Below are 288,358 nucleotides of genomic sequence, written 5' to 3'. Positions count from 1 at the left end.
AGACTTCTGCGCCCATGTAATTCTATATTAAACATACATTTCTTTTTCATTTGTTAAGGTCTGGCTTTTTTACTACATTAGTTCTTGTATTGCTGTTATTAATTAGTAGCACCACAGGTGCTCATGGGGCTCAGCATAACTCAAGTATGGTTGGTGCCACTTCGGGGTGCGCTGTGGACTTCAGTCCAATGAGGCAGCTGTGTGGGGATGCAAAGGGAATCTCCAGCCTGAAGGAATGGACCCACTTGCACTTTCTTTTCACAGCACTTAAGGTCAATCTCATTCCAATTGGACTTTCTTCCTCTTTTTCTTTCTTTGTTTTTTTTTTTTTTTTCTTCTTCTTTCTTTCCTTCTCTCTCTGTGTCACTTTTTTTTTTTTTCCCATCCTCCCAATTTGCACCTTCTTTCTTTTATAAATGTATATTGTATAATTCTTTCTATCTCTTTCCCATGTTTATCTCTGCTTTTCCTCCTATCTCTATAACTGTATGCCTTTCTTTCCTCCCTCCTTCAACAAACTAGGTATGCATGCCAGAGATAAAAAATGAAAAAGAGCCCATACTAAGTTGCATAAGCACCTTGTTTCCAAAGCAGAGTTACCTGTCAGGGGATTGAATAGGCTGAAAGAAAAGCCAGGGATTCTTTCTTTCATCTTGAGGTAAGATATTAAAAAAGGTTTGTGTCAAATTCAAGACTTGGTTTTGGATATGCTCTGAATGTGAGGCTGCTAATTTCCAGCTTGGAGTCCTGACATTCGTGATATAGCAAATATTCTCAACCATATAAAATCTCAGTCCTGTAACAATTTATGAAGTTCTGCACTTTATGTGCTGCAGATAGTCCTACTGATTCCACAGGACACTTTCCAGCATAAAAAGACAAGGACAGGAACAGAATAATTTGTCCTTAACTAAACTGAAGTACAAAACTGGTTGCTTTGCCATTGCCCTCCCTTGATGATATGGATCCAACAAGCTGCCTGCACAAGTGAGTGTCAAGAAGACAAAACATACTCTTGTGATAAAGACTGTTTTGTAAGTAGTTGAATTAGGGCTGCGCCTGTGTATCATCAGTGCTACTTGCTGTCTTATCAGGAAAGCTCCCTAAATAATCCACCCTTTTATCTATCAACATGAGAAGGAAAAGACAAGTATATTATATTTCAGTCCTGCAACCTTAATAACAGGGTCACAATAAAATGGCACAAAAAAGAACAAACATGGAGAGGAAAAAAACAAATGGAACAAAAAATTGAAAAGACAGCCACCTTCCTGCTTTGTAGGATTTATGCTACAAGTCCCTGAAGCAGATGGAGAGATAGAAAACACTCTAACCTTAAAACCACAAATACACATCTGTGTTAGTAGAAGAAGCAATGATTTTACAACAATAAAAAACAATAATTTTAACAGACGTTACTCCGCTTTGTACAGTACTTTAGTAATATGTTCTCAGCTAGCACCTTCAATTCAAAAACTTCTAAGCAGTTTGTCAATGCAAGGTACCCACCAACACTGTGTACAAGGTGGAGAGTTAATCTCTCAGGTTGTGTATAGGCTCCCCCTGTAGTCAATGGAGCATGACAAGTATGTTCAGAAGGTGATTCCAAGTGGTAGGCTAATTTAACAAATCTGAAAGATGTCATGAAGAGCCTCCCTCTATGCTAGCTTTGGAAGGAGCTTAGGGAAATTAAGGATATTAAGCTGATCTGAGGTTTACCTGTAGTTTTCCCTTCCATTAAGACAGCAAGCTGCAACACTCAAGGCCAGCACTACAAACAAATTTAGGAATTTTAAAAAGAAGAGGTGTTAACTATGGTAACAGAGGCCAAAAAGTGTAAGGCAAATGAACTAAAATCTTGTATTGTGGCAGTAAATGTCCCAGTGTGATTCTTTCTTGTCACAGATTGCGGAGGTAGGACTGCCCAGGTAACACAACTCTGAATGGGGCTGGAATGCAGGAAAGAGGTAAAACAGGAGATCTCAGCACCTCTTTCTTGGCCCTGGTGATGGCAGTGAGGCAGAGAGAAAGCCTCAGCTTTTGTTCAGTGGTTTGGCTCAGGAGCAGGGTGGAGGCTGGGTGAAGGCTCTGCCTCCTGTGGAGCTGGGGGAGCTGAGCCCTTGCTGTGCTCTGTGGCCTTTGTGAGACACAGCAGGTGTGATGGGAAGCTTCTCTCCCCAGATGAATGCACATGAGTATGCTGATGCCCCCACTTCTTTCATGGCTGTTCTGGGAACCAGAGCAAAGCCACATTTCTCAACAGCAGGCCAATAATTCCTGGAAACAAGCATGAAGGAACAGGCTGTGGAGTGAGAAGTGGATGGCTGGGGAACAGGTCTGCGGAATGACTGCTTATCTAGAATCACCCACTGAGGGATTTAAGGCTTCATCCCACAACACGTTCAGCATCTCCTGAGAGACCTAAAACTGGTATCCTAACAACTTTTTTTTTTTTGTGTGTGTGTGTGTGAAAGATTGATCTGGACCAAAAATCTCTCTAAATACTTCAGCTGAATTGGACTACGTAAGATTTTTATGAAATTATCACAGTGTACACAGGCCCCTCTTATTGACATCCACATCGCAGTTGCTTGCTTGTTCTCTGTTCAGCACAGGCGAATTCTTGTCAGCCAGGCATTCTTCCCCATATACCCATATCAGCTGCTGACATGATAGGAGCTCCAAGCCAAATGCCTGGCATGTGGGAGCTTCTGCCAGGACAAAACCATGTATTTATATCTATGCTTTTAGTGACAGGTGGGAGGTGTGAGCATTAAGAGGATGGAAGCTGAAGGCTGTGACTGGCAGGCTGTGCTGTTGCTCTGGGGCAGCAGACACTGTCAGAGGGGCTTCAGAAAATCAGAACTGAGCACAGGAGTCAGAGCTGATGGGTAGGGGTGATAAATTTGACACATTTTTCTTGACATGTCTCAATTTGGCAATGTTTTTGTCTCAAAGCCAAATCATGTCTTTTCTGAAAGGAAAGGCTAAGTTTGTTTTAAATTACTATTATTATTTTTAATAATAGTCTGTAGTAGCCTAAGAATATTAAAAAAAATCAAAACCAAAACCAATCTCCTCCTCTTTTCTGCAATAGGCGCAGTATACTGGCTAGGATAACTACTGCCGCTAGGGACCGAACTGCCTACTAGTGGAACTGAAGCATGTGCTGAATTAAGGGACTTACTTCCCAGTTCTGTTGAAGAAGCCATGACTGAATCCATACAACCTTAGCATTCCCAGTTTCCCTGAGAATATTCCCTGCTGGCTGGGCACTTCTGAGGTTTTAGAGCAAGTGAATTAGAAATATCAGACTCTGAACTTTAAGCTAGAGCTAGAGTAGGTGAGCTGTACCCTCAATACAAAACCCTGAGAAACTTTCAGCTTCAGATCAGGAGGCAATTTAGAATCACATTATGTATGCCCCCAGATAACTTAGAAAATCTAAATCGAAACCTGAAAATCTGTACAGACTTGTGGTTTTTGCGAATCAGATGCCAGTGAAAATAGCAAGCTCTGCCTTCCACTACAAACGAGGTAAAGAAACTTATTCTCCAGCCTTTTGCTTTTTAGATATCTATCTCAGCTTTTTAGAGATCTGAGACAGAATTTGACCTATTTATTTGTTTGTTTGTTTGTTATTATTTTTTTATTTTCTGCCAGGATCTTTGTCAATTAGTGCTGAAAGTTCTTGGAAATGGTGAAATGTGGCCAAGAAGCAGAATAGCAGTAATCTTTTCAGTTGCACAGATCTAAACCTCTGTAGTCAGTTGATTGGTATGGTATTTGATGTGGGAATCAGAGCTGGTAGCATCTGGTGTGGGCTTCATCAATCAGTAGTTTTCAAGAGATGTGACTTGTTTGAAGAAGTGGGGAGGCCTAGGCAGTTGGCAAACTTCTAATCATGTCATTCATTTCTCTTCCTTTCTTTAGAAGCGACTCACTGTGGAATAGAGTAATTTAAAAATGTTTCAGTTTTCGTGTGTGAATTGCAAATTCCCATGAACTATAATTTCTGCTGGTGCAGCTTTTGCTTTTTTGATACAACACTTTCACCTGTGGAGAGGTTTTATGAGTAAAATTGGTTGAATCTTTCTAGAAACTGTGAAATGGAGATTCTCTGAGCAAACAGCTCATTGAAATATAAAGCACAAGAGGTGAGACAGAGAGGTTAAGCCAAAAGGAAATGAGAAATCATAAAGCAAACAAATGTTCCATCACTGTAATGTGTTTTGGAAAAAGCACCTGGTTTTCAGCATTTGGTCTGGCTCAGTCAGTGATGGAAGAACTCTTTTACTGAATGTATTTGAAGCTTTCAATCTGTGGTGGGAGAAAACCAAGGAAAACAGAAGAACATACTTTATCCTTAAAGATAATAGCAGGAATTGTAGATTATTTTGTGCGCAAGTGAGCAGGAAACTGGAAACGTAATTACATAAATTTATTCAAGCAATTTTGTCATCATAATCCAAAGAGTACCATGCACCTGAAAAATGATCATAATGTGGTTACAGACTTGCAGTGCCGCTTTCCTCAGGGATGGCAAGCCTGATCTCTAGCACAGCATGTAATGGTACCTTTGTAAGCTAACTGTTGCCTCAGTGAGGGACTTGCATACAGAAATCAAGCAACAGGAACAAATTAAGGCTGCTAATTGTCTTCTTATCAAGATCTCATACAAAAGACTGCATTCTTGAGTGATGCTAAGTCTCTGTGGAAATACTTTTTTGTATATAGTTCAAAAAAAGCATAGCTTATGATTCCTGTGAGATGTCTGAATTTCAACCTCTGTCTTCACAAGTGTGAAAAAGTGGCTTGGCTTCTATCCTATGAAATCAGCAGGTCTCCCCAGCTCTCTGACAGGAGTAGGCAGTTCAGATTTTCAGAACTCCAGGAGAATGACTTTTCTCTGTGACCTTTCCTGCTTCCTCTTACATTGTCAGATGGCAGAAAGAAGAGACACTTGAAACCAATGGTAGAAGCATATGGAGATCGAGAAAGTGATAGGAAAAAGACATCATATGCAGATTTCTACCAGCAATAGATAGTGCAGAATATAAAGCTGCCTTTAAACCTGAAAGCACACTTCACACCATATCTGTGGAAAGAGAAACAATTCTATGTGTAAGAATCTGGATTTCTATAGTGTCAACCAGCTTGTCATTTGGGAAGTACCAAAGTGACGTTCCTAGAAATCACAGCTATCTGTTCACAGAAAAGAGCCTTGAACCCCAGCCATGTGGTAGTAATGGAGTTGGGCAGTCTGTGGATATGGTTGGTGTAGTCATTCCACTGCAGTGACAAAAGCGATAACCCGCGGCTGAGTAATGGAGAAAGCTGAGAACTTCTGAATGAACATTACGTGAGAGAAATGACAAATTCACAGCAATACATGCAATGAAAATGAAGCAAAAGAAAACTAAGCTTTCAGGCTTAGTCCACAGTTTCAAAGACATTTCTCCAGGCAAGCTGTATAGATACAGGATATGTATTCTTCCTATACTTATATAGTTCTTGTAATGCACTGCCAGTGAAAGCAAATTTTTCTGAGAAGTTTGTTTTTTATATAGTCTGCCAGGTAGTCTCACTAAATAGAACTCATAAAATTAGACAGGCTACTGCTCAAAACAGTTAATAGCTCTGCATCCAGAGACTTTAATGGGCAAGAAAATGAATTGCAGATACCTTTTGGCTTGGAACACAGAGCTGAAATAAACTCTGCTTCTTTAGTACCATTTGTATGTGTAAACATCCAGGGAAGGCTTGAACGTGTCAGGCTCACACTGTACCGAGAGCTTAGGGAATTTAACTCACTGTTCTTTGGTGGGATAACTCTGCTCCAATGCTCTGCTCTCTGTCATAACATATCACGCTTCCTCAAGCTACTTGCAGTCTATTTCACCTCACCAGGAGAGGCTGCTCCATGAAACATATTCAGTAGTCGCAGGATGGAGCTAGAAGCTCTTCTTCATTCTCTTCATCTGTATGAACTCTAAATTAAAAATTTCCGTACTCCCCTTTAACTGCTTGTGTTGAAATATTTTAGAAGGAAAACTATTATTATTATTATTATCATTATCATTATCATTATCATTATTATTATTTTCCATTTGACTGAAAGAAAACATGACTCACAAAGAACTGATGTTAATTGTCTTTCTGGGAAGTTGGTATGGAAGAGCCCTAAGCAATGCTTCAGACAGCTTGATGCATAATGCTCTCTGGAAAATGCTTGGATTTGACCTAATCAGGGATATTCCTTTACCCAACTACAGCATCCCATGGGAAGGCTTCTCTGTAAGTGACATAGTGTTTACAAGCATCATTTGGCACAGCTTTTTTCTCCATTTAAAGAGCAGACTGTTATGAGATGAAGTAGTGTGGTGAAGAGAAATACAGCTAATATTTTCAGTCTGCAATCTCTATTCTTTCTCTATTCTGATTTAGAGGTCTTTTCACTGCCAGTAGGAGACTGTGGGGATGTGGTATAAGATCCCAAAGATATACCTGTGGAAATGCTTAATTTCTTTATCAGATATTTGTGATAATGATATCTCAGAAAGTCCATTCACTAACTGGCACAAGTGGAGACTGTGCTGGAGACGTCTGTTTTACATACAGCATATGCAAGCAATATTTTTTCATATATTCAGTGTACAAAGTGTAGGATACTGTTATTGACTTTGCTCCGTATGTATAACTACCACCTAGACAAAGAAGCCAGCTGGAAACCTATCCCAGTTGGAAACCTGTTCCAGAGGAAACCTAACCTAGTAGCTCCAGTGCAAGAGCTGTCAGATGCACATAAAGGGTAAATCTAAAACAAAGTGGAGAAATGCAGCAGGAGCCATCAGCACAGCTTTTGTGTACATAGAAGCAGGAGAAAAATATATTGGAGAGAAGGTAACAGTGAGAAGTGTCTTTACAGAGTTGGGGTTTGTGAATGAGTGGCAGGAGATCCGCAGGAAACTCAGGGCTTCTGTTCCACAAACTGGTCAACATGCTAAGCACTGTGCTATATGAGACATGCTGAAATGATCTAAAGTGAGCTACTCATGCACATTTAAAGCTGCTATTATTTGTGACTTAGGAAGTCTGCAAGGTGTAGTTGATGAGTTCACGTTAGATGCAATCTAGGGATGGACACTGCCTTATGTGCCCTGTTCTAATTCTTTCACTAGGTTCTGTTGGTCACTGCCTCACTGACATCTTTTTAGCTGGTTAATGCTCGATTTCTAACAGTAATAAACAGTCCTGTTGTCTTCAGGACAGAAAAAGGCAAAATGTATTAGCTATAGCAGGGGGACTAACAGGCAAAGACCTAACAGAAAGCAAGGAGAGCACAAATAGTTTTGGCTAGATGGAAGCAGCATGACGAGCTAGCTGGACTCCAGCTCTTTCATGGTTATTTGTTATCAGGTTTTTTGTAATATTTCTGGTGTTAATAATAAACCCATTGAATCTCTTATCTTTTTAAAATGCATTGTCATTCACTTTCCCTCCAACAACAATCTAATGTCAGGGAGAAAGTGCTCAAGGGGAGCCAATAAAACAGACAGCCCAGACCTGTGCCTGGAGACATACATAGGGAACCAAGCAGTGTGCCCTGCTGCTGCAAAGCATAAAGGTGAGGACTGCTCCAACCTCTCAGCATCTTCCTCTTACCCTGCTCTCTTCTAAGCCTGAGGGAGAACCTTGCCACTGGCATGGTGAAACATCACGTATCAGCCTTACACCAGTTTTCAAGCTGTTATATTTATAGCTACTTGACAAAGATTTTTTGAGGCAGATAATCCTCATATAATATTTTTTGTTGTTGTTCTACTCTTCTGTATCTCTGTTATTCTTAAATGACTCCTACACACTATTCTGCATGGGAGGGATTCCTCAATAAAGTTGATTACAAGCACCTTCCCGTGGGGATTTAAGTGAAATCTTGTCCTGCACAGCCTGTTTTTCAGCTGGATGCCTGCAGTTTGGCATGAGCTGTGTCTCTATCCCTAAATGATTCTGTAAAACTATTAGAATTGCCTAAATGGCAGGAATTACAACATTTTCAGATTCCAAATTTGACATAAATGAGCTATTTATTTTGATTTCCTTGCCAGCAAGCCACACTGTTTCCAGAAAGGAAACAGAAAAAGGGCATCTGTGCATTCAGAGTGATTCTATTTATAATCTGAATTTGTATCAGTGGAAGGCATTTCACACTTGATTTACTGAGAGTTCTCCCTCTCTCTCTCTCTTTTTTTTCCCCCCTCTGAGTCTCCCTGACTTTTTCATATGGCTGAATTTCCACAGAGCTACATGGAAATCTGAGCTACACAGGAGGCTGACAACCAGAAGAATTGAGCTATCATGCCCTCAGGTATTTTGATCATTTATGGAATGCTTTATTTCAGTTCTAGTAAGCTGGGAAGTTTCAGAAACAATTGAACACCCCCTGCACAGTGAACTGCTTTGCCTACTCTGAAATATAATACAGAGAACTGCCTTTCTGCCCAAGGAATGTGCTTTTCTTATTTCTTTTTTAAAAATTTTATATAGTGTGTTTAAAATTTGAACTTGTGTTGATTTTATAAAGTGAAAGCGAGTACTGTGAGAGCAGACCAATGACTGCTGAAAGGGTCTGGCATGTACTGTGAACACATGAGCAAACAATAAAATTTTACTACTGTGTCTATATATTGCTGAAGAGAACATGAGCTTTCTGAGAAAGTGGAAAAATTCAGGTGCTTTTGTTAGACTTGTAGTAAACTGTAGCATTCAAATTTGGTCACTGCTAAAAAAATACAGTTGTCCTTCCATACATATGGATAAGATCAAAGAACATATTTATATCTGATTGTGAAATGATTTGTCTCTGTGTATTTCATGGAAAATCATAGCATCGTAGAATTGCTAGAGTTGGAAGTGACCCTTAAAAGCCAACTGGTCCAACCCCCTGCAATGAACAGGGACACCCACAGCTTGATCAGGGTGCTCAGAGCCCCTCCAGCCTGACCTTTAGTGCCTCCATGGATGGGGCATCCACCATCTCTCTGGGCAACCTGTTCCCCTCTCAGTCTCATAGCCATGCTTTCCCCAGCTTTCAGCAGTAAGCACAAGGCTGGCTGTGTCTCCCAGTCACAAGAAAATGTTTAGATGCCACCTAGGCACAATACAGTTTCTATTTTTATTTTTTTTCCAAAGAGAATCTGACACACTGCACAATGCTTTGCAGGTCCTTGCTCAGGGCCGTCTCTGGCTGAGGCACCTTCTTGCTCTGTTTTATCCCTTCCGGTACTCTCTGATCCTGAGCTCTCCCTCCCAGAATTCCATGTTTCACTTGCCATCAGGTTTCTTCTAGCCTATTTTTGCCTTTGGCACTGTCCTTTCCCTTTCTGAAAAATCAAGTGAGGACTGAGACAATGTTCAGGAAAAAATATCACTGCCAGTCATTATATTGTGCTTATAAAGCCTTAGGTGAGTTGGCAAATTTACATTATTTTCTAAGTAAAGCAAATACATAACCATTCTAGGCTCTTTATTTTATTCAACATCCTTTTCCCATTTCAGTGTAATTTAATTCTGATACTCATACCATGGAATAACCAAAAAGCTTTCTCTGTGTATATACCTCCATAAACTGACATCCAGTATGGGCAGTTAAGTAGAAAAGCATTCAGATTGCCTTGGAATCCTAATTAATACGTAGCATTTACTGACACTACATCACATCAGAGCCAATTACATTTATATTGTGCTCAGCCACTTTACCCATTTCTGTGTATGTGTCTGTTGAATCCTGTCCATATTTAATTTAGGAATGGATTAGCTAATGAGATGGTAGCAACAGTGACTAGCCTGGCAGTAAGACAATGAAAGCTATCCAGAAAACACATTCTGATTTTAAAGTTTTCAGTGAAGGGCAGTAAAGAAAAAATACACTCCAGCAGAACTTCCCTATAAATCCAACTTCCCTTAGGACTGATCTGACCAGAGTTCTGTCTTGCTGTGAATGATTTTCTTCTCTCCTGTGATAGTGTGAGTGATTGACAATAATGGTTACTGAAAAAATAACCCAAACTTTTGTGCAATAACTATTCCAGAGTGAAGGACAATCTTAAATCTGCATGAACTGACTCCAGACGAGTGCAGTTTGCTGAAATAATAAGTATCCAAGGATAAATGTGATGCTCCAGAAATATGTTAGCAGTGGAATTATTCCAGAATCCTAACACACTGTCTTATTTTGCAACTTTTTCTCTGCAAAGTTTTTCTTTGATGGTGCAGGTGAAGGAGAACTGAAGCATGAAAATACTTCAGCAAAACCTCTTCAGGCTCTCTTTCTCTGCTGAGCTCCAGGTTCACAAACCATTTTGTGCAGTGCTCCAGGAGCCAGCTGCTTCACTTCAATTGAACACAGCACAGTTTCAGGGTAACTAAAACAAAATAAAGAAAAGGAAATGCCTCTCCTCCAAAGTAGCTTACATAAAAACATTGGAAAAAAGGCCTAATTCTTCCATCAGGTAAATATTTGTCATTTAGACCTGAAAATAATGCACTTTTCTGCTGAGAAAACTGTTTAGTGAGATGTGTAGAGTGCTCTCAGATCCATCTGGCCAAGTTTCACATGGCAGTGCCTCTGTTTTTCATTGCTGTTCGTGTCATTTTTACATGGGGCAGAAGTAAAGCTTCCAGTGCTTGTAGCCAAGCAGTGCTAAGTGGCATCAAGCAGACTCATGTCCAACTTTATGGAAAAGTGCATGGGAATTAAAAATGGAGCTCTGAGGATCAAGCAGGGAGATGAACTGGGAATCTGTTAGGGTATAAAAGATAATCTATGCTATCAGAGAGAGTCCAGCTGATACAAAGAGTAGAAGAGGTGCTCCCATCACAGCAGATCAGCTCTGAAGGCCACATGGTGCCTTGGGTACATGGTTTGAAGAGAACAAGAGCAGTTGAGTGTACATCTCAAACGATGTCAATGCTGTCTCTCCATGAGTAGGGCCAACAGTGGGCAGGCTCAGGAGGGCATGTGGGTTTGTAGCAGGTGAAAGTAGCAGTGCTGTGGAAAGCTGCAGTGTGGACCAGTTTCATAGAGTCATAGAATAGAATCACAATTTTTTTTTTGGAAAGGACATTTAAAGATCACCTAAGCCAGCTCCCCTGCAATGAACAGAGGTACCTACAGCTACATCAAGTGCTCAGAGTCCCCTCCAGCCTGACCTTGAAAGTTTCCAGGGACAGACGGTGTAAGTTTGGACTGGCGTTGCTTCATGAATCAATGAAACCAAGCACACTTGAAAAAAGTTGGCTGTATATAAGCCAACAAGTACTGTAGGGCTTTTCTGTCATAAATCTGTGTGTAGTTAAGAAGATACTTGAAAATACTTGAATGTAGTGAATTTAGAGAATCTGAGTTTTGACAGCAATGATAGAAATTCCTTGGATAGAGAGGGGGAAGAAAGACAAAAGTGCTTGTTCTGTTACTTCAGCATTTTGTTGGCTGCTTGGTGTAACTTTTAGACAGTTCTTGTGCCAGGTGTTGGTGCCAGGTGTTTTGAACAGCAACAACTGTTAGGTACAGCTGTATCCACCATGCAAAGTAAAGAAATGAGATAGTGCTCTGCTTTTTCAAAAAGGACAACAGATGTTAATATCTTGTAACTTTTGATTGTGAAGGGAAGAGTAAACAAAACCTTTTCTACTAACAATGTTTAAACAAGTTCTAAGGCAGGCTGCTTTATCCTTCCTACAGTCAAGATAAAATAAACCAGACCAGACTGACCAAAGAAGGGAAGAATGAGAAAGATTTTTTTTTTCCAACCCAGCTTCTTCCCTCCCCTTCTCCACCCCTATTCTCTGCAACAAAAAAAAAGTGGATCGAATCATGAAAGTTGGGAAATTTAGCATTGTAGACTACAAGAAATGCAGCTTGTCTTTCTTCATTGGGAGACAGAGATTTCTCTTAGTCACTGCTTCAGCCAGTCCTTTTTAGAGCCCTGTTAACAGCAATCTGGCTGAGCATGGCAGTTTGACAGGACTGGGATGATTCTTATTGTTTTGCTATTGCCTTTCAGTCAAGCTGCTGCCATTCTGCTGTTTGGCTACTTTGATTGATAGTGTGCAAGGGCTGTGTTTCTGACTTGGGGACCTTTCTGTGGTCAAGTTGCGTGCAACTTTGCAGATGAGAATTTAAATGAGTAGAAGTCACAAAATTAAGACATTGAAATTACAGCCCCCACACCAGTGTGCAGTCAACCACAAATTCAAAGCATGGTGTAGAATGCTGGGAAGAGCAATGTGAGAATCACTTCAGCACAGAGTTTGGCTCCATATGTTTTTCATGCAGTGAAATCTGTATTTTGCTTTATACATTGGACAAAACTTGCTGAGGGGTGACTATCTTCTGTTTTATATTTTGAGTCCTTTAACTGTGCAGAATTTTTGTTTTATTTCAGAATAAGGTGCATGGGAAGGAGTGTGTATGTGTATACGTGTGCTGCCTCTCAGTAAACTACTGTTATTTTTACTTTGCACGTTGCAGGTATCACATAGATGCCTGAAACTGTTTAATCACAGTATCTCATGATCTGGTCATAGAATCATGAAGCTCTTCAGTTACTCTCCCGCACAGACTAGTCTCAGTTTATAATTGTAGAATCATGTAGTTGCTTGAGTTGGAAGGGATCCTCAAAACCCCTCCAGCCTGACTGTCTCCAAGTGGCTTCCACCACCTCTCTGGGCTACCTGTTCCAGTGCCTCGCCATCCTGACTGTAAAATGTTTTTGTTTTTTTTTCTTATATCTGGTCTAAATCTCCCCTCTTTTAATTAGAAACCATTTTCCCTTCTCCTATCAGAACAGATCCTACTAAAGAATTTGTCCCCTTCTTTCTTATGGACCACCTTTAGTTTCTGACAGGAATAATAATGAGACTGTTTCCAGTATCTGGACTATATATTTAAGAGATTATCTGAGCTAGGTTAAAGTCCATGCTGGTGTAGACATGCACTAAATGGTAAATGACTGAATTACATTATGGTAATATTAGCCAACAAAAGCAGTGATAAAAGGATTTGGCTATAGGAGCAAAAAAAGATGATGATGTGAGTTTTGGATACTGCAAAGGTTTCTAAGATGCTGGTGAAATGGCAGTCATGTCTACTAGCAGCAATCTAAATACAAAACTGTAGGAGTGAGAAAAGAGGAGACAACACAAAAGCTTCTGCTATTATTAGTCACTATGTAGAAGGTTTGCTGTTCAGAACAGAGAAGACAAGGAATCTGGGATCTGACTTGTTAGACTTGAGTGCATGGAGGAACTTGGAGCTGTGACAATCTCTGAGGACACCCTGCCACAGAGAGTGCCTTACACTTTGCCCTTCCAAGGTCATATTTAAAGCTCTAGTGAATGCATATATTTACCAGAAAGCCAATGAGATTTAAAGACAGTCTAAAAACATTTGGGTTACCCTCAGCCCTGTGTCAGAATAGCTGCTGTGCTCAGCACATCACCAAGCAACTCAGAGGGGTACACAGGGGTTTTTAATGCCTGACACTTTAACACAGTCCAAAGACTCTCTCATGACACATGCCAGTAGTGATTCACTGCCTCTCAGCTGCCACGTGATTAACCCGTCTCTCATTCATTCTCTATAATTATTACTTAAAAATAATAATAATAAAAAATCTTCATGTTCTCATCTTTTTCCACATAAAAATGTCAACTTGTCAAGAAAGAGAGGAGCTGGAAAAAATTCCTCTCCTTTTCACCTTGTCTGGCTTCTTTAAAACCAAGCTATGCAAAGCTCTAGTGCAGCCTGACAAGACCTAACTGCTGAGATTTCACAGGCACCGGGGGAATGGAGGTGGGAGGGAATGGGGGAATTGTTCCTGTAAGGGCTCTGCCACAAGCTACTGCATCTGCAGGGTCTCTCACAGACACCTCAGGGTTGAAAGAGGGCATCTGAAATGGAGCAGAGGGAACCACATTCAACAGGAAAGTAAGAGGCATAGGAATAGAAAAATATGATGATAAATCTGTTTCAGTGTAAGAAAAGCTGCTGAGTTAAACAGCTAGGAAAAGTGGAAACTTGTTTCTGTGATAGAACATGCCCCTGGAAAGGAAGCAGAGCATCCTGAGTCATTATTTGGTACATTTTATTTTGACACAGAGAACTTTACAGCCTGAAAATGGGTTGAAGGATTTCTGTGCTATAAGCAGGCCATCTGTTCACGACTGTATTAGACGTGATAATGTTCTTTTCTTAACAACTATTAATATCATGGCTCCATTTGTCCTGCTCTTCTGCCTGGATCTGGCTGGCAAACAGGTGGTGTAAGACACTGCTATATTCCTAAAACAAAAATACTGTTTTGAAGAAAAAATGTGCACTATGGAGTTAGTGAAATGAAGGGAGCTTCTCTTTTTCTTGATGCACATTTCTGGTAATCAGAAAGTGTGGTAAGTCAGTGCTCAGTGGCAGATCTGGATCTCTTCACAGTGGTGGAGTCGCTTTGACATTCACCACAGGACCATGGCATTAGACCAGGACAGAGCCTTGTTCTTACTTTATCCTTTCATATCATTCAGATGATTCTTGGTGGGAAAAGGCTCTTGCACAATCACTCCTGATTTGTTACTTTCTCCCATAGGTTTCTAGTCCCCTGCCAGAAGCAGTTATAAATTTTGGAATATTTAGGGAGAAAGATAATATTTTACACATTACAGTAGTAGGGTATGGGGGGTGCTAGGCATGATAATATCTGAAGGAAACAACCAACTTGTTTGCAGCTTTGATTGCAGTTTGTTTGTTTGTTTGTTGTTTTGTTTTTTGTTTTAAACAGGAGGAAATGAGTTGTAAGTAGCAGATAAGCATCTCAGTATACACAGGGATGCAAATACTCTGTGATCCTACTGTGACTTTCTTCTGCCACCATCTGGAACAGCAATTGAGTTTACAGATGGAAAAATCTCTCTCTCCAAGTCTTTTCTTTCTCCTCAGTTGTTACTTTACCAGAAGGCCAAGTTTCTCTTCAACAGTCTTCAAACCCTATTTCTTATTCAGATGCTGCTGTGGGGGCTGCTTGTGTCAGACTCACTGTCCTTTAGGAGGTAGCAGTTCATTCAGGAGCTACTCTTTTCAGATCTTTTGCAGTTTTCTTATAGTCATGTACCTAATTCCTAGTTATTGGATGAGTAGCCACCAGATGCATTGATTATAGCTCTTCACCATGTAGAGTTCACTCCTCTGGGTTTGGTTCCCCAGATGAAAGCCAGATTCCCTTCTTTTGTACATTCAGTATGTTCCTTCCCTAGTGGCAGGGACAGGCTAGTGGAAGAAAATTCTTACATCAGCATCTCAGAACAAGGGGTGTTTCTCCTGGCAGCCATTCACCTCCTGCAAGCTGAAAATACCAGAATGGTCACAGGCTTAGGCTCTTTCTTCTGTTTCCATTTGAATCATAAAGCTTAATTAAGAGCTCTGAGCAGGAAGAAGTGATCACAGTAATCAGGACACTGGGATCCCTTTTCAGACTGCCAGGAAGCATGAGAGGCTTTGAGTACTCTGACATGCAGAGGAAGGTATGGAAAAGGTTCATAGGGCACCATGGAATTGCCTATGCTTCCTCTATTGACTCCACAGTGAGCTTTCTCATTTCCACATACCCAAAGTCTAAACAGTTGTTCACTTTTCAAGAGATTGAATCTGTCAGCTCTGCAGTATATTCTTCAGTGCTAGTACTTCATTTCATACAGTCCTTGGTAGTCTCAGCTCAGGAATATGCTCATAGTCTATGTTAATATCAGAGGTGTGCAGAAAAGCAAACCTATGTGTGGGAAAGACAGACCTAACTCTTGTGCTGAGCTACGGCTGAGTAGATCCATACTCCTCGCAGCCCCCATGAAAGCACAGAATGGAGGCAGGAGCTGAGACTGGCTGACCAGAAAAGTTGTACAAGAAGGACTGGGACTTGACTTGGTGGGAGCAGTGGCTAAACCAACCTTCTGGGAGAAATTCCAAGGGTAGGGAGAGCAACTGATACCTTGAGGAGGCATTTGGAGGCAGGCATCATGGGGATGAAAAACAAAGTAAAAAAGAGAACACCAGAGCCTGTAACTCAAGCCTTGTGTGGTTTGTGCCTTCTTGCTCCCTTCTGCTGGGCCATTGTATTCAGTGAAGAGATTCACACTCCTCTAGCTCATAAATTGTGAGACACCCCACAGTGCAGGTTGTCTCAATCCAGAGGAAGTGCAGTTACACAATTACAGAGGGTGCAGCGTAGTCATAAAAATTTTGAAAGAATGTTCTTTGGACATAATGGCAGCATTTTGCCAATATTCTGTAACTCAATAAACAAGCAGTAGAGCATTGATTCAGTGCTAGTGGAAAAAAGAATCACAATTCCCACTAATAACATTTCTCATTTCTTATTTGACAATAGCTGATGGCAGCTTTTATAGACCAACCTCTGCTGAGCACACAGCTGCAAGGAAATGAACCCATGCGTTAATGTGCAACACTGTACTGCATAGACTTAGCTGAGAAATAATTTGTACAAATTACAGATGGAAACCAAATCTAAAGAAAGAAGCCTGCTACGATTGTTGCTTGGGAGGGACAAATCTAGAGGGGTAAGTGCACTTTGGGCACAAGGTGCCCTGATTTTCCAGCTGAGACTGGATCCAAATTCAAATGTAACCCCATCCTTTGCTCTGGGTAGTGAGTTCTCCCTAACATGTGTGATGTGCATGTGTAATTTGCATCTGAATGAATGTTCCTTAACTGCAAGGAAGAAGTGAACAGTTTAGTTTTAGGTTAAGAAAGAAGATGGAGAAAAATGAGTGAAAACACTGGGAAATCAAGGGAACGTGTAATCCTGGAGCCAAAAGAGAATTTCTTAGATTCTCCTTGACTCAGGATTTCAGGTCAAATCATCACTTTGATGAGAGCTACTTTTTGCTGGAGCTGCTCTTCATGGTAAAATGTTTTGCAGTTTGGTTTCTGATGAGGAATGAGTGATGCTGATGCTGTAGGCTTGTCAGGGCTTTTTATGTAAAGCCAAAGTTTACAGTGAAGGGCTAAGTTGCTTTTATAGCTCAGTATACATTTAAATTCAGGTGAAAAGCATCCTTAATCACTTTGTACCTCTTGTCCCTCCAGGTGCTCACTGGATCTTTTGGCACTGTCTGAGAGGAGATGCTTCACAAAATGTATCTTCACAAAATATATCACAAGGTTTATCTCCAGTTATCAAACAAAAACAGTTCCAGGTGATTTTTAACACTAGTGTATGCAAGTCCTATGTTATCTCACTTGAGAGCAGAGACTGAGCATATTATTTGTAGAGAATTAGTCTTGAGAAGACTGTCTGTAACTGTGCAGTTTATGTGGATTTACAATATAATAGTGCAAGGAGGGCTGACTATACCACTGCATTGAGCTCATACGTGTAGTACGATTGGCCTATGCTGAAAGCTCCATGAAAACAGCAAAATGTGGGAAAAGATTCAGTGCTGTGCCATTGGAAGAACAGAATGTCCTTCCTCAGTGGTTCTTTAGAGAACTGAGTAATGCAGTGTGAAGCAGACTGATTTTCATGTCATAGGATTTTTTAAGGAACGCATGGGAGCCTCTTAGTGGAAAAACTGTGTATTTTCTGGCAGAATTTCCCACAATTTCAGGAATGGTGGTCAGGATCAAAATACTCCTTGGTAAAATTGATCACCAAACTAGTCCTTATTTAGGCTTGATGAACTTACTTCATAGGTGCTTTTATTTCTCTTTCAGGAGAAAAAAAAAGCACGAGTTCTGGTTTTGGAAATATGTAAATTCTCAGTCATATCATAATAACATAGAAACTGTCCTCCTTTGGAGTTCAGATGTTCTTTCCCTTGCCATGGCCAACTTACAGTGAAGAGGCGTTATAATATGAACACTGAAGTTTTCCTTTCCTGAGAATTGATTGTATGTAGAAGGAAAGGTCAACAAAAAAGGACATCTGTTCTAACTCAGTGAGGTGCAATACCTTGTGCTCAAGTGAAAATAGCCTACTTGATACCTTCCTTTCCTGCCCATTTTTAATTTTTTTTTTTTTTTTAAAGGAGAAAGTTACTCTACAAAAACATTAGTCAGTTCATGGACAGAAATGGTAGCTTGTTTTTCTTTCTTTCTTTCTTTCTTTCTTTCTTTCTTTCTTTCTTTCTTTCTTTCTTTCTTTCTTTCTTTCTTTCTTTCTTTCTTTCTTTCTTTCTTTCTTTCTTTCTTCCTTTCTTCCTTTCTTCCTTTCTTCCTTTCTTCCTTTCTTCCTTTCTTCCTTTCTTCCTTTCTTCCTTTCTTCCTTCCTTTCTTCCTTCCTTTCTTCCTTCCTTTCTTTCTTCCTTTCTTTCTTCCTTTCTTTCTTCCTTTCTTTCTTCCTTTCTTTCTTCCTTTCTTTCTTCCTTTCTTTCTTCCTTTCTTTCTTCCTTTCTTTCTTCCTTTCTTTCTTCCTTTCTTTCTTCCTTTCTTTCTTCCTTTCTTTCTTCCTTTCTTTCTTCCTTTCTTCCTTTCTTCCTTTCTTTCTTTCTTCCTTTCTTCCTTTCTTCCTTTCTTTCTTTCTTCCTTTCTTTCTTTCTTTCTTTCTTTCTTTCTTTCTTTCTTTCTTTCTTTCTTTCTTTCTTTCTTTCTTTCTTTCTTTCTTTCTTTCTTTCTTTCTTTCTTTCTTTCTTTCTTTCTTTCTTTCTTTCTTTCTTTCTTTCTTTCTTTCTTTCTTTCTTTCTTTCTTTCTTTCTTTCTTTCTTTCTTTCTTTCTTTCTTTCTTTCTTTCTTTCTTTCTTTCTTTCCTTCCTTTTGTGAAATTTGAGCTTGACTCCTAGAAAGCTACATTTTATCCCACAAGATATTTTCAGTTCTGACTCACCTAGAAAAATATTCTCCAGGCACAGAAAAAATGATTCTTTAACTGTAAGGAGGAACCCGTGGTGAAAAGAACTGAGACTGTGAAGCCCTGTTTTGAGTTTCTACTTTCGAGGTATCTCCAAGGAATATTAGTCACTGGAGAGGGTAAATTCACAGTGAAGAATTCAAATGTTTGCATATAAAACCCATACAGACTCATAGTCTGCTAGAATACAAATGCTGTAGACCAGATAAAAATGTTAAATATTATTCACCTTGCCACTTCTTATCCACATTTTATTAGCCAGTGTCTATGTTCTACTCTTATTAATTCTTCTAGAGTATGTTTTTTTATCCCTTTTTTTCCCGCACTTATCTTGAGCATTCTGTGCTACAAGCAAGAACTTTTCAGCAGATGTTTCTGCCTTGTGGACTCTGACACTCCATACTTATTCTTTCCTGACAACTAGAAATCCTGACTGAGATGTTTCATTCTTCTCACTTGAGTTTTGGGAGCACTATGGAATAACAACTAATCAGTACTAATTCCTGTAGCTTGCATTAATATTAATTACTCAACACTAGAGACAGAATGTACCCTTAGCAAATTTGCAGATGATGCTAAACTAAGGGAATACCTAACATGCTGAACAGCTGAGCTATGTTCCAATAAATCTTGAGCCAAGAGACAGCTCATGAAGTGCAGAAAGAGGAATCCAAATCTGAGGAGGAGCAGGAGCAGGGGCCAACAGGTTGAGGACAGAATGTCCAAACAGCTGCCAGTTGAACAAGAGCTGGGGTCACAGTGGATGCTGAGTGTAAGAGCTAGTAGCTGTTTTCCTTGCAAATACCACCAAAAGCATGGCAGAAATCTTAGCGGTGGTTGATAGAGATGGTCAAGTTGAGGACTTGATGATCAGGGTCTACTCTACTGGACTACTTAGCCTTCTGAGACTAAGTAAAAGCATCAAGCTTCTTGGACAGGAGTTACAGAAGAGCCTCAGATAAATTCTTAGCAGTAGTAGCAGATGTATAGCAAAGGTCAGTAGTCACACTTTGCAGCTGTGTGGTTCAGGCTAAACATCAGGGCAAAAAATTCCTCACTGGGAGGATGTTGCAGTATTGGAACATGTTACCCAGACAGGTCAGAGACTCTTCATCCCTGGAGGCTTTAAGAACTCAGAAGCAACATCTGATCTAATCTTAAGCTGGCCATAGTCCTGATTCTTAAGTGATATGGGCCCAGATGTACCAGCGATCACTTCCAGCCAGCACACCCATGGCTTTGAATCTGGAGGATATGGTAAGCCAATCAAAAGAATCCTATTGCAGTCAGATTTTTATTGAACAGCCTGTAGTTATGAAGTGTTACTGAAAAGTGAAATAAGTGTACGTTGTGGAAACTATTCTCCTGAATCGTGTTTTACATGTTATAAAGTTGCTGCAGAATACATGACTCCCAAATGAGCTGAACACAAGACAACATTTCCTACTAGCCCAAATCCCCTTTCTGGAAGACTTTTGACACCTGTCAATGTTTAAGCAAGTATGAACTTTGTTTTAAACCTTTGCATCTATATATTTTTGGATTAGTCCAGGAGTATGTGAATAGTTATTTGATGGATCAAAGCATTTGAGAAGCCTGAGCTGGCCTCTGGTCATTGTTCTATTCCTGAGTTACCTTGGCTGTGGTTCTCTTTGAAGAACTGATTCAGACAACTTGAATATATGTTTTACATCTGTGTCCCATATTCAAGTTACCAGTACCCAAAATAGGTAATATGTCTTCCAAGTTAAACTTCCATGAAAATACAAGCTGCTCCCATGTCTTTATGAGTGCAGTTCTTTCCAGAAGAAAACCTCCTCAACATTTGCAGACGAAATTGCAGTGAAAGTGTGTCCATGCAAAACAGTGTAGGAGCAGTTTTTAAAGTAAAGTAGAACTTGCAAGAAGTCCACGCCATTCTTTATTACTTCATCAGGTTCTTTGTTTGCCACACGAAAGACAGGAATGTTATCACTGTGGTCAGATCATTATTCACAGAACTGACAAATTTTCTTTCACATAGCCAAATATATTTTTTCAAAGTACCTAGTGTCAGTACGAGTGAAAACTGTAGGGCTTGCATTCAAAACCTGTGGAAACCTTTGCTAAGGCTCTATTTTGAGAGTCTCTGTAGAAAGCCATGGAAAATACTGTATGGTGAGACATTCTTGTTTGACAACAGCATTTGGATAATGTACATACCAATAAAATGTATAGTCATGTGAATTTAGGGCTCTTCAAACCCCAGATGCCCTCAGGGAATTCCAAGGTACTTTTCAGAACTGTTTTGTGTTTCTCTGCTTGTTTTCATAATTATTTTTTCGTGTTCTTTTTGATATGCTTGCAACATGGAGGTAATTATACCTAGCATAAAGTTACCTGTTGCTGTATTCAGTCCATTATAATGCCAATATTTATTCTGTCTGATAGTCTTGAAAGAGTCACAGGACATCAATTCCAACTAAATGCCATTAGATTAGTGAATCTCCCATTTATCAGAAGCCTTTATCGAAGACTTTACATGCATGTAACATGAAGTGAAGTTACAGGGCCCTGCCAGCAGCACTTGTCTGTTGACTTTTTTTAGAAATTATATTAGCTGGGGGTTAAAAGTTTCATGCTTTGGAAGTCATCTTCAGAAAAATATAACTGCATACGTTTTATTAATGAAAAAATCTTCTGCAAATCATTTGGCTAGCATCTTGTTGCCCAGTATTGTTTTTAGTATCTGAAATTGATATTTGCTTAGTGTTAACAGAGTTTGCATTACTGTAATACAAATTATTTGGTTCAGGAAAGGAAGAACAACATAGTTCAAGCACCGTGACTTTCAGTTTGATTTTCACTCATGCTTTAATTTTCATATTAATTATGTTTTATAGGAAGCCAGAAACAGAATTAGTGTCAAGAAAACCCAGAAAGAAAATATTGCCTGAACATGCAAGGTTCTCCAGAGTCAGCTCATTCTGCTATTATACTAAATGCATTTGTACAAGATTCTCATTGTCTCAACATTTTATCCTGAAGCTGTGATTTAGTCAAATAAAATAATGGAAAAGTACCACTATAAAGATGTAAATGTCATTATGGACATGTGTAAATGCCATTATGGACATGTGTACAAAGCACTCATTAGCATCTTCTCTGAAACTATTATATTGTTCTGTTCTCAGCCCACTGGACCAGTTATGGGGCCTGGAGACTGTTCTGCACCTCTGCATTGTGACAGTGTTCTTTCTCACCTTTTCTGCTCATAGAATACAAATGTCCCATCTGCAAGAGAAGTGACATGAAAACGAGCAACATCTGCAACGGTTGTATGTATTCATATCTAACTCTTGAGAGGACTCATGGCTGGACTCTTTAGAAAGGTCCTGATGTTTTGTGAAACAGCAAGAAATTAAGAAAAAAATATGTTTGACTATAGGCTCCCATTGAGTATTGCTTTTAATATCTGTCAAGTTGGTGTTCTTAAAAGACAGTCACTGAATTATTATCAAGTTGTATGCAGATATAATTAAGAGACTGCTGTATGAAATGCATCTTTTTAAAATGGTCCCTTATTACTAACATGAATATTTGATTCTAAAGATTCTGTTTAGTGGAGGCTAAGCAAAAAAAAAACAAACTCATAAGCAAATCTCCATGTGAGTTGAGTGCATAAACACTCATTCTGGTCAAAGAAGTATCAGTGTGTGCAGGTGTTGTTGGGTTTTTGTTTCTTTGGTTTTCTTTTTAATTAGCTGGTTCTAACTGTTATTGATAGTGATCCAAAATCTGAGTTCGTTATCTGTGTTAACAGTTGTACAACTGTAGCTCTTCCGAGCACTGACAGAGCTCAAGGCACACATTCATGAAAGATCTCGGCTTTTCTTCACACTGAAGAGTGACTTCTTGCAGGAACTGTCATTTTGGTGACTAACTAGGCTAGTCTGGGATATATAAGAATGATCGTAAGTATTTCTCAGGTTTCGTTAGTTAGGGTAGGACCTTTTGTTTGACCACTTAGATAAATGCCCTGAGTGTAGACCCCATGCAGATACGTGATCTCCTGAGAAACAGTTATGTCCTACACTGATGTGGACGCACAAGGTTCTCCAGTTCTTTGCTATTTGCAAAGAGCACAATGCCTGTACTCTGCTCAAAAGTTGTTTTTCCCAGGAATTCTAAATGTTAAAAGATTCTTACATGCTAAAAAAAAAAAAAAAAAAAATTCTCTCCAACTGTGCAAAAGACTCACGGACCTAGAGAAAACAATGAAACATCTGAGCTTCTACCCTAGCACTGTGTTCTTTGGAGTTATGCCAGATGGTTTAGGTTCCTTATAATTTCTCATACGCAAAAGTCTTTTGTGCAGCCTGGTGTTAATGCAGCATCCTGGTATTTGCACTGCTTATTTAAATGCTAAATGCATTCCAAGAGTTACTGAAGAAGACAACATCTTCATGCTGAGAAAGGGTACATGTGAGGCACCCAGTACAGTTCAGCCTGTTAGGTAATAATAGGTAATAGTCTCGTGTGGGTTGGAAGGGACCTTAGAGATCATTGAGTCCAACCCCCCGGATTCGAGACTCCTGTGCTGCAGAGCGGCACTTCTACCACTTGCGCCACAGGGGGGATTCGAACCCGGGCCCTGGTGTTGCAAGGCAGCATTCCTACCACTCCGCCACTGGGGCACACTGTTCCCAGTCCTCCCCTTGAAGAACACTGTGTTAAATTTCCTGTTTAGAGAAGCTTTCAGAATTACACTAATTTCATCAAAGTGATAATGATATATAGTTACTGCAAGCCTGGCTATGATCAGATAGTTTAAAATAGCCCATTAGACAGGACTAACAAATGTAAAGAATTATCAAGCAAACCCTATTTTGGCCCTCCCATTTCAATACTGGTATTTTCATCCTACCTGCTGTGCTGTGAGTTTGTTTTGTTCTTCTTCCTTTTTTTCCCCAGAAAATTACCTTGCAGCAGATGACCATATTATTTGGGGTGAAAAAGTGAGTGGGCAGAAACTGCAATCTGGACATTTTTAAAGGGAGATTGAATTACACAGCTTGCTGTAAGAAGTACAAGCAAATTTTAGTCTGGACAGTGCTTATCTATTTTTGCAAGTACATCACTTTGGAAAGTGTTTTGCTCAGCTAATCTATATAGCTGTCATAGAAATGTAATTTTTCCCTCCTTCAAACCAACAGCGGACACCTGGCAAGCTTACTTGCGCACCCATGCATTCAAGTCTGCCGGTTTCCATGGGAACCCATCAAACTGTCGCATCAGTTTTCTAACATGCTGCCACTTCACAAAGACAGGACAAGCTGTTTTGCACAGTATTCCTGTATAATGCTGTTTTGCTTTCTCTCTGAAGACAATTCAGTAAGATTCAGTGCTTGCAGACTGCAAGAATTGCTTTTTATTTTCTTTAAATCAGCACATATATACAAAAAAATATAGGATGGAGCTTTTACAAACTTACTGAAAAAGAAATTTTAAGCTATGAAACTCCCTATCTTGAGATGAGAGGCATGAATAATTCCTTTAAGTAAATAAATTCATGTTATTATTTCATTAATACACTACATCTGTCTTTTGTTCCCTCCTGGGAAGATTCTTCAGTTCCAAACTCAAGATGTGACACATAGGTGCTTCTTTTGAGAGTCTCACATGGTAACTTTTATGTTAAAATTTGAGCAATTTGTTCAGTGAGTTAAAGACATGGTCTCTGGGGAAGCAGGAGATTCAGTGATCCAGGAGTTCTTGTTGACTGTATGGCTTAAAGTTAATCTGGTGACAGTGAAACCAAGGCTTCTTTCATTACAAATAAATGAGATTTCAAGCTTTATCCTCTCATACCCAAAAACAAGGCTTTGGAGGAACTTCAGATTATCAAGCAGACAGAGGAGTGTGATAATTTTTCATTAAGACTATCCAAATATTTAGCTTTCAGATATGGTCCCCCACAAATAGTTTTTTTCCTGTAAGCTTTCAGTTGAGTAAAATTCATGGCATGAACCCCACTCAGCATGCAATTGAACTGCTATCTGTCATTCAGCTAGTGACAAGGATTTCCAGTAAAGATAAATCTTTTGATATGAGCACTTTTTGCTTCATTTAAAGCTCACTGCTAAGAAGTTTCTGGAATCTTAGAAGCTGCTAGTTCTTATAACTTAGAAATGTGCTCTGGCACTGCATGTCTTTTTAAAATATAAAACCCTTTTCTACATTTGTTTCTTCCCAATACAGCACAATTTTATTGATATCAGCAGTTGGTCCTCATTTAAATTGGGGAAGTATCAAACCCCATGAATTCATCTTATGGAATAGCAAAAAATAACTAATGATATGTGCATGAGATGAAGCTCAAAGAAAAGGCTCAAGGAAAAGGACAGTTAGTTGGCAGGATGCATAGAATAAATGCACAGTAAAATTTACAAGAATGTCTTATCCACTGAATATTTATAATAGGAATCACATGGAACTGAAAGTTAAAGAGGCATAAACAAGATAAACGCCTATTTATTGAGAAGCATCTTCCATCTGAGGGAACCTAAGACTGAATGCCCCATGCTGTAAAAAACTGACTACACTTAATATTGGCTTGCTTAATGGAAAGGTTTGTTTATGTCATTTAGCACTAATTTAATGCTAATGTGCACATTTAATAATAACTGATAGTAAACAGTTTCCCATTTAATGTTAATTCAAAATCACTGGTGTCCTATTCCAGATTGTACTTAGTGTCACTTATTTCAATTAGTGAGGAAAAAAAAATGCTGTTTTATTTTTATATAAAACTTTACCGGAAATCTGAGATACAGGAAGCACAATTTAGCCACTAGCATCTAATTTTATCATGTTAATTGTTAAAATAGTGATCATGAAAGCCATGGAAAAATAATTAGATCTTGCTAAACACAAAGAATGCATCCAGATGACACATGAATGTCTGTTAACATATAAATGTAAATTATGTATATATATATTTCTGTTTGAGCATGGGCAAAAAGAGATTGTACTGAAGAGAGGGGTTCTGGTTTGATCATCTCCATTTCCAGAGTAAAGCCGTAGTACTCATCTTCTGGTTTTCCAGGGCAGCTGTCCCTGGGATAACAACAAAAACTGGTGACATAATTCCCCACCAAAGAAGTTCAGCAAAGCTGTGAATGATCTGGAGCAAAAATCCTGTGGGAGCAGCTGAGAGAACTTGAATTGTTCATTCTGGAAAAGAGGAGGCTCAGGGGAGACCTTATCACTCTCTACAACGATCTGAAAGGAGGTTGTGCCAAGGTGCAGATTTGGCCTCTTCTCCTGGGTGACATTGATAGGATGAGGGGTAATGGCCTCATGTAGCACCAGGGGAGGTTCAGACTGGATACTAGAAAAAGTTTGTCTCTGAAAGAGTGGTGATACATTCGAACAGGCTGCCCAGATCTCATTACTTGTATCATGTGGACTATGTGTGTAGTCATTTAATAAATCAGCTTTTTCTCTTCCCTTATGTACGTACATGTGCAGACTAAAGAGTGTGTGTAATTCCTGAATGTAGGTTCATAAAGTGAAATAATATTATATGCAATGTTAAATGCAGCTGCATCATTATTTACATGTGGTCTGCCAGTCTAGCTATCTAATCTGTCAGTTATGTCAGTGTCTTGTTAGTCTTGACCTGAGTCTTGATATATTACTTAGCTACTCTTTCATTCTCTGGGATTTGTGACTCCAGTATCATAATTATGTTTTCTGTACATTGTCTGAATGGTTTATTTCAAACAGTGCAATGAGTCAATTATACTATTGCCTGTATTCTGAGTGCTGGAAAAAAACACTGATTGCTTTCTGTCAGTTGAATCAGGCATGGCTATTCCCTGAGTATTTTCTCTTTGCCAGTAGGATAACGTCCCACTGAGAATATTGCCTCCTTATTGTGAAAACTTTTGCATTTTGGTGGCTCACAATTAATAACAGTGATGTTATTAATTTCCAATGCATTTTATAACTTTGAAAGCAACAAAAAGACTAACTTATAATGTTAAAGAATAAAATTATGGCCTACTCCTTCCCTAATGGGAAATAGGTTTCCTGCACAATTTGCATTTCTTTCCTGCAGTGAATATAACCTGTAGCATGCTCTTAGAAGGAAAGCTAATTGTAGAGAAGTGGGAGGCATTACAGATAGGTTTACTGATTGTTCTTGAATAGAAAAAAAACTAAGATGCAGTTGAGAGTAAGCTTATGGTAATGGGTCCTTTTTGAACAGGAGCTAGAGGTCCATTCTGAGCACAACTGACATATCATCCTTGTTTCTGATTCTGTTGATACGAAAATGTCTATGTATCCAAAACTCAGGCACTGTACACATCAAACTGTTGCTCTTCCAGTGTTTGCATTGATAATCCATCTTCTGCACTAAAAATATGACAAGCATAAAACTTTGAAAAGGCCAAGTTTGGCATCTCTTGAGATTATTTTTGACCTCAACTTTGACAGCAAATCACGGAAATCATGAGCTGTATGCATTTTCCAAGTCCATTAAGCAACTGAGTTCTGGCAAGTTGCTATTATTAGTAGAAGTGTTAGCAACATTTCTATAGTTAACGAAAGCCTTGATATTAGGGGCTTGGCAATCATGGAAAGGCTTGTGTCTGCTGGGGCAGAGTACATACATGCATGTGATCCACTGTGGCACTCTGTGAACAAGTAGGTTCTTTCAAAAAATGAAAATAAAGTTACTTAGAAAGCATATGACCATATTCTGGTTGAGTCCTCTATCTGTCTTCAGAAGGAGACACTGAATATTTGATAAAGATTGTTGTACATACTTCTTAGTGGTGACTTAACATCTCTGAAATCCAAATTGCTGTTGTATTCTACTAGAACAGAAAAGCAATCCCCATCTGAACATCACTTGGCATCGTCAGATTCAAAGATATGGTGTGGTATTCCTAACCAACTTTTGCCTGAAGAGCCTCATGTCCAAAGATAGTAGTAGGAAGGAAATACTCCTACAGAGGGGAAATTTAACAGTGGGCTCACTCCCTCAATTTACTCCTAAGTTTGCAGAAGCGCTGTAATTTAACACCTTTTTAAAGCAACATTTACCTGTGCAAAATGCTGTCTTTTTTCTTTACAAGCCTCATTTGTCTGTCACTACATCTTCATTCCAAAAGTTTTTCTTTGCAATGAGGATGAGGCAGTGCCAGTGATGGAACTTCTTAAACGGCATAGATATCACAGTCTACTTTGATAATGTGTACCACAGCAATAAATTTCAGTTATTAAAAGTTCAGAAAAATAATGGAGCTGTATAGTAGGAAATGATAATACCAGGTAAAGCAACCACTCAGAAATTAACAATATAAATGTGGGTAGTATTCATCTTTCTAAAATTTACCTCTTTGACATTAGACTTCATGCAATAATAGAAAGAAGATTGAGGAATGACTCTAGTAGCAATATTGTTAATTTAGCATTCATGAAAGAGCTCTGAGCTCTCCCCTTGTTTTGAGGGCAACAGAAAAGAAAAAAAGACAGCAAAAATAAGAGAGGCATTTTAACAGATGCATATTCCAGTTTAGCAGAGAATAGAAGACACAGAGGTGAAAGCTGGCTGAGAAAATATATATACTGCAAAACAACTTTGAAATGTGTAGTTCCATTGCATCTTGTTTATTATCTTTTCTCTTTGATTACAGCCATATTTTAAAATAATTATTTTGTTATTCTTCAAGTGAAGTGATAAAATTGTCTCTGAGTAATTGGATTTGTCACTGGGCATTTCATTCCTAAAAGTGTGGTGGCCATGAAACCCCTTTGGCATATCAAGAATATTTAAATTCCTTTGCTGTCTTTCACTGCTCCTATAATAACAGTATCCTCTTCTACCTGATTTGCACACACTGAGTGAACAAAGATGCCTGTCAGTTCCACCTTTTGCCTTATGCTTATGTTTCCAAATAACAAAAGCATTAGACCTGATAGGCAAAATTGCCAAAGCTAGCTCAACAAAAATTTATATAATGCTTCCTCCAACAAACTACAGAAACTGTTGTAGACTTTATCTAAACTGTTCCATTTTATTAAGTCTTACTTTCATGGAACAGAGCAGGTTTCACTTTCTTCAAGATCATTTATTTCTCTTTTGTTTTACTGTATTTAGAAGGAGTAAATAATTTGGAATGTAAAGACAATATAAAAAGGGAAAAATAATTGGAGCTGGTGAAGGTATACAGCCTAACTGACATCTTGGTGCAAATTTGACTTTGCAGCCCAATATCAATGCAAGTCCACTCTGTTGCAACTGGAGAAAGGCAAGGAGAGTGGATAAGGAACTTCATTTCTGAGTCACAGAAAACCAACTCAAATTTCATTTCCTAAAGAAACAAAACAAAGTGATTTAGTGTCTGTTAGGAAAAAAAGCAACTTCAGGGGAATTCGGAAAGATGCTTCTGGTTCTGCTGGCAGCGTGTTCCCATTTTGTTCTCTACTCAATTTTCTGTTTTGGCTGTACAATATGTCAGTTTATTTTTTATTTATAATTGTTTTTAAACACTTGAACAGCACAACCAGCTGAGCCAAATGAGTTCATATTTTGAAACAAGCTGTAATTCATTATGGATTACTGTGTATTATGTAAAATACTGCAGTCTTATGCATGTGTGCCTTTTTCATGCCCTATGGCATGCAGAGTGCAGTGGTAGACCTTTCATACCTTTAAGGTAATGGTCTTCTGTACTATCCCAAAATTCTCCAAACTTAACCAGCAGTGAATTTGGCTTGTGGTTTGAAGAAATGAATGAAAACAAGCAGGAAAGGACAGGGATTAGAAGACAAGATGCAGAGAAAATATTTGGTGATGATGAAGTAGCTATATTTAGGGAGAAAAAAAGATGAAACCAATTCTTTTTTAGAGGTGAAATAATCCAGCCTTAGAATATATTGTGAGCATATCATCCTTTGGAGGACCCATCATCTATGAATAACTGTCTGATGACAGGAAATTTGCCTTAATATTACAGAACAATATGAAAGGGCAGTTTAGAAAAGAGCCATGACTTGGATAACCCAGTTGATGTCTCAAGATCTGTTTGCTAAGATCCATTTCTTAAGACATCAGGTAGATTCTCTTGGAAATTATCTTGAGTGTATGCTGTATTTTTACTTTAGCACAGGCTTGATCCCTGGTAAAGCCTTCTAGTGAATACATTTTGTTGATCTAAGGTGATTTACGGTCACGATCAGTGTGCAAACATTTTATGCTCACTTTAGGTAGAGTAGGACTGTTGGTAAACAGAACTGTTACCTCCTGTCTGTCCTCTCTGCACATGGAGAAATGCTGGTTCAACTGAGAGGGTCCTTCTCTGTCCAGGAAAAGTGATGTGAATGATGGAAGCAATGTGAAAATGCTACAAGTACCTGACATGACATTCCAGATCTGAGGCTTTAAGGCAATACATCAGCTACAATTTATGATTTTATTGTTGTTAGTAAGAACCGTCAGTGACAGTGGGAGGTGGCAAAAGAAAACCTTCGGACTGATTTACACTAAATTTACTTTACTGGCAAAAATTTCTGCTGGTATCTTGGAGTGTATTACAAAGAACATGGCCTGCAGGTTGAGGGAGGAGATCCTTCTCTCTGCCCTGCTAAGGCCACATCTGGAGTCCTGTGTCCAGTTCTGGGCTCCTCAGTTCTAGAAATACAGGGAATTTCTAGAGAGAGCTAATCAAAGACCTCTGAGGAGGAGTAGCCTGGAGCATCTCCCTTATGAGGAATGGCAGAGAGTCCTGTGACTGTTCAGCTTGGGGAAGAAATGGATGAGGTGTTTTGTTGTTGTTTTCTTTTTAAGAACACATATGAATATCTGAACTGTGGTTGTCAAGTGGATGAGACCACACTTTTTTTTCAGTTGTGACCAGTGACAGGACAAGGGACAGTGCTCACAAACTGGAACACAGGTGGTTCCATGTGAGCGTGAGAAAGAACTTTACTTTGAGGGTAACAAAGCACTAGAATTGGCTGCTCAGAAAGGTGGTTGAGTCTGCTTCTTTGAAGATACTCAAGAATTGCCTGGATGTTTTCCTGTGGAACTCACTGTAGGGAACATGCTTTAACAGGTGGTTGGATTAGATGAATGTCGAAGATCTCCAACCACTATGATTCTGTGAATCTGATTCTTTGATTTCATATTTAAAATATTTATGAAATATTCACTTTCCACATTTTTTCCATATTGAAAAAAGTATATTTCTCCGTAATTGGTGAAGAAGCATGAATAACATCCCACTTTTAAGAGCATAAATAGACTTTAAGAAAAGCATCTTTCAGTGGGAAAGTGTGTGGTTTTCTTCTTAATTTGGAAAGTAAAATACTAAAAAATTGTCTTTTTTTATTTTTATTTTTTTTCCTTTTTATTTTTGTCTGAAATATTTACATATAGTAGCGGTTCTTTCATGTTTTTCAGTGACAAAAAAAATCAAACGTAATTGATTAAATTTAGTATATATTTTACATAGTATATGAATATAAGCCATGTAAATATACAAATTCCTTCTAAAATAGATGGACAGAGCTGATATTGTGTAGTTTCATTAATTTAGCACATATATAAGAGGTGCAAAAATGTATGTGCCAGACAGTAGGACCAAGGGCCGCACTAGAAACTGAAATGTTTGCTCTTTTTTAAATTCATAAGTCATAAACAGTTTTTTCTTATTAATTGTATAGATATTTGCAATTAAATTGGATCTTGTCTCCTCTGAGACCATCTCCTCCTTTGACTGTGTAAACAGCTTCTAGTGAAGGAAAATTACGCTGAGCTTGTGACATCCATAGCAATGTATTATCTTGACATCAAATGCAGGGTCAAACCAGGGTAGATGCCTTATTGCAAGACTAAGCTTTTCCAGGAAGCCTGCCCAGTGAAGTAAACATTCCCATCACTCCAGGTTCCTTCAGGGGAGTGTTAGCCGGCATACATTTGTTGTTATCAGTCCCAAATGGTGCAAAAGCCTCCAGTAGAGATAAAGCAAATACACTATGTGCTTCTGCAACACACTGCAAATAGATAGAAGGTCAAGAGGAGTTACTTTTTTCATATTTTTTAATAAATAACATCATAAAGAAAAGGTATTTGGGGAAAACAGCATGCTCTGTCTTACAGAAAGATTACTTGGATTTTTTTTCCCTGAACTTGAAGCCATCTATTACTCTACATATGTCAAGTAACATTCCTGAGAGACAGTTCCTTAAAACACAAAGCGTATTTTACTCAGTACAGATAGTTGATCCTGGAAGATTTTCTTCTGAATTGTGATATGTTCTCCATTCACTAAAACTGTTAAATTAAAAGTTGTTATTCTTCTATATAGGATACACTTATCCAAAGAGAAAAAATCCTTCTTGAAAGCTGCATGATCGGAGTAGCACTGAGCAGGCCTAACTAGACAGTCAGGGTGGTAGTCTGGGATTATTTATGGAAGTGTCTATGAGTCTCTGCTTGCTGTGTACTTACTTACACTCTTGATTTTCTTTCAAGGAGAAGAGAATTTTTCACCAATTACTTTTTCTTATTTTTCTTTCTTTCTTTTTTTTTTTTTTTATTCCTTATTTATTTCCAAGCATTTAAGAGAAATGTTACTACAACTTGTGTGGAAAAACTTTTGGCTTCATGTATTCCTTCAGATATCTAGCTACTAGACAGGAGCACAGATGAGATAGAGAAAGCTGTATTCAAGGGCTATCCCAGCCTGCTAGGCATACTTGGGCTGATACGTACCCCTGGATGTTGACTGTGCTGGCAGTGTGACAGCTCCAGTCTGATCAAAAAAACAGGCACAGACAACAGGAAGGCACACACCATTTTCAAACGGTGAGGGAAAATTGTATTGCTGTTTTAGCTCTGGGGATTTAATTCCTTTGACCTCCAGAAAAAGCAACTACTCAGAGAGGCAAGAGTTGGCTGCAAGTAGAGCAAGGGCTAGGAAGGCAAGTGAATTGTCGGGCAGCCCAAGATTCCCCTCCTGATGCCAAGAACAAACTGGAGCTGTGAAAAATCCTCAGTCCTGATCCTGAAGGCTCACCTTCTACAGTGTGAGGAGGGGAGCTATCACCTTTCAACCAGCTCTTTCCTGGGCTGACTTGGAGTAAAGAAGCACACAGACTCCTTAGCTGGTATTTACATTTGCTTACGTAGCCTGCAGAGAAATGTCTTAGTTTAAATTACTGCAGTGCGCATCTAGGTTGGTCTAAAACTGAGCTTTTCGTGACTAAGAGTTGAGATGGATCTATGAAATCCTTCTGTTCTTCTTTACATCCCAAAATTTTGCATGAGCCAGTTCCCTTGCCTGCTTGGGGTATTTTTGGTTGAGGAATGATTGCAATGAAAGCATAACTTCTTTGTTAATGTTAATTTATAAGCTCTTATGACTAGAGCATTTAAACTGTTGCTGTTAAAGGTGAACATATATGGCAGGAGTTTATTTATGCATATTCAGAAAGAGCATAAGGGTGAACCCAGTGGAAAAATAAATACTGGCAATGTACTGAAATCTTGAAGTGAAAAAATGCTATGACTAAAACAATGATGATGCTGCTTTATGTAATGTCTCCTTTAGTGAAAAGTAAGCAGGACACACATTCGTATTACATTACTTTTGCCTTCACTACTGGCCTTTGTCAGGGAGCTGGGCAATTTTCTTTTTTTCCAGAAAATATTGCTGTTTTATTTTATTTTATTTTATTTGGTTGTTTGTTTGTTTTTCCTTTTCCAAATTTTCAATACTTTGCAGAAAAGCAAAAATTTGCTGTGAATATTTGCACCTCTGGTTTGCTGGATCTGTAAATTGGTGGCCATATACAGTCATTCTTTTTTATCATCTACTTACATATTTCCCTCCCCACAAAAGGTAAAGAATATGAATTTCCCCTCCCAAATAAATATAAAATTTAGATATTTAAATAAATAAGAACATTTTGAAGGTTTTGTTGAGCAAATATCTTTTTTAATAATACTTTAGCTAAAGCAGAGATGGAGAAAGAAAGAAAACAGAATAGGAAAATAGAACAAAGACTAGATATCCATCACCTATTTCTGTCTATCTTATTTTAGAATTCTCTAGTTTAAGCTAATTTTTGCATTGATTTCAAGTTTTTGATATCAGAAATTCTTATTCAGTCTTGCCAGTAGTGTTGTAATCACCATTTGTGATCTTTTACAAGGCAGCATGGCATATTATTACATTAAAAGTGAATAGTTAATGAGAGATATGTCACAACATCCTAGGTGCTGTCAATCTCTATGGAAATCCCTTCCTGAAACTGTTGCACTGCAACAGTTGTGAGAAAGGGTAATAACAAGTCAAATAGGCTTCAAATATCCTTGTTATATACTGATGTGCTAGTCTCTAGTAGGCATACTGAGAAATTCATCTTTAAATCTAATTAAATTAGAACTGACGTATCTCAGATGTGATATAAGGAGGCTGTGAAGGAACCCATATGCAGTACAGGTAGCCAAGAAGGATGAGATGAATTTCAGGCATGCTATATAATTTTAACTGATAATATTCAGATAATTCCACCTTATTATTTTCTGTCTGTCTCTCAAGGAAGTTGAAGTTCCTGCAGCCTTAGCAAAAGGCAAAAACGAATATAGTTAATTTGTCAACATGTCATTTACGATTGCAGAATAACCTGTAGAGGAGCTACAAGTTCCAGATTTATTTCTCTGGTGAATCAGTGGAAGTGGTTTTATTGCAGATAAACTGACACTGGAAACAATTTCTCCCTTTCCCTCGTAGCACTCCTATGGGCAGCAGCACTTTGCCTGTGAAAAACAGATGAGACTGTGGGAGCCTCTAAAGGACTGTGTATGACCGAGAGTTCAGAGCACAACAGATAAACACTCACCAACTATCAGATACATTTCCCGTGTTGCAAAAGTAAGCCAAGCAATGCACACTCACACACTTACATGGGCATAAGCCTGTGTCTGTACATGTGTTTATGTAAACATATATGTCTACATATATAATACATATTGAAACATAGACACATACCTCCCAGCTTGTTTAAGATAAAGCATATGTTCTTCTGTTCCACTGTAACCCATAAATGTGCAAAAGCTTATTATGTACTCACCTTCAGAACTTAATATTCACAGAGGGAAGAATGATTAATCAAGAGTTAGCTTCATACTTTTACCATGTCAGTATTAGGGGCAACTTATTAACCTCAAGAGAGGATTAAACAGGGGGTTATTACATTATATAGACTTGACAGTTCCCCAGAGAGACAGAAAGTGAGAAAGGCTTAGCAAGCCTTTTCCTGGTAGATCTCTGTAATTCATGATCTCTGGGAATGCAGAGGTAGGGAGAAGCTAGGATTTTGGGATCTCGTTCTTTTCCCATGTGGCACGTCATCCTCACGATAAGAGCAGTTGAAATTCTCTCAATTGCCTGAGGACCGGGTTGTTTATCAGGAACAAATTGTTTTCCTGTGAGGAACAAACTTTCCCATTCTTCCTACACTTGGTGAGAGTAAGAGGTGCTCTTACTAATTCAACAGACGACAACTCACTCAGTTTAAAGAGATTTTTTATTTTCCTTTTCAAGAACTTTCTTTGTTAGTACCATACCTTTGAGACTATCCACAGAGTAACAGCATGGTAACTGTTTTGTAAGATTTTTCTGAAGTTTCTTTAGATTTTGCTGGATTCTGTAACAAGATACAACAAATTATTTGAGATTCATAAGTGTGCTTATTTTTTCTGAAATTTATTTTCCCCTCTTTTTTTGGATAGAGTTAATATTTGTTTTGTGTGCCTTGTGAAAGTATTAGAAGGTTAAAAGCATATTTTGAGGGAGACGACTACATTTAATTATTGACTCTATGTATGTAAAGAACTATTATCAATTTCTTCCTGAAATCACAAGTAAAAGAAAAATTAAAAGGTAGGGAGGAAGTGGTGGTGTTTGAAATCTTCCTAATTAAGGGCCACAAAAGAATTATCAATTATATTGATCTCAACAAGTTTCCATGACACAGATGCAGTTCAAACAGAAGACAGCTGATTTTTCTAATCTTGATTTACTATTTATCCATGTCCCTCTCCCAGCATGCAAACAAAATGAAAAATGAAGCAGAACCAGATACCATCCCTGGGATCCAAGACACAAAGTAAAAAATTTGAGTTCAAATTTCTATTCTTTTATGCTCCAATTAAGCCAGTAAGAGGTCTTCAGGCTTAATGTGTTGCATTCTGAAATGTAGTTTAGTTATAGCAGTTCAAAAGGAAAGCAGAAAGGACCTTATTTACACAGAGCAGTAATTACATATGCCTAGTATAGACCTGATAGCAAGTTTAGTTTAAAACAGAGGTGAGCAGCTGCTTTTCTTCCAGGGAAGTGGGACCTTGTTCTATCTGCCTGGGGACACTGGAAGTTGGACTCTTCTCTGCACTTGCACTGGGATATAGTCCATGACAAAATAGGGCATGTTCTTCTCAGACAGGTGATTCTCTATCAGTTCATTAATTGATAAAGAGCTGATCTCTTAAGCAAAACTGAGCTTCTAAGATTTTAATTATTGCTTAATGGCAGGGAAAAAAGAAAAGCCTGCCAAAGCCTGTTGGCTATTTGAGATACGAATATGCATAAATTTCTATTCACAGTTAATGCAGCACTGCATTCTGGATGAAGAGCAAAGTCGCAGGTCCTCCATAAAGTGAATTTTAGATGACTTAGAAGCATTCTGTTTTGTTCTTTGATTGTCTACTGAGGACAACAGAAACCCCAAGGAATCCTTTATGCAAGTTTAGAGTGAAACTCTCCTGGCTACTGATTAGAAGCATTTGTTAAATTAGTAATTTGTTTTTTAAAAAAAAATGGTGCTATTTCTGTGTTTTTACTTTAAAACCAAAGCCTCATTATAAATGAATGTGGAATGTATTTTAAGCATTTACAAATTTATAGGACTAGATGTTTTTGAAGACAGTCCTTCCATAACAGATATATATGTATTGTTAGTAGAGCTATTGCTCAATTCTAAGTCTTAAGTAAGTATAAATGTAAGGTTTTACATAAAACACTGTAGATAGTAGTGCCTGATAACCTTTAGGAATGGAATAAGATAAGAATGAGGATAACAATTTTGCCTAGATAAGTAACAACAGAGACAGCTCATGCCATCTTGACTTTAATTCATACATCAAGAAGCTAGATCACTGAGAAACTTTAGAGACAGGTCAGAAGAATTTGATTTGATCACAAAGCAGTGGGTAGACATATTTCATTACTTAGATTAAGATAAAGCTGTACCTTAATATTTGATTACCCTATGTATAATGAGACAACTTTATGCAAATAATTAAAACAGGATAAAGGCTGTAATGGAGAAGGTGTTCTTCCAATAAGCTTGTGCTTGTTGATAATTCATTATATTCTCATTATATTCTCATTTGTTGATATTTCAGAAGTACCCTTTGTGACTTTAGTTAGTGGTTACAGATAAACTGGGTATTATTTTCTGCCTTACTAAGCCAGTTTCTTTGAAATGAACTTTACATTCAGTTTGGACATTCCTTCATATCTTATGCTCTTTATTGCATTTTCTCTCAGAAATGTGGTTCTTGGCTCTGTTCAAAAGGATGTGTGTGAAACACTGTTTATTTATTTAGGCATTACATTGTGTCTTTACAGTTATAAACAAAAATTCTTTTTATCCACCGCTGTAGCTTGGGGTGAGTTGCTTGAACTCTCTCGATTCTCAACTAATGTCAGCATGTGAAAAAGGCAGAACCTGTCTGGTTTATGTTCTCTTTTACTCAAAACTTCTGTTTCGTATGTATAAAGAATGTGCAGAATTGCCAAATGGATAGCCTGATGTATACTGACATTAAACCTTGCTGTGCTTGGTACAAAGCAAATTTCATAGCAGCAGGGACCTGAACTTGGGTTCTCTCTGTCCTGTTTCAGTCTTTGAGTACAGTCTGTCTGATTTTACTGGTTATCTCTAAGAAGTCATCAATGCAAGAGAAAACCAAAAGAAAAACTTCATATGTATTTTCTCATAATACAGTTTTATTTGATCTTAATCTAGTCCTATGTATTCTGGTGATCAGGAGAGCATTGCTGGAGGAAATGAGCTACCACCAGGCTGAATTCCACCCTTTCCTTTGCTCAGTGTGCCTAATAATTTCTATAATGCTTATAAACAGTTGCCAAGAGCTGCTTCAAATGGAAGTAGATCTATATTCATATTGCTAGTAAAAATCCATCACAGTTTTTCCTAAGCCACCAGCTGTTTTCTGTGAAAGCTCGAAAAAAGCTGCTGGCATTCATTGATTTACCTCTGTTGGAGGGCGCCATTCTATTGTCATTCTCCACACAGATCATAATAGCTGCATGAAGGTAAGCTAGTTGAGTAGCTCTGTATGACTACTTCCACTCCTCTCTGCATCTCAGCTATCACGGGATTGCCAGTATTTTGCCCATGTACTGTGTTTACTATAACTCATACACTGAGGTTCATTTCTCTCAGTAGCTTTGTTTCTAAGAAGTTACACAAAGGAGTTCACAAGCAGCACCTCGATTTATATTTCCTTCTGCTCTAGAAGTTGATAACTGAGGCAAAAAAAGATGTTCACTTGTTGGGAGGTGGGTGGGGAGCACTTCCCTTTGGCCTAGAATAGTCTTCATGCTACCCTTTGAAGATTTACATCATCTGGGGATTGTCTCTCCTCTTTCCTCTGGAGCCTGACTCAGAGCTGTTTGCCCTTGAAGGCTGCTTCTGGTTAGCAGGAGTTGTCCTCCCACACACTTGGCAACTGCTCCTGGTGAGGACGAGTGAATTAGAAAAAATAGAAAAAAGAAAAAACTGGAAATATCAGAAATATTATGGTAATCAAGAAAGTCCCCACCCTGTAAATGGAAGGGGGTTTATGTTCACTTGCTGTGGCACTGATTGTTTTCCCAGTGTGTAATGATGTTGAGCCTGTACAGCTGTGTTACAGCTGCCACAACTTGTGCCATCTCACTGCTGGGCCTTGAGGCTCAGAGGCCTCAAGAGAAATGGGTTACAGAATGCTTCTGTTGTCTCATGCAAGTTGTGTAGGTGTCTTCTATGGACTGCAGCTTTGTCTCCACTGGCAGAGAAGTTCTCTGCATTTTCCTTTTGCATTTACCATAGTTTGTGAGAGCAGGAAGATATCAGTTTTTAAAACAGGTGATCAGAGTTAATGAGAGTCTTCCTGTTGAAATATATTTTAATGGGCATGTTAACACTCTCCCTCAAATATTGCTTTCATAAAATCTGACTGCTTTCCTTGGGAATTGTATTGGTTTATGTGTAGAAAGCTTAAAAAGCAACAGACAGTACTTTCATTATTGTTAAAGGATGAGAGCTTTGAGCAGTTTGGGACTTAAAATTTGTAATTGTGGGATTTTCAAAATTTTTCCCAAACATCACTTTGAAATGTGGACTGTACAACTAACCAGGAGCTTATTTCAATGAGAAGTGGAACCATTTCATTAGTAGAGAGTGGGAGAGCTTGGATTAACTTTTGTTCACAACACCTGTATGTACTAAACTCAGAGTCTTAATTATGCATAATGTGTTCTTTCCTGTTTTGTTCATTTGGGTCATGCTCTCTGGACCCTAGAAGGTCAATGGAATTTGAGAAATGAATGAAGAGAAAGATTACTTCTAGATGGAAAAAATTGATCTTTTAGGAGGATGCATGTCCAAGAAGTTTGTGTGTGTGTGTTTCTCTGTGAATCAAAAACACGCAGGAAGTTGTCTTCTCATTTGAAGGTACAATTCAGGAGCCTTGAGTGCACAGTGAAGGGTTCAGGGATCTCTCTCTCATGAAAATCGAGTTTATTGTCTTAAGGAAAAAGTGGAGATATGAATGAATTCTTTATGTATCCTGAGGTAAACAGGAAAAATCAACACTGATGAGAAGAATCCACTTAACATGATAAACTACAAATAATCTACTCTGTGCGAATGTATTGAAAAGGTAAATTCTTAAGATAAACTTGCACATATAAGGCATAGTCCTATACAACTGCTTACATGATTCTTTGATAAGCAATACGTTCTGCAGACTGAGCTGGGAATACTGTTTCATAGGGGACAAGCCAAAAAGAAGATTCATTTTCATACTCACGTTGCCTGGGCAGAGACAGTTACTTCACCAGCTCCTATCCTGGAAAATTGTTATGCATTAGAAAGCTAGAGCAAGTGTTAAAAGCACCTTGTTGGTTAGTCATTAAGGACAAAAAAAAAAAAAAAAAAAAAAAAAAAAAAGAAAAGAAAAGAAAAAAAGAAAACTAAAATCTAAAATAATATTAAATTCCACCCTGAATAACATTAAATTCAACCCCATGCTACAGAAAAATAAAATAACAGCTTGATTCCCACACATTCTTGGGCCTGCAACATCTCAGAGATGAATAATCCCTTTACGTGGAAGAGTTATGCAGGAACTGTGCATAACTGTGCTGTGAAGCTGAGTGCCTGCAGGCACAGACTTTTTCTCTGTCCCTTTTCTTCTTTGCCTGAGGCCCAGTAGTTATCTCTGTATTTTGGGAAAAAACAGATTTACCCCCACACAGACACACAAAATCTCCCATCTCAACTGCTTTTACTTCTTGGCACAAAGTGGGAGAAGGGCATGACTAGCTATCAAATCTGGTTGCCTGTATGAGGAACTGAAGCAGTGGGAGTCATAAAATGCCAGTTTGCAGAGTCAGAGAAGGCTGCAGAAAATGTTGGATGCTACACTTTTCTCAGACTTGTTTTCCTAAACTGAAGAGATAGTTGGTAGGTGCTTAGAGACTAGAAATCTTTTTGCTTCTGTTTGCTAAGTTGCCTTCCTATATTCAGTAAGAGTGAATCTTCCAGCTTTCCTGTTTTCATACTCCTCATTTTTGAACCTTTCCCTTTGTTCAGCTCCATCAGACACATCTGCTAGTGGACATCTTGGCTCTTTCTGGAAGTGTGAGGCAGATGGAGACTTTCCAAAGGTGTATGTTGATGATAGTGTAGGAGGTTCAGCTGAACAACAAACATTTTAATATGACATCATTGATATAGGAATGAAAATTGTAGGTCATACTTTCATAAGGAGAAGGTTATAGTTTGAAAAGCATTACTGGGATAAAGGACTGATGGTCAGGGTGGATAATCTCAGCAACATGAACTCTCAGGATGATGCAGTGGCAATACAAGTTTATGCAGACTTTTACTGCATAAACAGAGAAAAATTAGTTAGAAGAAGAGGTTCTGTGATCATCACATGTGACGTGACTATATAGTCACTATATGCCTGTATATACAGATCTTGTATTTAAACCAAGAAAGTATATAAAGCAGGAATTCTGTTTTTCAGATATTTCAAAGTGTCCATTCTATTTAGCCCAGAAAAACTGAAATAATTTTACTGCATGAAAGTGAGGGAACACAAAGAGAACAAGATAGCTGCCCTGGTTTCAGCTGGGACTGAGTTGATTTTCTTTATAGTTAGTGTCAGATATGATGCTATGTTTTGGCTTTAGGAGAAAAACAATGTTGACAATACACCAACATTTAAGTTCTTCCTGAGCAGTGCTGTACAGAGCCAAGGAAATTTCTGTTTTTCAGCTTCTCATTCTGTCCTGCTAATGAGGGGCCTAGGAGCAAGCAAGGAGCTGAGAGGGGACAGAATAAGGACAGCTGAACTCAACAGGGCAAAGGCATATTCCATACCACATGGTATAGTGCATAAAAGCATAAAACTGGGAGGATCTGGCCAGGAGAGGGCTGCTGCTGCCCAGGGACTGACTAGGCATTGGTTGGCAAGTGGTGAGCAGCTGAACTATGCATCACTTGTTATCTAAAATTATATTATTATCATTACTATTACTTCTCTCTTTAATTGCTGTCTTAGTATATAGTTCGTTTGTTTTTTCTTCCCCTCAATATATACTTCTACTTTTTACCCTCCCTCTCTTTGGGATAGGGAGAGTGAACAAATGGCTGTGGATGTTTAGCTGGATTTGAACCTGAGATTTTCATGCCAGCAGTAGTGCCAGAAGAAGGTTCTCACAGCACATTACAGACCACTGTTTTTCTCAGTTTAGTTCTGCTGAGATTCAGTTAGTTACAAAACTGGAATAGCTTCAACTGGAAGCAATCAACACAGAGCACCAGTATCTCAGTATCTTAGATCAATATCTTGGATTATGTGAGGTAAAGATTCAGGATGTCTGCTTTAAAATGGGATGATTTGAACATATGTCTGCCATGACCCTAGAGGATATATTCATTATTCATGTAGCACTGAGGTGGTTCAGAAATCTCCAGTAAATCAATGGGTTTTCATGAAAAGCTTTGCCTTTCATTGAGAAAAGTTGATTCAAGTAGAACAGTATTCCCCACTTGCTGTATATCACAATTGATAAAACATAATGGCAAAATGAAATGTCCTGAGAATTGCTACAAAAACTGTTGGAGTTCTGGAGAATCTTCTTTACTACAAAGACTCACGACTTTCAGTCTATTTATTTTATCTTTAAGGATAAATGGTTTCTGTACATGGTAGATAAGTGCCTATATGAGGAGCAGATTTACTAGGAGACAACATTTTAACCTTCTGAAGGCATAAAATACTACAAAAAGACTCTTACGGCTAGAAGATGAAGCTACAAAAATTCAGAACAGAAATAAATGGCAAATACTTAAGATAAAAGTAATCAATCATTGAAACTCATTTTAGAGAAGTGGGTTATATCTGCCAGAAATGGCAGTCCTTACACCAGAATTATTTTGATACTGTCTCAAGACTCACTTAAAAGTTTTTCTATGAAATAAGTTCTAATTCAAATGAAATTTCAAAACTTACTGTACAAAACATTTGGTGATATTCCATGATCTGTTTTGAGCAGAAGATGAGATTAGTTATTTTTTGTTTTTTTTCTAGATGTTCATTTTTTTCTAGATTCGCTTTTTCTGGCTCAAAAGATACAATGAATTATAATAGTAATAATAATTTAAAAAAACTAGGTAAAACAAGATTATTTCTTGCTAGATTTCCTGTCAAAATCAAAGCAAAGCTTTTCCATAAATTTTTCACTTACTAAAGAAGAAATTTAGGTGACTTTTCAAAAATATTGCTTTCTTTTGACATTTTCATCAAAATATTTAAAATATACTTTATCTTCCTACTTTTCCAGATAAAACTTCACGCAAATAGCCTTTATTTATATACTGAAAGTTTTGTGCTTTGCTGTCTTATGTTTAAATACAAGATTTTAAGAAAAGACCTGAACTCGGTCTTTGGTAGTTTTCCCCTTTACTGCAGGATGTACAGTCCCTGGACTTATAAATCAGTTTTCTCCCTTGAAGATTTGCTAAGTAGTAGTCTTAATTCTGGAGAGATGATGAGATGCTGCAGGAAAAAAGAAAAAAGATTCTTGTTTGCATGGATGGTTGTTTAATACAGAGTATTGAGATGACATGATGAATGAAGATAAAATTCCTGACAGAGCAAATAAGTTGTCATGGTTTTGTGAATTATGATACCAGTATTCCACATCATGGCATCTTGTAGTGCACCAGGAGTTAAAGATTTAATGCCGTGGTCCCATTGATTGTCAATATATCCTGTCCCAGAAGTAAACAACTACAGCTTCCAGTAGACTTCACTGTTCCATTTCCATTTTCTGTTCAGAGGGAAAGATAAAACTGCTCAGGAGTCACAAGACTGCATTTCTTCTTTCTGCTTGTCCCTGTGGTGTGTGCTCCCTAGTTATCTTGCCTTCAGCATCAGAGCAAGGCCTTCAGTTCTTGGTCCTTCTCTCATTTTATTTGATTTACTAGACTCAATTCCAATTACATTGTATTATATTTTGACTTCTTGCATTACACTATCATATTTAGTAAGTTAGTTTTCTCCCTTAGCTCATTGCCATTGTAATGTTTTTAGGCCCATCTCCCTATCTTTCTCCTTCCCCCTTCCCCCTTTTAATGTAGGTCCCTCCATCCCTTAGTCATAGTACCAGGCCAAGCCAGGATCAAACCATGACATAGGTATCACCTGTTTTACATAAGTGCCTCACTGCTGGATAAAGTTAAATTTGGCTGAAAACTTTCCCCAAAAAGTGAAAGAGAAGGGTTATGGAAAGAGTCAGCATTCTGAAACAGCAACCCCTACACTTTCTTAACGCATCATGAATTTAATCCCAGTTTAAAAATATATTTCTTTTGAACATTCTCTCATTTAGTGTAAAATTCAATGCTTACAGATTGCTAAAGCTTCAAAGAAGGATCAGCATGTGCTTCAGATTATCTGAGCCTCTGCCAGAACTGTTATTTCTAAAATAAATAATGTTATCTAAATAAACACATCTCAGCTAGAAGACCACAGTTATCACTTAATCTCATTATTTCAGAAGTGACTTTAGAAGAGAAAAAGGGTACAGAAACTGCCTCCTGTGATTTTTTTTGTTATCCCATTTCACGTAGTCTTAAAGATGAACAAGAATAAAATGAACCCAGAAACATGATTTGGGTAAGGTTGCTTTCTAGAATGACATGTGTTCACATTCAAATGTAGCCTTTGACACAATGAAAACATCAGCACTGGCATCTCCATGACTCCAGAAGGCTTTGTCACAAAGCCTTGTCATTGCCAAGTCTTGCCCCAGGGTGAAAGCTGAAGACTGGGAGAAGTCAGAGGAAAATGTTTAGGTGAGCTCAAGAGCTTACATTTTGTAAACAAAAAGTGTTGAGTGGTGATGCCTGAGTTGATTTGTCATCTCAGATATCAGGCCAGTTTCTGGATGTAATCCTTAATAGCCTGCTTTATGATCACAGTCAGCTGGGAAATCAAGTTATAAAGCTACATATTTACTATCACTCTTTTAGGGCTGGGGAGAAGAACTCCTCTTGGATTCTGATCTGAAATGCCTGATGTAGAGGACAGGTGGTGGAGCATTCTGGGCGACAGCCTGGGGTCCATCTGGGAGAGCTGCCTGTGAACCTCCTCCACAAAAATGATCTATCATTGTAATTCCCTTTGATTAAACAGCAGGCAACAATAATCTGCAGAGTCAGACACATTTGTAATGATTAATGTGTTGTGATGAGTGTACTGCCTTCTTGGAGCAGTGAAAGAGAGTGTAACCTAAATATTATTATTATTATTATTATTATTATTATTATTATTATTATTATTATTATTATTATTATTATTATTATTATTTACTGTTATTATTAATGCTGGTGCTGTAATAATTTTGTTGGGTTTGAATGGTCTGTCATAGATAGAAATGGATCTTCTGGAATTTGGTCAGATTCAAACCTCTCTCAATTTCTCAGATTTGAAACAATGCTTTAGTGGCACCGTAATGCTTGCCCAGTTCTAGAAAAGCCTGGTTTACCTCCCTATCTGTCCAAGAAGGGGCAGCACATATTTTCCATGTCAAGTGATTGATCTGTGTAAAACACTTCTGCTTATTGGGATAACAGAGTTAGTCTAACCACCTAACTTTGTGGTTGGGCATGGACAAGCCCAACCAAAAGGGTGGGTTCATAGGTGAAAGTCAGTGCTGGTTGTTGCCCCAGCAAAAATCTAGGCATCCACTGAATAGGCTACCCCATCTGAGCATCCTATCACCTTGAATCCAGAGTGTGAGGAATTTTTCTTCTATTCTGGACTGATTTATGTAGCTCATGAAAAGTAGGAGTGGTGTAGCGATGATATGCAGAGCCACCACAACTCTTCAAATTGCAGTCCTGCATCTCTTTGGGCACAGCAGATAGGCTAGCACACTCTGCCTGTGGGAAAATAAATCGAGGTGGGTCATACTGCCCTGTTGCAGTGTGGGCAATAGAGCCTAGCTGGCAGTTCTGCAGACAGACAGAAATATATTCACTTCTGAATTTCTGAATCCCAGCTGAGACTGGGGATGAACTGAGTCACCCTATTTATCACTTGGTAGGCTGAGACAGTCAAGCAATGCAGCTACAAATATTTAGGCACCAGGGGTGTTTTACCAGCCCTCTATTTATTTCTCTATTTGCAGTCCTATGACTGCACAGGGAATCTGTGCTCAGTACCTATCTACACAGAGTCCTTTCCCAGCTATCATGTAAATCCTTATTACCTCCCTTAAGCAGATTTTTATTTCTCTGTCATTTAATACGACTGTTCTTCTGTCCTCAGAGCAACAAACAAATAAAAAAACAAAAATAGACATGCTGGATATGTTCTGTTACCTTACTATACTAGAATCCTCGCTGAATCTTCTGGACTAATCGTTTCCTAAGAAGGAAGTATGGTCATAGGGGAAATTATACCTGTTTGGCACTGCTGACTACTGTTGAAGATGCTTGTTTGATTTTCCCCCCTGCTATAGGTGACTGACCTGAAGTCAGTCACACTTCTCTTTTACTTTACTGTTACAAACTCAGTATGAGAAGTATGAGAAAGGCAGGCTGGAAATTACTTTACAATATAGAACGTAGCTGGGACTGTTTAAAATTACTTGCTTATTATTAAGAAAAACAACCACGAGGAAAAAAAAAAAAATCACAAAAAAACCCCCAACAAACTCATCTTACTTTTTCTAGCAAGTAAATGTTATTACTATCCTGTTTGTTTCTTTCTTTTCCTTGCCAGGTGGATTTGTTCTGTGCTTTTCTGCCATTTTTTTCACATGCACTCAAAAATAAGATCCTAAACAAAGCAGTGAAATGAATACTGCCTGTTTCCTCATACCTCCATTAGAAGGTACATAACATTCTGGGGCTTTTTAGCCAGCAAACAGGATTTTCTCCTTACTGGAGCAAGTTGGAGGGGCTCCATGACCCTACAGAATACACCTGATTAAGATACAGCAGCAGTCAACACCTGATTGCTTTGTGTGGGAGTTCTCAGTGAAACATCCTGAGAGTGCAATAACTTTTACAATTGATGGCACTTCTTAAAGCCCTTCTTCTTGTTATTTAATTGATTCCAGGCTTGTGCTTGCTAAGAAAAATATTGTTTGTTGGGACTTGAGCTGTTTATTATCCATTAATAACCACGTGGGTGGACAGCTGCATTGTGCTGATCAATACACAGAGCTGTGCTGCTGAAAGAGAGGGGTGTGGTGAATTTGGCTTCCAGGCTGATCAGAGAGGGGAATATCCTCCTTGCCTTACAAGGGTCCTTCTTTCCCTTGTAGGGTCCACTGCTCTCTGGAGTCCAGAGCAGCATGGGTGTACTGTGTACGAGGGACAGCCACCCTCACCCAAATGAGCGGGACAGCAAACATTCATGCTGTAGGCCAGGAAAAAGGATTGCTTCTCCGTGCCTTCCTGAAATTTAAAATAACACATTTCTTTTTTTCTTTTATGTATTTATTTTTTTTTAAATTCTCTTTGTTCTGTTTAAACCACACTCACTGCACAATTATGTTTAACACAAGTTTTAATATAAATTTTGCAAAAATATTTATACTGAGAAGGTAGTTATTTATATTTCAGCTTGTGCACTTGCTTTTGTACAGTGTCCTGAATGTCAAAATCTTTGTCTTTAGTTTTTTCTTTTTCTTTTTTCTTTTTTAATAAGAATGGATAGTATTTTCATTTGCGCCTATATCTGAGTATATGAATATGAAGAAGATATACAAATATCAGACCTTGAAATATGGAAGTTCCAATTCATGGAAAGCAAGGGAATTCATTTTGTGTTTTGTTTACAGGTCTGTATTTCAAGTAAAATGGGATATCGTGACATATGTTTTCAAAACTGCACTGGTATCTGATTTCCACTGACTTGTCATAACACCATATGAATATCTGTACAAAAAAAGCAATGAATAAATGATGGAATGGTGTAAAGCAAAGTTTTAATTTTTACTGATGCTTTCATTTCTGATTTTCATTTGTTTTCCTGCCTTATATCACTATGAGTACTATATTTAAAAATAAATAAATCAGTTTCACATTAATACAAATTCCTGACAAATATACGGGTGAGATGTATTCACAAGTTGTTCCTGGATTCATAACTGATCTGAGCTGACAGTGAGGCTTGAAGTTGTTTCACATGAACTGTTGTCCTGATGAAAACCAGCAGAAATAAAAAATAATAAGTACAGTGATCCCTACCAAAATTCCACATTTTTATCCCAGTTTTTCATTAAGTGCTTTGCTTTAAGGCAGCAGTGGTCACCACCATTAACATATTTTGTCATCAGCAGATTGTGACCACTTTTAGCCACTGAGGATGATTTCAAGGCAGTGACCTAGAGATGAGAGGTACTTCATCTCATTAGAAGATAATCAGTACTTTCTGGCTCCCTGAGGAATTGCTTTTTCATGATTAGGACAATAAATTAATGAAAAATGAAACCCTTAGAAGATGTAACTTTGAACAATAGGTAAAAGGTAATATAGCATGAAATAGCTTATGCAACCATGAACCAGAGTCTCAGGGCTTACCCTGGAAAATGAAGACCTGTGTGGATATTTTTATCAGTGTATTCATTCTTCATATTCTTCACAGTAACAACTTCTGTCCAGCGCAACAGGAAGAGCAGCAGCATGTATGGAATGGTATCTCAGTCTGTTAGATTTTTTCTTCCTTCTGCACAAAATGAGAAGTACTAGAGGGAGGGAATAGAAAAGGTGCATAGAAACTCTAACCTGCCCATTCATCATCTTCTAGGACTTTGTCAGATTAGCCTCTTACAATCATATTAGAGGTTTCCTTTGTAAGGCTTGTTTCATTTCAGATTGGTATTCATATAAAGTAACGTTATTGCAAAGTGACATTCCTAACACAGTCAGTAAGATGCATACTAATAGGGAGTGATGGAGAGGAGCTAACGTGTTGCGGATGTCAGATGATATAAACAGAGCATTGCTGCTCAGCCTTTTCCAGCTCATGTTGCATCAGGCAGAAGCACCAAGGACCAAAGTGTATTTCTCCATTCCTTTTACCTGAGGAGTCTATGTGTCAGCCATGACTGCTGCAACCAGAAAAAGAAAAGACAGTTTTCCTATGTTCTTGGGAAACTTAACTCAAAGGTGGCCATCCTCTGTTCAAGGACATAAAAGGCTAAACATCATGACATCGGCAGTAGCTGTTACAAACAAATGTGCTCTCAGAGGGATGCAGTCTTAATACACTCTTGAATTTGTTTTCTTCCTTCATGCAGTCTGCAACTTTGCATAATGGATTTCTTGCCTTTTCTCCAATTTCTAAATTATAGTACATGCTTTGTACAATCTGAATCAGAACCAGCATTGTGAGATTGTGACTCTTAGTGTAAGCACAAATACCTAATAAATCATAAAGCAGCAATTTTCTTCCCACCATAATATCAGTTAATACAACTACTATTACAGATACATGTACAAAATCTGACAAAGGCTGAAACTCCAGGGCTGGTTTAGATCTTGGTTAACTGTAGCTATTAAAAAAAATGTCTTCTGAACCAGACCCTTTGGCTCTCCCTATCTTCAGTATAGGCAGAAAAAACTTTATCCAAAGATGAATCTATTCATTTAAAAAAAATTCCTCTCCTAGAGAAAATTTTGTCTCTAGATTGCCTGTAGGATGGTGGCCTGCTTTTGACAGCTGAAGTATGACAAACTTCATCATTTCTTGCTGTTCACAACCATTCTATGCTGCCTTCATAGCTCTTTGAAAATGCCAATGACTTCAGATTTTCAGCTGCTTCTGTTCTGAACCGTGTCTGCACAGGGATTAACTAACTGTTGTCCTTTAAAACATATATTCTTTCCTTTTATTCATAGCTTCCATTCGGAGGGCCCAAAGTCCTAACGTATCACTTATAAAAGTGTTTACAAAGGCATAATCATGCTAATTGTCCGCTTTGGACTATGACCTAAGTACTCCCAGAGCAAAAGACATAGCTGCATCTCTTCTCTGTTAATTGCTGTGGGGATCTGCTTACACTTCTTTTGGGTCACTGCAGTTGGCTTTGTCACCAAGTTCTGCTTGTAGCTCTGTTATATGCAGTTTGTGCAGGTGTCCGGGTGTCGCCTGAACAGGACCAGCTCTATGACAAGTAGACACTGACCTGGCTTGGAGCCCACCATGATGCTGTATGCTTAGCCACATGAAACATCTCCTCAGACAAGCTAGTAACATGGAAAAACTAAATTTGGAAAGGAGTTTAGGTCAATGTGAAGAGGGATCAATTGTAAGCATATGCCTGAGAAGTGTTTTCAATAGTAAACAGACTATATGCAGTGTCCTTAAAGTGTACAGTGTACATTACACCTAGTAATGACAGGTCAGGACTCTTTTGTGTCTGTTGTACAAGAGAAACAGGTAGTTGACACCTGAAAGAGAGAGCATTTATCCAATTCCCCTCAGAAACCTGGATGGACAGTCAATCTCAGAAGTGTTTCATGACATCTGTGCCCCAGGAAAAGACTGAACAAACCAATGTATCATTAAAAAACAAATAAACAAACAAAACCCCAAAACAAACAACAACAACAACAAAACCTTTCAATTTGTATTATTGAGTATTATCATCATTTAAGCTTTCTAAATGAAGGGTGTTTGAGAGGGGTTCAGCACGGGGCCAAGAGATGGTAAAGAGCCTGGAGCATCTCCCATATGGGGAAAGGCTGAGTAACCTGACTCTTTTCAGTCTGGGGGAAATAAGACTGAGAGGGGATATGATCAATGTTTATAAACATTGAAAGGGAGGTGGGAGGCAAATGGATGAGGCCATGCACTTCTTGGTGGTGTGTAGCAATAAGAGAAGGAGCAACAGCGTAAAACTTGTACGTAGGAAGTTCTGCACTCACATGCAGAAGAACTTCTTTACCATGAGTGTAAGTAAGTGAACACTGGAACAGGTTGCCCAGAGAGGATGTGAAGTCTCCTTCTATGGAGAGACTCAAGAAGACTGGTTTGGACACCTACTAGCGACCTGTGACATGTAATAGGGAACCTGCTTTAGCAGGGAAATTAGACTTGATGAGCTCTCGAGGTCCCTTCCAAACTGTGATTTTATGATTCTGTGATTCTGTGAAAGCCATTAACTCCACTAATCTTAACATCTCCACCCCCTCCCCTCCTCCCCCCCAAAACAAATAAACAAAAAAACAACAAAAACCCACTAAAACCAACAAAAGAACAAACTCAGAATCATAGAATCACCAAGCTTGGAAAAGACCTACAAGGTCACCCAGACCTATGATGACCTACAGGATGATGAGCCTCTAGGCTGGAGGGTTTCAACTGCTTTGACCTTGCTCTGTGCTCTTTTGTTAGGCTGGAGTTTTATCAGGAAGAATTCTGTAAGACCACAGATCCATTGTGCCCATTGTGCTCAGAAAATGTTTTGGTGCAGCTGCCACAAATAATATTCCTGTGTATGAATATCACTGCTGTGCCATATGGATCCAATTAACCCTGTTCAGCTCTATTCCTGAGCACTTTCCAACAGCAGGTGAAATCATAGTAGTGATTATGATTGGAGACAAGGAAAGCCCTAGGTCTCTAAACTACAATGAATTAATTCAAGAGCTTTTTGAGGCATTCTTTCTTACCTCTTTTCCTACTATGTTGCTTCACATTTTTAAGCTGAAGGCTTTGCTTTCATAATGATTTATTCAGCACCTTCAGCAAGCTGTTAATGAGAGTGGAAACCCAGAGAGTTAGCTTAGACACCACAGAGAAAGGAAAGAAAGAAATGGGAAGGAGGAAATGAAGGAGGGAGGGAAGGAAAGAAGCAAGGAAAGAAGGAGGGAGGGAGGAAGGGTAGGAAAGAAGAAGGAAGGGAGGGAAGGAAGGAGGGAGGAAGAAATGAAGGAATGAAGAAAGGAAATTGGGGTTTTTTTTTGTTTTTTTTTTTGTTTGTTTTTTGTTTTTTTTCCCCACTCAATTTGTTTTATGTCTTTCTTGGTTTTATTATTCCCTCTGCTTCTGTGTATTGGTATAAATTAAGCTGGAAAGCTCCAATTAGAAGGCAGTAAAGGCCATTTTCTGTTGCAGTCAAGTAGGTTGCCATGTCTAGACAGTGCATACAATGGATGGCAAAAGGCCAGAAGCAGAGTTAATGGATTTACAAAATAGCAGCATTTCTCTGAATTGATTTTCTCAGGGTGTTTCCAGAACCCATGAAACAGCAGGTAGTTATACTTCACAGTCTATTCTGCTAATAAAAGGCCTTGAAGAGAGGTATTGAATAAAAATGCTTCTGGTCTGGAGAACATTGTCTGAAATTCTCTGTCCAGAGGGGGAAAGACAAAAGCCAATAGGTATTACATTAGCCATAATTATTACTGGCTGTATTTAGATATGGCAATGTCTATTGTGCTTGAGTCTGATTATGTTTTTGTTTGTTTGTTTGTTTTTGAATAAACATTGTTCAAGTCCCAGTGCTGAAACAATGAGCCTGTGTGAGTAAATTCAGCAATGAGATGAATACCACGCATGAACTCGATACCACGTAAATTCCCTTTCCCCAAGCGTGATTGAGTCAGGCTATGGTTTTAAAAATGTGTGTTCAGTGAAATGCTCCTGAACTTCTTTTTGAAGATAAACAAGAGCTTAACTTCAGTGTTCTGGATTTGCAGGTGTACTGGTACTGTTATGTCCCTAAATTACTGACTGAGCATTTGGCAAAGGGGTTGTCAGTTTTGTGTTATTTTACGTGAATTAAAGCCTATGTACAAATAATAATAATTTTTTAAAAAATAAAAATCTGAAATTTCTTTTTCTTCTGCTTTCAAAACAAACTAACAAAGAAATAAAAAATAAAACAGGAGGGATTTATGGCTTGGCTTGTCAAGAAACCTCTTCCATGTGTTGCAGATTTTACCATCAGAACCTTGTGGATTTTTTTTCCTCTTAATTACCACAATCTCCTATTGTTGTGGCTACTGCAGGGAAAATATTTTTTCTGCATTTATTATCCCAGTTTTACATTTTACACGGTAGTTTACTTGGTAGAAAGAAAAACAGATACCACATATGAAAAACACTTTTATTATTGTTATAATTTGTTGTTTAATGCAATGCTTTAACTAGGGGTACAGCTTAGCAGAAGTACATACACATATATTGCATGTAATTTACTTGTGTAATTTCAAACCCACATCGCATGAAGCACCTTCTTCCTTTATTCTGCATATAATTTTTGAATGTTGCTGAATAAGACAGATGTTCTTTCCCAAACAGAACATAACATTACATCAAAATTCCCAGTTAATATGACTTTATCAAACTTTACTTTCACCGTATGAATATTGTGTATAATATGTATATATCATATACAGAATATATAAATATATATCTATAATTTATATATAATCAAATGGGTCAGCTTTACAATGCTAACCATAAACTTGTGCTTTTCTTCTTTATGAGATCAAATTTACAGCATCAAGAATTTGACCAGTCCCCAACTTGTAAGAGCTACAGTTCTCAGTCCTACGATAGGATTTTTGATATTATATTCATGTAATGCATTCCTTTCCTTTTTTTCAGAATTTATTTTGAATAAAAGAATGCAATTTGTTTCATATATATATATATAAATGGATAACAGATTTTCCATACCATTAAGCTAGAAAAAGTCTCAAGAAGAGATGAGGTTCTTCCTTGTACATAGAGCTTGAAGATAACTGGATATTAATTGTAGACATATTTACATTATAACTTAATTTAGTGCTACACATACTGTGTTATTTCTGTACATTGTCAAGATATACTGCTGGTAATGTTAAAACACACTATCTAAAGGTATTTACAAACTCCTAATCTCTAATTTACCAACCACCTCTACAAAGTGGCACCAGTATTAAGGGAAAGTTATGCAAAAGTCCATATATTGGCAACCATGGTATACCCCGTATAGGTTTTATTAATAATACTGTTACAACTGATTTGTACTTCAAAGAATGGCTATCTTTGGAGTAAAAGTGCAGGGACAGAACTAATGGGGAAAGAAATTCCTCCCCTACTCCTGCAGCCTACATGATCCAGAAGAGGAGAAAAAAGGCAACTGAACATCGACCTGTCCTTCTCTTTACAAAGTTAGGGCATGCTAAGCCTATGCCCCTGTGCTTTCTTCAGAGCTGCCAGATGAACCAAACCAAAGGTTAAATACTCAAAGAAGTAATTCATTTCAAAGACTATGATAATAAATACCTTAAACATTCTTCCTCACACACTATCCATAGCTGGTTTTCCTAGAGAGTCAGAACACTCTGGGGCAACTAATGGTGTTTCTGTGTGCTTTTTTGCAAGTACTCTAGAACACTTAAAAGAAAAAAAACAAAAAAAAAACAAAAAAAAAAACCCAAAAAACCAAAACAAAACAAACAGAAACGGCAACCCTAACATATAATACAAAGATGGGGAAAAAAAGTAGCAACCCAGTGGACTTTTTCAGGCAAAATTTTGGGAGGGGAAAAAACATGTACTTTCCTCCCGCCATTTATTCCATTACTTATTTAATGAAATACCTCTAACAAATCTACCCAGTATACTGAAGGTTTGGGAGAACTGATATGCTCATTTCATCTGCTAGTTCCATAATGTAGAAAAAGAGGCCATAGCAAATGAAGGAACAGCAGCAACAACAACAACAACAACAACAAAAAAAAAAAAAAAAAAAAAAGAGAGAGAGAAATAATTACATTGGTTGTGGTAAATGATTGATGTCCATCTCAACCCTGTTACAATTACTTTCTTTACTATAGGTTTTCACTGAATACTAGTAAGACTAGGAACAAAAAGGCAACCATGGGAAGGGAAGACTGCCTTACCATTGCCCATGACATAAAATAAATGTGTGCATGTTGCTGCTTGATAGTCCCCTGAAGGAACACTCACTCTTTACCATCATGTACTGTTGTTTCCCATGTGGACAGAATAAAACTGGGGAAGAAGAAATTTGATTTCATTTCACATAAAGAATTTTCTTTGTTCCAAATTAAAACCACTGAAGAATAGATTTATGAAACTTCTTACTCCATGCAGTATTTTGTACTTCAGCAGAGGTGAGAAGACAGTATTTTCTGTAGACTTAAGGATTTTGAATACCAACATTCACAGTGCCTGAAAAGCAAGAGAAACTGCATACCTGTAGCTAAAATACAGGTTACAGATAATTCTTAAAGTGAAGGAGGAAAAAAGCTTTTTGTCAAGCCTGTGGCAAAAGAGGAAAGACAGGCAGAGAAACAAGAAAAGAAGCCACAGCAAATTAGGCACCATCTATCAGCTTCTTTCAGGGAAAGATTTTCTATAAATTAAAAAAGAAAGTTTTCTTAGAAGTGTGGAGCTGTTCACGATTTTGCGGGAAAAATAAATGGGATGTTGTCTCCAGTGAGTGCCTCTAGACAAGTTTTATAAAGTATCTGTAGACCCAGGGGGGAAAAAGGCCTACATCTTTTCAGCTGCTCAATTTCTACAAATGCTTGCCTTGCTGTCATTTGTGAATACAGAGCCAACCAAGAGGAGGGCTTTTAGAACATTGGAGACTACTAGATTCTTATCCTACTTCCTTTCTGAAAATACCTGCACCCAAAGGCTCTTTTCCCATTCTTGTTTTCTTTCCTAAGTTTGACTTCACACGGGAAGCTCCTTGTTTAGTAAAAAGTAAATATATTTAGGAATTTTTGTAAGGGGAAGGAAGGAAATAAAATCTTAGCAGCATGTTTCCTGACTTCCACCAAATGTATCATGCCATCCTTGCAGCATAACGTGGCTGTAAGGATGGTTTAGCAACTTGGTCCTGCAGAGCCAGTACCAGCAATTGTTTTGGGTAACAGAAGTGGCAGGGCAAGGTGCTGATAACTCAGGTAAAGAATTTTAATTGTATCACCTTAGCACCACTGGAGAGATCAGGTGCTCTGTCAGCAGGAATGAAGCGTAGGGGTAAAATTAATAAATAGTAGGGCAGGAGGTTGTGAGTTTACTAGCAAGCCCCACTGAAAAGAAGACAAAGAAAACATTCAAATCCATGAGGAGATGAAATGAACAAACAAAATGATAGGGTGCATCTACTTCTGCCTCTGTTACAGCTGGGATGTATGGGATGACTGGTAGCAACTGGTACACCCTGAGGTCTCAAAAATGAGTGGATGGCCATAAAACAGAGGGCTGATGTATTCAGTTGTTGCTTTTGACTTCTTTACACTTTGTGGATGACACACAACTGATCTCTGGAGTCCATTTGAACACACTCATACCCATGAACATTTGTGAGGCTGAAGAAAGGAAAGAAAGATAGGGAAAGAAAGAGTTAAAGAAAGAGAGAAAAGGGAGAAGGAGAAAAGGAAGGGAGGAAGGGAGGAAGCAAGGAAGGGAGGCAGGCAGGCAGGAAGGAAGGAAGAAAAAAAGGAAGGAAGGAAGGAATTTGACTCACGTATATGTGTTGGTTGATTTTAGACTATTTTTCATCAGGCAGTGTTCTAACACTCGTCTCCAAATGAACCCTCATGATTTCTGATACATAAAATGAAAATTTCAGACATAATACTGACAAGTTTTCCTCCGATTTTGTACTAAATGGAAAACAGACTTCTGAATATTGTTTCAGATTCTTTCTTTCTCTTCTTAAATTAAAATAATAATAATAATAATAATAATTTCTATATATACATATTTAACCACAGATATCTTTAATACTAAGGAATGTGCCAGTCAGACTGACATATAACCAAGCTGTTGTCCACTCCTTGAAGAGTGAAGGTAGGATGGCCTGTGAAAGAGTGAATCACCCACCGTGTGCTGCTAATGGTACAGACCTGCTGCAGCAGGGCTACTCTAAATGACTGAGCCTTTTTGGTTTTAGCTACTTCTGGAAATGATTAAGAGGAAGAAGAGGAGATGAGATGTGCTCAGTGCAGTATTTTTTGTTGTTTGTTGCTGTTGTTTTTGGTGTTTTTTCAGGATTCACCCAGAGTTTTCTCAACTATTGTGTGAAATCAAAGTTGGTAGTGCAGCGCACCGTATGGAATAGTTGCTGAGATTCTCTGGCCAACCCTTGTGTGAAGACATGGCAGCACCTGCAGCAGGGCCATCAGGGACCATGGGATGGATGGTACGCAGGTGACAGGCAGGGAAGCCAGAAGAGGTATCCATGGAGAGTTGCTTTTTGAGATCAACATCTACATCTTGCAGAACTATCTTTCAGGAGAGTGAAACCTGGTAAATGTGGTTTGGAACACAAATCAAAGAAATGAGAGCTTGAGAGATGTTCAAAAGAGCAAATTGTCGTGTGGCCATGAAAGATTGTACTGTGTTTTGTCTTACTGATCCAGAAACCTGAGATGTTCCCAGGGTCTCAGGGCAGGCTCTGACATTCTCTCTATTTCCAGGCCAGTAAAGATTGTCTCTGCGACTCCCACCAGCTGCCAGCTAGCACAACATAGACACAATCCCATACAATATCTTGAATGTTATGATTATTTTCCAGGTATATAAGCCATATTGGTGTGTGTCTTTGTGTTCTTGTGTGTACATACATATTGTTTCACCCATTTTAACAGCTGTGAACATAGATATATGTGGAACAAGATGGAAACACACAAGATTATGCTTCTTGCAAACCCCTTAACTGTGCAATAGCACACCAAAAAATAATTTTGTCTTTTAGGATCAAAAGTGGAGGTGACTTAGGGAACAGTTCTAGAAAACTTTAAACAAGGCTGGTTTTTTTGGTTTTGTTTTTGTTATTTGTAGTTGTTTCATTAATACTGCTCCCAAAATAGGGCATAAAATATAGGAATATCCTCACCTATTGGAGGAACTCATAATTTATGAACAAGTGACAGCTTCAAAGAACAGAATAAAGGTTGGATGCCCAACCTTTTGTCTTCCCTGGACCTGACTGAAGAGGAATTATTTTGGGTTGCACATAAAATATGGAATATAGTTAATGTAACTAGGTAACAAAAATTAGGTGTTTTTGTTTGTTTGTTTCTGTAGCGTATATTTTCTCTTTTAATGAAATAGGAAAAAAAAAAAAGAGAGAGAAACAAAGCATAAAACAAGTAGGGTATTTAATTTTGTTTTTGTGAAACTAATGTATCAATATCAAGTTTGATGGAAGTGTTTGCATTTCTTGCTGAGCTCACAAGGTGCTTATCAGTTATTTTTTGATGAAATTTTGCTCCTCTTGCACTTCATCCTTGAGGAGGTTACTCACAATTGTATATACTGCCAAAACATCGTGACATGTATGAGGTGTGATTGTGAAGTGAGGGATAATTTTCTCTGGTGAGATAGGTTTTACAAAAGTCTAGAGAAAAGACATGATCAAATTTTTGAGTTCAATATCTGATTGCAACTCTATACATTCTATTTGAAAATTTGTAGGTAATGTACTTGTTGACTGAAAATGAAGTCCAAATATACATAACAATTGATTATATTCTCTTCAGTCTTGAAACCTGTTCTCAAATTCCTTGATCAAGATGGAAATCAAGGCTGCATGTTTTTCATTGTTCAAAAGATTGTGTTTAGCCAAAGTGTCAAAAATGTATAAAATTATTTGCCTTATCTTAAGTTAGAACTGTGCTGTGCCTTCCCCTTATCCTGGGTTCAGCTTTGACAGTGTTAATAACACGCTCATATTTGGTTGTTGCTAAGTGTGTGTGCCTGGGTCTTGGCTGGATGGCTCAGAAGCGAAGATCCACCACCATGACAGTGTGAACTAGGGGGCAGGCTGCAGTAAGAGCTCTCCTGGGTCTCATGTGGCCAGACATGTTTGGAACAAAGTATTTGCATACTTGATGGAAAACTGAAGCTAAAAGATGAAATAATCATAGAATCATTAAGATTGAAAAAGACCTACAAAATCATCTAGTCCAACTGTGAACCCATCACCACCATATGCACCGAATCTTGTCCCTGAATGCCACATCTACTCCTTTCTTGAAAACTTTGAGGAACAGTGACTCCATCACCTCCCTGGGCAGGCTGGTCCATTGCATCACCAAATTGTTCCTAATGTTCTCCTGGCACAACTTAAGGCCATTACCTCTCATTCTCTCACTGTTACCCAGGAGGTCAATCCCCAGGTCATTCTAGAAAGTGATAAGTTCTCCCTGGATTTTCCTATTCTTTGGACCAAAAAATGTGTGTTCTCACAGCCACTTCTCTTAAGTCTTGTGTTCCAGATCCTTCACCATCTTTGCTGCTAGCTTTCAGCTTCTTTGGACATGCTCCAGGGCCTTGATGTCTTTCTTGTAGTGAAAAGCCCAAAACTAAACACAGTAATTGAGTTTCAGCCTCACCAGTGCCAAGTACAGGGGGAAGTTCACCTTGTTAGTACACTATTTCTCATATAACCCAGGATACCATTGGACTTCTTGGACACCTGAGCAGACTACTTGTTCATGTTCAGCTGGCTGTTGACTAGTATCCCTGTATCTTTTTTGTCTGCACAGTTTGTCAACCAATCTGCCCCAAGCCTGTAGCTCTGCATGGGGTTGTTGTGATCAAAGTCCAAAACCTGGCATCTGGTCTTATTGAAGTTCATCCTATTGGCCTCAGCTCAGAGATCCAGCCTGACTTGATCCCTGTGTAGGGCCTTCATATCCTTGGGAAAATCAAAACTTCCACTCAACATGGCGTCATTGAGGGTGCTCTCAATTCCCTCATCCAGATCATGAATAAAGTTACAAACACAGCAATAATGACAAAAACAAACAAACAACAACAACAACAAAAGAAAATACTGCCCAACACTGACCCCTGAAGAATACCACTAGTAACTGGTTGCCAAATGGATTTAACTTCATTCACCACCACTCTGACCCAGGCTATTCAGACTGTTTTTTATCCATTGAAGGTTACACCTATCCAAACCATGGTCTGCCAGCTACTGCAGGATAATACTGCAGAGATAGAGTCAAAGACTTTGCTGAAGTCTAGGAAGACTTCTTCCACAGCCTTTCCTTAATCCACCAAATGGATAACCTGGTCATAGATCGAGATGAGACTGGTCAAGCAGGACCTGCCTTTCATGAACCCATGATGACTAGGTCTGATTCACTGGTTGTTCTGCATGTCACACGATTTCACTCAAGACGATCTGCTGCATGACCTCCCGTGAGACTGAGGTCAGTCTGACAGGCCTCTTGTTCCCCATACCCTCCTTCCATCCCTTCTTGTAGACAAGCATCACAATGGCAAGATGCTAATCATCTGGTATACATTCTATCTCATTTTGGATGTCTGTACTATTGATGCCTAAAATACATGCTGAAAGAGAGGAACAGGTTTGTTTCTTTTATCCATTTTTTCTGAAGGAGTAAGATTTAGAAAAAAAAAAAATCTTAATTTTCTTTTGCCTGCATTTACTTTTAATACTCTAGGAGAATTAATTACATAGAAATGATCATGAAATTCTGTCCCCTGACCCGTCAAAATGACTAGTGGATGTAGCTTTGAAAGACTCAGTCAGTTTTGCCAGACTTAGTAGTGAGTAACTGTTTCTTTTCAGCAGGAAGATGAAACCTGTGATGGTAAATATGGTTCCATGTGAGTGGGGTTTGCCAAATTAGATTTTTGGCTACATGGAGACACTTTGATGTATCAGGAAGAAGTCATGAGAGATGTAAAATCAGTGAATGCGTAGTAAGACATTCTCATCCTAAATTTAATGTGGCCTTAATTTACTGCAGTTCAATCATCCTCATTTTCCCCTTCTACTTGAAACTTGTACCTTGAAACATGAAAATTATCATATTGCTAAAGTGCTTTGATACTCTTCTCCAGTAAGCTTGTCAAATGTAAAGTTTAAGTCTGTAGGTATAATTTGAAGGCTTTTATTTTGAAGAGGATTTTGGAAGACTCTAATACTAAAACATGAAATAATAAAATGGTTTAGTGTCCTATTTGGTAGGTGACTTTCACTCCAGAACACAGTCTCTCGAGAGACTATGCAGCAAACAGCTTTTTGGTAATAAAATGTGTAGGTTTACCTCCCGTAAGAGTTATGGAAAAGGGGGTAACTGTAATATGCAAAACTCACAGACAATTTCAGTTTTCAGTAATCTGATACTCTTTGTTATATCCACACAGTGCTCAGATATGCTACAATAAATATGAAATATTGAAATAGTAAATTCTTTGCCAGGAAGAAATAATATGGATTTGAGCTGGTACAGATAATAACTCAACTTTGAGCCTTGTCAGCCCCTAGTCTAGACTATTTTGGTATCCAGTTTTGAGTAATCATTGTTTTCATCTCAGCATTTTTATTAGTGTTATCTCTTGACATACAGTGAAAATATTGCTCCTATCTAGCCCAAAATGAAAAGTATTGAAAATCTTTTCCAGGAAGTAAAGATCTTGTCAAAGATGTATCTAGGTAGGACCCTTGTTTCACACTAAGAGCTTAGAAAGAGCATGATCAATGTGGGCACAGCAGTTTCTCCCATGCTTTTCCTCAATTAGTAAATTGAGAATTTTGTCTGATTAAGAGCGTAGTCATTTAATGTTAACTATTATTTCTTCTGTGGTGGTTCAGCACATTTCTTCTACTGTATATCTAACTTTAAAAGGGCATAACCTCTATTTTCCTGGTAATGAGCTCATTTCTTGTTTTCAGCTGAGGCTCTTCATTTGACCACCATGGTGGCTGATTTGATGAGACCTTTGAATTTACAACTTCTTTTGATATTCAGTTCTTGTGCCTTAGAAAGCTAAGGTACAAAAGGGAAAAAAAGGTGGGTGGAAGTAAAAAAATTCACAGGTGGATTTTATATGATGAACAAAGTACACAAAATTGTCTCAAGAGCTTTGGCTTGCATGAATGCTGAAACACATCTGGGATGTAGCAAGCTGAAAAGGCTTTTATTTTGACTTTGTGCAGGGACTGTGGGAAAAAAGCCCCTAGAAAGGGCTAAGTGGTGAACTTAGACTGATAAATGTTAGGCCATGGTTACATGTTGAGTAAAAATACACTTCCATAAATGATGCAGTTTTGGAAATGAGAGTGTTATAAATAACATAAAATAATTTTCATCATGTTTTACATAACATTACGTTTCTCACATTACACAAACAAAAAGCATTAGACAACCTTGAGCCGTGGAAACCTGCTATCATTTGGATTATGTAAAGTTCTTTCAAGCCCCCATGTCTCTTCCACATCATTATTTTTAGAGTTCCCTTATTGTTCTTCCCTAGATGGAGACATTTGAAACACACAGAGGAAAAAAAAAAAAAAAAAAAAAAAAAAAAAAGGTAGATATAGTGACAAAAAAACCCACAACAAACAAAGATTCTAAAGCCCTTCTTCAGAATACTCTCAGAAAGTAAGGAACTGTGCCTCCAGTCCAAATAATTGAATAACTCCTCAAAACTTACGCATGTCCTCAAGAGTTATTGTCAGTGATTAAAATAAAAATAATAATAATAAAAAAATCTTTAGTGGAGTTCACAGGGGTGGAGTTGATGCTCCATCTCAGTATTTCCTCTAATGTCTTTGATTGCACATTCCATAGTAGAGCGTAAAGTGCTATGGCATTTTTGTTTGTTTGTTTTATAATTTAGTTTGGAACTTCTTCGCGTTTTCAATTATTTTCTTATTTATTTATTTATTTACCTTGTTGCTCCTATATTCTTGTAGTGACACATAAGAAGGTGCTTAAAGGTCTTCTTGAATGTGGCATTGCAGAGTGCATAACAAGCAGGGTTGATGGTGCTGTTGATGTAACAAAGCCAATAACCTATGGTCCATACAGTACCAGGGATGCAGGATGCACAGAAGCTGTTGATGAGCACCATAACATTGTATGGGGTCCAGGTGATGATGAAGGCTAGGAGGATGGCTAGAATGGTCCTTGTCACTTTTTTCTCTCTAGAAGGTGGTGGTTTCTTTTTGGCTGGCTGCTTCGTCATCTTGACAATTTTCCGGGCTACACTATTCTGCTTCTCATCCCCATTGGTGCCTACAATCTCCACAGTGGTGTTGGTGGGAGCACAGCAGTCACCTTTTTGAGACTTGGTTGCTATCCTGATGCAAGTCAGCTTGGAGTTCTCCACTCTGAGATGGTCTTGGGAGGCAGAAGTCTGGCTGGCATCTTTGGCAGCTTCATCCTCTTTTACATTGGAAGGGACCACACTCACTGAGGTGGAGTCATTTGAGCTGTCCTTCTCCTCCCCTTGAACACAGTTTTCCATCACACTCTCTCCAGTGGTTTTTCCATTTTGTATTTTGTTATGTTCCAGCCCATCTGAACTAGTTGGGATGTTGTTATTGTTTGGTTTCACTATTTTACCTTGGACAAGGCTGGGGGAAACTGGATCCTGGTTTTGGGCAGCTTCCTTTTTCCCTTTCTTTATCCGACTCTTGCTGGCTCGAGAGATTTGCCAGTAAAGAACAGTCATGATTATAACAGGTAAGTAGAAAGCTGCGATGGCAGTGCCAAAAGTGACAGCAGGATTGGAAAGAAACTGGATGTAGCAATCCTTGTCGGGAACAGTCCTCCCCCCTACAATGAACTGCCAGAAGAGAATTGCAGGGGCCCACAGTATGAAGGAGAGAACCCATGCAGCTGCAATCATCATGCCTGCCATCTTAGTGGTCCGCTTTACAGGGTATGTCAAAGGCTTGGTGACACAAAAGTATCTGTCAAAGCTGATGATAAGGAGGTTCATCACAGAGGCGTTGCTGACCACATAGTCAAGAGCCAGCCAGAGGTCACATACCACAGGCCCTAAGGGCCAGTAGCCTATCACAGTGTAGAGGGTATATAGGTTCATGGAAAAGATGCCTATGATCAAGTCAGCACAGGCCAAGCTGAACAGGAAATAGTTGTTGACAGTCTGCAGGTGCCTGTTGACTTTGATTGACACCATGACCAGGATGTTCCCAATTATGGTAACTAAGCTGAGGGACCCTGCCACCAAGACGATGAAGACCACTTCAATAGTTTTATAGGGGCTCTCCAGAGCTATTACATTTTCAGAGGAAGAGTTTATGTACGTTGAGTTATTCATTTCTGTGCTTCTAACAAGAAACTCAATTATCACTTAAGCCTGCAGAGGAAAGAAAAGACATATACCATTATGAAATTAGTCCCTTTACTTTTATGAAATGGATTCCTGAAAAACTACTCGGGAAGAATTTAAAGGTAGAAGACTGAGTGCAGAAGAATCATTCAATTCATGCTAATGTAAATCCCCTTAAAATGTATAATATCCCCTTATGAGTAACATAGTGATAAGATTCTCATAAATAAATGATAAAGATACTACATTTGAATCCAAATTTAGATTTTTTATCTTCTCTTATTCATTTCTGGCTTTGTCCAGTGACTGTACATTGATTCCTTCCCTTCTAACACTTTCAAATAAACCAATCAGTTCTTGGGACTATGTCGGTCTTATAACCTAAGGTGAGGAAGTTAATTATGGGCCGGATCATGACAAAGTGACTTATGTCACCTGCTTTTCTTAAACTGCTGCTTCTTATATATATATATATATACATATACATAGTGTGTGTGTGTGTGCGTGTGTGTGTGTCAGCATTTGCAAAGATTTTATCCTTAAGGTAATAGAATTGGTAGATTCACCTTAGCTCTGCCTGTAGCTTTCTTGTTAGATGCGTATAAATTAACATTTTATTTTTTTTTTTCCCAGTGAAATCAAAAACAATTTTATACATTCAGTTGACTATTTGTACCTGGAAAATGTTGGGGTTTTTTTGTTTGTGTGTATGTTTCCTGTTTTCTTTAAACATGGTGTGTTCTCTTTATGCTCACTTGGTTGTACTTCCGTCATAATAATTATTTTCAAATCACAATATTTTTAATCTATATTGCATACAATTATGATGTAAGGTATGAAATGGGTAACAGGGAAACTATAAAAAAATAAACAGATAAAAATAACGTCTGTTCAAATGCAGCAACTCTTTTTTGTTACATATACCTTTTGGCAATACTCAATAAACATTAATTAAAATACTAGCAATATATATATGCTAGAAGACCAACAAACAGCACATGCTTTTGCCTTAAGGATATGTGCTATCCTTTTGTGCATCCCCTGGAAATCAATAGAATGTGCTGGAATTGTACAGCCAGTCTCTGAGCTCTCGTTATTTATGAGCTGTGCTCAAGGGATTATTGAGGCATGAAGGCCAGATGTGACAGAGAAGTTAGATTGTTTCTAATTGGAATATTTTCCTTTTCTTTTTCTCCCACTCACAAGGCACCACTTCTTTAAAGCAGAGCTTCTAGAATTGGAGATTCAGGCAAGGGAAGGTAGAAAAAATCAGTTTAAGCCTTTTATACTTCAAGGGTAACAAATACTTCTGACTCCTATAACAAACCTGTTGATGCACAGAAATTTACAACCTATGTCACTTAAACAGAGCATTGCATTTTCATTGTCATTTTAGCACCATTTTCTTTCAGATGCAGAAGGAAGAAGGTGATGTCAAATGTCAGTGCAACAGCAAAAGCCCTTCTGAACTCCCAGAAAAATAAGCAAGTCTGTCTCTGTGGAAAAATCAAGTTGCTAAAACAGGGTGAAGGCTCTGTCTGAGGTGACTTTGTAATCTGGTAATTTATGCTTAAAGAAATACATCTGGCAGCAGATGGGGCTCATCTTTTAAAATATTTGTTTGCCATTCCCGTGGCAAAGTACACACATGGATAAACAAAGGATTGTAAGACTAGACAGATATTTTTTTTCTTACTAGCTTTTCACATGTATATCCCTAAAATCCTTGGGATGAGTTTCAAGAAAACAAAGCTGTGATGAGAAATGCTTTAATGAAATATGTGTTTTGTATGGCAAGAATTGGCCAAAGGGAATATAATAGGCTTTATATTCTGTGAAAAATATTAAAAAATACATATATATTAAAATATATACACATACATACATATATGTATACACATATGAGATACACACACACACATACATACATATATATACACACATATATACATATATATGTATGTATGTATGTGTATCTCATATAATATATGTATATATGTGTGTGTGTGTGTGTGTGTATGTATGTATGTATATGTGTCTCATATAATCTCATATATATATATGAGATTCTCCCAGAAATCTTTAGGCTGCTGGACTGTCATTTCAGCAATTCATGGTGTGCTTTTCTCCCAGAGACCCCAGCTGAGCAGTTGACTGTCAAACTAGGTATGCAAGATATCAAATTTTTGGGACTTCTCCAAGTAGAGTTATGAACATTCTTAACAGAATGAATTTTTGATGAAGAAATGAACTAACTCACAATGACGTATGGATTTAAAAAAAAAAAAATCATGTGAAAAGCATTTGTAATCCAGGGCTCTGCAGCTACCTCTGGTGACAAAAAGGGAGAGAGAGGGCAAGAGAGATTGGGAAAGGAAAGGAAGAGGGTGAGAGAGAATCTGACAGGAAAACTGTATGCTTTATATTAAGAAAACAGACGTTTCTGTACAAAAATGACATTGTGGCAAAATGTTCAGACTTCTGCTTTTTTCACCAGAGAACTAAAATTCGTTTTAAAACCTTGAAACCTGTGAAACTGAATTACTGTCTCCCAGCTAACTTTATTCCTAAGTATTTTCTGATTTTTTTTTTTTTTTTTTTCATTTTACAGTGGAAATACTGGACAGTCCCCTGATTTTATTATCTGAGGTGCTGGGAACAGAGTGAAACCAGAAAGCTAGTTTCACCTGAAAGGAATAAGATTTCACTGTGTTCTTTTGAATGGAAGCAAAGCAAAGGACTCCATTTCCCTCTGATTTCCTTTTGTACAAAGCTCTGTTGCTGTGAGAAAGCTGATAGTTCAGCATTGCAAAGTATGTTAACTACTGTGGCTTTCCTAGGTACAGAAAAACATGCGAGAGAATTCTGCTGTCACATACCCCAGCAAAATCTTTTCTTTTATCAATATGATTGCAACCTGAACACCATTTTCCTGTGTGCATTGACAAGGTACAGGAATGCAGAAAATTTTGACTGAAATTGATATATCTCATCACTGCTGATCAAACTACTATTTTACACATATGAGCAGAAATAGGGGTATTCCTGCTTTGTAATCCTAAGCATTCTGAATTTGCTATACTGTCTCCTGCTGACCCCAGAAGGGTTTGATTCATGCCCATAGGGAGTTTTCCTTACTGAGACCACTTACTTCATTCAAACAAGGTTGCCTGTAGACTACTATTATTTTTGTCAATCCACAGAGCCCATTTCTCTTTCTGGAGAGGCAGTTGTTATGGGAACAGATGTTACTTATCTGGCAGATCAATGGACAGAGGCATTTTAAGGTAGTATGACCTCTCATTATGAGAAGTACCAGATCTTGCTCTTGAGAAAACAGAGATCTCTTCTGCAAGCCCATGGGTATTTGTGTGAGTTGCACAATATGGCACTGACTCCCATGGGCTATCATAATTTATCCTTGTGTATGGATAACATTCTTGTTGAACAGAGAATAGCCAGAAAAGGTAAGAAATTTCTCCTGCAACCTGAAAAACACCAGAGTTCATTTTCTGAAACATATTTGAAAATATATGACTGTGAAATGTAAACAGTATAATCACTGTGTGGATAATGCACAAGTCTGAGAAATATAAATATAATATAAATATAATATTTTAAAAAATTGCTTGATCTTTGGTAAGTGGTTGATAAGCATTTCCAGTGCAGTAGTTTTTCCTCTCTTCACAGTGCTGAAAATAATTATTTACCTTTCTGTTGACCGTAGACATTGGGGGTAGAACAGGGAGATTAGTTGGGTTACACAGTATGGGAATTTTTGCTATGGTTTGATGCCAAGACTTTTTGCAGTGAGTGGTAGCCAGGTCAGGCAGCTGCAGGGCACTAGTGGGTTGATCTGAGCCCCTACCACCACTCACAAGGAGAAACTCAATCAAGGCTGGAGTGAACTTTCACAGAGCATGCTGGAAGCCCCAGTCTGCTTCTCAATATTTCATGTATCTTCCTAGAAGTTATTGGGAATGGCAAAACAGAGGTCTGGTGTGTAATTTTATTCTTGCAAATCATTTTATCAGAAAGTGGAAGTATTTTGAGGGTGAGAAAGCAAAGTTATGTAATTGGGGGTATTCATCTTAGAAATAGGAGGGCTAGGGGAAGTAGTAAGGACTGGACATCAACCTCAGGATCATGATCTTCCAAAATAAGTTATTTATCAATTATATTCTGCTATATATTCCATTTGCCCTGACAGGACCTGATCCCTTCTGAAATCATTACAGTTTTTGTACTGAGAACAAATCATTGACATCTGTCACAGAACAGACTATGGAAATTTTTACACTGAAAAAAAAAAAAAAAAAAAAAGACTGATATGCTATGCCTGTCAAATTTTGTTAAACAAATCCTTCCTTTGTACTGTATATACTGCCAAGTTAAATGTGGTGGGGATTTAATGGTTTCTTTCAATCCTCTGAAACTGTAATAAAGGTCAAGACATGAAAGAGGAAGCAAACAATCTACACCTGAAATTCACATCAGTGATTTAAATAGGAATACCCAGCAATCTATGTGCATAGCTACTCTGAGTACTTTTCAGATTTCAGTGCTGAAAGATACATCTTTCTAACTTTTATTTGTCTTTGATCCAGTTCCTCTCTCCAATACAAACCTATTCAAAATGGATTTCATTTCTGCAGTAGCAAGAATAAAATTATATTTTTTTCTAAATCGAATTTGATCCTGAACTGGTTTTGATTCTAAATTCATTGCTGGCACCATTTAGTACCATTCTGTGAAAAAAGAGGAAAACAAACACCCCAAGCCTCTGATGAATACACTTTTCACATTTGTCAGATTTTATTACAGACATCAAGAAAGATGATAGACCTTTTCTGGGCTTTTGATTAAGAATAAAAAATAAAAATAAAAGATTTTGGAAAATAAATATGCGAAAACAAAAATCTTCACTGCATGTGTTATCTTTTGTCACTTATCTGAGACTAAAGCCATCTCTGCAAAATGCTACTACTTCTTTGTGGTCCAGTCTTCTTGTTTTCATACATGTTTGTTTTTTTTTATCAACACCCCCTACAAAAGATGACACTCTTCAGGTCTGCCTAAATCTACTTTTCCCCATCTCATCATTAAGGGTATCTGAAGACAAAATAAACAGTTCATGCACAAGTCTTGAAACGGTGCCAGAAGAGCATTAACAAAAGCAAACTAGCACTGTGACATTAACAAGTGAAATAAAGCAATAATAATAATAATAAAAGCAGCAGGGAATTGTATGTGAGTAGATGACTGTCCTGGTATCAGCATTACTGCCCCAGTGCTATTCCTAGGATCTGAGGATTTCTACTGTTCTTAAACACATCTTGTTCACTACTTTTCCGTTAGTCTAAAATTGGTGAATATACTATAAGCCCAACTAGCCTGTATTCAAAATTTCACAATGAAAAATACAGGCAGTATATACAAAAATTTGATCTGTCCTGTTTCAGGTAACAAAAATAAATACTTTTTCCTCAAAGTTTTGGATAATTATGTATTTCTACTAAATTGGTACTGTTGTTTTTACTACTGTGCCAATAGACTAGTACAATTACTGTTGTTTTTCAGTATGTGTAGCTTTAACTGTAGATACGGCTTTGTTTTTCAGGATCTGGCTTATTAAGAGAGTATTTGTATTTTGTCTTTGGGCATCTGACATCACTCCAATTTAAACTCTGCTTTTGTATACACTGTGCAAACTTGAAAAATACACCTAATGGGCATAGTATTACCTGACTGATTTTGATGGGGGAAAAAAAGTGTTTTTGCTTTCTGAACTAGAAGAGATGCTTTCAGTCATGTGTCTCCTTATCTTTGCTAGAATTTTATATAAATAATCCTTGGTCACAAAATAGCAAATAACCAAGATGTGTTGCAAAGATATGGTAAGGCTTTCATCTGTGCTGTGGTGGAACCATAGCAAAGAACACACATATGATACAGTCATTCATAGAGCGAGAGAAATGAAATAGGATAGTAATTCGCACTAAGTACCACCTACAGTACTCTGCAGCACAGCATGGAAGAATATTTACACACTAGAGGGAATTTGCATAATGACAATTGAAAAAGACAGAGTATTTGCCCTCTGCATATCAGAGACAGTAAATAGCTCAGGTCCTTTTAGCTCTGGAAAGCTAACAAGGGTAGAATAGTCTTTCGTTTTCTTTTACAAGTAAGCTGCAGAGTTGAGACTGGAAATGTAGTTGGTACAATCAATATAATTTTATAACCAAGAAATGAGAGAATGAAATCATTGCACATGAAGTGTAAAAGGGGGTGGTTATTAAGGGGAAAGGAAGAAGTTACTGTTGTTATTCTCAAGTACTCAACATTGACTGGTTTCTGTGGCATTTCACCTGACATTTACACCGGCTGAAAGTACTGGATCCTGTAAAATGAGGCTGACACCTCAGTGCATCCAAATGGATGTCAGTCCATCTCCTGTGTGCATGTCCAAGGTGGAGTAAGGAATGAAAACATAAATGAAGAGAAAGAATAGGGAAACTATTCGGTAGCATTATTAATATTAGTTTTCGAGCTCCTTTAGAGGGTTAGATAGGGAAAACAGAAGCCCCTGGAGAGCTACCAGATGTCATGTCAACTGAGAATGGGACAGATATTGTAGGAATCTCACAATATGTAACACTGGTCTGTGGAAAAATACAAGATATTGTTGTATCACAATGATCCATTCCTAAAAATTATTTTTAATCCCTGTCTGTATTATATCCATGTATAGCCCAATCTACATCCCTAGTGCACACTGTCAATTAACTACAGTACTGCGGTTCACAAGTTAAAGACAGTGTTCAAAGTGTTTCTGCAGACAGTAACAGTTTTTTAATACAAATGTTAAGTATAAGGAGTACAGAGCTGAAACTGTGAAATATTCTGCAGAGATTTAGGTGTGCAATACCTATTATAATAAATGGAGCAACAGACAACAGCAAAGCAAGTTAAGAGATCTTAGAGATTTTAGGAGATTTCAGACACCTTAATTTACCAGATGAAATAATATATAGATTTGAGAAAATGTTACCCAACTAAGTATATTTTATGAATAAAGCATCAATGATAGTCATGGCTCCTTCATACCCCATTTAGAAGTATCTAAAAGACTACACCCTGCAGTGTCCTTGCAGTAAGATGTCACTAGTTGTCTCTTTAATCACTGACTAAGGAAGAAAAAAATGAATACATAATAAAAAAGCCTAAATTTAAGAAATATGATGATGTATTATATGTCATATTAGCCAACTCTTACAGTGGAAATCGTGCGATCACTCTGCTCTTAAGTGGCTTCTCCTCTCTTGTTCTCCTCGGTTCTGGGTATTTGGGTTCCACAGAATCGCAGCTGGAAATATGAGTAAAATAGAGCAGAATATGTACTACACACAAGCATGGAAAGAAATCTCTGACATGGATGAATTGTGCAATAAATATTAAATATCAATAAGCATTTGCAAATATTAGAAAAAAATGTTACATTTTTTAATGCAATCCATCCATTTGCCTCATTTAATTTGTGACAATTTTTTTTTGAAGTGAGTGCCTTAATATTCTATCCAGCGAATGAAGAGAACCACACATCTTCTAATCATCCTACTCAATCACTTCCACCGTGTGGAAGGCTGAACTAAATGGGTAGGATCTCCACCTAGAGGCATACAATGGCAGTTACCACTCAAAACAGACGTTCCCAGAATCAGAATGGCCTCAAAAACACGCTGGAGATTTGCTTGCAGCTGAAGCACCATTTAGGTGGAGGAACTCCACATTTTATTATAATTTACATTTTATTAAAATTTACGTGTAATTATAATTAAGGAGCATAACTATAATTTGATTAAATTGGGAAGTGATTAGATTTTGATTTATTAGTAGCAAACAGGCTGACTACTGAGGTATATTTAGACTGTGATATTCACTGCAAAGGTCTGAGCAAGCAGTTCTGTTTAGTCATCATTTTGCTTATGTTTCAACTCAAATTATTGTTGCAGAGTAAGTTGTAAAAGGATCAGAAGAGTGACTGTTGTCATCAAAAGGCAACAGAGCTGCTTACACCTCACACACATTTCATCACTGGGACTATGCTTATTTCCACTTGCAGAGGCTTGTTGGAAAAAGGAGATCAAAACAACAGATTTCAGCAAGTTGCTTCCTTTCCCTGCCCTGTAATGTGCCTGTGCAGTTGGAAGCTGACTGAAGTTCATCACACAAGTCTACCTGAACAAGATAAGTTTTATCTGACTCCAACTATCTTTTTCAAGCACTTTGTTAAAATATCCATCCCAGAACTGAGTCTAAAATTATATATATCTGCTGCCCTGATAAATGTTCCCTCAGCAGAAGAGTTATTTAAGCTTCTGTTAAGACTGAATTGAAGATCATTAGATTCCAGGATATATTATCTGAAGGAACAGAGCTGTGATAGGTAAGTACTCCTTCTGCAGCCCAGTTTGAATCAGAGGCACAGCACTTCATTATCCTCATATCAGCCATCATGCCTGTGCTATTAAATAGAAAAACCTTTTGAGAGCTACTCATAGTCTCCAGGTGACAGGTGATAAAGTTGGGGAAAGAGATGGGCATTCAGAAGGCTGAGTGAAACCAGCTCATAATTTGTTCTGAATACCTGGAATTAATGCATCTCTTATTTAAGATACATACTTGTAGAATTAAAATGTAAAAAAATAAATCTTACACACTACTTATGTTTTTTTCCTAGTTTAATTTCTGTTTTCTGACAAAGCAAGTGAGAATATTGTCGATGAAATAATAGTAAAGGGCTATAAGACAGTACAGAAGATCTCACAAAGATCTACTGATTAAATCCCTCATCCTGTCAATGAGACCGGTAAAGACTCTGTGACATTTCAGTGAATCTCTGCAAGTTCCTCCAAGTTGTGGTTGTCCTTGCAGGACCCTGAATAAGTCCATGGAGACTCTCATTGCTCCTCAGAGATTTTGTAACATACAGCAGTGTTGCTGACAAAAATATTAATAAACTGTAGGCCCAAAGAGACTCTTATTGTAGTTAAAAAAAAAAAAGTCTTTCCTTTTCCCTTGACTGGAATATGTGCTAGCCCAATGCTTTTTATCAAAGATTTCCTTATCGACACACTTATGATCTAGCACACTCAAACTCGAAGGCATCTTTACTCAGTAAATATTTTTCAGACATCTTATCAGCCCATTGTGGTCACTCTTACATGAAATCCTCTAGGGCTTTAAAACTGGAACCCTTCCATTTATGTGTCCACTAGTCTGGGGCAATTTTTACACATCTTACGATTTTCATAATCACTTGCCTACAACACAGATTAGAAGCGTAGAGGAGAAAACTGACTCAGATATAAAAGGATTTGGCCAAAATTCCTAGCAAGAATTTAAGCATATGTTATGTCCAAGTTCACATTTGTTACTAAGAGGGTAACAAAATCTTTCTTTATTTCTGCAGACCAATCTAAGGTAATTGTAGAGAAATAGTGAAAGAACTTAGTTCTTTACCTTATTAGAAAAGAATAGTACCTAAATACCTGGAACGAAATCTATATTTCCAAGCCCATTTTGAAGTCTGAAAGATTTCCTCTTTTTTCAAAGGATAGATATAAGATCCAAAACATTGACAAGTCTGTGTTCTCTGTTTTTCTGGAAAGATGTTAGCAATACTCACACTTTTAAGATGTTTTAAAATCTCAGAAAAGTGCTTGCTATAGCTAATTACAAGTGCAATTAATTACATCTACATATCTTTACAGTAAGTACACAATGATCTCCCCTTCCATGGACAGATTGCATATTCCTTGCCAAGGCAGAAAATATTTATCTAGAAATATTATTTCAGTGGCATTTATATACAACTACTACATTATAATGGGCTCTCTAAACCTGACTGTCACATTTCACAGAATGTCTGTTGCCTACTTTAATTGCAGAAGCCGTAGGAGCAAACTAATATAATTTTTATTCCACTGCAGGTTTAAGAAATCCATGTCTAACTCTGTCTCTGATGCATAGCTCCAGATATTGGTCTCAACACACTGCAGTTACACTGAACAAGGTAAAATAGCTTAGCTTAGCCTATGAATAATTCATCATGGCATTAAGAGAAACCCCTATCCTATGTTAAACAATAATACAACATTTAATAAGGTGAACTTAATAGCAGGAAACTGGGGAACTTGTCTCTGACCATGTACCTTCTGTTAGAATTATATTTAACATCATGAGGCCAGAAGGACTGTAGCATATAAGCAAATAATTTCAAGCTCTCTATTTATTTTGATTTTTAGAGAGATGTTGCAGAGCTTGAACACTTCATTCTCTGACCTCTCTTGCGTGTTTGTAAAAGCTAAAAAGAAGGAAAAAAAGGGAATGTTTGAAATGCAAGCTTTTAAGCATGCTAAATGGGATTATTTGAAATCAAAACTGTTACAGGCCTGAGGATTAATACTGATATGGCATAGAAAAAAAAAAAAAAAAGCAATTATTTTGTAAATAGATTTGTACTGTAAAGCATGAAAAAGCTACAGAAGAAAATGTTCCTAGGTGCCATGGCTTCAGGTCATCCTCTCTGTCATAGGAAGCAGCAGTCAATGGCTGCTGAGCATAATTTACACTCCAACCCCTTGTCACAGGAACTGTTTGAAAACAAATATGCTGCTTTTCTGCATAGGAATTGCAAATTGCTCTTATCACTTCTACAAGGAGGACTATGAGATACAAAGCTGCCAAAGAGTCATGGTGATAAATATATTATGTCCCTTTAAAATCTCATTCTGACTCCAAAATGAGTTAAAAACAAACAAACACACGCACACACACAAAATCTTCTGACACAAATAATTTGATTTTGAGATTCAAACACTGTGTTGTATTTTACTACATATTTTACTTTCGTGACAGGCGCACTATATCAACTTCACCAAGGCTGTTGCTAGAATGATGTATCTTGTATCAAGCCAGCTCTTATCTCATTTCTGATACTGTTTTCATTATTTTCCTGAAATTTCATAATTGTGCTATAGATTATTTGCTCCCTTCATTTGGCAGGCTTATCTGTTGGTTTTTTATGTGCTTGTGATCTCTGCTTCCTTACCTCAAACTACAGGAAACATATCTCTGGAAGGGTACTAATAACTTTTATTTTTTGAGGTTTAGTTTGCCCTCATCTTCTACAATGTCACTTACATGGCCCAGTTTTCTCAACCTAGTTCCTTCTTTATAAAAAAACCCAACAACTTTAAATTGATATTTGATTGTAAAGCAAGCTGATGAGAGGTGAAATACTATCTGGATAGGAGTGCCATCTAGTAAAGTACTTTGGGAACAATCTTCTCCATCAAACTACAGAGTCCCTTGGTTGTCATGCCAGAGATTAAATCCCTCCCACTCTGCTGTGCCACAGCAGAATCTCTCAGCAGCAACTGCTGCATTGCAATGTGCCTCTGTGTGATGGGCACCAGCACATACCTAAAGAAAGGACTATCAGGAGATGCTGAGGGAGAGAAAAGAGAAAATAAATGAGATGAAAACAAGAAAAAGAAATTAGAAAAGAACAGATGTGAATGAAGAAAGAAGGAACTAAGCGAGGAGAAGTAAGGAAAAGTGACTGCAAGAGTTATGCACGAGCATTCACCTAGGCTCCATGAAAATATACAAATGAATTTCAGCAATCCGTATATAAATAGGATTTTATGTTTTTTGGTTCTCCTGACATTTCCTGTTTTTCAAAGAAACAGTTTTCATCTGTTCTGCTAGAAGTGAATTTTGCAACAAGGTGAATATTTCTGAAGATATTTTTGAACACCGGTGTCCATTCTAACAAACAAACATAGGATCAAGACCTCCTAAACAAAAACCCTTCAGTTTTGTCTGTTAAATTAGGTCAATTTAAAATTTATTTTGAACTGTTTCTTTGAAACAGTGGAATACTTCAGAAAAAATAGCAAAAACCTTTATAAAAATTGTTTTGTAAATTAAAAAAGGGTTTTCTTTAATACCTGTTTCTTATTCTCTGCTTTCATAAGAAATTCCTTACTGAGTCTATTTTCATTGCCTATGTTTTTCCATGACAGCCCATGGAGACTCTGGCTAGCAGTCCCTTATGTTTCTTGCATACTGAATAAAGTCTCAAAGCACTGAGTAAATTGCAGATTCAAAATCTCACCTCCAAGTGTCATTCAAACATTTAATTTCTTAAATCCTGTTGTGATCTACTGAGATATGGCCACTGTAACCTCAGTGGTGAAGGAAGTTGAAATGATTTTTGGAAGTTATTATTCATTCCTGTATATTTGTTTTTTTTTCTATAGAGATGAATTTTTCCTCTGCAAATTTATGTTGCTGTTTCCTTTGCTGCTATTTATGGTGTGGATATGAACCTATTTCCCTCTTGCCCTGTCATTCTTTTCTTACTCAGTTCATCAGCACAGTCATGACCTTGGATTTGGGACCTTCGGCAATCAGTTCCTTGATAGGTCTGTCTCTAAACGGCATGAGATTCAGATAATCAAGTAGGATTCAGATATTTATGTTCAGATAAAGCCTGTTTCATTGGAGCTGAAACCATCACAAATTGCATTTCTCTTAGGATTTCTGTATCTTTGCCTGTGATCCCTGGTAAACTGTACAAAAATACAATGGAAAAAAATAAACAGCAAAAGAGAAGTGCATCTGAACTCCTGGGATCCCTGGAGCCTACAGTCTGGAACGTCAAGTCCCTGCTATATCAGATGAGTTGGCAGAGGCACAGTTCAACACCATGGAACAGCGGCAGCTCTCTGTGGTATCACGTCCTGGGGATTTCAGTTGTCATTGTGTCTTCCTCAGCACTCTTCCCTCCTTGCTGTACTACTTACTGCTGCTGCTGCATCTCCTCTCCTTAACAACACCCTTCTCTCAGATCTGAACTGTGGCTTATGGACTGAGATAGATGCACATCACTCCCGCTGGCTTTCCTTTTATTTTTCCTTTCTGCCTAGTGAAGCACCTTTAACCTCTCTTGCCTTTCTCATCTTGTTCTGCAGTCTCTTGCCACTCAGATCAGCTTCTTTGCTATCGTTTTTTCATAGGTTAGACTGTTTTCCTCATATTCTCATCTTTCTCTGTTTTCTTCCCAGTGCTCAGCTCCCATTTCTATGAACACTTTTAAATGCAGAAAGGTAAAATCTTTCATGCACTCTATAGTAACCTCCTAGAGGTGTCTAGCAGGAAGTGATCCTGAGACTGAATGCCATGGTTCTGCCCTTTCACTCAAGATGAGTGCTGAATGGTAGTTCTACCATTTAGCTTACAGAAGCTATCCTAACCTTGATGAACTTTTCTCCAAAGTTTGTAAGAAATTTCAACACTGTTTATTCCAAAATCACAAGTCCCTATTTCACATTAACATTAGGGCATAGTATCCTATATACAATATCCTTTATGTAAGAATAATAGAATTGTTGTGATTGGAAAAGACCACTAAGATCATCTAGTCCAACCTTTATCCTACCGCCATTATTGCTCACTAAACCATGTCTCTGAGTACTACATCCACAAGTTTCTTGAAGCCTCCAGGGATGGTGATTCCACCACCTCCTTAGGAGCCTGTTGCAGTACATCATCACTTTTTCTGAGCAGAAATGTTTCCTAGTATCCAGCCTGAACCACCCATGGCACAACTTAGGGCCATTCCCTCTCACCCTATTGATGTTACCTGGGAGGAGGAGTCATCTCCCACCTCACTACAACCTCCTTTTGGGTTATTGTGAAGAGCAAAAAATTGCCAGGATGAGAAATACAGATCTGTGAGTGGAGCATAGAAAGATATAGCCAGTCAGGACTGAGATGTTCTGCCAATACATGTGTTTGACTGTGAGTTGAATCAAATCCATTTGAGCAGAAATAATATATAGTAAGTACAAAGAATAGCGTATTGTGAGGGTAGATTAAGGGGACACCCATAAAGTTGCAGAGAAGTGACAATATCCAATAATTGTAGTGATTGGGCTGAAAGGAACATAAGGTGGTAACCTCACCTAATTTATGTATAAATAATAAGTAATTATTTTATATAGAGTGTGCGTGTATGTTCAGCGGTATCTTCAAAAGCAAGTTATGCCAACACAATTGTTAGCAGTGAGACTCCCAGGTGGGAAGGCACTGTTCGAATAGGAAGAATGAGAGGAATCCCTCTATCTAATTTTTCCTTGCAGAAGTTTTTGGTTCTATGCTGCTCTCAGAGTCTGAGGCTGAACAAAGCCTCAGTAATGCCATGCTGATTTGCAGATGTCATGTACCACAGTCATATATGCCTCGTGATAATCTTTGAGAAGACTGTGGCTCAAAGGCACATTTCACATTTTCTTGCTCTCAGTCACTCACAGTATAAGCTCGTGACTTCAAAGAGACATCTGAAAGGAAATGTTTGGAGAAAAAAAGAGAAAGATTTTCTGCTTGTATCTTCCCTCCCCTCTATTTTTTTCCCCCTCTGATTCATGATATAACAGGCTTAGGATACTTTTTTATAACTGTTTCTCAATAGGTTTTTTGTTTGTTTGTTTGTTTTTAAAATAATCTTACTTTAAAAAGAACTCAAAAAGAAATTGACAGGTAGAAAAGAGCTGAGTGATCCCAATCCACAAGCTGACACTGGACTTCTCAATCCCCTTCCAAGAGGTCTCCTTTGGTCAGTCTGGGATGACATCCAAAGGGATGACATCCCTGGGATGACTCCCAGGCTTTTTCACATCAGGTCTCTCAACAGTGGTATACAAAAAAGCGTGTCCTGCTCCCTGCTGCATATACAAACATAAAATAATTGAGAAAAGTCTGTGATGGTAGGTCAGCCTATAGGTGACATCACTAATATGGGTACAAATGAGGTTCAGTCCTAAATTCAGTCAATTTTAAGTTTTTAAAGATGTTATCTGAAATACTGATGATCTCCATGCAGACGTCCTAGTGTGTGACTTTCGTGAAGTGTCTGAAGTGTATCACTTGGGGTGGAGGTATTACATTACACATACAGTAGGCTTAGATTCTGTAATGTTTTTAATCGAGTTTTGAGTTTGTTTTTGTTCTAGTCTATGATATACAATACAATGACATCAAATGGTTGATGTACAGAATGACACTGAACAGTTAAAACAGACACTCTTGTTTGTACGGAGATATAATGGAGAGGTTTACAGTCAGATTAATGTTTAACCTCTTAGTCTTTCTGATGTTGTGGTTGGAAAATGCCCTTTAAACTTAATTATCTGCTTCTTTACATTTACTGTTTCACAAATGAGCATTTCAAAATGTCAGTCATCTCTCTTCACAGGCATCTATAATAATTTTGTACCACTCATAATGGTGCTGGTCATTCTAAGTAAATACCACACAGCCACAGTGCCACTGAGAGAATCATTTTTTCCCTTAATTGTTTGAGATTTGCATACCTCAGACCATGTAGTCCAAGGGATAGTGTACATTCTCCTTTACCGCTCCATATGATAGAAAACAGAAATCATTCAAATCTTAACATATGATGATTTTTCAGCTATATGATGAGTTTTTTAGTAAAACAAGTAGTACAGATCTCAGTACCTATTTAGGAATGTGCTACCTTGTCCCATGGAATTAATTATTCCTGGGGGAAAAAAAAAAAAAAAAAAAAAAAAGGTCTAAGATTAAAGCTCATATTATATTCTTACAAATGCTTTGACAAATAGAAATCTAAGAAAGTAACAATGTGGATTCTACATAAGGTACAAAATATCTTCTCTTAAGGCACCTGCCACCATTCCATTTTCTATATTGTCATATCATTTTCTCAGATGTTTGGAAGAGCAGGCTTAGAATTTTTCAGCATTTTTTTTTTAAATTATTTATTTATTTTTGTGGAGGATATTGTGTGGTACTTCTGGTATTATAAACAGTTGCAACAGAAACTTGAAAACAATATTGTTTTAAATATGTAATAAGGATAGACCTTCTAGGAAAAGATGGCAAGAAAGCATTTATCAACATTGTATCTAATACCCTGCCTCAGGTTTCCAGCTTACTGTCCAGGATGACTATTGTCATCAGCAGAGAATGGCAGAATAACTAGGTGAAAAAAACAAACCAACAACAACTACCAGATAACTTCATAATTCTCATGTTCCTTCTTACAAGAATGAAATGCTCCTTAACACAGGAATGAAAAGCCTCCTGGGGGCCTGGCACTTTCTTTTTATTTGAATCGGCTGGAAACAGACAGAGGACAAATAATGTAAAGGATGTAGAAAAAAAACCACAATTCCTTACTTACATGTTACACAGTTCATTCATTCTTTCTTTAATTATGTTCAAGGCAGGAATTACAAATAAGAAATCCATTTAGATCAAAGATATCATATATTTATTGCATTACCTACTTAGATAAGATCAAACATCCAAAAAGTGTCTCTCAAAATAACATTATTATTCCTACTAATAAGATAAATGTATTTTGTAGCTACTCCTCTGCGGTCTTGTCATTTACTATGTTTGTAGCCTAATCTTTTGCTACTTCCGCACTATCTGAAACCAAACACGGTAATAGAGATCATGATTATTTTCAGCTACCAATTTGGCAAAGACATGTATAGGATTTAATCTTACGTTATTCCTGGGAGAATCTCTCCTCGCTTCCTTGTTGTCTTCACAGCTAAAGGAGGTTTGACACTTTACATCAATTCACTGACTCGATTCTCCAGATACTGAGAAACTGATGCAATTTATGCTGAATGAAGTAGAGCCAGAGTTCTTTAAACTCCCATGTAAATACACAAGAACTTCAAACACAAATAGAAATTTGAGTTTTGGACATTCTATGGAATTTGTCATAGTACTGTTGCCCACAGCTTGCAATACATTCTGTTCATTAAACACTGGGAAACAGGGTGATTTTGGAGACCAAGTAAATAGTGATCCAGTGTATTCTGATGAAAAGAGTGTACTAATATTTGGCTAAGAGTAGACAACATAGTAGAAAGAGGAAAAACTCATATTTTCCATCTTTTGCAATTTTCTGTGGTCAGAAAATAGTTGTCTACCTGCATTTGTTATGTTGGTATAAAAGTCGAGCTCATATTTTGAATGTGGATGAGGCAGAAGACTTTGTTTTACAGAGATGATTACAGGAAGTGGCAAGAGGTATTTGAGATTTTACTCTTTTTGAAAATGGAGGTCACAGCATTTTTGAGACTTACAAGCAAACTGACATGGGTATTAGTATTAATAATGGTGAATACCAAAAAGTTTAGAGCTTCATTTTTTATGAACAGTTCATAGTCAGAATGATCAGGTATGGCTGTCTTAAGCCTATGCATTCAAGACCTCTCATAGGAATATGGCATTTCTTCAATATGGACAACCAGAACATACTCTTTAGGGCTTCTGCTTTGAGCTCAAGAAAGAACAGTGGAAAGTGCCCTAGGAGAAAACCTAGATGAAAATTTTATTTCATCTAGAACATCAAAGAACAACTTGAATTATAGCTTGTCATGAATAACGTATATTTATCTCCCCCTGTCCAGGCAAGTTAAAATGAAGATTGAAGTTTAAGAAGTGTTTTGAATTTCTGGAAGATTTTTTCTAAATTCTTCTGAGCGGTTAATCATGTTCTTACTCTGACAGGACTATTTCCTTCAGGGTGAGACATTGGTGATAAAAGGTAAGTACTTGCTGCTGATGTTTTCCTTATTTGTAGGAGACCTTTCTGTTTCCCACACTGGGCTTACAGGAGCACTAACAAAGTTCCTGGCAGACACCCTGAAAGGACTTCTGTACACCAGAAACCCTCTCCTTAGTTTCCATGAAAATCATGCTGAAGTGATCATCAGTCTACACCTACCTGCAATCCAGACACAGACTTCCCTCATCAACTCAGCTCTTGAGGCTGCACATAGAGAAGTGCTTGAGGTCATAGATTTTCGTCCTAGGTACTCTGTAAAGGGAGCCTTGAGGAAGGCCACACTAACCATACAGTCTCCTGTGCTCCATCTACTGAACATTAGAGGTTTTGTTCCATCTCTTTTAGCATTAACATGGTTTGTCACTAACTTTGGAGCCAATAGGCATCTTCTGGACTGTGGCATCTATCTGGACTGTGGCATCAATACATGCTAGCTCTTAACATGAATCAATATGCGATATGGGCCACTGCACAATTTTATTCAATTTATGAGTGAGTTTCAGCTGGAGTCCCTTCCTTTTTTTTTTTTCCCTTCCCTTCCTCCCTCCATCCTTCCCTCTTTTCCTTACTTTTTACAACTTCTTACATTTTCCTATTTTGTTGTCTTATATTTATATTTTTATTCAAGGAGCTTTTATAACACCAATATTGACAATAGCTACCCCAGAATATAATAAGGCATTTAGAGCTAATTGCTTTTCAAACAATTATTTTTTCCTGCTTCCTTATGAAAAACCTATTCTGCAACAGATTGCAAATCAGAAACCCAAAATATGATCTGTCTATCAGTGCATGTGTGGAATGCATATATTTGCTGCAATACTTCCCAACTTCTTTGTCCTTTACTGGATATATTTCTTGATAAAGTTTATCTGTAATGGATTGTATTAGCATTTATCTTCCTGTCACTATGTATATGATAAGACTTGGACAGAATGCTGAATATTAGAAAAACAACAGTAAATCCAATATGATCCAAATGATACAGGCTAATTAACAATAACCAGTGTTTCCTTTAGAAAATGCATGCCTGTTGCAGCATCTCCGATGTCTGTTTCTATGTTTTGTTTGTTTTTCAGATTCACAGAATTAATCCAAGGTTTGTTTGTACCTAGCAGACAAAAATGAACAGATACTATTTGTTTGCATTAGATTCATTTAATCTAACCTGCAAACATACTACTTTTGTGCAGGTTCATGTACTTAAGAATGAATTAAATGTGAGAGTACTCATGAAACCAGCAGTCACAAGGAGGATGTTACTTAATTTTCACAAAGTGAGCTGTGAATTTCCACACATCTGTGTAGGCAATGAAGGAGGGGAGGGGAGGGGAGGGGAGGGGAGGGGAGGGGAGGGGAGGGGAGGGGAGGGGAGGGGAGGGGAGGGGAGGGGAGGGGAGGGGAGGGGAGGGGAGGGGAGGGGAGGGGAGAGGAGAGGAGAGGAGAGGAGAGGAGAGGAGAGGAGAGGAGAGGAGAGGAGAGGAGAGGAGAGGAGAGGAGAGGAGAGGAGAGGAGAGGAGAGGAGAGGAGAGGAGAGGAGAGGAGAGGAGAGGAGAGGAGAGGAGAGGAGAGGAGAGGAGAGGAGAGGAGAGGAGAGGAGAGGAGAGGAGAGGAGAGGAGAGGAGAGGAGAGGAGAGGAGAGGAGAGGAGAGGAGAGGAGAGGAGAGGAGAGGAGAGGAGAGGAGAGGAGAGGAGAGGAAAGGAAAGGAAAGGAAAGGAAAGGAAAGGAAAGGAAAGGAAAGGAAAGGAAAGGAAAGGAAAGGAAAGGAAAGGAAAGAAAAGAAAAGAAAAGAAAAGAAAAGAAAAGAAAAGAAAAGAAAAGAAAAGAAAAGAAAAGAAAAGAAAAGAAAAGAAAAGAAAAGAAAAGAAAAGAAAAGAAGAAAAGAAAAAAGAAAAAAATTACTGGTGTCTGTTATGACTCCTGGTTCATTGGTTTTTGGGGAGTTTGGGTTTTTTTGTTTTGTTTTGTTTTGTTTGTTGTTGTTGTTGTTTTGGATACTTAATTATATTCCTGTGTACCCTGCTGTAAAATGTCCCAGGATTGTGTTTGCTATTTATCATTCAAGAGGAAAGTCTTTCTCTAGTAGCCCCTTTGTAACATTCATTGTGTCTAACGAAGTGTTTCCTTCTTCCAAAAGACTGCACTCCTTTTTCTCTCCTTTACATAAGGTCATGCAAACCTAGCTAGGGCTATGACCATTGCCAAGCAGCTGTCACACATAACTTCATGCTAAACAAATCTGAAAAGCAGAATACTGAGATTAGATTTGGGCTCTAATATGCTCCTGTATAGCCCAAATGTGGAGATGAAGTCTGATTTGTAGGTTTTTTCTCAATGCTTCCCTGCTTTTTGAGCACCTGCTGCAGATCACCCATCAGTCAATTGCATTTTGTTTATAGTCAAATGGATTTCTGGATCTCTGTAAAATAGTCAGTTTAAGTCATAAACTGGGATCTTTAGCTCATAAAAGTACTTCATGAATGACAGAGAATAGAAAAACTTCGTAACAAAGGACATAGTAATATGACATGAACACTCATGATAAGCAGCAGAACAACTAAGGAATAAAATATCATCTATATCATTCATCTTTTCTATGGAGAAGATAGAGATAACAGACATTCCTTTATAAACTGGAAATTAAAACTGAGGAAATAGCAGCTACTGGAATGAAACAGAGGATGTCCTGGTGAGACAGGGTCATCATACTACAAATAGAAGGAGAGGAAAGAAATGATATTCCTACCATGGGTGTTTCTCTGAATTAAAATAAAATAAAAGAAGGTAAAATATAAAAAAATGCAAATCTTCATCATCATCATACCTATTCATCTATCATATCATAGTATCATAGTCTCGTGCGGGTTGAAGGGACCTTAGAGATCATCGAGTCCAACCCCCCGGGATTCGAGCCTCCTGTGTAGCAGAGTTCTACCACTTGTGCCACAGGGGGATTTGAACCATGGGCCTCCGGTGTTGCAACGCAGTATTCCTACCACTTGCGCCACCAAGGCACACATCTCTTATACTGAGTGAATTGGACAAAATTATAAACAGCAGAGACATGCACTGAACTGCAGTACACCCTCTTTCAAGCACCCTGATACCTCCAAAATAAGGTAAATAATTATTTCCTGTAATATGGAGGTTGATCCAAAAGTAATGCCTCCTATTTATTTCCACGGAAAATACAACAGATGCAAAGAGTGCAATAAAACTATTTGACAGAGCAAATTCACAGCCATAAAACACTATTTCTGAACATAGTTACCACCATTAGCTGTGCATTTTTTGACAGTAATGAACAAGAACCTTCATGCTGCACTTGTAAAAATTTGCACCAGCAGAGATGATCCACTGTCACTGTCACCACTGCTGAACTGCACCACCAGTAAAAGATGTTTGTGATTTCCATAGTGGTTCAGCAAGTATGAATGAATGCTGGTGGGTGAAATTCTTTCCATCTGGAGGAATTCAGTTCCTCATCTTTGCTTCATTATCTCTTCAACATCTTTATGAGCAACATAGATAGTGGAATTGAGTTTACTCTCAACAAGCTTGCAGATGACATGAAGGTGAATGGTGCAGTTGACAAAATAGAAGGGATGAATGCCACCCAAAGGGACCTGAAAAGGCTCAAAAAGTACATACACAAGAAACTAATGAGGTTTAATAACGCCAAGTGCAAGATGCTGCACTTGGGTAGACGCAGTCCCAGATATGATTACCACCATTAGCTGTGCATTTTCCCTCACAGGGTGAGGGAGCTCCTTTTCTATTCAGACCTTGTGAGGCCCTATCTGGAGTATAGCATCCAGGCCTGGGGCCTGCAGCACAAGACAGACATGAAGCTGTTGGAATGAATCTGGAGAAGGGCCACAAAGATGTTCAAAGGGCTGGAGCACCTATCATGAAGAAAGGCTGAAGGAGCCAGACATTTAGCATGGAGAAAGCACCAGGGAGATGTCATTGCAGGGTCACAGCACTTGAAGCTTACAAGCAGGGGGACAATCACATTTTTACATGGTCTGATAGTGATAGAACAAGGGAAAGTGGCTTCAAACTAGAAGAGGGTAGATATAGTCTGCCTAGAGATGCTATAGATGTCACATCCCTGGAGGCATTCAAAGTCAAATTGGATGGGACCTAGGGAAGTCTGATCTAGTTTTTGGTAACCCTGCCTATGGCAAGAGAGTTGGAACAAAATGCTGTTTAAAGTCTCCTCCAATCTAAGCCATTCTATGATTCATACGCACTTCCACAACAGGCGCCATTTGTCAGACTGCCCCTCTGCTGCCATCTATCACAAGGCAACAAAATGTAACGTAATATTCCCAGGAAGGTTCAGGCCCTACTGCCATACCGCCAACATCTGCCTTTGATGTCATAGTCCAACATAATAAAATAGAAGGCGTTACTTTCAAAGCAGTCCTTGCAGAAACTTTAGTACAAGATTCTGAGTCATCTTTAGCTCCTTTATGCCACTTCTGTAGAGAAAGGTAATAGAAAAGCTACCAGGAAACTAAATATTCTTTCCCTGCTGAAAAATCTCTGGGTGGCTTAGACTCAACATTTAAAAACACTTAAAAATGTGATTAACTTCAAGGCTTCACAGGTGGCCACTTCTAATAGTTTAACACAAAGGGCACTAATTAAAGTCCTCTCTGTGTAAAAGGAAAAGCCAAAGGGAGTTCTGTGTTTCACTTTCTCCAAAAAAAAAAAAAAAAAATATAATAATAATAATAAAAAAAAAATCAATGGAAACTACAGGAAATTTCAAAGATGGTTCTTACAGTTCAGTCGCTGAACATACACAGAGTGGAAGATATAATGCAGTATTCCCAGTGGCACCAGCACTCTGAAAGGTACAGAGGAAAAAAAGCACCACTGGGAGCAATGTGGTGTTTCTTCCTTCAGCTCACACTGTTCTGTGCAACTTTAGGGGAGTTATCACTGCAGTGTTGGGGGCTGCAATTAGACACCTGTTCAATGGGCAGTAACTTTCAATACCTCTTTATTTCCCATCAGCTATGAGACAGAAGTTATGTCCAGGGAGTGCTATATTCAGCAGAGCAGAAATATCTGTAATCTAGAAGAGATTTCCAATCAAAAAATGCTTTTGTCTAGAGATGGATTCATCTTGGAAAGCAATCTGAGAGCAAGTCATGAGTTCATTAGATATCCTCAAGTACATTGTCTGTGAGAGGTGGCTTTATGGTGACCTGACAGCAGCCTGCCCTCCTTCAGGGAAGTTGTGGATAAGATGGAGACAGACTTCTCACAGTGGTACATGGTGGAGTGTTGAAAGAAAACAGTGTATGGTTTTGATGAGATTTAAGGAGAAATTATTTTGACATGTGGAAAGTAAAGCAGTGTATCAGGTTGCCCAGAGGTGTTTTAGAGCCTCCATCCATGGCGTTTTTCAAGCTAAAATGAGCATAAATCCTGAGCAATCTGCCCTGAACTTGACACTGAGTTTCTTTGAGCAGAAGTTGGAACAGAGATTTTTGAAGACTCCTTCTGTTTGAACTGTTTGGAGCTTCTGCAGTTATGTGATGGTAGAATATGCCTTGAAATTCACTCTTACTAAGGGTCATGGAAGCAGGAACACATTTGCTCTTATTAATAAGATGTCAGTTAATATGAACAAAGCCTACATGATTGTGCATAAAATAATTTGGGAGTCTGGTGAAAGCATGCTAGTGAGAAAAAAGAATCAGCGTAATGCAGATCCTCAGCTTCTTTCTCAGAAGGAATCTATAGAAGTTAAGGATCCCATAGCATTTGGGCTATGTGTGAACAAACTACCATCAGATTTATCAGGGGGATTCACTGGCCTGTAGCCTCCATTACAGAATGTATACTAGTTCCTTGGGCCTGGAGCTAAGAGATTACCCCATAGGATCAGAAAGAATGCCTGTGTCCTCATTTCCTTAACTCTAGTCCGTGGTTGATCACCAGTCACCTATTGTAACCAGTCTGAAAGAGTGGAACCCCAAGGATACATGGAAAGGCCCATGGAGTGTGATTTTATGGAGCACTGATCAGACTCACAGATCTGTCACACTTCCAATTTTCCTGATGCAAAGCATAATATGAGCAGGATATCTATGATGGAAGTGAAGCTGTGTGCTGTTGATGATCAACCGTGTGTTTCCCCAGGTACAACACTCTGATTGCAATAGAGTAAAAGGTTTTTAAACAGGTTTAAACAGCTTTGCCCTTAGCCCTTTCTTCTTTCTTTGACCTACCACAGATTGACATAACTACTGTAATAAAGCAAGTGAGAAGATCCCAAACTCTACTGAATCTTCCAAACAAGCACTAGCCTACATATGAGCTGGAGAAATTGGTATTTTAGCAGTCCTAGATGACACATAGAATGCTAGTTAATTGCATCACAGGGAGGCAAACCTCTCCATCAGTACTGTATGATGTGCATGTTTTCCCTTCCCTCCTCTTTGCTTTTACCAGTAGCAATGACAGCTGCTCATCTCTGATCCCAATCATACAGAACTTGAAGTACCAGTACCAGCTTTTTCTTCCCTAAGTAGAACGGCATTTACATGAATGTAGTTCTGCAACAGTCATTATGCTTAGTTCCATTTTCCAGTATAAAAAGTCAATACATAATCATCAGAAACACTGACTACACAGAGTTTAACCACAGAGACTTACAGGAAAATAGCCAAGCTTGTACTATGATGCAAGCTGTCAACATAGCGCTCCCAATTTTCATTTATAATTGAATTGTATGATGGAATAACACTTCACTCAATTTAAACTGTAGTCCAAAAAATGATACTGATATCCAGCAAATAGTTACCTCCAGATCTGGTCCAAGTATAGCTTGCAATATACTTGCATATGAAAGAACTTGACACACATGACAGCAAAGGTAAATGAGTCACCCAAATAGTGATGGTTATGACAATCTGTTTTTCTATTACATTCTTCTATCTTTACATTTTATCTGTTGCTCCTGCTCCAAGTTTCTCATGCAACAAGGCATAAGGGGTATCTCATTCAAAGTTGCACAAAGCCAGGAAGAATAGACACTATAGCAAGTACAGAACTGCACTGCATGCAGTTTTGCATTCTAGTTTGTTTTCAGACAGAACATGCAGTGAAATGTACATAGGCTGGTTTTATTTCTAGCTCTGTGGTACACAAAGCCTGTTCTTGCTGAGATCTGGTGAGATTTTTGAGCATGTCACTGATGACAGATATTTCTGTACACATAGACACTAAGGGAAGGCAAGAACAGTGCTCAAAAATAAAGGGAAAAGCAAGGCTTGAGAAGGCTGTAAGAGAAGATAAGAAGATTCATTGAATGCAATGGAGCTGAGATAAAACCTGAATCAAGGTCTTGAAATGATACCATGAAGTTAATGTGAGCCTAGCAGAACTGTCCCAAATAAGGCTTAAATAATAAATGCTTCTTGCATATAATTCCCACTCTCCTTCATCTTTATGAACTGAATGCAAGTTAACCCTTATTCCATATTGCTGTGTTCAGTGAAACAGTGAAGAAGGAATTGTTGAGTTCCAGCTGTACTAACAAGAATTGGCAAGGGCCTGACAGGCTTGCAGTGTTTTTCAAAAAGAAAAGCAGCAAAGTCCAAGAAGCCTCCAGCAGCCATCACCTTCCTCTCTTCAGTTTATTTATTATTGCCTCATCTGTCATGACACTGGAGCCATTGGTACTTTGATAAATGGACTAAAAAGACGCTGATGTTAGCTGTAGCCTCATTAAGCACCCCTGCATCCTCAGCCAATATACAGCTTTGTAACTTCTGAAGAAATTTAATCCCTGATGAATCACAACACAGGGAACTTAGCCTCCTGCAGTGTTGTCTCTCCTCCCTTGTGAGGGCAAAACTAGGCCAATGACATATTCACTGCAATATGGAATCCCATCAAGTTCTGTTTTTAAAGATGAACGTCTGTCCCAGAGCCAGATTCTAGTATCTCTTAGCTTTTCTATGTGTTAGATGCCTATCCTGCCTAGGTATTTTTGCAAGCATCATTAAAAGACAGCATACACATTTAGACATATGAGTAATTAAATAATACCCAGTGCTAAAACTGAAAACAAGCACAGTGCTATCAACAGAACTACTTATGATCAAAGTCGCACCCCAGATGGTCCCACAGGAGTTGTGTAAACTAGTACCTACAAAAGTGTAAACTGGAGGCTTTCTGGATCAGTATCTTCCAGTCAATAAGTACTAGGAAATATTACAAGGAGGATGTTATGGATAAAAATAGACTGGAAACTTTTCCTCCTTTTTCTGTTGAGGTTCTAACTAAAGGCTTGTATGTACACATAACTGCATATTTTTGGTTTATTTCTCTTTTTTAGTATTTTAACTCATCTTTAAACTGTGGATCACGCAAAAAATATTAGTATTCAACTTCTGAATGCTGAGAAAAGATTACTTCTAAGCATTTGCAGAATTAGGCTACATAATTATTAAAGATTCATTATGAGGAGCCATTGGAGTACTACTGTACAAACAAATCCAGAGATTTTGTTCTCTGATGATGGCATGTCTCAGACTGTTTTAGGAGGTCAGCTTCTGATTCACCCGAAGTCCTCATAACTTTGTGCCTTTCTGATACTATTTTCATGAGTGCTCTAAAAGGTAGCACTGATGAAAACAAGGATTTAAATAATTTTTAATTACATATTTACCAGTAATTCTGTGTGATGTTTTAAAATGCAGTTTCTTCTAAAAGTCTTTCCATTTCACTTCCAGTCCTTGTCAAAATTGCTAATGTGTTTCTAGCTAAATCTCATATTTCACTAAATAGTTTTAAAATTGCATGAGATATTCATATGAAGAAGAAAAAAGAAAAGCATCAAGGTAGTTGATGGATATTTATACCAAGACCATGCAAACAATCTTTTCAGAAAATGACAGTGCCTGTAACTTTTCACTGAAGTGCAAGTGTTGCCAGTTTGAATGTTCCAGTTAAGAAAATCTAATGTTTTATTCCAGTTCTGAAGAAAGGTAAAGGTCATTACTTCCAGAAAAGCTGCATTCTTTCTAGGGTAGACAGCAATGTATAAAGGTGGTTTCTGTCATCAGCCATGATATGAGTGGATCATGCCATTCTCCCCCTCATACCACAGGAGGCTTATATACTTTGCACTTCAAAAAATCAATCTCATTTATTTTGAGAAGGTAGTCTGTGCAGTGCAGCTTTTGTGGAAAAAAAGTGTCTTTCTATGACCTTAAGTATTATCTACAACCACGGCTTGTACTGGTGATTTGCTTTCCTACAGCATCTTGTACACATTTTGCTTGTTCTGATGTTGTACTTTTGTCATTGAATTGGTTGCTCATAAATCATATTTGGTGGGAGTGGTCTGGTGTGTACTGGAATCTGTTTTTTACTCATGTGTGTTCTTTCACTTTCTTCCTGACAAAATTAAGTCATTAGACAATGTGCATAGTGTATGTGTCAAGCAGTCATTGGTGATCAAAACTTGCAAAAAGTTGGATGTAAAACCTGCTGGAAGGAATGTGAAGAATGATTATACCTCCATGGTTCAGAGAGAGGTTTTGTATGATTCACTGCCAGATCTGCACCTAAGAGTCTGAATTTTCTGCAGGAGGGGAGCTCAGGTATGGTAAAGAGGTAAAGCACAATTGTCTTTAGACAAAAGATGAAAGAAATTATAAGGAAATGTTGGAGAGCAGAACAGAAGTAGAAATATAGAAGATGACAAAGAAATGAAAGAAGGAAAAGAAATGGAAGAAAAAGCACAGTAAATTAGAGCTAAAAAACAGAGGAGGACCTTGTGATACACAGAACAGAAGAAATAGGTAGGGAAGAAAATATAGAATGAGACAAAGCTGCGACCCAAATTTTTAAACTGTTATTGCTTCATGGTCAGTTTGTACAGCAAGGATATACTGCTGTTTCTGATTATAGTAAGGGGAGTAGATGGAAGTTGCAAAGATGAGTAAATGTTTAATGATCTCTTTTCAATTTTTTTTTAAATTTATTCCCGAACCCTTAAATTGTGTTACGATGATCAAGATTGCAATGTTAATTAAATAAGTCAAGAATGTCTGCAATCAAATCTACCTACATGCCCTTAAATCAGACTTTACATAGACAGTGATACTGTTTCATGTAGATTTCCTGTATGTTCACACTGAGGAACAGAGTAATCTGAAGAGATCAAAATGTAAGAGTGAAGGAATTCGTACTGAGACAATATCTGGTCTTCATGTAGCAAACCTCTAGTACCATATAAAGTATTATGCTTGCAGTGAAGAGGGATCATTATTCATTCACAACATTTGCTGTCCTTTATAGAAGATACTGAAAAGCATAAAGCACCACGTAGAAGGAGAACAAAAAAAAAATAAAAATCAAAGTATTACTGCTCTTCTTGATCAATTATAATATATTTTGACATCAATTGTTCAGTACTTCTTAACATGAAGACCAGCTAGACTGTCGTCATAAACACCTCTCTTTTGCCTTTTAAAATCCTGCAAGGAATCATGTCACAAGGAAAACTCCCATAAATCTCTATACTTTCTAAACCATTCATTCATCCATTTTCATAACTGATCCTCTGATGCCGTTAGAAAGAAAACTGCTGAAAATATTCCAAAAGCATTTGCTTCCCTACAGATTGTTTTATACACATGACAGTGTTTTCCTTCCTTTGTACCCACCAAGCTGTGCACCGTGTCTCACTGTTCTGTCATTTGCCATCCTCCCTGGATATCTCATTTAGGATTTGAAGACTCCACAGGGCTGCTTTCAAAGTAATATTCTACGGGTTTTTTTTTGTTGTTGTTGTTTTTTTTGTTTTTGTTTTGTTTTGTTTTGTTTTTTTGTTTTTTTTTTTTCATTGACACTTTTCTACTTATAAGAAAAATCTTTCTGGAGCAAACTTCTGAAGCACATTCTGCCTGATATTTGCTTTTTCTTTGAGTCTCTACTTCCAATTTCTTAGATATTCAGGAAATGAAAAGGACAGTTTTGAGACTTGAATAACTGTGGTGCTTAGAAGATGTTTAAGAATTGTTTTGTCAAATGTCTTGGTTTCTCTGGTTTCAGAGCATTTGTCATCATGCCAGTCCTATTCAAACACTCTCCACTTTTTACTGAAACAAGTAAACTGAGCACCAGATATCTGAGGAGATCAAACACTTCTAATTCTAAATCATCTGTAAGCACATGGCAGCAGCACTCAGCAATGAAAATATTGTTCTCTGATCACTGCACCACTCCCTTAAATCTTTGCCACACACTTGGTAGAAAACCACAGAGTTTCGTCTTTAATCCTCTGTAGGCCTTTCAGGTATTGGATAAGCATGGCCCCTACCATCCCTTGCTCTTCTACTATTTATTACTCACTGGTCTGCTAGACTGTGCCGGAAGTCTACTAGGTGAAAGTCCTCAATACATTCACTGTTTACATTTTATTTTTTTTACTACTTGGTAAGTGAGAAGAGTTTGAACCAGATTGTCTCTTCATTGGGCTCTTTACCTTGAAGAGACTGTGGTCCCATTCATACTAAGCTTATTCACAGCTTTGATATATTTTTAGAGTTTCAAGATTTGCTCCGGGCAATCATCATTTTATATTACATATCCTAAAACTATTTGATTGCTGCCTGAAAAACAAGTTGTTACACTCTTGCTTTAAAACTTTCTTTTTGGTACTTGGATTATTTAACTTCTAATCAATTTCATAAATGCTTGAAATACCACTTTAAAGTGTATCTTAAATTGAGAAGGTGACATCTTTAAGGAAGTTACTTACATCCAAGTACTTCTTTAGCATCCTTACATGTCTACATGACAGAGATTGCTGTTTTGATCATTGGTGCCTAGTATATCATCAACTTTAAAAGGAACAGAAATTGTGTCAGAAAGTGAAGAGAAGGAAAAAGATGGAATCTGGATCACTAGACACCACAGGTTCTGATCCCATGTCAGTACTTAGGACAATCCACTATGCACAAGAATGATAAGGGTAATTTCTTTTAGCACAGTTCCGTGGGATATATCAGAGATTTTTGGTCATTCCAGTCTATTTTTTTCTCTGTCTTTTTCTTTTTCTTTTTCTTTTTTTTTTTTCTTTTTCTTTTTCTTTTTCTTTTTCTTTTTCTTTTTCTTTTTCTTTTCCTTTTTCTTTTTCTTTTTCTTTTTCTTTTTTTTTCTTTTTCTTTTTCTTTTTTTTTCTTTTTTTTTCTTTTTCTTTTTCTTTTTCTTTTTCTTTTTCTTTTTCTTTTTCTTCTTTTTTTTTCTTTTTTCTTTTCTTTTCTTTTCTTTTCTTTTCTTTTCTTTTCTTTTCTTTTCTTTTCTTTTCTTTTCTTTTCTTTTCTTTTCTTTTCTTTTCTTTTCTTTTCTTTTCTTTTCTTTTCTTTTCTTTTCTTTTCTTTTTTTCTTTTCTTTTCTTTTCTTTTCTTTTCTTTTCTTTTCTTTTCTTTTCTTTTCTTTTCTTTTCTTTTCTTTTCTTTTCTTTTCTTTTCTTTTCTTTTCTTTTCTTTTCTTTTCTTTTCTTTTCTTTTCTTTTCTTTTCTTTTCTTTTCTTTTCTTTTCTTTTCTTTTCTTTTCTTTTCTTGTATGGTAGAGTTTGGGATCAACAGAAAAGAACCTATTGTGGATTGTCCCAGGAAGTAGTGATGTGCTGCACTCATCATATGTCTTCAATAATTCAGAAAAAAATCAGATTTTTCAGCAGTATGGTAATGCCTATCTTCAGAAAAAATCCAAGCATAATTATCTAGTGATAATCTGTGTTCACTGTTACTGTCAGTGGCTTGTATTAATCAGTACAGAACTGGAAACACTGGCAATGGAGGAATGGCTAATAAGGGTTTTTACCTGTAACTAGTAGCTGACAAGCATCTAGGACTTCTGAACTCTGCTCTGACCAAATCAGTGTACCTAGTTCAGCTGACTTGCATTTCTTGCTTTCCAGAACTGCATACAAATCTTTAACTATGGAAATTACCATTGCTTTCAATTTTATATAGAAATAGAGAGGAACATGTAAGGCAGGATACTGCAAGTGAGATGGGGGGTGCATAGTAACAATGATGTTAACTGTTTTATGTGAAGGGTGAGAAAAAATGTGTAGTTCCCTTTTGTGATGTTTCATAAAGTTACTCAGGATTCCAAACTCTAGAATGATGGAATTAAGTTGTAGGAAGTAAAAAAATTCTCTGAAGATATGGAAGTTGAAGGAAGGAAGAAGTCCTTGCTCACAGTTAGGAACAGAAGCCATGTATGTGAAACAGCATGGTAACAAGGGAACACAAGCTCTAATATGCCAGTATGCTGTTCAATATCTGTCTGCCAGCAATAGTTGCCAGTTAGTTACTGTAGAACAAAAGAAAAGTGGAAGAGAGAAGTTTCATATCAAAACTGGCTGATGTTAAATTATGGTACCAAAGTTAGCAGCCTGATCTTCAGCTTAATAATGATTAAAGATAGAGAGGTCCTTTCACAGTGATTTGTTTCTTCAGAATAGTCAGTCCCTAAAGCCTTTGTCTCCCCTGTCTTAGGCTCCTAACCCAAGGATCTCAGCTGGGTGTGCCTGGATCAAAATCATGAATCTCCACTGTGACAAAAACAGAAAAAAAAAAGGAAAAAGGAAAAAAAAAAAAGAACTGTGTTGTCTTATCTCTGCTATCCAGTTTAATTCTAGAGAGTATTTCAATATCTCATCTTTGTGTCATCTCTACTTTACAGCTTAATGTGCAACCTTGTGTAGAGAAAACTGACAGTCAATCAGGTATGTCATGAACATTTTGGAATGGGTGAAGTAAACTGCATGACAATGAACCTGACCAGAATGCTTCCCTTGTGAAATGTTTTTTATTACACTCAGTTGCAAGTATCATTTCCCTAATGCAGCCCATTTTTTTTTTTGCTGGGTTACAAATCAAATCTGCATGCACCCATGCTCTGTTGGGATTTAAGAGGCCTAGCAGTGTCCAACTCATCACAAATACACAGCTGTAAAACCATAACGGGTTCTCTGTAGCTTATTCTTCCAATTTTTGATTTGGCTGCTACAAAAGAGACAATTTCAACTAGATGTTGTTCAGACACATTGACTTGTCATGCCAGGCAGATGTTTCAGATGCTAGAACAATAGCAGGGGGACTTGGTGAGAAATAAAAACTGTGGTGAGATCTAAACATTGTGCAGCAGTAACATAGTTGATGATAGACATGGGGAAAAGTGTTACTGCTAAAGAGAGCAGAGTACATTTGCTGGTACTTCAGTAGCATGATAACTTTCACCTGGGAGGGAGAAACATATGTTTGTGCACTTTGTGAGGAATGGAGGAACAACAAAATGAGAAAAGCACAACACTTCAGAGGATAATATTGGAAGTTACTAAGAAAGTAAATGCTCAGGTTCTCATCCTGAGTCAAAATGAGGCAAGAAGGCAGTATAAAGAGTGATGGCTGCCATGATACAAGTTCAGTATCTATTACCATCAGCAGCAAAGTGAATTTGCCCTTTACCATCTTATGACATGAAGATAAAACTGCCTTTCAGTTGACAACTTCTACTAAGGTTAATAAACCTTTCTTGTGAATATATTTCAGAATCCCAAATCAAATCATCTGCCTAATCTCAAATTCTAAAGCATATATTTCTGAAACATCATGATATTTACATTTTCTTATCCTGGCACAACAGCAGGCAGAAGCTTTTCCTCTTTACTACAGAATACGTTTTTCTGCTTCTTGTTTTCCTGTTGAATCATGAAATATTCAAGTGCAGCTAACATTTCAAACTTCTTTTGAATTATGGTGTTCACTACCTCAAAATTTAGTGATTAAATAGGGGAATAACTAATTTCATGAGAAGAAAAAGAGCTTCATCAAAATATTTACCATTAAGTACTCTAAGAAATTGTTTAAAAGCTACACGTTTTCTACTCTGTTAATATTTTTCTCTCTACACATTTAATATTGAAATTTATTACACCTCTTTTACATCCACCAATTTTTATTTTTATTTTTTTTCTGTTTGACATAGTGAGAGATCAGAGACCAACACTTATTAATGTGAAGAAAAAACAGAATAGATGTAGTGATCACAGGGAAGACATTCATTGTTAGAGGTTAAACTGGACTCTTACGTTTTAGTATCTCTGCAACTTATGTTTGAAACCTCACAGATATGAACGTGATATGAACAGAAGGATGTTCATGTGCTGCAAACATAGCTGCAGAGCTCACTGACACAAGAAATTTGGGAATTAAGGTTTTAAAAATATTAAAAAATAAATAAATAATGAACATATATACTCATAACTAGTATACTGTAAATGTTCACAATATAAGAGAGCATGCTGGCCTTCTAATACACCTGTGTGTAGATTTTAGGTTTTAGAACCATAGAATCATAAAACCGCCAAGGCAGGAAATGACCTCCTAATCATCCAGCCCAGGTGTCCACTTATCACCAGAATTTCCCCCCTAAATCATGTCCCTAGGGGTAATTTCTAAACAATATGACATAAACATTTGTTTATTCATTCATTCATTTATTCATTCAGTCAGTCAGTCATTCAGTGAATCAGACAGTCATTACAATTATTTATTTTTTTAAATGTAGTGACAACTAGTCACCCTGGCATTTATTTAGAAGCATCTTATATCGCAACCAAGATCCTCTGAAACACTATTAGGCAGGACTAAACTGATATTACGTACTCTTTGAGTAAACCCTATGTTCCCGCAGGTCATCACTATTTGACTAGCACAAGTTGTGCTGGGGTCACCCTTGAGCATATATATTTTTTTCAGCCTTTGCCACACTATTAGATCTCCCAAAGATTTCATTCACTTGAAAAAATGTACTTCCTCTCTGAACCCTTTGGTGTTCTGTGGACCATAATGTGGTCTTGCTCTGCAGATGAGGTTAGAAGGCTTGGAGGAGATAATGCACTGGCTTTTGTTGCTAACCTTACTTACACTAGCATAACTGCAATTATCCAGAGTGCTAAAAGGACTTACCTAATATATAATTTGAGTCAGTGTTTTGCAAGTTCATTCATGATTCACTAATTGAATAATGCTTTTAATCAGTTAACATTAAGGTGTCCTCTGTTATTTTATTGTGTAACGTGAGGTCACTGATATTGTTTTATGTGTGTTATAATTATATTGAGTTTTATATGGAATTCTCAAAAAAAGCAAAACATGTTATTTGCTTCAGTTCAAACTGCTTTTATACTTAGGAAAGAGAATATGGAAAGGGAGAGGAATCTTAAATGTGCAATGATATCTCCACAGATTTGCATGAAGTATCACTCCTTTGCTCACAGGTCTAAGAGACAGAATGCTGAGATATCAAAGGATGAAAAGGAAGTTAGCGATACATTTGCTTGCTTGATGTTTCATATCCTGTTTTGTTGTAAATTGACATGCTACTTTAACGCTAGTAGAGTTTTGGTTACCAGATAGAAAAAAAGTTACAACCTGGATTTGAGCGGGGCTGCATTCCCCAGGCAGTACACTTCCAGACTGCCTATCACTCAATCAGACACTACAAAATTCAATTTAATTGCAACGTTTGCTGGTTACTCCAACAAAGATTCCAAAGATTATGTAGCCCCAAGATACACTCCCATCATTCAGTGTCAGCACAGAATAAGAATTAATAATTGAGAAAATTCCCTCTCAATTTTGAACATGTTCATGGCTTACATTTTCTGGATTTAGTCATCCCCATGCTCTGTTAACAGAGGAATGAAGGCAAAACTTCAGCTTCCTGTTTCTCAGGAAGTCATGCTTTCTGCATGATAACACCTTGACAATTGATGCTTTTATGGAGTTCCAGATCATTTGTTGATATCAAACAGTTCAATGGCTTAATCCTTCCTCACATAACATGGAGATAAATAATAGCTTGATGGAGTTCACCATTCATGAAATGTGGAGCAAGCAAACAACCATGAAGATATTTTGATTATATTGTGTCAGAAGGATATTGGAGCACAAAAAGCAGTCTTCCTTCACTACTTTCAGTTAGGGAATTTATACAAATCTAAATTTGTTTATTATTGAAAATTGCACTCGGGTCCAAAGAGTAGACATCCAGAAGCTAAGAAATAATAGGAAAATATGTAAGCATGAAGACTGACAGAACACCATAGAAACTAAGGAGAATGATCCATTGCTTGTGATGAGGCTTGGAAAAGAAAAAAAAAAAACAACAAAAACAAACAAACAAACAAACAAAACGCTTAGAAAACCTAAGTATTATGGGGGAAACGAAGATTCTTGTGTTTCATTAACTCTTTGCTTTGTTCAAATTTAATGTGGTGAGATTTTGTGCAGTACCAATGGACATGTATCAAACAAGTTAATTCACTGCAGCAAAAATTTCCATTGATAGATGTTGTCTAGATATTCCCCCCCCATCTTCCACAAAATGCATTTCTAAAGGACAAGCATCTAAAGACAAAATTAAAAGGCACATGATATGGTTTAAGAATGAGAAATGAGGCTTTTGACAAAATTAAAGTGTTTTGTCATAAATTAACCTTATTTGAGTTGAATGCAAGCTCTCTGAACTCAGATGCTTTTTCATGATCTTATGATTCTACAGTCAATTTTGTTGTGTGGCATGAAATAGCACTTGCAAAAGGTTTTAAGAGTTACTGTCTCACCACTGCAAAGTTGTGCTATTATACGAGTGATACTTTTTATCTCCTAACAGTACATCATGGTATGTCCTATTACAATCCCTGGTAACAAACTGATGTTTGCAATTTGAACAATATTGTGCTTTATTTTATTTTATTTTATTTTATTTGCAACTTATGTTGTAGACTGTGGAGTTCCAATACTGCTAAGGTGAATTCTATTGAAGGAACAAAGATAAGGAGCATTTAACTAGTCTTTGGTGTGTGCTGGAAAAGGTCAATAGCTTGTTTGCCACCTTAGGTGGCACTGAATACCTCAGAATGGGAATTAAATAAGGCACTTCCAAAACGTACTTTGAATTTTATTTATTCTGTTGCCATTTAAAGTCTACAACAAAATGTTCTTGGCATTTGTTGTAGTGCAGTAATGGTGGGACAGCGGCATGAAAATCTTGCCACCCTAAAAGCTCTCCACACACTCTGCTGACAATAGGATCGTGCCCCAGGTTTCCACCCTGGTATCTTTTTCAACAATAATATATTTTTCGCAATCAGTCAGTTTCCAAAATAGGAATGGACACCACATGCAATTCGTGCAAATAGAATCCTTTTTTAAATCTTGCCAAGCTTTTAGAATCATTAAAACTCCCTGCAGTGAGAAGCTTCAATTTAATTAAATACTGCATAAAACTATATTTCTTTTTTCCCATTGTACATTTGCTGCCTATTAATGCATTGTGTATTATTGAACTCAAGGTAAACAGACATCTCTTTGGTGTTCTCTAGGCAGTTCATTTGTTTTTATAATACTGGCAATGACTGATTCAGCTCTTTCCTTTTAGACTCATCTCTCCCAGCCTCTTCACTTCCTTCTTAAACTGTTATGTTTCCGCAATGACCTTAGACTCTAGATAGTAATATTTCCCACTACTATATTTTCTTCCCTAAGAAAACTGAAAGCAGAAATGGGAGGGCCAAAACTGCTGTAGAAATGTTTCACATTACAATTTGTTTATTTCATCCTTCTTCCTAGTTTTGCTCCCTACTAGATAAATTAGAGATCCTTAAGGGTTTTTTTTGTTTTTTTTGTTTTTGTTTGTTTGTTTTTTCCTAGAAAGATTACCCTGTTTTCCAAATCTGTATGTTTACCATCCTGGAATATAATACAATTCATTTGGAGTACCTCATAATCCTACATACACTGCCTTAGGTAATCTAATCATTGTCATTTGATATTTTTGCCAACTCAACATTTCTGTTTAGCCTATTGATTTTTTGGTTGCTAATAGGTGTAACTAAGAGGAACTGATCCAGGTGGCAGTCCACTTATGAGTCTGACCTTACATATAGTTTTGACAATATGTTATTTCTGCTGGCTTCCTGTCTCTTTAAGCCATATTTTCATTGCAGGAATGAGCTCTAAGGAGAGCTGAAGGATGGATATTAAAAGTCCTTTGTTTATTCAGGACATACATAAATCAAGTCTCAATGTGATGTGTGGATATTTTGGTACTTAAAAGAATGAATGCTGAAAAACCACACAGTAGCCTGAATAACTTCTCAGACAGAGAAATAAGGGAAATTAAATTGCCTTCCTGTGGGGAATATTTATAACATGTTTTCAACACACACTGATGAAATTTTGACATCTTAACTATTTTCACATAAAAGAAAGCTGAAAACAATCTAAATTTATAAACATTGCACTGCAAAATGTTTAGTCTTTTGATCAAATAGAAGAATATTAATCTCAAAATCCTGATATGTTTGATATTTGATATTTGAGAATATATACAACATTTCCGATAAATGAAAGTATCAATGCTTGAAATATCATTTATTTTATTTTATTTTATTTTATTTTATTTTATTTTATTTTATTTTATTTTATTTTATTTTATTTTATTTTTTTATTTTGTCGTATGCAAGATTTATTTGAAATGTTCTGGAAAAGTCCTACAATTGTCGGTATATGAAAATATATTTTTTTCTTTCTTTTTTTTTTTTTTTCTCTGATATTCCAATAATTTTTAAGGGAAAAATTCCTCCACTCCCCCACCCTCCAGCCCCCTTCCTATTTGTCTTTTTTTTTTTTCCCCCTAACAGAAATAAAGAGAAAGAAACCTCTTAGAGAGGACTCTCACTTGGTTTCCTGCTAGTATATAACACATTCCTGCAAGCAACATTCTTTCAGTGCACTGTGGTAGGGGTATCTTGAAGAGATGTCCATTACAGAGAAGTACAGTGTCTTTCTACATTAACTCATAAATTCCCTTAATTTCATTTAGTTATTCATCTTAGACTAAGGATTACTGATGGCAGTTTTCCTTAATTGTACCTAGTTTTCATTTTCATTAAAATATTCCAGTTAAATTATGATGGTGCTGTCTTTATTTGTTGTTGTTGTTGTTAATTTAATGTTGGGGGATTAACTGAGAAGAAAATTGTGTTTAGATTTGGAAATGGAGTCTATTATCCTGGTAATTGAAATTAAATTTTGGTTTTTAGTTCAGGTAAATATCTGCAATATTTAAAAACAAAAAACAAGCAAAGGATTAAGAAGCAAGAAAACAAACAAAATTTGTTTGTTCTGATTACATTGGTTTACCTAAGTGGGAGAGTTCTGTGGCAAAATACATGCTACATTCCAAATTTCAAGAGGTTTTCCTCTCATCTTGGCCACTGCAGGCATGTAGCTCATCATGCACTAACACTTCAGTTCAGGCATGGAGTCACATACCAAAGGCAAACTGAATCAGCTGACAGTGTATATTAGTGTGCATTAAAATTATGCAAGCATTCTCATTCAAGAGTCAAGATGCTGTATGTCACTGCAGTTCAAACTTTCTCTGAGGAGAGCTTCTCATCATTGAAGTGTTAGCATAAGGTGTAACTCCAGCGTTGTTACTGCCTGAACTCCTGCACACACACAGCAGTCTCTTGCTTGAATTAAGCAGTGATTAGAATTTTTTTTATTGTGTCTTGCATCTGTGCCAGTATACCAAATGTAGTGTCTGGTGTCTTGTATATCTAGATGTGGAGGCTTTCTACTTTCTGACTTGTAGTCTGCTGTACTGCATCAGAGTTGAAAGCTGGTTTATTGCAGGCCTAGGCAAAAAGCTGAGTAATGCTTATTTTCAAAGAACCGAGGGGGAATCCAACCTCCTGCCGTTAATCCCTGCACAGAGGATGTCTCTAACCAATGTCTCCCTATAGCTTCAATGATTGCAGCGTGACCATATTTGCCCAAGGGCAGTCAGCTCCAAAGGAATCAAGCTGCCAGTAAGGCTATGGGCACATGACTGGAGTCAATTGAGTTACTGAGACTTAACAAGTTGCCTCCAATCAGTTGATGAGCTATAACTCAATAAGGCACAGAGATTTTATTGCTTTTAATTGCATATCTCCATCTTTAGTAACCTGAGTTAACCCTGCACTAGCAAAGTTCCCTGAGAAAATACGATGGTATATGAGCAGTGAGACATGAAAGGGGAGGGGGGAGATTTGTTTGTTTCAGTTTGTGACACGTGATTTATCTGGCTCATTGCTGCAGTATTCTTTAGACATAGGGAAAGGGAAGCCTCTGAGAGGTGGCTTTGAGCATATAAATTATGCATGCTTACTCTGAGTCTTTGATCACATGCCATTAAGAGGAATAGCCAGCCAAATCAGCTACAAATGCTTTCTTTGGACATTGTGCTTACACAAAACAGGAAGTAGGGTTTTGGAAGACGTCATGTGTCTTCTTGACCAAGAAGTGATAGACTTTTCCCCTATGATTTGGTGTTTGATACCAGCAGTGGTACAAATGTATATGTTCTGGTTTAATTTCACTAACCATATGCATATAACAAAAAATAATACTTTAATAAATTTTACCTCCAATCTTTTTCCCTCTTCCAAATATGTTCTGTAAATGTCCCTAAGGGGTTTGCAGTTTCTCACTTATCTTTGAAGCAGCAGTTTTATGCTGATACCTAACATGGGAATTAAAAGCACCAGGTGAGGCATGAGGCATGAGGCACTCCACACTATTGAGTGTGCACTATTATTTTTCAGTTTGTTGTGAAGAAATTCAAAAATGTCAGATTAGGGGGAAAATATCACATTAACTGAAGAATTTGGCAACCTTCCTTTCTTATTTTCTTCCCTCCTTCCTGCCTTCCTGCCTTCCTGCCTTCCTGCCTTCCTGCCTTCCTGCCTTCCTGCCTTGCCTTTTCTTGCCTTCTTCCTCTCTTCCTCTTCCTCCTTCTCTCTCTCTCTCTATTTCTCTCCCTTTCTCTCTTCCCCACTACTGCAGTTACTGCACAATTTGCATAGGGCAAGACCATTATGGGGACATTTCATTTTAAAGTTGGCCTTGGTCTTTCATTCACTTTTCCATTCTCTTGGGTTATCCAGCCCAATATTACAGGTTTACCTTGTTACATGTTTGCCTTCTTTTCATCATCCTCCATTATTTATGTAATTGGAGAGAATAAGTACAGTGGTACTTTTGAGGTTCGGTCTTTGTTGTTCTTACTGCTGACTAGGTAAGAACATTGTTACATACTACGGTTTAGAAAATCACTTGTATACAATGGCCTTTCACAAATATCAGTCCTAAAAGTTCTTCTCTAATTGTGTAGGACGGGTTTGTTTAAAATTACACATTCTGCTTCCAAGTTATGGGAGCTGGTGAAAGTTATGGCAGGCCAGGATGGGTTAGAAGAATTTTTTCCACAACTGTGTAAGCATTTCTCTGCAAAACTCTACCCATACAACATACCTCTGACTTCAAGTTTCATAGGATATTTGAAGATGGTTTCCTACCCATTATCTCTCATATCCCTTTTTGGCAAATTTGGAACTTGTTTCAAACAACATATGCTTTCCAGTGAAAACAGATATTCTGGGATATTTAACTTTAACATTCAAAATCAAAGCCAGATTAAATGCAAATTGACAAGGTTACCGTTGATCAACATTGAAAAATTCACTAACTCTCAAATCCCAAGTCCCAAATTCTTGTTATTTACTACTCCTTTCTGATAAATAATCATATCTCTGAGAGCTTTGTCACCAGAGAATTCTCAAATTTAGCAGCACAGATAAAAGCTCTGGATACATTAGAAACAAGTAATGTACTCCAGCTCTCTGAGTCAGGAATGCACTCTTACTTTTTATTATGATTAAAACTCAGAGTAAATTTTCCTTTATGGAAAATTTCCTTTGCTTGAAGAAAAACATTGCAAGTTGGCCATCTGTTGGACTGCACAACTATTTAATTCCCAAGCCTCTACCTCTCCCACTGTCTCCTTCTGTCTTACTTTCCTACAGTTCTACATAGTGCACTACAAAGGCTAAGAAAGTTCTGAGACAACTTATACACAGAAATTCAACATTATGCCCTGAGGGGGAAGTTTATTTGGAGGCAGACCCTTCAGTTTTACCTCCAATGCACATTTGTTTTTCTTCTCTTTTTCCCTATTAGGAGTAGATGCTGATTTTCATCATTTCACTCTCACACGTTATACTTGCTCCACTTTTTAAACCTCAAGTGCTCTTCAGCAGATGTGAGAGCCTCAGGCTCACCTGGCCTCTGAGACACAGAGAAATTCTAATTATACTAAATCAGATGTTAAGAATCAACAGCAGGCATTGGAGGATGGAGGTGTATTTCAAACAACAAGTACTAGACTTGTAAGAATGTCTAATTGAATTGCTAAAATTCCACAAAGGATGGCTGGTGCAATATAGTTCCCTCCATAGATGTCTTTCTGCTCCTAGTGTTGCTCTTTTTAAAACCTGTTTACATTTTTCTGGCAGCAGTTCTATCCTCTAACTCTATTACTGCAGTTTCTCTTCAGCAGTTATTCAGATTAAGTGGTTTGATTAAAATTCTTTACTAAGCTCTTGAGTTTTCAGCCATGTAAATGGAGGGGTTATTGAGAGAATGAGAAACTACTGCAGCCTCCAACGAAGTGTCTTGTGTCTCATCTTGATTAAGGAGAGAATAATGCAGATTCCTTATTCTAAATAACGTACTTCAATGCCTGAACTGTCTTTAGTCAAGGGCCATACTGAAAACAAACTTATGATGATCCCATTGTCTACAGTCTAAGCCTACAGCAGATACAGTGATTCCTGCCTCCTAGCACTGACCAATGCTCTGATACATATTGTGGAAGTCTATCAGTTCCATGAGTGTCCCTGTCATGCCAAATTCCTAACAAAAAATCTGGAGACTGATATTAAGATATTCAGACTCCAGAAGAGAACTCTACTACAGCCATAGTCTGTCTTTGCATCTACGGCATATAACAAATACACATTATTTATATTAACCTGCTTTTATAGTGATATGACTTCAAAAAAATAGATTATATTTCAGCAGCATAATGCTGTAACAAAGCACTGGTGAACCAGACTTCATACTTTTTAACTCAACACAGTCATATCTGCCCTTCAGGTATGTTAGCGTGTGAATACATACAAGTATCTTTATGTATTTGTCTTTGATTTTATGCATTATTTTATGTTTTTTGAATTAGAATACTTTATATGGAAGAAAAAACATGCTGTTGTTAAACCTGGCACAATCCCATTATAAAATTTTTTTTATTGTTTTTACTCTGTTGGGTCTATTTGTTTGAGATGTCACCATAATATTTTTCCCCTATATACCTCTCTTGTAGGATGAGTGTAATTATTTTCATATTTGACATATATAAAAAGGTGCCAGATAGTGGATTGAGTTCTTTAATTTTTGACGCTCAAATCTGAACAAAAAAGATAAAATACAGTTGCTGTTTTTTTTGGGTTTTTTTTTTTTTTCCCCCTTCTGTTTTGGTTCATTTATTTATTTATTTAGTTTTTATTTATTTATTTATTTATTTATTTATTTATTTATTTATTTTGTGAGACTGTTGAAAGCTTACGATACCAGTTTTAAAAAATGTAATCATTGTATCGCAGAATGCTAGAGGCTGGGACGGACCTTTGGAGGTCATCTGGTCCACCCATCCTGTTCAAGTAAGGTCATGCAGAGCAGGTGACCCATTTGAATATTTAATTGACTTTTCTTTGAGATAGTTTTGGGTTTAATTTTCAGGCTAACCTCAGAGTGCTTAATCACTTTTAAACAAGCATCCAAGTGTTGAGAATTATTCCTAAATAGAAATCAAAGGTATTTGAATGCTGGAAAACAAACCCTACAGAAAATCTCATGAAAATTTCTTTCATTATTACTATAAACCAAATCCATTTACTGAGTAGCTTTACTTTTTGTTTAACACAATTTGAAATGGTACTTGCTTTATTCTTTGAAATTTTAACTACTTTTTCTCATTTCTAAGACTTGTTTAAAATAATTTCTGGAGAGAACAGTCATTATTTTGCTCTGTGAATGTTTTTATGTATGTGTACATTCCCAAAGGACAAATGTACACACGAACCAATTTTTTTGTCATAATTGAAAATGGATTTAGTTTGAGCTTCAGGTTAATATTAAGGTCATTTCTCATTTTAGTTAAACAGCTTATTTCCACTAATCAAACACCGATCTTAGCCTGAGCCAAAGCCTAATCTGAATATGAGTTTTTTCCTCAGTAAGAGTTACTTCCCTGAGAGTCTTTCTTCTTTGTAATTATTTGTTGTAAATTGAGAAGGAATTGCAGTTCATTAGCATTCTCCTGCATTTACAATCACAACTTTATACAAATCTCAATTACCCACAGGTAATACAGTTCAAAGCTAAACAATGATTCTAGTGAGAGTTTAAACTAAATCTTCAATGTATATTGACAGTAATCTTGTTTCAAAAGAGAAACAAGGTAGGGGAAAAGCACAGGAACTGACATGTCTAGAAACTTCATGGTTGTACTGGAAGTGTTAATACCTTTTCAGAATCTAATGGAAAGCAACAAGATGAAAAATTGTAGAGTAACCGCAGAAGATTTTATTAAACACATCAAGAATCAGGGGAGGGCAGTTTTCAACATATTGCTTGTCTGAGGTGATGGTGTTACATCTAAAATCAGTTTCAGGGCAGGTATTCCCTTCCTCTCTTTGGGATAAGAGATCCAGTATGGATCTAGGATGTCTAAAGAAACAAAGTAGCCAACCTTTAAGAACTGCAAGACAAAATAATCAGCTAATATAAAGAAGTATAATTTCTTGCTGGCTTTAACCCCATTACAGTTCCTGAGCAAACTCCAGAGATCACTCTCTATTCAAGGGTCAGGTGGAACACGTTGTCCAGGAACATGTTCAGACATTGAATATCTCCAAAGAGGATATTCACACTTCTCCACAACTCCAAGCAACCTGCTCCATATCTTCCGTTGCTTTCATCCCCCAGAGGTGGAAGAAAGTAAAAATGTAACTAACTGTACATAATATATCATGCCAATGGCAAGTAAGTAAGGGATAAAGTTATATAGGGACTTTCCACTACACCATGAATTCTCTGCAGGACTGTTGCTGAAAATGGAAGGGAGATGATTATAGTACAGTAATTTACATGATCATTCACAGACAAGTAGTATTTTAGTTCTTGCACTTGGAGTGTCCTAAAGGACTTTCTGTGGCCGGAAAGCTGGCATAAAAGACATATGTTGTCTGTACTTTCTCCTTGAAGTGGAGAAGGAAGGTGACAGATGCAAAATCCCATTGCAGTTAATTTACACTGAGGAATTCCCTTGGGGCATGAGAAGCAAGGACACATGTCTTTAAAACTGGTGGTGTGAAGTGAAATAAAAATAAGAAAACTTCACTCAAGTTCTTTTTCCAAAGGAAAACATACAAAGTTGATGAAAGAGTACAGTTTTGAATATCATTTTAAACTTGAATCTAACACTCCTATCATGTAATCGGACTTCTTCTTTGTTGTATTTCTTATGTCTTTGCTCCTGATTATGAGAGTAACATTTAATTTCCCAGAAAGTTTACTTCAAAATCAAAAAACACCTGAGAACATTTTGTCAGTCAAAATCAACTGGAGCAAATGAACCAGATGTTGCAAGACAAAAAATCCATAACACATTTAGAAATTTTTTAATTACTGCTGCCTTTGCATACCAATATCCTTCATTGCAGCTTTTTTCAGCACAGGGACATAGATTTTAATTTCCACTGCATAATAGTTTTTATTAATCTCTTGGTTGGTTTTGTCTCTTAATATTTAAAAGACTTTGCCTCTTCTCCGTATTTCCTCTTTTAAATTTCTTCTTGCCTTCTCTTTTTCCCTCTAGTTTCAGTCGCTGACTCCCGTTATCCAATAATGTCACTTCAGTCACTGATAAACACATTCTTCACTCTTTCTGAATTTCAGTTCAGAAAGGCTTTCGTTTACTGTTCACATGGCTTGTGCCAGGCATGTTATTTTACAACTGTCAAAAGAAAATATTTCTGTCTGAGGGCAGTTTTGAAGGTCTCAATACTGTCTCTTATTCTGCACTGAAAACAAACTAAGGCTCATAAGACATTCCTATAAAAATAAAACAGTGCTAAATATCTATTATCAAAGCTGGATACATTTGATTCAGGAAACCTTCTAAACACGTTAACTATTTTTTTTTCTATTATAATCGCAGTTGATGAAACTATGGGGGATAATATATCTGTGGACTCAGAGACAAAAAACTAGGTACTTCTTTTCAAGTGTTGACACCTATGAGAACTGCAACACTATCTCATCAGGCTACCTGAACCATGTGCAGATATTCCTTATAAAACTGGAGTTTCTGATTTGCAACTTTTCCTTTAAAATATCAGCAGATACTTGAAAATTTCAAAATCAGAGCACTTGAGGGCTTATGGTCTGCATAACTAGGAGCAATATTCTGTGTACATTCATTCTACCAGCTGTTGAGAAGTCTTGATGCTGAACTTTCTGAAGGCCAGGTTGGGTCCACCAGATGAACACAGAAAGAAGCACAGAAGCACAAGCCACATATCTCCCTGGACAACCTTCTTATTCATATTTGCAGGGAAGGAATGAGTTCTTCCACTGTTCTCAAATGGCTCAGTTTGGAAGATGAATTCCTCCCAGGAAGAACATGACACCACTCTGGAGTAATCGCAATGAAAGATAACCCTGTGGCACTACCTGTTTCACTGGAAATCTCTGTTTAGCTGCCTCTCCCCTGGGGAGAAATAAAGAGGACAGAAAGAAGAATGGAAATTCCCAAGCTCAGCAGCACAGGTGATATAATTACAGAGGATGTTAAAAAGAACTGATTAAGTGAGATTGGTTGGATGATTCATCTATAATCTGCTCAGAGAAAATTTTACACTTAGAGGCATGGGACAATGCCAGAGTTAATTACCATCATTTTTTGTCCATCATAAATATTTCTTGCATGGACACTTAAAAGTCTATCTGCTTTTTAAAATTAGGGAACTGTAGAGTACAATCAGAAAATAAGAATAAAAGTTCAGACTCTGCATTATATATTCAGTACAAAAAATTGTATTTTGCGATGCAACATGGTACTAACAAAACTTTGAATCTAATACAGTGGAAGGACATAACCTCCTACATAAGGTTTGCACTTTAAAGCACCCAAGGGCATACCTTCACTCATAAGAAGCTTTATGGCACCAAACTAAAAGCTATTTTATTGTCCAAAAGTGTTTCCATGTCATTATACTGATTATTCAAGATGCAAAATACTTAGCCGCTCTTTCATACTCTTGGATTTCTTGAAGGCAGTTTCTTAACACCATTTATGGTCAGCACCGTGTTTATAGGGAACTGGCCAAAATAATCTGAATTATAAAAATCAGTTCAATGTCAGACAATGTATCTGGTAGAAAATGACAAATATATTTATTTGATCCTTGTCAGCATTAGAGGAATTGAGAAGTTGCATGCATCCTATATCACTAATGTATTCATGTTAATCTCCTTATTCATGGCAACCTTCAAATTCGTTTCCAAATGGAAAAAGCTTTACCATTTGAAATAATTACGTGCCTGCAGTTACTTAAGAGATATTTTGCATGTTGTCTTGTCTTCGGTAAAATGAATATAATTATTGAATTTTGTGCATAATTTATGTTCATTTTTGAAAGGGTGATTATCTTGCAATAAACGACTGCCCAAAATAATCATTGGACATTAAGAATCAAAGAACATAGGAATAAAAGAAAAAAGAAGGACCTGTATTATACTATGGAAAATTTATCTGAAAAAATTAACAGTATTATCATACAAATACCTCATTTAAAAGCAAACAAAAAATAACTTCCCAACAAACCCACTCCTTCTATTTTGAAAAAAAATATATATACATATGTATATATATATTTCAAAAGAAAATTGACCATACAAAAGCAAAACTTCAGAGGAAAATCAGAATTTGATGTAAATTGATGTAAATTGAATTTTATTTATTTATTTATTTATTTATTTCTAGTGCAAGATGTTGACCAGTTTGTTGTGTTAGGCCTGGGTATCTGAGGCCTCCTTCCAGACAATATATGTATAATAAAGAGTTGTAAGGATATATGATGTATCTTGCGAAGGCTATTTCTTCCCATACTAAAAGCCTCGTCTTTAACTGTCATGTACTAAACTCATGCAGTGGTTGACTAGGTTGAAGTTATATACTGAAACTAAGGAACAAATCAGGTACAATTTGTTCTTTGTGCTTTGTGCTACAGAGGATGACAATAAATAGATTGATGTGGGAACATGTGATACTCAATGATTCTTATGTGGATTATGGTCCAACACACCTTATTTGTGTTCATCCTTCTCAATTACTAACTTCTTCCTAAAATCATTAAGTTCAACCAGGCAAGAATGTTTCAAACTAAGTTTATCCTTACAGATTCTAGTATAATCTTGACATCTTATCCCAGCTGTAATACACAGACAGGCTGCATCTGAGCCATTCAGCCTTCCTGTCCAGATGCAAGAGACTGAAGGCTATCTCTGTGCAAATCCCTGCACCCTAAACCTCAGGTGACAAAACAGTATTTATGCTGCAGTACATATATCTTATATAAAGATAAAGAAAGAGCATTTCAAAGATAAGGCTTCATTGTAAGTAGAGAGTGCACTCCTTCCCCTTAGGTGTATTCAAAGTCATCGAAGAAATTGTGACTGCAATTAATACAAGCACTAAAGAGTGCAAAACTTTGCATTTTTAATGAATAACAACACCTAGATAAGGCGGCTTTTACCCATTCCCTGAGTGAATATCTTCTACTGCATCATAACTGAGCCTAATGTTTGTGGTCACAGGTCCCTTTCTCAGGAAATCTGGGTGATTAAATATCTAATTACATTGTTTTCCCTATGCTCAGTCAGTATGCCCTGACCTGACATTAGAGGACTAATTTGTTTAAGGAAATGAAGGATGTCTGTCCCAGCTAATTTAAATTTGGCATCAGTGCTGTAGAATTTTTTGTAAGAAAACATTCTTTCCTCTTGCCAGAGGCAGGTAGATGTGATGTGAGTGACAAACTGATTGTAGTTTGTGGGTTAAGAATGAGGTGGGTCAATCTAAGATGTTACCGTGAAAGCACAGGGGATGAAATATCTTAGTAGTAACTAGTATGCTGCAAATTCTCTGCATCACCAATGTCATTGTTTCAAGGCGACATGAAATTCAAGGTAAAAGGTTGCTAGGATGAGCTGGATGTGGAATTTGCATTGCCCTTTCTTAGGAAATTGATTCTCAGAAAGAAAACAAGTTTAGGTTTTCATCTGAGAGATTGTGAGTGAGATGAAATTGAATCTTATAGCTTATATTTTTCTCCTCCCCTCTTCTCTGACAATAAATACAAGAGAAGTTTTTTTAAATTCCATTATGACTTCTCTCTAGATGAAGCAACCTGACTCTCTGCCAAATCTTCTTTTGGCAAAATTCCATTATGCAGCTGGAGAAATCCACTGGTTATATGAGCAGAAAGCTTGGATCATAATCCCCAGTCATAAACAGATGTAATTGCAATTTCAGAGGTTTGCCTAGGGTGAGGGAGGTTATCAAAGTATAGCACTAGAAGTAAAATTGCTGTTTTAGTTAGTTTTAAAATCTTTTGCCTATAGTTGGGAGGAAAAAAAAAAAGGATGTAAAACATTTAATTTCATGAACTAGGACAGGAAAAGGAGACCTTTCCAGAGGGAGAGGGAGGGAAACATTAGCTATTGTGCTAAGAATTGGAAAATGTCTTTCTGAAAAACAGAAATGCTGTATGCATGAGAAAAAAGTCCTTCCATTAGGTCCACATATGTTGAAATAAAAATTTCTGTGTTAAATTCAGATGAAATATCAGCAATAATTTCAGCTGTACCACTAAGCAGATTAATCATTTAGCAGTATAATCTTTTTCAATATCAAAATGCAATAAAGAAGTTGGGTATCTGCAAACCTAAGGAGACATCTGGAAGAAGATACAATCTAGGTACCTCTTCTCCTACCCTTTTATTTCATTATGTCCTCTAAAAGGAGAGAAATGGAAATAAGCAATAAATTTTAGCAGTGTTTGCAGATGTGAAACCAAGCTTTGTTGCAGGGAAATCTGGACTTTGAAATTTCTGGCTACAGGACTGTGATGAGGGCTCTCTTAGTGTCATTAAATGGCATGGCACCTTGCATAAGCCTAGTGCCTCCAGTAAAATGGTGTCTGGAATAACAATACTCATTTAACCGTAAAGTAGATTACTCCAAAAGTAATGCTTCTGTTTATATCTGTGGAAACTACAGCAGATATGAAGAGCACAATAGCTCTATTTGATATAGCAAACTCTAATTTATAGAGCACCATTTTTTTCAACACAGTTATCACCATCAGATGTGCATTTTCAACAGTGATGAACAAGACTGATTTTTTTTATTTTATTTTATTTTTATTTTTTTTTCTGCAAGGTGGAATTTGGTTACACACTTTTGCTTTAGGTGCATTACTATGCCAGATGCCATTCTGTCAGACTGCCCTTCAGCATGTAATGGAATATTGGTGGGAAGGCTCAGCTTCCACTGCCACAGATCAACATCCATCTCTGATGTTTTGATCCAACGTCATAAAATAGGAGGCATTATTTTTTAAGCAATCCTTATATGTCTCCTGTATACAGTGTTCTCTTATGTTTTAACCTTTCCTTTCTTACTGACAACATCAGGCCAATGTTTTTAAAGAGATTATCTTTTAATCCATCTAGCCCAAGACAAACATACCAAGTTTATCACTTTGAATCAACTGTATGACCCTTGCACTAACTGACTGATATTACTCTCTCAAACTTGAAAGGATGCTTCTAGACAGCAACTCAATTAAAAACCTGTTTCCTTGATAAATGTTTATTTGATTAGGATTGCTAAGGAAGGCTGTCCTTCAGTCTGAGCTTAAAAATAGGTTGTCTGCTTACTGATGGGGACATTCAACATAGCTAACAAACATGTTTGCATCCTTTCTGCAATCAGAGTCAAAACAAAGATAAGATTATTTAAAAGTCTATTTGGAGTTCATGTACTGCAAGTATATGCAGAATCATGGCAGTGAATCCTTATATTATCTGGATTAGAAGAACCAGAATTTATATCGCCCTCAGCTTTGAGTACTATGTCTGGATCAGGATTTGAACCATTCTTGTCACAAAGTGTTGCTAAGCATTCAAAATCTCTACAATGATGGCACATACACCACAAGGCAGAGGACTTTGTTCTTCAGTCAGCAGTCTAAAAAATTCTATAAGCACTGAACAACCTTGGAGGAGAAGTGTCTTTTCTTTAGTTAAAAAAAAGGAGTTAAAAGTCACCTTAAGAACATTAGAAGATAATCAGTGCCTATTGTAGCCGTCTTTCATAGAATAAGTGATACATTGCAATCAGACAACCTTTGGTGTCATGATCTTTTTTATCAAAACACTTATTAGTGTGGACCTGTGGTCCCAGAGCTATGTAATGAATACAAATCTACTTGCAGCATAAAAACATTCTTGTTGAAAACTTTCTCTAGCTCCTGTCAGGTTTGAACACAGTCTCCTGCAAAAGGTGAAACTTTAGTAAATACATCTCAGGAAGTTTCTATGAAGAATGAATTCTCGCTGCAGTCTGATAAGGTCTCTGTATCTTGATTGGTCCCCACCACAGGTACTGAAATCCCTGAGCGTCTCTGGGGGCATGGGTACTGAATTGCAGTGAGTAGCTCACCTGTTCTGACTGGATACTGACAACTGAATGATTTTGCCATGTAGTATGCTGGATGTCTAAAATGTTTTGAGTATCTTCTATTGAGAGCATATACTCCATTACTGTCAAAGAACAGAAGCTTTCACATAAAAGAGAGAAGGCAACAGAAATTGTGTGCTAACAGAGAATTGAAAAAAAAATAAAATGAAAAACTGGTGAAAAAAGTTAAAAATTAGGAAAATTGGAAAATGAGATGTTCTGCAGCTTTTAGAGCATTAGCACAGTTTTTTCCTGGAGGATTTATACAGCAATTGCAGTTCGTACATTATCCCATGTTTAAAAGTTTCAGTTCATTTCTGGCAATACAATTGCTGGAAGCAGTCTAAGATTAGTGAAAATCCTTGTTCTTCTCATGTGCAGGAAGAAAGCCTTCCACCCTTTGATAGAAGTCTAATGATATTTTTTCCTTTGCCTTTTTTTTCAAAATAACAAAAATTAAAGACAAAAATTTCTGTTGCAGACACACAAACAACAGAGCTCTGTCATCTACACTTTCATCAGATCAACATCAGCTCTACCTCAGAAAAAATATACAGTAGAACTTGATAGAAGGTAATGATGGAAGAATGAAATACCATTAAAAACTCACTTTCTCCCTGTGCTTCAGGATGTTCCTTCTCATCCTAATGCTTTTAAATACAATTGAGTGTAGTATCATTTTAATATCAGATATTAACTCTAAGAGGAGACTGCATTTTTTCCCTAGAGCACTTAGTGGTGTTGTTTACTGTCTGTAACTGATACGAGCCAGCGTATGACATGAGAGCATGGCGTTATACTATGCCACTGTGTCACTGTGCTACATCACCACCCCAGCACAGAGATGCAGCCTGATGGTGTTATCGTGTTTAGCTTAGTTCTGAAAATAATGCTCTAAAGGTTACAGTTAAAAATAGACCTGGTATGCTGTCTTATCACCTCCACAGCCTGAGCTGAGAGGTAGCATCTGATGCTTACTCTGGAATGAGGCTGACTGCACATTCCCAACCTTCTAGAACACACCACAGCAATGCTACCAGGGTGTTATGTTTGGCCAATTGTGTGAGAACTTGGGTGTTTCTACAGGTACTGAAAGGTAAATGTACAATATATAGCATTTTTCTTATTTCCATTCATATCAAGTGTTCTGTCTACATATTAATTTTGCATGTAATGCTCTAGGAGAGATAACATCAAACAATTCTCCAAAGTGAAGGCAGATGTTGCTAAAGTATCCAACAGAATCCTATGAAATATTTTTCACTCCAGAAGCTCCATCTGACTTAAATATGATCACTTGAAAATGGGCTCCAGAAAAACAAAAGGCTGCGATTAAGGATAACATTTCTGTTATTACAATGTTTTGCCAAGTCTCCTTGTGTATGCAGAGGAGTGAGAGGACAGGTGGAGCTACTTTCCTATTATCTGTGAAATCTGATGCTGTAATTTAGACTTAAATCTTGAGACTATAATTAAACATCTATTTAAACACCCTTTTTTTTGGGGGGGGGGGTGAGGGGAGACACTTTCATTAGTTGGGCTCTCAAGAGATTTGGAAGAAGAAGAAGAGAAAAACTGTACCAGTGTTCAAGTCTAAAGAAAAATAGTTGGAATACAAAGACACAATGAAGAGGAGGAATAGAAAGTATTGGGAGAGGTTTGATCAGTCAGCAATCTTACTGATATAGTATACTGCACTGTAGTATAGATATCAAGGAACACTGTGATTTAACACTCTCCTTAGAAAGGTGATTCACCAAGTGTAGTCCTCCCACACTACTGTGAGAAAAAACACCACATGAACTGGTGAATTTCTCTCAGAGGAATGGATGGAGAAAAAATATGGAAAATGACAATATCTCTACTTCACAATCCTGGAGTTGTTCATGACAGTAGTCAGATATTCATTACTAAAAGAAAGAAGTAAAAAGATGTCTGCATCAGTGCATATTTACATACATCTGTGGTGGCATTCTTTTCATCTAACTATTACAAAGAATTAATTTTACCAGCTTCATATTCCTAGATGACTAGGATGATATCTATTTGATAAAGTAGACCTCATCCTGCACCTACCGAAGAATGGAATAGTATGACTAAACAAAGGGAATGGAATGAAACAAAGGGAATGGAAACTATGCATTCTTAGAGCAGCCTCATACCAAACCAGGAAGGATGTATGAAACAGAAGCTACTTTGGATGTATTTAAAATTTTTCTTTAGTGTTTTATGTGGTGAAAGATCATTTACAGTGCTTACCAATGTTTGCAAGTTGTGTAACAACAATCAGCACTTAGAATAAGAATCAGAATTTAAAAGATCCAATAGACTGAAAAAAATCTGAAATCAATAAGGTAAGATTTAATAAAGACAAGAAAGAAGTGTTACACAGAGGAAATGAAAATAGAAAATAGAGAATAATGGTTTTGTGACAGAGAAGATCTGAGGTGAGCTTTAGCTAATTCGAGAGGAGGAATTGATAAAAATGGGACTATGCAGACCACTGGCCCAAATCAATAGTATACAGAAAGGGCAGTCAAGTACTGGAATAGGTTCCCCAGGGAGGTGGTTGAATTGCCATCCTTGATTGTGTTTAAGAGATGTTTGGATGTGGTGCTTAGGGACATGATTTATCAGAGGGTTGTTGGAGTTAGGGTACTATGGTTAGGCTGCGGTTGGACTTGATCTTCAAGGTCTTTTCCAACCTGGGTAATTCTATGATTCTATGATTCTATGTGAATTTTATACATAGGTAAGTATAATTATACCTGATAAAAATGCAAATGCAATGTATCATATTTCATTTTATAAAATTATGAGTTAGGAAAGAAATAAAAAATACACCAGCACCCCCACTTATTCCTTCTCTGGAGATCAGTTTCCATGTTAAACATCTCAGAGACACAGGGACCATTAAGTTAGAAAGGAGGACTAAGATCACCAACAGCACAATCTCAGTGGGGCACAAGTTATCTGCTTATTTCTGAAAGTAATTTCCACGTGGAGTTTTAATATCCAAGGAATCAAGCTGTCTGGAGCTGAGCTGGAACTATCAGTTCAGCACCCGGTACATGGGAATTTTTTGTTCAAACTTCAAATGGAACATTAACAAACAAAAATTAATACAAATAACACCTTGCTCTGTATCTCACAACTGAGATAGAGTATTAGCAAAAGTTTTGCAGAGGGTTTGGATGTTTTCCACAGTCACTGCCCCAGATCATAGACACTTTAAAACAGAAGTTACTGAGATGCTTTCCACTGTGCAAAAGCTTAAAAGTTCTTGGCAGATATGCTTCACCTTGCTGATAGAACTGTTGAAATCAACAAATCACCTCCAAAACACTTCAAGTGAACAATCTAAAGTCTCCAGGTGGCGAAAGAGATAAGCCAGAATGATATCTCCACACTAGTTACAGGTACTAGGGACAGGTGTATACTCTTCACCAGAACAACTGTTTCTCTGACAATATCCTATGGAAACAATCACACCTACTTTAAGATACAATAGAAAGTGCTCATCCTCACTTGTTTCTAATAGTCATCTTTATTTTCTGTGTGGAATACAGTTCCTTCTGAGAATCTAAGCAGAAAGGCAGAACAAATCTTCCTCAGGAACCCATATGCGTCACCTAGCTGGGTACTGCTTTATGTTAGTATCAGTGTAAGAGAAAGATCTCACAGCTACTTGGCAATAAAATTCCTATGATGCATACTCCAGTTTACTTTGTCCACTCAGTCAGTGTGCACTGACATCTCTAAGGTGAAAAATAAAAGGTTTTTGGAAGTAAACTATTTTTCTTCTCCACTCCTCTCAATATTCATAGTTTTCTGAAGCAAGGAAATCACTTTCAGGTGTCAGCAGGGACAGTTATTTGGAAACAACAACCTAATAAAGTTACAGGGATGCAGGCCCTGTTATTTCCTTACATTAGAAAGCCCCAGGCAGTCAGGCTATCCACGAACCAATTAGCTTTCAGTTGTGAGGCTTAGCACTAAAATCAAGAGACACCATCAAGAGACACTACAATCATAACACAATTGTGTTATAAAAGTCTTGGCACTTATTAAACAGTAAATATATTATTCATTTTCTTTTTCGTTTGCAAAGGCTCTTATAGCACGCAGATTTACTTGGCCATTATCATGTAAAATGTTGATCCTCAAGCCTGTGACTAGAAAGATTTCAAGCAAAGGATTATGTATGCACGACAGAAATGAAATGGCAGACATCTCTGGAAACAAAGCAAATTAATAATGGAACTTTTCCTCCTCATTCCAAAGGTTGGTAATAACTACAAAATTCGCACCATAAAAGTAACATGAGGAGAGTTCTATTCAGTGTTTGCTGGTTTATGTGGATTTGCATGGCATGCCTGCTCAGCATACAAGTAAAAAGGCAGTCTGAGTGTCTGCAAGCTCTGCAAACCCAGCCTCGGTTCTAAAAGTTCCCATAATAGAAGTGCAGTGACTAAGCTGTAGCTGACAATTTTGCTGATGATGCATGCATCAGAACAGAACATAGCTCATTCTTTCAGATTGCAATAGCTCTGCATTGCTAACAATAGAAAATCTTGGTTTGGTCAGTATATGAAGCAGAAATCTTCAAGGACATCTACATAACAAGGATCAAAAAATGCCATTTTTGGCACTTTAGAAAATTTTAACAGTGTTGACTTGTGCTATCTACTGGTAATGGTACTGCTTCATCATAGCACATCAAAAGCACTGGGGAATCTTTATAATAAAATCTTTGAAACAGGGAAGCAAGAAACCTCCTCCTGTACAACTTCAGGAAGGCCTGTCACCCATCCTTCAAAAGAATAATCTGCGTCATGGATGCAACAACATGAAGTAGAAAGGAACACGCATAATGATTACAGTTGTTCTCTGAGCAGAAAATGCTGAGAGTGCAAAGAAATGTTTACATCTCTCATGAAACTACAGAAAGAAAGGCAGAGTACTAATCTACCTTGTGAATGCATTCAATTCCTATCGAAAACTGACATTTTGTCTTACTGAAGCCCTCCAAAAGACTATTAATTATCTTATCCAATAAAGCAATATTGAGCAACAAATGGAATTTTAATCCTTCCTCTCCTGGAAGAAGTCAATGTTTAGAAGTCATCTTTACTTATATTTTTTCTTCCCCTTCTAAAAACAATAATAATAGTCTAGCAGGAAAAATAAATAAATAGATAAATAAATCTTTATAAATCAGGTACACAATCCAGTACTGTCAGATCTTGCAGTTCTAACATAAGTCATATTTTCACTCATATATATTCACATATATTCGCATATACTCACTTTTCCCCCACCCCACTCTTCAAACCCTGGTACTGTGAATTAGTTAATAATAGCATTTAATATTTTGAAAGAACCTTCTCAGTATTCATTCTGCTATTTCAAAGCATTCCAACATCTGGAAGGAACTGAGAAGAACTAAAATGTTTTATTTTAAAATCCCTTGGTGAGGGATCATCTTCAACAAGAATGATTCTGGGAGGCTCCTGGGACTGAGGAAAAGCTGTTTTTATATTTATGTTTGTAAAGAGGAATTAAAAAAGAATCATTAGGTAAATCTCTGATGCTTATGTAATGGTTTCTGTATTGCTGTTCATTCTTTCATTTATGAAGTGGCTTGTGATTCCAGTGAAGAAAGTTACCAAAAGTTCCTGTGGCATAACTTAAAACCTTTACGTTACATGCTGGAAGATGACAGAATTTCAGTCATCTCTACACCTTTCTACGAGAAAAAGAAAGAAGAGAAAATGGAAATTCTAACCTCTATTAAGGTTCATTATTCTGAAATGATTTAGAAGCATTCTTCTTGCCATATTGAACTGACAGTCTGACAGATCATTTTTAGTATTTGGTGTACCCAGTCAGTTTTGTACCAGCTTCAAACTGTTAGTGTATCGTTTATTCAGCAATATCAGAATGGAAAGGATGGATTTATAAACTTTATAAGATCAGCAAGTTGAAAAGGGCAACTTGATTAGTCATTTTTTAGTATGCCTCACACTTAGCAAAATAAACACACCAGCTGGAGCTGTATAGCTTGCTGTCAAATACCCATATGCTACAATATCTCATAAACAATGAAAATAGTTGTCTTTTTTCCACTTTGGATCAAAATGTAACTACTTTTTAAAGTAAGACTGCAATTTTAAGAGATAGTTGAAATGAAATGGAGAACAGCTGGAGCTAAAGCTATAGCTATAACAAGTGAATATCAGCTGTCATGCTGTATTGTAATTCACAACCAATCTGTCTAAAAATAAAAACCATAAATAAAAGGAAATAAAAGACCTTAGCCCATAAAAGTAAGAGCTGTTTCTTAAAGGAGTGAATTTTCTTCTTTAGAAGGCAAGAGAAAAATAATCTTTGCTCACTCTCAAACAGATCTGTACGGAGAGGTACAGACAGACCTGAGCCCCTCTGCCTCAAAAAGATCATACTCTTCTCTGAAGTGATCTGAGAACAGTGAAAGAAACATAGTGCATGAACATTATTTTCAAAGCATCAGGGATCTACTTGATCATAACCCATTCATGCAGTCAGAATTTAACACGCTCGACACAATGTTCTTTTGAATAAATGTGAGCACTTTGTTCTTGATTAAAAATATAAACACTTTACTTAATAACAATAATCTGGGGACTGCCAGCCACATTGGAGCCTATGTTTACTTTATGACATGAGGTCACCAGCAAAAACACGATTCTCTGTGTGCTTTTTTGCTCTCCATCTGCCACTGGCAAGTGGAACTACTGGAGATTGCTTTGGAGAGGGCTCTTAACCCTCTGTTAACTCAGCAGTATGCTAATATCACACTTGATAATGAGGAATACACTGCTTCCATCTCCCTGGTTATCAGCTCCCCCCTCTTTCCAAACACCATGCACCTTAAGGGCTCACATAGAAGAATAAAAGAAATAGCCACTCAGTTGTGGGTCACATACCAATATATAACACAAGGAATAGCCTTAGGAAAACAGAGAGCAAGGCAGCTTACAATTCAGTATAACTCACAACCATGTCAAAGTGAGTATCATATATTGTATACGCACTGTTTACCTGTAAAAGTCATTTTTCCTTCATTTATTTTTCTCTTTCTTGCTTGCTCTTTCTCTCTTCCACTCCTCAGCCCCCATTTTGTTTTGTTATGTTTTGTTTGTTTTGTTTGTTTCCCTAAAGATAAGAGGGTAACCTCATGGAAAGCAAAAGAAATCTGTTAAAAATCTGTTGCTTTTATATTGTTTGTCAGTGGCAGACCAGATATATTTAAATTGCAGTTTTGTCCAGAGTATGTAATAATACATCCTGCATTATAGGTTTCTTGCTCATGTTTATTCTCCTGCAACCTCCTACTCAACCGCTCAGATAGGGGGTTGCCATAAAATGAATACAAAACATAAATAAATCCAGGAAGCAAGGGTTTTACCTTTGACCATTCCTGAAAGAAATAGTGATTGGCTAAGGTTCATTGTCAGCCTCCTTGAAATGACTTAGTGCCCCCAGTCACAACATGTGATTAACTCAACAGCACTAAGGTATTTGAGCAGCCGTCTTCTGTTCGTAACTAATTCCCTTCTTCCAACAAAACAATTTCCTTTGCCCACGTGTACAACCTAGGAATCAATACTGAAAGATATCAATGCAGATAAATATTTGCTATCAAGCAGAAGACATGATCCTCCATAGGTATGTCTACACAGCCAGGTGAAAAGAAGTTTCAAAAATGGATGTAAAGATATCTATAATTTCAAAGCTTTCCATCCACACTGGGTTTCACAGCTCAGAGGTCTATGTTATCCATGGAAAAAGCTGTACTTCATTCATCTGATGATGATGTAGGAGTGTAGTATGCTCAGTCTCACCACAGCCTAGTCTGTCCGTGTCACTTAAACAAGAGTTGGGTCTGTGCAGCATCTGGAAGTGGGCTTTGACTCATTAATAAATCAGTCTAAATCCATGATTAACCAAAAGTCATATATCATTCTCAGTCAAGAGCTCCTACCATCCTTAAGATTAATCTCTGTGGATGGAAGGCAGGTATAGGTTTGAGAATAGGTTTGTGTCTATTACTTTTTGATAGTGTAGGCATACCCTTTTGGAACATGCCTGTTTAGTTCGCTTTAGATAACTATCCACATTATATTTTAATTTTGTCACAAAGGACATTGTTTGCCCATTCAGCTTCTTCCTTTAACAGCAAATGGAGATTTACAGCACTCACAGAAAAAAATAAATAAAAAAAAGAAAATCTATAGCAGAAGCAAGTTCAGCAAGTTCACACTGGCACATATACATACACATGCTTGTTAACATCTTGGAAATTCCTTTAGCTGTATATCAGCTGTATATGTATATTGATTGTACATTAGTCCTCAACAGTGAGATGGTCTGATCCTTCTTGACAATTGTGGAAGGCTTTTATTTTTCTCCATGAGTAATTTCTTCCAAAGTGAGTGCAAACAATGCAGGCAGAACTGCTCCAGAAGCATACAGGGAAAATAACCTGGTAGCTGAGGTGTTATTGGCTTCCGCTGCTTGTGAACAGCTCAACAGCATGGAGTCCTCCAGGTTGGTGTATCTCTATAATCTTGACCCACCTGGAGATCCATGGTGTCGAACCATGAACTTATGAAGACAGCACTGCCTCCACTGGGTGTGGGAGCTCCTCTTCATCCTCATTGTGATAAACAGTCCAGGACTTGCTGAATCCCTTTCCATTTCTTCCATGACAGGCAAGATCCTTTATTCCTATTACTAACTCTCTTCAACCATTGTACAGTTTAATTTACATGGACAAGAGGTGACATATGCCTTTCATTTTAGCATATAAGTAGTAATCACTTTGCACCTTCCATACTCATTAGCTTCACTATCATTTGGAAAATCAAGGCAGAGACCCCCAGAAGAAATTGCAAAATCTCTGATTCTTTTCACTTCTTAACCATCTCAGATTAAATTTGTAGGATGACTGCTCTGTTTTACAGGGTTGGTGAAGAAAGTAGGAAATAATAATGTAAGGTGTCCTTGGCTGGGCAAGAAGTTTTTAGAAAAGAGGGAGACTTCATAGTTTGTCTCAAAGATTGTCAGATTCTGGAGTGCCTGCCTTTGTGCTGCGCAAGAATCTTTCTAAATGCAAATCATGTATTTATTTCCTAAGAAGGTCAGATGGTGTGGCAAAGTGATGATGGTTGTCCAGTATCATTTCCTATCATTGCCAAAGGTGAAGGAACAGAATCACAAATTGTTCTTTGGTTCTACTGTCTGTATTCAGTCTTTGTGTCTCTAATGAGATCTCTTTCCCAAGCTATGTCTATTATTCTCCAGCTTTCTGTCTTTCCCATTTCTTTCCTACTGATTGGTTTTGATGTATAAGTAATAAATAACCAGCATGATGGCTATATGAGCTTTATAAAAAAATATTAAGAAATCTTCTTCCTGTAAAGGTTTAGATAAATTAACTCCATTGAAAGAGCAAATTTAAGCTGACTGCTTGACATTAATTAGCTTAGCTTTAGAAAACCCCTGCAAAGAATTATATGAATTTTATAACATGCTATGCATTTTACAGATTGGTACGATGAGGTTCACAAGAGACTAAATGCCACATTATTTTTTTATGCAAATAAATGACCAATGCGTTGATTAAATTTTGTGGACATATACTACTCTTGGCAAGAACCTTTAACTTGCTCCACTGGGGAGAGATAACAGGACATTTTGAACAGACAGTTATCTGCTTTAGAACTCATTACCCAACTGATCTGCAGCCTAAGTTTCCTAATTTTTTCAGACTCTTTGCAAAACTAATTGATTTACACAGGATTTGTCTGTTTTCTTATGGGTGAAGGATAATTCTTAAAAAAAATATATTACCCCAGGGTATAGTTCCTGGGTACACCATGCCTCACAGATGCATTCTGAAGTTATGGATGTGTGCCTGGAGAGATAGACCCTGAGAGAAAGGCTTAGAAAAAATTGTGCTCAAAAAAGTCAAATACACACTGAGAAAAAGAGGCACTACTGGCAAGCCCTTATACCTAGAGGTCAGATAAATCCGCTATTCATGATTTTGACCTGAATCATCTTTTTTTTTTTTTTCTTTTTTTTCTTTTTTCTTTTTCTTTTTTTTTTTTTCCTCTTTGTGGTGAACAAAGCACTCATCATTCATACTTGATACATAAAGACAGCATGGCAGCAGTTTCTAGTGGGTAGAGTAGTGGAGACAAGATTCCTTACATGAACATGCCATAAGCAACAAACACAGCCAGCCAGATCACTCTATAATAGATTGGAAAACTCAAGAAAGGGTTAAGAGAAAATATTGCTCCCATTTAGAATCCTGATCAACATCATAGCAAAAGTTACTCTTTTTTTTTTTTTCCTTCTTTTCCCTAGAACTATAAAAGGGGAGTTGTGTTATAATTACAGAAAAACAAACAAACAAACAACCCCACAATACAAACAAAAAAACCCAAAAAACCCAAGTGCTAACATTTAGTAATGATAATACACCAAATGCAACAAAAAATATATTACAGTAAAAACACCACTGAATACTACACTGCGTCAAGAAAGTACTACTTTAAGTAAAGAAATCAGTGATGTATCTTGCACTGCATCACTCTGAAGATGTCTCACATGAATGTTGCAATGTATTTGATTTGAAGAAATATTTCATTTCTACAATGGATGTGTTTGAAATTTATTTTCTTTGATAATGTGCTGCAATGAATATTTGCTTAAGACAAAGTATGTGAGAAAAAAATAAGGGTTTTAGGGTAGGATCTGTTCTTGCTGTTTATTCTTATTTGAAATTACAATGCTATTTTTGACATTAACTTCAGCTGCAGAACAGAAGCAAACAACATGTATAAGCACAGAGGACAAACACTTATTTCTTGCCTTTATTCAAATTGCAGTAGTAATCTTAAGGAAATATATATGTAGTAATTTCAGTCATGGTGATGACATATACTTAGTTTATACACAAGATAGTACTTTACTTCCTGAGTTGCTATACAGAAATACATGGGTTTCCTTCTTGCTAAGACATTACTCCTCAAGAGGAATATATGTATTTCTGTCAAGTAAACCCCAAAATATATGGGAATGTGATGTGGAGAAGAGTATTTCTCTGAACAAAGTAAATGTGACAGAATCAGACTGCATGGTTAAAACAAACAAAAGACAAAACAAAACAAAACAAACAAACAAAAAACACTATCTGGTAGATCAACTAAATTACTACAACATTGTGTGTTTCTGAAAGTTCCCTATACAGCATCAGCAGTTTCTTGATCAACCGATTATACAATGGCAGTGTAGGTTTGTTTTTCTCTATTCTATTTCCAGCAAGCATGACCATTGTTTTTTTGTAAAGAACTTGGTCTGAGAAAATCTTTAAGGAATAGAAAGTGTAAGACATAAAAAACAAATTTGTGCTCCCACTTTCCAGTTCTTTTTTCATTTTCACTTAGATCTTCTGCCTCCTTCACTGCTCTTATAGGACTGTAAACCAATATTTCAAATACACTGCAGTGATGACTGACAGTAAGATACTATAATCCTGCACGAAACTAATAGTTCTTGCATTCAGTTACTCTCTCTTACAATTTTATCACTAAAATCATAAATTCCAGTGAAACACCAGAGAAAGTTTGTTAAGAATTTTCTGTCTGTTAACAAAAGAGGTGAGAGAAAATATTTATATTTCATTTCTGCTTGTGCCAAACATTCTGGCTGGAATTTTGCTACAAAATTTCTTTAGCATTTCTAATTATGTATAGTAACTTCTGGCTGACTGATGTCTGCCTCAAATTTTGCAGAATTTGCTGTTCTGAAGAAGGGGTCAAAGATCTTTTGTAGGTCTCATAAGATAAAATAGATTCTGGATGCCTCCCTTCTCAGGAGATGAATATGATGACTGTTTCTTCAAAAATATATGATAGTGGTTTCTCTTTCAAAGTAGAGTTTTCAGGTATCCTGTTGCACTGCTGCAAAATGTTTTTGCCTGCAGAAGACTGTGTAACTGCAAAGCGTTTCAGAAATTGAAGTGATGTGAAAGACCTTCAAAGTAGGTTTTCTTTTATTCTGTTCTTATTCTTTTAAATGGTTCTGTTTTGAGTCTTTCTCTTCTAACATTACAAAGACTGAATAAAACTGTCCCCAGAGACAGCTAGTATCACCAGCAGTTAATTACTAACAACTGTGCTCTACTCAGAAGTGTCTTCTCTCAAATGATAATTAGTTGGATTAAAGGAGATAGAGAATTGCTACTCTAATACAACTTGGGTATTTAAATTTTAATATATTGAATTCTACCTGATATTGCACTGGGATACCATGTTCTGTATTCTATCCTTTGATGAAACTTAATTCTTCTAAATACTGTGGACCAGCTAGCATGTTTCAATCTAAAAGTCTACTGTATAACAGGCAACAGGGAGTTTCAAAAATATCACAGTCCAAATCAGGCAATAGTATATTTGATTATTCGCTTAAGGTAAAGCATAAACATGTAAATCATTTCCGGAAACACCCTACTAAACATAATAGAAAATATAATGGAGTTTTGAGAAGTGTTGAGGTCCAACAGCTCCAACTGAAGGCTATGAAATCAAGATATTCCCCAAATCTCAGAAAATTGACCTCATGTGCTTTCTTAAAATACTGCTTTGAAGACTCTTTTCTAATCATTGCTAGTAATATGGGGGAATGAAATACAGACAATACAAAAGAAGTTGTTGGATAATAGTTTTTTTTAATCACTGCAGAAGACTAAGTTACAGAGTGAAATTTATGTATGCAAAGTGAAAAAGTCCCTCCAGGTCAGAACATTTCCTGCTTATTCACAGTAACAAGTCCCAGAGACTTTTCAAAGAAATTTTTTATAAATTCTTTAAATTGTTTGCTAGAGTAGAATTTGAGTTAGTCAACTATATTAAAGAATTTCCATTGATTTCTGGGGGGAACTTGATGAAAATATAAAAATACAGTCTCCTCACTAGAGGAAAAACAACCCATATCTTGTAACATCTCTATATGTATTTCTTTACTTGTTCATTTTATATTGGAGTTATCTAATACATATCTAATATTATCTATCTACACGTGCATTAGATGAAGGCCTTGTGACCACCAGAATTAAAATAAGATCTGCTTTGACCTGTATGGAAACAAGATTTCACCTATGGAAGTTGTTTCTGACCTTAAGTTTCTATCTAAATCATAGAAGGAAGGTTGGAAGTGACCTTAAAGTTCATTTAGTTCCAACCCCTCTGCCACGGGCAGGGTTGAGAGCTACTAGATCAGGTTGCCCTGGGCCTCATCCAATCTGGCCTTGAATGCCTCCAGGGACTGAGAATCTACATCATCTCTGGGCAGCTTGTGCCAGTGTCCCTCTTTCCTTTGAGTAAAAAAAAAAAAAAGAAAAAGTATTCCTAATATCTAACCTAAAATCCCCCTCTTTAAGTTTAAAACCATTTCTCCTTATCTTATCACTATCCACCCGTGTAAAATGTCATTTTCCCTCCCGCTTGTAAGCTCCATTTAAGTAGTGGGATACCACAATGAGGTCTCCTGAGTACCTTTTCTGCTGGATGAACAAGTCCATCCCCCTCAGGCTTTCTTCACAGGAGACTTACCCCAGCCCTTTGAACATCCTGTGGCCATCAACTGGATCCACTCCAATAGCTTCACACCTGTCTTCTGCTGATGGCTCCAGGCTTGGATTGCCCTGCTAGCCACCCCTCTTTGGATGTAGCCCAGGATACAGTTGGTCTTCTGGGTACAAGCACGTGCTACTATTTCTTGTCAAGCTTTAGATGCACTGGAGTCTCCAAGTCCTTCTCCACATGGCTGCTCTCAAGGTGTTCTCCCATTCTATAAACAAATCTAGCATTGCCTCCACCCAGATGTAACACCTTGCACTTGACTCAGTAAGTTCCCATGTGTCCATTTGTGAAGCTTATCCAGATCCCAGAAGAGTAAAGCTAGCCGAAATTTAGCAAATGAAAAACGAGTAGTGTTTCTACACTGGAAAACTACTGAACTAATGAATAGTTGCTGATGTTTATAGTATTCAGAGGGCATTTCTCTATGCTGAGTCATAGTTTTTGTAGTATGTCAAAAATAAAAGGATTTTTCTAAGGTACAGCATTTTCCCAATGAGCAATAGAAATCAACATGCTGCTAAACTTTTTTAGTGACAATACAATTCATCATTTCAGATACTATTTTGACATTTCAGTAACAAAAACTGACCATGCAAACTGCTTGGCCTAAAGAATGCCACATGACCTCTTTCCGTCAAATGGTTATAACCAATTCTGAAAAGATAAATTGTTTGGTGCAATTGTTTTAGTTGTCTTATGAAGCCAAGCAGCTGTATGGCAACACTGTGATAGAAAACAAGAGGAAAAGGAAGATAACTTAAAGAATATTAGGAAGAGCAGTATTTTAAAACACTACCAGCTGAACGTTAGCCACAGGAAAATCAGAGGCTTCAGCTACTAGAGAGTGGAATATCTTTCACATTAAGGATTTTTACACTTCAACATTCCTCAGTCTGCTACTCATTTACTGAATGCAAGTGATATTCATATGGAAAAAATTCCAGCACGACACAGGTCATTTTGTGTTCTAAAAGTCTGAACTTCAGTCTCAGTGTAGCCACATGGTATTTTAACAAACTGTGATCCATTTGTTACACTATCAAAGATTTCGTCCTGAGAGAAGCAACACTTTTTCATAAAACTGTTATGGGAATGCTGCATTTCATTAGTGTGATTAGGTAGGGTGTATACCCATATGATTATAGGATAGTTTTTCACAGTAATATAACAGTGAAATAAGATCAGACAGGGTTTCCACAAAGATTCAAAACTGCTAAGAATTCAAGTCTGTCTTCTATGGAAAGATGCTATCTTGCTTGTAGAGAAAGGGACTGAATTTAATTAATGATTTTTATTTTTTTTTTTTTTTCTTATGCTACTTTTGTAGTTTGATTATTTTTTTTATTACTATCATTGTTGTTGTTTATTAATTTATTTATTTGTTTATTTTTAACAGAGAAAAAGGACATGATACCTGAAGGAAACTGGTGGAAGTGATAGGAAGGTAAGAAAGCACATCTCTACCTCTTTTGTCACAGTCTTGTGAATTTCCTGTTTAGCCAAGATTAGGAAATAAGTCAGTTTGCAGGAGGGCATGCTGCTTCACCAATGTCTGAAATCTCCTAAAGTCTCTAAGTATGCTATACATCATTTCTGACAGGTGGCAAAAAGAACACTTCAGAAACAGAGGGTACCATCTTAACTAGGAGAAAACCAATACTCCAAGGGACAGTTGTCCTATTAAGTAATAACAATATGATGCTTACTACAGAAGGCATGGAATGAAAAATGGATCTGTTGAATAAGATATTTTCTCATCAGTGGTACTATACACACTAAATAGAAAAGGAAACATGAAAAGGAAAATTTGCTCTTTTTAATAATCTCCGGTGAAATCTCATTTAGTGTTAGAATTGTTTGGGGCCTTAATCGGAAATCCAACTTGGATTTACAGTGTTTTTCTTTTAGTTTTTCTATTTTTTTAATAATTTTCTCTAAAGATAAAAGGAAAAGACAGACATGAAGAGTAACTTTGTAGTTAGAAGATAAACTGACTAAAATGGAGAAAAAGTGTATTAAAGGACTGATGTGTTGCAGGCTTTTTGTAAAAAGCAAAAAGTAAAAGAAACTATTAAAAAGTAACTATTAAAAAGAAACTATTCAAAACAACTCTGGAAGAAAAAACAGTTTATTATTTTTTTGATTCCAGAAAATGATTATTCTTTCTTCCAGTTGAAGTATTATTTTAAGTTAACTAAGTTCCCTAGTTGGATGAAAACTGGATTTCCTCTCTGACTACTGAAACTCCCAAGGAATATAGTGTTTTTGCAACATGCTCCTGCGCATATTATTAGTAATTGGGTAGAATGACCTGGAAATATGTATCATATCTCCAAAAAACTTTGTAAACAGCTCAGCTATGGTTTTCAGTAACAAAAAAGTGAGAGCAGAGGTTCACAGTTTCCACCACTATGACGTTAATTCCTAGAAGTGCATTGCAGAGTTTGTTAATATTTTGCATCTTGACATGAAACAGGTAAAAGATCGCAAGCAATCTCAAGGTAATAATCTGGAATAAAAATAAACACTCCTAAGGTATTTTGGCTATCCTAGTTCCTGGAAAATGAAAAAAAGAATGGAAAAGAAACAGAAAAAAGAAATGAGAGAGAAGAAAGAATATATATAAAACTAAAGAAGGCAACCTGCAGTATAATCTAGGTAGCACATACAATTTGCATATGAATCCCAGTAGAAAGTGTGGACTATTTTAGAGAAAGAAATGACAGGAAGAAAACTGAAGAGGGAATGTCTGACATCTAAACAGAGCTTTATAGGCAAATCAGGGGCTGACCCAAAGCACTTGTTCCGTTCCTAATCTATGAGCATAGCTTGCTAAAATCATTTGTTTTCTACACACCGAATTTGCCTGTGTTTTGTTGGAGCAACACAGTGGCTATGTCTTCTTAACACATTCTTTGGACTTTAAAACAGATTTTCTATGAAACATTTTGAAGTTTCTACTTATTTTCCCATTCATTTTTGCATAAAATAAAATAAGATGTGTTAGTTTTTCGTTGTAGCTCAGAACAAAGCGGCATTGCTAATTTGTTTGGGAACAGGTTTGAAGAATAGTGTAAGCTAGATTAATTTTCTGGGAGTGTAAATTTTATATATGTATGTATGGGTGACCTACAGATCTTATAATGATTTTCCTTCAACTAGAACCAGAAAGTAGATTTTGAAGCCAAGCTATTCTCTTCTTGTGGAAGGAATATTGATAGTTTCAGGCTCTGTTCGTTCCATCTATTTCCCATATGCTATTCCAGAGCTAGTGAGTTAGTTAAAAACATTCACAAGCAAATACGTAAATAGTATATGATCATCCTTATATCATAGGGATTTCTTTGCTTTTGTCTATCCAAAAAACAGTGCTCTCTCACTATTAATGTCTCCAACTCCGTGATCTTTCACAAGACTATCCCACAGTGCCATTGCTTGGTAGACAAAACTTGGACGCAGGCCATCACAAACATCCTCCACAAGTATTTATGTCTTGTACTGTTATTATTAGAAAATTCATCTACTTTTCAACAGGGAAAAAAGGGAAAAAGGGTTACTTGTAAACACATATACCCACCTTTCACAACCACATGTACTGCCATATGGAAGACTGAAAATATTAATGTTCAAAGTTAAAGACTCAATATTCAGGTTCAGGAAGTATCATTTTAGCAAGTCAGTGCAGTATGTTCTAGTTAATTCCCATATTGGCCTATTCATACAAGCACATACACAAAAGGAAATTACCTACTGCATAGGAAATTAAATTCTAGATATAAATTAAACCAGACAAATAAAATGGGTGTTTTACTCATCAACATATTAGGGGGTTGGATCATAATCTTAATCTTTAATGGGCTATATCATAATACTAATGAACACATTTTAAAAAATTACCACTACTAATAAAACATCCATGACCTTATCATCTTCTGTCTTTCCTCTACTCATTTGTTCTTTCAATGTTTTTGTTGTCTACACATACAGCTAGTATGTTTTCAAGCTGACAGAGTCATTTCTCAAAATGATGTTAAGAATATTAGCATTAAAAAGTAGAGAAATTAAAATCAAACAGCTGTAGTGAGAAGGCAAAGAATGAGAGAAATCATTGCTTTCAATTCATAATATATGTATTTTTTTTAAATCAAGGCAGTTATTTTCTACTGCAATTTTTTAACTAATAGAAAATGAAATATATTATTGAAAAGTCTTTAAAATAAATTAAGGAATAGATTTTCTGTACTTCTGTATTGACGCCATTTATTGTTTACTAATACAAATAAGTAAGTTATTGTCTGTTTAATTTTTATCTTCCTCTTAAGTGCTGTCTAGTGTTAATATATAAAAAAATAATATATCTGAAAGGAAATAATTCCTCTTTGCTTTAAAACACTTTCTTTCATTAGAGACAGTGATAATTCCATTATGCGTACAATAATATGTAAGTGCAATGTGTAAAGAAAAACTAAAATGTCTGAAAAAGAGGGAGACTGGCTGTTTACAAAGGACTGATTTGAAGTGAGAATCTCCTTAACACTGCATCACTGGTGTAGATTCTTAAAAATGAATCAGAGTAAAAAGAGAAAGGGATAAAAATGAACTACAGTGATAAAACATAATTAAAAATCTGGAAACTCAACAGTGATAAGAATGGCTTATATTTTACTTTTTATTTCCATGGAGAGGGTGAGAACACATACATTATGTGCACAAAGCCTGATGCTCTTTTTTGGCTGCCATTGTTTGTTGACATGAGCTCTGAGGTTAGATGGATCCATTCAGAACAACTACCAGGTCAATGCCATATTGTCCTGAAGTAACACTGTATCACTGCCTTAAACTATTAAAATTAGAGTATTTTCATCTCACACAAACTTTTTTTTATTATTCTTATTATTTTTGAAATATCAAATTAACATTTGTCTTCAAAGAATAGCTATGGAGTAAATACCTTGTGGCTAATGGGGCCAGAGGGCAAAACTTCAGAATCAGTGCAAGACAGTACAGCTCTGTTAACAACAGGGCCATCAGAGCACTAACTAACTTATGTAGTTTACTATGTAACTAACTTAGCTTGTCTGCTCATTATCAATTTTTACAGTGAACCAATACTAATACTAGTTGTTTTTCTCATGTTTATGCATGCACACTAAGATTATACAATTTCTACACATTTCTGTTCAATCTCATTTGCAGTCTTCCTCCACAAAAGTGTGTTGGGTCATCCCCTTGACATTTGGAGGTAGTCACTGTTAATAAAAAGAAGTTCCATTCCCAGATATGGTGTCCAGTTTTGCAGTCCTCACTTAAACAAGTGCTTAAGCAAACTCCTGCAGGTCTCCTGCTGACATTCATGGAACCAATGTGAGAATTATGGTAAAATTTTTCAGCAGGAGAAAAATAACCACTGTATTTCAGGCCAAGGATGTCAAAGCTGCCCTAAAGACTACAGCTACTCAGTAAGTATAACCAGAAGCATTTTGTGCTTTTTAGAGCATAGGGAAAATAAACCTTCACACTAATTTGTGAGCTATACTGCAAATGTTGCTACAGTTACAACCAAACACAGCTTTTAAATAACATGCACAAGTATACTGGGCTAGCCATACAAGCAGAAGGCCTAACAATTATAAACATTACTATTATGTAGATCAAATATTGTTTTGGATATAAGAATCAAGATGGATATCTTAAAATTATTTTTATTTTTATTTATGTTATTTTTTGAGCCCCCAAAAGGCAGTAAGGAGATCTGCACTCTTACAAAACAATGAGTAAAGGGCAGGCGTCTAAGGCAGCCACTATTAAAACAAAACAAAACAAAACAAAACAATAACAACAACAACAACAAAAAACAGCTCTTTTTCTCCATGTATTTTGTTACTTCTCTCTTGAAATCTAAGCTCACAACAATCTGTTGTTGAAATCTTTCAGCTATGAAAAAATAAGAATATCAGGGAATTGCTGGGGAAAAAGAAAAAAAAGCTATTTTTTTTTCAACTGCTAAGTTAGTTGATGAAAGATAACTGTTAAAACATTCAGAACTGCAGTGTTTGGACCACTCATGTGATTTGCTACTCTGTGAAAATCTGACAAAACAAAGAATCAGTTTATTCTGAGATCTCACTGCATGGAAGACCACACCAGAGTTTATCCTGGTTTCTGGAGCATTTGAGTTTGTTCCCACTCCCATATGTGTCAGCAAGGGCTCCTGTGCAGCCTTCAACCTTTCACTTGCTGATTTACAGTAAAGATACAACAACTGTAAAATTACATTTTATTTGAAAAATGTGAGGAACTGTAAATGTGAAATGCAAGTTCAGTGAGGAGATTTATAAAGGAAGTGGATAGGTGGTATTTATTTCAGATCAAGCTCTGCATCAGTCAGGATCTGGAAAATAAAACCAGCCTGTGACAGGAAATAACCTGTTCTGATGACACAATGGCCCTCGTAATGAAGCTACAATCACTCTTCTGATGTCCCACAGTCATGTTTCTTTCTTTTTCCTCTTGAGGAGCTGGCACTTCCAATCTATTCTAATTTTCCCAATTCTAGGCTTTGATTTATACTTCTTTGGCTATTGCGCTTCCTGACAGCTAAGGATTTGAAGCAGAGAGAAACAGCACTGACACGAGGGTGAGTAACAAGAATAGTATCAGAGATTAAACAATTCTTATAGGTAATAGTTGAGTCTATGTAGCTCTGCAATTCTACATAATATTTCTCTTTTGGTCCCAACTAACATGAGCTACCAATACTACTAATGAATTGTTGTTATTATTACTAATAATAATTGCTATTAATCTTCATTGAAAATTATGGTCCAATATGCAGAAAATGGTGCTGAATTTAGAGTTGGGACATCTAGGCTCTGATCCATGTGGCATAAACATGAGACCAGACTGTAGATATTTTTTCTTCCTTATGTTCTCTGATACAGAGATATAAATTTTGATAAATAAAGAATGGACAGCTTAAAAGTGATGTCTCAATCAGAATTTTCCTAATTGTGATAGATGAGAGTCTCTTCTGTCAATGTACAAGTCAGTGGTGACCCATGTGTATCCCATGCTCCTTTTAGTCATTCATTTATAAGTTTGAGACATTTTTAAAACACATGCATCCATGAAGACAGAGATCACTGATGCCCTGTGAGTGTAGTATTTGTACATGCTGACATACAATAATTATTTATATTTGATACTTCAAGGGAAAATCAAGAACTTTGCCCATTAATCAGCTGTCTTAGGTGGAAGGATACCTCTTTGAACTCTGACTTGATAATTAGCATAAAGCCAGGCACATAGGTACTGATACCAGCAGCGGTTTTAATCACAGAGTGCATAACAATTAGTACACCTGGAGGAGAAATTTATTTCCATGTGGCTGACCAGTGCTTCTTAAAAAAAGCATAATGTTGCTTAGTTCAGTAACTGCACATAATCTTCCATCTGGCAACAGGAAAGTCAGTAAAATATTCCCTGCGCACATTTTCAAATGTACTGTCCTTTATTTTCAGTATATATGAATAAATGTCATGTTTGAGAGAAGTGTTAAAAAATGTGGATAGTATAGATCACAAGAGATAGATCAGTCTTTGCTCGGACTGGATTCTGCTTGATTCTGTCAGTGTTTTGTACCATATCTGAGGACCTGCATTCACAGGACATGGCAACTGATCTGGCAAATATTTCTGGACATTTCTTTAATAGTATGTACTACTCAATAGGAATATAAGAACAGTAGCATCTGACCTGCAGTGAGCCAAGGAGACAGAAGGCATGTGTAAAAAGTGGTGCTAAAACAGCAGAAATGTCATTAAATGGTAGTCCCTTTTGCTCACATTGCAGGTGAAAATCATTCAAGAAGGAGAATGATGGAGTCAACAGATGTTTATGTGAAAGAAACCATGAGACAGAAACTATTGTCCTAGGGAAGCAAGGGCTGTTTGGGGATCAGACATATTGTCTTAGAATTGCACATAGGGCTGGACTTCTGGAGAAGGCTGAACCTGCAGTCAGCATGGAACAGCTTCTATCTGATAGTCACAGCACTCCTGGTGTAAGCAACGAAAATATCTCCAAAAGTAATTTCTAGTACTGTCCACCATTGCTCAAGAGACAGCTACAGTTTAGACCTGCATTTATCTTAATTGATTTATTCTTTAAAAAAAAGATGTACATGATGTGAAATAATGCCTCTAGCCTTAAACTTTTGTAACATGTCAGCCTTATGTACAGAGAGAACTGAAACAAAGATCCTGTTTCAAGTCATCATCAAGAATAAGCTGAGATATGGACTGAACCATCAAAGGTTTGTAATAATTATCTGATTTAGAAAAAGGGACAATAAACACATCATCTGATAAGAGCCCATTACCCTGTTTGTTTGCATTTTCCTTTCCCAAGGTCTTTCTGGCCTGATATCTGTTCTTTCAACTATGCCACACTTATACTTTTTCTTGTGCAAAAGGGATCAGTTTTTGGTCAGCTTATCTTCCTTTCCCACCATCTAGAGCACCTCTGGCTTTTTCTCATAAATACCAAATCATTAAAATTAAAGGTGGGAAGGTATATCACACGGGTTAAGTAAAGTAAGCACATGCAAAGATACTAAATTTTGAGTGCCAAACACAAAATACTTAACAGACTCTCTTGACCTCGATATACACATTCAATCTATTAATCAGACTGCTAAATTTAGCACACTTGCAGATGGACAATTCTAAACACAGGGGGAAAATATACATTGGACTAATTATTGACAATTAAGAGATTGCTCAGTATTGTTTTATACTTTTTTTTTCCTTTTTTTTTTTTTTTTCTTTTTTCTTCCAGTGATCTGAAAACAAAAGACACCATGAGTTGTTTGATGGTAGCAGTGTTCACTTATCCCTTAGGACAGAGAGAATAGCTGTTCTCAGAAAATCTTGCCTGTTTAGAAGTTAAAAACGTTCCTCCATATTTCAGACAAATGGGAATCAATCATTTACCGCCATTTTCCCATGTAGAATCCTACCAATGTCCCCATAAAAACCATTTATTTTGACATTACATTCAATCATACCAAACCTGATCAAATTAGTTGCTTGCAAACAGATTTCTTCACTACAGATCCAAAGAATCCCCAAAATATTGTGGTTAGAAGGGACATCTGGAGATCATTTCGTCCAGCATCCTGCTTAAGTAGATCACCAAGAGTATGGTTGCCCAGGAAAACTTGTGTTGTGCTCACAACAATTCATTGCGAGCATTTGGTATAAAAAGCAAGCCCGACATAGAGGTTGCCACTGATTCTCAGTGCATCCAAATCTGAGCAGTCAAAAAAGTGTCTCTCTAAGTTTCAGAAAGTGTAAACAGTTAATGGAAGATGGATTATTGTAGGAATAGTAAACATACAATTTTTATTTTCTCAAATATATCACTTTCGCTAAGGAAAGCCACTGAATGATGGAGGGTGATGGAGGCTTGGGCTGGTGCCCAAATACGTGAAGCAGTGGACTGTGAGGCTACTGGCAAAGGGGCTGTGACATCAGTGAGAAATGACTGCATTCTCACTGACCTTCACTATAAAAATTTGGTTGCAAGCGGAGTTCAGAGTGGGCTTTTGCCTGGACTCCAGTCGATCATATACGCAGGACTTGGATCACTGAATGAGAACTTATTTGCATTGTGCTGTGGGGCTGCTGGCAGAAGATCTTGGTGCCCATTCCACAGCATCACCAGTGTTTCCCTGGCCCTGCCTGGCTCAGTTGCCTGAGCACTTGTAACAGCAGAGATGAGTAGTATTGGGGCATAACCTCAAGAATGATTGTCAAGGAGCAAAACAACATCCTCTGAGTGTGACTGGGATTTTCGGGAGATCTCCTAAACCAGCGACTCAAAGATTTAAGCAACAGATGATGCCATCTGTCTGGGTTGTCCATTTTCAAAGAATGATAAGTTCTTGTTGAAAAGAAGAGATATATGGAAGAGGAAGCAGTAAAATAGAAAGCAAGAACAGAAATGAAGAATAACACTTTATTTTCAGATTCATTCTGAATGGAGAAGAAAATTTAAAAACAATCAAACAAACAAAAGATTAAAATACAAGAAAGAAATCTTAAGATAGAAACTTTCGGCACAGCCCTACTGAAAAAGACCTAGGAGTACTGACGGATGGAGAGCTGGGCATGAGCCAGAAAGCCAACCACATTCTGGCTGCATCAAAAGAAGCATGGCCAGCAGGGAAAGGGAGGTGATCCTGCCTCTCTGCTCTGCACTGGTGAGACTTCACCTGAAGTACTGTGTCCAGATGTGGAGTCCTCAGTACAGGAGAGACAGAACCATTGGAGTATGTCTAGAGGGGTGTCACAAAAATGATCCCAGGGATGAAACACCAACCCAGTGAGGACAGGCTGAGAGCTGGGGCTGTTCAGCCTGGAGAAGATAAAGCTGTGAGGAACCCTAATAGTGACCTTTCAATGTCTAAAGGGGAGGTACAGGAAAGAAGAAGGTAGACTTTTAAGCAGGGCCTGTTGTGATAGAACAGGAGGAAACAGCTTCAGGCTTAAAGAGAGGAGATTTAGATTAGACATAAAGAAAAAATCTTTCACAGTGCGTCTGGTGAGGCACTGAAACAGATTGCCCAGATATGTGTTTGATGCCCTGTTTCTGATGACTTTCAAGGCAAGGCTGGATCAGGCCCTAGGCAACCTGATTGAGCTGTGGTGTTCATTGCATAGGAGTTGGACTAGAAGACCTGTAAAGGTCCCTTCCAACTCTAAGGACCCTATGATTCTGTGATCAGTTCATACTGGAGCAACTGAGGGCAGATGGGTTCCTGATGAGAAGCTATCTTGTTTTAACACCTCTCTTCTCCGTCCTTTCATGTATCTCTCCTAACCATCCACTAAGACCCAGCTTGCAAAGCCCTGCTATCAAAGGAAACATGTTGCCAACTGACAAGGACTGGATTAGACTCCTGAGGCTGCACTTTAAGCACCCAGAGGGGTTCACTCCAGAGCAACAGGAGGATGCACTCAGGATGCATATTAATCCTCTCAGATCATGGCAGGGAAGTTCAGGTTGAGCAAAAGATAACTATCTTTAAATTGCTTTTGCCTGCATGCAAAAGAGGAAGCTATGCACTCTTTTAGTAACCATAATGCAGTTAAATTAGAGTGGAATGTGCACACTGAATGTCTGCCCTACACATTCCTATGGCTGTTCGTTGCAGCAGAGTAAAATGGGTTAAACCAGGATGCAGGAGAGAGTTGGCATGACAACTGCAGAAGTCTTCCATGTGGCCTGTGCAATAACTAATCATTACATAGTAAAGGGCAATAATTATTTCTTAATGCTGCACTGCAGGATCTAGCTTCGTAGCAGAGAGCAATGTGCTGAAGGGATGAGATGCTTGCAAATGCAACAAAAATGAATAAATTGGTGCAATTCCTATCACAGAAGTCCCAATGGACCTTCAAAATAGTAAAATTGCTTCATCTTTATTTAATTACTATGTTTTCTTACTGTGTATTCAGATACAATTATTTCTTCCTTCCTGGATGTCATTTTTGTCTTTTTCTTGGTTTCAGAAGCAGTAGAATGCCATATATTGAACACCGATACTGAGGTCTTGTTGTGAAATAAACATACAATAATTTAACAAAACCAAACAACAATATCAACAAAAACAAGAGTGTATTTATGTGTTTTCCTCTTTGTTTTCATTCCTGTGTTAACAACTTTGTCATGGGGTTAGTAAGCAATCCCTGTGACAATGACATTTTCCCCTGAGGGAAAGGGATAAATAAGTTTTTGTGGTTGTTCTATCTACCATAACTGAGCTTGCAATCAGGAATTTTTAGTACTCACTCAATGTCAAAATTCACAAAGTATCTAAAACATATCAGAAAATTCAGGAAATGCATTTCTTGTTTGCTGTTGTGCTTTAGGTATGTGTTTTCCTATCATTCTTATCACAGACTCATTATGTCTTCAACTGGTTTTGTTTGCTGAATGCTAGAAAAACTTGGCCACCACAGAAGTTAAGCTTTCCCTTTTTCTCTTCTATCTCTTTTCTTTCTGCAAAAAAAACTATCTCAACATCACTTGTGCAAACTAGCTGTACTGTGAGGAAATTTATCATATGCTGACCTTCATTGTATATTGGTTTACATTAGTGATTTGATTTAGAAACTTATCAACAAGTATGTTGAGAAAATCACCAAACTGAAATATGTTAGTAAAAGTAAAAAAATAGTTAGATTTGATGATAGATAATGGACACAGTCAACTTTCAGAAAGGAAAGATTGCTTAGCAGTGTAAAATTGCTAGAAACAGTGTTTTCCCCAGCCAGGTCTGGAAAAATAATGATGTATATCTCCAGGCCTAACTTCTTTCCCTTGCCTTTTTTTTTTTTTTTTTTTTTTTTTCTTTTTCTCTTCCCTTTCTTTTTTTTCCTTTTTCTTTTTTTTTCAGAATGATGTGGAGAATGCTGTTGGAATATTCATCCAGAGAAAAATTCCAACTAACTGGAGCTTGCCATACCATTAATATGTTTTCTGCCTATATAGTTGTCCACAAGCTTCTAAAACTCACAAAAACTTCCCTCAGAACAAAATGTAATGCTAATTTGTGTGGTGTGGGCCCAGCTCTCAGTGTTTTGCCTTCAGTGTTTTTCAGTCATCTCTATGTATATAAAACAGCTTTGAAACATAGCCCAAGCAGAGCTACAGTATTTTATAGTCCTGTGGGCAGCAAGGAAATAAATTCAGTTCCAGAATGGATCCAAGCCCACGCTTTCCTTAAGAGATTTATTTTGTTTTGCTTGTTAAAGATTTTGGCTTAAAGTTAAAAATATTGTACCTAAACTTGGATTTCTAAAGCTATAGCCAAAATCACACAGTAACAGCTTGATTTTTAAGCTAGTAAAGCACACAGAAAGATTTTTTACAGTTGTTTAATGACAAATGTGGGGGCCTAAGCTATTATGAGCTTGGAAATCTAATTTTAAGCCTGTTGTTGTGTGGGTTTCTTCATAAAAAGAAATCTTGGTTTCTCTGCCCATTTCAAAGCTGTTCAGCTCACCTTTAATTTCATACCTTTAAACTGGCATTTAGTTGCAGTATGGAGCAATCCCATGTAGGTGGAATAGTAGTGTTTTCATTTCCACAGGACCATGACCATATAGTTACAAAACTCTAATCTAGAGTTTGCAATAAAGCCCTGACCTATCATTTTTTCATATATAAAAGATATCAGTAAAGGAGAGATCATCTTCAGGAAGTACCACCTTCATCATAGCCTTAATTTTCTATTTCGTGATCTTCGTGATTTTTTTTTTTTTTTAACTTACTCATTAAAAACTATTGTCTAAATGTTGATAAAGCATAGAGCATGATGCAGAGTTCTGAGAAGGCTCATTTTGGATCTTTCAAGTGAAAAATTACAGGAAGAAATAATTTCTCTTTTGGCATTTGGGAGGCATTACACCTTCTCTAATGAAGTAAAAAACTATGTACATGCAATTGCCAAAGGAGACATTCTCCTATTATGTATAAATGGATGCAAAAGTCTCTATGCTTATCACTTCCTTTATAATTTTTGGTGTGTGAAAAGCTGTTTGTTCCAGATTACTTACTGGAAACTGAAAAGTGATTGAGAAGAGAGATTATCAGCAGAGCTGTAACACATTTTCCCTTTGCTAACCCACTGTTCCCCTATAAAGGCAATCTGTGTAAAGGGAAAATAAAGACATTAAGCTGAAAGAATCGAGTCTGCAAAAAATTGATCTCAGTCTGTTATATCAGAGTTACAGACAGTGGGGTAGGAAAACACATTCTGTAACTAGCATTCAGATCTGCCTGGAAACCACATGTATATTAAAATTCTCCAGATGTTACAATAGACAAATAAATAAGTCTTTGAATTTTTATTTTTATTTTTTTTTTGTAAGAGGTATTTCTAGGTATCTAGGAGTCAATTAAACTAATCTTCATTGTGTCTTCTATTTGTTTTGATAAGTGCCTAGCCAAGAAAGGCAATACATTTCTAGTGAGCAGCACAAGTAAATCAGTTTGAGAACTGTCCAGTGGAGACATCTACCCTGGAAACTTGATGTGATTCTTTGAATGCAAGGGCAGCTGTCACTAAGCCATTTTCTCGATGTCCTCTCAAAAGTGGCAAGCAGCAAAGAGCCTGTGAAAGGAAAAAGCGTACAGTGGAACCACTACAGCATACTTTTTATGAGTTGAAACAATTGCCGATCTTTTGGGTTTATTTACATCACAAAGCAGTTGATAATAGTGGTGTGTATTTCAGTATCCTGTCCAGTTTTATCTTTTTATTATTATTTTTTTTTTTAAATACATTTATATTTTTCAAATCTGTAAAGTAATATAAGATGAAAAATACTGCAGCTCAACCCCATTGATTTTTAAACTCACACCTGTTAAGTTCTACCTGAGAGTTCTGTGAAAGAGGCTTAACAGTCCCTTACTCACCTTCTCCATTTATTTCACAAATGCTTAGGCCTACATGTTTCTCAGCAGCCACATTACTTCTGCGATGACAAGTCCTAATCTATTGAACTTATCTTATAAGGCTAGTAATTCTCATCATGTTTATCACCTTCCTGTGTATCTTACCAAGTTCCTCTGTACTCCTGTGACAGTATCATGGGCAAAATTTTTCTCTTGAGGAGTTTAAAGTGATCGTTTATGTACTTGCTCCAGATGAAGGCTGCAGATATTCCATGTATAGTTATTTGTACCGAGAACCAGAAGGTGTGAGTGGAAAGGATCTTGCTACCCACAGAAGAGGAATATTAGATGTATGTTATAAGCTTATGATTTTTAAGTGTTGAGAAGAAATCAAATGTTTGAAAGAAGTGATATCTTTAGATTATTTCTACGAATGCTCAGATTTGGATAAAGTTCCCCAATGCATGCTGTTACATAAGTGCTGCCAAATTAAACAAGTCTAAAGAAAGGCAAACAAAGCATGGGAGAATGCAGATGTCATTTTATACAATTTACACCTGAGTATCTGAGGCACAGGAGGTTGCTGGCTTTGTCCATGGCCATCAGCAACCTGCAGTGAAGCTAAGAATTCAGCGTTGTCACCATTGCCAAAAAGATATAACTCCTCTGTCTTGTTATGTGTCATTCACACTCCTCACTTTAATTGTAAAAGAGACTATAAAGAAAACAGTTTGGGCTATTTATTGTCAGTTTTACCATTCAAAAGAAGACAGATATTTTGCATTTCTTTATGCTCCAAAGAAAGCCTCCACGCTAAAGGAGGAAAGTTAAAAGCTTTCTTAAGTCAAAAAGGCCAAATGGCTTTCTTCATCTTTGTACTTTTTGCTTTCCTGCTTTTTTTCTAATTGTATATATGTATATATAAGGGCTTTATTATTTTTTTTCTTTCACTTTACTGAATTGCATTGCAAAATGAATAATAACACTGAGATACTCCTTGCAGGGAACTGTTTCTGATGTCAAAATCTTTCAGTAAAGATCTCTACATTTACTCCCAGTGGATAAGATTGTGAAAATGGCTTGCAGACATCAAACAGACATTTTTAATGAGAATTTAGCAGTGAGCCCTTCATATGTTCTTTCCTTCCAGTGACAGCTAAGTACACTGGCTATCATAAATGTGAAAAACAGAAGGGTAAGTAGTGTTACCTTCTTTGTTATCCACTTTTCCTTATATTTAAGAGCCTTTTATGTTTGGTTAACAGAAGAAACTTTAGAACTAATGTGCCCTGTTCATATCTTCACTGATAGGGCTCAAGGTCAATATGAGTAGTCATGGAATTACCAGGTTAAATATAGCACTTTGCTTGATGATGGTCTCTCTTCATGTCACTCATATTCTGACAGCTTTCATCAGCTGAGAATTCAGTGTTAGAAAAGTAAAATTACTGTGGATGAAAGATACCAGCAACAAATCAGATCACTTTTCAGCTTAGTATCAGCATGGAAAAGCAAATAGCAGAGAAGACATCTAACTGCTAGCCCCCCTCTGCTAAAATCTAAAATTTCCTTGCCACTAAAATTTGGGAATAAAGCTCACCAACCCAAATAACAGGTTAAAAAACTGACATTACTTTACTGCAGCGCTGAGTGCAATGGGGACATCCCTCCCATCCCTCCCAGCATGTACACCCACAATTGAAAGCACACAGATTTCATACATTTTAACACATGAATATTCATACTATTTCTGTGAAGTTCCTTCCTATCCCTAGAATTGCTCTACACACTAAAATATCATACTACTCTGCTGTGTTAATTTGGGGTTTTGGTGAGGGGTCTTGGGTGGTTGTAACTAGGCAAAAGGTCATGTGTTACATAATGCAGGTCCCATATATGCTCAGAAACTTGTTTACAAAAATTATGACTGTTAGCTAAGTTTTTAGTTAGCACTTTGACTTGTTATGGCACCTCTTATCAGGCCTCTCAGGATACAGTTTACCTCCGGCTCAAAGCTGGCGGAGTGTTTAGTCTCTGCTTTTTAGGATCCAACTGTCCTTATCTAGGAACAAAAACTTTCCAAAATCCCTGCTGAGGCATTTGGATTAATTGTCAACAGCCCTGAATTCATGGGCAAGTATGACCCTCATCATTCATGTTGAATAGTTCCATAGTTCAATGAGAGTCACATAGTCCATATGCTTACTCCAAAGCGAGACCCTCTCTGAGTTTCCTAGCACCAGCCCTCATTTTCCTTCATTTTCCACACATATATTAATTTGCAGTCATTCCAATGTATCAAATGGAGTAAACTGGATTGTCCACCATGGCAGAATGCTGCTAGAAACAGAAAAGTCAGAGTTTGACACAAACAAGACATCATATGGCCTAGACATGAACTGAAGTGTTTTGAAATGCTCTTAATCTACCACACCATTGAAGATGAAACTTTTCAAGGACCTTATGTGGAGAAGAAAAGTGTAACCCCTCTGTTCACACACATACATTTCTCAGTTTACTTGTCCTGTCTCAAAGTCCAATAACTATTTTATGACAGAAATGTACGTTGAGCTAAGGGGTATAAAGAGAACCAGCAGGTCTATATTGCTTTTGCGAACAACTCTGCTTTACTAAGTGATATAAATAATAATTGCATTGCTGTCTTTGGCAATTTTACCCTTACTTAACACCAGCTAGGTTGAAAACACAACTGAGCAAAGTCCCTGACCCAGATCCTTCAGGCTCAGTCTGACTTTCTCTTTTTCTCTCCCCATTCTCTCCTACAAATACAACCATAAAATTGAACTTGTTAGTTATTTTATTCTTTTCCTTCTCACCAAGATCTGAAGAACTTAGGGTATTTAGGATGTTTGTATTGTTAAAAATTCTCAACATTTTACTTGGTTCTCTGTTCTGACAAGAAACCTTTTGGGTAATCAACTCCTGTAAGTTCAACTTTCTAACATCTCAGAGCAGAGAATATGGATGTCGTGCATCTCCTCCAGTTTTCATGTGTCAGTACCACAGCCTAACCTCTGTACCTGAGTGCAGCAAATGAATCCTCATAACACTGCCATGAGACCAGTAAGACCTATTTTCCACACTGCAAGAAGCTGAGACAAAGCCTACACAAAGTAAGAGTTGATCTTTGACTTGAACAGGTTTTGTGTCAGGTCATAGAAATATATCATAGCTCAGGCAGTTGGGCTGTGATTTACTTGGTCTCAGTCCAGTGTGCTATGCTTAAAATTTCATTAAAAAGACAAAACAAAACAAAACAACAACAACAAAAGAAACCATAAAATATCCTTTTTTAAAAAAAATAATGAACAAATAAATTCTGATGCCTGCACAAGGCATTATCACACTTTTTCCTGGATATGCCTGGGATATGTATGTAGAGAAATCAAAAAAGCAACTAAGTCCAATAAGGTAGTAATCATGGATAACTTCATTCATTTGTACCAAGGTAGGTCAACAGATACAAATAGATTAGAAAAAAAAATCTATAGGTGATTTCTAGAATAGCTGGAATATAATAAATAAAAAAATATAAGAATATTATAAGTAAATATGTAAGTAAATATTCTTATATTAGTCTTAAGTAACTTATATAAGTCTTAAGTAGCTGGAGAAATGATGCAGTCAGGCTTTACTATTTGGTGAGTAATGTACTAATTAGTATATTAATAGTGACATTAAAACTGATTATAATTAGTGAATGACTTAAAAGAGCACTGAAGGCAAAAAAAAAATAGAAAGAAAGGAAAGAGACAAAAGAAAAGTATGGAAAAGTAAAATCTATGGTTTCAAATCAGCACAGAAATTAACAACCAGTTTCTGATTCAAGGAAGTCGCGCAGAAAGCAAACTGAAAGACAAGAAAAGGAAAAAAATATATATGTTTTTGTGAAATAATTAGATCTACGGTGTTGTTTGAACCAAGAAAATAGTTTTACTTCAGCTCTAGTGGAGTCCCCATATAAGAAAGAGAGAGAAATTATAATGAAAAATGAATAAAATGTCATCTATAAGTGAAGAGGTCTAAGGATGCATTGACAACAGTTAGTGGAGGGGGGAAATTGCAAGACATTTCTGAAGGATCTTAAATTCACTGAGTTTGGGAGGGAGCCAAAGGACTCTATTTGGAATTCAGGAGGTAATGGGAAAATATAATGGTCAAAAAGACATTATAGAAATTCTAAATGATCAGTTGGGATAAGCTTCCACACCAACAGTGCTGTGCAAATGTACACCCTGGACTTTTTTTTTTTTTTTTCAAGACAAAAAAGGACATCAGCTGTCAGAATGTGAAATGTTGAAAGGAGGACAAACTGATAAACTAAACAGCTGCATGCCACAAGGATCTCATGGTTATATATGTAAAGGTTTGGAAGGCATTTGAAAATGGAGTGGATGAGCTGATAGCAAAAATACGCAAGTTGTCCTTGAAGAAAGATATGCTACAGAAGGATTAGAGTGTAACAACTAGCACACCTATCTTTAGGACAAGAGATCCTAGGTATTATATAATGAAAAGTCTTCTTTCAGTCTCAGATAGATTTACTGAAACTAATAAAAACTGGAATTACATACAGGAGAGGAAAATATCATCTTGTTTCCAATAAGACATTGCATCTTCTGTACATTCTTTGAAATACCAAGTGAACAGACAAGGAAATACAACCTAATAAATACGTATATATGTGAATATATTTCTTCTTAAATTATATTTCCTTTGAAGGAATTAAGTCATTATAAAGTTAGTAGTTTGTTATTATAGCTTAGAAGCCATCTGGGAGAAACTACGTATGTATTATAATTTTTCACTCCAATAGATTTTAGAAGATGGGCTGTCCATGATTCTGTACCAAGTATATCATGTTTACTGAAATTGTTGATGTTAGATAAACTAAGGACTGAAGCAATTCAGAGTACACCAGTTAAGCTGGATGAGCTTGGGGATTCTGATAGAAGATGGAAATAAGTGTTGACTGATTCAAAACAAACTTGAGTGGAGTCAAACACCAAGAAACTTTCAGATCAGTTAATCAAGGATCCTGACAAAACTTTGAACACCTCACTGACAAAATCTGTTTACTCATGGCAGCAGTCAAAAAAGGCAAAAAGTCAACAAATAAAAACAAATGGAGTAAAAAATGCCAGTATGAAAACTGTATGGGTGTGTAGTCCTGATCTGGAAAATAATGCCCACATTGGCTAATCCATCACCAAAAAAGGAGATGGAAGAATTGGTAGTTTTAAGCCATGCAAAGTGTCTGGGCAACTTGGAACTGTTTAAGTGAGAGAAGAAAAGAGCTAGAAGGTTCGTGGCTGAGAAAATTAATGGCACTTAAACAATGAACTGAGTTCTCTGATTGGCATTTTCACATTGTATAACAGAGGGGTAATGATAGCACTGAAGGACAACTAATTTAAATAGATCAAAATTTACTTAGAGTGTGATTTTCCCAAGTAAGCAAGCAATTAACCTACTGAACTCACTCCTGCATGCTATCACTGAGGTAGCAAGCTTACTGAGAGGTTAAACTGTATTAACTGTTCATTTGTCTGGTGAGAATATCTGCACTATGTCTGGAACCAGTAGAGACTTCAATTTGTGGGGAATGTGGGTATCAGTTTTAATTTGGAAGCAGTTTCTGAGCAGCAAGCAACCACAAATTGGTAGGTATTAAAAAAGCATTTAACTTTAAGGACAGGAAATTTATCTAGAGTGGCTTTTTCTGTATCTTGCTCTGAAACATGTGGTAAAGGGCATTGACAGAGACAGACTGAATGGAGAAGACAAAACACCTACCTGATCCAACACTGCAATGATTATGTTCTTATATTCTTTGACTGAATGACTGATGCATTTTTGAATAGAACAAAAATAAGTAATGATAACAAATAAAACAACTCCATTAATTATTCATGCTAATGTTCATGAAACTTTTGAGATGTATGAATATTTCCATGAATAAATCATTGGTTACCCGTTTGAACAAAATGATCCCAGAAATCAGAGTGGAATGAGCTTGTGGCCATTATTCATGAAAAAAAAAATAAAATAATTGTGTATCATTTTCAATATATGATCTTTCTAGTTTCTAATTGTCTAAATATGCGACAGATGAGTATAAAATAGACTTCAGTCTATGTATTATTGCTATGTTAAGGGAAAATTTCTCAGGTAACTGTGAAAATGCAACTGCTGACTGCAACAGAAACTCATTTCTTATGGATAAATTGTGCTATGTTTTTTTCTTCCATGCTGGAGTGAATTCTAAAAATGAAGGGACTGATCTTTCTATTCTGCAGATCACAGCAAAAGAGCTTTACATGTCCAAACTAGCTAAGCCAAAGAAATTAGGAAGACAGTTATTTTACACGACTAAGTTTATTTTATCTCCTTGGTTTCTAACACTAATTTTCGCAATGGTTTAGAAGAAAGGTCTCTATAAAAACCAAGAAAGAAAGAAAGAAAGAAAAATCCCACAGTTGCCCACAGTTTGTTCATTGCTTTTTAAGAGGGTGAGGAAAACCTTGGAGATGCTGGTTTACATAAATTCTCACCTCTCTGTGTTGTGTCTTATATTAGAGATCTAAATTGTCAACATTTTCAGAAGTGTTCCACCCTATTCCCAGTGTCCATTATCACACTGCATTTCCCTTTCAGCAGAGTCTAACGACTCACAGCCATTCTATGAACGGATGTCAAAACATTGTCATATTCTAATTAAAACATTTACTATGTTTCTATGAAATTTAAATCCTGAGCTCCTCTGCGCTAGCATAAAACAAAAGTAATTAGAGCTAAGGCAACCACCTTTGATTTGCAAAGATATAAACATGATCAGAATCTAGCCCAAGGAGTCAAACAAGACTCCAGAAAGCCCAACATCCAAAGAGCTTCTTGTCAAAAACAAAATAGGCAGGAGGCACTCACCTAACTAGCTGGCCCAAAGTGATGATACTCTTCATTTTGTCACTATCATTTTCTTAACAATGAGTACATGAAGCACATGAACTGCTGAAATCTCACTGTGTATTTAAGTTTCGGTGACCAGGTACTCTTTGGGAACTGCTTGATAGAAATGCAGTAAAACTCATTTCACTCTCCCACCCTCTTGAGACTTAAAATTGTGTTATATGAGAGATGTCTCTTTGAAACATCTGCTGATACATATCTTTCTGCACAGGGAATTGACAGTGTTAGATACAGGTAATGATATAGCTTTAAAGTTAGAATAATCAGCAGCTCCATGGTCTAAAAGCATTTAAGTGGAAACAAGCTTTGAGGCCATGGGAGAAGGATGCAGCCTTTTAATACAATTTCAGGAATGCCCTCATCTTTTAATTCTGCACGTTGTTTTAGGGAGATATAGAAAGTCAGTGAGATAAGTGAATCCTCATTCTGTTTAGTATGGACTGGAAATGCAACCTACTAGGCACAAGAGACTGGCATTCAGCTGGTGGGACAAGGACAGGCAAGTAGATAACTCCCAGCTTATCTTGGGCATATTGAACTCAGAAAATGCTATGAAGATCCTGGCAAAACTGAACACTGTCAAAATATATGAACTGCTGAAGACAGAGGTGGAGGGTGCTAATTGTCTCATTTAGTGACAGCTTTTTGTTGTAGTTCTCTGTGCTTGGCCCTCTGTGTAGCTTGGTTCCTAGAGGAGGGAATCCAGACTCAGATTTAACAGGGCTTGAAATGCTACCATCCAGTGTAAGCGTTTTTAAGGCTACAAGCATTTGTAAAAAAATTATCCCTGTCATTCATATGAGCTGGATTTAAGCCCCTTCAGCTTTTCTTAGACTGATTACTGTTACTCACTCATCTGCCTATCCAAAGAGCCCATACAAGGTCAGGGCAGCACTTTCGCAAGTGAGTAATCCTTTTCCATGCCTTCAGTTCACCAACCATTAGCTGCAAGTTGCTGCAAGCTGTGAAGATCAAACTCAGAATAGTCCAAAATATGTGAATTAATGGTTCTGGCCCTAACTTCTTCCTATCTAATCCTCTATAGTTTAACCCTCCCCATGGAACTTTCAGTGTTAGGCCCGGTATGATAGAACCAGGGTCAGCTGTACACAAACCTGCCTTTTTATTTATTTATTTATTTATTATTGGATGTTGCAATTTAGAAGTTGGAATAGAAGGCTGGAAATAGATATTGGGTGAAATGCCCTTATTTTGTATCATTTCTTTTTCTTTGTCCTCTATTATTCCTCACCATGCTTCGCATCCCCCATGACTGGGGATGCTCTCCTTTGCCTGCCTCTAGCACTAGAGGGCGCAGAAATCTGGGCTTTGAATGGAAATTCAATGCTTCGCAGATCCCTACCTACTTCCCTTTAAATGGCACTCAACTTTCAAGAGGAAGGGAATCGACTTCATTATTACTGGTTTGTGTGCATTTCCCATGTTGTATTGCTATGGAAACAGGACCAGAACATAACTCTTTTGCATGTAGTTCATGATATTACCGGAGCAGAGGAAGCCTGGGTGAATAGGTGAGTGGGTTACAGAAGTAAAATGGGGCAGAGTAATTATCTGGGACTATATTGACAACAGTGGGGGATTTCATAGTTGATCACTTTACAAGACTATTGAACTGGAGACCTGATGGGTGAAAGATCCAAGCATGTGGAGCAACTAACAGGCATGAAACATATACAGAAACTCTGCTCAGTGGTGGAAAGAAAAACCTAAATGACAATGGCGCATGCAGGCAAAAACAAACAAACAAAATACACTTTCATTCATAGATGCAAGTATTCAGCAGTGGCTGATTTTTCCCTTTCTGCAACTTGGCCTCCTTCTGAGGCAGTGACATGAAACAGCATGACTGCCACCTCTTCCATCTCCTCAGGACACTCCTGACCATGGGTCATTCAGATCTCTCCAAGCTCTGGCCAAGCTCAGAGTTACAAGTGGATCAGTTATTTCCTAAGATCTTGGTTTTGTATTAGAGAAGATTGTGGGCTTGACAAGCTGGCAAACCTGTGGTATGATTTCTCTCTCTCCAGATGCAAGAGCAAACAGGGTTGCTTTTGCAATCCAGAGGTCCTGCAGAGGGGAAGCTTGACCAAAGTTATAATCAAAAAGAGCCTAAAGGAGAGAGAGTATACTCTGCACAACATAACACAGTTTATAGACGAGTCATTGAAAACGGCTGGTGTCATAAACTATGTAATTGAGGCTGGCACGTATTTAGACAGAGATAGGATTGCAGGCAATGCAATACCATAAAAGCAGACAGAGCGCCTACTCCTAATCTCCCTTATTAACCTTCCTCATTGACAATCTCTTTAAAAAACCCCACAAACAACAACATCAACAATAACAACAAAAACCCAACACTGCTAAAACTCACCCTCAATTTTATTTCCTCTCCCCTTTTTCTCAAGGGCAAAAGAAAAATGTGCAAGCACACTGGATGACACTTAAGTGGGGAGACATACTTCTCTGGCTGAATTTTCAGCAAGAAATACCCCTGTCCCCATCCTCCTGTACCAGTTGAAGAAAAAAGAGTTTGCATAAAGGTACTGCAAGCGCTTGAAAAGAATATGGATAAAAAGAGCTTTTCTGGAGTGTGGTGAAAGTCCCCTGTCCATTCTCCACCGACGGGGTGCAGTGATCACCCCGAGGCACCTAAAAAGAGCCTACATGCCTGGTGGCTCTGCGGAGACCCCAGCTGAACAGCAGCTCCCAGTCGAGAGTGAAGAAGGGTTTGAAAGAAACTCGCTGGTGAGGTAGGGCAGCACTTTGGCCCTACAGAGCTCCGAAAATGGCTGGACTTTGAGAGGGTAACCGACACCACAGCTCCCGGGGCAGTCCGGGAGGTATTCTTGTTCGCGCTGTCAGAGCAGCTCCCTCTCGAGGCTCGCTCCTCCCCGCCGCAGGCACCCCGTGTCTGCGACCCGGAGCAGAGGGAGCCCGGAGGAGCAGCCGGCAGAGGCTTACCCCCACACACACCAGATCAGTCGGAACGTGGTAGCGGGTAGCGCTGAGCCCGACCCTGGAGCATCCTCACATCCTCCCCCGGATCCACCTGTGACTGGACCGCAGGGGGCACCTACCCAGAGAAGTGAAGTCGGAACTGGGGAAACCTCCTGCCTTTCTCGCCTCTGGCGGAATCCCAGCCCCCTTCCAGCCCCCTCCCCCTCATCCCCCCCTTGAGACCTGAGGCCACGGGGATGGGCGCTGACCCTGAACACATGCACGGTCCCTAGGTGGGGTGCTGAGGAACCGCACTGGCATGGAAGAAGTCTCCTTTTCCTATTGCCCTCTCCGTCTCTGCCCTCCTCACCCCTAGGGCAGGCTCCACTCCCAGCTCCCGAGGACATTTTGCAGGACTCACCGGCAAACATGTCACAGTGGGATTTGGGACGGGTAGCCCGGGAGACGTCCCTGTGTTGGAACTCAACATTTACATTATTTAAAACAAAAACTGACAAACAAACAGAAAAGCCAACTTGAGAAGCGCTTGGTAAATGTGAGGATTTCCCTAAATCGGGTTACCGCGTCTCTCCTTCCTGGCTGTACCATTTAGCCTCGGTTCCGGGATGAGTATCACAGCTGTAACTCAGCAGAGGAAATCTCTGCTGGGGCTTTGCCTTCTCTCCCCTCGCTCCCAGCCCCCGATGACCGCAGTGCGATGGACCCTTTCAGCAAAAGTTTCCCCATGTTTTGCTCTGCTCCTTCTATTAGGAAGCAAAACGTAAGGTCGTTTCTTGGACATTATTTTCTTGGCGGGAGCTTTCCCTATGACGGCAGCAGATGAAACTGTAGGTGCGGCGAGAAAGGGGAGGAGGGCAGAAGGCGAGAAAGAAAAGGGTGGGGGGAAAAATACCAAAATAAAGACTGAAAGAACAAGAAAAAAAGGAAGAGGAAGGGAAGAAAAAAAAAAAAAGAGAGAGAGAGAGAGAGACAGAAAGGAAACATCAATGAAAAAGCGAAGCTTTCTTACCTGTGATCCAATCACCAGAAGTTGCATCCCATCCCGCTGCAAGCGGCTCTTTGAGAGCGGCGGCTGCGGAGTGGCCCCGGCTCTGGCGGCAGAGGCATGCGAGCTGCGCGCATCAGCGCCCGCAGGCAGACGCTTTATCTTTCTCTTCCATATCTTCCAAGAGGAGGGAGGGGGGTTGAGGGGGGGGTTGGGGGGGAGAAGACAGATTACTTGGTGCCGTGATAATGAGGGGAAAGAATAACAGTTGGAAAGCATTAAACGAGAGGTGGCATTGTCCGGGTTGATGGAGTTTTTGTCTCTCCCTCGCTCTCTCTTTCCCTCCCACATGCGCAGGCACACACACACACACACACACACACACACACACACACACACACCGCACTCTCTCCGTGGCACTGGCCCTTGGGAGTCTGCTCCAGCTCAGCCAAGATCAGCTTTAAAATACATATATATGTATGTACACACACATATATACACACATATATACATAGAGCTATCAGACCTGGCTTAAAGGTTTAGACAAAATTGGACAATTTAAAAATAGAGGATACTGGGGCTCATAAATGAGCCGATTATAATTCGTATTTCCCACAGTACTCCTAAGGAAATGAGGACAAGCTGCCACCTTCATGAGGGTTGGCAGCAAGGAGGGGATCCGGGCGCCCAGGTAAGCATCTCACAGTGCTGGTGGCTGTGCGGCTGTGGGTCCGGGTGCTGTGTGCTGTGTGTGGGTGTGTGAGCGCCAAGTGGGCTCGATTAGCTGCAATGGGCAGGCAATTTCTGCAGAGAACATTTACAATTTTCTTTCAATATGACAGGATTAGTTGCTGTTGAAGGCTCTCCTCCAATAAGATCAGCACTGCTCTCTGATTTGGTGGCTTTGCTGAATAGAAATTACTGATTCTTGTTATCTTTCAACACACTCTTCTTCTTCAGACACTCCCCTCTTCCTCATCAGAAGTCTTTATCTACAATTTGCACATCTGAACTGATTTTTTTTGTTACCTCTTCCCCATTTTTTTCAGCTCAAAACTCCCCCACTTTGTTTATTATTATTATTATTATTATCTTTTATTTTATTTTATTATATTATATTTTATTTTATTTTATTTTGCCATTCTGTTATGGCTCTAAGTCTCAGTTGATATATGGGAGGAAAAAGAGATCTGGGTTTTAGATTATTTCAGTCACCGGAGTCTCTGTGCACTGTGGGGAAAATGTACCAAATCCAGATTAGTTTTTCAAACTGATTATTGTGCTGAAATATTCATGGGATGCTGCTTCCCCAGAACAATGACAAAACAATTAGGAGAAAGAGACACATTCTGTGAACAGCACTTAATTCTCCTTGGATGTATGTAAAGCACTCCCTTTTAATTAATAGTCATTAGGCTGCAAAGTATTTACTTTGCTTAAGGGAACTTGTAGGTTCCATGGAAGTAATCTAGATCTAAACATCTTCAGGTTTATTTCCTTTGTTCTGGACCAGAATGCATTTGTGGGCTGGGATTGTGGATTTCTTCCCTAATATTCAGGGCTGCTGGAGTGGCAAACAGAGGAAGGGAGTTCATCTGATCTATAGTATGAAGGCTGAGGGGACGGAGGTGCAGAACAAACAGGAAAGAAGGGAGCACTCTATGAAGGTGACCCCAGTTTCTGCCTGAGTGCTGCATGCACTGCCTTTCTCACCCAGCTCTCTTCTTGAAGGACCACTGGATACATTGCCCACTAACTCCTCTCCAACCTCCCCCTTCGCTTTGAAGAAGTTATTTCTTGTAATGGGTTTGCTCTGAGCAGAGAAACTGCCTAGAGTACTTGCAGATATTAAGCTGTTCCTGGATAGATCTCACCATTGGTTTTACCCTCCAAAAGGGAGGTGTACGTTCAGGATACCAGGATTCTGAAATTCTCTGCTGGGCCCCGTGCATCTCCTGCCCTTGGTGATAGGACTCACCCACAGGCAGGGAGCTCTGAGATTTGAAGGCACTCATGTTTCAGTGTTATACAAGTCTGTTTTTCTTTACCTGAGAGTACTTTCACAAGGTGTAATTGTTGGATCAACTGTAACTCTTCAAGAGCATCAGGTTAGTTGGCCTGAGAGCCTTTTCATTTGTTTGTTTGTTTTCTTGGACATGCAGGACATTTTGCCTAGCTTTCACAGCAGATTTAATAGATAGCTGTCTGGCCATCTCAGGTGAATTGCCAGAAAAGGAAATCTGATTTGACTCTGGAAAGTCTGAAGTAAGCTGTGGGCATGCTGTGGCCGTGTGTGGCTGCTCCTCTGGGACAGAGAACAGCCACCCCAAAGCCAACCCTCCCACGAAGATCAAGACCTTGGCACTTGAATGAATATTTTAACATTCATTAATCAAGATCATCAGTAGCTTTAAAAGGGACTATGCCTGCCCCCTCTTCCCCTTATTATTATTGTTATTATTGTTTTTCCCTCCCAGGAATGTTGTGGAGTGTTTGATTGAGCACACTGATTTCCAGAGATTTAATTAGAGCTCAGTAACATCCTGCATGGGTCAGCCCTTCCCAAAATGAGGAGGAGGGAGGGTGCAACATCACTAGGCAGCAGCACAAGCACCCTGGCAGCACCCTTTGGGGACATCCCTCCCTTGGCAAGAAAGGAGCCAAAGTCTCGGCCCTTCTCGTCTCCAGCAGCTCGCTGCTTCCCACTGCGCAGCCAGGCAGGAGGCGGCTGTGGCTCGGCGCGGCTCTACTCGGCTGCAGGGGGCTCCCCAGTGCCGTGCTGCTCGGCACCGTATGGGCTCTCGACTGCAGAACTGCAGGGCATTCCCCCCACGCAAGACTTCCACGCAGAGAAGCATCTCCCTTACCCATACGTATTCCCGCACTGTGATTTCCCAAGGAAAGAAGAGGTCGATAATGGAAAGCCTACAATAGCCCCCTCCCTTGCCTTGTCTACAGCCCGCCCGGGGAGAAGAGAGATTTCAGCTTTCCTGGAAAAGCGCTGTGTGCGCAGAGCTGCATCCCTGTGTCCGCAGAACCGTGCTCGTAATCAGTCTCAGCCACTACAACTTGATGGCACCCGGCATCTCCGTGGTAAGCAGAGCCTTTTGTGTTTGACAGAGACTCTGTTATTAGCAGCTCTTGTCTTTAAAGACCTACGTGTTAGTCACACCTCCTAAGGGGGAAAAGATGTTGCTCCTAAGCTGAAGACATTTAAAATGCACACCCCACCCCATTTATGTTCATCTACAGTGGGCTAAGCATCTGTGTAGGAAAGTCCATTAGGAAAATCACAGAACAAACCACAAGCTCACAAGAAAAAAATAAATAAAAATGCATGAGAGTGATAATATTTACCAATGATGATTTTCACCTCTTGCAGAGGAATTGATAGATGCTCCAGGGGAAAGGAAGCTGAGATAACAACTTTCATAGAGGAGGTTTCCAAAAGAAATAATTTCCATATCCAGTGCTGCCAAGAGATCTGTAGTGAGACAGCCACAGTCTGTTTCCTGCCTTTATCTTCACATCTCCCAGATATTTCCTTGCCTCTGGCACAGAGCTATCCTGCTGAGTGTTTTATAGCTTGGGTGGTCAAAGGGTAGACAGAGAGGAGGGGTGTCCCTGTGGACCATTTCCATGGTGAGCTTTTCTATTATGCTCAGGGTTGTGGTACCTCTTCTTTTCAACCCTCACATGAACCCACAGTCAATAGAAACATCTGCAGGGATAAAGGTCCCCTCAAGGGCTAGTGAAATTACCAATGGACATGGAATAAAATGTCAAGACAAAAGTCCTCCCAGCTCTCTAACAACATGGAGTCTCTTCCTAAGCAACCTCAATTCCTACTTCATCCCCTTTCTGGAGGGTTGGATAAGGGGTTATGAGGGAAGGGCAGGCCCCAGAAGAAAGTTCTGGCTTCCTTTTCGGTCTTTTGAGGAATTCACATCCATCTGGTACAGGAGCAAAGGAAAGCATCCCTCCTGCTATCTTCCTTTCCATTCCAGCACCATGTGTATTCAGGAAGCTTCTCTCCTTCTAGATTTTGAACTTGTTTTAAGCCCATGGGATTGGGAAGACAAATTAGAAGCCTTTCTTGGAGATTTCTGAAAATGAGAATTTGCCCTAAAGTTAGTAAAGGTGAAAAGCAAGAGCTGGGGACGCAGGGCTCACCTAGCAGAGCTGGGCACATCACTCCTGACATGCCAGCCCTGAAAATGCTGTCCCAAACCCTGCCCCTTGGGCCCCCACTGTGCTGAGAGGATCTGTCACACTCTTCCACTGATATTTAGTCCTCTCTGGGGCTTTTGCACACATTTACCTTCAGTATTACACCAGACAGATGATTTTAATGATTTTGCACATGAGGGAGGCAAGCATTTGACAGATGACAGAAAAATACCTGAGTGAATGAGACAATGAACCAGAAAACAATACTAACAGTATGAAACACAGAGTAAAAAGAGAAGAAGTAACAAATACAAACCAAGACAACAGCAAACAAGGCTCCATGCAAATAAATCATTAATAGCCATTTACCAGTGGATATTACATGATTAAATAAATAAATAAATAAAGGATGGTCAAACCTTTAACAGAAAAGGACATATAATCACTCAACTGTGCCCAGGGTAGTGTGTTCTTAAGAGCAATATGAAGCACAGAATCTGATGAGGGAAACTGGCACTGAAATACTGACATATCTCAGCTTCCAGTTTGCTAGTGCTAGGGATAAAGGAACTTCTTGATTTCTCCTTCCCTGGACAAATCTCTGAGCCGTCCAACAGAGACAGCAAAGACAAGCATTGTTTTTACTTGTTGGCAACATTAGGCACTGTCATACCCACAAAAACTACCTAACTTTTATTTCCCTATACTCTAAATGAATATGGGGTCTTCTGGGTCCCTTTGAGCCTAAAAGCTAGACATAATAAAATTATTTAAAACAGACCACTCTGATGAAATTGAAACTCCCAGCAGGCTGAGATGAGGATCAGTCTAATGTTCAAAGCCAAACTGATCTCCTCTTGTGCAGAGCAGATATGTCGTGAACTGAAAAATCAAACCTGTTTTATTAAGGATAAACATAGTAGCTGGAAGAACATCCCGCTAGGCACTGTAAAGCTGAGTAGGCATTTTTAATGCAAACATGCACATAGTTCATCTACCAATAAAGCCCCAGAAAATGCAGATCTGCTGTGTAGTAAGACTTCTGTGTGTAGGACTAATTGTTATTAGCAAATGTTGCAGGGTTCCATGTGAGTGAGCAACTATAGAGTGAGACAGATCTGAAATCTGTTTCAGAGAAATCTACAAAATATATTTGCTGATAACCTTTGTAGTCTTTGTCCGGTCTTGGAAAGACATCTACTAAAAATGAAGGGTCCCGGTTGAGCATATGTTCACTGCTGACAGAAATACATCTGAGTGCTGACCGAAGTGTGACTTTCAGGAGAAAGCAAAGAAGAAAGTACATGAGGTGTATGATCTTGATTTATGTGATCTAGGTATTAAAAAAATTGAAAGAAAAAAAAAAAAAAAAAGAAAAAGAAGGAAACAAGCATCTGTACCATAATGTTTATACAAGGATATGTATTATAACTGTGACTTAAGGCTCTAAAAAGGCCAAGAGTTTAATTAAATTTTCTACAATGTGTTTCTCTCTCTGTGTAGGGGGGTTCTATTGCAGAAAAGTTTTTTGCAAGGTTGCACATAGAAGAAAATAACATCCTTGACACAAATCTCTGGGAATTTTAGCTTGAATTGCCACTAATCTAGAAAAAAATAAAACAAAATAAAGCAGATTGAGCCTCCGGAGGAGCGCGGAGCAGCCCCATGCAGCACCCTGGAGAGCAGCCGGCCCGCCTCTGGATGCCTTCTGTTGTTTGTGTCTGTGCCTGCTGATGTGCTTGTATGCTTGTTAGTGTGCCTGTGAGTTCACACACACACACATCTGTGAGCATAAGCTGTTGCTCGTATGCCTGCTCGCAGCTGTTCAGGTAAATGCAAACCAGTAATCAACTGCACATCTGGTGCGTTGTTCTTTGTGAGGCCACGTCTTTTGTTATTAATGCATCCCTTGGAAGGTGACTGTTTGCAGCAAGCCAGAGAGGGCTGCTTCTGTGCACTGCATAAACCCATTTGCCAGAGTCAGTGGCTTGAAATGAGGAAGATTTCATAGTGTCCTTTAAAAGTGTAAGGGAAGCTTGAACACGCCCTGAAGAACAGAGTAATATGAAACTCAGGATTATGAAAACATAATTTCCACCTAGGCTTCAAGCAAATGGTTATGTTATTACAAAAATGTCTGTGGAATTTTTCTGTACAGATTCTCAGCCACTAGAAACCTACTCACTTCACTCCCATTATACATGGGGCTAAAGTCTGGTCATAGGAAGGCAGATGTTAGGCAAATAATGTGCTTCTTTTCATTTTAATTACCTAGGAAATGACTGGGGGCATTTCAAATGTCAGTTTTTCTCAGGGAAGCTAGAACCTTGTCAGAGCTCCAGGGGCTCCAGAGGAGCATCAAGGAATGCTGGATTAGTGGAGAGATTTAAAGAGGGCCACCATTCTGAGAGAAAAGTTTTGACATGAATATTATTTTATGAAGAGGTTCATGAATGCATCTTCATCAGGTATGGAGCCAAGGGCTCTGGGTGCTCTTTAGGCACTTCAAGCACATGAACCATAAACTCCTTCAGGGTATCTCTCTAGGCACTTCCCCTAGGTACTGGCAGTTCTGCCATAAAACTTGTTCAAAGTCACTCTAGTACTGATACTTCTCACCTCAACACACATACATAGTGCATGACTGTATTCCAAAGCATAGGAATCTTGATACAGAACTGCTAAATTGCATTCCCTCTATATATGTGTGTGTGTACGTGTATAAATCTCTCTACTTCTGTAGGCAACTTGAATCAATCCTGACAGAAAACTAAAACAGGATAATGAATACAATCCTTCTGGGGGTGCAGGAGTTTCAGCCCACACTCTGTGTTCCCAATGACAGTTTTGCCTTGGGATGCTCATTTTCTCCAACTTTTCACTCCTGAAACTGTTCTACTTTGTGTCTTACTGGAGCAGTGACTGTTACAGGAGAAGAACTTGAAACTTCATCACTGAGTGATGTGTCATGTCTCAGAGGGTCAGCTGGACATTTCTGCATCACATTCCATTGTTCTCTGTAGATGTGGCTCTAGAAATACATCTCGAATTTGTTTCATTTGCTCTTCAAACTGAGTTTCATAGTTGTTGTCTCTACAATGTTTACTTCTGCTTTACATTTGGAATTTCTTTTGAAGTCTTTGGTGTTATTCACACTCATAGAAGTAGAGAAGTAAAGAATTCCCAATCTGTAGACTGGCAATAATGGCCAGAATTAAGTATTTCCATAGAAATAGCAAAGTAGTTGCTCCCATAAGTGTGAAATTATCTACTTCCTCCCTGAAGTCTCCTTCTAAATAGAGAACTACAGATGCATGTTCTCCTACATGGTTTTTCTTATCTCTTCTACTATTTATCTTAGCATTAATTACTACAACTTAGAATATTGCTGGCATGCCTAGAAATGTCCTGTTCTTCCTTGTACCTTATGGAATTTTTCAGTTTCAAGGTCACCCTTGACCTGCGAATTACAGTGCAATTATGTCTTCTACAGTTCAATTAACTTTGTGAAAACTGTATTTTCTTTTATCAGTTTTGAAGCTGATACCTTTCAGTTCACCTCTGATGGCCTCCATCATACTTTTGTGTCTCAAGAGGCAAGAACAATTTTCCATCTACATATCGGGTTTATTCACTGGTTCTTTATTCATATTATTTCCTATGCATTTTCTCTCTAAAGCTAAGAACTCTCTCTCTCTCTCTCTCTTTTATTTTCTTTTTTTTTCTTTTTTTTTTTTTTTCCCCTCCAGTCTGCTTTGCTGAAGATCTCTGGTTCTGTGTGGATTATTATTATTATTATTATTATTATTATTATTATTATTATTATTATTATTATTATTATTATTATTATTATTATTATTATTTTTAATTAATGTATCATGGCAGCTATTTTTCCCTCTGATCCTCCTCTAGTTCTTCAACATCTTTCTCAAAATGAAGTCATTTCACAGCATGCATAATTCCAGATGAAATCGCACCACACAAATAGATGGCCTGTATTATGTTCTAATATAATTGCCTTATATTATTTTATAAATCAGTATAGACTTCACTGTTTAAGCTCCCGCTGCCTTTGCTCTACTGAACACTAATCACATCCTCACAAACCTGTCTGGAATTATATCCATGCCACTGATGTGTTTAGCTGAAAAACTTCAGCAAATCATTTTTTTCCAGCATCTACTGCCATGTATTTATCATCATCGAACTTCATTTACTGTGCTGCTGTTCAGCCACTGAGCTTATTAAATGCATTCACCTTTCCTTACCTTTTCTATTGCTTCCAGTCCAACATACAACCTCTTCTCTATTCACTAAACTGCTTTTGAGTCCCCTTTGTCAGGACTAATTTATAAACATTTTCATTCCTAATAGTTAAGTGCTGTATTCTAACTCATATTTCCTTTACTCTAGCATGTTATTCTTACTATTATTATTATTATTATTATTATTATTATTATTATTATTATTATTATTATCTGCTCATTTGTTGAAAACAAATAAGTAAATAAGTAAATAAATAAAGCCCTCCACCAAATGCAGTTACTCAGACATTCTTGCTTCTAGTATTTGAACTGAAGTTGTATTGATATTTATCATCTGTGTATCTACAGCTTCTCAATCTTTAAGAATAATAATGAGATCAGTAAGTTACTCTTACGTATTTTGCAACTCACAACTTTACTCTTTTTACTCTTACTCTTTTCTCTCTCTCTCTCTTTTTTTTTTTCCCCCTCTATTGTTTTATTTCTTTATCTTCATCATCATCACAGAAATTACATTCCTATGTGTCCTGGACATTTTTAATGAAAAATGAACACTATTCCTATTCTTTGGCTTAAAAATGCCTAAGAAACACAACACCTAGAAGCCATTATGTTTCCTTATATCTTTTTACTTTTTTTTTTTTTTTAAATTATTATTGCTTTTACCATCTGTAGGATGCTATAATGATAATGATAATGATAATTAGATGATATATAATGATAATAATGATAATGTTAGAAAATACAATGAAAATTTCAGATTCAGTTTGCCTTAGCAGATGAAGAATATAGAATGGCTGCTCCTAAAATAATGCCTCCTACTTAATTATGTTGGCCCAGAACATTGGAGGTGGGTTTGGACTGTATGGCAGTAGAGGCTGAACCTTCCTACTAATAACCCATTAAATGTTATTGCCATATGACAGATAATAGCAGAGGGGCAGTCTGACAAAATGGCATCTGGTATGGAAGTGAGTATGAAAAAATTGTAACTGAATTCCGCTGTGCAGAAAAAAAAATGGCACCCAGTGACATTTGTTGACATTTTTTGAACATCTGTGGAGACCAAGTAGTGGATTTGAGCACAGTGAGGTGGTGGGTAGCGTGTTCCAGAAGTGATGACAGTGATGTGAAAGACAAGCCATGTTCTGGACAACCAAGATTTTTATCAGCACCACATGCAGACTCTTGTTCATCCCTGGTAAATATGCTTAATAAATGGTGAAGACTATGTTGAAAAATGGTTTTTAGTAGCTGAGAAATTACTTTATTAAATAATGTTCTTGTGGTCTTTGTATCTGTTGTCATTTTCATGGGGGAAAAAAAAAAAAAAAAAAAAAAAAAAAAAAAAAAGTAGATATTACTTCCAGAGCAATCTATGTATTAACCTTCTGGCACTATTTGCATACCATACTTCTTGAAATTACTTATTTTAAAATTTCTGTGAAGTGACCTATTGGCTGAATTACTTTGCATGGAAAGGAATAAACTTTCTTGAGAAGGTATGACAATGGCTTCGTAGTTCAGGTCAGTGTTAGATCAAGCATAAGCAGACTCTCTAATATGCCTTTTAAATTAGAAGGGGCAAGGTCTCAGCTGAAATACTACATTACTGCAATGATTATTAACAGCAATGAATCTTATGTGTCCAAGAAAACTGAATAAGCTCTGGAGAACTCTAGAAATGTGTGTTTCAGGCTCACTTTTAATATTGTTTGGTGACTGAGCAAGAATATAGATCAAAACATGTGTTAATATTACACAGAGTTTTAGACCTTGATCTAATTGTGCCTTTCTCTTGTATGGACTTTTAGAGTGAGGAATAGCTAAAATCAACTTCTTCTAATACGTTCTTTCACCTTCTAAGTTATCAGTGTGGGATTCTGCTAGGTAAAGACAGTGCCCTTTCATAAAATAATGTTTTCTATCAGCAGTATCAAATTACCATAATTTATACACCTTTCTGATCTTTACTAAGAGCAATTTCTTACTGCACCATTTGTACAGCCTACAGAAAATGTAGTGGAACTTTACATAAGCCCTCAAAGGAGTAGCAAGTAAAGGGTATTTTTTGCTTATATGTTTGTTGTCTCTATGGAGGAAGAGAGACTCTTTGGGGACTCTTCAACTCCAATTTACCAAAGGCTGTGGGAGTATGGTGAGTTTCCTGCTGACTAGAATCTAGAAAATGTTATAGCCATCTACAAAACAGACATTAGAGAAGACCCAGGAAACTATCCATCTCTTAGCTTAATCTCAGTTCCTGGAAAAATTAGAGAAAGGACTTTCCTAGGGATTACTGAAAGTCAGTTAAAGAATAAGATCTTATCAGATGTAGTCAGCATGAGATAATCAAGATAAAGTCCTATCTTAGTTATCTGATCTCTTTCTTTGATAAGGTCACCTGATTGGAGGGTAAATGGAAGGCAGTAGATATAATTTTTCTGGATTTTAGTAAGGTCTTTGCTATCATCATCTACATGGTATCATTCTGGACAAATTGTCAAACTCTGCTGTGTCATGAGCTGGCCCAAATGCAGTGCTCAATATACTCTAGTTAATAGAACTACACCTCGCTGGCAGATGGTCTCTGTAATTTTTTTCCCAAGGCTCAAGTTTGTGGCCACTTTTCAGCAATGATTTGTATACAGGAATGTAATGAATAATCATCTACTTTGCTGATGGCAGTAAACTGGGAGATGCTGTTGATTCCTTGGATGAACAAAAGGCTTTGGAGGGGGATCCCTCCAAGACATATTAGAGTATTGGGCAATCATCAGTGACATGAGGTTCAACAAAGGAAAATACTGTGTACTGTAACTAGGACAGATCAATGACAGACCCAGCTACAAACTGTGATGAGTAGCTTAAGAGCAGCTCTGCAGAAAGGAATCTGGGGATGCTGGTGACAGTACGCTCAACATGAGTCAGCAGTGCATCGTGGCAAACAGAAGAGGGTAAACAGTATTTTGCGATGCATTAAACACAGCATAGCCAGCTGGTCAGAAGAGCTGATTATCCTACTATATTTAACATTACTACAGGCTCACCTTGAATACAGTTCTGGTCTCCACAACATGTAAAGGAGATTAAAATTCTTAAAAATGTACAGAGGATGGCACCAAAGTTGATAAAAGGGCTGGAAAGTACATTTTATGAGGAGAAGTTGAGGACATTTGGGTTGTCTGCTCTGGAAAAGAGAAGGCTGAGTGGTAACCTTGCTACACCATCCCTCTTCCTGAGGAAGGGGAGAAGAAAGTGTCAGACTCCTCTTGGTAATCAAAGACATGAAGGACAGCTGAGCCTCTGAAAGTCCAGAATGGACGTTAGGAAAAATTTCTTTACAGTGAGGATGGTTAAATTCTGGAAGAGGTTTTCTATAGCGGTGGTTGGTGTCTCAAAACTGTCCATGTTTAATAGATGTTTGGGCAATAACCTCAATAATAAGTTTTAATGTTTAGTTAGCTCTGATGGTCAGGCAATTGGACCAAAAGATTTCTGAAGTGCCCTTGCAATGGAACTATTCTATTTTAGGTGTTCTTTATAAAAACAGTCTTTTATCTGCACTACAATCAACAAAATATGTTGGAGAACTAAGACAAGACTCTCTTCAATGCCAGATAATAATAATAATAATAATAATAATAATAATAATAATAATAATAATAATAATAATAATAATAATAATAATGATGATAATAAAAACAACAACAACAATAATGGAAACTATGTATGTTCATATGCATATACATATGCATTTACAGAATTGACAGAACAGAAATTTACTTTTCATCATCCTAAACCATCTTCTGGACTTTTGAAGGATAAGCTGGAAGGTCTAATGCTACAAAACTCATTTTGTTACATATTATCTTGTAGAATTCATGGCTCTGAGTCTTTTTGTAGAAATCTAAGACATAAAATTCACAGAAGATTGCTCAGTCTTTGGGCAGCTGTAAATTTCATTAAAAACAAAACAAAACAAAACAAAAACTAACCAAACAACAACAACAACAATGAACAACAAACAGAGAGACACATTGTGCCTGATGGTTATTTGTATACCTCTAGATTAGGCTTCCTGCTATGAGCAGGAAAGTGTCTGAATTCACTTATTCCTCTGTGTTATTGTATATATGTTCATGTTTATATATTTATCAGAATCTAGCAAAAATGAAGTTATTATTAGACAGTGTTGTTCATCCAAAGTTGCTACCACTGGAGAAAACAAAGTTAAATAAAGGCTATCTTTCTCTTGGACAAAATATTTGAAGGTAAACCTCACTGAAGCCATTTGAGGAGAAAATAATAGTTTGTGACAGTTCATGACATAAGAACTATGTAGAAAGTCACAGTTAGATGTGTTCAGAAAGACCTGTGTAACTCTCATCTGTGAGACAACTGTGGGAATTAGAGCAGGCTAGAGAATGCCAATTTTGCTTGGTGAGTACTATGAGTGTTCCATCACTTATTTTTGTTTTGCATTGGAAAGGTGATGAAACTGTAGGTTTCTTATTTTGAGAGATCTATGACAGAACATCAACTGTGATTCTAAGAAATCAGCAGTTCAGGGGAAGGAGGAGGAAGGCTTTTCACTCTGATCAATAGTGATAAGGGAAATTAAGTTCTGAAAACCACCTACCTTGAAAATGCACACAAATAAACATGCTCTTCAATATGTATCCAGTGCACAATATATCCACTGAGTCTAAATAGTAGACATAGAAAAAAAATGGGGTGAAGAAATGAAAAATTGTAGTAATTCTTATTGTTATTGATCTTCAGTTGTATAAATCTGATGAATATATATAAATTATATATATATAAAAATTCTGATGCATATATGTATGAGTATATAAATGTAGATATTTTAGTACTCCCGACTTAAACACATTAGAAACTGATCCTCAGAATTGGAAATCTGATACCATAGCAAGCAAAATGGTAGATCAAGAAGTGGACATGAGATGAGATTTGTGTAAAAAGCATATGATCTGCTTAACCACAGCATCTCTATAGAAGATAAATATTTGCATTCACTAAACCATACAAATATTATCTGTTGCTTGGTCCCCTGCATGGTGTAATCAGAGTAATTACCACAATATGAAAATGCATTATCTTTGTTCTTGACTCCAAAGATATGGGTAATTAATACCCCAGAAAAGAAAGATCAAGAACAGTTGCTATTTTGACATAATTTGTTTCCAGGAGAAAGAAAATACTCATTAGCTTAAACTGAAAGTGAAGTGTTTGCTCTCCTTAATTTTATCGTGATCAGCTAAATGACATTGTTTCAGCTTCTTTGGTCCTGAGGTCACAGAGCATGTTAAATAATCTCATTTGAAGGTCCAGTTCCTCTTACATTGCATGATGAACCTAAGCGGTTTTTTGGTTTTTTTTGTTTTGTTTGTTTGTTTTTGTTGTTTTTTGGTTGTTTGTTTTTTTTTTTTGGTTAGTTGGTTTTTGGGTTTTTTTGGTAATTAATCAATTTTTTGTTGCCTGAACAATTTCCACTTTTTTATCTGTTAGAATATCTCTTCTCCCAATGCAATGAGTTTGAATGACCCTTTTGCTGAGTAGTACTTTTTTCTGGGTAGCCTTTATTTAGGCACAACATCCATGATATGAGGACATCTCTAATCAAACACATCAACCAAGATAACTTTGTCAAAGACGTTGTTAGAGTCTCTAGTTCCTCATGCTTCTCTGGATCTATGCGCCTAGAAGATATATTCTCAAAAGTAGCTTCAAGAATGGTTTTAAAGAACCGTGCTACAGTGAATTTATCCTGTTTCAGTTCAATAACAGATAGCTGTTATTTGCATCTCCACTGTACTGGATGTGGAAACCAGGTGAGTAATATTTGTTCCTAACTTTAATCCACTAGGCCATAAAACTTCTCAAAATAGCAAGCACATTTGCTCTGGGAACCATGGTCAACAGGCAGATGACTGGTGCTGTAGCTAATGACTGTACTATGTCCTTGACCTTGTTAATGCTGAGTGTACTGCCTTTTACCACTGCTAGACAAGCCATGCAATGCTTAGACAAGAACTACAAGGCAATTCAGAATCAAAACCTCTAACTACTGATACACTGAGAAAGGATATCATTCCCACAAACAATGCTGAAAGAAAGTGGTAATTCTGGGAATAGCAGCACAACACATAGCAGTAATTGCAGTGATAAGGCACTCTGTACTTCTATGTGAGTATTTGGGGGGCAGAGGCAGAGCTCACCACTGCTTTCCAACAGAGAAAGCCTATTTGTGAACATGTTCAGACCTATTCAGTCTGCTTTTCTTGTTGTATAATTACTGTTTACCTCCCTGAGTTACATCCTCTTTAATAGGCAGTATCATTACAATGGCTTTCTCTCATATACAGTGAAAGACAGCAAGAAACAATCACCCATTGTTTTTATTAGGATTAGTTCAGCTCTGGGAGAGCAGCAACACAGCTATAGTTATGTTCTCTGCCAGTTCTATTTATACACTATCAAACAGAACACTTTCCCTTGTAGCTTGTCTTCTTTCCATGTATTACTGAATGCCTAATGCCTAGTGTCTAGACAATAAGATCCTAGTACAAAAGTTTTTGACCTTTTGCATTTTATATATTCTAAATAAATAACCAAATAAAAATCCTAATGGAACTGCAAATATAAGACTAGTGAGAACAGATTAGTTCTTCATAGCCCTAATTTCTGAACTCTTTATAAAGAGTATCTCCAAAGTATCTCCAGGGGGCTGTGGACCAGCAGCTGGAAAACAGAGGAAAGAAGATGATTTTTCTGTACCTTAATTCTATAGTCAAGAAAATTTTGGATATAAACCAAACAGGAGAATTTTGAATCTGAGAAGACTGTTCTGGTTGCATGTACATAAGATTACTGTTGCAGAACATATCTTGGAGAAGAGAACAGATGCAGTCTGACATGCAACTAAAAGGGAGAGAAACACTATTTTAGTAATAAGAGCTTTTTTAAGATGTCAGGAGCGAATCTTGATGTCTCAAGGTAGACAGTGAACAGTAGCACAATATATACAATTATTTTTCTTATTAAAGGGTAAAAGGAGCCCTTCAGGACTCAGAATTTTAAGAAAAAGTCTGGTCTACATTATGGCACTTCCTAAGAAAGATAAAGCACGTATTTCTCCCAGCTGTACATGTAAGATTTTAAATATTTGAAAAAACTACACTTGATTAATGTAGCATATAGTAATTCATATATATATATATATATATATATACATATATATATATATATATATATAATTATTTTTTTTTTCCCCAGATTTATGGATCTCAAGAGGATAATAGCAACCCAGAAATAATTCAGTGATTGTCTCACCCTCAGAAGATGCCTTTTTGTCATAGTGGAATAGATTTGTGAAAAAGACATGTTCATATTTTAGCAAATGTTGTATATATAAAAGTATCACTTGCATTTGTTTTTCAGAAAGAGTTGACACTGGAAGATTAAGTATGACTGCACCTCAGTGGAAACTAAAAAGAGCAAATGGACAAACTGAAGGGTCTTTGGGTAAAATTGTTGGAGGATCTGTTTGTGCATGCATGTATAACTTAAGGTGTCTGCATGAGGAAGGAGAGATTGATCTATCATCCATTCCATTTTAATCTAATATCATCCATTCTATTTTAATCTAATAGTAAATGTATTTTATGTCTTAAGGTCTTCTACACACTACTTTTTCTGAATTGCTTTCAACATTTCAACAGATGATTCTAAAGTTGGACCTTGTCTGAAACTGCCTTTTGAATTTCAAAAGAATGGTAAAATATCTATGGGACAGCAGTGCAGACTACTAACTTCCTTGTTCAGGTGAAAGGAAGAAGTATCTAGGGCACACAGTGACTGGAATGCTGTCATGGCAGTAGGATACTTTCTCTGGCTCTTACAAACATGTTCTTGCTGTTCAAATATTCAGCTTGGCATACTAGATATTTCTAGGTTAAGTTTTCTTTGTGTAATATCTAATTCAGATACTATAGCAACTCGGATGAGTGAAGAGGAAAGACAAAAATGTATTCCTAATAGGAATACCTCTTCAACTGCCAGCCAGGTCTTCCCTTCTCATCTTCTAAGAAGACTCAGAAAGCATTAAGAAAGTCCATTCTTACCTAGTATGATGCTCTTACTCACTGGAACAAGTATGGATTTGGGTAGTGCTTAATTGCATCTAATGAAAATTAGTTATTTTCTTGCATCTTTCTAAAATACAAAAGATATAGTTTCTTACAGTGAGGGAAAAACACGAAAGATGAGTAACTGAAGAGGAAAGTGGTTTCCATATCTGATGTATCATCTTTACTTTCATTTGTGGTAGAGCTGAAAGTATACTATTTAATAGAGCTTCATGACCTACTACCTTCATCCTTTGTGTTAGCAAGTGTTTTGAAAATGCTGAAGTGTAAACAGTCATTTATTAGGTCCAGAAGTCAACCCTTAGAAAAGAAAATATATCAGTCAATCAGGCAAAAGTTCTGCTGGAGAACTGCTGTTTCCAATAGCATATTCTTGATGGATTAACTGCTGCTGGCATTGGTGAATGGGTACAAAGACCTTCTGGGAAGCATGGTAACACCCAGACTCTCAGAGCATCTGCAGGCCATGAAACAGATATAACAGTTTCTATTTGGAAGTTAATGGTTCCAGCTAGTATACACCTAAAATCTTTGCTTGACAAAACTGTATCAACAGCTATCATTTCAATGACAGTACATCTTACATCAGTTCAGAAAACTTTGCTTTTGCTTATGCTGACCAAAAGCATGAGGGAGGTTTCTTGAACACAGCAACCACAGTCATGACTGGATCAGGGAAACCTTTTGTGACCTTTTCCCTAGGAAAAATGTGCTTTAATTTCAGGGAGCCAGAGGGGTCTTAAATGGTATTTACTTCACTTAATTAGGTATACCAGTAGAAAATTTCATGACACCTCATGAGGAAGCAATAGGAGGGAATTTGAAAACTGTTTGTTGTTTAAGAGGAATAAAGATGCTGTTTGTACCCACTGTGCCTTCTTAATTAATCCTGACATGAGCACACATAACTGTGATTAGGTTGCACTAGAACTAACTGTTCCATAATGTTACAAAAGTTTCCTGGGAATTCCAGAAAATACACTAACATATTACCCAAAATGCAACAGGTTAAAGGGCAGCTCCTTTGTAAATAAACTTACTGAGAACAAAAGTAGTGGAGAATGATTTTTATTTTTTTTTAATTATTTCTAATATCTTAGATTCTTATCTCCCAAAGGAATAATTTGTTTGAGATAGCTACTGAATATTCCCAAAGTCTTGCTGAGAATGAGGATAATGCCTCTGAAGTTTGTATCAAAGGGTATATCAAATTAAGAAGCACATATCCATATGTCTGAGGAAATGTTTTGGGTCAGTTTATTATAAAACTTTGAAACAAAATACAGAAGTTTTATTATCAAGGAATGAAGACAAATATATGCAGCTTGATTTCTCTGCTAATTACATTGGTTTTCTCTAGGAAACTCCACTTATTTCAAAGAAATTCTTTTCAATTATAACTAATACAAATGAAGGAAGAATCACAGTTTTCTTTCTGACAAGACTGTAATAAGTGCTGAATACTTGCCATACAAAATATTTTATCTCTGTTCAAATTCCTAGGACATACTTTGTTCCATTTTAGATTCTCCTTAATTGCATCCACTGTTACTTTGATTTTCAAGAACGTTCTTGCCAAACTTAACCATTTTATGCAGGTTCACAAAAATAATATCTAGCATCCAGTATTGTATAATGAAATTTTATATTTAACCTCCTGAAAATTCTTTCACATTGCATTTTCATAAGGAGAGATGAAATCTCACTCATGTTCAAAACATGCCCAGATATGAAACTAAAAGGAAAAGGCATTCTGTACAGAGACAGAGAAAAAACAGTGATTTTAAATGCTCAAAAATTAATATGAATTTTTTTCTTGTTTGTTATTGTTGTTTGTTTTCTTTTATTTTGAATGTAAAAGAAAAAAAATACAATACAGCAGCAATGTCAGATCTGCAACACACTTTTGTGACTTGTGGTCCTAAGGTCAAATCCTGGCTAAGTTAATGAGAACTTTGAAAGTGTCATTGATTTATATCAATACCTTTGGTTAGGTTCTTGTCCACAGTCATGGAAAAGACACTTCATTTCTATGTTTCGCGGTAAGATTAACTTTTATTCTGTTTCCAAACAGAGGAAATAGATTTTCTTTCAAACTAAGGTGATCTCAGTAGTTTTTTTGTTCCTTTGTTTTGTATAAATATATTTTGGAATATAACAAAAACAATTTGTTTCTAATCTCACAGAACATCATTTGGAGGACTAAACATTTATAAAAGTTTTTCAATATCAACGTTTTTAGTCTTATTTGTTCAGTGTAATGTCTCAATCTGTACTTCAGATTTCCAGAGAAACTTTCTAAAGGAAAATAATTTCTTGTAAATCTGGGTGTAATATGATAAAAACTGATCAATAGTATTCATTTTATTGAAGTTACTCCTGGATCTCTCTAGGAAGCAGACTGCAACTGCCTATTAGTTGCAGCACTCATCAAGTAGTTTCTATCAGTAAATTCATATATGACATCATCATACATAGCTGTATTTTTTAATAGAATCACAGAATCATCAGGATTAGAAAGACCTTCAGTCCAACCATCCACCTATCACCATTATTTCCCACTAAACAGTGTCTATCAGTACAACATCTAAATGTTTCTAGAACACCTCCAGGGATGTTGAATCCATCACCTTCCCAGGCAGCCTATTCCAGCACCTGACCACTGTTTCAGAGATGAAGATCTTCCTAAGGTTAAGCCTGAATCTCTTCTGGTACAACTAGAGGCCATTCCCTTTAGTCCTATTGCTAGTTTCATGGGAGAGGAGGCCAACCCCTCACCTCACCACAACCTCCCTTCAGGTAGCTGTAGAGAGTGATAAGGTCTTCCCTGAGCATCCTCTTCTTCAGATTAATCCCAGTTCCCTCAGCTGCTCCCCATAAGGCTTGTACTCCAGACCCCTCACCAGCTTCACCACCCTTCTATGGACATGCACCAGGGCCTCAGTGTCTTTCCACAGTAGTGAAGGGCCAGTATTTGAGGCGTGGCCCTAAATACAGAGGGGTGATCACTTCCCTTCACCTGCTGGCGACACTATTTGTTATGCTAGCCAGGATGCCATTGGCCTTCATGGTCACCTGGGCACACTGCTGGCTCATGTTCTGTCAAGCACTGACCAACACCCCCAGGACCATTTCCTGTATACAATCTTCCATCCACTCTGCTTCAAAACTAGCATTACCTGAGGTTGTTGTGGCCAAAGCTCAGGACCCAGCACTTAGTCTTGCTAAACATCAGCCTCTGATCTTAGTCCAGCTATCCAGACTTCCCAGATCCCAGGCAGACTGATACTTTCTCCTGACTTTTTGTCATCTGCAAACTTGCTGAGGATGCACTCAATACCCTAATCCAGATAATCAGTAAAGATATTGAACAAGACAGGCTCCATTGTTGACCCCTGGAAACATCACTTGTGACCAGTCACTGTCTAGATTTAACTCCATTCACTATCATACTCTGGGCCCAGCCATCCAGACAGTTCTTTACACGGCAAAGAGTGTACCTGTCTAAGCCATGGACTGCCAGGAGAATGCTGTGGGAAGCAGTGTCAAAGACTTTGCTGAAGTGTAGATGGACTACATCAGCACCTTTAATCCACAACTTTCATATAAATCCCAATGATTTTCCTGAGGATAAATGGCTGTCACCATCAATATAGAAAAAATAGAAACATATTATTACCTCAAGGATATATTGTATAAAAAGCAAGCTCTTGAGAGTGACTTTTGAGAGGCTAGAAGAATGCTGTCAAAAAGCATAAAGTTGGATAATGCCCATAATTCTGAAGGAACAGGAGTCTGTATGACTGTTGGGTTGGAGAAGTCACATGCTAGAAGGAGCATCTCTCTGTTACTAGAACAGTCTTCTATAGTGTTGCTGATGAAAGGAACTGAGACCATGGGATTGCTGTCTTGCAGTTATTTTAAATCTCAGTTAAGAGATAAAAAGAAATGAAATATGAAGTAGGAATCCGTGTCAGAACACAAGATCTACTCATCCACAGTCTGTTCAACATTTGGTTCTAGAGCCAAATGTCTAGGCTCAGTGCCAGTGATCGAGTGTAGTGATTCATTATTATTAGTATGCCCAGGGTAAATGAAAGCTTACTACAGCTGTGCACATATTGATTGAAAGCTCAAGTTCTGCTGATGGAATGACTTGCTTCCAAGAGTTTTAAATCAGTCTGTAAAAGCTGGGATTCCTGGGGATATTACTAATACTCTGTTATAAATCTAAGGCCCATGCAGACATGTAACCATCTGTCCACTTGATGAAGCACAGAAGTTTTCAATAGAAACATCTAATCTAATACTGGTCCTGCCAATTCATATGTAATTTAAGTTCCAATAACTAATTGCAATGCATTGTACTATAAACTGAGCTATTTTCTTACTGGACCTGGTGGTCACTAATGCAGAGGAGAGTATTAGAGAGGTTAAGACTGTAAACAGCCTAGGCTGTAGTGACCATGCCTTGGTGGAGTTTGTGATCTTGAAGAATGTGGGCCTGGCAAAAAACAAAGCATGGAACCCTGTGCTTTAGGAGAGCAACCTTCCATCTGCTCAAGGAACTTCTGAGTGGGATCCCCTGGGAAACCGTCATTAAGGGTATCAGTACAGAACAGAGCTGGAAGCTCTCTAGGGACACCCTTCTGAGAACAAGTCAGAAGAGAAGGCAGGCAACCATTGGTGTCATACAAGGACCTGCAGCTTAAACTGAGGGAAAAGAGGGAAATGTGCAGAAAGTGGAAGCAGGGCTGTGTAGCCTGGGAGGAATACAGAGCTGTTGTCTGTGTGTATAGAGGTAGGATTAGGAAAGCCAAGGTGTACATGCAGCTAAACTTGGAGAGGGATGTGAAAGATAACAAAAAGGGGTTCTACACATACGTAGGCTGGAAAAGACAGGCCAAGGAGAATGTTCCCCCTCTGATGAAAGGTAATGGGGTGCTGGCTTCCTTCAGACATGGAAAAAGCTGAGGCACTCAATGAATGCTTTGCCTCAGTCTTCAAAGGTGGACAGGCTTCCCATGTCTGTGAAGACCATGAACCTCTAGGCGAGAGTGTGAGGAGTGTTTTTTGTCCCACTGTAACAATGCAACAAGTCTGAGTCCCCCTCATTATACTGAATGTCTCTAAGTCCATGGGGCCAGATGATATCTGTCCTATCTCTGAAAGAGAAGGCTGATGTTGTTGCCCAGCCACTCTCCATATATTTCAAAAATCATGGCTGTCTGGTGAAGTCCCCAGTGACCGGAAAAAGGGCAACATCACTCCCATTTTTAAGAAAGGGAGAAAGGAAGACCTGGGGAACTACAGGCTGGTGAGCCTTACCTGTGTGCCTAGGAAGATCATGGAGCAGATCTTCCTAGAAGCTATGTTAAGGTACATACAAGATAAAAAGGTGAGTCCAGACACCTTGGCTTCACCAAGGGCAGATCTTGCCTGACCAGTCTGGTGGCCTTCTACGATAGGGTGACAGCTTCAGTGGTCTGGGGAAAGGTGATGGATGTCATCTACTTGGACTCCTGCAAAGCTTTTGCCATGGTCCCTTGCCACATCCTTCTCTCTAGATTGGAGAGGTGTGAAGTATGGACTGTTCAGTGGATTAGGAATTGGCTGTCTGGATGCAGCCAAAGGGCTGTGATTAATGGTTCTGTGTCAGAGTGGAGGCCAGTCACAAGTGGTGTTCTTTGGGTCAGCCTTGGGACCAGTGCTCTTCAGCGTCTTCGTCAGTAACATAGATGATGGTATCAAGTGCACCCTCGGCTAGTTTGCAGATGACACCAAGCTGAGCAGTGCAGTCAATAAATTGGAAAGAAGGGAAGCCATTCAGAGGGATATGGGTAGGCTGGAGAAGGGGGCCCATGAAAACCTAATAAGGTTCAACAAGGCCAAGTGCAGGATGCTGCACTTGGGTCGGGGCAATCCCAGGTATTTATACAATTTGGGGGAAGATCTTGAGAGCAGTCCTGCAGAGAAGGACCTGGGGTTCCTGGTGGATGAGAAGCTGGACATGAGCCAGCAGTGCGTGCTTGCAGCCCAAAAGGCCAACTGTGTTCCAGTCTGCATTAAAAAAGGGTGGCAAGCAGGGAGACAGAAATGACTGCCCCCTCTATTCAGCATTTGTGAGGCCTCACCTGCAGTACTGTGTCCAGACCTGCGGCCCCCAGTACAGTACAGTACAGGACATGGAGCTCTTGGAATGGGTCCAGAGGAGGGCCACTAAGATGATCAAAGGGTGGAGAAACTCTCCTATGAGGAAAGATTGAGGGAACTCGGCTTGTTTAGCTTGAAGAAGGACCCAGGGAGAACTCATTGTGCCATTGCAGTACTTGAAGAGAGCACATAAATAGGAAGAGGAACAGCTTTTTATAAGGGTGGATAGTGCTGGGACAAGAGGGAATGGTCATAAACTGAGACAGGGAAGGTTTAGTTTAGATATTAGGAGTGGGTTTTTTACACAGAGGATGGTGACGCACTGGGAAAGGTTGCCCAAGGAGGTTGTGGATGCCCCATCCCTGGAGGCATTCAAGGCCAGGCTGGATGTAGTTCAGGGCAGACTGGTCTAGTGGTTGGCAGCCCTGCAAATAGCAAGGGGTGTGAAACTAAATGTTCATTGTGGTCCTTTGAAACCCAGGCCATTCTGGACTCTGTATAAGACAATAATTAAATCTGAAAATTACTATTTTTTAAATTTACAATAAAGGCTTCCAACATCAGCAAAACATGAGAAAAAAATATGAGTTGCCTTGACTTTGCAGTCTATATATACTTTTATCAGAATGGCTGCTCATGAATAAACACAGATTACTTTGAGAGACTTATCTATTCCTGGGGTGGTGACTGGTTATTTGTTAAAAATTGTGGAATAGAGGAATGATTTATAAATGTGCAACACAATTATGAAATATATAAAAATTACAAAAATACAAGACAGGAAGATGAGAGAAGTAAAGATGATTGCAAGTCCATAAGTTCTGATTTGTTTGCGTAGTTACTTCACATATTTGGAAAGAATAAATTAATATAAACCAAAGGAATATATCTGAGGCCATGGTTTGTGAGAAAGTTATTGAAGAAATGAAAAGAACTTTCTTGTCAAATGCTGTTCTTGAACAATTTAATAGCTATAGCTTTGCATTCAGATTTTCTTTAAAAAAAAATAAATTACTTTGCACACTGATTATACTACCTATAGTTTGTCAGTAGACATATAATTTGCTCATTTTGTCAGTAGGTTTCTTGAAAAATACACTATACGACTTGTATAATGAATGGCTCTGATGTTATCTTGGTTCTGATAAATGTCCCAATTTGGAAAGGGAAATATCTCAAATATGGAAGCAAAAAAGAAAAACAAAAGCAAACCAACAACACCAGTGCAAATAGAAATTTAAAAGGTATACAAACACCTCATGAAAAGGATGGGATTAAAATAAAATTGCTCTAATTTGAAAAATGTAAGTTGCTATTAAAAAAAAAAAAAAAAAAGGTATCAAGCTGAAAAACTTCTCACTAGAATTAGCACATTTTTTAAAGTGTTATTCATTTCCAAATGACCACTGTTCATTTTATGAACAATTGAACAGTGAGGAATTTTAAATAAAATCCTTGTCAGTATAAGATTTTTCTTCTCCTGGGATTAAAACCAAACTCCATTATCAATATAGTCAACATGAAAGTTAATGTAAATTATTAACTAAAAGTAATTATGTGTGGAATATAAACAAAGTTTAAACCCAAGAGTCATATTAGGGTTCAGGTCCCCATATTTTAGTAAAAATATGTGTGTTGTTTTCTAAAGCATTTTAAGGGCATATGATAGACATTGACTCAGCAGCAAGAGTTTTTAATGGAACAACTTGGAAACACACTACTGAATTCTGAGGGCTCTGTTAGCAATGATAATAAATTATTGGCTTTTATGATTTCACAGCAATTTATTAACCCTTAAGAAACTATTAAGAGATAATTTATTAACAAAACTATAAAAAACAGGACCTTAATGGAAAAAAATATAACTAATGAATTATTCAAACTAACAAAATAAGGCAATTCCTCAGACAGTAAGAATTAGTCAGAGTCCATTTAAGTCAGGATAAGTGGACCAGTTAATGTCAACTGATTATGTAGTTCTACAAGCCTAAGTCTGCTGTCCTCTCATTAAGTATAGAACAGCTAGAGATCTTAATGCACTGAACTGTAGAAAGCCTCTGCATAGTGAAAAACACATTATTCTTCTGGTATCACAAGGGGAATTTGGAGGTGTGGAGAGGTTAAGTGATTTGCAGAGGCCATGGAATGGCAGCGCTGGGAATACATCTGGTATGTCATGACTCTTGTGTGTTAACCACAGAACCATCTGGCTTGTCAGAATAAATACACATTTAATTATGTGATGTTCTGAGGGCAAACAAAATTGTCATCATAGGTTAAATGTCATCTAATAATTTGTCCTCACTGTAGTTCATCTATAATGAGCAACTGTGTAGCTTATTTCTTATTTGTTGCATCACTACTTCTGTTACACAACTGTTAAAAAAAGAACCATTATCTGTGTACTTGAATGCAAACTCAGACAGCATAGTGCTGGTTAGGCTGTGCTTTGTTTGGAAGTATAGACAAGAACCTCCCTTAGTCTATTTCACCACTGCCTAAGTAATTCTGAATGCAAATCCCAGATCACCTGCCCTTACTATTCTGTCATTTACTAAACGTAATTCCTTACTGGGGGAAAAAAAAGAAAAAGAAAAGAAAAAAAAACAAACCACAACAAAACCCACAAAAGCAAAACAGCATCAACAAAAACAAACAAACAGAAAACCACTTATTTTACTGAAGACGGTTTTCCCAACTTAAGATTCTGTTGGGCTGTCTGTCAGAAATGGGACTGCTTATACACATCTGGATCCAGTACTGACCACTTAATGAAGACATCTCTCTTAAATTGAATGAGTTTGGATTTGAGATGCAAAGCCCAAGCTCCAAAATATCAGACTCTTTCTTCTCTGTCTCCATGCCCTTCTTCTCATGTTGCTCTCTTAGTACATCTAGTACAGCTACTACTCATTAGACAGCCCTTAGCTGAGGAGCCAGTTTTAATAGCTGGGCAATTCTTGACTCACTTTACATTAAAATAATAAATCTCAGGGCATGTTTTCCTGAGATATTCTTTTTGGCAGAAACTTGTCCTTTTTAACCTTTACTCTTACATTCTCCTCTCTATAAAAAGTTACCTTGATGACAGATGTATTTTTCTAACTTCCCTGCACACCTCAGAATATCTAATTTACTTTCAGAATATCAAAATGTCCATAAAATATCCTGCAGTATTAACAGTACAGGAAAAACTGTACAAGAAATGAAGGGAGCAGAGCAGCACAGCTTCAGGTATTGTAACTCAGAGTTATCCAAAGTTATAATGACTTGTCTCAACCAATTACCTGACTTACAGTCACCTGTAACACCTGGCCTATGGGACTAAAGTGACCTTTCTCCTGTGGTTTTTTTTGTTTTTTGTTTTTGTTTGTTTTTGTTTTTGTTTGTTTGTTTGTGTCTATGTGTGTGTGTGTGAAGTTCAGATAAATGCTGTACAGAATTTCTCAGGAAAGGGAGAGAACTTCAGACTCTCGTTAAGACGAACCATTGTTATGTATGCCAACCACATTCTCTCCCAGCAATAATTACTAGAGTGTGAGAACGTACCTGTAATCATAAAGTAAATTAAAAATATAAATAAGTTTCATGCAAGCAGCTGCAAGCAGAATGAGAAGAAAAAAAAGAGAGAGAGCACAAAAGAAACAGAAAGGTGAAATGAAAACAGGGACTTAAAATTAGAATTTGATGAAAGACTTTGAAGATCCTCTATCCTAATTGATGACTTATGCAACTTATGAAAAAAAAAAATAAATAAAATGGAAGGGAAATGAAAAGAGTCATTTTAAGATATATATTTAAATTATTCTGCCTGACTTTGCTGTTGCTTTGTAATTATTCAGTTGGGTTGTTCAATTGTCCAGAAGGACAAAATTCATTCCCAAGTTTCATTCTCACCTGGTCTCTTCTCCCTTTTTGTAAGGCCCTTTGAACACTTATTAAAGTCTAGGCACTGTGTGCTGCTGTAGACAACATTGTAACTATACTTTGGCCAGCAGTCTAGAACTAAAATCTTCCAAGTGAAAACTTTGTTTTAGAGATATTGGAACTGGACACTGGAGACACCTACATCCCCTAAATATGACCTTCAAGAGGAGTGAATGGACATTTCCTCCTCATCTTTCATTGATTCCTGTTTACAGTTCAACTTTCTGTCTCATTCAAATTTAGTCTGTGATACTGCTATATCTTCAAGTTAACAAATCTTACTGATTTGTCAGAGCCTCCAAGTGCTTTCTTCCTTCCCTGTGCCCAACAGTGTGACAATGCACTTTCATTCCTGGAGGCTATAAAACTTTCAGAATTACTTAGAATTCTTTTTCCTGTTTCCTTTTGGTAACTTCTGTTTCAAGGCTTCATCTTTTCTTTGAGGTAGCCAGGACAGGACTTCTTTCAGACTACCAAATGACAGATGTGTCAAGTCACAACTGTTCAACTAGTAGAAAGTACATGCTGCAAACTCTGATAAAATACATTTCTATAACGTTTGATAGGCTTTAGCAGACTAAACAGCAAGAGAGCATCTGGGGAGTATGAATCAACTGAATTTTTTTGATTAGAAATGGAGTTGTTAGCATCTGCATTCTCTGCAAGTGAGCTGAAATCTGAAAGTGTATGCGAGTCTATATATATTTTGCTATATTTTGAAGAGTGATTTATCCTGGGTGATTACTAAAAGAAATTTAAAAAGAAAAAAAAGAAAAAAAAAGAGAGAAAAAAAGAAAAAAAAACAACCAAGAGATGGCTACAGCACACACTCAGCTAAATTGTCTATCAATAATGCAATAACACAATGCAACTTCATTTTTCGTGGCTTCTTTCTCGTGATCTGTGTCCCAAAATGCTTTAGAAGTTTAAATAATACAAGACTATGAATATTACTTTGTGTAAATTACAGACAAACACTGGCACAAAGATGCTGCCTGAAGAATATATTAAGGAGAAAAAAGGCCAATAAAGAAGAGAATAGAGGGAGAAACAAATTAAGAAGTACAGGCAGGGAAATGAAGAGGTGTTTGCAGATGAGGTCAAAAAGGAGTGAGAATTGAGAGAGACAGAGATACTGGAACTCTGTTCCAGACTGCAAGAGATTATATGCAGGGACAGAGAGGAAGCTGGTGTTAAGTATGCAGAGGGAGGAGAGTGGGAGTGGAGTGGAAGATCTGGAACACTCTAACAAGGCAGACATTTCACAGCTGGTGCCTGAGATGAATGGGAGGCTTGGGGATTCCTCTGGAAACAGAAGGATATGAACTGGTTGCTTTGGTACAACAAGTACAAGACAGTAGACAACATTTTCCTTGCTGCCAAGGAGCACCAAAGCCTCAGATAGTATCTATATTTAAATCAAAGGTATATGGAATTGGTCAATAAATAAAAGCAATAGCCTATCTTCAGACATAATTTATTTACTAAGTCCAGGTGCAGGTCCCAAAGAAGTAAGTACAACAAATCTGATCTTAAACGGTGCTAATCTAGAGTGGCTCTTCAAATTCCTTTGATATTCCTGCTCTGCCTCTACTTAGTGATTTCTCTATGACAGTATGTTGTCTAACACACAGTCAATATATTCTGTACATTTCATGTTATCAGCATTTTTAAGAACAACACAAATTGAACAAACAATCCTTGCTGTGCACAACGTACTTGCACTCACAGATTTGACAGATATATTCAGCCCCACTTGTTCAATCCTGGTTCTGCAGGAGTAGAGGCAAAATATATTAAAAACTGTGCGGGTTTGCTTCCTAACTCATTAACCTTGATTTCAATACATATTACCCTCCCAAAGCTTTTGTCCTATAATGCTAACAGTTGCAAATTTAGTTTAATATTGCTTCTGTGCTGATGAGGTTATGTCTGAACACTACAGAACAAAACTGGAGTAACTAGTAAGTGTATTTGTTTTTCTCCAGTAGGTTCAGAGATCACTCATTTGTTCTCATACTGACAGAAATGTAAATTATATGTCAATGAATCATGCCAAGATGTGCTCTAGGCAGATGGAAATAAAGAAGAGGAAACAAATTTCAACAGATCTGATGAGCTCACCCACGATATTAGGTACACATATTTTTTGCACAAAAATACTTCTTTATTTTGTCAGAGAGGTAAAACGCTAGCTGTTGGGCCACATACTTGTCAATTGATTTTACTGTATAGTCATACTGTAGTAAAAATAATTTCCAAACAGACAGACAGAATGTGAAAGTCTCTTCCTTCTTTTACTCCTTATGCTTCAATTGTCCATTTTATGAACACTAAGTTTCTCTTCCAAACAGTGTCTAACAGTTACATGCAAAGAGTTACAGACTGACTCATTATTAAGAGAATAGTGATACAATATTTGATTTTTATCTAGTAAAGAGAAGAACAACAAATGTTTATTAGTGTATGTCATTTTTTCCCATGTATTTTAAGCAAAATTGGTAAAGTTATGCTAGGTATCTGATGCAGGATTTATGCATGTATGGGAAAATACTATGAATAATACACAGGGGAAAGTATATCCACCCAGGACATGTCACGGAATGTTCACACTTCAAATTATATCTACATTTGCATTGCATTTCTTTTAAATGACCTGAATGTGTATCTAAGGATATACTTTTCTTACTGCTCATTTGAAATAACTAGACATAAAAATAACAGCTAGCTGACTTCCCATACCTACAACCAGCACTCTGGCAGGAGATATAAGCCTTGCAGCACTTCTCAAATGCTGTTTGACTTGGGATTCTTGCAGGCAAATGGAGAAACAAATGAAAGAAATTAAAATGACTCCTAGAAGTAATCTGACATAAGCTCTGAGGTTTTAGGCCAGCGGCATCTCTGATCAAGACGTGGAGGTCTTCCAATAACCGATTTTAACATAAGAGGAAGCAACTCTTTAAATTATATTTTTCATCGGAACAAAGTAAACAGTTTTTAGAAAAGAAGGCTAGAAAAGATCTGATGTTTAATTGCTTTGGCACACACAGACTAGCTAAACTATGTGCCTGGTATAGCTCAAGACTTTCAAGTGTTGTCCTGTGAGTGGAGAACATAATACTCTGAGCACTTGCACAGCTAGTTTACATTAACTAGTGAAATTAAGGATAACAAGGTGAAAATCAAGGCAGTACTTAGAGAATGTAAGGGTTTATTTTGTCCTAATCTTCCTACTAAGTTCGCAACAAGTATAAGAAGAATAGAAAACCTTATGAAGTTTACTCTAAAGGTAACACTGTAAATTCCAATACATGGATTAAAGTTCAGTTAGAATCTTAAAGTGGCATATGAAAAGACCTAAGTGATGCCTACACTATTTCTGAGGGACTACAAATGTTTTAGAAGCATGAATTAAGTAGTCTGAGGTCATTATTTTCAGAACTATTCCTACACAGGGAGAGAGACTGTGACAGTGATGAAAATACAAGGAAACTACTGCTGAACAGAACAGGTCAGCACACTGGAGAAGAATTCAGAGGATCTATGGAATTTTGAACAAATCACAGTATTGCTCTCAGGGTTCCTTCCCATCTGAATGCCTATATTCCACAGAGATAATTAAACTAGTACAATATCTAAAGCCCTTTGGAATGCACTGTCCAAAAGCTCTGTAACAAAAAGTGAAAGTTAGCACAGCGGTAAAAGATGAAACAAAAACATTTTTAATATAAAAATATGAATTACCTCGAGAGCATTCACAGAGTTTTTCATCAATCTCCTCAAAGGTATTTATGAAAGGAATTGTTTTGTTTGCAAGGAAGGTAAGGAAGTTGTCAGAAAGAGTGCCACAAATACTAAAGAAGACATTGCACAGTATCTCTGGGACAAAGTAAACATTTGTTACTGCCTCTCTCCATCATTGCCGTCATTGTGGCAATTCAGCAGTTGTTGGATTTATCAGTGATCTGCTTCAACTCATTAGACAAAATATGTATATTTTTTTCTAAATAAAATAAAAATACTCCAAATTAACAGCAAATCTCTCAAGCTTGGGGGGATTTCTGTGGGACTATTGAGTTGATTCAGTTTAGAAAAGATCCAACAAAAGGGAAAAGAGGAGCTGTACATGTTCAAGGATATGAGGAGAAGGAAGGGAAAATAACTGTTTTTCTTCTTTTGGGAGGCAGAGTTACATTTTGGTTTTGTATCACGCAACTTCACTCTTACTCCCGTGTTTCACTGAAAAAAATATCCTTGGAAGTGGTGTAGCTATAATTACATAACAATGAAGCTCTTAAGAATGTCTGTTAATTCTGTGACTAATTTTTACCGGATAAGTCTATCCAGTTTGAGTCATTAAAAGATACCATACATACATGAAAGTAAACATCAGGGAAAAAAGGCATGAACATGAAATACATCAGTGTCTCCATGAAATGAGCTGACTCAGGAGTGACACATATGATTCAGGAATAAAACATTTACATTACTTGTGTCAAGGATTTCACAAACATCAAACTAAAGTTAATCCAAGTTAGTCCTGTGTGAGCAGGGTCCAGCTGTGAAGAACCTGGCTTACTGAACCATCTTCAGCAACAGGAACTCACTATGATTTAGAACCTATAGAGAGAGTGGCTTGAGGAAACAGAAAGAATTCCAGCTTCAAGACTGAATTATTTTATATTAAACAGCCTTTAACACACAAACAAAGATCAAAAAGGAGACCAAACAAAAGCAGTAGCATCAATAGTTTCTCATAACACTTTATAGCTCTGAGGAGTGATTACATCCTATTTTCTTTGACTTCTTGCAGATCTGTTATTGTATTCTGCCACAGGGGGAAAAAAAAGCTCTTTAATTATTCTTCCACACTTTTTGCCAGCCAGACCCTTTGCCCTGGATTGAAATCAATGTTAATGGTTTTTGAGACTCCAGTATAGATATATTTTTTAATTGATGTCTACTCTTCCTCCTCCTGACCCAATTCTCATTTTCATTATATTCAAAAACACATTGAGATCTGATCAATTATTTTAGCTCCTTTCTGTAATAAATAAATTTAATATTGCTTTGCTGGTACAATTTAATTACTGGCACAAACATCTGAAATTTGTGAACAACAGCTGAACTGCAGTGACAGAAAGCAGGTGGTCTGGTAGCTGTTAAGATCCAAGTGGCAAGAGAACTAAAACAATGCAGGCTACTGGATGGACTCATTACTACAATTTTGTTGTTTGAATCTTTTCCTTATCCGTCAGCTGTAATTTTTATTCTGTCTGACAGGGCAGTGGCCATTGCAGCCTTCTTCCATGTGACTATTTATAGTTCTGGGGAAGGCACATATGTAAGATATTGCCAGGCGAGGAAGGAAGAAATGGAACAAAACTAGTCAATGTACCCAGAATGGCAGTGAAATGATTTCACATTCTGGAGGTAAAATTTAAAGAGGACAGATATACAAATATTTCCATATAAACTGATGATGAAGAAAACACTCTGAGGATTCTTACATATAAATAAGTCTTAAATTCAATTGCATTCTGCTTTGTAACTCTATTTCCTGATGGTCATTGAGGGTAAAGAGTATGTTCCCATTAATTAAGGTGCTATATTTGGACTTGCAGTCTTCCACAAAAGCTTGATAAGAACTGGATGGCTCTGTTGCCTTTTTCTTTAGCAGGCTTTGCTGGGATTAATTTGTAATTTTAGCAATAAAATAGATGGGGTCTGGAAACGTGGTGATTGCTGAAAGTCTGCAGAAAGTATGACAGAAACTATGAGGTTTCCCCAAAAATTTTCAGTAAAGGAAAGAGGTTTTAGAAGGTAGCTAATAAGTAATGAGTAATGATGTATAGGAATACATTTTTTATTTATATATGTATTTTCTCACACAAGATGAGAAATTGGGAGATACTTTCAAAAGGACCGTCCATTCAGTGGAAGAATGCAATTGATGTATTCATATATCCATACTGCTTTTGCACATATGTGTATATATAAATATACATTTATGTAATAGATAAATAGTGTTCTCAAACAACAGTTATTTAACCTTTTATTCTTACTGTACTTGGAGAAAGGCAGCTCAAAAGAAAATAATAGGAAGTTAAATCATGTCCTGTCTACACTGGTTTTGCTTCTTACATGGTCCTGGACAAACCAGAGGTAGATTTACCAGAACAGTACCCTCTGTTAATGTTGCTTCTTATCCCAAATAATGTTTCATGCAAAGTGATGGGAAATGTGCTTTTTCCATATTGTCCTATGTGTCTGCATGTATCCATGCTCACAGCTAGTTCAGGGTGTAGCTGTCATTGTGATATTTTTGGTATGATGAACAGAAAGACAAGTTCTTTGAGGCAAGGGGACTGGGAGGTCTTTTTCTCTGGTAGCTCCAGAGGAGTTTCGTAGATCTACAGATTATTTTCACTGCATAGCAGTGAAATGAATCACACTCCCCAAGAACAGAAATATCCAAATGCAAATCCTGTAGGAGTCTTATGAAACATCTTACTTGCCATGAGTGCCAGATAGAGAAGAGAAGCCCTTACTCTCTCAGGGTCTTTCAAAGAAAGTTTGCTGCCTTCTGCAGTAGGAATACACTCTTCTAGAGGAGAAAAGTTAAGTAAAAGACTTCTTTTTATTCCACAATATGCTTTAAATAAATAATCATTGTTACAGTTAGTTATGGATATAGAAAAGGTAGCTATGGCTCAGGATGCATTTTTTACCAGATGTTGTCTAAATATTTTATTTACTCCTATAAGTTTTGCAGTCTTCTACATGAGCCAACAGGTAAATTTGGACAGACAAGGAAGCATAAGGAAGGCTTGATACAAAGCTGCATCAGACTCATAAAAAGGTCACCTCAATATACCAGAGCAAGCCTGCTTTTCTTCTGTTGCTTACTTGGGATCTAATGGAAGATTGTGGGGTAGATATGCAGATGCTTCTGAATAGGCATTTCAAACTATAAGAGACTGAATGGATGTTGACATGAATTTATCTAAAACATTAATAGATTATCTGGCTTCTAGGTAAGCTTCTGCTTCCTTTATAATCTATTTCATTTTTTTTTCTTTATGACTTCTGTACTGGATCTGGTCATTCTAGACAGACTGAAGAAAAAGTCTGCAAAAACCCCATCAACATTTTTTCACTCATTTCAGTTGGAGAGGGCAAAACTCGATTTTTTTTCTTTCCTCCTAGAACTTAGACACCACTAACTCTAGAAAAAAATCCTAAATCAAGGATACAACACAGACATATCATGATGGACACTAAATGGAGTAAAATAGCCATCAGAATAAAAAGCAATTAGTATTCTTAAAATTAAATTCGAATACCTGAGTAGAAATCTCACCACAAAATTAGAGTATTTATAAAAACGGATGTGACATAGACAGTTTGTTTATTGTTCAGCATTGCCTTTGGAAAAGATATCTTATACATTAAATTCACCAGATGTAATTGCTTTTGGAGATCTCATGCAACAAACCTGTGCTTCAAGCTAGTGAAAATGAAGAGGTAATCAAGGATGCTAATAATCACAGTGAGGTGTGATAAATCCTGACAAAAATAGTGGTTGTGGACAATAAATTCATCCAGATCTGCTGGGTATGGCTTAGAGCCACCTGAGGCAGGCTGACTGCCAGTAGTATTGAAGATAAGCACCCTTCAAGTTAATGACATTCATATAATAAATATAATCTTTTATCAGAGCACAAATTGTATGACCAATGCAAAATTAGGCTGCCTGAGCTCATGAACACGTGTGTACAGATGGAGATCTGGAGAGATGCAAATAGAATGATGAACGCACCTGCAGGCTATTACTTTCCCTGTTTTTGGCTTCTCCAATCCTTGTTCAGCAGCTATATTCTCAGAAGGCTGCTTAGTCCTGGGCCTATGTGGCAAACTGAGGTTGTACTTTAAGGGCCATGTGGAAGTCAGTAATAGAAAATCAGCACACTTGTCTGGGCTGAGGGCAACTGTGCTCACAGCCATCACTGATGGCTTTCAATTCTCAGGTGAAAATGAGCAATTACTGAAATTTTCATTATTCAGGTTAGAGAACTCCTTCCCTATTACTAATGAGTATTGGCCGCTATACAGCCTGTGAAAGAAAGTTCAGCCAACATACATCAAAGGACCTAGCACTCCCAGGGGTTCTTCAGTAATATCCCAAGAAAGTTTGGAGGTCGGCATGCCATAACCGGCTGAACAACCATAAAGGGTTTATGCCGGGTGATTTCAGCAGAGATACTGTCCTTGTTTCCTAAAGATCTTACTGGTCCTGGTCAAAGGAGGAGCAGAAAAATTCATTAGGAGAAAAATAACCCTGAAGCACATTATAAAAAACCTTCTGTAGGACAGCAAGGTGTTGAATAGTTATCTCTATTGTGTCAGAACTCGAGATCTAATGGAGCCACAGGTTAATCCCAACTCTGTTGATAGTGTAAGTTTTGCAATTGCTGAGCCTATGATGAGATGAGTATCCACATGGATGTATGAGATGATTCCTTGTCTCTGAGAAGAGTTTTTATCCAACATGGTGTTCATAGTGTCTCACGAGCACAATCACCTTGGTGATCTCTTCCATTGTTTCTTATCTAAGGTAGCAATGGCTTCCTGTCCCAAAGATGACAGTGTTAATCACATTGAGTGCCTTCATCTATTATTCATTGGTTCTAATTTAAACACATGTTAGTGTTAACGTAGTGAAAGCTGGACATATTTCCCAATTCACATGCTTCTTTTGGAAAGAATTTATGCCAGTTTTTGTTTTGTTTTGTTTTGTTTTTCCTCTTCATTCATATGATGCTGTGGATTAATTCTCTTCCCAGATTCAGTCCAGAATCTCTCCAGAATGTTACCACATTCTAGAGAGTAGATAAAGGTTCATGTTACCATAAAAGAGAAACCTGCATTTCTTAGATGTGTTAAGGAAAGTAGGACATTATATAGAATGATGCAGAAACAAAAATAAGCCAGAACCAACAGACCAAACAAAAAAAAAAAAAAAAAAAAAAAAACTGTCCTCAAGGCAAACAGGATTCTTGAAGTCTTATTACACTTCTTATAAAAAGAATTTCTTTTTGACAAAATTTTCTGAGCTTCTGGAAATCATTACCATAGTGATATATCTTCATAGACTAATTTATAGCAAATAATGATTATTTACCCATCTTTTGCATCTCCTTCACTTGGATACAGTGCTGTAAATCATCAGGCAAATGGTTTTATAACAATATAAATCAAATAGAAAGGTGGTGTAGGATCTTGGGAAACAGTTATTAACTATTCATAGCAGAAGGTTATTAAATAAGACTTTTACTTGATTTTTCTTTCTACATTTTTCTTTTCTTATTTTTATTTTTAAAGAAAAGGCTTCATATTTTTTAATATTCTCAATTGGAATTCGGAGTGCTGCTTCAGGAATCTCATTAGCGTTCACTTTAGCAGCATACAATAAGATCTTACAGCTGTCCTCTCTCTATAGTACTTATCAAGGCAGATGCAGGAGTTATTATCAGAATGCTAATAAAGCAGATATTTGCCATATCCAGTAGTCTGAGGGGGAACAATCAAAGTCTGTGATGTTTCTTTCAAGTCTTGATGTTTCCAAATTATCATTACTGGTCTCTACTAGGATGGTACTTGTGCATTTTACTTTGTTTGATGTGACATTAATATGCTTGCATTCATTTCAGATAGTTGCTTCTCATCTAGCACTACTTAGGCCTTCTCTTTTTCGATTTGGTTAGGCAGAATATCTCTTGCTTAGAAAATGGAAGCATTTGACTCAGTGTGTAAATTATTTTATTATATTTTATTATTAGGAAAGACTAGGAAATATACCTGGTAGTGCTTTTTTTCTTTTCCTATTTTTTTTTTTTTTTTTTTCTGAAGTGACTGAAGTAAACAGAGACAAAATAAAGGTGAAAAGGGGAAAATAGTTTAGGGAAAATATTTGTAATTGTAAACACTCTTGGCACATTCGTCTTTTTTTGCTGAACAGTCTTCCAAAATTATAGTTGTCACTGAGAATAAAATAAAGTGACATTTGACCTATATGACGTTATACATGAACCATGCATTCCAAACTGTGCTTCAGTTTGTTTACGTGTTTGCTTACTTATTTGTTTGTTTTAACCATAATACAAGTGACTCTGGCCTAACATCACAACTGGTATTCACTTCAGAAAAAGACACTGAAAAAGTGTCACTGCAACAAAGAGACCAGGATGAAACTTTGGGTAAGAACATCATGCTTTTATAAAGTAGGCCTCCTTTCAGTTGGAGGACACCACACAAAATCAGATCTACATGGGAATTCGCCTGAGTGTGCCTGTCTCAACATGTCCTTGCTCTGTTCCTAAATGCGTGTTCTCTATAGAGGTCAGGGACTACTTTGAAGGTCAAAAGTATATGGCAACATTTCTCTATGAGCTTTCTGCAAAATATCTTTGAGCAGAACCAAGGACCAGTAATAACTGTGTAAAAACAATATTTAAGGACAATTTGTGGGCAGCTCCTTATCCCACCTTGCTTGTCAAGAAGATGCTGTTGGAAGAAAAAGAAGTTTTCTTAAGAGAATAAATAGGAAAGAATTTGTTAGCAACAGTGATATATGTACAAGTATTTGTGTTTACTTGGGATAAGACATTTTCTGAAAAGTCTGTTCTAGGAAGTACATATATGATGTACAGATTACCAAACGCTTACAAATATAAAGGACTAAAAGCCACTGAGTTTTATCCCAATATGGAAAAAGCCATGACCTACTGCACAGAAAACTCTTGGAGGGCATGGACATTGTAAAGTTGGTCAGAGAACTGGCCCAGGGAAATGAATGCCCCTCTTGCTGGACTGTTATTTCTCTGGTCAATATATATATATATATATATATTTTGCTGTGTAACTAGATTGCATGCAGCTGAATTCTTTGGCTTTCATGGGACCTTCTGATTTTACTGCAGGAAGACATCAAGCTGTGCCAAGCTTACATACAGCATAAATAAGTGTAGAGGTGTTTGGGACATCCACCAGAACTCACTGTTATTTGAAGAAAACAGTGATACCAGACTCAAAATAAAATAAATGTATAGTGCATATACCCAGTGTAAAAACTGATCATGTGATGACAAAAGTGCAAATCACTAAGTTTACAGTTTCGAAGATGAAAATGATTTATAAAGGACAATAGAATCCAGTAATGAAGAATTAAGTTAACTGAATTTTATCACTGGGGTCTGCAGACTGATTTTAAGGCAGCTTGGTGTTGCTTGTTGTGAGAGAAACAGTTCTGTGCTGTTGCAGGTGTGCAGAGCAGTAGTGTAAAAAGCGTTATTAACAATACTTTATTTTATTTTTTTATTATGGGATTTTCCATAATTTCATATCTCTACCTTTTGTTCATGAGATTTTTTATTTTGGAGATGATCATTTTGCTGAAATTAGCTACACTTCCACGTTCTTAATTTTATATCCTCCAGTCACTATGTAGCAGATTACTAATTATCAGAAGAATTTCAAACATGCACAAGATTTTTTTGGAAGAACATTATCTGCCAAGATTGAAGGCATACCTGTTGCTCTCTAGTGGTTTGCTTCGTGGGATCTTTGTAAACTGATGATGAGCTGTCATTATTCATGAGCTGTCACTCAGTTGTCATTGAATGGCAATAGTATTGAGTCAGCAAGGTCTCAAGATTATTACTGGAGGGTGATAAGATACTTGGTGCCCTTCATCTGCAAAATGTGAAAAGGTAAAAATAAATTCGGAACCATTTTGCTGGCATATTTTGTCCTTGTGTTTGTTTGCCCTCAGATGTCTTAACAGAAAGTTATTTTGATCAGGAATTAACTAATTGCATTCATCTTTTTAAAGAAATGGTAGGATGCATTTTAGTACCCATAGTTGACATATTAGGGATTATAGTTTTGTTGTCTAAATGTGTAACTGATCCCTATTCTTTCATAAATAATCAGATTCAGCTGAAAGTTTTTAAGAGTGAGCAAACTTTGCCCTTAAGGGAGCGAGCTATCCAATTTTTTTGTATGCCTTTGCATCTGGAATCTGCATTCATTTCACTACCTCTCTGGGGAAATGTAGCAGTGGCACTGCAGTATATGATTCTTAAGATATTCAGCTGGGCATGGATTGCTAATGAAATATCCTACAGGAATGGAAGGTGTTGGAGATAAAGAATGTCTTAAAACAGTTTGAAATTTGGTTACAGATTATGTCAGTTTGCTTTCTCAGAAAATGCGGCCACACCTAATGCTCAGGAAATATTTCATTTGTGACTCTCTGTTTTGGGAAGACATTTAGAAGGGCATCCTTTAATACTGGATAATTCAATTTTAGAATAGCAAAATATAGAAGATGAATAGATACCAGCTTACCCTCAGGTTTCTGAAAGGTTAATATGCTAAACATCATGCCAGGTTGCTGTCTTGTTCAGGACTTTTAAATCTTGGAAGAGAGCATTATCATTTACTTTTGCAATATTTCCCTTTGAGAAAGAAAGTGGGAAGATCACAGGGTAGTACAAACTTTTGTGAAAATTTACTGTCCTTCAGAACAAAGATTTATGTCATGAGTGACTGTCTCTTTGCATTTCCGCATAGACAAATATAGGAAACTGAAATAGATTGAGAAACCTGCTATCCAGATATTTATAATAACAACATAATCTGTGATCCCTCTGGAATTTATGTTTATTAGCAACAATAATTTTAAAATGACACAATTTTATTTTATATCACAGGGGTAACAAAAGAAGGCCTACAGTTTTTTTTTCATAGTCTAACATAAGATGGTCATAAGATTATATGTGTAGCAATCCTGCAAGGCATGTGGAATACTCCCACAGGCAGGTCCATTCTTTTTACAAAAATGCATTTATTATTGAAATTGAAAATTGAAAGGCATACTCATTTTTTTTTTCTTCAGATTTAGTTAGTGCACATCATATACTTTAGGGATAATAGGGGTTCCTTAACTTTCCAGGCTTTTAATATTTGTTGCTGAGCTACGGTTAGAAGCAGAAAGGTTCAAACAGACCTCAAATAACTCTACAACACAGAGGAATGAGAACCAGAACAAGTCATCAAATTAAGAATGAAATAATGTTGTTCAACAGCAAACAACGAAAACTCACCTAGCTTGAGGACTAGGTTTCTATGGTGTCTTTACCCTGAAGTACTGTCCTTTCCTTACTGAGAAAGTGTAGTGATGTATGAAGAGTTCTTTCACAAAAGAAAGATCACAATACAGTAGAATGTGTGTACATAAAAAGGTCCTTCCTAAACTGTTACTTCTGATCATACATAACATCTCTGCCCTATTTAAATCAGTATCAGGATTTCTGCTCACATGGCATAATTACAGTTATTGATCTCTAATACTTGGATGGCATCCAAGCTTTTATTCACAGTATGGCAGTTATTTATGAGTAGAATCTGACAAAAATTAACACTACTATGCATATTCTTCTCAGGCTACCAGCTTCACTTTGAAAATAGAATAATAATAATAATAATGCTTTAACTACTGTGCTCTGTCACGTAATGATGTGAATTCAGATGGTCTTTTTTCAGCAACAGACAGCCACTGACATTCTCACACTCCAGTTTTAATGGTAACTCAAGATGAGAGAATGAGAGCAGAATGATTCCACAAGGTCTTTCTTCCCAAATCTGCTCTAAACATATCAGAAGTACAGCGGGAGTAACGTGTTATGTTTTATGTTATGTGATCATGCATATTTACGTGGGATGCAAGTAGCTACCAAGCTTATTTACTCATTTGCAAGGTAGTGACTTTCTTTGTCCCACATTTGTGTACAAATACAGAAATAATTAGAAGGACAAACTGCTACTTTGAATGTAAACATAACACAGAGTGCCATCATACTCAATGTATGAGTTTCCTGTGTTTCTCTGAATTTTCTTGAATTGCATTTCATGATTCTTTTTGTCTTAAGTGATGAAAGGAATGATGATTTTACTACTGTTAGCATTGCAGAACCAATATAGCCACAGAAGGATGAGCTGGATTCAGTTTTGCTTCACACACCACTAATAAACCTACCAGCTCAGCTGTGACTCCAGGAATTCTGTTTCTGATGATGGGGAAATAATGCAGTTCAATTTTCCACTCTGGCTTGAGTTTGCTACATCCACATTAGGTTTTAATTTGTAAAATCAGCAATGCTGAGGTAGAAGCCTTTGAGAAAGGCAGATTTTTTTGAGAGTAACAACATTTTTCACTGCCTTCTGTCATTCTTAGTTAATTTTAAAAGTTCTATAATGACACCTTCATTTAGGTTGGATCACTATCCTGCAGGTAGAAAATGTGATAGAAAGGATTAGATAAGACAGAATGGGGAGGCAGAGAAAACAGCAGCCCAGTTACTTCTGTATTTCTGGCTTGCTGTGTGGGGTCCACTGGGCATGTCAGACACATTGCCTAACTAATGTACTTCTGTTAATAGGTATGTAAAAGGTGATTGTGAAGTAAGGAAGAAAGCTCATATTGCTGCTTACTCCAGATAACAGTCAGGAGTGTAGCAAGAAAAATAAAATAAAAATAAAATAAAAATAAAAGACATTATTTCAGGATGATGAAGGATGTTCAAAAATGTCGAACAATGATCACAATGCAATTGATATCGAAAGAGAAGGAAAAAAAGAGAGATGAAAGAATTAGTATTTTATTTATCATGGCACCTCATGTAAATGTAAGGGCATTCCCACTGCAATACTGATGCTAAAATGTATCATAAGATATAAAAACCATTACATAGAGTGGTCCAGCATTCTACAAGAAAAAAGCTTTTAAGATATACTTTGAATACTGAGACACCATTCACATTCCTTGCTAGCTCTGGTAACAAGTGCCCAGAGAGCGGGTTTGTAAGGGAAGGTGAGAACAATAGTCTATTCTGGAAGGCTATTCTATTAGGCTTTCTGGGATATGCCTCTGGCTTAAATGCAAGGCTGATGGAAAATCTTCACCTTTCAATTAAGAGTTCAGTGAAGGTACTGATGTGTTATGTCTTTATCTCTTCATAACCCAGTAAATGTTTTAAATAGGGGTTTAACTCCTATGTGATCTCATTTGTATCTTACTGAGTAATAAGATTGTACTGTAGAAGGGTTAGACTCGGGAAAATCATGATCTTCCTATATGGATGGTGTCCTGGGGACCTGTGTTTCATGTGACTCAGAGTACAAGGAAGAAACAGGGATTTCCTATACTTCAACTTCCAATGGCCAAGAAAAGCATGAGAGTGCTATCAGTCATACTGTGCATCAGTAGTTTAACAGTCAGTCCTTGATTGGTAAGCAGTAAAAGGGACCTGAAAAACAGCTGATGATACTGGCTGAACACTTCTTGGGAAATAGTAGGCAAAGAGATTATAGGAGATATTTTTCTGGGGAAATGACCACTCATCTTCCAGAACCACCTCACAATTTATTGCTCTCATAACTGTAAAGTGTTTCCTACTCCTTCTTTTATTTTTCCATGCTCCATTCCTTCCTATCAATCACCTTCTAGAGACAATCTTGGCAGTGCCGCTGAGTGGTAACAAATTAAAGCAGTCACTGCATGGAGAAAACTTGAGAAATATAAAATACACAGAGCTTAATTTCATGCAAGGCAGCCATAAGGTTATTGTACTCTTGTCTGCCTGTATATAAGACAGCAGTACAAACTCCCCTAAAATGTTCACATGAAGCTGCTGCAGAATGTACAGAAAAAGAATCCAGATTCCAGGTGAGGATCTGATGTCTTTATTGTCAGAGAATGGCTGAACTGATGAAATTATTCAAGTAATAGAATATTTGATGAAATTGGAATTCAGTGGCTGGAATTCAGCCATTGCTTTTTTTGGGCATCAGTCTTCAGTTTACTGAAACTCAGGAGTCTCAATTATTACGTCAAGCAAAGTTTGGAATGAGCTGATGTATATAGGTGTATTTCAAGTTCTGGTGTAATGAGGGAAATAAATCACAACATTTCAGATCAATTCTCAGGGTTACAGGTGATGTGGCTCCCAGTAGTCTAGGTCCTAATGGCAAAGTGTTAAAGTGTTAGTGGCAAATCACTGCACTGAAGCATGTAAAATTCTGGATATCTCACTGCAATTTCACAGAGCTTGAACTACCTTAGAATAATTTGTTTTAGTGGGTCACAATTATCTGTTTTCACCTTGACTCCAATAACAGCCAGTTATTGTTGGTATTTCTAAAAGATTAGAATATTTATTTTTCCCCGGCCCCTAGGAGCTGAAGAATAGCACAGCAATTAAAGAATTTTAACAGCTGGATGCTTCCTAACTGCTTAGCAGAACCATTAATACCTCCCCTATAGGAAAAACAAAACAAAACAAGCAAAACAAAACAAAACAAAACAAAAACAAACAAACAAACAAAAAAACACCCCAAAACATTAAAAAACAAAAACAAAACCCACCACATCAATCTGGAGAAGCCTAGCTTCTCATAAACAATGAATAAGAAACTTGTTGAAAGCTGAGTAAAATAAACAGATTAAATTATACATTGATCCACATTCAGATAGTCATAGATATTAACTGTTATGGTTAAATGCATGGCTCAGTTTCCTCCTGTACTGATTGTATCGAGGAGAAAGTCATGAGACTATATGTTCATGACCTATTTCCTTTACACTGATCCTCTACACTGGGTGCTCTCCAACATGCAGAAATCATTTTGTTAGTGGACTGAAGCAACACTACTTAAACTGTCTCTAGTATGCTTCTGTGTAATATGGATATTCATACTGAGAAAGTCAAGGGCAGCTCATGGCCAGTGTGTGCTGCATTCCTGCTATTCCCAGCAGTAGTTGTTGTACCCCACAAGCTGTCTGAAATGAATCTATTCTTGACATGGTCCTTATTTTTGAGTACTGTATCCATCCAGAAGTAGGCTCAGAAGTACAAGTACCTTCCATCAGTTGGAGTTTGCACTCTTTTCTGAGCACATGGTGAGAGCCCAAGAGGGCTTCTGTCCATTTTGACCAAACACGGTGCAACTCTACCTGGGCTGTTTATAGGAAGTTTATGCAGCAGTCCCAGTTTATAGGAAGTTTATCCAGCAGCTCCAAAACAAGAGACAGTTACCCCCTTTTGCCTTCCAGAATAAACAAAGAGGGCTTAAGCTCTAAGTCTTACTGTGGATTCTATCCCAGAGTTTCAGACAATCTTTTAGGTCCAGAATGACCTCTAAAGGAGTTTCTTGACAAAAGTCTTTAATAATGCTCAGTGTTTCCTGGAAAGTCAAACTAGAGAGAGGCTAGAACTTTGCTTAATATAATTCTGGTCCTTGTGGTGAACTACGGAGAGGTGTTCAAGTAGAGGTTTCTGATGAATATAGACTCTGGTGAAAGTTGGAGTTTGAACTTAAATCTTGCCTCAATATGAAAAATATGTATTTGTTGGTCTCATTTGTCATGCTGACCAGTAGGACTGAGGCACGGGGAAGAGCAGCAGGATCTGGGAATCATGGTTGACAAGTTGAACATGAGTCATCAGTGTGTCCAAACAAACAGTAAGGCCAACTGTATCCTTGAGTGCATTGAACAGGGTACTGCTATCCGGGTGAGGGAAATGATCGTGCCACTCTGCACTGCACTGGTGCAGACTCACTTTGAGTACTGTATGCAGTTCTGAGCATCATAGTACAAAAACAACATAAAACTATTAGGGAGTGTCCAAAGGAGAGCTGCACAGGCTGTAAAGATTCTAGAGGTGAAGATGGATAAGGAACAGCTGAGGATCCTTGGTCTGCTCAGACCAGCAAAAAGGAGGCTGAGGTGAGGCCTCTTGGCAGCTACAGCCCCTCAGAGGGAGTGGAGGAGCAGCGCTGAGCTCTGCTCTGTGTGACAGCAACAGGGCCCGAGTGAGCGGCATGTAGCTGTGCCAGGGGAGGGGCAGCTGGGGGTCAGGGACAGGGTCTGCACTACAGGGCGGTGGGCATGGAATGGGCTGCACAGCAATGTGGGCACTCCCCAAGTGCTGGAGTTCAAGGGGTGTTTGGACAGTACTCTCAAACATGTGGTTTGATTTTTAGGTGGTCCTGTGTAGAGCCAGGATTTGGGCACAGTGATCTTTGTGGGTCCCTTCCAAGTCAGGATATTGTATGATTCTACAAACATCTCATTTACACTGGGGAATGTGTTCTGGCTAATCTCTGTTTAACTATTCTCTCTGCATCATTTCTGGTCTGATAATAATAATCTCTTTCCTGATTAATATTTCAAACTCTTAAATATTTAAGAGCTACCTAATTTTCTGGTGCTCTGTACCTGAGAAGATACAGTATGTTAATGAAAGGATTTAAAATCAATTAGTATTTATGGTGTTACCCCCCCTTCCCAAAACATGTTTGCAAGTACATGTGTGAGGTTCCTCCCACTACTCCGTTCAATTTAAAATAAATATTTTAAACTGTTCCCAATATACTCTTCCAGCAGAGCACTCTGATCTCTGTGATCAAAGTTAAAGCAGTGTATGAAAAATCCAAGAAGATTTCTCAATGGTTTCCCTCAAGTTGATTTATTTTGCCAGTCATCTGTGCTGTGATCTTTAAAACAGTATTTCTGTTTTGTTGTAAGCATAAACATCATCACAAGAGCAGGTTGCATGGATGTGATTAAATACCTAAGCTACACAATACAAACTAGAATAAAGTGAATATTGCACAGAGAGTGCACTTTCAGGTTTTATTTGATGCTATCAGGACTTGAAGTTACTTACATAAAACAGAATAAATGTTCCAGGCTTTGCCCACCTATTACCGAATTATTTTGGGATGAACTTACTTGTTGAAGAAGTTTGATGCTTTAGGCGTTTGGCTTGCATTTCAACTTTTCTTTTTAAAGAGGTAACTCAAAACAAAGAAACAAACAAATAAATAAATAACGCAAAAAAGAATAACAACCAACAATCACATCACACAAGCCCCAGTTATGAATGTTTCTTCATGAATTTACCAAAGTATCACTGATTAACAATCTCTATCTTGTTGTAATCTTACACAAGTAACTTACATGAGGGAAGGGAAATGAAGGAAATAGGAAACAAGTTAGTGAATGAAGCAGGAGGGGAGGTTTCCACAATTTTACTGTCTTAGAGTCTTCAGGTTAGTTCAGAAAGTATTAAATTTAGATAGAATCATGTTCTGCTTAGTAGTTAGAGATTTTCAAGTACTTCTAAAAAATAAGTTTAAAGAACATTTGAAACAAAACCCACAACAAAATGAAAGAGATATTTTGTGTCTTAAGTGTCAAAATTGTATACTTTGAATTGAAAGCTGTGAAACTTTGGAAATATCAAATAATATCCAAACTTTCTCTCATTTGCCTTTGTTTTGCATTTTAACTGAAATAATTTAGTGCAACTGATATAAATTAGAAAGATGCGCTTTTTTGTAGTTTCTTTTTCTTTTTCTTCTCCCATTTTTGTAGGCTGAAAATATTTGAAAATATTCAGTGGTTATCAGCAAGAGAACTCTGACATGCTTGTGCACCTACTGTTATTTTTTAATCTTATTTTTTTTTCAAAAATCACCATTCTGGGAAAGCACTTACAGTGTTGCTGTAGGTGCTGTTCTCAGTCCCATTTTTTTGTTATCACCAGATTTTGTAGTGTTATTCTCTTAGCTCTTATTTTTCTCAGTAACTTATTACCTTGTGTTCAGAAGATGACTTAAAAGATGGACAAACACATATCTGCAGGAACAAAACTGTTCTGTTATTTGTTTTCGTGTCTTTTTAGCTTCAACTGAAGGGTATGTAGTAACATTCTCTGAGGGAAACCCAAAAATGCATTGTGTGGGAAGGTGAAGAGAACTACTTGGATAAATTCTGATGTCTCTTTCCCCTCTCTCCAGCTTCCTTATTGCAACTACTGATCCCACTCCTTTGATTTTAGGCTTAAAAAACTGCATAGACTAAGAACTTAAAAGACTATATGGAGTAGTGGAAAAGGCTGAGGATAAAGGTGGTATTTTTTTGTTTGTTTGTTTTGTTTTGTTTTGTTTTGTTTTGTTTTGTTTTGTTTTGTTTTGTTTTGTTTTGTTTTGTTTTGTTTTGTTTTTAGGGAGAAACTTGTAGAGTTGAAATAGATCAGAATGGACTAATGAAGTGTGGAAGTAATACAGGAAGAGATATTGCAACAGTGAAGTACAGTTTATTTTCTGAACAAGAACAGTAGTTTTTTCTTCTTACTTTCTTTTATATATCTGAGTCTTGCTATCAAAGAAAACCATCAACCAGCAGACAAATACATTTAGAAACCTTGCATTCATTGAATTTCAAAATCTGAAAGGAAAAAGCATCTGCCTCAGTCCCATCTTAAACCTGGTTTCTCAGTTTAGGTGAGTGAATGTGTCTTACTTGGAGGAAGAAGAAACACAAAATGTAATTTCAACCTCTCATGTGTAGTGACCTCATCAAATATATATGACCCACGGAGAACATATTGCTGGTATAAAAGAAAAGCAAATAATAATAACAATCAAAAGTTTCTCTTCCAAATTTTGAGCTCTGGAAATAGCAGGTTTAAAAGAGGCAGGTTTCCTTTCCCTAGAAAATGACTAGTGCCAAAAGGTCCTTTCTACACAGTCATGCAGAGTACAGAAGTGCCCTCCTACTTCTTTGTCTTTCTTGTTTTTCTTGACACTACAAATAAGATGAGAAAAGAACTGATACTTTGTTGTGGGGCTCCACTAAAAGTCTCATAAACTGAGAGTAGAATCATACGTATTCTGCTCATTGGTCTTATGTTTGACCTGCTGTTGGAAGGTAAGGGTGGCAGTTACCTGCTCAACAAATGTTAAAAACATTTTGATTAGAGAAATGCCATTAGGTAGCAGTTGCCATGAGTGTACTTGGAAGTGTGTTGTGTGCTTGAGATGTTAGAGGGAGAATGACTGACTCTTGGCTCAACTGTAGTGTATAGATGGTTCTTCCATGCTTTTGAAAACATTTCCCTCGCATTTCCCTTTTCTATTTCTTATAATCTAAGATGGGATATTAATACACCTCTTGTGAAATAGCTCATATTTTAAGTAATAAAAAAATCAAAGCAAATCACAACAAACAATACACCAGAAGTGGACATTTCCCTTTTCATACAGCCTACACGTCATTATGTTAAAAGTGGCTCTTCAGTCTTGGTTTTCATGCGATATGCTTCTTGAATTTGTGTTTTGTTGAGAACAAACTTTCTGAAATGAATTGAGAAATTAATGAGTTTTAACTGTAACCATATATATTTTAACTCACAGTCCAGAGAGTCTGAATTTTTAATGGAATTAAAACAGATCTGAGTTCAGATATCGGTAAGCTATTACACAAAGGGACTTAGTAGTGTACAAGCCATCTGCATACAAGTGAACTTCTGTTCACCCTGAGTAAAATCAAGCCATGTCATAGTACTAGAAAGCTTTTGACCACTGGTGTAATGCAGCACAGCACATCAGAGCTAGATGTACAACAGTAGAGAGTAACCTGTGTACTGACCACATTGTAGCTGCCTCAGATCTGTACTATGCCTTGACAGTTCCACTCTCTCTGCCTTCTAAGCCTTAGTACAATAAAATTTCAGTGCTACTTTTTTGATGTTGCCTAAATTCCTGGCCACTTATATTAATTAAGGAGAGAGACAAGAATAATCATACATGACCTTTTTGGGAGGGTAATAAAAATAACTTCTAAAAACAACCAAATGGCTGTTTACGAATAAATTACAGCATAATAATAACCATATGTCAAGGGGAAAATATTCTCTAAGCAATACAGAATGGGAAAGGTGCCTATTAGAGTATCACTTAATCAGAAATGGGGTTTGTATCTTAAAATTAAAACATATGGGAGCGACGGTCTTTGGAGTATTTTGTTGTCTTCAGATAAGAAAGGGAAACAGAAAAGTAAAGCATAATAAAGAGGATCTACTGGATTATTAAAAAAGAAATGTTAACCTCATTTCTGTGTTTGTTACCTTCTGGTAACTCCCACCAATACATGTTCAGTTGTGAAGTAGATGGGAAGAATTATCCTGGCTATCAGCTCTACAAGCAACCCGGAATCTTAAGAGATTAGCTATTTTTTTTTTTTTTTTGTCTATCTTGTTCATCATTATCAGTAATAAAGATTCTGTGTGCTACAAAACTTGTGTAGTCTTGAACTGCCCACTTGTGACTGAAGACAAGCTCTACCTTTATCACTTGAAATTAATTAGCAGTTCTCTTGAAGATAGTTTTATCAGAAGAAAGATCTAGCCTTTGTTTACTTGTATCTAAACTATGTTTGCAGTACTAAAAGGATTGATAGCTTTCATTGCTCTACCCCCCCCCCCCCCCCCCCCCCCACAAAATGTGGTTTTCAATGCATGCAATGAATGAATTTTTAAATCAAGAAATCATTGCAACCTCATCTTTTTACAGATGTGAGCCATGGCCTTAAGCTAATGTCAGACTAGGTTGTAGTCAAAAGATGTTCTGTCTGTTCTGTAACAACATTTGTTGATATTTTTAGTAGTTCTTCATGTCTAGTAGTAGTTTTAATGTCTATGTAAACAGCAACTTGAAAACAGAGGACCTTTCCCTCTGTAGGAGAAATAATCTGTAGAAGATTGTTCCAGAAAAAAAATAGACTAGGAGGCATTTAGAAGTACTAGAATTGCACACAGATTTTAATTAAAGAAAAGTTGTCATTAAAAACACACACACACACACAAAGAGGTAAAAAACAAATTATTCAAACAGAATATGTCTTCCATTCAATATATGAGATCTATCTTAACTCTCAACTAACTAAATGTTTTTTAGAAAGGAATACAAGTACAAATGTCTATAACACAAGAGTTTAGCTATCCCATAACAGTTTTCTGGAAGTCCTAAGTGCTTGAAGTAAAATACCTGGAAACCTCGACCACATGAGCTTGAAATATCAGGATGAAATAATTCAGTTTGAGCCTGAGTAGTAAGGATAGGAGTTCTGGCTTTGAAAGTCTGCAAATGTATAGATTTTTGGTACCTGCTCTGTAAGATCAATAGACTGACTATAGATAGTCAAACCGAAGATCTGTATAGCCCCTAAAAATGTGCAAGCTGTGTCTAGCCATGGATACTAAGGAAAAGCCTAAGAAGATTATGTTTATATCTTATTTGCTGTCCCAGATACAACGATATATATTAACAAAAAAAAATATCTTAAATCAGAGGAGCTATCTCTGGGTTTAATAAAACTTTTTTAAAAGGAAAAAAAAAAGTTATTAATTTGTCATTTCTTTTCACTGATGATTGCACATATCCATATCATATACTGTTTATTTGCACTTCTTTTTCCATGCACAAGTCCTACTTCACTTAATCTCCCCCTAAAGGAAATCACTCATACCTTTGATCATTCTTACCATCATTTTCTAGACCATTTCTTCCCATTATTGTAGGAGAGCTGAAGTGCTACACTGAGTTGGAGTGATTCTCCTACAGAGGTCTGCAAACGTACATGAAACCACTCTCTCTTTGCCATGACTGCCTCTTGCAGATAGCTAGACCAGTGGTATGAACCCATACTGATGAAATAATTTTGCTACCACTGGTAAATTAGGCCTCATTTAGGACAGAACTGCATGGTCATAGAGATTTTTCAGACCTTGAACGACACTAGAGAAGTGCAAGACTGACACACAGCTGCAGTTCTTCCTCTGAAGCTTTCTGCAGAAAATGAAGGATGAAATCTATGTGCTTAACCTAGAGATCTCTTCAATTAAGCTAAACTGAATACTCACATTTACTATCTATGGCTGATTAACATGTTTCATATTTGCTTCATAATTTTTTGAATAGTGCTAACTTGCTGCCTAATTATTGGTCACAAACATTATTTGTGTCACACTCAGTTTTGGCCTACCTATTTGTTGGTTATCTGAGTCTGGCTTTTCAGGTGATGGTCACTTCTGTATTATGTCTGTTTTCGTTGAATACTCATCTTACAGAATGGATGCAGATGAGGATTTGCTGAGAGCTAGTCTGAGTCAGGTATTTTCTTCTGCCCAAGAACTTGCCTCAGTGTACAGCAAAGTTAGATTTAGGTTCAGGATTCCAATTTAGGAATCAAAACTTGTAAATGTGTTTGAAGTTAAAATTTCTTAAACAACATCAGCTCATTAGAAATTGTGATGCTATTTACTTTTGACAGAAGGAATTAATGTTCATCTAGCAGATTAAATTTCCTGTCTCTATCACTTTTCCCAAAAACACGTAGCTACTTAAAAGAAAATGCAAGACAAACAGTATATGACTTCTTTCAAGTAGTTTGAATCTTTTCCTTCTGTAGGTCACAAGACTTTGACAGATGCATCACTTTTAGAAGGAATTCTGAATATGCATTATGTTTTTGGTTGTCAAATCCATGCAAAATAGCTCTCTATTGTATGCGGATGGACAAAGAAGCCTATCAAAGTCCTGTCCATTTTGCTTAACTGCTTTCATGTCTTGTCTGAGATTATGCCTTTGAGAAATCTTCTCTTGCATCACGTCAAGTGTTGACTTTATAGTGCAAATAGAAGTATGCAAACATACTCTAGATTTCTCTTCACACTCCTATAAAGACTATAAAATATAACTGTATGACAAATGCAGTTATTTCATCTACGTTAAATCCTCTCTTCAGCTACAATTGGATTAAATAATCATTTTTCAGCCTAAATCAGCTCTCATTTTTTTTTTTTTGCTATGTGCAATGGTACTCAACAGCTATATCTGCAGAGAAGTAAGTAAGTAATCTGTCTTTGTTTTAGGCAGAATTTAGCTGACACAAAACAATGTTATTGTTTCTAACAATCATCACTGTTTTGCTAACTCTGAAATATCAAAACTAAGATTCTTAATCATTGTCTTAGATTCAACAATGATGAATGAGAAAATTCAGTCTCTGAATAATGCATAATCAAAACAAAACATAGAAAACAATGGAGAAAAAGAGAATGAGATTAAAAGTTTAACAATATATGCTAAGAGTTCATACAGTTCAATGATGCTTCTTATTATACATATGTTTATTCAGGACAGTTGTTATATTAAGGGCATGAGTCTCATGTGAGATTTTGTTTTCTAAAGTTACTTCATTTGAGACTATTTCCTCTTTCCTTGTCCATACTTCTCCCCTTAACAGCCCCCCAAATTTCAAAACAAAGAAGATAGTTTGATTCAAGGAAGGCGCATTTAAGAGAATTGATGATGGGGAGGTGGGGAGTAGGGGGGAGGGGGAGAGAAAGAAAATAAAAAAAAAGAAAGTTGAAAGGTTGAAAGACTGAATACAATATTTGCAGGTTATCCATCTGACTTCATTATGCCCTGAACAAGCTGCTCTGAGCAGTAAGTCAGGATAGAGATCACCCCCAGGGCTTTTCTATCTGAATTGTCCTATAAAACTGATTTAGAAGTCACAATTGAACAGATCTGTAATGTAACTTATATTCTCATATTACTATATTTACACAAATATTTAGAAGATACTTAGTTCTACATGGTTAAAATTCAAGTATTTAAAATACAAGAAGCATAGAAACAAATCAATTCTGACAAAAGCTCAAAGAGACACTGAAATTCATACATTCAGAAACGTCATAGACATTAAGGGTCCTTACTATCATTTGCAAATATTTACCTCAGTGTGACTATAAAGAATTGCTTCACATTAAGCTGTTTTTAAGCAAGACGCGGGAACTGTAACAGATAGGAGATGCAGAAATGAACAGGTATCAATTATTGTTGGAAATGCCTCTTGTTATTTATACTGAGTATCAGTAAATTCAAAACAGTCAAATTGTATATGACAGAGTTGTAGTTAGCACTCACTTTGAGATTTCATCTGTAAAAATGGATACCACTTCCATATTGCCTAGTAACATGTGACTTAGCAAGCCTTGCAGGTTTTTGACTGATAGGGAATATCTATAATCAGCTACTTTTCTTATATTTGATCTTTCTCATACATATAATTTTTAATTGATAAAAATGGTATCTTGAAACCTTGCTAGACATCTACAAGGGAAGTGTTGTGCTTCTTGGGAAAGAGTAAAAAAAAATTAGTATCAGTAGTAACTGCTGAAGATTAACTCTCAAATTTACCTGTGCAGACTATTCAAAGTAATAGCCTTGGCACAAACAGTCCAAGAGAATGAGCTGACTATTGCTTCCTTCTCTCTCTACAACACAAGTCATTCACAAGCCATTTAAAAAGGACATTGTAAGGAAAACACATCAGACCTGAAATGCAGCAGTGAAATCTTCAGAGGTTATCAGCATCACACCACTGAATTCAGTAGATTTACCTGGATCTACATCAACTGAAAATCTGGTTCATGAAAAGTTTCTCTCTGTGTGTTTTTCTTTTACACTTCTTGATTCTGCAGACATTTAAGTCTAAAATTAATGATTTATTTTCATGGAAGAAGTAAGAGTACAAAAATCAGAGGAAAATTAAAGAAAATATTAAAAATAAAAAATAAAAGTTTGAAGGATAGATGTTACAAAGACACATAGTTACAAAGTTTTTATCATCTTCCTACAGATCAGTCTGAGTCTTACAGTACCAGCTGGTGTGATGTTTCTGTAGTTGTGATGCAGTATTGTTACACCATCAGCTCCTTTCACATGGGAGAGAGTCAAGACTTTTTGTAGAAACTTGAATGAGTTATCTCTTGGGAAGTCAAGAGGTCAGTAAGTGACTGTTACTAAAAATTCTGATTGTAGTATCTCTGCTTCTATAAAGGCTGGACTTAAACTCCCTCAAAGACTTATAGCAGTGCCTTTCTCTGATCAGACACTTCAACACGTTTTTCAGCTTGGGGTCAACCAGATGAGACTCAGTGGCTAGTGTTTTAAAACTGAGCACATACATCTTCATATTTAGCTATGTAGGCCCACAAATTCCAGGGCCACTAGCAATCAGCAGAGATATTCTTTATAGTGAAGTTAAGTATATGTGAAATGCCATCCCTCTTCCTTAAATCTCATGTCAAATTCTCCAGGTAAGTATCATTCTAGGAAACATACTATAGACTATGGTAAACTGACTTTCCCTGGGTCTTCTTTCTCATCTTATTAAAAGACAACTGGACATTCCTTTCTTTTTGTAAAGCAAGCAAACAAACAAACCTGAGGTTTACAGAAGCAGAACTACTGCTTTTTCATCACTTCTGCAGAGGAAAGCACAGTTAGAGGCTCGCAGGGTGGAAATCTGCTGACTGCACACCCCATCAGACAAGACTCAGGCTGTAATAACTCTACCGCCATGCCTTGGTGCTATCTTTCACATGAGAGCAGCATCTTGCTGCAAACTCAGCTCAACAACACAGGGAGTGTTACACATGGATTAGTGAATGTGAAACAGAGAAAGTTGGAGGCTACATTTCTGGTTTTGTTTTTTGAATTTAGATTTTGTTGCTATGTTAAGTTGTCAGGAGCTGCGAGTTTAAAAAGGAGTCTAACTTTGCTTGCACAAAGGGAAAAACACATGCACAAAATTCAAGTAAATAGCATCGAGGTAGATTTTAATTTTTTCCTGCTGATGTTGGTTCTCTTCCACAATTGACATAGTTTTATTATCTTGTCTTTTGCAAACAAACTTCCCCTGCAGAGAAAAAGATTATCTGAAAGGGCTGATGTGGCTTGTGTAAATAATGTTGTCCGAAAAATCTAATGGTTGTCAAATCTAAATGGTTTGGAATTATTCTCAGAAAAAAACTGTTTATCTTTTTAATTAAAGTATTCTTCACCAGTGAAGGAGTGCAATTTAACACTGTATGCAGTCTTCCTTGTTGTCATATTAAGTTATTTTATTTCTTTCTCTGTCTTTCTCAACAGTGTTCTACAAATCAAGGATGGAAAGTCATTAGAACTAATTTACTACATATACTGAATAAATTAAAGGGAGAATTAAACTGTTAAACTGTAGATCATTGACATAAATTTAGGATGACAGTCAAAAAAGCATTGTTTCAAAGATGTGCATTTGAGCAGTGACTCTGAAGGTGTCAGTGGAAATTGCAACCATCTGTGCAAAATATACAAATTAACTTCTTTCTAAGCTAAGTCAGAAATCCTTACGCAGGTTTTATTGCTGGACCTATCATAATAAAATCTTTTTGTCATATTGGTCAACTCTGATGATCATTTCCCATGTTAATAAAATAGGCAGAGATTCCTGTCCATTGGGACTAGAAAGAAGGGTATAGAACATAATTCATCTTGTCTCTCTTTTTGCTATCTAAAAGTTACATATATCCAGGCTCCAGATATAGCCAAGCTAGGGGCATAAGCATCTTCTGAAGAAAGTGCGTCCCATTTATCATGGGTATTATCTGAAAATAGGGTGAACTGCCAGCCTGCAACTCTTGCCTGCCTCCATAGGTGACAGAATATAGATTCCTTAACAACCTTTAGATGGCCAAAAATGAGTTGAACAACTCTGATCCATTGGTCTGCTTCTGGTAGCTAGATGCTACCTGGTACGCACCTTGGTCTTGTCTTTTTTTCCTCACTATTCTGTTATTCTTAAAAACAATTGTCCACATAGGATAATCATTTCGGATATAAGGGAAGACTGAGGTCACATTTAGCTCAAAATAAAATGATGCTTCTGGAGAATGCTTGAGTAAACCATTAATAACAGGATACTCATTAGCTTGACAATGGGGAAAAAATAAAAAAGAAAAGAAAAAAAAGAAAAAAAAAAAGTCTTTAGGAACAAAAATTATCTATGAAGAGTTTGGGATGATTTTTAATTTCATCATGCTTTTCCATAACCTTTTTCAACGTAATTTCTATGTGAATATTATTAAGAAATCAAATTATTATGGATATTTTTCCTCCTACTAATCACTTCAGATAATCTATTTAAGAATCTTACAATTTTAATAGTGTAATGATTTTTAATAAGGCATGACAAATAATAGCAATGGAAACAACTTTTTGCTAAATATTTAATTGAAAAAAGAAAGCATGCTTCAAGATAAAGGCTCTTTGTTTCAAATAAAATTAACTGTTCCAAATAATTTATTTTTGTAAAGTTTTATGACAATGACACTTGGGATAAATGATTTATCTTCTTGCTTTTTTTAATAAAGGAGATGGAATTATTATTGTTCATTGGCAGATTTTATTAAGAAGCAGGTACATTTCTGTATCTAGAGCAATAATAGGCTTTCGGGAAAACTAAGATATAGATTTCTGAACATGTAATGATACTTTTTGTCCACAACTCTCCTCTGTACCAATTAGATTATGTCAGAGTTGCTCCCACAGCCATCCAATCAGTGACTGTAATTTCTTTTGAACAGTTTGGACATCACAGGGACTCTGAAAAATGCTATAGGATTAAATCTAGTTTTACATTTTCTTGAAGGGAAAGACTAAATAACATTTATTTATATATTTAAAGTCTTACTATACTTAAAGTCTTTATGTACCTTATGTATTGTTTTATCTAAATACAGTCTCTTAGAAACTATTGTAGGATATGCTTAAAAATGCCATCCTGTGTCTACTAGCATTTTGGCCCTGAGATTGGTACCGCTCAAGCTTTCAGTAAGAGGATTCTTTCATCGTATTTGAAAAATGTCTGCAGGTTTGTAAATGAGATTGGTACTACCTTTATTCTTAATTTCTCATTTATGAAACAGAGATAACATTATATATTATATATATATTACTTTGAGAGAATTTGGTGCAGGCAACTTACAGAAGAGTTTGTCCAACACTTGTGTTGTGCTGTGCTCACAGATCATTTTCCATAGTCTTCTACCCTCAGTGGTAAAAAATAGCACTGGTAATTAATAGTAACACTAACAGTAACACAGTGCTTCATAGAAAGTGCAGACAGTTTGAGTTTTGTTGTGCTGGCATTAATATAAAAATATTTAGAGAGAATATTTTTTAGAAAGAGAGATTTCTCATCCTAAGCAGGTTCTTTCAGAACTTGTGGGGAGAACATGTTATACAGGCCCACTTTGAAGGTAAAAGTAGACAAATATGCAGTTTCTTGCTGTGTTGCTACAAGGCATATATATTATTTAATCTTCTTCTCTACTCAGTTTATTTTTCAACGCCAATTAAAGGTTTATTCCTGTCTGAGTCCAAAACAACTTAGGTTTCAGCTATTCAGTGTATTCATTGTGTTTGGTCTGCCTATTTTTTCTGCAAAGAGGACCGTCAGCTCACTCACTCACTGCAAATACCAAATCAGGACATCAACAAGTTATATTTTTTTCAAAAGTTTCCATTTTCTAAGGAGAGATATGAAGGCAACCAGCACTATAAAAAGAGAGGACTTTCTACCCTATAAAATGCGTCTCTGTACTTTATGTAAAAACGAATGAAGACGGTTCATTTCCATTTCTCTGATTCACACTGTATATATTTTTAATACACTGTCTTGTAATTTCATTTTAGATGCTTAAAAGTTATGACTGGTTTTCTTTTCTCACTCATAGTTAATTCCTTTGGCACTGATGGTTTTTATCTTCATTTGGGTATCGGTCTGCCATCAGGAGGTCCTATGGCACAACATTTCATTTAATGTTTCCAGACATGCTATTATAGAATGGCTTGGGTAGAAGGACTACCTAGCAGATACATAGCACCCATTTGTAGCCTTTTCTGCATCTTGTGAAGTTTGAAATAGTTGAGTATCTATAAGACTGGGAAGACATCAGTGCTGTGAAAAGGACAAGAGGACATAGTAACAGGGAAAAATATATTTGCTGCTAGGATTGTTTTGTGAGCCATTACATTTGGTACCTTTTCTGATCTCAGGGCAGATTTTATTAATAGGTTCTTCTTAACGGGGTTTTCAGCAAGATATAGATTTCCAAACAGGCTGCCGTGGAAACAAGTTGCTCATTATGCCCCCCCCAGCAACCCATTTTCCCCCCCTTATATTGTTAGTGCTGAGGACGACAGTCTGTTCAGATTCAGAATTTTGTTTCCTAATGTTAAGTTTGAAGGGTTTATTACAGTGCAAGTATTGCCTGCCATTGGAAATTATGAATAACCCCTTTTTCCTTCCTTTCAGCCAACATTTGTGCAGCTGAAATAGAGTGAGTAGAGTGCTCCAAACATGGAGAATAATAGAGTTTAGAAAAACCGTAAAGCTATGTGACAAGACCCAAAGTAAAATCTGGCACTTCTTAAGCAGACAGAAAGGCTTAAAATGAATCAACAACACCAGTAAAATACCCAAACCCTCTGATCACTTATGATCAGAATCTGTAATATTTTCATTATGATGATTCAAAATATTTTCAGCTTGATTATTTTCAGCAAGGAGGCGACTTTTCCTTACACACAGAAGTGGTAGAGGGCAGATGATGTCTACATCATCTGTGCCCCAGTGGCACAGTGGTAGGAATGCCGCGTTGCAACATCGGAGGCCCTGCGTTCGAATCCCCTCTGTGGCGCAAGTGGTAGAAGTGCCGCTCTGCAGCACAGAGGCTCGAATCCCGGGGGTTGGACTCGATGATCTCTAAGGTCCCTTCCAACCCACACAAGACTATGATACTCTGATGATGCATTCTCATGATCTGAAGTGAGATAAAAGCTCCTAGTTGTCCAATTTGTTTAGAAAACCTGAAACAGAGACAAAGTTCTGACTGCATCCCTACTGTGAGTGAAGGTAAGTTTCTTCAGAGATCATGAGAATTTAAATGTCATCTGCCCTCTACCATATGATTCTGTGACATGCAGAAATTAATCTTGTACAAGCTACACTTGTACTTGACAGTCAGAAAAAGGGTGAGTTCTTTCCAAGTGCATTTGGGGATAACAGAGTACCTCTCCTAGTCGTAAAATCTGAACTCTTACAGAGGTAACAAATTTGGCAATTTATTAATGGTCTTTCCTCTTTGTTCATACAGGAAATAATTGCTTAAAAATGTTAGTGTGTCTGTTAGTGTCTGTCATTAGTAGGCTCTGATCTGTAATTGCCATTACATCCCTGCACAATGTTAGACTCATACAGAGATCTGGCTCCTATAAGCCATCAAAGCCATAGGCTGGAAAATCAGCTTGCTACTGGAGAGCTTCCTCTACTGTCAATAGTAATTCACTACAGTCTTAAGATAAACCTGTGTAAAATACCTTCATTGTCAAAAGAAAATGAATAAAAGGTCTAGAGAAATTTGTATTCTATCATACATATCAAACTTCAAGTTTGCTTTTCTTTACACCATACTGATTACTCAGTTCTTGTTTGCTGTGGTGCTTTCCTTGCAATTAGTGGAACTAATCCTTTACTCATTCTTCTCTGTTGCTTACGTCTCTGGAACTTTGCAGGAATTTATTTGCCTTGTACCCTGTGTTTGTCCTTCCTTCCTTATCTAACATGGGGTGACAGCTAGTCTCTCACGTGCAGAGAGCATGGTGAAAGTGAAGGTGCCTAGACCTTCCACTAGTTTAGACAGAAATAACCCCATAGATTCCATGAAAGCTTAAATAGCTAAGTAATTCTACAAATTCTAACTATTTTTAAATATTAGACAGAGACACTTAATTATCTGCCACCTACAAATGTTATTTTATACCAAAAAATGTCAACCTCAGCTGACATTCGTTGATGATAGAAGCAATCCATTTGAATTCAAAGGCAAATAAGATAATAAAAGTCAGTAATTGGACCTTAGTGCAGATGTCATCATGCCAAGGTAAGTAGCAGCTATTTGTGCATGGAAATAATCAAAGTTTATAGCAAAGAAGTGAGCCTGAGTGGGATTAGTTTTGAAATATTTAATTAATTATATAGCTGTAAGGTATAATAAAAAATATTTTTCATTTGCATAGTACTTTCATGCTCAGATCTCATCTCAAAATACTTCATAAACATTTATTAAATCTCCTGCCCCCCTGAAGTATGTACTGAACTATTATTATTATATCAGTTTTTAAAATGGAAAAGGAAAAGAAGCTAAGTGATTCACCAAAGGTCACTTTCTTCATGATCAAGATGGCTGTCATCTGATATGAGGTCTCTGATCGGGAATGGGATGTTCTGGAGAGAACAAAGAAATTCTGCTGTTTCCCTGTTATTTTCACCTCTACCAGAAATGGAAAACCTTAGCAATATACGCTAGGTTTTTAGGTATATGTGGGTTAAAAAAGAGTTTTGTGAGCAATAGCTAACTAGTGAAATCTGATTTTCTTCAGATGTTTGTATCCTGTGTGTGCTATGGCTCCTTGCTACAAGCTTTTCTTAAGACTATTGTATTCATAGCATGATAAAAATTACTTAATGCCTAACTCATGCTGAGATTACATTTCAGCCTTCCAACATTTAATTGTGTCTTTTCAACCATTTGCACCCATGTTTTTCTGAAGCCTACATGATGGGGATCTTTAATTTAGTCCAAAACTGGCCAATGCATTCAACCATCATTAAGAAGGAATAAAGAGACTCAGAAAGCAACCACAAGCTTGATTTCCTTATGCATCTCCTGCTGTTGTATACATCAGCTGAATAACAGCACATCACTCAACAAATGCAGTTTAGAAAAAACAACAGGTTTTCTTTCAAGTGGATTTTTAAGCAGTATATGCAGGTTGCATAACAAATTGATTTTGTTAACCAATGCATCCATTCCCCAGCTCTCCTTGTTTCCAGGACAGCCTGTGCCATCATATGCATTACTTCTAGGTTAAAGACACCAGCTCTTGAAAGAAGTTAAAATATCCAAGGTTATAAGGAGATATCATTGGCAGAAGCAGTAACAATGCACAGCACTGTCATTAAGAGTTGATGTTTAAGATGTCAGTTCCCAGTTAGGCTTATAAATAGATAACTAACTTTTTATTAATCTTCTCCTTCAGTGTGTTTTTTTCTTCTGAAACTCCAACTGTGTGCACTGAGATTGACAGGGTTACCACCAACATCACTGGCAAATCCTACCTATTCTAAAATGTTTGTCACCAGATCTTATGAAGTGACATGTAAAGGAGGAAAGTTTCACTATCCTTAGCTTATTCTCTGTGGAGAATGGAAAAAACAAGGTAGGGCAGTGAGGCTTTTTGCCTTTCACTCTCCAGTAGAGTCCCCACATACCAGGACATGAAGTAGTGAATTGAATGTTATGTAAAAATGGGTACTTTCCTGTACTTATGATTTTGCCAAAAGCTGTACATTTGTCTTTCAAAACATATGTATGAAAGGGCTCTTACACTGCATCATAATTAAAATTAATGTAAACTATACCATATTGGAAAACACGTGTATCTTCCTACCTAATCTATGCTCTGTCAAGCTGTAACTGAAGAACAAAAGCTTAGCTACTGCCCAGGTTGTGAGCACAGTCCTCTGTGATGTATGACTCTCTCCTGGAAGTGTTGCTCTCTGGATTTCATTTGTAGGACATCTGAAACTCTGTAGAACCAGTGGGGTTTATCATCTCTCTGCTGTGCCTTTGAGGAAGGAATGGAATCAATGTTTTCAAAAGGTAGTAGCTTACTAATTGGCTATTGTGTATGTAGCAGTATTGGATATAGATATACTGGCACTGCATCTATTCCTCTCTCACTGACTCATGTCAGATAAAACCACTAACATTAGGATGATATACAGTGACCTGTTGTTACTCTGAGAATTTGGGAATTGAAAATAACTGACACTCCTAATTAGATCCAAACAGGCAGTACAGAAAATCAAAGTACATTCAGTCTTTTCAGAATTCAGAGGTATTAGCATAACAGCATTACTTTTTTTTTTTTTTTTACACTTATTTTTTAGAAAATAATGCTCAATATTTTTCAAAATTCAACATATTTTTCATAGAGTTTGCTATATTGCTTGCGAGACTCTTGTGTACTGGCTTTCCAAGAGAGGTTGCTCATGCTAGAATTCTCTGGGGTTCCTAAAGGTGCTGGGGACCTACTCCACAGCCCAAAACAACCCACAGACCCTTTAGAGTAATGTAGGATAAAATCACCTTCTCTATTTCCTGTAAGAGAAGAGCAGAGTTGTATATATACAGGTATAGTTTATGGATTGTTGCATTGTTCTCAGTAGAAAAATTAAAGGTGGCTTGGAAGAGGTTGTACATCTCATTATGGGAAATGTAATGGGAGTTTTAATGCTAAATTCGACATCCAGAAATATCTGGCCATATTGGGTAGTGTTATAAAACAAAATAAAACAAATAGTAACAACAACAACAACAAAACACCCTGGAAGAGGTGAGCTGAAAAAAAAACATGGCTTACAGTTCTTGTTACTCAGATACTTCTTCAAGTCTTAGTAGATGCCATGAAAGAGTGTAACACCTGCATGTCTCACCCTTGTTGAAGACACGTTGGATACCACCAATCACCTCAACTCTATTTTCCATATGCCTTAGTAGAGCCTTCAGGAGGTTCTGCTCCATGACCTTGCCATGCACAGAGGTGAGACTGACACAGAGGTGGCCTGCAGTTCCCCTTTGAAAATGGGGGGTATGCTTTGCCTTTTCCAGTCAGTGGGAACTTCACCAGACTGCCATGACCTGTCAAATATGATGGATAGTGGCTTGGCAAAATAATCCGTCAGTTCCCTCAGAACCTGTGGATCATCAGGTCCCATGGACTTGTGTACTGTCAGGTTCTTCAGATGGTCTTGAACCTGTTCTTCATTTACAGTAGGCAGATCTTCCTTCTCCTGTTTCTTAAAATTCCTTTCTGCAACTTAGGTGCTGTAGCTAGAGCCCCTGTGAGTGTAGACAGGCAAAGAAGTCATCGAGCATCTCATCTTTCTCCTTATCCATTGTGACCAGTTCTCCAATTTCCTTCTGAAGAGGGTCCACATTATCCCTGACCTTCTTCTTATCACTGATATACCTGTAGAATTTCTTCTTCTTCCCCCTTTTCAGAAATCCACCTCTGTGCTGTAGTTTAGCTCAGTTCTTCGTTGGATGGTTCCAAAGGTGAAAAAAAAAGAAGACAAAAGAAAAAGAAGCACAGACAAAACATACTTTCATTAGGGAACAGAAATATTTTTCATACAAATTGTATGCAAAACTTACATAAATAATAGAAACAGAAATTGAATGCTACAGGGTTTAGGTGTATCAGAAAAAAAGCCCGGTCAGTACATAAAGTCTGAGAATAGACAGAAATTGACTGATCCAAAGAATTGTAAAGGACTAGTACAGAGACCAGAAACTGTGAAGAAGTTAAGTGTAGAAATAATGGTGAATTCTGTGTGGATGACGACACTCAGGCAAGGAGAAACATGCCTCCCTGAAGTAATCAGGAACCTAAAAAGATTACTTTGAATCCAGATTTGCAGTACAGAGAAACTCTGATGATCTCGTATTACTGTCACTTATCTATAACAGAAATCACTACAGCTTATGTTCAGCCCACAGCCTCGGCCACCAATACATTTCTGTTCAGTTGAACTGCTACCTATGTGCAGTGTGGTCCCTAATGTTTGCTGAGGAAGACCTAAAGCAAGAAGCTGAGCATATTGTCAAGCAGGACTGCATTACTTTGAGTCAGTTTTTTGTATTCCCCTACTCCATTCTTGCAGAGATATGCAGAATGCAACTGTTGGCAACTATTTTTCTGTCTTTACAAAAAGGCAACATATGCATCACTTCTGGTTCTGGAGTACGCTCTTGCTCAACTCCCTCCAGACATTAAATATAACCAGGGCTGATGCATATACAATGGAAAAGAAATGACATCTTTGGTACAAAAGTTCCACTCTTGTATCTTTATAATTTCCACTAAAGTCTTGAATGCTGATAGACTGAAAATGTTTCTAATCCTCTATTGCTTTGCTAACACCTTGTGCTTTTAATACAATTAATAAATATCTCTATAAACAACTCTCCAGGTTATGAAGCATGGCCCGAAACCTCACCAATCTGTTGGGAAGCTGCCTGGGATTTCTCCTTTTGATCTCAGCTGTAAATACCAAGATAATCACATTTCTCATTGCGAGAAGCCAACAGATTTGAGTATATGTATATACAAATGTAGATGAATACACATGTAATTTTTAAAAAGTTTAGCTAAATGTGGTACTAATAGTGAGTAAAAGTTTTATGAAGTAGTCCAGGTTTAACCAAAACAGCTCAGTAGTTCTTCATTCAAACCAATTCTAAACTTGAATTTTATTTCTCTTTTGCAAGGAGACCATCATAGATACTATCTCCTTGAATAATCAAATCCAACTACTGTATTAAATTAACTCAAAATTAATAACCAGAAGGCCCCAGAAGTGAATTAAAGTGAATAAGTTAAGAACACTGAAATGAACTCGATAACATGTGTTTGAAGAATTGCAGTATTGCTGCCATGGATTGGAAAACTGAGAGGTGTAATGTGGAACAATACTGTTGATTTCTGCTTTTATGACTTAAATGTCTGGCTCAACATTTCTAAGGTTCACTGAAAATCCAAAGAACATTGGCTGCCCTTGGGTGCGGTATAATCCCCTCTTTAATAGAGTACTGTGTGCACATGTGTGTAAGATGATAAACACTAAAAAATACACTTTGATGTATCCACTAATGATTTAAGTTAATTTGCAAAGTAATTTTATTTTATTTTATAATAAATACCACTCTGTTTTTGAAAATTTTACTGTAACTTCTAAGATGCAGATCCATTTAACAATGCATACAGAGACCCTGCATTCATGCAAACAATGAGTAAAATGATTAGAACAACAAAACGAGACAAAGTGCAACAAAGCTAAAAGATTTGAAACCACAGTTCCTCTTTATGAGGAACAAAAGCCTTATGCAATGCTTCTTCAAACAGACTTAGACTGTCATTCTCTAAAAGAGACAAAAAGCAAAGGCTGAAGTATTACAAATCACCATTTCTTTTGAGTAGGTGCATTTAAAACAGAGGAGCTGATATGGTTGCTCTTCTGTAAATGGTCATTTGATTTGTTACCAGGGAGTGCAGAGAACTTTGTTCAGGGAAGGCAAAAATTTATTCAGATGAAATTTCAAATTCTTCTTTGATATCACAGAATCACAGAATCACAGAATTACCCGGGTTGGAAGGGACCTCAAGGATCATGTACTTCCAACCCCCCTGCCTAGCAGGGCCACCAAACATACACATTTACTAGATCAGGTTGCCCAGGGCCCCGTCCAACCTGATCTTGAACACCTCCAAGGACGGGGCATCCACAACCTCACTGGGCAGCCTGTTCCAGGACCTAACCACCCTTCTAGTAAAGAACTTACCCCTAACATCCAACCTAAATCTTCCCTCCTTCAACTTAAAACCATTTCCCCTAGTCCTGCTATTATCAGCCCTTTCAAAGAGTTTACTCCCCTCCTGGGAGTAAGTTCCCTTCAGGTACTGAAAGGCTGCAATGAGGTCACCCCGCAACCTTCTCTTCTCCAGGCTGAACAAACCCAACTCCCTCAGCCTGTCCTCATAGGGGAGGTGCTCCAGCCCCCTGATCATCTTTGTGGCCCTCCTCTGGACCCTTTCCAAAGTCTCCATATCTTTTTTGTACTGAGGGCTCCACACCTGGACACAGTACTCCAGATGGGGCCTCACAAGAGCAGAGTAGAGAGGGACGATCACCTCCCTATCCCTGCTGACCACCCCTCTCCTGATGGAGCCCAGGATCCCATTTGCTTTCTGGGCTGCCAGAGCGCACTGCTGGCTCATGTTAAGTTTCTCATCTATCAGGACCCCTAGGTCTTTTTCAGCCGAGCTGCTCTCAAGGACAACTCCTCCCAGCCTGTACAGGTGCCTGGGGTTCTTCCGGCCCAAGTGCAAAACCTTGCACTTTGCCGTGTTGAACCTCATTAGGTTCACCCGAGCCCAGCTTTCCAGCCTGTCAAGGTCCCTCTGAATGGCATCTGTTCCCTCCACCGTATCAACTGCACCACTCAGCTTGGTGTCATCAGCAAACTTGCTGAGGGTGCACTCCATTCCCTCATCGATGTCATTAATAAAGATGTTAAAGAGCACCGGTCCCAAGACAGACCCTTGAGGGACGCCGCTCGTTACCGGCCTCCACCTGGACATAGAGCCATTGACCACCACCCTCTGTCTGCGGCCTTTCAACCAATTGCTTATCCATCTAGTTGTCCACCCATCAAATCCACCTCCCTCCAATTTGGAGATGAGGATGTGATGGGGGACCATGTCAAAGGCCTTGCTCAGGTCCAGGTAAATGACATCGGTCGCCTTCCCTTCATCCACCAACGCCGTCACTCCATCATAGAAGGCCACAAGATTAGTTAAGCATGACCTTCCCCTGGTAAAGCCGTGCTGGCTGTCTCGGATCACATGCTTGTTCTTTATGTGATCAAGCATGTTGTCCAGGAGGATCTGTTCCATAATCTTCCCAGGCACAGAGGTGAGACTCACCGGCCTGTAGTTACCCGGGTCGTCCCTGCTCCCCTTCTTGTAAATGGGAGTGACGTGACCCTTCCTCCAATCATCCGGGACCTCACCTGACAGCCACGACTTCTCAAATATGATGGAGAGCGGCTCAGCAACCACCTCAGCCAGCTCCTTCAGGACCCTGGGATGCACGCCATCTGGCCCCATAGACTTATACTCATTCAGTCTAAGGAGGCACTCTCGGACTTGCTCTACCCTTACAGTGGGGAGGGATTTACCTCCTTGGTCCCCACATGGAGGGATGGGGGTGCAAGACTTAGGGACGTGAAAAAGACTAGAATCCTGGCCACCAGTGAAGACCGAGGTGAAGAACTCATTCAGCACCTCAGCTTTCTCTTCATCTGTTGAAGCCATTTCTCCTTTTGAATTTACCAGAGTAGGTACGCCCATTTTGGCCTGTCTCTTCTGGCCAATGTACCTGTAGAAGGTTTTCTTATTGTTTTTCACATCCCTCGCCAAGTTCAGTTCTGCCTGTGCCTTGGCTTTCCTGATCCCACATCTGCAAGTTCGGACGGCATCCCTGTATTCTTCCCGGGTGACACAGCCTTGTTTCCAGAGCTTGTACACCCCTTTCTTCACCCTCAGTTCTCTTAGCAGGTCCTTGCTGAGCCATGCCGGTTTTCTACCTCTCCTGCCCACTTTCTTAATCAGGGGAATGGAGACCTCTTGTGCTGCCAGGAGGGCATCCTTGAACAGTAGCCAGCTCTCCTCAACGTCCTTATCTTCGAGGGCAGCGCGCCAGGAGATCTTGGCCAGCATTCCATTGAGTAGCTTGAAGTCTGCTCTTCTAAAGTTGAGCATCCTGGTCCTGCTCTTTGCCAGGCCCACATCGCTTGAGATCACAAACTCAACCAGGGCATGATCGCTGGAGCCCAGGCAGCCTCCAACCTTGACGCCTTTGATGATCTCCTCAGCGTTGGTGAGCAGCAGGTCCAGCAACGCTTGACCTCTGGTCGGTCTGTCCAATACCTGAACCAGAAAGCTATCATCAATGGATTCCAAGAGCCTTCTGGAGCTCTTGCAGCTCGCCGTGTGGTTTTCCCAACAGATGTCAGGATGGTTGAAGTCCCCCACCAGGACAAGAGCCCGTGAGCCAGACGCCTCACGCATCTGGAGCAAGAAATAGGGTGATAGGGTGACTTTTCTCAACTGCTTCTTTATTTGATGAGTAAATCCTTATTTTACATAACGACAAATTGAAATGTGCAGCAAAATATAAAAGTGGTCTATTGAAAATACTCAACATGGCTTTACTTTTAGTGGAGGAGTTATCTATGATGTGTTCTGTCATAACTGATTTTTTCTTCTTCATTTTTTTTTAGGCAAGTGATCTTAAAATCCTGACATGCAGTTTATTAAAATCATCTTAAGAAATTCTGAATGCAGTTTGAAGAAGAATTCCCAGATGTAACTTATTACAAGGAAGAGAGAGGAGTGTATGACCCATTTATCAGAGAACTAAAACATGCTTAGCTTCACTAACTTCAAGCATCTTTCCATCAAAAAAGGACACAGAGTAACATATTTGAGGAGATTAGGACTTTAAATTTAAGGTACTATTAGTGTATTTTCAGTAAATTTAAAATTTTCACTTGTTATTCCTATTAAAAAATAGTAACAGCAATAGTAGATCAAAATGTGGCAATGAAAAATATTTGTCTCTGTTACCATGCAAATAGAATTTCAAAAATAGAATATATTTGTTAATCCCAGTGAGAATATCTGTCCCACTGGTCTGTAAAATATATTTCCTGGAAATGCATGTACTTATTCTTGGGAAGATACAAGAAATTTCATAAAAGTGCTGTGAGCAACTGAAAACGTGTTGCAACAGAGGAAGTCTGCAGATTGATGATTAACCAAGCAAGGTTTTTGCTTGCGAGGCAAGGAGAAGTATACTAAGGCTTTTTTGTTCAAGGGATGTTGAGAAAGCAAGGATGAAAAAGGAACTTGTAAAGAGGAAAAATTACTGATGGGCAAAAAAGGAATGAAGAGTGGTTTTCCTGTTACTGCACCTCCAAAGTATTGTATGGAAAATGGTGTTCCATGCATGATTTTAAAAATTTAAAAAGCAAAGGAAAAGAGAAAACAAGCTTCCTAGGCTAAAGGAAAAGAATAAAGCTAATCATAATGAAAAGTGATCTTTTACAATAATTTTCTTTAGAATAGAGGTGTTTCACTGTTCAGTTATTCAACTGAAATTTGTGCAGAAATGGTGTATAATACAATCAGGTTGGAACATGCATCACATAAAATTATTGCCCGGTGCTGCCACAACCTCCTTTACTTACAACAATCAGCATAGATATGGATGACCTATTCACTGTTGCTTAAAAAATGAGATGGTTGAAAAGGTTGTATGTTGTTTTCCTTAATGGCAGAAACTAGATCACTGTACAGAAACATACCTGTCATTATCCCTGGGGCAGTGAGGGTGTTAAAAATCACAAACTGAACCAGCAACACAAGTCCAAGAAGTATTTTTAAAAAGATACCAGTTCTAAACTGGATTTTTAGTCTCAGAGATCTAGAGTCAAATGAGACCCAGAGGAAAGGTAGAGATCATTTCTTTTCTGCTTCCTTCAGCACAGAAAATTACTACAATCACAGAGAGAAGTCATTTTTATTATGCTTTTCTAGTTCCTGAGGGGATCCATAGTCAAGGAACATTGCCTTAGCCCTTGTGAAGCTCATGTAGATCATTTGATCCATAAAAAGCTTTACAAGCATAACATCCAAATCAGAATTTGGCAAGGAACAATAATCATTTCTCCATGACCCACAAAGAAAACTGATGCTGCAAGTTCAGAGATGAAACTGTAATCTGCTCAGAAAATCTGTATCAAATGTGAAATATGATTCAGAGGTCTGATTTGCTTACAAAGTTGAGCCAATTTGGTGATAGATAAGCCACCTCTAACTTCCACTGCCTTTCAAACACAGGGAGGGAATCTCAAAATTCAGGTTCCAGTTACACTTCCCTATCTCTTGAGGGCCAAAATCATCAAGCTAATGTGCTTTGAAAGTTGAACAGTTGAAGACCGAAAACAGTTTTGTCTAAGAATGGAAACTATTTGAAGAGAAACAAAAATGAGGTGAGAGAAAAATAATAAAAAAGAGGAGAGGAGAGGGGAGAGAGGAGAGGAGAGGAGAGGAGAGGAGAGGAGAGGAGAGGAGAGGAGAGGAGAGGAGAGGAGAGGAGAGGAGAGGAGAGGAGAGGAGAGGAGAGGAGAGGAGAGGAGAGGAGAGGAGAGGAGAGGAGAGGAGAGGAGAGGAGAGGAGAGGAGAGGAGAGGAGAGGAGAGGAGAGGGGCAAAAAAGGAACAGGCTGCCTACACTGTAAACATATAGCCATTTTTTTCAGATTCCTTTAGAACTGTAAGAAACTTTCTCAGACTTACTCTTAGAAGAAAATATTCTACCTCGTTATCATATTGAAATATCATAGCTAGACTTTTTTGGTGATTTTTTTGTGTCCCTCAGGGGTTTTACTAGGACTGATGGTCTTTAATATTTTTATCAAGAAAGTGGGATCAAGTACACTCTCAGCAAGTTTGCAGATTACACCAATCTGAGTTGTGCAGTTGACTTGTCTGAGGGATGGGATGCTATCCAGAGAGATCGAGACAGGCTCAACCGATGGGCCCAGGAGATCTTCTTCTTAAGTTCAAGGTACTGTATGAGGGTCATGGTAATTCCCACTGTCAATACAGGCTGTGGGGTGTAAGGGTAGATTGCAGCCCTGCTTCGAAGCATTTGTGAGTACTAGTAGATGGCAAGCTGGGCATGAAACAGCAATGTCCTCTCAGAGCCCAGAAAGCCAACCATATCCTGGACTGCATCAAAAGAAGTGTGTCCAGGAGGGTGAGGAAAGTGGTCCTGTCCTTCTACTTTGCACAGGTAAGGTCTCATCTGGAGTACTGCATCCAGGTGTGGAAACCTCAGTACAAGAAAGATGTAGACCTGTAGGAGTGCATACAGAGGAGGGAAACAAAAATGATCCAAAGGATGGAACATGTCCCTTACTAGAACAGGCTGAAAGAGCAGGGGCTGTTCACCGTACAGTCTGGAGAAGAGAAGGCTGTGCAGAGACCTCAGAGTGACCTTTCAGTATCTAGAGCGGGGCTGTAAGAAAGAAAGAGAAACACTCTTTGTCAGGGTCAGTTGTGGCAGAAGAGAGGAGAGATTTAGATTGGATATAAAGAAACATTTTTGGTTACTGTAAAAGGGTGTTGAAGCACTGAAATAGGTTTCACAGAGATATGGGAATACTCCATCCCTAGGGACATACACAATTGGACTGGGGGGGCTCTGAGCAACCTGATCCAGTAGTAAGTGTCCCTATTAACTGCAGGAGAGTTGGGCTAGATGATCTTTAAGAGTCCCTTCCAACACAAACAATTATACAATTCTATGATCTTCCTAGGGCAATATGTTCTTATTCCCTCCTTGAGTAGTTTATTATTGTATCCATGATATTATTTCCCTACAACATACCATTCTCTGTTTTTATTCTAACTGGGCTCTGTCTTCTTTTGTACTATTACGTCAAATGTGTTATTAAACCTTCAGATCTTCCATGGTAAGGAGTATACGCCTGTTCTAGCAACAGCTAATTAAAGAACATTCACCTGCTATAATTACTCAGATTGAGACCCCTCTAGCTGTCTTTTCTGAATGACTGTGCAATTTCCCCTTATTCTATTACTCATGAACTATGATGTGGGACAAGTCTGCTGTCATATTACATACTGTGGATCTTGCAGTGAGAGTGACTGCTGAGATTCAGTACCAGAAAAGATGTGACAATGAAAATCTAAATGTACAATACAGGATAATTGTTCCCAAGGTAACTGTAAATCTAGGCCAGGGAACAGAGTTTTGAAAGGCACTATTGACATTTATAGAATAGCTGCTGTAAATTATCACAGTCCCTTTCAGTTTATAACAGCTGTGATGGTTCGTGCCAAATGAAGAAGTAACCCCAAATTTATTAGGAAAATGTAATCCTTAATCTTCTGTGCATTTTAAGAAACAAGAGAGCTAGCAGATCTATGTGGAGGTGCAGTTCAGAAATCCATTTTGAAAGAGAAATGCACAATGTCTTTAAACAGACAAGGCTGCATATGTTTGAATACATATATATTCCCCGGTGTCCCATGATCAGATACAATATACAAGGCAGTTTAAATTTGCTATTCTGAAATGAAAGGGCAAAGACCTCATTTGTATACATCCTCTTGTTTGTCTATTTATTTATTTATTTTTCCAGAGGGGAATTACATATTATTTCAAAGCTGGTCTCTAGATTTTGTTTTGTCCACTCTAGTCTCTCTGCTGCTAATCAGACTATTCCACCAACGTTAATAAAAAAATGCCTGGTCTGTAGCAGCATTACAAGTAAATTAGCAAATGAGCCTTGAATTGTCAGAGTAGACCACATAGAACTGCCAAGCTTTTTTTTTTTTTTTTCCTTCACTTCTGCTGGTGAATACCCAGATCAAGTCTTATTCAAGCATGTATATACAGCATAGGGTTGTGATGTGCTGCAGGATGCAGAGCCTTGAAGCATGAAAAAGTTGATTGCAATGAAGTTTATGTTAATCATACTTTCATCTAAACATCCCAGTGGGTCTTCACAGGAAGGATGGCTGAGAACAGAAGGTCAAGAGTGGCTAATATTAGGACAGACTGAATGACATCTCCTAAACAACTGCTGTTGTGTTTCAAAAAGTGATGCTACAGATATGTCAGTGATGGCAGGTACACAAAGTATATGTCCAATATTAGGGATTTAGCACTATAGCAAGAAAAGACAGATAAATATTGAACAGAGCAAACCCTTGTCAGCCATACACAGTGAAAAAGTCATGCTTCAGTTATTCAGGAAAACCATCAAGTAGGGATTTCAGGGTAATATTAATTTCTTTGAATTTGACAAAAAATATTCACTGTAAAAATAAACAATTCAACTTTGTGAATTTAAGAAAAGACTGAAGCTGATTGAACCCCAGATCAATTTTAAATTACATTCATAGCATGATAATTTTATGATTACTATAAGCTTTACATCAATTTTCAGATTTTCTTTAGATTTGCCCAGGCAGCTTGTCCTGATTATTATGTACACTGGAAACATAGCAAGTTAAAACACAGCAAATTTGGGTTATCCATGTGTAAAAATATTATGTGAAAAATATTGTATGATATTTGTGAGATGGCAAACAGGACAGTTTTTATTGGGTTGTTAACTCCAAAACAATTAATTTGCTTTAACAAATATAGAACAAAAAGAGTGAAAACAATCAGCATCTTTTGTTTGATAGGAACAAAAGAAGTGTCATGCCAAAGGATTAGTCTTTTCCAGAAAGTTATAAGCATGTGAAAAGAGGGTTTGTAATGAATGTGGCTCTTCAACCAGAACAAGCACACAGTGACTGCAAAGCTATCACAATACAACATACCGCTCCAGTGGGAAATAAGCACACATCAAGAAATCTTATTATTTCTATGACTATGCTACAACATGAGTAATTTTAATGAGTATAACAGAAACTGACTCCCTACAGTTACTTGACAAGCTTCCTTTTAATACAAAGTACAATAGGATCCAAGCCTTTTCAAACTTCCAGGGGCTAAGAAGATGTTTAAGAGGTAGGAGATTCCCTTGAAGGTTTTTCTCTTAGTTTACAACTATATGGGTCACTTCTGCCATATCCCTCCAGATATTTCAGTAAACATCTACATGGAGCTACAACACTAGCAGAGTTGTCAGATTTCTGTGTTATGTTTTGAGTTTGGTGTAATAAAACATACGCTTTTCTTATGCTCTTCATTTTTTCGGACATCACCAATGACTCTGACTCCCCATGCATTAGAGTAAATCCAGACATCTAATTCCGTTGATGTTTATGGCTAGGATTGATGCTTCCAAGCCCTAAGTATCCAAATGTGTCCTTCTAGGTCATTCCAACAGATTTTCATGTCATATCTGACTTGATGGGAAATATTGACAACTCTGAGCATGTGTTTTGTGCTAGAGACCTTTGACTTTATATTTTAAATAAAAAACTTGCAGAAAATGTCAAACTCATAAAACAGTGATGAAACCTATCATTTTACTTTGTTTCATAAGTTATACTTTGTTCACTTCAGAAAGTATTAGGAAGAGATTGTCAGTTGTAGTAAATAATTATAGTTCTGCTGGAGCCCAAGAAGGTTCTCTGATTTATGTTCAAAGTGGTCTGACCTAGAGAAGAGAACAGTAGTTATTTCCCCATCTTGTCTAAAAAGGAAACTCTTTTTCCTTATCTCAGAAATTAATTTTCTTTGTCTTCTAGTTATCCTTCCATATAGTCAGTAACCTGCTTCCTCGATCTTGATGATTTTACTCATTAACTCCTCTGAGTTTGATATTTTTCTTGATTATTTTTTATGCCTATTTCCATTCAACTACTATGCTTTCCTAATAATAGATTGCCATATTAATACTGTATAACATGTGTAACATGCCTTGTAGAATTTCTCCATATTCCTCCATATGTTATAAAACAAGAAATGAATGTAAAAACTAAAACTTGTCCCAAAGTGGGAGTTCAGTAATTATTTCCGTGATTCTGAGGTAGTGAATAAAATCGTTGAAAATTCAATCAAGAAAATCAGTAAAATCAATATAAAATTAATTCCTGGCTCATGCTCAGCATCTTCAGTTGTAGGAATTCTAGAATACCTGCCACCATTCAGCTATAGCAGAACACAAGGGACAGCAGACTAAAGAGGGCAGCTATGATTATGGAGGGTATCACCATTCTCGGATACAGAAACACAAATGATACAGATACAGAATCACAAATGAGAACAGTATGTCTACAAAACTGTTGGCTCAGCCTAAATGCTCTTCCATGATTCAGAGAGCTAAACAAAGTGACTCAGCTGAGAGATTGTATAACCTACACAGTTTCAGGTAATAAAAATAGAGGGGGAAAAAAAAATAAAAAAAAAATAAAATAAAAGTCTGGATCAGTGCATTTGGTACCCTGTGAAAGACTTCCTATGCGTTTTATAAGGCAGTGAGTTTGACGCATGAATAGTCCAATAGCTCTGGAGGCAACTCATTGCTCAGTTTATCTTCCACTCTTTTTAAAACTTACCAAGGGATCTTTAATTTCTACATGGGCAACCAAACAAATCCTTAATACATCTCTGAATAACTTGGCTTCGTACAGTACAGTAGATACCCCTACCACTCTCAGCAATGCACTGCACTGTCCACACTGGCAATAAGAACTATCAACTGAATCTGGTATGGTCTCAGCCAGGAGTAAAAGTGGCTGACCAAAGGTAACAGTGGAAGTATTCTGGCCTAATGCTACTTTGATTGCACCTCCTCAATGTTAGTGCCAACAAAAATCAACTTTCACAAACTTTTAGTTAAAAAAGAATTTCAGATCAAAATATTTGCTGGCTGTGATAGCTCAAAAGAGCTTTGTAGCCCATGTCTGGGAGCTGATGGTCTTGAGCTCTTCCTCAGTGTTCAACACAACGTTTTGATTTCTTTCATCCAAAAATTCCTGGATCCACTTTATCTGAGACCTACTAATACTTTAGGTTATACATATTCAGCAGTTATTTGAATTCACTGAATAAAAGAGGGAATTTATAATCCCACTAATGGGAAAGAAAAGTGCTCTGATCTGGCCAGGAGAGCTGAGAATGTATTTGGGTTATATCCTTGCATACTCTCTCAGAGAATCAAGATATTTTGTCATATACCACTTTGAATCAGGTCTAGAGTACGCTTCTTAAATACAGAGATCCATGAGAAATTGAATGATTTCTCAGTTCCAGGGGATTTTGCTCAGAAGCCCTACAATAGGGATTTTGAGCAGGTTTTCAGAGGTAATTATGCAATTGGAAAGTAAGCATCTAAATATCCTTAAAAGTTTATTCATCTTTTGGTGCAAAACTTTATGTTACCTTTTGCTATTATTTTTTTTTTCAGGCCTGTAACCACACAAAACACTGAGCTGGTCAGTGATGCGCAGAAAGTATCCAGCAAGATCAGAGAGGATTTTTATCAGTTTTCTTTTCCTGTTCTACCACACACATCTAAACAGTGAAGTGCTATAGTGAATGACATGAGAGGATGATGTTTAAGGTCAGTCCTCCCCTGCTTTGTCCTCTCTTGAGGAGGTTTCTACATATTCCTTCTAGAGCCATTTTGACTATTTTGGGCACAGAACACAACTTCTCCACTTCTGCAGAGTAGCTCCTGATACTGTATAGTTCCTACAACACTGGCATAAAATTTTCCTATGGCTCATCTTGACTTCATTTACAGTGTATATTCCAGAGGTCAAGATATTTCTACATGATGACATTTGATTGAAGAAAAAGATTCTTGCAGTGCACCAAATAACTGTCAGTGAAATTAAGGAATAAATAAGGAGAATGATGGAAAATGGCAGTTGTAGTGATAACAGTAAAAATGCGTCAGAAGGAAATAGAAGTGCTAGTCTTGATTGAAGATGAAATTGTGTGACTGACAGGCAGATTGTTTGGCGAGGTTGTTTTCCTTTTTCTGTTTTTTTGTTTTTGTTTTCTTTTTTAAATTATTATTATTTCTTTCTGCTTGTTCATTTCCTTTCAAACTTGCTAGTTTAGTTAGAATTAAAGAGATGCAATAAACATGGCACCCCCATGATTCCAAAGACCAGAATCACATTTTACAACAATTAACTCTAGATGTGAAAAGTAATGCACATATCAAAAGAAAATACTTAAACTTGAAATTATTACTTTCCCTTTCTCATCTGGGGAGCAATTTTGCCTCCAATGAAAAATGATCATAAAGTATTTTTCCTTTTCCCCGACTTTATCAATTATATATTTTGAATACTTAACCAAGTCCAAGGGGCCTATTATCCTGTGTGGGAAGATTCAGAAGATAATTCCCAGTTCTTTTTCCAAGACCTGCTAATTGTTGAAAGCATCTGAGTTATCCATTAGATGAAGATAAATAAGTTAGAGGTTTTATTAGTACTTTGAGATATTTAACTCTTACAATTTTTGTCACTTTGATAATTTAGAATAACAATACTGCTTAAACTCTGATCTTTTTTTTTTACTTTTTTTTTTTTACTTTTTATTTTTATTTAATTATTTTTTTTCCCACACTCAGTGCACAAAACTGTACTTTTTATAAATGGCAAAACAATGATTATCTCAAGTGACTTACAGCAGAAATCTTATTTATTTTCTTACAGTTCTCCCTTTTTGCAACACTGTTAACTGCAGTTTATCATAATGAAAGTCTGCTTTCCCATCACTCTTTCTCCACTCTGTATTTTGGCAGACAATTACTGCTAAGCATAGATTATTGTATCTGTCCCTAATGAATCACATCATTTTTTTTCAATTTGTCATAAACATTCTTAGCTTTACTCCTGTCTTGTGATGGACCTACATCTCTCTCTAATTTACTGTTCTCTTCTAATTAAAATGATTTATGCTATCATTTTATGTAAATAAGTATAGGGATCAGTAGTGGGATCAAGACATATTTCTGTAGAAACCTACATGGTAATCACTCTACAAATATAGTTCTTCATGAACTTTCAAATTTACTTTAGAAATCATATAATCGAGACCGTCCAGCTGAAATTCATACCAGACTCAAAGCATCTACTTCATCCCCTTAAACAAAAATCTGTACTGTGTCATAGCAAGTTATGTCTCATTTTCCCTGCTCAGTTTGTTCTTCACAAATACTTGTGGGCCATTAGTCTTATCTCTTATAACTTAAATACTTGTGAATCCAAGGATATTTCTCAGAAATATTGATCCATGTGAATTTTGTAAGAAATCTGTAAGAATTCACATTCAAATAGAGAGTCAGTGTCACCACTGGAGTTACATTTTGGAAAGTTTAGACATTAATCTTGCTCTCAGAACTCTGCTGTGCCCTGATTAATGTGAGAACTTACATAAGGGATTGAAGACTTCTTGTTAGCTACTGTTAGGCTGAACACTGAGTACATAATGAGAAAAGAGAAAGGAACAAATTTACTAAACTTGAACCTTCAGCTCAATGCTGGGCTGAACTCCAAATTTCTCTTATTTATTTATTTATTTAATCCAAGATGAATCAACCCAAAAACTAATTACAACTAGAAGCAGGTTTTGTAAGAATGAGTCAAACAGTACATCGATAGACTTCTTGCAAAAAATTATATAAGTCCAGAATTCAAATGAAACTTCAGTATGTTAAGTAGATATGTATAAAAACATCAGTACGTACTGACTGAGCAACTGAGGAGAAAACTGAAGAGGAGAAAAATGAAAAGTTCACAACCCCTTCCCTGTTTAAGAATAACTAGAACAGTGTAGAACAGTGTAGAGCAGAGTAGAGTAGAGTAGAATAGAATCGAGTAGAATGGAATTCTGTTGGAAGAGGTCTACAAAGTTTGTCTAGTTCAACTGACTGGGCACTTCAGGGCTAACCAAAATTTAAAGCATATTTATGAGTACATTATTAAAATGCCTCTTGAACACTGACTGGAATGAAGCATCAATCACTTTGTTAGGAAGCCTGTTCCAGTGTTTAACCTTCTTTATGGTAAACAAATCTTTCCTAATGTCCAGTTTGAACTACCTTTGTAGAACTTCGTACTATTCCTGCATGTTCTTTCATCAGTTCCCAAGCAGAAGTGCCCAGCATCTCTCTGTCTGCTTCCCCTACTCAGAAAGCAGTAAAGAGAAGTGATGATGAATTTCATCTTCCTCTTCTTCAGACTTGGCAAACCACATGCCTTCAGATCCTTCTTTAAAGTGCCTTCTCCTTTAAAGGATTTGGTCAGGAAAATTTTCCAATGCACCAGAGGAATAGGAGAGGAAGTAACAGTAACCAAACCTGGTCAGTTGTACTAACAGAAGAGGAAAGAGATCTGGGAATGTTGAATCACATAAAGTTGTTTGAATGAGGGTTTCAGGGTCAGGATGATAAGAAGTGAAGAAATAATGAACAAAATATTGAGACATATAAATGACAAAGCAAAAATTAAGGCAATGACGAGGAACAAACTTACCAGTTTTGTACGGGCTACCAAATTACAAGTACCACTTCTTGAGAGACCATCTCAGGCTCTGCAGCTGATTAGACTGTGAGCTGGTAAAGTAGGGGCCTTGGACAGGCAGGGTTCAGAAACTGCAGAGGTCTGCATAGCTGTGAAGTGCACAAAGAAAAGGGAAGCAGAAAGGAGGCAGTGTAAGTAGAAAAGGGTACTGAAGGGCTGATTTCATGTAAGATAAGGCAGGTCAGTATGTTTGTATGGACAAGGCTTGCATTTGATCACCAAAGTCTGTCTTATCTATTTATATTTTCTCATTTAATATTTTCTTAGCTACCTCTGTACGTTCACACTCTCTCCTATGACTCTGCATACTGTAAGGACTATGAGCCAGTTGCTGGCAAGACAACAACTGATGGTGGGACATGTGTGTATGAGAATTAAATTGGTGCCAGCTCTGGGAGTCAGGCTGGAAGCATATGCCTGTGCTGACAGCTATGGAGTATGTGTGATCCCAGCATCAGCAACTGGACTGAGTGAGATGTTCTACCCACCGCATGGGGCAGGAGTGGCTTGTCTTCTCAAATCAAATACTTGGGAGTACCAGTATGGTGAGGCAAGTGCAGGGCTCCACACCAGCAGCTGGGGTGGGGAAGCCAGTCACAACCCAACTGTCTGGTGCCAGATGTTGGAGGGGGCTGAGTGCCTGCATCTTCTCTGGTATATGTGGGTATTCACTAGCAAATTTCAAGGTGGATGAGAAAAGTGGGTGGGTCATGAAGGAGACAAGAGGGCTCAGGATCTAGGTCTTAATTTGTTAGTTTTCCAGATAGCTCTCACAATATTTTCATTTCATCTTCAGGAATCACAGCATGAAGAAATACAATCAATAACAAAGCAGAATTTTAATTTTAATCACATCTATTAAGATTTAATGGTTATTTATTTTAGCTTTCTTCAGTTTGAAAGTTTAGGGTTGGTCAAGTTTTGGCATAAAAATCAGTGTGTTCATTGTTCTCCAGGCCAGTTCTCACATTTGCAATTAAGAAGCGTTTTTGCACTACAGAACTTTGACTTTACAATGATTACAGCATTCTGAGAGTGTAATTCTGACAGTGACTATCAGTACAAAAAACATCCTCTTGTCGTAAAATTGAAAAGAAAAAAGGAAGATGTATGCGAGAATAAGGTGAAAAGGGAAAAAGCAAGAGCAGTAGGCCATACCCTTTCAAAAAAAAAAATGTGAATGTATTTTCAGTTGGACCATATTTTCTCCCAGAATAAAAGTGGCCTCAGTTGAACATTTGGCAGCTTTGGAACAAGTATGACTGTTCTTCTGCAGCTGCTTTATCTGCTTTTAGTACTGACATTGAAGATGTGCATGTGAGAGAACGTGCATTAGAAAGAGGAAAGAAGTGGCAGTAATTTCTTAATCAGAATTTGTTTGAAAAGCAATTTCTTATGCTTGTATTTGCTGCAGAGAGATGTTTAAAATTTGTACTTTACTCCCAGTTTCCTGGACTTACATGGGCAAAAGATAGTGTTTCAGAGAACACTGATCTGTATTATGCCATTAGCAAGCACTTCTTGACACTACACAACCCACTTACTCTCCTACAGAAAACGTGCAGTTGGGTTTTTACTTTGAAAGGAAAATCACACCAGAAAGGATGCAAGAAAAAGGGGGAACAACCATATTTTATTCTCTGCCTTTATTAACTGTATTTTTGTAATGCAGTGGGAAATATAAACAGTAGGTTATGACCTATGAAAAGCCCTTCAACACGTTGCTCCCCACTTTTGTAACTTGCACATAAGTAAGTCAAACAGCGATCCATACACTTGAAGAGCTATGGCTAGAAATATGTATGCTCCTGTTAGCTAGAATCCTTATTGTAGATTTGTTGCATTATAAACAATAAATCCTTATACAAGGGGAAAAACAAGGGGAAAAAAAAAAAAAAAGAAATGTGCTTTCAAAGAACATTTACTTGCTGACAAATTTATTACTCCCTGATGGTAACTCTTAGCTGTTATACCAAGATAGGATTGTAATTGTAACTGTGAATTCATTTTAGAAAGTTAACAACTGGAAATCATGATGGTGTGTCCATTCATACATGAATAGTTAGCAATGTAATATAATCTAACACAAAAAATATTATAAGATGACATAGCTACATTAGCTTCCATCAAAATACTCAGAAATTTATGTGGATAGTTACTAAAATACAAGAACATGATTCTCAGCTGATGGCAGTCAATGGAACTACTGCAATTTAGACTGAGCATGTGGATCTATATACACAGTAAAATACACCCTTCCTGAATAACAGTAGTAATTTCCCTGCAAACTCTGCAACAATGTCTAGCAATTTTAACAAGGGGCTATGAGTCAGATTTGAGATTTATTCTGAGCTGAGCTAGTCCTGCATCCCCAGTGTTGTAGATGTTTGAGGATTGTTTTCAGACCTCAACAGAAAACTGGGCCTAGCTACTGGCCCAGAGTTAGGGGGAGGTCAATGTGCCAACACATCTGCTCCAAGATTCAGTTTCAAAAGATAAACACTGTGAAAGTGTGAATGTGAACTTTAAGTCCATCTCCCCATCTCACAGATTTCTCAAAGAAATCTTGGCTGCAGATAGGTCAGTGGGATTTTAATCAGAAATTTCACTGGCACTGAATTTCAGCCCAGTCTGAGCTTCTACACGTTCTGTAATTAGAGAATTGCACAGAATCACCACATCATGTGATTGGAAGGGCGTTCTGGAGATTTGCTCCCTTCCTTCCCACTACTATATATTACTGTCTATCTCTCAGCTGAATCAGAAGGCATGACTGCCCATTTGGTCATAGCCCAGGGCAAATACGAAGTAATATAGTGTACTCTTCTTCATTATAGTAAAATTATCTATTTTTTCAAAAATTTGCTGCTATCCTTCATTGCTTGCTGTAGTTTTCTGAGATGACACCACTAATTATGTGTTTATTTTTACCATGCAGAACAGACAAGCTCAGGGAAAGCTGCACTGGGAAAACCACTTGTCTTTGCTGTGGAGATGCCAGCAGAGTATTCCTGTCCTAAACTTCTTAATAAAGAGATGAAATTAGTCAGTGTACCCCTTCCAGCTGCTTGGAGATAACACGCCCCACTCCTCTCACTCCCCCTACATCCCCCAAAAAACCAAATATGTTGGTGGTTTAACATGTTTTCCCACTTGATGGACAGCCAAGCCATGACTTTGCAACTATTAGGTCAGTGGAAGCACTTGATAAAAGCAAAGAGTCTTAGTGTCAGGTCCAGAGCAGAATTATGTGGTATTCCACCTTTCAAGTGACATCTTTGAAAAACACTGACTGGTGAAGTAAATTTGGGAATGATCATCCAGATTATCTGCTTTGATTTTGGTCTTGTACTTCAGACAATGTAGTCTGTACTTCAGTGCTGGTTAGAGTGGTATTCTGCGCACTGTACACACTGTTCTCAGGTTGTACAGAAAAAGAAAGAAAGAAAGAAAGAAAGAAAGAAAGAAAGAAAGAAAGAAAGAAAGAAAGAAAGAAAGAAAGAAAGAAAGAAAGAAAGAAAGAAAGAAAGAAAGAAAGAAAGAAAGAAAGAAAGAAAGAAAGAAAGAAAGAAAGAAAGAAAGAAAGAAAGAAAGAAAGAAAGAGAAATTCCACATCAGACAATCAGAATTAGGTGGCTTGAAAAGGCTCTGCATGTGCAGAATTAACTCAGACAAAAATGAATGACCGAATTTTGCCGTGTTTTTTGAGCAGTGTAGTTTCCACTAATCCTTCTTATAACCATTCTCAATGAGTCAAGCCCCTGAATGATCACCATGCAGACAGGTCTGTGCTGGAATTGATTTCAGTAGTTCTATTACAAGTATAAAATCATGTATCCTCACTATATAGCCTTCTCAGCCCCTTTATTGTATCAAGCTTTGCCATGTTCTCTACTGCTTTAAGTAACTGGATTTCTGTCAGAAACACAATTTTACCTATAAAATAGGTTATTTCAGTTTCTAATTAAAGGAAGAATCAAGAGATCTTTACTTCATCCATGCAGTTTACACTCTATGAGCAGATCTGGATTAAAAACACTCTCACTTCAGTACTTTCTGATTAGGAAATGTGTCCTGGTGGCAATCAGGGGGATTCAGTTGAAAGCATAGCGGTATTGATAATTTCAGCAGCTGAAGGAGAGGAGCTGTAAAAAATGAATGTGGGTCTTGGCACAAGGACACATGCATCATTCCTCTGTGATTTTTAACAGTTAGTTAGAAACCAGTTCATGTGTACATAACTTCTGCTGTTCTGAACTGCTGCAGCAGCTAAAGTGATGCTCCTAAGAACATTCAGAAGCTGGCTCTCATTAAAGTGACATCTTTCCCTTATTTGCCAGTGAGTTTTATCACAAAATACCCAACATCCATTTTGAGTAAGAGCAGAAGCACTTTTCATTCTAGCACAGCAAGTCAGCTTTCCTCACCTCCCTGCATCCCCCAGCAACCAAAACAGACAATACTAATGAGCCAGGCTCTTGTAGGACGATGACTGTACCTGTCTGCAAATCCCACAAGCAGCCACCTCCTGGAACTGGAGAGCAGCAGCTGGCATAGGGGAAAATCTTCTGAGCTGGACATGGTTCAGAGGACAAAGTCATTGAAGGGATTTGCTCCTTGCAGCGTTTAGACAGTTCATCTGCTGTTCACTGTATTGGAAACAGATGCCATAATATTATGTTCACTTCAAGAGTGCATAATGATTAAAACATTTTTAGTAATTAGGAGATTCAGTTAGAGGCAATAAACCAGGTGATCTACACTGCAATTAGGACTTAAAAATGCAGCATTTTTCTTCCGTCCTTTCTGTGTAAAGCAGTGATCAGAACTGACTGAGTCCTTTGCTTTCAGTATTAACTAATATTAAAGGTTAAAGGTATATATGAAACTACCTACTTTAGTAGGTAGGTGTTGGCCTTGGAAATGAGGGATGTTAGTGATATTTTCAAAACTTAAAGGAAGTGAACCAGAGCATCTGGACCCAGGATTATTTTAGTCTTTTGCCTTTTTCTTTTCCTTTTCCTTTCCCTTTATTCATAAAGTATTTCCAGCATTCTCTGTCTAAGGATTTGTCTCAGTGGGTGCAAACTGAAAGTGAAATATTGCTGGATTAGAGTAGACATGTAGAGTGTCTTTGCAAAGATGCAGATGACTGGGCAAGGTGAGGAGCAGTGAAGAATAAACCCTTAGTACAAGGAATGTTTGAAAATACTGTTTAAATATGATTTATCTCTGTCAATCTTGACAAGTTAAACAGAGTGCAAAATAATTTTCTGTAGCTGTATTTTTACACAGCTCTAAAACAAATTTTAAAACCCAGGGGAAGCAAAGCCTTTTGTACACTAACCGGTAACACAATTTAACTCAAAATCTCTTCCAAATCCTACTTTTAACCACCCTCTCTCAGGGTGATAAGAATACTGTTGATAATGGGAGTTGTAAAAATGTGTCCTTTATCTTAATTTGGAATTCTAGGCTCCATCTGGGAGCTGCCTCAAGGAAAGCACAAGTAGATGTATTAGATCATGAAAAGAACATAACAGAAGAATGTTTCATAATGTCTATTTGGGGGGGGGGGGGAAGGGAGGGGGAGAGTGGAACAGTGGGGCAGGGAAAGCTTTCTTCATAGTAATATTCTGTGGAATATGTTTTAAATGTTGTGGCTATAATACATCTTATCAGATGGATCCAAGACAATTTGGAAACTGTTATTGGTATCAGCATTATCAGAATTTACTTACAGCCAAACTAGGAAAACATGCTACTTGGGAATTGCAAGGATATACTGAAATCTGAACTATGTTTTTTATAGCTGCATTATAGAACAGACATCATGCATATGTATTTAAGGGTGAATGACAAGCTGTGAGAGGTTGCAGCCCTTGAGAGGATGGAATTCAAATTCAAAGTTGTTTATATATCTGTTTAAACTTAGCACAAATATTCAACAAAAATAGGTTCTAAATATTCAAAAAGTAGTAAGACACAATAGAAATGTGAAATGTCAGTGTTTATAGAAATCAAGTAGAAAAAGGAAAACCCCAGGGCTCACAATGAATCTCAGACTGAACAGAAGTCAACAAGATTATGCCATGATAGAGAAAGTAACTATCATTCTGAGGTGGATAAATAAAAAATAATTATAGGACTCCTATCAGTAATGAAGAGACTTCAGCTAGAATATGACATCCTGTTCTGGGCCAGCATTTTTAAGAAAGCTGTAGGGAAACTGAGGAGATTCTTGAAGAGATCAGAAATCTCATAAGCAGTACAGGAGATATAGATTGTTAGAAAAAAAGACTAAAGTCACTAGATATGTTTGACTCAGGAAACAGAATTCTGATGCTTGAGGGAATAAAATACTTTGTTAAATTCGTAAAGGCTGCTATAAAGATGCTATAACTGATTTGTTCCTTGTGCCCACTTGAAAACATATTTTTTACAGAGAGGAAAACCTGGAACTAGATCCTTGCTGAAAATGAATGCATCTTTCACTTACAAGCTTATGAGCTAGAAAAACTGAGTTAGAGCTGTTTGGTAATCAGGGTTGATCAGTTAATTTGCTTTCCCTTTTACTTCTACTCCGAATCCTGTGAGGATATTCACTAAAAAGTCAAAAGGAAGAAATAAAAAAAATTATCACCCAACCCCAACCCAAAACTATCTTTTTCTGCTTGAGATTTGTTACAGTAGAATTAGATAACATTTTAATGACTGAAAAAAATGAAAAGTGATAACCAGGAGTCAAACTTTTCATCATTCTAAAGATTTTTACTGCATTGTCCTAATGTAGTGGTCACACTAAGCATTAAAATTCTCCATCAGTCTCATTGAAATAGTTAAAAATAGAAATCGTTAAGGTAGAAGCATGAGGAAATCCAAATTCTGCCCCTAGGTTTCAAAAAATACGTGAGAGAAGTAGTTCATTTCTATTACCAGCTACTCAAGGCAGCCAAAGGCAAACTTTAAGGGAACTTGTATCAGTGGAAAACCCATTTACAACTTACTTTGATTTCTGTTCCATTTCCACAGTAGGCCAGGGCAATGATAAGCTATAGATGCATCATCAAATCGAAATTTTGTGGAGTACCTGTGACAAATTGCCACATTTTGGGATATATTCCATTTTTCTCACTTGGGCCTTGCCACAAACATCAGGCTTTCAGACTTTCAAATATGGTTGTATAAGAGATAGAAAACAGTTTATCTGGTCTAGTCTAATATCTCGTCACACACATGTCTGGGGAAGATGAACTTGAATCTTCTTGGGCTCTATTGCTCTATTACCTTCCCAGCATGAGACAGCTCCAAGGCTTGACTGTGTAACTACAAAGGAGAGCTGTCACTACTGCAGTGCAGATTCACACCCTCATGCCAACTGGGCAGCCAGTGGGTAGGATCTTCAGGGAACAGGTGTGTTTTGTGGCTCTCACTGTTGGACATTTTTTTCTATCAGACAGAAACGACCATGTTCGTTTTGTTATATCTTTTAAAACAAGAATATCTTCCTAGGGGAAAAAAAAAAAAAAAAAAAATGTCAAGTAAATCACATTTTCCAATGAAAATGGTTTTCATGCAGGAGTTTCAATCCCCTCCAGAAATAACACTTAGATTGTAAATGGTACTTTTAAGTTGTCAGAATACTGTACAAACATCAGCTAATTAACCTCACCAGGTGTCTTGAAGGCAAGCAAATACTGTCATTTCCATTCCAGAGAAAACAGTAAAAGCATAAAATAAGTTGCTTGCAAACACCTACAGAGACAAATAGTGGAAAAATCAGTGTTAACTGCAAAGATTTTACAGTTCTTTGAGTAATTCAACTGTTGACAGAGTTTTGTTTCAAAGTAAAACAACATGTATAACTATAGTGATAGATTTTAGATTCAGCATTCAGTACCTATAGAAAGTGTGCAACTGTAGTGTTAATGCTAGCTTCACTGAGAGCTATAGGCTCCTCTGTCTGGAGAAGTAGAGCATAAGACTGGAGATGCTAGGGTAGAAAGAGCACATGGAGCTCCAGTGCTTTATTTTCTGCATTTACCCAAAGAAAGTAACAATACCTGAGAGCACTCTTCGAGGGTTAGTAATCAGCGTATTAAGTGAGAATTCACTTCTACATATGTGGCGAAAAGCAGCTCTCCCACATCCTGCTGCACACAGATGTTACATTAGTGTTTCAACAAATTATTCACAGGCTGTATGATAAAGCTGGAGCTTTCTTCAATATCTAGGCTGAATTCTAATTTGGTCTTGTGATTAAGGAGAATTACCTCTGACAGTCTTTGAGCCACAGTGAGAGCAAATGAGCAAAGATCAGTGAATTCAAGCAAGAAATAACCTTTGTGCAACATCAGCCTAGGCTTCAGGTATGCATACAGTGGCAGGTGGTGAGTAATCATTTTATTCTTTCTCATGGGTGTTCACTTGGTGTAATACTGACGTGTGCCTGAGAGCAAGGAGACACTAAACAATATCTTTATTGATGATTTATACAATATCACCATCACTGTGAAGACTTTGACTTTTTAATTTTTATTTATTTATTTATTTATTTATTTATTTTCCCCGAGGTTTTATGAAAACTGTTCTGCAATAAATTCTGAAATGTGTCCATCTCATAGGACAGAAATGTCATGCTCATCTAAGGAACATCCATTCATTCTGTCAGGATCAGACCTAGAAATGGAAAGCAAGGAGCTACACATCAGCTTCTTGGGAATACTTCTGAAAAGCACAAGTGTAAGAATGTGTTGGCTCCAGGCTCCCCAGGTATAAGTGGAAGAAGCAGAGCAGCTCTAAAGAATTATACTAAAATGAGTGCACTTACAAGAAATAGGTACTACTGACAAGTTTCCAGGTAAACTGAGTTAATAATAATAATAATAATAATAATAATAATAATAATAATAATAATAATATCGATAGAGAATTGGTGAAACCTTATATTTATTAAGCTCCATTAGCCTGTTTTGTTTGTTTGTTTGCTTGTTTGTTGTTTTTGTGTATTTGTTTGTTTGTTTGTTTTGTAAGAAAAAAATAGTCTTGGCGCAGTATCATTGGTGTGAAGGATTGTTTTTAAAAACAGAATGTACAGGTTTCCCTGAAGCTGAATGGGTTCTGGATTCGCATGGTTTCTTCTAGAAGTTTGTTTTCTAGCATGTTGCCCTTGACAGTAAAGAATTCAATCTAAATAAGGAAACAAATAGTTTTATAGTAAAATAGGTCATCATTTCCTGATGGATTGGGTTTATTTATCAAGAAAATGTTGCTTTGATTCAATTAAAGTCTTGTGTAAGAATATGCCTATTTCAATGAATATGTCCTCAGGAAAGAATTGCTGTGGTTGAAGATAACGTTTCTAGTAAAAAAATCAAAGAGTGAGAGACTGGAAGTATAATTGCCAACAGACTATTCTTTAAACTGTTCACTTGAGTTCTGATGACTCAGTTCTAAGACCTGCAATTCTTCTACCTTGAAGCGACTGCTGAAATTACAAGGCAATGGAGTGTCCCTATCTGTCTTTCTTGGTGAAACAGTTACATTTTAATGAATCATTAAATATTTACTGGTTTGAAGAAAGATTGATTTCAAATATGAGTGAAAGGGGCACTCAGGCTACTGGAGATCTGTTTTCACAAACCTGGCTTGTCTGATTCACAGCATTGGAAAATTTTGTTTCACTAATGCAGGGAAAAAAAGAAGGGGAAAAAAAAAAGAGAGAGAGAGAGAGAAAGAAAATAAATGAATAAATAAATAAATTTAGAGAATTCTAAATTTCTTATTTATTAAGAAAATAAATAAATAAATAAATAAATAAATATTATACCTGCTACTGATAGTCACTGACTGAAAACTCTCTCCACAAGATTCATCAGTGCAACATTTGCTTGTCATCTGATTGTCTTGCCAGCTTGCTTGATGTGATGCAGGTTAGAGCATGTGATGAGAGAAATGATGGGAAACCACAGGAGGACATTCAACAGTAGAAGGGAGACCTCCCTTTCTTACAGAAGGGTCAGCTTAGAGCAACTGTTACACTTCATAAAGATACTCACTTGGTGCTTAAGATATGGACAGTGAAGAGATGTATTGGCACTGAACACTGAGTTTAGCAGATACTTACTAATTCAGACTCCAAATGTATGCTGCTGTTACCCTGAGCTTTCAGTGGATGTGAAAGGCCTATAAGAACGAGATCCAAAATTTAAGATACTCTGACAGTTACATGGATCTTTGGAGCCAGGGTGGACATGGGATCCATTCTGCACCCCAGGGTTGTTTCTGGATGTCAGATTTATGTGCCCATCTGGAACCGACAAATATCTTTGCTTTGAAACTTCTTATGTGTTTTGTTGTTGTTTTTTTTTGTTTGTTTTGTTTTTCTTTGTTTGTTTGTTTGTTTGATTGGTTGTTGTTGCTGTTGTTTCCATTAGTTTGTTTTAAAATGACCTATTGTCTTCAAAGACAAGGAGATTGCTTCTTCTTTGTTATTTGCTTCTATACCAAATATTTAAAGCATTTCCTTAATCTATAGCACAGTACACGTATTATGCAGTTGCAGATCTGCATCATTCCACTTCTTTTAGAAGACAGGCATTAGTGGGAATTTCAAGTTTACTGAAGTATGTGCTTATGTGATTTTAATAGATGTCACGATAAGGAAAGCACATCACAATCTGCAAGTCTGCCCTCCTACTAACAGAAGCCATTGGATTGCCCTTTGTTAATTCCCACTCCACATTCACTAGGTGTTCTTGAGCCAGAATATCTCTTTGAGGAAAAAAAATATCAAATATTCCTATATACATTTTCAGTGATGCAGAATGTACTGGATTTGTTGCTACAGTGATTGAATACTTCTGTTGTTAAAAATACATTTTCTGTTCTTCCCTGAATATTCTCTGTTACACTGGAGGAAAAAGGCCAGCTTTGGCAAAAAAAAACCAAAACCAACCAACCAAACAAAAAAAACATCCCCCCCAAAAAAACAACAACCAACAATGCAAGATAAAAATATCTTCAGCATAACAAGGAAAAGAAAATAAAATATAAAAGAATAAGAACACTTCTACTAAGTTCAATCTGTTCCTTAGTATAGAAACTATAACTAACTTACTTATTAGCTTGTTTTTAGTGAGATAAATATATTAAATTCTCAAGACAGGCTTCTAACTCATTCAGTTTCTCATTAACGTTCTTTGAACTGTCTGTAGCTTCTTAAACTCCCTCTTACAGGGTGGGTCATAACAGGGCATAGTGCTCCAATAGCAGACATACTGGTGCCGGTAGAAAGAGAGAATATATATCCTATTCTGTACTTCCCAATTGCACATCTGAAGTTGACAGCAATTGTTTTGACCACTGTTGTTACACTATCAACAGGTGAAAACCAAACTCTAAACCTTAAAACTCAGTTCTTTGGAATTTTCTACTTTGAAATTACAGCTTGTATCCTTCTGCTATGAAAAATATTATTTTATACTTGAAAATATTCTAACAGGTTTGCTTTATATTTTTTGCCACCTCGGTGAACATTGTATATCAGCATTTTCTGTCATCAGCTACATTGTTTTATTTATCTTTAATCTTATGTCACCTGAAAACTTCATTAATGTGACTTTAAGATATCATTCAAGATTATGAAAAAAGATGAATTTACTTAATTTTAGGGAAAAAGAAATTGTTAAACACACTTAACTAAGAGCTAGGGCTGTAAAAGGAGCACATCAGCTCAGCAAGATTTCTTCATTCTAAGAACATATTGGAAATATTATTTAAGCAGTTTGAGGTTCATTTACAATATACCATGCTGATTTCACACTATTTCAATTCATTCATTAAGAGTTCAAGAAAAAACAACTTAAATGCCTTGCCTCTGCCTTAGAATGTTGCATCAACACTTTTGCTTTTGCTGTCTAACTTTATTGTACTATGAAAACATATGCAGTTAGTTTCTTCAGTCTTTTCTTCTGTGATCTCTTTAATTTCTGCATCAGTCAGTGTCCCTTACTAATCATAACACCATTATTCTTATCAGCCTAAATCAACTACTCATGTCATGTGATGTCTTATAAGTATATAACATTATCCCAGTGCCAGATCATTGCAACTACCTCTGCAAACTAAACTTGATAAAAACATACACTGCTGGTGATCACAGTTCTGGAATCAGAACCAGGAGCAACAAATGTTATAGACATAGGAGGCACAGTAAAACACAAATATACCATTTATTTTACTGTCTTCCCATCACCTACTGATGCTTTTTCATTGCTCTTTTCACTCTCAATTATTGGTGCCCTGTTCTTTAACTCCCTTAGGTTCTTTCCTATTTGCTTCTACCTTTCCTCTATACCTTCTTTTCTGTTCACTTCTTTGGTACCTGAATGTGGAAATTCACTCTCTACTTAAGACCTTACTTTGCTTCTTCCTGATTCTTCATTTTTTTTTAATCTTCCATCCCTTTTATTATTGTTGTTGTTATTATTTTGTCATTCAGGGAAAGCTAATTTACTTGTTAACTTTTCTCTCCCTTTCTTGTTGTGTTGATTCTGAACAGTGCATTTTCATGTTTGATTTTTTGTTTTTCTCAATTTTCAAATTCTTTTTAAAACAGTATCTATCTATCTTTCAATAAGTGACTTATTTGAAAAAAGAACAACAAATAACACCATAGATATTCACATGAATGAAAAATCAACATTAGCAACTGAGATTATACTTGACCTCATCTTTTTGGTGATCTGCAGTGATTTTAAAGGAAACCGTAATTCTTGAATATTTATATTGGGTCACTTCTTTTCACAAATTGAGTAGATATTTCTGTCCTGAAAAGAATGAATTGCGTAAATACCTCTATCCTGAATCAATTAATTCAACACATTGTTTATGAAAGAACACTTGTATTTCAGGTAACAAGTCTGGTATCTGTTCTTTTTCTTTTTTTTTCCAAAACAGAACAAACATTTAACATTCTCTTTAAAGTGTCAGCGTCACCATTTCATGTCATTAGCTTGTGCATGGATTTGTAGATTTTTCTGTTACAATCATACAGATTTCATGAATAAATTTTATTTGCAGTATCAGTGTGGTTATCACACTATCTCACCTCTATTTAGCTCATCATTATGCAGAAATTATGATTATGGATTAAGTCTATATTTGCAATAATTTACAATAAAATGCATTAAAAGATAGATCACCTTCTCTCTATCATGTTAAAGCTAAATATCCATGAATTCTTTAAGCACAAGTAATCTTGAGTAAGTAATCTTCAAATCTACTGAGAATTCCTCAGTCTTGAATGAGAAATTCCAAGGACACATAAGCCTCTTTGCAGATGAATCCTCTCAAGAAGCACTGGGCACAATCTATGAAATCTTTAGACTTCCTGACATTGCTAATATCCAAAAGAATATTAACTCTTCTTGTAAAGGATTGCTCTGTCAAGTAATTTTTGAACAATGAAAAATCCTGAAGCACTAGCCATGCCTTCAAAAATACTTGCCTTGCTTACTGCACACTTTGCCTTGTTTACCATATACTTGTGGGTGTGTGTATCTAGTGTCATCAACACTTCCACCCACTCTGTGGCACTGGAAGGATGTAATACTGTCATCATATACCCACAAAATTAGTGGCAGCCAAATAAATATATCCCTGGCCCTGTTATTGCTTATGTAAAACATCTCTGATAGTAAAATGGGAAAGAAATGCTGTTTGCTTCACTTTCTAATCAGGAAACTGCTCTTTCAGTGCATTGTTCAGCTCAGAGTACTTCTACTGAAATGTACTAGGTAGACACAATAATACTGTTGCTCATCATGCGAATCAAATGGTGTTTTTCTTAGCTTCTGCCAGTAAAAAAAAATAAAAATCCAGTGCATGTCAAATCAAAGGACAAATTACCTTGTCTTGCCTCTGGTCATATTTACAGAGTGAGAGAACAAAGTATCATAGCACTGACATCTACTGGATCTAGGTCACATATTTGATCACACTGGTGCCATTTTGCTGTGTTGTAGGTTGAATGATGGAGCATAAGTATCAAGATGGAAATCAGATAAAATCCACTAATTTTATGAATGAGATTTCATCTGCAGGCTATGGGGAGGCTAGCAGGAGTCTGGGGGAGGAGGGGTAAAAATGTCTTACCGTGGTTTTTTAGCCCTTTAAAGCTGAATATGTAGTGTAAATGAAAGTTTGGAGCGCCTGGAGAGACAACAATTTCTAGTGCGCAGTAGATTCCCAGCTTGAGTTCTGTAGGTGTTCGTTTAGATAAACAGGATAAATCACTCTCTGACACTCTGTCTCTCTTCTGACGGTAAACAAGATTTCGACTTTTGGTCTGCTGAAAAATGTCTACTTTCCATGACACAAATATTATGTAGGAGAGCCATTTCAACAGATTTTTATTGTTCACAGTCTTGTTATATGGGTTCAATGCAGAAAGTATAGAAAAAATACAGAAAAATACTCTTGTGGTTCTTGTCCCAGTTCACCACATATGCACTTGGGAGAGATGAAAATGATTGTGTGAAGGAAAAGAATTGTAGCAATCAGACCATCATAGCTATGTTTTTACAGATAATTCTCTTCATTTTCAGATAAAAGAAGTTGTGATTCAAAGCTCACCAAGTTCCTGAGTGTCTTTTTCACTGACTCCAGTGATTACCAGGATAATCCCAACAGTGACTTCTACATAGCAAATAAGCAACATTAGCTCTTCAATACATGAGTCATGTCTCTTGTTTAATTCTCTTGACCCACAACATCAGAGGCAGATGGCGGTGGTATGGTAGTAGAAGTTGAAGCATCCCACCAATATTCTGTTACATTTGTTTGTTATGTGACAGATAGCAGCAGAGGAGTAGTCTGACACAATGGTGTATGACATGAAAGTTCATATGAAGCAAAGATGAGTCATTGAATTCCTCCATGCAGGAAAAAAAAATAAAAAAAAAAACAAAAAAACCCAACTTTTACTAAACATATAAGAGGACCGAAGAGTGGATGTGAGCATAGTGAGGTGGTTTGCCCTCCAGTACAAAAAGGGCAGTGATCTCTTGGAAAGATTTCAGAAGAGGGCCACAAAGATGATGAAGGGTCTGGAGCATCTCCCCTGTGAAGAAAGGCTAAGTGAACTAGGTCTGTTTAGCCTTGAGAAAAGAAGACTGAGAGGGAACCTTAACCAGGTCTACAAATATCTGAGGTGTGGAGGACAAAGTGGCAAGGCCAGACTCTTTTCAGCAGTGTGTGGAGACAAGACAAAGGGAAATGACCAGGAACTGGAACGTAGGAAGTTCTGAATGAATGTGCACAATAACTTTACGGTGAGGGTGATGGAGCGCTGGAACAGACTGTCCAGGGGGGTTGTGGAGTCTTCTTCTATGGAGATATTCAAGACCTGCATGGATGCCTACCTGTGCGACCTGGTGTAGGGAGCCTGCTTTAGCAGGGGGTTGGACTCAATGATCTCTAGAGGTCCATTCCAACCCCTATGATTCTGTGATTCTGTGGTTCTGTGATTCTGTGGAAGGTGTTGTGTTTTAGCAGTGGTGGCAGTGACTTGAAAGACAAGCCTCATTCTGGATGGCCATGTGCAGCTGTCATGCCATGAAAGGAAGAGAATCTTGATCAGTTCATCTATCTAATGGTGGCATGTTGAAAACATGTTTTGTAGCTGAGAATTTACTCTATCAGATAGTGTCAATATGTTCTTTCTATTCATTGTAATTTCTGCAGAAATAAATAGGAGTCATTATTTTCAGAGCAACCTACATACAATCCAGGACAGAAACTGGAATGTTATTCATATCAATCCATTATTCATGGTGTGAATTCCAAATATACCCATCTGTTCTGAACTAAACTATATTTAGTCCCAATTCTATGTGAGACAACAGTTTAAAAATGGTAAAAAAAAAAAAAAAAAAAAAAAAAAGGATTGTTGTAGCTCTGAAATATGAAAGTATCTCAGTAAAAGAAAAAAAGAAAAAGAAAAAGAAAAAAAAACAAAGATAAAAATACAAGCACATAAGGTAATTTTGGTATCTAAAAAAATGGAGACAACATAAAAGGCAGAAACAACAGCTGTTTATTAACTTTGATAACTCAACAAATAGCCTTCAAACTCTCAAAGTCAAGTGTCATAATTACATAGTTATCCTTTCAAAAGAACTGACTTGCAAATCTTATGCCTACAGCTCCCCTTGGTATGTTTTTAGGAAAACGAATAAAACTAGTTAGCATATAGAGCTTAGCCCCTTTAAGCTATTGCTTTTATTGCTTGCTAGAACCTTCAAATCTTTGTCTCTCTTGTTGTGTCTCCCCTGATGGATTTAAAGTATGTATCAGAAGTAGTACTAGTTGAAAGAAAAGTAGAATCTTTATAGTATTACCTATCTAAATTTGAATCTGGACTAACAGCTTTATTGCATCCTTGATTTGTTTTGGAGCTGTTGCACTGTATATCACCAGGTATAGCTGATGTCTAATTTAGTTTCCTTCAGTAGAATCTCAAAGGGGGATCTCAACTATTACAGATAACCAGAAGATTACAGGCATTTATTCTAAGCCAGAATGAGAACTTTCAAAACTGAATTGTACTGAATCAAAAGCTTTTAAAGGGAAAGAAGGAAGTTCAAATGATGATGGTGTACACCTGCACTATAGAGCCTACCATAACATGGATTACTGTTAGGTAGATTAAATTATTTTAACATTACCCAGTGTGATTTTCCTGACAAGGGGCAACATATATGAGTTCTTTTCCAATAATGTACAGTTTCTGGTTTCATAGCATCTACTGATACAGCTGGTGCCTCTGATAGAAACCCATTCATTAGATATAGGGATTCACCTGGATTTCTTATCTGATTCCTTCTCTCACATTTTCACTTTTTCATTTCTTACTTTATTCTACTTGGTAAAATGGAAGTGGAATCCAAAGGCCATGAAGGAAGAACAAGGAAAATCTGAATTGCTCTGAAGGAATACACACATACTAGGGTTCAGAAAGACATGGTTGAGTATACTGGAATGTGAAAGTAAACCTTCTAGAGCTTCTGTAATCTTCAGTCAATTCATTAATATTAGATGTGAGACTAAAATGATAGCAGTGATAACTTAGAGACACTAATATTAGTTTTTCTTAAAACTTGGAAATCTTTCCATTTTCAGAGTAGCAACACATCATATTGTCTCTTTCTACGTGAATGTATAGACATTTACACATGCATGCATACACAAGTATACACAGAGATGGCATTCTTGTTTGGACACCTCTCTAACTCATATAAGCACCTCCACAAAGACAAGTGCTAGGGTATGGAGATACACAGTATTGCTGGAAACACTAGTACCAGAGGCTTCATCCACACCAGACAATGGTCTTTGTGGATGTCTTTGTCCCAGTTATCAGTGTTAATATGTCTCTGGCTACAACTGTCAAAGGAGAAAAAAGAATAGAATGCTATTATACAAAGTCCTACTACTTTCTTAGCCTTTGGCTTAGATATTTGACTTACAAATTGTTCCATCTTACTGCCCGTCTGACAAGGAATTGGAGAAGTTAGACGCCTTGTTCACATTCTGTATGTAACCACTGTATAAGTGAACAGGAGAGAATTACTTTTTCTTTTCCATGCTCTCCCGGTCCACTGCGGTCATGTCAGCATAGTGCAGGATTTATGATACTCCTCAAATATCTGCTAAGTACTACATTACTTTGTTGTTTTCCACATGGATGCCTCCTGGTGGATACACCTCCGCTTTGCAACTAAGTGCTCTGTCTATCAGAGTTTTAATGTTGTTTTTTTTTTTATGGCTTTTGTGTGTGTGTGGTTCATTCACTGAACTGAAAAATCAGTAGTTCACATATTCCTGGTCAGATGTAGATTCCATTCCTAGCATCTTCACAAATGTGTGCGGAGATAACTTCTGAATACAAACCATGGGCATGACTCAAAAGTTTAATTTTATCTACCATTTGTTGACAAGTTTCCCTGAAGACTTTTCTTCAGACAGTAAGGACCTGAATAATTAAGCTGCACTTATTGCTCTGATGATTTTCTTGTTCATATTAACTTTCCAGAATAAATAAATAAATAAATAAACAAATAATAAGAATCCCTATCATTAAAGTATACAGAGTACAGTTCAGCTAAGAGAAATGAGTTCATTTTGATTTCCTGACTCATCTCAGTTAAATGGGCTACTGAAGAGAATAGTTTGTGCTGCACTCCAACCGATCAAACATCGTCTGAGATGATTCAGACTTCAGATATCTAATTATGTCTGTGTAATTATTTCAGGAATTCCCACACTGGGACTATTAAAGATGACAAGATAACTATGAGTGTGGCAGACAGGATCACCATAAGCTGAAGTCTTCCAACAGTGTATGCAACTGTCTTAAGAAAGCACAAAATACCCAGTGACAGACTGAGAAGAGAGCACCTTCTATTACTCAATTACCCTGGTCATAAATAATAAATAAATAATATAAATAATTCTTAGGTACAATAATATATTCATATAAATAAATATATAAAAATAATTTTTGATAGCTTACATGGTCAACCTGAAAAAAGTATTTTAAAACATTTTGTCCAAGCCACTACTGTAGTAGGGCTCAATTCACTGGCACATGAGTGATCATTCTCATGACCCACTAAGAATCGTTAGCCAGGGTTCATAAAAACATTTTATGAGCATCACCTATTAAATTAATGTATGCTTCTAAGGAATGAACTGAGGAAGTGCTTGTACCTCATGATGCTAATACCACTTTTTTTAAGACAGGTCACAAACCTTTATAGGGCCAATATCTTTTGAAGCAGCGTGGAATTAACAGATGTCTTTGAAAATCGTTTGAACACTGAAATCCTATATGTCTGCTTGAATTAAAGGGAAAAACTTCTGCCAGTCTACATTATCTGAGTTAATTCCTGAGCACAACAGTAATAAATCTTAATTCTTCCAAGAATCAAAAACAAACAAACAAACAAAGAAAAACCTCAAGAATCAATTAAATAGAAAAAATAAAAATAAAAATAAAAAACTAGTAAAAATTCTGAAAATGTATCTAATTGCATTAAGCTGTTTTTTGGTTTTTTGTTTTGTTTTGTTTTGTTTGAAAAAATAAAATAAAATCTGGAAATGCTATAATAGTGCTAAATGGCAATTTACTCACTTTTTTTCCCCCTGTGATTGACGTTTTCTGTTGACTAGGCTGTCATGGAAACAGCATCTGTACTTCTGAGGGCAAGGTACAGTTGCTGTGTGCTATTGAGCTAGAGGGAATCCCCCAACAGAGAATTCATATGAGCTTCAGGGAGAGATGGAGAATTTTAGCTTCTGTAGGCAAGATTTTCTGTGTTGATTTAGAGAAATATAGTAGAGGTATATGAGGAATATAAAACAAAAGTCTCTGTAATATTTGAAAGATAAAATCCTATCTCCCCCAAGTGATCAGAGAAAGCACTCAAAAGATTGCCACCTTGCACAAAAGCAGAAACCTGATAAACAGAAACATCTGCAATATACCTTTAAAGAAGAGAGATTAAGAGGCCCTTGGATAAAATATTAACAGAGATTTCTTGCAGAGTCACAGTCAAGTGGAAGGTAGGACTGCAGTCTGGAGGTGGATTCATCTTCCAGAAAAGTACTAGGTTAGTTTTCAACAAAAATGGGAACATTTGCCATATTTAACGGGAAAACATTTACATTTTCACAACTTAGCTGAAAAACTATAGTGGGATAGGCCTGAGAAAAACTTGGTGACCCAACTGCTTCAAATGAACTATTTGACTGAATTTGTATGTGGTTTGGCTAGCATGTGTGGTGGGTCCAGAAGTCTGCAGACAAGAGTTACCACAATTCACTTCTTAGCTGTAACACCAATGCTCACTGGCATCTGAAGCAGGAGTAGCTAGGGACTGAGAAGCAAAGAAATGACATGGAGAAATGCCTTCCAAATTGTTGAGTGTAAGGGAGGTATTAGTCAATTTCTGAGCACTGTTACAAGGAGAAAGACACTGAGTCTCTGAGAGACTGATTAAGCAGTGTAGCTAAAGAACAGTTGAGGTGTCTCTTTAAATTTTTACAGGTATTTTACAGGTCATCAGCTCATTATTTTGCCTCACTCTCCTTTGAGGAAAAGGTGTCAGCCCATCTAGACAGCTTTTTAAAAAAGAAAATTCACTATGTAGCCAAGGAGACCTTTGGCCCTCAAAGGGACAGGAGCTTTCCCCTGTGCCTAAACAAGAAAAAAACATCCTAGACTTGATCAAGGGAGGTGTTAAAGTATGAAAGAAATTTGTTAATAAGTTTGGACTGAATAAAAGCCCAGAGTCTAAATATTGATGTCAATTAGCTCTTGATATCTTGTAGAGTCTTTAGGAAAAAGCTTCAGAAAGTAACAGACGGTTGGTTCATCAACAGGAGACAGGATATTTTTTTTCAAGACTGACTTCTACCATGAACCTTTCTTCTCAACCTTTAACAGGCAACTGTTACTGAAAGAAAGAAGAAAAGTCTGACTAAATATTCCTCAGTCTGACACCAGTTTAGTATGTTTACATTCTTCATTGGAGGAGGGAAGTTACTGTGCATTAGTTTGTTTGTTTGTTTGTTTGTTTGAGGAATATTTCAGAGCTCAGAAACATGGATAATGTCATGATAATTTTGTGTCTGAGTAATTAATCCTCAAGAACTTTTCACTGGAAATTTTTTACCAGCATCTGGGAAAAATAAAAATATTTATATGTAAGAGTGCTTCATAATCAATGGGGGGAGGAAAAAGTTGGAATAAACAAACTTCATCATTTGCTATGACTTCTTTTGTGAATGGATATGCTTCTCTGTGTGCAGATTCTAGACTAAATTTTTCTATGATTTTAGACTATAATGAAGATGACCGGGGGAAAAAAAAAAAAAAAAAGATATTTCTTATGAAGGAACAGCAGGAGATAAAATAGATAAAATGGAAGCAAGCAGTCCTGGTTTTATCAGTATTCCATATTAGTACTGAAGGAACTGGGTCTGTTTAGTCGTGAGAAAAGGAGGGTGAGGGGAGACCTTATTGCTCTCTTCCATTACTTGCAAGGTGCTTACAGTGAGAGTGGTGTTGGTCTCTTCTCACAGGTGACAGATGACAGGACAAGGGGAAATGGCCTCAAGTTGTGCCAGAGTAAGTTTAGGATGGATATCAGGAAAAAATTCTTTACATATAGGATTGTTAAACACTCAAATATGCTCCCAAGGGAGGTGGTTGAGTCACCATCCCTGGATGTCTTTAAAGACTGTTTGGATGTATTGCTCAGGGACATGATTTAGGAGGGTTGTTAGAGTTAGTGTAGCATGGTTAGGTCGTGGTTGGACTTGGTGATCTTCAAAGTCTTCTCTCTCCTTATCTTGGTCTAATCTTTCACACTTCTTTCCCCCAGGAGTAGGGAAAGGGGAAGCCCTGTTGCTTGTGATAAAATCAACTAGACTGAGACAAAAGCAGAAGACAGAATAGAAATGACACAGCATGTAGTATGGCAGTCGCTGTTCTTGACAAGAGGTAGGATAATTCTGCAAACAAGAACAGAGTGAAATTCCTTTTTCTACTACTTACATATTCCCTTGCCTCTGTTTTATGCCCTTTTTAAAACAGTCATTACATCAAGTTGTACTTTCTTGAAAGTTTATAGGTGTAGTTTCTAGCATTTCCAGTCCTCTGTGTATCCAGGATTTTCAGGGAATGCTGAGTTGAGTTTGAACTTTGGCTAGATACTTTCAGAGCCAAGAGGCTCTAAGGCAGTGTAGGGCAAGAGGTAATGAAGCAATTGCGTCAGTTAATACCTTTCAATATGCTCTCCTAAAAAGTCCACAGTCATCCTGGCCATAATATTCTGATACACTGAGGAGAAAACATTATTATCCTGACCGAAACTTCACTCTTATACTTTATTCCATAAAAATGATAACCACACCACATTACTTTAGCATAAATGGTATTTTTCCCAGTTTTATATGATATACAATTTTTGGACCACAAAATGTGGTCTTCCACAAAATATGACAGAATATAATTATTTCTCTTTAAAAAGAACCCCCTAACCCAAGTAAACTTTAGAAACACTTCTGTATAATACTGTGTAGTCCAAGTACTCATTTAGGATCTGAATTTTTTGTTGTAAGAACATTACTAACTTTTTTTTTTTAATATGAAAATACAAAAAACATAAACAAAACAAAACAAAAACTATTATCTAGTATCACTTTGTCTATACAACTGTAGCCAGAAACCATCACCTTTTTGGTTCTTTTAAAGATCTATAAATAAATATGTTGTAGTCTAGGAGATCAAACTTCTCCTTTTAATGTTACTTTTAAATGTCATTGAATAAACCCATTGTTTTCATCACACATGTACGGGTCTAATAGATCTACAGCAAGATAATGGCTGTGTCTTACTGTGCAAACACTTTTCTTCTAGATCTATGTTTATCGTATAGAGATATTTACTTTATATGTAAAGAGATCTGTGCAAATGAGTTGTATTGCCCTGAGGAAAAAAACAAATCACAAAATTATTTAAGAAGCATTGTCATAAACTCAGCTATCCTTTCTTCTCCATTTGCTTTTTCACTTCATTAATGCTGTTTCAGATGATGAAGGGAAGCAGAACTTTTTGCTAACACATCCAAAATGATCACCAAAACAAAAAACAAGAAAAAAAAAAATAAGAAAAAGAAAAAAAACCCATAAATATAACCCCACTGGAGAGAATTTATTAGACTTTTTAAAAACACATATAACACAGTGACAAATACAGCAATGCCTGATTGGTACCAACACGAAGCTCCCAGGTTGTTTGTTTTGGTACTCTGAGTGGCTCTTCCTGATTAGATCTGACAGATTATTATAATAGCGCTATTTGATGGATCATGAGAGTAGGACTGACAAATGATTTCACTGCAAAGGACATCATTACTGTCTATAGAAATATGTGTGTGTGTGTTTTTTTTTTAATGTTTATTTTCTGCTATTTTCCATGCATCTTTTTTGTTTGTTTTGTTTTGTTTTGTTTCTTTGGTTCTCACTGAGGATTTGAAAGTAACTGAGGTTATATCATTTGCATGTGCTTAGAATATGTAACACACTGGCAGCTGACAAGGAAACACCGTGGTAATGGATATCACTCTGAGATATGAACATCTGAGATGTGACAGTGAGATGTGAAGGGATGATGAACAGTGTAATCTTGTTAGCTGTGTCCACCAATTGGGATCATTTTATGTCAAAAGAGAAGAGTAGATTATCCAAAAGATGAAAGAAAATAAATGAGATCATCAGAATTATTCTGTTGTGTATAAGAACCCTGGGAAACATGTCAGATATTAAACCTCCATTTTGACTCTCTGATAAAATAAGTAAAAAGATATACTAAGCCTTTAAAAAAAAAAAACAAAAAAACATACAGTAAACAAGATGTGAGAAGATATTAAAGAAAGGTGAAGAGTGAGTGTATCTGTTACGTAGTGAGTAAGTAGTGTTTGGTTTTTTTTCATGCAGCCAATGTTTAATACATCTTCCATGGCAATTAAAGAAATCATAACTGTGTACTAGAGTGATGAGAGTCATACAGGAGAACTAGGAAGCCTGGTACAATAACTCATCTGTCATGCTTCTTAACCTATGTCTTCTGCTTTCAGCTTACTAATTTCTCCTTGTAGCATATATTTTTAGAATGCCAGACTTCAATGTTGTTCAAACTTCCACTTCTGGTAGACCAGAATGACTGTGCTCATTAGTGTGAAAGCTGCTCAGCACTTCTTATTATAACACTTACTTAACCAAAGCCTAACAACTGAATGGAAACAAAACACTGATGGACTTGTGTGCTAATGAGTTGAGCGTCATGTAGAAAGATATTGGATTTTAACAGGAAGTAGAAGGTACTGAATAATACATAGGGACAAATGGACCATGCTAAGACAAGTCAACATTTTGAGTAGTGAATTTGCCACTTCAGTAACCACTTTAAATGTGTTTTTATGCACTGCATTTGTACGTGTAGCGTGGTAAAATGTGTGGGATGAACATATTTAAATTTACATTTTATATTATAACCGCACTGAAAAAAGGTAAAATCTTTGGAGATAAAAGCTTCCTGTTTGGTCAACACAATGTATAACACTTGGTTATATCTTTGCAATTCTCCAGATGTTACTGTGGCTCTAAAAATGTTAAAATCACACAGAAAATACATGAGTGTCATAAAGATTCTGTGATCTGTGTTACTCATTCATAGAGCACTCACAATAATAATGAAGATATTTAAATTGTGACAAGAGAGGGATTAGATAACCTCCCTAACAAACTTTCTTTATTTTAAAACTTCATACTGTCAAAATCTGCACTGTGCACCACAGGACTGTGTGTTTTACATATGAATTAACAGAATGAAAGAATCACAGAATTGTGGGAGCTGGAAGGGATCATTGTGTCCATCTCTTCTGCTAACACAGGTAGGTACCCTACAACAGATTGCACAGATAGGTGTCCAGACAGGTCTCAACTATCTCTGTAGAAGAGATTTCACAACATTTCTGTGCAACCTGTTCCAGTATTCCAACACCCTAACTGTAAAGAAACGCTTCTGCATGTTTGTATGGAACTTCCTATATTCAATTTTTGAGCCATTACTCTTTGTTCCATTGCTATGTACCACCAAGAAGATCTTGGCCTCTAACCTGCACAGTCATGCAGTTATTCCTCCTCAGGTGTAACACTCTATATTTACTCTTGTTAAACTTAAAAATAAATAAATAAATAAATAAATAAATATTTGCCTATAAGATCTCAAATGCTCAGAACAGCTCAATGCTGAGCTGTAGCAACTCTTCTGTTTTCACCAGCTTTTAAACAAAGATTTCCAGTTGAGAAGAGTACCTGAGCTACTGCAAGGTATAATGTAGTAGGCAACTGAGAAAGTGTCTCATTGCATTTAATTTCATCATTAGGTCTTTGCATTGTTCCCATATTCTGATACAGTAGATCCTACTCCCCTTTTATATTGAAGTATGTACTGGGGAACTGAACTAGCAACATAAGTAATGATTGCTGATGATATACAATGTGGATCTCCACTGAAGTATAAAACTACTCTCAGAAGGAGGGTGTAAATAACACCTTTACCGATGTAAGTTCCTTTGTGGCTTCATTTCACATCTATCATCTGACATCAGCAATAATATTCTTTAGCAGATAAATAGACAGGAGGTACAACACCTTGATTCTCCTTCAAAGAAAGACTGTGTGGAATTGAGAGCTATTACAGTCCAGAACAGTACAAATACATCCCTACAGTCTGATCTTACAGGCTGTATGATTGGTTAAATTACTGTTAAATCTAACATAATGATCTCTTGTCACCTAAGTAGGCAATGGATCAGACCCTTGATTTGTATGTTAGTCTTTATCACAGATAGATGTGCTTCAGTGTTTAGCTGTCAAACGCAGTTAGTGCTCCAAATTCTGTTTGCCTGAGGTAACCTGCAGTATCTCTTCCAGTAAAACAGAAACTGTTCAGGGCATTGTTGTGAATGGAATCCAGACATGGAGCATCAAAGGACATTACTTTTTTTTTTGGTAAACTGCTTTTATCTCTAACACTAGAAACTGATTTGGATTCCATTTTAACTTAATTGCTAGGAAAAAAAAAAAAATAAATCACTTTGTACTTTGAAAATGAAGTTCTACCAGCTCTGTTACACAGATTGGTTCCTTCCAGGACAGCTCTGTTTACTTCAGATTGCACAGCAGTATTCATGACAGGCTCAATTTTGCTGCATCCAGACCCATCTGGGGAGAGACAGTGAATAAAAAATCTCTTTCATCACTGAAAATAAGGGGTACATGAAAGAGATGAAAACATGAGGTAAAGGTAGAAGATTAAAATATAAGCAGCGATGAAGAAGACATCTTTATGAGGGAGAATATTATCCAAATGATATTTTTAGTCTTGTCTCTGGATGTTGGCTCAGATTGGCAGAATGAGAACTCTCTTTTAGACAAAAACATTCTGCATTAGGGCCAGGAATTACTGTCCTGCAGCACCAAGAGCTCTCATCAGTTGATGGTGAAGCCCTCAGTACTGCACTGGTCTTTCACACAAGCTGAAGGAAATTACATGAGAGGGAGAGTTTTTCCTACACTTTCATGAAGAGGTATGTTCTGCCTCTCTTCCTGATCCCCAGCCTTCCAGATTCAGTTGCCATAGTGCTGTGCTCATCTCCTCCTTCTGTAACAGGATTGAAGTCAGTTGTGTACAAGAAAGATCTCCAAAGTGACACAAGTACGTCAGTGTGTCTGGAAGCACTGATTCTGTTTGGTGCCAATTGCTTCTGTTCATCAGCTTGAGCACAGCTGCTGGTACCTGAAAACATAAACACTGCACAGCCTATGAAATGTTCAGAGACAGTGGACATCCTGAGAAGTTCTTACTCAGCAGACTTGTGTAGATATTACTGAATATTAGAACATGTTAACTTGACACAGCATTTTACAGTAAATTTGTGAACAAAGTGGGAAGTCATGATCTCTGATTTTCAAGATATGGAACATCACTCTATGTTAATATTCCCATCAGCATAATAACATATTGGCTCACTGATCCACCATGATGTTGCAGAAGGTAGTTATTATCTGTGCAACAATTTGAATTTGCAAGGTTCTTATTCATTAATCTGTTCCACCAGTTTTATGAGTTAGTGCTGAGAATCACAGCCAAGTGCTATAAAAGTGATCGATATCACTATTAAAGAATCAAGACTCCTCCAGAAATCATTCACAAAAGATTAATATCTACAAAAATATTATGGTTAAAACAGTTAAAATAGTGTGTAAATTATTTAGAGATGCTAGCTATTGTGTGCCCCTGATAATTAATACGGTATATCTAGAGACTTCCAATTGTCTCCCTGAGTAAATGCTACTTTTTACTTGCTAAATAAAATAAAATTAAAATAAAAATAATGAAAATAAACTAGGAAAAATTAAGCAGATTTATTATTATTATCATCATCATCATCATTACTTAGAAACAAGGTCAGATGACTGAGGCAAATTCATGTATTACATGAAGAAGATTGGCTATCATTCTGGCTTCAAACTTTTGGAGCTTTTTGCAGTGCAGACCTGGGGACTTGCACAGGCTCTAACACAGTACTTGGCAGGCCCATGGTGATGGGACTCAGGATATCCATGTTCGTAGAAGGTGATCCAAGTGAGGAGGAAAGCCCTGTACATAGACACTGTGACACATAGCCCTTTCATTTCATCTTATCTGCTGAAAAAATAGACCAAAATTGTCATTATCTAAAGTAGATATGTGGCGCAGATCAATCAGACTTCTTTTTCAGACCAGATTTCAAATCACAGGCTGACATGTCCATGTCACCAGCACTAGCAGCTCCATAGAACAGCTGCTGAGTAAAGTCAAAGGAGAAAAGTGCTCAGAGTCTGCAGCATTTGTTTCCCTGAAGCTTAATGAAGCTCGCAGAGAGCAACAGAAAACACCCCATGCTCTTAATAGGCTCTGCCTCTGGTTTCTGCTCTACCAATAAATCTGTACAAGGTGATTTCCAGTAAGGTGAATAGAGAAAACTTTATTATTTCTAGCAAAGGCCTGTTCTCTGTCCAGACAATCTCCTTTGGGCTCCTACTTCTGTCACTGTAGCACATCATTCTGTTTTCTAGGAAGACAGAAGAAAACCCCCTATTTTTAATGCAAGATTATACACAACAGCAACAAAGAAACAACTTATCAGGAGATGACCATAAAAAGACCTACCCATGTATATATTCTTCATTTCCTTTTACACTTTAGAGATACATATTATAAAACACTCCACTTAATTTGGTCACTTTGTATGGTATACACTCAGCTTTGGACAGATTTTATTTTTTTTTCATTAGGAAATGACTAAACAGTCACATTTACAACATTTACAAGTGATTTCTCATAAAGCAGTAGTTTAAAAAAAAAAAAAAAAAAGATGAAATTTTTATGTATTTGAAATTGACATGGAAATGAACCTAAATATGTATATATTTAAAACAATCTGAGGAAATGTATGCAATATATTAACCTGTAATGTTGAAAGTAATTTTCAACACACTGCCTACGCTACACTTCCCTAAGGTGAGAGTCATGCATAGCACAGCCAAATGTTATAGATGCTTTTAATTTTTAAGTTTTTCCATCTAACTGGCAGAAACATTTCCTTCTTATTTTCATACAGTTCATTTTACAGGCTTCTCACTCTTAATATGTACCAGGATAAGACTGTTTAGCTTCAAAATTACTACAAAATATTCTTAAGAATCAATGTTAATTTTTCAGATGATGCATCATCATTATTATTATTATGTTAACCTGGATTAAATTGTCTTGTTAGAAGTGCCTCCCACGTGAAAGTTTCAAAAAATGAACCTATAGCTTCAGCTAAAAAAAATAACAATCTTAAATATTTTAAAGTATTTTATTTTATAATATATCATAAATTTATTTATATTATAAAATATAGATTTTTCTTGCATTTTGAGTGAATTGAAAAGAAACATTGTACCTGCTTCCATACTAAGTAGATAACTGAAGTATATGAATTTCTAGTACAACAAAACTACCTGTCCTCATGAATCATAAAAAGAAAATTAGATGGCATCACTAAATCCACTCACTGTTCCATGAATAAATTTGTTTAGCTGGCCTCCTCATGATGACTCTTTCATTAGGAGAAACTCCCTCTCCAACTGACAGGATTTCTCAGCTTTCTTGGAAGAATAATGAAGAATTATTTTCCTTCTATATCTGTGCCTTTTGCTTTAGAACTGACCTAATCCTTCCCTAACTTTGCTACTGCCTCTATTAATCCAGTCTTCTGTCTACTCAGTAGCCACTGTGCTGTTAACCAGAGACTCACTTAAGTATAAAAGACGTAATTTACATACAAATTAGCCCACAGTACTTCAGTGGCACTGTTGTCTGTCTACTATATTTAATATGACTAAAAATATGTTATGTCTTGTCCACATGATTTCTTGCAAAAAGGAAAAGCTAGAAAATCTTTTGGAATGCCTTGCTATGCTGAATACTGCCACAAATACTACAACCCCTACAACATGAAAAAATTTCAGAAAAAGAATATTTTAATAGCACAAATAACAGTATTCTTACTCTGGTCTATTGCAAATGAGATAATATGCTTTTCAGGAGCTAGAAGCATTTGGATGCTATACGATAACATCTACAACTTCAATCTTACAAGAAAGAACAATAAGGAGAAAGGAAAATATGTCAGTGAAAAATGAACTACTGAATCATAAGACATACAGCTTCTATGTAACAGGAGAGATTCCAGAGTGTTTGAGACTCCATCACTTGTACAAGTTACACTGAGAGCATGATGTATCAGCCTAGCTTTTGATCATTGGCCTAACCAGCTTTTGAAAGACTATTACCAAACATTCACCAAATGCATCAGCTGAAAAGTTGTAGAGCTGCAGCTTAGCACAGGTTAAAAAGCAATAGTGCAAGTTATGAAGAAATCTTTGCTAGGACACCTTTCACAAAACTAAACTCTGAACAAGAATGTGCAAACTGAAAGTATGGATGCAGGCTTGGCAAATCAGGTTCATTCTCTTTAGTTTGAAATGCTGGAAGGCTTGTCTCAGGCAACTCTCCTCCCAGATGAGATAAACTAAATATGTGGATAGACTTTAGATACTCTTATGCAAGCATTCAATAAATGAGGTCCATTTGTTTATCTGATGAATGCATGTGGACTTATTCTGAATAAGGTTTGCTCAGTTGCCCTTGCCAAAAATCCTTCCTCTCCACACTATTCAAGGATGACACATAATATCTACTTCTGCTCTTTTCCATTTTCAGTTACATTCCAGTTAGAAAATGTAAAGGGGTGATATTGTTAACTTCATTAATTTTAGAACCACATTATGAAATGCAATGATCTTGCACATTTGGTGATCTTTTCTCAACTCACTGACCCACATTTGTCCTCTAGCATTTGAAAACTTTTGTGACTTAAAAGAGCTACAGAAATATTTTTTTCCACATGTTGGTCCCCCCGATTGAAGGGCTTGCTAGAGCCTCACTTGTCATATGAAAAATGTGTAAACAGACTCTTAATTCCCTTCAGTGGGGAAGTCAATATAGTTAAGATAATGACAGATGAACAGAGCTGCCACAAACAGCAAAAAGATGGGCTTCATGGGCAACATTTTCCTAGTAACCGTGCTGACATAACAGCTGTGAAACAATGGGATACCTTCACTGGTGCAGATCTTTGTGTGCACAATATACAGGCTCTTCTTCAGTGCTGGCAAAAATGAATAGGTAATGGTGGTAACTATGTTGAAAAATTGTGTTTTGTAGCTGAGAACTTGCTCTGTCCAATAATGTTATTGTGTTTACTGTTTGTTTGGTTGGTTTTTGGTTTTTTTTGTAATTTCCATGGAAGTAAATAGAAGGTATTACTTTTGGAGTGACCTACACGTGTTTCATATTAATGATAAAGAAGTGTAGTTTATGTTTCACCTCAAACTGTGTTGAACTATTGAGCTATTTTTCTAGAAATGAAAATTTATTTATTTTTTTAAATAGGAAACATCAGTTTAAGTATTTCAGTGCCATTGCTGTATTTATTATCTTTTGGATAGCCATTATTATATCTATTATCTTTAGGATAATATGTAGTGTTCATTCTTATATACAAATATTCCCTTGATTTAAGAAGGTTTCAGTTGAGTGGTTGAGGTATAAAAGCTCAATGGTAGATACCTGTTTGGCAGTACTCTCTCCATTAGGTATGACCAGAACATCCTTTAAAATTCTTGTCTGGATTTGCAGAGGCAATGAATGCCCACAAATATATCTCACACCTCCTCTCGAGAAATAAAACAACTAGCAGATACTTGACAATTTAGAAGCTGCAAAAAAACAAATAAAACAAATAAAACAAATAAACAAACAAAAAACAGCTCCTGCAGTATGCATATACAGTTAGATGAAGAAAACCCAAGAGCATAACAATTATTTGATTATGACAATTAAAAAGTTGAAGTTAAATTTCACCTTGCACCTTGCTGAACTTTATTTTGCTAAACCTATTCTCTGTGAGAGCTACTCTGCTTTTGAATTCTTACAAACGTGATCTGAAAGCAACCAGAACTGTTGACTTTCAGAGCATGTGGCAAATCTCTTCCATTCTCATGGGTGTCTGGGACTGTGAGAGACAGTAACTGTTGCTCATATTTGTCTTTTGCCATTATTATGGGCATAAGATGTGACTCATGATATGCTTCCATACTGTGAAAGTATATTTATAAATCACAGTACTAGCACTACTTTATTACCTTTTTTTATGCTACTGTAAGTCAGAAATAATAATGAATGGCTATTGGCTTGAACTATTTATCCTCATAAAATAATAAAAGCCATCAAGATCTTTATGAGTTATCTGGATGTGGAATCTAAAAAAAAAATGTATGTTTTTGGCTCTTTTTTTTTCTCCCTTCTTTTGCCCCAGCGGTCAGAAGGACAGTGAGTAAACAGATTTGCCTCTTCTTTGAAAGTGTGTCAGGGAAACCAAGAAGCAGGTTGTTTTCATTTATTTCCATAAGAACACTGTTAATTACCATGAATAAAAGGAAAATATGTATATTATCTTCTTCAATGCATGTGAATGCTTAGAGTGAAGAGCAGGATTGTACCCTTGCATCCAATTCTGCCTGATGCAAGTTAGACTATAAAGCCTTCTAAGATAGGGGAGGAGTGGCTGGAGGTGGTTGAATCACCATCCCTGAAAGTGTTTAAAAACCAGGAGAAACAGCTACAACAGGCACGGAGAAGTCTAAGATCCTAAATGTATTATTTGCCTCAGTCTTCACTGGTAGCCAGGATTCTTGTATATCTCGTGTTTCTGAAGAATCATAGAATAGAATAATAGAATCATTGAAGCTCACATCCCTGAGTCTCTAGTTGGAAACTGTGGGAGTAAACCCCCCCACTGTCAGGGCAGAGCAAGTTCAAGACTGCCTCATGAGACTGCATGTATACAAGTGTATGGGGACGGATTATGTGCATCCAAGTTTATGAAGGAGCTGGCTGCTGTTGTTGAGCTGCTCTACATCAAATTTGAGAAGTTGTACTTGTCAATTAAACTCCCTGGGAATTGGAAAAAGAAAACATCACTCACGTTTACACGAAAGGAAGGAGGACCCAGGGAATTACATGCCAGTGAGCCTCACTTCTGTGCCTAGGAGGATCATAGAACAGATCCTCCTAGAAAACATGCTAAGGCACATTATGAATGAGCAGGTGATGTGAGACAGCCAGCATGGCATTGCCAAGGAAAGGTCATGCCTGACCAGTCTGGTGGCCTTCTATGATTGGGTGACAACACCAGTGGACAAAGGGAAGGTAATCAGTGTCATCCATCAGGACTTGTGCAAGATATTTGACATGGTCACTCACCACATCCTTATCTCTTAATTGGAGAAATGCGAATTTGAGGGGTGGACTATTCAGTGGATAAGGAATTGGTTGGAAGGCCATCGGCAGAGGGTTGTGATGAATGGCACTATGTGGAGGCTGGTGATGAGCAGTGTCCCTCAGGAATCTGTCCTTGGACTGTTGCTCCTCAACATCTTCCTCAATGACATCAGTGATGGGCTGCAGGGTACTGTCAGCAAATTTGCCAACAACACCAAGCTGAATGGTGTGGCTGGCATGTCTGCTATGAAACGGATGTTATCCAAAGGGACCTCAATGAACACAAAAATTTGGTCTGTGTGAACCTAATGAGGTTCAACATAGGAAAATTCACTTTGGCTGGAATAATCCCAGACTGGTAGAAGATCTCCTTGAGAGTAGCCTTGTGGAGTTTGGTGGCCCTGGCTCTGGCAGAGGGGTTGGAACTTTGTGATACTTGAGATCCCTTCCAGCACAAGCCATGGCTTTCTATGACTCTATGATTCTATGATTCTGTGATTCTATGATTTGTTCTCTTCTGCAGGAAAATTTCCTGCTTCCAAAATAATGCAGCACCACAGAGTCAGAATTAAATAATACTTTTTGATGGATTAAAAGCATTTGCACAGACAACACACAGTACCCTTTGTAAACAGCAAGCAGACTGCAGAAGACATGTCTAGTGGGGATTATTTAACATGGAAATTTTTTGCAGGCTGTAATACATAATAATGACTACAAAAATAGTGAATTCCATATGTCTGAGGTGGACGAGTCAATCTGTTCACATCTGAATATAACCCCATGATCTGTTAGACAGGAAGACCATCTTGCTGCAACGCTATTCTGTTACTACAAGGAGACAAATTTAGACACTTCACCAATTGCTGTTGCTGTTCATTTAAAGTCTCTGACTCCAGATGTTCTCTGTCATTATTTTGAAGTTTTACCTTTTCTCTCTCACTTTATCCAAATCATCTAAATATCAATGATACAGCACTGCTAGCAAAATTATCTAATCTTCATTGTTTCTATTCTTTTTTTTTCTGTTTTATTAGTAGTGTTGATTTTAGTTTTTGTTTTGTTTTTCTTGTCCCCCTTGTGAACTATCAGTTTAACTTTAATGCTTTCTAATAAAATTGAATTTTAAAGAAATTGCAGAACCCCTGCATTGCTGGATAATTGTATCTTTCTTAAATTAAAAACTAGCTCCAGAGAGTACAATTAAGAATGAAAAGTGTGCTAAAAAAAAAAAAGATTCCTGAATTGTCTAGTTTTTCATTAAATAACTGAAAAGAAATAGGCAACATAATTATTCCAAAACAGCTGGAATCCTGGTTGGGCTATTTTATATTGTACTTTGCAGCAATCACTACTGTGGGAGCCATAAATATACAGCAGCATTCTATTTGGTGAGGTGGTCTTTTCAAAACTGCTGTAGGATTTCTTTCAAATTGGATAATCTATATCTTGTGTTTTATGGTTGACAGAGGTCATTGTTGTTTTAAATGTAGAATGGGTGGAGGGGAGAGAAGTCTGAATAATCTGTAGATTGACTATTGTAGATAAGATCTGGCTTATGCACATTCAGACATGAGAAACCAACCAGAAATAAACACTCTTTTGGAAAGCTGTATATTTATATTGTCCTTGTTTTGAGATGGATTGTTTTGATCACATATGTGTATCATTTGGTGCTTGGTCTACTTGGAGGGTTGATTTTTTGTTTTTCCATCCACAGCATCCCAAACTGTTGAGATTTATTCACATATCAAATAAGGATAGTGTGTTATTAAAACAGAACAACCACTTCGATTATTTGAATTTAAAGTCATTTTGTAATGAAATGAAACAAAGAAAGATTGTAACCAGACTATGTAGATACAGACAGATGTACAGACTGATGTACAGAATATCAGAATATTAAATAAGAATCTGTGTAAAACAAGTTTTGTAGTATTCAACAGAGTTTCACATCATTCCTAGATCTATGTGACCTGTCATACTCTTTGTGAACATGTATGATGAGCAGCCAACAGGAAGAAATTTACCTGCACAGAATCACTGAACATTTTTTAATTAGCATATTTAGTTATATCAAAGCATATTCATAAGCTGGTCATAAAGTCAAAAGAGAAAATATATTTAAACAAAGTGTACAAATACTGGTTGACACAACATAGTTTCTACTTCCTATTTACTTGGATGTCTATTTTTACGAGAGTTACTTCAAATTTATTTTCAAATATATGGCTCCAGAGAAATAGGCACTCTTCAACAATACCTGCATTACAAGTTGGTAAAAAGGGGAGAAAAGGGACATACTTTTATAGTCTTTCTGTGTATATTTTCTGTGTGGATTCTGCCAATTTGAAGTATATGAATGAAACTGATGTAATATAACTTGCTCTAATTCTGGCAAATCATAAATTGTGGTCAATAATTGTAGGAACTATAATTTAGAGATAAAATGGACATTTTATCTTTTGTTTTTGTCACTTAGAATTTTTCACTATACATGAAAATAGCAGACTGAAGTGCTACCTCAGGTCAAATCAGAATCAAAAATTTCTTCAAAGTAAATGTAGGAAGGAACTGAGGGCAAAGTGTTCTGGGTAATAACATGCAAATCAGTTTTTAGAAAAGTTTAATTTTTGGATCGTTTTAATATTCACAGAGTTGTATTGCTCCTTAAAAAAATAACATCCACAAAATATCTTGTTATATTTCTTACCAAGGAATTTTAATTTCATTTATATTTTTTAGACTGGATCATTGAAGTAGATTATAGGAAGGCTCACATTTCTTGGGAAAAAAGAACATTTCACTGAGGGGACATCTGTAAGTCTGCTTTTTGTCAAACTCCAATTGTCAATGCACCAAAGTGGAAAAAACAATTTTGAAAGCCAGTGAAAGAATTAACTTCAGTATTTCCGCAATTGGAATGTAAATACTTGCTGTATGCTTGTTTATTACCATTACTGTTTTCACAGCCTTATGTTTTTCATGCTTTATGCTAGCAAAATCCACCATGCAGCTCAACATCTGCAGTGCACATAAATATATGTCCACAGTATCAGAAGTGACTATCCATAAAGTATACATTTAGTATTATAAAATAATGCTATGCAAATGTCCCATATATAAATATACCAAATTTTTCCTTGCTCGTAATCATAGATGAGGAAAATTACACTTTGGAATAGTAATTCTATCAGAAGATTGTGAGGCACTGACAAAGGTTTAAAGAAGTATCTCACATATTTTTCACTGTATTTTGAGAAAATTAACTCACATGATAATGCTAATAGAAAAAGGTTGCTCGTTTACTACTAAACAAGGGTATTTCAACCAGTTATAATGTGAATATCACTCTTGCTGCTGTTTTAATCAATGCAAAAGTTTCAGTCTGGGTTTCAGTGTCCTGGGAGATTTTTTAAATTAATGTTCAAACCTTAAACTGATGCTTAATACATAAAGACTTTTAAAGAGCAAATAATTTTAAATATAACCTTAATTTCTTGTATTTACTGTCCAGTAAATCAGCTGATGGATATACTTTCATCTCTTTGCCCAGATTTTGGATCTAGGCTCCTTCTTTGTTCAAATTTTGTCTCTTTTCATCATATTACAGTATTTTTGTTGTTGTTGTTGTTGTTGGTTTGTTTGTCTTTTTAGCAAGTAAATCATTTTGTATCCCATTTTTAAGGTGCTTCTGTTTCCACTTATTTTTCTACTTGTATAATATACAACTTTGATTCTGTTCTTTTCCTTCATTATCTTTATTTCCCCTTTTTGCTAAGTCAATTTGCTCTTTGTCACTGATCAAGTAGCTGGGATCTGTGTTGTCAGTCTTTTATTCATTAGTTTTGTATATTATTCCTGTTGTGCAAATCTAACCACTGTGATAAACTAATAACAATTCACCTAGTTCTCCCTGTTGTCACTGTGCTTCATTGATAATGAAAAAATCACCTTTGAAACTCTTGAATCCCCACTGATAGTTTGCTAATGGGTACCCCATAAACATAGAATATTTGTCAGTGTTTGAGTGCAAAACATTTTTATCAGGTAATTCAGATATTCCCAAGAGTTCTTTTAATGATATTACTGCTGATAATATGAAGGAATACAGCACACCTTAGAGACGTTTTATTTAATCTATCAGCATGCTTTTTTGCCAAAAGATTACTATTGTTTCTGAGGTTCAAGAATTGCTCTCTGAAATTCTCTTAATTGTGGCTACAGATGACTAAAACTGAATGAGTAGAACACACATCCCTACTGAAGATCTCAGATTTATTCTCTATAATATCCAATTATTAGACAGCTTATTTATTAACTTCTAAGGAGAAGTCAGACAAGTAATACAATATGAACTTAACCTACTATAAAACTTTGCCAATAATAGCTATTGAAGGAGACATCCTTGAAAACTAATTCAGCTTTGAAGATGAGGAAGTTCTGAATGGATGAGGAACATTAGGAAATAAGAACTACTAATTGCAAGAAAAGTTCTTAAAAAAGTCATTCTATTTTTCTTTTTTTTTCTCCTTACCACTATCTCTTCTGCTTCTGATTAATCAGCTCATATTAAAATATTTTGAGTTAACTGTTTGCTTTTGTAAATTTAACTGCTGTATTAGAAGCAGCAATTTAGCTCCTGACAGGTACACAGAATGGGGAAGCACAGAATCCCCAACCTACTGCAATGTGACTTTATCAAGAGTGTTGGTAAAGTACTTTGAACTTCTTATTCATTTCTGTGAATCTGAATCAATTCAGGAGAATTGCCTGAGGTGATAACTACCTATCTAGACACATTTTAACTCCAGAAGGAGCACTAGATTTGCACTACGTGTTCACTATTTGATGCCTATGTAGCTGGTGATCTCAAGACTTGCATGTCTGTAGCCAATCCTGATGGAAAACTTCTGTGAACTAAAATATGGTAGAGGCAAATGCATGCATACACCATCAGAATTAGGAAGGGGCTGCAAGAATGATTTATCCTTTATACTTCTCACAACTGGGATTTACCTTTGAATCATAATGAAGCATCACAAAAGAGGTTTCTAAGAAAGTTATTTCATTGTATGTCCTAGAATCAATGTCTAATTTTTCCTTAAATAATGACAATGCTCCTGTCTATATGACAACAATTTGCACTGTATTAACTGTCATTTCATTTGGAAGCTGTTTGACTACATGGGGACTGATTTTAAAATTAAAATTGAAACAGGTGCTAGAGCTTAAACTTACAGAGGTTTTCCACTTTCTACTTATTCCAACACTTTAAAATTTTCAATATAATATAAAATAATTTCCATCAGAAAATCTTTCAGTGAAACCATTTCAAACAATATTCTTGGTTTTTATTTATTTATTTATTTTGTTGTTGTTGTTGTTGTTGTTTTAGTTTTTGTTTTTTTTTAAATTAACTGTTGTTTCTGATTACACCATTTTTGAACTGTGATCAGCTCTCTAGCTTTGACAGTCTGGAGTATTCCATTATACATTCTGAGATTCCCTGCTTACTTACTGATGCCATTTCCTCTTTCATTATTAGATTTCCTCCATATTGCATCCACAAACAGTCCCAATACACTTGCCAACTCTTCATTACCTTTTATGTATGTCTTCTTTTGATATACAAATACTTCCAACCAAAACCAACATTTACCCTCTTCTATTCATAGAAATAAAGTTCGGGACATTAGGTAGAGAAAATTCAGGTAACTGATCTGCTCCTGACTCATAAATCAGAGCACCTGGCACATTACCAGGTGCACATTACCATATTCTTAACTATTTGTTTTCATTCTGATCACAGTAAAATTTTATCCACATAAAGGTATGGGAGATTGCAGCTTTCCATATGAATCTCCTTTTTATTGTATAGACACATGAACTTCATTTTCTTGACATTCTTTTTCTCTAATTCACTCTAATCATTATGCTTTGCATTCCTGCTTTAAAATGCCATTATTGCAGTAGAAAATTGAAATAATACTTTTTGAGTAAACTAGTTCATTAGAAAGTGTCTAGAGTACGTAATGAATAATGACTAGTCAAAGTAAACAATAGGTGTACAGTCACTGGTTGAAATGTGTTTATATAAACTACTGGTTGAAAAACTGGTAATGACAAATTCTTTATATCAAAATCGTAATTATTAGAATGGGTAAGTAATAGAAAGCACTAAATTCATCAGATAAATTATTCACAGGAAATATTTCAGCCATGAAATTTATTGTTGACAAATGTTTGATAAAGCACATTGAAATAATCTCAACACTGCACACATTTTTGGATTCTAGATTAGTTGTATTCATTCCATAAAAATAGCAATAATAATAATAAAAATTAACTAGGAAAAAGATGTAATACAACTTTATGTAGCTTAGTGAAGGTACTGCTATGATATATGTAGAAAATAAACAGAAACATGGAAGTATTAAGTTGCATAAAGACTGAGCTGAAAATAAATAACTGAAAAGTAGCAATATCATTGTGGAAATTTCTTGTGAGATCTCACATGACATTTTTCATTCAGTATCATTATCATATCACAAAAAATATATATATAAATTTGAAGCTGAAGGGAAGAGAGGATTGAAAAAATATGCATAATATATAATGGAAATACTGTAATTTCCACAAGAGAGATTGAAATGATTGGGTCTGTTCAGTTTAATGAAGACATAATTGAAATTGACAATTCCAGGAACTTAGAAAAATGTTTCTAGCAGATATACAGAAAATGTAAATCAGATGCCCATCCTACTGTTCTCACAGTTAAATAAGAAGGAATACAGTAAAATAAGACATCAATTGAAGTTGATCAATGGGAATATTTCTTACATTGCTTATGACTGAAACAAGGAACCCAGTGATAAAATAATTATCAGAATAAACTTAGTTGAATTCACAAAAGGCAGTGAACATTTATATTGATGTACAAACCAGACAAATACAGGAGATACATAACTCTCATCTTTCAACTCATACAGCAAGTTCATCTGGGAGGAAGTATTAAGGTATATATATCTCAAATGTGCAAGTTATTTGGTCTTCAGTGACTGCACCTCTGCTGTGCACTCAGGAGAGGAAAAAAAAATAAGGATCAAGAGTTTCACTACCATTCTTAATCTGTTTACTTAGCTCTGGGAAAACAATCCAGAGTCAAAAACCATGGATAAGTACACATGGGAATGAAACGATGGGTTCGGGAAAAGGTTCATTTTAATCAAACTTCTCCAGAAAAAACGGTGAAAAGTTATACACAAAATACAATACATAGAAAAAACACATTTATTTTTAACAATAAATAAATAAATAAATAAGTAAATGAAATAAAAGCCTACAACAGCAACAACAAATATACAATGGCATTTTGTCTGTAATTATTTAAAACAATCAAACAAAAAATCAGAAACGGAATTTAGCCTCTTCCATTTCTTTTAAATTACATCCGAGAGACCAGAGAAAAGGTATATGCACCCACTGGCATACAAAATACAAATATGAAAATAAGTATTTATTTAAAAGAATTATATTGCTTTCAACAATAGTATTGAAAATCACAAAAAACATTTGGATTCAGGATAAATACAAGATATTTGGTTTTATATTTCTAACTGTAAAACACACTTCCATGTTCTGTTTTGCTTGACTAAAGTCAGATAACACTTTTAAGGTTAACTTGAAACTATTCTTTTTTTTCCCTCATTTTTCAGAATTGTCAATAAACTGAAAATATCAGTGATTTACACAGTTCTCCTCAGTGACCTACAGTTCTGTGATTCATCAGTCTTTTCTCAAGTTTCACTAGCATTTGTCTAGATTCTCTTTCTCTTCCAGATGTACAGAGTTTATTCTCTGTTCCAACTTTCTTAAGGAAATGTATGTTTTCTTTATTCATGGCTTAAACAAAAATGTTAAGTAGCGTTGCTGAATAAACATATGCCTTGAGCAGATCCTTACACAACTAAATAAACATAAAGGCAGAAAATAAATGGTTCTGTATTATCAGAAATTTTAGTATGTTTTCACTCTCATTTAAAAGATTTTCCACAACAGTTGATGCCATGAGTGCAAGTTGTAAGACTGTAGCAAAATCTGCAGTCTTTAATATGGTTATTCATGCTTGCTTTTTTATTTTTCAAGTTATTTGCCTATAACTTTCAATATATCTAATTGTGTAAGATTTAAAACAAACAAATAAATAAATAAATAAAATTTGGAAAAATAGAATAATTATGACTATGTATGTATATATATATATATACATACATATTTATATACATTTATATATATTTACACACACACACACACACATATATATATATGAATGTAAATAGCAAGTGATTCACAAGTAGTTGCTCACCACCCCTGACTTATCCTCCTGAGCAGTGGAAGAGAGAGATGAACACCCATCTCCTTCAAAACCCATTCCACATGATGTCATATAGTATGGAATATTACTTTGGCTGGCTTAAGTCTGGGGAGGGAGGGGAGGGGGGAAGGGGGGAGAAGAGAGCAAGGGGAAGAGGAGAGGAGAGGAGAGGAGAGGAGAGGAGAGGAGAGGAGAGGAGAGGAGAGGAGAGGAGAGGAGAGGAGAGGAGAGGAGAGGAGAGGAGAGGAGAGGAGAGGAGAGGAGAGGAGAGGAGAGGAGAGGAGAGGAGAGGAGAGGAGAGGAGAGGAGAGGAGAGGAGAGGAGAGGAGAGGAGAGGAGAGGAGAGGAGAGGAGAGGAGAGGAGAGGAGAGGAGAGGAGAAAGTGTGACTGTATCTGTCTATATTTAGTCCATTAATTTAGAAAGATGTTAGTTTAGAAAATTGTAATTCCCTAAACTTCCCTGAGAGGGACCTAGCACAGGGGAGAATAACTGTATTACAAAGTCCTTTCCTTCAAAATCTTAAACTAAATTGATTACATTTTACAGAGCATCATTACTTTGTGTCTCTGAACACCATCAGACACTGTGTACTTAGTAGATGAGTGTGACATATATAGTGTTTTAGTGGCACCACATAAGGCAAAATTGCTGTGGGAAGAGAGCAAAGAACTAAAGGGAACAAAGTCTGACAGGTCTGCACCAGCAAAATAACCCATCAAAGTTTCAGATCCTCACTAGAAGCAGATCACACACTACATTTCTCCATCTCCTTGATCTCCCTAGAGTTGTACCTGCTAGTCTTGTGTGGTGAAAAAAACCACTCTTAGCAACAACCTATCCAAGACATGTAGAAAATGGCATATTTACAGGGACAAGATTCAATCTGTCAGTATCATAATCATAATCATAATCAAGACATTTATTGCACATATTTCTTCCCCAATACTAATAAAGTTCAAATAAATACAATGTTGCTAAATATCTCTCTCCAGTGCATGTGACAGGAGTCTTTATAATCATTATAATAAATAAATTATAGGGTTTTTGTTTTTTTTTTTTTTTTAATTAAAATCTTGAAACTTTGCTGAGTTGTGATGTCTTATGGTTGCTTGATGATAAAGGCAGTGCCAAGGTTTAAACTAGTTGGGTATGACTTTTTGCATCATAAGCTTTTCATGCCAAGGCTGATCCCAGAAATGTGTAATAAAAATGCCTTGAAGAAAGGCAAAGATCTTAATGAAACCAAGAACTGTGATGATTAAAAGGAAATACTCCAGATGTGTAAACTAAGTCTGAAGAATTTTGCTTTATTAAACACACTCCCATCTGTTCTTTTGGATGTTAATTCTTGTTTGAATTACACATCATGTTTTTCCAACGTTATCACATTTTTGTTTTATAAGTGCTTCCTTGAATATTATATATGACATATATATCTGTGTATGTATATACACACATACACAGACGCTGCTCAGAAAGTAATGCCTCCTAATTTTCATGGAAGCTGTAATGCATGCAAAGAGCACAATAACACTATTTGACAGAGCAAATTCCCAGCTACAAAACACTGCTTTTCAACATAATCACTGTTTTTAGAAGTGCATTTTCATTTGCTATCAAGAGCCTGTATGCCATGGTTGTAAAAATCTGCACCAGCAGAGGTGACTTGCTGATACTGTTGAAATGCACCACCCACCACCTCACTGTGCTCACCACCACCATTTGGTCTCCATAAAATGTTTAGCAGGAATCAGTGAATATCAATAGGTGGAACATTTTTCACCCTTTTTACCCATAGAGGGTTTAAATTACCTTTGATTCATATGCATTTCCATTTCAGACTGCCCCTCTGCTGCTATCTGTAGCACAATAACAAAATTTAAAGAAATTTTATTTGGAAAGTTCAACCTACTAAAGTTCTACTGCCATGCCAACAGTATACACATCTGATTTCATGGGCCAGCATAAAAAAACAGGAGTCACTACTTTCAACATAGAACACATTCATTTATATACTTGAATATATTTATTATTTTGCCTCATTATTTTAGACCTCCGTTAAGTTTGCTAGGTTACCTTGTCTGATGTGCTGTAAGCCTAATTTCCCCATAGGTCTGGTATTATCCTTCATGAACTTATGTTATTAACCGGACTGTGAAATTCCTTCCAGATAGCCTTCTAGTGTTATGAACAAATAAGATCTATGATCCCATCTGGTATCTTAAATTAAGTCAAGTGTAAGAAATACTGTAACAGGGATTCCCAAAGGGCCTTTGCCCTTCACTCAGATATGGTGGGAAGTTATACTGGTCACATGGCCAATGACAATCTTGTATTTCTAAATCAAGTGTCAAGAGGAGTCAATATGTGGGACCATTTCTCACAGGAGGCAAAGTATAAATTAGTAGAGGTCATTGAATTTCTGAGAAAAAAAAACACACACACAAAAAAAAACACCCAAAAAACATACACTGCAAATCCATCTAGAATGTCTGTGGAGGGGCTGAAAGCCATTGACATTTACTCTTTTATCAGGGGGGTGTCTTGCATGTCTTGAGACTCATGTCAAAATTATTTTCGTCAGAGAAAACAATGTAAAACGTGCACAATTTGTGGCTGCTCTGAATGTTCATCATCAAAGAATCTCAATACATTATCAGGTTCAGTGCTCAGTTCATTGAGATTGTTCACATGGATGGAGGCACTTGTAATTGCTCCTCTTTCCATGCCCAGCTGAATGTTTTCCATATGCTTTGGTACACAGAGCAGAGGAAGAGAGAAAGGCAAGGGTGGATCAGAGTAGTGCTTATAGTAACAACCTTAAGGAAGTATTTTTCAGATTTTTCTCTCTGGTGCTGCTAAAAAGCAAGATTCTATTGTAATTACAAATTATCATGTAGTTTAGGAATAAATAATTTTTCTCAACATTTGTTTGAAATAATCTTTCACTTTCTTTATATATCAACTAATAACAGGATGTTAATCTGTTCTCTTTTGTAGTGTGCAGATCCTCCAATCTATTTTCAGGGTGGAAGCTTGATTCTCTTACAAGCTGTTCTCATTTTAAGCTAAGGAACTAATAACATTTTTCTATAGCAGTAATATAGATTTGATCTTCCCATTATTTCAGAAAACAAACATTTAAAAACTTCTGCCTTAGGGGACACTGAAACTAAAGTGTGGTGTGGAATGCGATAGCATCCTATGTGGACAGTTCAGTCTAGGAACAATATTGCAGCGAGGATAGTGTGCTCCTACTGTTGCTGACCCAGCACCATTTCACACACCTCACAAATATGAAGGACTGTATGGGTATAAGAGAGGGAAATGCCTATTGAGTATTCTATGCAAACAGGCAGCTTTCTAATGATAGCATTTATTTTGGGAGCTTTGCATGGAGCTTAGCTTAGGTTCATAAGGGGCACCACCACGTGCATAGCACGACAAGAAGTGCTAGCCGAAGTATTCCTCTACTAGCAAGGAAAAATGTGTCTCCAAGAGAGTGTGGAAGAGGTATAGCAAGATACTATGATGCAGTTCCAGCATTCACAATTAGCAATATTGTTCAGATTAGTGGTAGTGCCCCACAGTTCAATGTTAAACTTTCATACCAAATTTCTTTACTGATACTGATGTTCTTACTTACTAATCTGACTGATGAGTGGAAAATAAAATCATCTCATGAAGGACTTACGGTTATATCCAAAGGTATAGTGTGGAACTGTTGGTTTTGAAATGGTGAAGCTTGTATTGCCACATGGAAAATCACCTCATCTACCCTGTCCATGCCTGGCATGTGCAGATCTAAGAGCAGCTGTGCAAATCTTCTTTCTCTGTTGATTTGCAGCTCTTCCTGTTCATGCTGCAGAGGGTATTCAGAGGCATGTTGGAGAATATGGAATAATGATAGAATAATGGAATTGAATGGTTTGGGTTGGAAGGAACCTTTAAAGATCATCTAGTCCACCCCCCTGTCACAGGCAGAGACATTTTTTCTAAATCAGGTTGCTCAAAATTCCATCCAAAGTAAATTTGAACACTTCCAATGATGGGGCAGTCATTACATCTCTGGGCAACCAACTCCAGTGCCATCCCACACTCACTGTAAAAAATCTTCTTTATAATATTCAGTCCAGATTTTAGTTTAAAATCATTACCCATTGCAATGCTATGGTAGGCCCTTCTATGAAGACTTTCTTCCTGCTTTATAGGTTGAAAAGCTACACTAATGTCTCTTTGAAGCTTTATTTTCTCCTGACTGAGAAAGCACATATCTCTCAAACTGTCTTCACAAGAGAGGAGTTCAGCACTTTGACCATTTTCATGGCCTTCCTCTGGACCATCTTGGACCTTTGTGAAGTTAAGATAACATGTAATAGCAAATCCTACAACTTATGATAGATTTACACAGTTTCCACTAGGCAACTAGACAGAAGGAGAATTGTATGAGAAGCATCTGAAGCAATTCAGAGAAGCATCAGTCACAGACCTTCTGCATCCCTCATCATGGAGGCATCAGCAAGACAATGTCACCCAAAGCGTGTAGTTCCTTCCACACGATAATGCTGTGCATGGAGTGATGATACCCTGAACTCTGCAAGCAACCAGTTATCTTTCATCATTGCTTTTGATATCCATTTGAAATTTTGTGCTCATATTTCCATTTAACTAATATACAATGACAGCCTGGGCATTGTCAACAAATATTGGAACTCTGAACACAACCAAAGGCTAAAACCCAGCTGACTTACCACTGAGAAATCACCCTGATTCACAGCCTTGAGTAGCTTACTGTTAGAGGAGCTTGGAGACTGCAGACAAAAGTAGTGAAACTGATGAATTGTGAAAGGTTGCTGTCCATTGTAATAGTGGGTTTCACCACAGCTGATGCTGACATTTCATCAGAAAACTCCTTTTATGTTGTTTCTCACAGTATAGAAGGTAAAGTGGCTGTAGGAGGTGAATGTCATTCAGACCATCTCACCTCTGCAGTCATATCTGGCTGCCCCTTTCAGAGGCATTTATATTCACCTAAAGCTGTTGAAAATAAATAAATAAATAAACAAATAAATAATCCAGTCTCTCAACTACGTCCCACTCTTGTCATGCTGAATCACATATTATTTGAAGTATTTTTTCCTAAGAAAAGAAATTGTAAATTTATGCTCTACACACGAAGGATGGTGTTTTGGAAATGCTACCTTTTTGATTAATACTTTTCCACATACTGTTCAGTGAATGTAGAGATATCATAAAAACAAAACCCCAGCTGCATAAGAGCTTCAGCTAAACTCTAATAACCTGAAACTATCCAAAAGAGCAGTTGTTTACCACACACAAGCTTTTCAGCAGTTGAAATGTGAAAAATAGTAATCAGCCTGAAACAGAAGATATTAAGGAAAATGGGAGTGATTTCTGAGAAGGCTGAAAAAAGCATGATTATTATTACAGCAGGCTGCACCTCAAAATTATTATTAGGACATCAAGAATTCAAGTATCATTTTCACTTGCTTTGAAATATCCGCACAAATCTATTACTGAACAAAAGATGTTAAAAAAAAAATTATTTGTGCTATTAAAGCCCATGAGCTCAGAGTAATGTAGTCCAGAGCAAAGAGGTACCTGTATACAAAGCAAAATATATTGCTGTTTTAACTACTCACCTGAAAAGCAATTGTGAATGCTTAGCATGATAGTATTAAAGAAGGCTGATTGTCAACCTTTTCTGGAATAAACTGCAAGCTATTTTCAAATTGAGTTTAAACTATCTGCCTCTGAAATAGAGGTACCTGATATCACTCCTGTAGAGACAGTGGGGATAAAGAAAATTGCTGAAAAGGGGATTAAAAGATAATTTCAAAATAATGACAAAAAACATTGATATATCAGTAAAAAGAATGATGAGAATTGGTTTTCAGGCCTAAGTATTCTTTTAGAAGAAGATACCAAATGTTTTGTATGATGACATAGCAACATTACAGTTTTTTCTCAGTATAATCAAGAACTTCTCAATTTGCCTGGATACATTTCCTTGAAAATAAACTGAAGTGGAAAAGTATATGGAAAAGTATAGATGCAAAATTTACAGGTGTCAAACACATTCTTCTACTGTTGAAGTTTCCATGGGACAAGAGGAACAAACTTCTTCGTCCCAGGTTCCAACAGTAAATGCTTGGTATTGTCTGACCAAGAGCTCTCACAGGCCACACAGGAAGACTATAGTCCTTTATGGACTTTTACCCATCTAGATTTATAAGAGAGCCTTGTCATTGACTTTGTCATAAGGCTCTGTTGTAAGCACTGTCTTAGGGCTGTTTGATTGTCTTTACAGACCTGTAGCCCCTGCAGGTGAGGCACTCCAGGCTTTGCTGCCCTGGACGTTGTCTAGGTGATAGTGGGAGTTCTCTGAGTCTTTCTGAGTCTGAAATATGTGGCAATTCTGTGCAAATGGCTCAGCAGAACTGTAGGAAGTTTTTGCAGAGATTTTCTAAGCAAGATCTTTCCTAGTTACAGACAAAAAAACTCAGCTGCTTTTTAGTATAAATGCACCAGTTTCCTATGTACAATCAATAGCTTTTATTTCTACATAGCTTTTTCTTTGGGAAGTCCACCAGTAATGTATTTGTAGTCCAGGAAAGATGATTTCCCTGTTTTGTCAGCCTTTTAATGAAGTTACCTGATGGGACAAGCAGCTCATGTGTTCCTTTCCATCACTACATCTTCTTGCTAGATGAATTCTTCATCTCTTCCTATCAGCTGTAATTGGCTTCACAACCTTGTCCTCACTCACCTGGTATTCACATGGGATCCCATTGGTCCCGGGACACAGGTATGCACTATTTATGCCCACTTCTTTCCATTCCAGTTCAGACCTTGTTTACACCCAGCTTGATAGAATTTTTCCTCTATTTCTATAATCTAATTATTGTTCTGTATTGCTGCTACACTTTCACTATCCCTTGTGCTTGTGAAGTAAAATGTCAATTTTGTAGAGCTTGACAATGCATCTTCAGGAAAATGTTTGTTGCTTTCCATTTTGTTTAACTGAGCTTGCAATTTCTTTAACTGAATAAGTTAAAGTGAAATAAGGCTTTGTATGTATAATGAACATCCTTAAGCAAGCATTCAGCAGAACCATAAAAAATAGGAATTGCATTTATCAGGATAATTTAGCTCACAATTTTGTATATAAAAAGTTCTTAAAGTTAATAAACCTGTTTCAAGGCTTGAATTTGTTGCTCATATACTGTTAAAGAAACAGTTCATAACAAAAAAGGAAGAAATTATTTCCTTGTATAATGCAAATATTCTGAAATTTACAACATATGTCAGTATTTTCTGTGGAAAGTTCAAATATTTAAAACAAACTTTTGTTGTTGTTGTTATTCTGCAGTCATGACTTATTTTCCTAACTAGTCATCTCTGGTGTGTAAATGTTTTGCAATGGTTTTGCTTTAAAAAGTTCTGCATTGTTGCTGCACCAACATTAATTCATTTCTAAGAGTTCAGTATTTTCTGCAGAACGAAAAAGGAATAAACATTTTTATATGATACAGAAGCTCTGTATTTTGGGAGCTGTTCCCTCTAAAATGATCAGCAAATTGTATATGGAAGAATAGTAACGGCTTTAATCTATCAAGTGTAGCAACTGGAAGTTAACTCAGAGTTGAGAACAGAACTAACAACAGCCCTTTGCAGTAGCAGGCAGCACTGAGGCATGACTTAGAGCCACATTACCCAACCTATCCTCCAATTAGCAGCTTCAGTCAGTCACCTGGTAGCTGCACCTTGCTCCACATTTCAACGGCAGCTGAGTTTTCTTCTGTGTGATAATTGCTTGTACTAGTGCCAGAATTCACCACCATCTGTTGAAGATAATTTCTCCAGAGTTTAGCATCAACTTGTTATTTCTCTGTTCACACTCCATGTGCCCCTGGTATTCCTATTGTATGTAGGTGCTCCATATACTGAAAATGTTTGCAGCTCACTTTCTAACTCATTTTCCCTCAGTGATAACAGGAATACATTTCCTAGATCTTTCTTTCCAGTATTTCTGTGCTCTTTATGACCTATGGTATCAGGAGTGGTTCAACAAAATCTTTGGATCAGAGCTGTTTCTGTTCTGTTCTCTGCGTGCCCTGACTGTACGTCTTTGCATTCTTTCTACACACATCTGTAATCTCTGCTGCAGATTGAGAGCCTTTAAACAGAAATCCATCATCTGCATAATGAATATCTACACATACACATATTTGTTCATACATACACATGTATATATATATGCATAACAAACGAGAAGAAAAAGACCTAGGTCAAAAGGATAAGTTTCAGAAGGAGATTCAGCCCAAATCTGTTAGTTGAATTTCTGTATTTCACATTTCTTGTTTCTGTTTCTAGACAAAATACTTTTAACTGAGTGTGCGAATTATTGAAAGCCTTGGGAGCAGTGTTTGTTTTTCTTGCTTCGTACCGTAAAGCAGAACATATGTCTACTGAACTTCAGGCATCCTGCTCAATAATCCATAGGCTGTGTTTGTCTGCATGGTTTCCTTAACATCTCTGTGTGAAACAATAACTTTATATTTGATGGAAGCTGTGCTTACTTGTCTGCAAGCATTAAAAAAAAATAAAATAGCTCATTTCAGAAATTATTTTGTGAAGACAAAAGATGATTATAATGTGATTCTGTGATTCTGAAGTTCTCAGAAACATTAATTTCCAACCTTCATAGGAATTTGGACCTTGTTTCTCACTTACACGTTTCTATGGGAAATCCATGTTGTGGAAAGAAATTTCTGGGTGAATGCAACTGTTTCAGATGATGAAATCAGAATCTACTTTCATTCAGTTTTCTTGTTTGTACATTTTTAGTCCAATCCCCTCCTACAACCTTAATTTAAAAGTGATTCAAACTGAAATTCAAGTAGTTGTTCTCTTCACATAGGAAAAAAATGTAAAATAAAAATCTCTTGGGAGTTAGTATGCAGCAAGTGACTCAGGATTCAGCTGTCTGGTACAATATATTTCCCTTGTGCATGTCAAAGCCTGGACACTAGGAGATTAGATTTGTGCTATACCTATCTATACAAAAACTGTCACACCATGTGGAACATCTGGAATGACTTATCAAGGTATATTTAAGCAACAGGAAAGTGCCCTTATTCTTCTTTTCCTGCTTAACAGGAACTTTGTCCTGCTACTACATTTTCTTTTTACTAAATGTAAACAAAAATTGAAGGACAGTGGAGCATTTGCTTCTTCTTCCTTGATTTTTTAGTGCAGACTCGACTCAGGGGTGAAACACAGATCCAGGTCTAGGAAGCCTAAATTTACATGTCTGTGATAGGAAGCTTTGTAACAAGCTAGTGAAAAGGTTTCTATTGCTGTAAAACTGGCTTCCCAGAGTGAACATTTGGCAGCGGAGGTAAGGAGCTTCATTCAAAGGCTGTGTCCCAGGCTATATCATTCAGAGTGGTCAATATCAACTTTTTGGCTGTCCATATTTATGCAACACAGTACCTAGCTTTGGTTTTTCCTTTGCCCTATGCAAAAGTTCTGTAACTCTGAAATACAGCTATTAATTATAGCGATGTTTGAAATGGATTTCAGTGCCTGATGAAACAATATAATGTTCACCAAATTCATGGACAAAGAAAAGTACTGTACGGTGCAGCCAGCTACCACGGAGATATACTTGGATATGCTGGTAAGACACTGCCTTACTCTGGTGAAAGTGGTCATCACAAAATTGTACTTCCACTGACACAGTGAACCAGTTCAGTACATTCAGCCATGGTTCTTTGCATGTTATATGCATTAATCACACATATTCAGTGTGAATTAGCAGGCTCTAACAAAGTCAGTATCCATGTTGCATTCAGAAAAATCTCAGCAGCTGTTCTGGTCTCACAGTGTGCTGTAATTGATGCTGCTTTCTAGTAGGCCTTTTAAAAGCAGGTTGCAAAATAGCAACCACTCTGCCCAGAACTTGCTAATGATCCAGTCTAAGATGTCACAATTTATGTTAGGATTGGTAATGCGTTGTACAAAGATTAAATAAATAAATAAATGAAAAAGAATCAGAAGGGATAACATAGTAATAAGCTCATGGTAATGCAGTTGTGCTTGATGGGGTGTATTGATTAGTTGGGTGCTTCACATTTGTTATGTACTAATGCACCAATGACATACAGAAAAGTGACAACTTTGACGTAATTACATAGAAACTGTTAGTGCTTTTATTTGTGTTTTGTGTTATTTTACTATGCTGGCATTTTTTAAAATTATAGCATGTCATCTTAGATGTATATAAAAGTTATATAATTTATCCTTAGCCACTGACACAAGAGCAAAAGTTAAGAGAAGGTTAATTGTTCTCTAGAGTCATCAAAGGTGAAGAGAATACAGCTGCTACCTTCCCCACTGCTCACACTGAAATGTAGGTACACAATGATCAAATTGAGATGGAGGTACTCTTTGTCCTGGCCATGAGGGCTACAGAGAAAGCTGAAGTGCTCAGTGACTGCCTCAGCATTTACCAGCAAGGGCCCCAGCTGCACCACTCAAGTTGCAGAAAGTAAAGGTAATAACTGTGAAAAGGAAGATGTGCCCACTGCAAGTGAAGACCAGATTCAAAGCCACCTAAATATCTTAAAGAGGCATGAGTCCATGGGATTCAATGAGATCCATCCCCAGCCTGAAGTTACCAAGCCAGTGTTCATCATATTTGAAAGGAGATGGCAGCCTGCTGAAGTTCCTACTGAAATATAACCCCCATTTTCAAGTCGGGGAAAGATGATCTAAGAAACTACAGGCCAGACAGTCTCACCCCTGTGCATGGCAAGATCATGGAGTAGACAAATCCTTCTGAAGGTCCTACTGAGGCCCATGAAAGATAATGATGAAATCCCAAGCACAAATACAAGCTGGGTAGAGAATCACTTGACAGTAGCCCTGGATTTGATTGCATTGGTTGATGAAAGACTCAGCATGAACTGGCAATGTACACTTGCAGCCCAGAAGGCTAACCATATCCTGAGTTGAATCAAGAGAAGAATGGCCAGCAGGTAGAAGAAGGTAATTCTGCCCCTCTACTCATGTGAGACCCCACTTGGAGTACTGCATCCAGTTTGGGAGCCCCTAGCACAAGAAGGACATTGAGTTGTTGGAATGGGTCCAGAGGAGGGTCACGAAGAAGTTCAGAGGGCTGGAGCAACTGCCCTACTAAGACAGACTGAGATAGCTGAGGCTGAAGAAATGAAGGTTTCAGGGGGACGTTATAGTGGCTTTCCAATACCTGAAGGGGGCTTACAGGAAAGATGAGGAGTGACTTTTTAGAAGGGCATGTAGTGAAAGGATGAGGGGAAACAGTTTTAAACTGGAAGAGAAAAGATTTATACTGAATATTAGGGAGACATCTTTTACTGTGAGGGCTGTGACACACTGGAACAGATTGCCCAGAGAGGTTGTGTATGCCTCTGCCTGTATCAGGGGGACTGAAACTGGATGATCTTAAAGATCCCTTTCAAACCAAACTATTCTATGTTTCCATGATACTAAGAACTAGACTGAAATTAAACCAATTGTTTTATATAGGCCATTACGTAGCCAACTGGTACATCCAGCTTGCATTCATGGAATTAACTATGCTGTCTGAGATTGAAATAAATGACTTAGAAGAAAAAGACTTATTAGATTCATAAGGTATTTGAGTTAAAACCACTTGATTTATTTAGTAACCAGATACAGTCTAGAGCACACATTTTATACAAGGAGTACTATGGGCTAGTAAGATATTGCTGAAAACCTTGCTTCTTGGAAGAATGCTAATGCACTGTTTGAAATTTATGAGTATTCTTAGAGCTAAAACAAGTTACTCAGATAATAATTAAGTACTGGGTCAGTGCATTTTTAGAGAAGGAACTGAGCTCTGAAAGCTCAGGAAAAAAATGATTTTTTTGTTTGTTTGTTTTTTGTTCACTGTGGGAGTAAAATGGGAAAGGGAAAAAGGAAAGGAAAAGGATCAAGATAAGGATGAGAAACTTGATTCCAGCAGTCTATAACATAAAAAAAAATCTGTTTCCTAAATCTTAAAATGTGAAGTTGGACTCTGTAATTTCATTTTTGCTCTTATAGTTAGATCAGAATACATTTTTTTGTAATATTTTGAATTTTTGAAAATAAAAAACTTCCTCATTTTGATCAGTGAACATTTTTTCCAATCTAGTCTGTTTAGTTAGTGATTTTGAAGATGTTATGTCACTCATGTTGCTATTCTGTTCTTTGTAAACTGATGTTCCATTAATAAGACTTTAACTACATAGTCTGAGTTAATGATTTACATCATGCACTGTATATCTCAACCTGTTTCAACTGAACAACTTAAGAGACAAATAAGGAAGTTGAGTTAGGTTTGCGATGTCTATGATTAATTGCTCTGAAATAAGTTTCTCAGCAGTTTCCAAGATGGTAGAATTGGGGATATTATCTTAGCAAACATTTTGTGTCATTCTATCTAACTTTTTAAATAACTCAGGTTAGGGAAAAGATTTCCAAGATCTGCCTCCCGATAAATTTAAATTCAGAACTAGATATATTTCCAAATAACCATTTATTATTATTTATTATTAAATAACTCACAGGGGTGTAATAAATATTTACTTTATATACTCATTATTTTAAACTATAAAGCTGAAGTAGTGATACAGAATCAATATTGCAGAAAACCTATCTGTTACATCTTGCTCTTAATTCAAAAATAAAAGGACAGTTTTCTCTTTACAGGTGTCATGATATTTCACTATTAAGTTGAGAAATCCTACTCATAATTAAGCTGGAACATGAGTAAATAATTTAATTGATAATAACATTCACAATTATTATTGAATGTAATGTAGGATTTTAATTCAGCAATAGAGAAATAACAAAATAAAGCCAGATTTTCAATTTGCTTCCAGAGAGATTGAGGAGTTTATGTTATTATGGAAACTCACTCTAGATCTCTGCAAAATTAGAACTGAATGTTGCGTACAGTCACCACTTGTCTTCCATGGCAGTCATCACACATATTTTTACATTCATTCAGATGGAGAGATATCTAAATTTCTTGATTAGCAAGTATTTGTGGAGAAGTTTCCAGTTTTTTTTTCCATTCCAGAAAGACAGATGAATTTTGTACATGCGATAAAACAGATTTCAGTTTCAGCTTTGGACAAGGATTCAGACAGATTTGTAGTTCAGTCATTTCTAGTTGATTCTGCACCTGTTCCAGCTTATAGTAACTAAAGTGAACAGAATACATGAAGCTGTTGAGTATTACTTCATCTTCTCTCCTCGCTGCTAACTTTGATGCTTTCATAAAGAGAACCACAGTAAACTATGGATCAAGAAGAAGATTTTATATTAATTTCTAAATGTCTATAACAAATTAGATAGGTAAGATAAATTAGAAGGGAGGTAATTATTTTTTGAAAGGTCAAGAAAAGTCTCTGGTTTGTACTTTGTTACTCGTGAAATGCTTTTAATAATTTGTTTTCCCCATGGTCACCAATTTTCATAAGACTTACTCTATGACCCCTGGGGTATATTTTTGTAACAGTCAATTCTCTGCAGAGGTCATTTTTTCTTCTGTTGAGTAAATTTGATAGTTAATTTTGAGAATAGTTTAATTCCCCATTAACTGTTACTAATTTACAAGAGAACTCTTGTGGAAAGCAAACATACAAGTAAACAATTTGATGCAACATCAACTTGGAGTACCAAACAAAGCCATTAGGAACAGCACAGTTATTCAGAGTAGCAAATACAGGTGATTTGGCAGAAGGGGCAACCAAAGAAAAGCTGGTGATACATCAGCCTCTGAAAGAACTAACATCTCCTTCAATAATAAATCTCTTTCAATGTTCATGAATGTAGTGAGAAAATATAGTGAGAAATTCCTTGCATGGATACAAACATAAAGCCAAAATGTTCAAATTTAGGATTTTTGATGTGTTGCATATAAGTAGGAGTAGTTAATCTCTTTTCTAACCTCATCCATAGAGGCAGAATTTGAGAGTCAACTAACATTAACATTAAATAATTACAGTTATTTAAGCTAATCAATGTCCCGTATGCATTCCTTCCCATACTTAAAACTTGTTACTGTCCTGTACCAAATGTCAAATGCTATAAATCCTCTAATCTATGAAAACTTGTAAACTTATAAATAACAGGTTTGTAGGAGGTTCATTTTAACTTCTGAAATACAATTACAGTAGGAAACTCTCTTTCTGGTGGTTCAGTGGTTGTGCAAATTCCTCTCAGTAGTCATAAAATGTCTTGTTTGTCACCCTTATCTATCTATCTATCTATAAATAACTAAAGAAAAACATGCAAGAGCAGAGAGAAAGTTGAAAGCCTTTTTTTAGGTATTGATCTATGTCAGCACTTTGTAATTAAAGCTCATTTGTTCTGTGCAAAATATAAATGTCTTCTATACTCTGATACCTTTAAATGTTTCACTTAATGTAAAGACTAAATGATTGTAAAACAGCTCATGATATCAGGACTCACTGTAAAATAAGGATGACTTTATTTCAACAAGCTGATACTCTAAGTAAAATACTGTGGTTTTAAAATTTGCATAACTATACACATACATACATATAATTTTAACTGTCTTTGAAAAAGTTAATCAAGCTGTATGATATATACATATCTTCAATATATGGTGGCAATAAAAGAATTTTTGCCAGCTTGGACAATTTAATTACCTGCTATAGTCAAAGGTGTTAAAAAATCATCACCCTGCCAACAGGACCTAGTGAAGCCAAGAAAGGAGGAGAACAAAAGCCTTGGGCATTCTTTTTTTTTTTTTTTTTTTTTTTTTTTTTTTTTCCAGTTCATTGGCAGAAACAAGCTTATAAAATTTCAGTATTTCAAGTCAACCTCTAATATATCTGTCAGCCCCAAATAATGCTTATTCCTGGTTGAATGACCTTTCTATCAGCTTTACCTTTAAAAGAACCATTATTTTGAAATGAAAATTCAGTTTGCTTTGTTCTCAGTTCTCAGTAGAAAAAAAGACTTTGTCTGTCTTTAAATATGTTTGTTTTTTTTTTTCTACTAAAATCTACTTGATAAATTTGTGATTATTACTTACCCACTTCTGTGGAGTAAGAAGTTGCTACATCACAGAATCACCAAATGAATCATACCCAGAAGAACTTAGGAAGAAAAAGTCAGTTCTTCCTTTGTTTACTCGGAACCACTCCAGCAGCAGATTGAAACTAGTAAAACCTAATCCCTGACCATCCTCTATGCAGATAGATCTTCCCAAGGTGTGAGGCTGAGGTAATCCCAGAGACACTTCTCTCTTTGTCAGATCAGGTCCCAAGGGTCATGAGCTGGCAGGAATGAGCTGAAGGACACTTTAAAATGTCCTAAACAATACCTATCCACAGGAAGAAGAAAAAGGTGAGGAGGGAGATAAGGCAATCATAAAAGCATTCAAAATTAATCTCTGTTCTCAGTCTTTCAGTCTTTAGTGCAGCACTGAGCACACATGGGCCAAAGTACAGAGACAAAACTTCAGA

At 37.1% G+C, this 288,358-nt stretch overlaps 2 protein-coding genes and 1 long non-coding RNA gene across 14 annotated transcripts; 2 read left to right on the top strand and 1 right to left on the bottom strand.

Annotated features, from left to right (window-relative positions):
* Positions 1–8,199: 8,199 nt before the first annotated feature.
* On the top strand, positions 8,200–27,650 carry LOC107315826 (uncharacterized). Of its 8 annotated transcripts, none has more exons than XR_001556079.3 (5): positions 8,200–8,368; positions 16,558–16,623; positions 17,153–17,262; positions 20,006–20,168; positions 22,085–27,650. It is a non-coding gene; the product is annotated as an uncharacterized LOC107315826 (long non-coding RNA). The 8 variants fall into 8 exon arrangements; XR_014936276.1 differs by lacking the exon at positions 20,006–20,168 and adding an exon at positions 20,304–20,407 and having other exon boundaries at positions 16,434–16,623; XR_014936277.1 differs by having other exon boundaries at positions 16,434–16,623; positions 20,010–20,168.
* A 25,248-nt stretch (positions 27,651–52,898) lies between these two features.
* CHRM2 (cholinergic receptor muscarinic 2) lies at positions 52,899–154,357 on the bottom strand. 2 transcript variants are annotated; one of them, XM_015866487.3, is made up of 3 exons: positions 154,204–154,357; positions 153,579–153,731; positions 52,899–63,930 (listed from the first exon to the last, which is right to left on the bottom strand). In XM_015866487.3, the coding sequence occupies exon 3, from the start codon at positions 63,889–63,891 to the stop codon at positions 62,491–62,493; it is 1,401 nt and encodes a 466-aa protein (XP_015721973.1). In that variant the 5' UTR covers positions 63,892–63,930; positions 153,579–153,731; positions 154,204–154,357; the 3' UTR covers positions 52,899–62,490. The 2 variants fall into 2 exon arrangements, with proteins under 2 accessions (XP_015721973.1, XP_032301460.1); XM_032445569.2 differs by lacking the exons at positions 153,579–153,731; positions 154,204–154,357 and adding an exon at positions 71,183–71,273.
* Positions 153,834–172,050, top strand: LOC107315796 (uncharacterized). 4 transcript variants are annotated; one of them, XR_014936275.1, is made up of 3 exons: positions 153,834–154,245; positions 156,513–156,647; positions 169,289–172,050. XR_014936275.1 is itself a non-coding variant. In XM_032445581.2 (3 exons), the coding sequence occupies exons 2-3, from the start codon at positions 156,122–156,124 to the stop codon at positions 169,309–169,311; spliced, it is 549 nt and encodes a 182-aa protein (XP_032301472.2). In that variant the 5' UTR covers positions 153,834–154,245; positions 156,032–156,121; the 3' UTR covers positions 169,312–172,050. The 4 variants fall into 4 exon arrangements, 3 of the variants coding, with proteins under 3 accessions (XP_032301472.2, XP_015722032.2, XP_015721999.2); XM_032445581.2 differs by having other exon boundaries at positions 156,032–156,647; XM_015866546.3 differs by lacking the exon at positions 169,289–172,050 and adding an exon at positions 159,228–160,795 and having other exon boundaries at positions 156,032–156,647.
* The last annotated feature ends 116,308 nt before the right edge of the window (positions 172,051–288,358 follow it).

Source organism: Coturnix japonica, chromosome 1, assembly GCF_054131305.1.
Source record: "Coturnix japonica strain WE chromosome 1, WE-NBRP24, whole genome shotgun sequence".
In the NCBI taxonomy this organism is placed as follows: Eukaryota; Metazoa; Chordata; class Aves; order Galliformes; family Phasianidae; genus Coturnix; species Coturnix japonica.
The sequence above is the reverse complement of the archived record's forward strand: the minus strand, read 5'-3'. Positions and strand labels throughout refer to the sequence as shown.

What these genes read in the sequence shown, in the direction of transcription:
- LOC107315796 (XM_015866513.3), top strand. Translation starts at nt 156,122, where the DNA reads ATGAGGAGGAGGGAGGGTGCAACATCACTAGGCAGCAGCACAAGCACC. An exon ending in TGGCACCCGGCATCTCCGTG is followed by an intron (nt 156,648 to 169,453) that starts GTAAGCAGAGCC and finishes TTTGTTTTTCAG; the next exon opens with AAAGAGTTGACACTGGAAGA.
- CHRM2 (XM_015866487.3), bottom strand. Translation starts at nt 63,891, where the DNA reads ATGAATAACTCAACGTACATAAACTCTTCCTCTGAAAATGTAATAGCT.